The sequence below is a fragment of the Fulvia fulva genome, chromosome 3, assembly GCF_020509005.1.
Source record: "Fulvia fulva chromosome 3, complete sequence".
NCBI lineage: Eukaryota > Fungi > Ascomycota > Dothideomycetes > Mycosphaerellales > Mycosphaerellaceae > Fulvia > Fulvia fulva.
Genome location: NC_063014.1, coordinates 4,937,352 through 5,207,126, shown reverse-complemented (window position 1 = coordinate 5,207,126; position 269,775 = coordinate 4,937,352). Strand labels below are relative to the sequence as shown.

At 48.6% G+C, this 269,775-nt stretch overlaps 56 protein-coding genes across 56 annotated transcripts; 29 read left to right on the top strand and 27 right to left on the bottom strand.

Moving 5' to 3' along the window:
- Positions 1-89,871: 89,871 nt before the first annotated feature.
- On the bottom strand, positions 89,872-91,212 carry CLAFUR5_08535 (Subtilisin-like protease 2; the record flags this gene model as incomplete). The annotated part of the gene is made up of 4 exons (XM_047907683.1): positions 89,872-89,885; positions 89,938-89,989; positions 90,040-90,846; positions 90,898-91,212. The coding sequence occupies 4 exons, from the start codon at positions 91,210-91,212 to the stop codon at positions 89,872-89,874; spliced, it is 1,188 nt and encodes a 395-aa protein (XP_047759789.1).
- Positions 91,213-95,037: 3,825 nt separating this feature from the next.
- CLAFUR5_08534 (uncharacterized protein) lies at positions 95,038-96,174 on the bottom strand (the record flags this gene model as incomplete). The annotated part of the gene is made up of 1 exon (XM_047907682.1): positions 95,038-96,174. The coding sequence occupies one exon, from the start codon at positions 96,172-96,174 to the stop codon at positions 95,038-95,040; it is 1,137 nt and encodes a 378-aa protein (XP_047759788.1).
- A 688-nt stretch (positions 96,175-96,862) lies between these two features.
- On the bottom strand, positions 96,863-98,394 carry CLAFUR5_08533 (Rab GDP-dissociation inhibitor; the record flags this gene model as incomplete). The annotated part of the gene is made up of 3 exons (XM_047907681.1): positions 96,863-97,215; positions 97,272-97,823; positions 97,890-98,394. The coding sequence occupies 3 exons, from the start codon at positions 98,392-98,394 to the stop codon at positions 96,863-96,865; spliced, it is 1,410 nt and encodes a 469-aa protein (XP_047759555.1).
- A 2,585-nt stretch (positions 98,395-100,979) lies between these two features.
- Positions 100,980-101,934, top strand: CLAFUR5_08532 (uncharacterized protein; the record flags this gene model as incomplete). The annotated part of the gene is made up of 2 exons (XM_047907680.1): positions 100,980-101,069; positions 101,167-101,934. The coding sequence occupies 2 exons, from the start codon at positions 100,980-100,982 to the stop codon at positions 101,932-101,934; spliced, it is 858 nt and encodes a 285-aa protein (XP_047759554.1).
- A 2,063-nt stretch (positions 101,935-103,997) lies between these two features.
- Positions 103,998-104,933, bottom strand: CLAFUR5_08531 (uncharacterized protein; the record flags this gene model as incomplete). Its single annotated transcript, XM_047907679.1, has 1 exon — positions 103,998-104,933. One exon carries the CDS (start codon positions 104,931-104,933, stop codon positions 103,998-104,000), a length of 936 nt encoding a protein of 311 aa, XP_047759785.1.
- A 517-nt stretch (positions 104,934-105,450) lies between these two features.
- On the top strand, positions 105,451-106,992 carry CLAFUR5_08530 (Transcriptional adapter 2; the record flags this gene model as incomplete). Its single annotated transcript, XM_047907678.1, has 1 exon — positions 105,451-106,992. The coding sequence occupies one exon, from the start codon at positions 105,451-105,453 to the stop codon at positions 106,990-106,992; it is 1,542 nt and encodes a 513-aa protein (XP_047759784.1).
- A 421-nt stretch (positions 106,993-107,413) lies between these two features.
- Positions 107,414-107,626, bottom strand: CLAFUR5_08529 (uncharacterized protein; the record flags this gene model as incomplete). Its single annotated transcript, XM_047907677.1, has 1 exon — positions 107,414-107,626. The coding sequence occupies one exon, from the start codon at positions 107,624-107,626 to the stop codon at positions 107,414-107,416; it is 213 nt and encodes a 70-aa protein (XP_047759441.1).
- Positions 107,627-107,929: 303 nt separating this feature from the next.
- CLAFUR5_08528 (uncharacterized protein) lies at positions 107,930-108,265 on the bottom strand (the record flags this gene model as incomplete). Its single annotated transcript, XM_047907676.1, has 1 exon — positions 107,930-108,265. One exon carries the CDS (start codon positions 108,263-108,265, stop codon positions 107,930-107,932), a length of 336 nt encoding a protein of 111 aa, XP_047759442.1.
- A 765-nt stretch (positions 108,266-109,030) lies between these two features.
- Positions 109,031-111,782, bottom strand: CLAFUR5_08527 (Cystathionine beta-lyase; the record flags this gene model as incomplete). Its single annotated transcript, XM_047907675.1, has 5 exons — positions 109,031-110,375; positions 110,430-110,651; positions 110,739-110,808; positions 110,874-111,525; positions 111,627-111,782. The coding sequence occupies 5 exons, from the start codon at positions 111,780-111,782 to the stop codon at positions 109,031-109,033; spliced, it is 2,445 nt and encodes an 814-aa protein (XP_047759439.1).
- Positions 111,783-112,467: 685 nt separating this feature from the next.
- CLAFUR5_08526 (Peroxisomal hydratase-dehydrogenase-epimerase) lies at positions 112,468-115,408 on the top strand (the record flags this gene model as incomplete). The annotated part of the gene is made up of 4 exons (XM_047907674.1): positions 112,468-112,626; positions 112,694-114,350; positions 114,454-114,558; positions 114,618-115,408. The coding sequence occupies 4 exons, from the start codon at positions 112,468-112,470 to the stop codon at positions 115,406-115,408; spliced, it is 2,712 nt and encodes a 903-aa protein (XP_047759440.1).
- Positions 115,409-116,505: 1,097 nt separating this feature from the next.
- Positions 116,506-117,964, bottom strand: CLAFUR5_08525 (Vegetative incompatibility protein HET-E-1; the record flags this gene model as incomplete). Its single annotated transcript, XM_047907673.1, has 2 exons — positions 116,506-117,381; positions 117,428-117,964. The coding sequence occupies 2 exons, from the start codon at positions 117,962-117,964 to the stop codon at positions 116,506-116,508; spliced, it is 1,413 nt and encodes a 470-aa protein (XP_047759229.1).
- Positions 117,965-118,687: 723 nt separating this feature from the next.
- Positions 118,688-120,640, top strand: CLAFUR5_08524 (Short-chain dehydrogenase/reductase prx7; the record flags this gene model as incomplete). Its single annotated transcript, XM_047907672.1, has 5 exons — positions 118,688-118,818; positions 118,867-119,055; positions 119,110-119,123; positions 120,168-120,209; positions 120,270-120,640. 5 exons carry the CDS (start codon positions 118,688-118,690, stop codon positions 120,638-120,640), a joined length of 747 nt encoding a protein of 248 aa, XP_047759230.1.
- A 43-nt stretch (positions 120,641-120,683) lies between these two features.
- Positions 120,684-122,165, bottom strand: CLAFUR5_08523 (Vacuolar protein sorting-associated protein 30; the record flags this gene model as incomplete). Its single annotated transcript, XM_047907671.1, has 1 exon — positions 120,684-122,165. One exon carries the CDS (start codon positions 122,163-122,165, stop codon positions 120,684-120,686), a length of 1,482 nt encoding a protein of 493 aa, XP_047759227.1.
- Positions 122,166-122,536: 371 nt separating this feature from the next.
- On the top strand, positions 122,537-125,977 carry CLAFUR5_08522 (uncharacterized protein; the record flags this gene model as incomplete). The annotated part of the gene is made up of 1 exon (XM_047907670.1): positions 122,537-125,977. One exon carries the CDS (start codon positions 122,537-122,539, stop codon positions 125,975-125,977), a length of 3,441 nt encoding a protein of 1,146 aa, XP_047759228.1.
- Positions 125,978-127,286: 1,309 nt separating this feature from the next.
- On the top strand, positions 127,287-127,997 carry CLAFUR5_08521 (uncharacterized protein; the record flags this gene model as incomplete). The annotated part of the gene is made up of 2 exons (XM_047907669.1): positions 127,287-127,558; positions 127,619-127,997. 2 exons carry the CDS (start codon positions 127,287-127,289, stop codon positions 127,995-127,997), a joined length of 651 nt encoding a protein of 216 aa, XP_047759225.1.
- Positions 127,998-128,598: 601 nt separating this feature from the next.
- On the top strand, positions 128,599-131,808 carry CLAFUR5_08520 (uncharacterized protein; the record flags this gene model as incomplete). Its single annotated transcript, XM_047907668.1, has 1 exon — positions 128,599-131,808. The coding sequence occupies one exon, from the start codon at positions 128,599-128,601 to the stop codon at positions 131,806-131,808; it is 3,210 nt and encodes a 1,069-aa protein (XP_047759226.1).
- A 249-nt stretch (positions 131,809-132,057) lies between these two features.
- On the top strand, positions 132,058-134,646 carry CLAFUR5_08519 (uncharacterized protein; the record flags this gene model as incomplete). The annotated part of the gene is made up of 4 exons (XM_047907667.1): positions 132,058-132,101; positions 132,187-132,747; positions 132,928-133,495; positions 133,546-134,646. 4 exons carry the CDS (start codon positions 132,058-132,060, stop codon positions 134,644-134,646), a joined length of 2,274 nt encoding a protein of 757 aa, XP_047759828.1.
- Positions 134,647-135,228: 582 nt separating this feature from the next.
- On the top strand, positions 135,229-137,793 carry CLAFUR5_08518 (uncharacterized protein; the record flags this gene model as incomplete). The annotated part of the gene is made up of 1 exon (XM_047907666.1): positions 135,229-137,793. The coding sequence occupies one exon, from the start codon at positions 135,229-135,231 to the stop codon at positions 137,791-137,793; it is 2,565 nt and encodes an 854-aa protein (XP_047759827.1).
- A 1,148-nt stretch (positions 137,794-138,941) lies between these two features.
- CLAFUR5_08517 (uncharacterized protein) lies at positions 138,942-139,488 on the top strand (the record flags this gene model as incomplete). The annotated part of the gene is made up of 2 exons (XM_047907665.1): positions 138,942-138,984; positions 139,043-139,488. 2 exons carry the CDS (start codon positions 138,942-138,944, stop codon positions 139,486-139,488), a joined length of 489 nt encoding a protein of 162 aa, XP_047759836.1.
- A 20-nt stretch (positions 139,489-139,508) lies between these two features.
- On the bottom strand, positions 139,509-140,778 carry CLAFUR5_08516 (Vegetative incompatibility protein HET-E-1; the record flags this gene model as incomplete). The annotated part of the gene is made up of 2 exons (XM_047907664.1): positions 139,509-140,663; positions 140,740-140,778. The coding sequence occupies 2 exons, from the start codon at positions 140,776-140,778 to the stop codon at positions 139,509-139,511; spliced, it is 1,194 nt and encodes a 397-aa protein (XP_047759835.1).
- Positions 140,779-141,203: 425 nt separating this feature from the next.
- On the top strand, positions 141,204-142,206 carry CLAFUR5_08515 (60S acidic ribosomal protein P0; the record flags this gene model as incomplete). Its single annotated transcript, XM_047907663.1, has 2 exons — positions 141,204-141,377; positions 141,433-142,206. The coding sequence occupies 2 exons, from the start codon at positions 141,204-141,206 to the stop codon at positions 142,204-142,206; spliced, it is 948 nt and encodes a 315-aa protein (XP_047759834.1).
- Positions 142,207-143,054: 848 nt separating this feature from the next.
- CLAFUR5_08514 (uncharacterized protein) lies at positions 143,055-144,058 on the top strand (the record flags this gene model as incomplete). The annotated part of the gene is made up of 3 exons (XM_047907662.1): positions 143,055-143,402; positions 143,467-143,544; positions 143,597-144,058. 3 exons carry the CDS (start codon positions 143,055-143,057, stop codon positions 144,056-144,058), a joined length of 888 nt encoding a protein of 295 aa, XP_047759833.1.
- Positions 144,059-144,199: 141 nt separating this feature from the next.
- CLAFUR5_08513 (tRNA (guanine-N(7)-)-methyltransferase non-catalytic subunit trm82) lies at positions 144,200-145,820 on the bottom strand (the record flags this gene model as incomplete). The annotated part of the gene is made up of 2 exons (XM_047907661.1): positions 144,200-145,594; positions 145,692-145,820. 2 exons carry the CDS (start codon positions 145,818-145,820, stop codon positions 144,200-144,202), a joined length of 1,524 nt encoding a protein of 507 aa, XP_047759832.1.
- Positions 145,821-146,628: 808 nt separating this feature from the next.
- CLAFUR5_08512 (Mitochondrial protein import protein mas5) lies at positions 146,629-147,963 on the top strand (the record flags this gene model as incomplete). The annotated part of the gene is made up of 2 exons (XM_047907660.1): positions 146,629-147,565; positions 147,620-147,963. 2 exons carry the CDS (start codon positions 146,629-146,631, stop codon positions 147,961-147,963), a joined length of 1,281 nt encoding a protein of 426 aa, XP_047759831.1.
- Positions 147,964-148,564: 601 nt separating this feature from the next.
- Positions 148,565-149,677, top strand: CLAFUR5_08511 (uncharacterized protein; the record flags this gene model as incomplete). The annotated part of the gene is made up of 2 exons (XM_047907659.1): positions 148,565-148,729; positions 148,784-149,677. The coding sequence occupies 2 exons, from the start codon at positions 148,565-148,567 to the stop codon at positions 149,675-149,677; spliced, it is 1,059 nt and encodes a 352-aa protein (XP_047759830.1).
- Positions 149,678-150,071: 394 nt separating this feature from the next.
- On the bottom strand, positions 150,072-151,329 carry CLAFUR5_08510 (Solute carrier family 35 member E3; the record flags this gene model as incomplete). Its single annotated transcript, XM_047907658.1, has 4 exons — positions 150,072-150,129; positions 150,201-150,391; positions 150,448-151,077; positions 151,129-151,329. 4 exons carry the CDS (start codon positions 151,327-151,329, stop codon positions 150,072-150,074), a joined length of 1,080 nt encoding a protein of 359 aa, XP_047759829.1.
- A 119-nt stretch (positions 151,330-151,448) lies between these two features.
- Positions 151,449-151,714, bottom strand: CLAFUR5_20261 (uncharacterized protein; the record flags this gene model as incomplete). The annotated part of the gene is made up of 2 exons (XM_059463097.1): positions 151,449-151,502; positions 151,607-151,714. The coding sequence occupies 2 exons, from the start codon at positions 151,712-151,714 to the stop codon at positions 151,449-151,451; spliced, it is 162 nt and encodes a 53-aa protein (XP_059318941.1).
- Positions 151,715-153,406: 1,692 nt separating this feature from the next.
- Positions 153,407-154,568, bottom strand: CLAFUR5_08509 (Zinc finger protein; the record flags this gene model as incomplete). Its single annotated transcript, XM_047907657.1, has 2 exons — positions 153,407-153,528; positions 153,581-154,568. 2 exons carry the CDS (start codon positions 154,566-154,568, stop codon positions 153,407-153,409), a joined length of 1,110 nt encoding a protein of 369 aa, XP_047759266.1.
- A 4,542-nt stretch (positions 154,569-159,110) lies between these two features.
- CLAFUR5_08508 (Arginine methyltransferase, mitochondrial) lies at positions 159,111-160,601 on the bottom strand (the record flags this gene model as incomplete). The annotated part of the gene is made up of 1 exon (XM_047907656.1): positions 159,111-160,601. The coding sequence occupies one exon, from the start codon at positions 160,599-160,601 to the stop codon at positions 159,111-159,113; it is 1,491 nt and encodes a 496-aa protein (XP_047759267.1).
- Positions 160,602-160,880: 279 nt separating this feature from the next.
- CLAFUR5_08507 (Cysteine synthase 2) lies at positions 160,881-162,373 on the top strand (the record flags this gene model as incomplete). The annotated part of the gene is made up of 2 exons (XM_047907655.1): positions 160,881-161,467; positions 161,521-162,373. 2 exons carry the CDS (start codon positions 160,881-160,883, stop codon positions 162,371-162,373), a joined length of 1,440 nt encoding a protein of 479 aa, XP_047759268.1.
- A 102-nt stretch (positions 162,374-162,475) lies between these two features.
- Positions 162,476-163,081, top strand: CLAFUR5_08506 (uncharacterized protein; the record flags this gene model as incomplete). Its single annotated transcript, XM_047907654.1, has 1 exon — positions 162,476-163,081. The coding sequence occupies one exon, from the start codon at positions 162,476-162,478 to the stop codon at positions 163,079-163,081; it is 606 nt and encodes a 201-aa protein (XP_047759269.1).
- Positions 163,082-163,731: 650 nt separating this feature from the next.
- On the top strand, positions 163,732-167,412 carry CLAFUR5_08505 (U2 snRNP component prp10; the record flags this gene model as incomplete). Its single annotated transcript, XM_047907653.1, has 2 exons — positions 163,732-163,741; positions 163,796-167,412. 2 exons carry the CDS (start codon positions 163,732-163,734, stop codon positions 167,410-167,412), a joined length of 3,627 nt encoding a protein of 1,208 aa, XP_047759270.1.
- Positions 167,413-167,967: 555 nt separating this feature from the next.
- CLAFUR5_08504 (Putative polysaccharide deacetylase) lies at positions 167,968-169,133 on the top strand (the record flags this gene model as incomplete). Its single annotated transcript, XM_047907652.1, has 3 exons — positions 167,968-168,105; positions 168,165-168,523; positions 168,620-169,133. The coding sequence occupies 3 exons, from the start codon at positions 167,968-167,970 to the stop codon at positions 169,131-169,133; spliced, it is 1,011 nt and encodes a 336-aa protein (XP_047759271.1).
- Positions 169,134-169,173: 40 nt separating this feature from the next.
- CLAFUR5_08503 (Glutamyl-tRNA(Gln) amidotransferase subunit A) lies at positions 169,174-170,527 on the bottom strand (the record flags this gene model as incomplete). Its single annotated transcript, XM_047907651.1, has 2 exons — positions 169,174-170,219; positions 170,272-170,527. 2 exons carry the CDS (start codon positions 170,525-170,527, stop codon positions 169,174-169,176), a joined length of 1,302 nt encoding a protein of 433 aa, XP_047759272.1.
- Positions 170,528-171,810: 1,283 nt separating this feature from the next.
- On the top strand, positions 171,811-172,599 carry CLAFUR5_08502 (Copper transport protein ctr4; the record flags this gene model as incomplete). Its single annotated transcript, XM_047907650.1, has 4 exons — positions 171,811-171,963; positions 172,012-172,042; positions 172,097-172,511; positions 172,563-172,599. 4 exons carry the CDS (start codon positions 171,811-171,813, stop codon positions 172,597-172,599), a joined length of 636 nt encoding a protein of 211 aa, XP_047759273.1.
- Positions 172,600-174,407: 1,808 nt separating this feature from the next.
- On the top strand, positions 174,408-175,562 carry CLAFUR5_08501 (Dehydrogenase orsE; the record flags this gene model as incomplete). Its single annotated transcript, XM_047907649.1, has 3 exons — positions 174,408-174,455; positions 174,510-174,718; positions 174,797-175,562. 3 exons carry the CDS (start codon positions 174,408-174,410, stop codon positions 175,560-175,562), a joined length of 1,023 nt encoding a protein of 340 aa, XP_047759274.1.
- An 809-nt stretch (positions 175,563-176,371) lies between these two features.
- On the bottom strand, positions 176,372-180,147 carry CLAFUR5_08500 (Carbamoyl-phosphate synthase arginine-specific large chain; the record flags this gene model as incomplete). Its single annotated transcript, XM_047907648.1, has 3 exons — positions 176,372-176,479; positions 176,531-177,910; positions 178,129-180,147. The coding sequence occupies 3 exons, from the start codon at positions 180,145-180,147 to the stop codon at positions 176,372-176,374; spliced, it is 3,507 nt and encodes a 1,168-aa protein (XP_047759275.1).
- A 1,130-nt stretch (positions 180,148-181,277) lies between these two features.
- CLAFUR5_08499 (Squalestatin S1 biosynthesis cluster protein L1) lies at positions 181,278-184,976 on the bottom strand (the record flags this gene model as incomplete). The annotated part of the gene is made up of 1 exon (XM_047907647.1): positions 181,278-184,976. One exon carries the CDS (start codon positions 184,974-184,976, stop codon positions 181,278-181,280), a length of 3,699 nt encoding a protein of 1,232 aa, XP_047759869.1.
- A 1,251-nt stretch (positions 184,977-186,227) lies between these two features.
- Positions 186,228-187,433, bottom strand: CLAFUR5_08498 (uncharacterized protein; the record flags this gene model as incomplete). The annotated part of the gene is made up of 3 exons (XM_047907646.1): positions 186,228-186,736; positions 186,790-186,889; positions 186,936-187,433. 3 exons carry the CDS (start codon positions 187,431-187,433, stop codon positions 186,228-186,230), a joined length of 1,107 nt encoding a protein of 368 aa, XP_047759870.1.
- Positions 187,434-187,978: 545 nt separating this feature from the next.
- Positions 187,979-190,680, bottom strand: CLAFUR5_08497 (Actin-related protein 2/3 complex subunit 2; the record flags this gene model as incomplete). Its single annotated transcript, XM_047907645.1, has 6 exons — positions 187,979-188,455; positions 188,505-188,884; positions 189,590-189,643; positions 189,699-189,848; positions 189,901-190,562; positions 190,616-190,680. The coding sequence occupies 6 exons, from the start codon at positions 190,678-190,680 to the stop codon at positions 187,979-187,981; spliced, it is 1,788 nt and encodes a 595-aa protein (XP_047759873.1).
- A 246-nt stretch (positions 190,681-190,926) lies between these two features.
- Positions 190,927-193,872, top strand: CLAFUR5_08496 (uncharacterized protein; the record flags this gene model as incomplete). The annotated part of the gene is made up of 2 exons (XM_047907644.1): positions 190,927-190,943; positions 190,995-193,872. The coding sequence occupies 2 exons, from the start codon at positions 190,927-190,929 to the stop codon at positions 193,870-193,872; spliced, it is 2,895 nt and encodes a 964-aa protein (XP_047759874.1).
- A 161-nt stretch (positions 193,873-194,033) lies between these two features.
- CLAFUR5_08495 (uncharacterized protein) lies at positions 194,034-194,896 on the bottom strand (the record flags this gene model as incomplete). The annotated part of the gene is made up of 2 exons (XM_047907643.1): positions 194,034-194,684; positions 194,729-194,896. 2 exons carry the CDS (start codon positions 194,894-194,896, stop codon positions 194,034-194,036), a joined length of 819 nt encoding a protein of 272 aa, XP_047759871.1.
- A 249-nt stretch (positions 194,897-195,145) lies between these two features.
- On the top strand, positions 195,146-195,983 carry CLAFUR5_08494 (uncharacterized protein; the record flags this gene model as incomplete). The annotated part of the gene is made up of 2 exons (XM_047907642.1): positions 195,146-195,334; positions 195,387-195,983. The coding sequence occupies 2 exons, from the start codon at positions 195,146-195,148 to the stop codon at positions 195,981-195,983; spliced, it is 786 nt and encodes a 261-aa protein (XP_047759872.1).
- A 415-nt stretch (positions 195,984-196,398) lies between these two features.
- On the top strand, positions 196,399-197,496 carry CLAFUR5_08493 (uncharacterized protein; the record flags this gene model as incomplete). The annotated part of the gene is made up of 1 exon (XM_047907641.1): positions 196,399-197,496. One exon carries the CDS (start codon positions 196,399-196,401, stop codon positions 197,494-197,496), a length of 1,098 nt encoding a protein of 365 aa, XP_047759877.1.
- A 230-nt stretch (positions 197,497-197,726) lies between these two features.
- CLAFUR5_08492 (Transcription elongation factor S-II) lies at positions 197,727-198,912 on the bottom strand (the record flags this gene model as incomplete). Its single annotated transcript, XM_047907640.1, has 4 exons — positions 197,727-197,734; positions 197,786-197,904; positions 198,041-198,158; positions 198,207-198,912. The coding sequence occupies 4 exons, from the start codon at positions 198,910-198,912 to the stop codon at positions 197,727-197,729; spliced, it is 951 nt and encodes a 316-aa protein (XP_047759878.1).
- A 269-nt stretch (positions 198,913-199,181) lies between these two features.
- Positions 199,182-200,177, top strand: CLAFUR5_08491 (Ribosome-recycling factor; the record flags this gene model as incomplete). The annotated part of the gene is made up of 3 exons (XM_047907639.1): positions 199,182-199,279; positions 199,330-199,768; positions 199,824-200,177. 3 exons carry the CDS (start codon positions 199,182-199,184, stop codon positions 200,175-200,177), a joined length of 891 nt encoding a protein of 296 aa, XP_047759875.1.
- An 878-nt stretch (positions 200,178-201,055) lies between these two features.
- Positions 201,056-203,112, top strand: CLAFUR5_08490 (uncharacterized protein; the record flags this gene model as incomplete). Its single annotated transcript, XM_047907638.1, has 3 exons — positions 201,056-201,646; positions 201,693-201,801; positions 201,851-203,112. The coding sequence occupies 3 exons, from the start codon at positions 201,056-201,058 to the stop codon at positions 203,110-203,112; spliced, it is 1,962 nt and encodes a 653-aa protein (XP_047759876.1).
- A 1,160-nt stretch (positions 203,113-204,272) lies between these two features.
- Positions 204,273-204,876, bottom strand: CLAFUR5_08489 (uncharacterized protein; the record flags this gene model as incomplete). The annotated part of the gene is made up of 2 exons (XM_047907637.1): positions 204,273-204,516; positions 204,572-204,876. The coding sequence occupies 2 exons, from the start codon at positions 204,874-204,876 to the stop codon at positions 204,273-204,275; spliced, it is 549 nt and encodes a 182-aa protein (XP_047760031.1).
- Positions 204,877-206,110: 1,234 nt separating this feature from the next.
- CLAFUR5_08488 (uncharacterized protein) lies at positions 206,111-206,959 on the top strand (the record flags this gene model as incomplete). Its single annotated transcript, XM_047907636.1, has 1 exon — positions 206,111-206,959. The coding sequence occupies one exon, from the start codon at positions 206,111-206,113 to the stop codon at positions 206,957-206,959; it is 849 nt and encodes a 282-aa protein (XP_047759356.1).
- A 762-nt stretch (positions 206,960-207,721) lies between these two features.
- On the bottom strand, positions 207,722-208,766 carry CLAFUR5_08487 (Hydrolase pyvD; the record flags this gene model as incomplete). Its single annotated transcript, XM_047907635.1, has 6 exons — positions 207,722-207,786; positions 207,839-208,119; positions 208,167-208,333; positions 208,383-208,423; positions 208,475-208,668; positions 208,720-208,766. 6 exons carry the CDS (start codon positions 208,764-208,766, stop codon positions 207,722-207,724), a joined length of 795 nt encoding a protein of 264 aa, XP_047759357.1.
- Positions 208,767-209,419: 653 nt separating this feature from the next.
- Positions 209,420-210,984, top strand: CLAFUR5_08486 (2,2-dialkylglycine decarboxylase; the record flags this gene model as incomplete). Its single annotated transcript, XM_047907634.1, has 4 exons — positions 209,420-209,492; positions 209,539-209,778; positions 209,839-210,249; positions 210,314-210,984. The coding sequence occupies 4 exons, from the start codon at positions 209,420-209,422 to the stop codon at positions 210,982-210,984; spliced, it is 1,395 nt and encodes a 464-aa protein (XP_047759161.1).
- A 1,259-nt stretch (positions 210,985-212,243) lies between these two features.
- CLAFUR5_08485 (uncharacterized protein) lies at positions 212,244-214,433 on the top strand (the record flags this gene model as incomplete). Its single annotated transcript, XM_047907633.1, has 5 exons — positions 212,244-212,625; positions 212,738-212,918; positions 212,966-213,400; positions 213,448-214,013; positions 214,060-214,433. The coding sequence occupies 5 exons, from the start codon at positions 212,244-212,246 to the stop codon at positions 214,431-214,433; spliced, it is 1,938 nt and encodes a 645-aa protein (XP_047759359.1).
- A 54-nt stretch (positions 214,434-214,487) lies between these two features.
- On the bottom strand, positions 214,488-215,402 carry CLAFUR5_08484 (Acetylesterase; the record flags this gene model as incomplete). Its single annotated transcript, XM_047907632.1, has 1 exon — positions 214,488-215,402. The coding sequence occupies one exon, from the start codon at positions 215,400-215,402 to the stop codon at positions 214,488-214,490; it is 915 nt and encodes a 304-aa protein (XP_047759358.1).
- Positions 215,403-217,158: 1,756 nt separating this feature from the next.
- On the bottom strand, positions 217,159-217,866 carry CLAFUR5_08483 (uncharacterized protein; the record flags this gene model as incomplete). The annotated part of the gene is made up of 1 exon (XM_047907631.1): positions 217,159-217,866. One exon carries the CDS (start codon positions 217,864-217,866, stop codon positions 217,159-217,161), a length of 708 nt encoding a protein of 235 aa, XP_047759361.1.
- Positions 217,867-219,917: 2,051 nt separating this feature from the next.
- Positions 219,918-222,132, top strand: CLAFUR5_08482 (uncharacterized protein; the record flags this gene model as incomplete). The annotated part of the gene is made up of 2 exons (XM_047907630.1): positions 219,918-220,237; positions 220,287-222,132. The coding sequence occupies 2 exons, from the start codon at positions 219,918-219,920 to the stop codon at positions 222,130-222,132; spliced, it is 2,166 nt and encodes a 721-aa protein (XP_047759360.1).
- A 1,015-nt stretch (positions 222,133-223,147) lies between these two features.
- Positions 223,148-223,885, bottom strand: CLAFUR5_08481 (uncharacterized protein; the record flags this gene model as incomplete). Its single annotated transcript, XM_047907629.1, has 1 exon — positions 223,148-223,885. The coding sequence occupies one exon, from the start codon at positions 223,883-223,885 to the stop codon at positions 223,148-223,150; it is 738 nt and encodes a 245-aa protein (XP_047759363.1).
- Positions 223,886-269,775: the final 45,890 nt, after the last annotated feature.

Genomic DNA, 269,775 nt, shown 5'->3' with positions numbered 1-269,775 from the left:
CGTAGATACGCGACGCGATCTATTCCTATTATTACGCGTCGGCGCTATAGGTAAACACGACACATTCGAAAGCCCTTATTAAGGCTATTCTAACGATCTATAAAGCAGGCTACTGCCCCTAGAATTAAGGGAGTTCTACCTTATTTAAGTTAGATAGCTTAAAGTTCTCTTCACCCTATTTCTTTAGCTCTATAGCCCTAAACGCCGCGGAGGTGCCTAGCTATATTAGGTAACTCCTAGGTAATAGTAGCCTAGGCTACGGCACTACCGGCGCCTACGGCTCTATAAGCAAAGCTCCCCTAAGACAACTAGTAGCAACTTATAGAGGACGTAAAAAGTATAGAGACTAACAATTAGCTCCTATACCGGTCTCTATAGGTGATGATCACTTAGCTACGTACGGCCCTTATACTATCGTATTACCGAGGGTAATAAGAAATAAGGACGACGTCTTAGGCGATTAATAAGGCCACCCGGAGTTAGCACCCCTATAGCTAGGTATTAGTCGCGGCTTCGATACTAGGGCCCCGCCTAACGTACGATATATTTACAATCCGTATTATAGTAAAGGAAGACTAGGCCGAAGTAGCGAAGCTATCGAATAAGGAGCTCGCCTAGCAAATTAATTAACTAGGGGTAGTCGTAGTGAACTAATAGTCTAACGGTACTCTATAGATCTATACTAGCTCTACTACTACTAGGAGGCACCTAGAGGTATAGCTATAGTAGGTATCTAAGGTTACGGCATTAACGAAGGTCTTAACGAAGTAATTTACGATCCTAGTCTACGATTTTCCTAAAGAGTTCGACCTAACTAACTAAGGTCACCTACGTACTCTCTAAGAGGACAACCCGGTCACTCTTAACTCTCTAATCTAGAAGGCGACTTGGCTCTATAGGAAATGGCCAGAAGGTAAGAAGGCCTCGGCGCTAATCGTATAGCTATAAGACGTAAAAGCGGCGGATCTAGTAATAGAACAAGGCCTAATCTAGCAATATAGCCTTAAGATAGTAGAAAAGCACTCCTTATCCTTCCGTGTCCTCTAATACTTCAAATGCTAACAGTATAGACACCAAACCTATACGTGTATAAACAAGTAGGCCTACTCGAACTATATAGGAGACTATATATCTAGGGACTATATATTAGCTACGAGGCGGTACGCGAACTATCCGGGGCACTACCTATCGTATAGCGCGGAATGCCTATAGCGGAAACTAGTAAAAACAAGGCAATTATAAATAGAACCGTCGCCCTAAGATTCTACGGCGACCGTAAGGCTAGCCTATACCGGAACTAGCTAGCGGCGGTCGGATATAAGCGCCCTAGGGCCGAGAATAATATAAAGGATACGTAACCTAGGGCGTACGGGAGGCCACGTGCTCTACTAGCTACGGCGAGGGAATCTAACTAGGCCCGGCTCCCCTTTAGTATATAGCCGATAGGCGTAGACTAGGACGTATAAGGTAGTAGGACATAGGACGATATAGAGGAAATGATTATCGATAACGATAACTAGCCTCGATACGCTTAGTATTATCTAGTATAACGTTAACTATAGTAAGGATATAGTCTAGAACTATTTCCTATACGAGGCGGACCCGTACATCTACTACGTCCTAGTAATCTAGGAGCTATAGATTAACCCGTACTATAAGAGACCAACGACCTATAAGTTACTAGGCTATACGATATACCTACGAGGCGACGGCAGACCCCGTACGTACTTCTATATTAGTAAGGACATACTAGAATCTAAATAGGAGGTAGTATACTACGTAGACGAAGAAGGCGGGGGAGATATCACCTCCCTCTACGTAGGTAGTAATTAGATATACAATATATATATATAACCGCTAGCCTCGAGGTCTAGCCGCGACCTTAGGGTCTATAGACACCTAGATAGTACGCTTAAGAGACAAGGCTACTACATCGTAGTAGGAGACTTTAATATATACTACTCTTCCTAGGAAAGCCTTATATAGCCGTACCCTATAGCCGACGAAGTAATCGACTTAATAGCGAGCAACGTAATTGCTCTTAATACCCCGAAGGACCTAGGCACCTAGAAGAGAGGGGGACTCTAAGGCACGATCGACCTCTCCTAGATCTCGGATAGCTACTACTATATAGTAACCTACTATAGGATCGAACATGAACTCGAGGCGTCGTTAGACTATATACTAGTTAGGACCTCTATTACGATATAGATATAATATATACTAGCGAGAACCCCTAAGCTAAACTAGGGAAAGGCCCTCTAGGCCAATATCTAGGCATACCTCGACGACTCCGAGAGGCTAGTCTAGATCGCGTAGTAGTAATGTAATAGTAAAGACGAGATAGACGAGGCAGTCTAAGGGTTAATAGACGAAATAGAAAAAGCGACCTTACTCTACGTTCTACTTACCTAACTAACGATATAGTCTAAACTATACTAGACGCCGAAGTGTACTACGATAGTAAGAGAAGTAAGGAGAGCCCGCCGGGTATAGACGAGTAGCTATAGCGAGGAGGCCTAGAACGTATATAGGGAGGTATACTAATAGAAGAAAGCTACGATACGGAGGGAGAAAGTAGTCGGCTAGAGAGCTATAGTAGAAGAAATCGCCGACAAGCTAGCGAGGATATAGAAGCTAGCGAAATAGGCCCGATAGGACCCTATATAGGGCCCCTCCTTCTCTATCCTAGCGCTATAATCGCCTAGTAGCCCGATTAGCGACCCCGAGGCTAAGGCGCGTCTACTAGCTAGTAAGTTCTTCCCGCCCCTAGTCGAGGCTAATCTAAGCGACATAAACAGCTCTACTCCCCTAGCCCCTAGTATAGCGGTCTAATAGAATATATGTCCGAGGGAGATGTTACCGCTATACTTAGGAAGTTACCGGCGAAGAAAGCCCCGGGGCCGGATAGGATCCTAAACGAACTACTAAAGAAGTATCGAGATTAACTAGCCCTAGTAGTCGTAGCGATCTTTAACGCCTACCTATAGACCGGATACTACCTAACGGCATTTAAATAATCGACGATAGTAGTCCTACGTAAGCCGTAGAAGGAAGACTATACGTAGGTAAAGTCGTACCGCCTAATTACGCTCCTTAATACTCTTAGGAAGGCGCTTAAGAAGCTAGTTATAACGAGACTCTCCGAGGCGGTAGAGGAGTACTCCCTACTCCCGGACACCTAGATAGGTACGCGCCTATAGCGGTCGACGCTATCCGCGATAGAACTTCTTACCTCTTAGGTAAAGGCTATCTAGTATAGGAATAGGGATAAGGTAGTATCCTTACTTAGTCTAGACATATCGGGAGCCTTCGACTACGTGTTATACCCGCGGCTACTCTATATCCTAAGGTCGAAAGGACTCCCTAAGTAGCTTATTAACTTCGTACGGTCCTACCTCTAAAACCGTAGCACGTCGATCCTAGTCGGTTAGTATAAAAGCCTATTTTAAGTAGTCTATACTAGAATCCCGTAAGGCTTAACGCTAGTACCTATCCTATTTCTCTTCTTTATAGCGACGCTACTCCTAGCCCTAGAATCCTAGAACACCGCTACGAGCGGCTTCGTAGACGACACGAATATCCTAGCGTAGTCTTCCTCGACTAAGGAGAACTATAGGCTACTAGAAGAGAAGCACAAGATCTACGAGGACTAGGCTAGGAGGTATAGGGCTCGGTTTACCCTAGAAAAGTACAATCTAATACACTTTACGCGCTAGCTATAGTTCTATAATATATAAGCTTCTATCTAGATATAGGGATATATAACTAACCCGGTAAATTAGCTTAGGGTCCTCGGACTATAGGTAGACCCGGCGCTACGGTAGAGGAAGTACGTATAGGTAATATTACGGAAAGCTAAATAGAATATAGTATTATACTAGAGGTATACTACGTCTATATAGGGGGCGGACTTTCGGTAGTTACGACTTCTATATACGGCTATTATACGGCCAGTCCTTACCTATAGTAGCTAAGTATAGTCCTTAGGCGAGAGGGCCTACCTATTAAAGGGACTCGTCGCGCCGTTAGCGAAGATCTAAAACTAATGCCTAAGGAAGGTTACCGGGGTATATAAGTCGATACTAATAAGGATACTTAAGTACGAGACCGCTATACCGCCAATCGACCTATATATCTAGGGACTACGGACCTCCTACTTAGGTAAGTCGGCATAGTACCTAGTATAGAAGGTCATCGCTAGTATAGTCGTAAGGGCCCGCGAATTAGTACTAGCGTATAAGGGCATTCGACCCGGAAACGAGCCGAACTACCGGGTAAGGGACGAATAGCTAGTAATATAATAGGAGGGTAAGAAATTCTTTATAGAGTAACTATAGAAGGAAAGGTAGAACAACTAGGTTATAGGGTATAGTAGACGCCCTTAGCTAGCGGGATAACCTAAGGAATAGTTAGCTACGAAATCCGCGGTTAAGTACCCCCCGAAGCTTATCTACTACCGCCTTACGAGGGTATAGAGTAGTATAGTAACCTAACTACAAAGCGAATATATCGGCCTCTAGGGGGTACCTATTATAGAGAAAGGTTCTAGAATACACGAATACTAGCTGCCCCTACGGCTATTACTCCTAGAATATACGGTACGTACTCCTCGTCTACCCGAGGTAGTCGCTAGGAAGAGGGGAGTAGATAGTAAAGGCGAGGAACCGGACGATTAGGGCACTTCTTAACAACGTTAAGGACCTACGGCGCATTACGAACTAGATACTAGAGAAGGGCTAGCTAGAACAGTACCGCCTAGTAGGAGTAGTATAGGAAGAGAGGATACGGCGTAGCGTAACGAGACTAGCTAGGAGCGGGGGCTAACGGGGTAGTGATATAGACTACGTACGTTTAGAGGGAAAGCTAATCTAGATAAGGAGAAGTCGGGGGCGGGAAGGGTTTTTACCTATTTAGGTTTCCCTTTATATATAACAATAGATATTATAGACGACTAACTACCCTAGTAAGTAAGGGCGCGCCTAGTGACCTTAGGATAGCTTACGCGTAGGTATATATACTTACCGGTCCGCGGGCCGTAAAATATATATAGTGATCCTAAAAGATAATAAATCTGAAATTTTTTAGATTCCGTATTTTCGCCTTATAGAGGGATTCTTCGTAAGTCCTAGCTTCCTACTAAGGTCGCCTCCTAGCTATATATATCTTAGTAGTACCCCTATACACCCCTACTACGTAATTAACCGTTAAAGGTTAACGAGATTCGACGCGCAAATTTCGGGGTCTAAAGGGGCCCTTAGCTCGTTAATATATCCTCCCCTATTACGAAACTGTCCCTAGTTTCACCTCCGCTACGCTAATATAGACTAAGAAACTATACCTACAAGTTATACGTAAAGAAGGCGGATCCGGCGTCTAGTCAAGTAGTTAGTCTAGAGATATTAAGGAGATCGCAAGTTTATTCTATAAGGGCTAAGGAGGCTAAGTCAAAGTCTAGTCTTCGTAGTAAGCCTACTCTCAAATCAAGGATATAGCCTAGAAATCGGTCAAGTACGCTAGAAACTAGGTACTAGAACTAGAAGCTAGTTAAACTAAGGTCAGAAACTAAAACTACTAAGTAAACTCCTTACGCCTAAGAAAAAGAAATAATAGAGTCCTATCCCTCCTTTGACCTAAATCCTAGTGAATTTGGCTATCTCCTCTATAGTAAGGTTATAAGGCCGTACCTATAGTCTCGTCGGCTTAGATTCTAGTTCCGGAAGTATAGTAGCCCTATTAATGCCTATTAGAAGTATATCGTCATCCTCTTCGTCGTTAGATCCGGACGTAGTAGGTCTGTTCTTGTTCGGAAGATCGCCCTTTTCGACATTCTCGACATCAACCCTATCCTCTAGCGCTATAATGTCTTTAGCGTTAGGAAGATTAAGCTCCGGGTCCGGTCTTAACTATAGGATTAGCTTTAGGTTCTCTCGGGCTTATATACCCTTTAACCTCGTACTATTAAGCTCTTTAAGGACGTATATACTAAACTACGAGTACACCTTAGCTATACGATACGGCCTAAGCTAGACTAATCTTTCTAGATAGGTCATCCTTATACGGCTTGTCGAACTTGACTATAAGATCTCCGACCTAGAACCCCTAGAAGTTAATACTACGTTTAGTATCAAAGTATTCCTTACTTAGGGCACGAAGCCTTACTCTTCGTAACTATAACTCCTAAAGACTTATGTCCCGTACCTATAACTAACGCGCCCGAATAGCTAATAGCTCCTCTATTAATCTAATAGATCCCTATTTATAGTTCGCTTATATCGGGTATTCTACCTCGATCGGGAGAATAGTACGATAGCTATATAGGACCTCCGCCGGCGTTATACCCGTAATTCTAGATACCGTAGTTCTGTTAGCCTAAAGTACCGTAGCAATCTATCGTTCCTAGGACTTATAGATGTTCTTAGTAAGCTTAGCTAATATAGCTAGAACAGGTCGATATCCTACTTCTATAGTTATATTTAACTACGGATAGTAGGGTAAGATCCGGATATACTTAATACCTATACTAATAAGTATCCTCTCTACCTCCCCTTCGTTAATACTAGCGTTATTAAGCATAATCTTATAGTAGTATCTATGCCGGCTAAAAACTATCTCGTATAAGAACTTAGTAATCGCCCGCGAATTTAGAGGCTTCCGTACGACCTTCGCCTTAATCTACCTACTTAGAGCTTCTCGGGCAATAAGTAAGTACCCGTTTCTATATACGTAGACGGGATCGTAGTACTACCTCTCTCCTATAACCTACTAAGTCGATAAGTACATTTCTCCTACTCTCTAGTTACCTTCGCGAAAGTTATAAGGAGTATAAGTCCTTATCTAATTCGATACGTCGGAGAAGTAGCCCTCCTAGTAATACCGGCTAGTAATAAGATTATATACTAGCTCTACACTCCGGTGACTATACTTTTCGTAACAGTATATTACGATCTCTTTCTAAGTATTATTATCGTCTACTACTAGCTACATCGGTACACCCCTTCGCCGCTAATAAAATAAGAGCTTGTCTCTTAAGTAGTACCGAGGACTCTTCTTAACGAGGTTTCGATACTTAGCCCGGGTGACCTATTCCGGTCGTATTCGATATACTAGAATATAAGCTATAAGCTCGGAATTATTACTATACTAGGTTTCGAGGAGTCGTTTACGCTCTAGAATAACGGGGAAAGTGTTAACTAGCTCGGCGTAACGGAAGAATTTGTCGTTAATTATCTTATTAATGTTATCGTTAGGTTCCGTAAGCTCTTTAGCTATAGGTGGTTTACGAGATAGTACATCCGGTCCGGAGTACTTCTTCCTATCGACATACCTTACTTTAAAGGTAAACAGCTGGATCTAAGTAACCTACCTTACTATAATAGAGTTTAGAATGTCGGATACTAGCCGATTTAACTACTATACTAGCGTTTTAGTATCAACTTCGAGGATAAAGTCTACTCCTACGAGGTAGCGCTACACCTTCTTAAGGCCCTTTAGCACTCCGAGGCACTCCCGCTTTCCTATATCGTACTTAGCCTCGTTTACGTTCTAGGTACCGCTCTTATACCTTACCGGGTGTCTTTGTCGAGTATTGTCTAGTAATTCCTACGATATTATATAACCCTACCTAATACTACTCGTATTAATAGAAACGAAGATCCTACTAGCTCCTAGGGCGTAGGAGATAGTTACTAACGCTAGTACTATCACTAAGAATCTTACTAGGTTCTCTTTCGAGAACTGCTTATTCTTAGTCTAGACAAACTCGACGTCCTTCCTTAAAAGCTTATATATTAGCCGAGCGACGATCACGAACTAGGGGACCTAAATCCGGAAGTAAACATAGATCCTAATATAAACTCGAACGTCCTTTACGTACTTTAGGGTTAGCTAGTTCAAGATCTTAGCTACTACCTTAGGATCTAGATATCGGCCGCTCGGGCTAGTAATATAGCCTACGATCTTTAGGGTCTTATAAAGCCACTACGACTTCTCCCCTACGACTACCGCTCCGGCCCTCTCTAGGTCCGTAAGAACAAGATCAAGGGATATAATATGTTCTACGACCTATCGTCGAAGGCTAGGCTCTACCTTAGCGTTACTATAGTCCTTAGTAGGACCTTTTACGCCGATATCGTCAAGAAATAGTTTTGCTCGGTAAGAAATGTAGTCTATTAACACCTTAGTTACTACCCGTACGAACTAAGTAACGAAGTTCGTCGTACCCTATAGTAACGTTATATACCGTATAAGCCTAAGAGGCGTTATAAAGGCCGTTAAGTCTCGGCTGCTTTCGTTAAGCGTAATCTAGTCGTACCCCGAAAACAAGTCTACTAAAGAGGCTACTCTACACCTAGTAAAGTCTTCCGAGAACCCGTCCGTGTCTAGGGGAATGTTCGTATCCCTTATCGTCACCTCGTTTAAGAGTATAGCGGAGTTAATCAACCTATATAGTATAGCTTTACTGTTTAGCTCGACCTTCTTCGCTACTAAGAACTAAGTATTCGTATAAGCACCTTGACTATACTTAAGAATTCTATTCTTAATTCGAGCGCGGATTATCTGTTCTATAATCGCTCGTAAGCTTAGGTATAACCGAATGTTCCGCGCCTACTACGGTTTGTACGTAATCGTTATAATCTTCTAAGGAGGTATAACATTATATCTGATCTGCCGTATATAGCTAAAATCCTACGCTAGGACACCTTCTTGGTTAAAGAGCATTTCTTTAAACATTTGTCTTTCCTTAGCCGAGAGAGCGATACTAACCTTAATACTAGCGAGCCTTCTAGGTATAATCCTCGAGCCGCGCTCGATACTAGAGAACTTTTTAATAAGATACCTCCTATCGAACGGGCCTTACCCTACTAGTATTAGAGATTCCTAGTAAAGGGCCTTCCGCTTCTAATCTATGTCACTATCTACTTTCGACTAAGGCCTCTCGTAAACGCTCGCGTTAATAGGTCTTTTCTTGTTAGCTTTACGCTTATATATAGTAAATATATACGGCATCCTAATACCGGGTCTATACAACCCTACGTCTCGTTTCTAAGCCTACCTATTAATCTAGCCCTGTTTTAGGATCTCCGTATACTAGTCGCCCTACACGGAGTATACATTTGTAATGACCTACTCTCCTAGAGCGTTAGTAGTCACCTTAGCGCTCAAGTATTAGCGGTTCCCTAGTAGTCCTAGCAATTTCTTCGAATACGGGCTAAGGTCGAGGACATTTTCTCTTTATTATAATACGGGGCCGCGGTGATTCTTAAAGTAGTCGAAGATAGTCGTGTCTATAGGCTTGGGTTTTGGCTTTGTTATACCTTCTTATCGATGTCGACGCGCCGTATTATTAGAACACTCCGCCCCTAATATATTTACTAAGGTCTCCCCGACTAGACTCGAAAAGCGGACTTGTTTTAAAACTAGACTTCTGATACTTATAGCGGGTTGACTACCGTAAATTAACCCGCGTTCGTATTTTTCGAGGACTATAGAAGTTCTTAAAGAGTTTTATACTTATTAGTACCTATAATAGCCGTGAACATTACACTTTCACCTTTCCTACTAGCGATTATTCCTTCCTATAATCTATCGTCGTAGTTACGGCCTATTAGTCGTACCTTCCTATACTAAGGGCGGCTAAGGATCGTAGGCGAATCTAGATTAGCGGAGACAAACATGTCGATCTAGTAGTATATACTAAACACCTAAGTGTTAAGCTTTGAAATTACCCCCTTAAACTTCGCTAATAATATTGACTTTAGATCCCTCGTTAAGTAGGGCTCGAGTCTGACCTTTACTAGTCCTAAGCTTAGTAACTACCTAAGGGCTAGGTACTATTACAAAATCGTCTAGTATACTAGAGAGACCGATTTTTTTAATGTTTTCGTACAACTCGGTAGTAGGGACAGCATCCTTACTACATAAAATCGTTAAGAACATACCTAGAAAGCGAGCTTAATAATCATCCCGAAAGACTTCTTTATTAGCGCCTTCTTCCTCGTCTTTATAGGTAGCGATATAACTCGTACGGACTTCAGTCCCTTCTTAGCTAGCTAACTTACGGACGGTAGTAAGCTTAGACTACAGATAAGGGGTATTTACTACTCTCCTAAACAAGGCAGTTTTAAACTAGCGACTATACCGAAACTAGTCCCGGGTATTAACGTTTCGAAACGTGGTCTAAAGGATTTAATCAATCTAATAGGTCACTCCCTCCTCCTTAGTAACGGGCCTATCTTCTATACCGTACTTTCGGACGTAGTTATTAATCCTCATCGTCTTTATATTCTATAACCGTTTACGCTATACGAATAGGGTATTAATAGGCCCTACCGGCTATTCCGAGGGCGTAGGCCTTAACTTAGCTCGAGGCTTAGGTGTCGTTCTAAGAGTCTCCCCTAACGCTACCGTTAACTAGCTTCTACTAGCCCTAGAACCGGCGTCTCTAATTATCTCTACCTCCTACTAACCGAGTTCTTCCTACCGGATCTCCTCTTCGAGTTCTTATCGTATAGCTTTAGCGGCCTCGGCTCGTACCCTTAATGCCTATATACTAGACCTAGTTCGAGGATTCGGGTTCTTTATAATTCCTACTAGAGCTTTACCTCGAGATTTGTTACTCTAGATTAGGTAGGCCTTAACCTTAAACTCGTCGTAGTTTATAATTCTATACCCTTATAGAGCCGGTTCTTCTTCTTCCTTAAACTAGATCTAGTAACTACTAGCGGCCGTCAGTTACTACCTAGATCTAACATCTTAAGGGCCGTATTCTATAAGGTGTCGGTTGTTAGGTAGAGGTTTAGAGTAGTTAGGAAGCTTTACGCTTAAGACACTAGTATAATCTCGACCTATCTATTGTTTCCGAAGCGTAGGGATTTTCATGTCCTTATTAAATAGAATCGGGCTATAGTGTTCCTTAAGCTACGGAAGTATATAAAGGAGCTTAGGTTTGCTATAGTCCCGTCGGAAGTTGAACTTAGGGGGATTTAGATCGGTCTTCTTTCCTAGGTACTACTAGTTATTTGTCGCTAAAAAGACATACCCTTATAAGATAAGGAATAGCATCGCGGGGCACCTATTAGCCTAATATTCCGTACTACTATAGTTATAATAGCACCTATTAAGCGCTTTAGACTGCTCGCGGTTCTATAACTACGGGCGCTATATTAAGTAAACCTATAGTTTAGGCACGCGATCGGGGTTTTCTAGTTATATAGACCTTTGATTTTCACTAGGGTTAAAGGATCTAACCTCTGCCGCGCGACCTCGTTAGTAAGCCCGAATACTCATTTCTACTATTTTCTAAATAAGGTCATCGTCGATAGTAGCGGAAATAGCTAGTTTGTTAAGTATATTAATCTTAGGGATTAAGCGCGGTATCTGCTTTATAACTGACCGATAAAGCTACGGTAAAGTAAGTAGAAAGTCCGTATATACGGCCTTCTATCCTTCTTTACTATTAGCGATAATTGTCGCCTCGTCTAGTATCTTTTAAAAGCGCCGAAACTTCTTAGGCTACTTCGGATAGAGCCTATATTTCTTATAAACTGCCTTAGTAACTGACTCTAGGAGCCCCTAAAGTAGAAGACGGCTACGGGAGCTGTTATCGAGGTCTTCTAGATTAATTAGGTCACTAGAGGCTACGAAGAGACGGATAAACTCCTTTATATCCTGTTCCTTAGGGCTTTTCCCTTACTCGGCCCGGACTATCTCTTCTAGATATTCTCGACTTCCTAATATCGAATAGGTATCGAATCTCGAAAATTTAGCTAAGAAGGACCTCCTAAAGGTACTCCGCCTCACTTGCTACCCCTCCCGTAGTATACGTTATATACGGCTCTTCTACGTTCGTATTAGGTTTAGTATAACCTAATAACTAAGCGTAGCGACCGAGCGCTAGCTATACCGGAGTACGGGCTTACGAGTACGTAGGTAAGGCGTTAGCGAGGTGTAAAGCTCTATACTAGCCCTTAGCTAGCCTTAGCGCCCGCTCTAATTAGTCAACTTTTAAGTTTTAGGGTTAAGTATTACGAATATAGGTCGGTAGGTATATCGTATTAGTCGAGACACTAGTATAGCGTTAGTACGAGACTACTATAGAGATCGTTATTATATAGTAAAACGTAGGTAAAATTGCTAAGGCGTCGGGAAAGGAGTAGGGGCTAGAGATCTAGATTCCCTCTATATAGGTATAAGAGACTACGTCTCTAATCCTAGGGAATAAGATACCTTTATAACTAAAAGCTGTTCTACTATATACCTAATACGGACTAGGCGTAAGATAGGGCGTAAACGTATTAATACCTTAGAATCGAATAAGTTCTACGAAGAAGAGAAGATAAGAAAGTCGCGAAGTGTTAAGATATAGCATCTTAAAGGGAGTTAACAATTAGGAAGTGATCTAGTAGCCTAAGGCATCTATAATAACTTAGCTTATAGGGAGATACCTTCTCTCCCCTTTAGCTTAGATAGACATCTAACATAATCAACATATTAGTTCCTAATATATTGCTACATACTCGTACTATTAGTTAGTTAAAGATTGATCTCTTACTCTACTCCGCTACTATCTACCCGTACCTATTTAACAGGTTATAAGCCCGGGATTATATAGGAGTAAGAGCAACCTATATTAGTATAGGTTACTTATATCCCTTACTATCGTAGTAGAGAACATCTAGGAATTAGAAGTCTACCCCGTCTATCCTATTAAGGAGCTTAGTTCGATACTAAGTAATAGGTAACCTAGATAAGGACTCTATACGGCTTACTTAAAGCTAATACCTTAAAGATACTCTATAGGTAGAACTGTATCGAGATACTATTAAGAAGGACTTTAAGTAAGTCATTTGAAGCTCTGCTAGGAGAGACAGACCTATATCCTAGCCCCGAGACCTTATACCGCTCCTTCTTTACTTTACTAGGCAGGCCTTAGTATCCACACCTACGAACTTTCCTATTCTATACTAGAAGCCTTAGTAGGATCTGAGCTACTACCTTAGAACATATACACCTTGTTTTATTACATCCAATTTATTATAGATTTATACTAAGAGAAGATAGAGGAGAAGGGAGGCAAAATCCTAATTCTTAGGAGGGACAATTAGAAGAGATAGTTCAACCTTCAGAGATATAAGATAGAGAGCCAATTAGCATTCTTTACAATTAATGACCTAATAGAAGTGTCTTTTAACAACATTAAGGGCAAGACTCTAAAACTCTAAGAAGAGGCTATAACTAAAGAGATCCTTAATACGCTAATATAGACAAGACATAATATAGTATATAACTTCAGTATCCTTAGTAGGATTATAGAAGAAGATGAATTTGAGCTTAAGGGCTTATATAAATCTAGAAGAGCTACTAAGAAGTGGGTGTATCTGTAGAACAAGTATAGCTAGGTACTACTACCTATATATATAAGCTTATAAAGCAATTTGTGACCTTTGAGATAAGTGAAGAGTTCACTATTAGATCTGTATAGACACACCTAGTTTCTCTTAGAAAAAGGATTGCTAATGTTGACCTAGAGGGTCAGCATTATAGGAAAGCTAATATAAGGATGACCTAGCTCTTAAGCTCACTGCTACCTAGCTACTATATAGCTAGGGATACTATTATAGCTCAGCTAAAGATAGATTATAAAAGGACCTTAAAGATTCTTAAAGCTTAAGAAGCTAGGTTAGATCCCTCTAAGGCTAAGTATAGTATAGTAGCTACCTAGGTCAAGCCCTTAGGTCTAGTAAGACTACTCTCCTACCTTCTCTATAAGAAGGATTATCTAATAAAGGACTACCCTAGTCTGCCTAAGGCAAGAAAGGTCCTTAGATCTTATTCCTAACCACTATCTTCCTAGAATATACCACATATTAAGAAGAAGAGAACTCTACTACCTACTTTAAGGAGGACACTAAGAGAGAAGTCCTCTATAGGAGAACTTAAGAAAATAGTAAAGAAACTCAGCTCTAATATACTATCACTCTAGAAGAACTAGGCCTAGTCTTATACCTCTAAAGTAAAGAAGACTAGAAAAGGTTTTTCCGCCTAAGAGTCACGTGACTTATGCAGCTCATCCCTAGAGACAATGTCTAATAATAATAAGTATGATAAAGTGGCTTACTTAACTACAGAAGTCTAAGGCAAGTTCCCCTTATTAGAGTAGTTACTTAACTCCTATACTTCATCCTATATAACTAACTAAAGCTACCTCTTTAGATCGATAAGTCCCTTAATAAGGAAGAAATAGATCAAAGTAGGAAGTGGTTTTTTATTAGCCACTTATATTAGGAATGTAGAGATGAGTAGGAGAGCTAGTAGAAAAGTTGTTTTAGAAGATGTCCTACTTATACCTAAGCTAGGAGTAAACCTAGTTTTATAGAACTAGTTTAGTAAGCAGTTTAGTGTTTAACCTCTATTATTTTCTCTTGTTTCCCCCTCTAGTAAGACTATTGTGTAGACAAAGCTCCTTAGGGGGGCTCTATTTATTAATAAGATTTCTCCTCTCCTATAAGAACGGGCACATTACTTATTATATGTACCACTAATAGAGAATGCCTTTGTGACTACTTAATTAGAGACCGACCTAAAGTAGTGGGAGCTTTAGTATAGAAGATTTGCACACTTTAGGAAGAATTTGCTCTAGAATCTTTATAAGGTAATAGACTTGAAAGAACCTATTCATATCCCTAAGAATAGCTTTTACTAGTATAGAGTATGTTCAATAGCAAAGATAAAGAAGTACAAAGGCAAAGTTATAGAGAGAAGACCTAAAAGACTTACCCTTATATCTATTAATATATATGGCCTACTACCAATCTTAAGACTAGGATTTAAATACTAGCTTAAGATTGTTAACAACTTCTCTAGGAAGAAGTAGACTTTTCCTCTTAGGAAAAGAGAAGATGCTCTAGTTGCTCTCTAGAACTAGAAGATCAAAGTAGAGAGGAAATCATTAGCGTAGCTAAAAGCAGTAAGGCTTAACAATATAAAAGAACTTATTACATTAGTAAAGCAGTAGGAGAAGGATTTAGGAATTAGGCTCGAGCCGACTAAGGCATATAACTCTCTATAGAATGGACTAGTTAAGAGGGTAATATAAACCTTAGAGGACTCTATAAGGGCAATGCTTAAAGAGGCTAAAATGCCGGTTAAATTTTGGCCTAAAGTACTAGAGGCCCAAACTTATATAAGGAACAAACTACTAAATAGCCTAGATTACGATAGGTTCAAGGTTTCACTAGATAAGGCTTTTGATAGTATTAAACCGACTATTAACCATTTGAAAGTTTAGGGATATAAAGTTGTTGTCTATATAGACACAAGATCCTAACCTTAATAGGCAAGAAGTGACAAGCTAATAAATAGGGGTAAAGGAGTAGTGTTTATTAGGTATATTAAAAACATAGCTAAAGCCTAGCTCTTCGAGGAACTAGACATAAGAGCTATTAAACAACACATATATACAGACTTCTTTAAGGACTAGCCTAGAGGTAATATAGGTCTTAATGTTCTAACATTGAATCTACTAAGCAGTATACTAGCTAGGAAGCTCTTAGGATGGCCGAGGAAGAACGTATCCTTAGGACAATCTACCTATTATTTAGGCGTCTATTAAAGCACCCCCGAAATAGATTAGCTAATTAAGAGCCCTAAAGTCGCTTAGCCGAGAAAGCTGTTTATATAACTTCTCTAACCTCCGGAGAACGTAGGGGAATTTCAGAAAATCGATTAGCTAATTAAGAGAAGCTCCCTAGATCCCTAGGAAATAGACGTTACTAGGTCATAAGTAACGGTCCCTAAATCATCCCTTAGGAAGAGAAAGGCTGACTATGATATTAAGGGCTATAACATAAAATAGAAAGCCCTAAAATCTATAGTCCCTAAGCCCGAACTAACTACTAAAGTAGGAGAAGCAATAGACCTCTTAGAGAACCTTGCTACTTTTTACTAAGCTTTCTTTATAGCTATACAATCATTAGACAGTTCAATACTATAGGATAGCAAATTCCTAGAAGAAGTTAAGGAAATGGCCTTTATAGTAACTATAGAAGCTATTATATATAAGTAAGAGGTCCTAATTCCAAAATCCTATAAGGATGCTATAAATAACAAGAAATAGGGACATCTTTAGAAGGAAGCAATCCAAAAGGAACTAGATGCTCTATAGAGTAACAACACCTAGGAAAATTCTATTCTACTAAAAGGAGCAAATCTAGTTATATTAAGATAGGTCTTTAATATTAAGAGAAGTATTAGTAGAGCTATTGAAAAGTTCAAGGCTAGACTAGTTACAAGGGGCTTCTTATAGAAGTTTAGTGTTGACTTTATAGAGACATTTGTACCTATAGTAAGACAGGACACCCTTAGGGTGTTTATAGCTATTGTATATAAGAAGGATCTTCATCTTTACTAAGTAGATATGAATAATGCATTTATGGAAAGCACCCTCTATAAAGACATCTTTATGTTACTAATACTAGGAGTTAAGCTTCTACTAAACATAGTGTTCAAAATCCTTAAAAGCTTATATAGACTTAAGCAAGCAGCTAGAGATTGAAATTAACTCTGTGTGTTAAAGCTTAGAGAGATTGGATTCATATAGTCAGAAGTGGATCTATGCCTACTTATCTATAAGAAGAGGGAGATCATAATCCTTATATATATAGATAACATTCCAATTGCTACACTAAAGTTAATAGATGTTCTCTAGTTTAAAAGAGAACCTGGTAAGATCTTCAAGATCAAAGATCTAGGTGAACCTAAAAAGATCCTTAGTATAAGAGTTATAAGGGATAGGAAGAGAGGAATCCTAAAACTTAACTAAGGACACTTTATTAGGGACAGCCTAGCTAAGATAGGAATAAACTATAAGAAGGCAGCACCTACACACTTACCTAGAGATAGCTGTAAGGCCCTTAAACCTTTAAGCTATATAGATAAGAGGTGTGACAAGGCAGAGTACTAGAGTATTAATAGTACTTAGATATAGCTAGCAATAATCACAAGGCTAGACATTGCTTTTACCCTAGGAAGGATAAGCTCATTTGTAAGTGACCTATCTACCTACCACATAAAGGCTTTAAATAAGATCACTAGGTACCTAAGATTATACCCTAATCTAGGACTTCAGTTCTTAAAGTCTAGAAAAGGACACCTTATTAGATACTATAATTCTGATTATATAATAGACAAAGCAGACAGAGTCTTAATCCTTAGGTATGTCTTCTTCCTCTATAGGGCACCAGTTTCTTAGATAAGTAAGAAGCAAAAGTCTGTAGTAATATCTATAATAGAGGCTAAATATATAGCTATAAAGGTCGACGACGAGAATCACCTGTACGTGGTGTCGGCTACGAACCTCTCGTCTAGCTACGAGAGAGCCAAGTATTCTCACGCTGGAGCGTCGTAGGCGCGACGGGCGCGTAGCGTAGGCGAAGCCGCGGCGAACAGAGGACTACCAGCAAAACGGGTATGAAAACCATCCGACGAGCGTGTACTCGTGTCGGGAGCGAGTCCCTCTTCTTTCTACGTGTAAGAAGGGCGCGGAACCGTGGCCTATACGCTCGACAGGACACCTCTGGTATGAGTGCAGAATTTTCACCTCCGGAGACCGCAAACCGAGCGGGCTAAGCGACGAACATTGGACGAGCGGACTACAGAACAACAACTGAGCGGACTATGTAACGGCGTCGAGCGGACTACGAAACAATCTGGTGTTTGCCAGCGGGCAATGCGGTGGGTAGGTGGACACGCGACGAAGCCTGTAAGGGCCTGTTGAACACCCGGTATGGGAACGAGGGTTTTGCCTGAGGCACTGCCTGTCCCGCTACACAACGCACCTAGTCTGACATGGTAGATTGCGACGAGGAAAAGACGATAGCCTAAGCAAGGAAAAGACGGCTGTTAGGACGGGGAAAAGACGTACAATGCAAGTGGATTAGTTCTGTGATCGGGGAGGATCGAGGGCAGGGTGATAAGGAACTTCATATTGGTTAGTAGGTGGAAACGCAAGGAGTACGCTGCCCGGCGTGGTGTGTGCCCCGAGCAAACCTGCGAGGCATGGACGGCCGCTTTCTAGAGATAGGCTGCGGTAACGCGAAGGGCGTCAAAACCTGGGGCGTGGTGTACACTGGCAGCGACGGCTGACACTGTCTGTACAGCCCGAGAGGACGGATGCGCATGTCGGTCAATAGAGAGCACTAAAGGGCTTAGGCCTATGGAGGTGGATATTGGCTTAAGGAGCAAACAGGGAGGGAGGGCGTAGAGGGAAGCTTTTGCTCCGGGCTAACCTCTCGAAACGAGGCTACACGGTGGTGCTAGATGAGTGGGAAAGCGCGGTTAAGACTTGTCACCTTATCTCGTAGCTAGCTTGCTAAATACGATTCCTTCCTTGCCAAAGTGGGGATCGGACTTCACCCCAGCACACCACTTCTTAGCAGGGAGGCTCATTGGTCAGATGGAAACAGCCCAAATGGACTTGATCACGCCAAAGGGAACAGAAACTTGGGCTAGAAACAACAGTTCTAGCACGCTAGACCTATGCTTCATGTCCCACGCCTTAACACGACGGGTAGAAAGCTGCACAGTCAATGACCAACTAGAGTCCTCATCAGACCACTATCCAATCCAAACCGACATCCAACTCACAGTTGAGGAGGAGAGGGAACCTGAGAGGAGGCTCTGCTGGAAGCAGGCCGAGTGGACACTAGTACAGCAGCGGCTAGAAGGCGAACTAGAACAGGTGAACATTGACAACATACACACAACGGAGGGGATTGACCAAGCAGTGGAGCAGCTGATAGAAGCTATGCAAAGGGCAGCCCAGGCCCATATACCTGAGAAGAGATGGTCGCTATACCAGAAGCCATACTGGACACTAGAGTGCACAGCCAAAGTCAAGGAGGCAAGGAAAGCAAGAAGGAGATGGGAGCAGCGACGCACCCAAGCAAACTGGGAAGCCTATAACAACGCGTGCAAAGCAAAGAAGGCGCAGATCAGAAGAGACAAGACGCAGGAGTGGAGGTCAACCGTAGGGATGATCACAGAACACCCGGAACAAATCTGGAGACTAGCAGAATGGGCCAGGAAACCAGACGAGGAACGAAACTCCCCGCCCCAGTTTCCCTCAATACAGGACCAAGACGGGGAAACGCAAACCACTCCGATAGGGAAAGCGAAAGCATTCGCAGACCACTTCTTCGGGACTCAGGTAGAGGCAGACCTAAGCAACATCCCAGGAACACACATTCCTCCGCCAAGGGAGGCTAACTGGCAAGTGTCTGCTATAGAGATCGGAAACATTATCAAGAAACTGAAGGGTAACAAAGCCCCAGGCCCAGACAAGATCCCTAACTGTTACCTAAAAGCTAGCAGCAGCCTTATCACTCCAGTGCTTGCGCCAATCTTTACCCAGTGCATGAAGCAGGGGTATTGCCCAAAGGCCTTTAGGCAATCACTGACTTGCGTCCTAAGGAAACCCCAAAAGGAAGACTATACCAAGTTGAAGTCATACAGACCAATTGCGTTGCTGAACACACTAGGGAAGCTCCTAGAGAAGGTCGTGGCTATAAGGCTCACCGGAATAGTAGAAGAACACAACCTCCTCCCGGCAACGCAAATGGGGGGGAGACAAAAGAGATCTACCCTCACAGCAGTCGAACTGATCACAGAGCAAATCAGACACATCTGGCACTATGGCAACAACAAGGTAGCCTCACTGCTTTCACTAGACATATCAGGGGCTTTCGACAATGTGTCCCACGCAAGGCTCCTACACATCCTCAGAATGAAAAGCATCCCAGCCTGGATAGTACACTTTGTGCAGTCATTCCTTAAGGACAGAACAACCCAGATCCTCCTAGGGTCCTTCAAAGCCCCGCAGACCCCAATTGCGAACACGGGCATCCCACAGGGCTCTACACTCTCCCCAATTCTGTTCCTCCTCTTTATGGCCGACCTGACCCCACTCCTAGAAACAGCAAACACCTCAGCATCGGGGTTCGTGGATGACACAAATATCCTAGCGTGGTCGGGGTCCACAGAGGAAAACTGCGCACTCCTAGAGGAGAGACATAGACAATGCGAAAAGTGGGCAAGAGAGCATGGGGCAAAATTCGCACCGGACAAGTACCAACTTATCCATTTTAGCAAGGCAAAGACAAAACACAACTTGGCAGCACCAGTAAAAATCCAGGGGTTCGAGACCCATCCTACAAGGGAACTCAGAGTCCTTGGGATATGGCTAGACCCGAAACTCAGCTGGGGACCACAAGTGAAGAAGGCGCAAGCGAGAGCGGACACCAACAGACAATCAATCGAGAGACTCACTGCGTCAACCTGGGGGGCGACCTTCACAAAGGCCCAGACCATGTACAAGGCCATTGTCAAGCCCGCAATGCTATATGGAGCAGCAATTTGGGCAGCGGAAAAACACATCCCGAAGAGAATTGAGGACCCCCTCAACAGAGCGCAGGCAGCCTGCCTAAAGAGAGTACTAGGGGCATACAAGTCAACCCCTCACAGGACAATGGAAATGGAATCAGGTACAGCCCCCATCAGGGAGTACCTCCAGGGCATGAGGTGTCAATACGCAGAGAAGACATCAGCATACCCAGCCCAGGGAACCATCCAAGCAGCTACTCAAAGGATAAGAACCCAGTGGGAGAGGAGGAGAAGACCCAACCGGCCACACATGATCCCACAGAAGGAAGCAGACCTAAAAACATCACAGGAAATCCTAGCAGCCCTTGAACAGAGAGAAGCTCTGAGGGAGCAAGCTAACACAGGGGACAAAGGGAAAAAGAAGCAAAGCCAAGCAGAAAGGATCGCAGGTCACCTATGGGAAACGCGTTGGAACCAAAAACCGGTGAGGCCAGGAGCCCCACCAGCGGCCAGGACCTTCGGGAGGTATAACTACCTTATCTATAAAGACCTGAAGAGGGCGGAAGCAAGCATAGCTATCCAGATTCGCTCTGAGCACATTGGGCTGAGAGCATACTTGCACCAAAGAAGAGTCCCAGGATACGATTCCAAACGTTGCCCCTGTGGCTACCTATCCCAAAACCCGGAGCACATGGTGCTGAACTGTACTAAGTGGGTAAAAGGGAGAAGCCAGTGGAGGGCGAAGGCAAGAGACAGGCAATACCAGGCCATCATCCAGGACAGACAAGATATAAGGAGAGTGACAAGATGGATCCTTAACGAGGACTACCTAGAGCAATTCTCCCTAGCAGTAGAAACGGAAAGGTGGATAGAGAGGAGGGAGAGAGAGAGAAGAGCCGGGGAAACAGAAGGGAGAAAGGGAATCGAGAGGAGGACATCACCAGGGTTACGGGCAAGGTAGTCATAGGGTAACAACCATGACACTAGCGTACCCTGAAGGAAGGAGAACGAAAGGACAAGACAGGAAAGAACGAGGAGGGCAAAGACGAGGAGGTTTTCATCCGTTAATCGGGTTTCCTACCTACACAAATAGACCTAAATAGCGAGAGACCTGCATAGGCCATAGGGCACTAAAACAGGCGAATGAATAATCTATCTATCTATCTATATAGCTATAAATATATATACGAAGCAGTCCCAATTCCTAGCTTCACTACTAAGAGAAATGGATTGTCTAGAGTTAGTAGGAGACTGTTCCTATCAACTAAGAATCACTAGAAACTAGGAGACTGTATTAAATTTAAGACCAGTCCAATTAAGAGGTAACAATCAAGCTGCCCTTACCCTAGTAAAAGATGTATATATTTATGACAAGTCGAAGCACATTAATATTGCCTATAACGCTATTAGGAAACTTTGGTAGAGGAGGCTTATTGCTATTAAGTATACCCTAACCTCTAAGATAGTTATAGACGGGTTTATAAAACCAAAGACTAGTCCACACTTCTAGAGGTTTATAAGCTAGCTTAACCTGTTATAAAAAGGTCTAAGTACTATTAATAGGAAGTGAGCAGACTGTAACCTCCTATACGAGATGAGTAGGAGTGTTAAGATATAGCATCTTAAAGGGAGTCAATAATTAGGAAGTGATCTAGTAGCCTAAGGCATCTATAATGACTTAGCTTATAGGGAGATACCTTCTCTCCCCTTTAGCTTAGATAGACATCTAATATAATCAACATATTAGTTCCTAATATATTGCTACATACTCGTACTATTAGTTAGTTAAAGAGTAATCTCTTACTCCAATCCGCTACTATCTACCCGTATCTATTTAACACGAAGCTACGATAAAGTAAACGTCGAGGTTAGGGTCTAGGGTCCGGGCGCGCTAGCGTACTAGGTCACGTGACACTAAGTGTAGTCTTACGAGGTGAACCGTGATACTACCCCCCTCTTAAACCGCCGTACGCCCTTATACGCGGAAATATATCGCCGCGGGGTATATCCGTAAGGAAGAACCGTACTATTAGGAAGCGCTAGCTGACGTCGGGTTAACCGTAGAGAGACTATATATCTTACTATAGTAAGCCTTAAGTCGAGAGTCTATATTATACCGTAGTATACCTTAGATAAGCTAACTATATATTAAGCCTTAGCTTACCTTAAGTTGTATCTATATTACGCGGGCGTCGTAGGGTCGACTATCGGTAACGATATCTAGGTCGTCTAAAATCTAACCTTTAGGCTTACGCTATCTAGGTAGTAGACCGGCCGCTAATAGGTTCTTATAATAATAATCTGCTATTACTTCCTCGGTACTACCTTTTAATTTACTATAAGGCACTTCTATAATAGTACTACCTTCCTAACGGACGGTATACTTTATATACTTCTTAGCTCTACTAGTCTATCTACTATCTATAATCGCCTTAACCGCGTATTTATCTAGCTCCTCGCTATCGCCTTCGGAGGCCTTAATAAGTAGTTAACCTTAGCTTTAATTAGGAAACAGGTCGTCGTTTACTAGGCGTAGTACGCTAGTATAGAACCTCGGGTATATACGTATACTTTCCTAAAGGTCGGGCTCGTATACGTCTACGTTAATCTTACGGATAATCGTAAAGGGACCTACATTCTTATAGTTAAGTTTCTTATAGGGCCTTCGAGTACGGATGTTTCTAGTATCTAGCTAAACCTTATCGCCGATTACGTATCTTAGTATAGGCTTACGCTTATTTACTACGGTGTCTACGTACCGCTCTTAGGTATATCTAAGCTATATAATGTAGTATATATTAACGTTCTCTATAAAAGTCGCGAAATCTTCTACGTACTACTTCGATAAGGCCTATACTTTCGGAAGCTTAGTACTATTACTGCTCGTAGCCTAAGGTAATACCTCTATTCGAGGATTACGGCCTAGCGTTACAAAGAACGGTAATATACCTATAGTAGTGTTACGGATAGCCCGCGACCCCCTACTATAGCTACGTCGGCCCGGCTAAACCGCGGACCTTCCGTATCGGGTTAGCGCGGCTTGGCTTTACTTTATAACTTCGCCGCGCCTCGCGCTCCTCTTTCGTAGCTTCGTAGAACAATAACTATCTCGTTCGGACCCTATAATACGCGCGCCCTTATAGTTTGTTCTACTACCCTACCTAGATCGCGGATCTAGGTAAGGGACGCGTAATAATAGGAATAGATAGAACCGTAGAACTCGAGAACGCGTAGAGTCGTATTAGAATATAGAACACGGTAAGGCGTATAGCGCGTAGATACCTAGAGAACGTAACGTAGCGATATTATTAGTAGGTAGTCGCGCGCTCGTAGACAGTTAGGATATAGGCACCGTTACGCCTCCCCCGAACCTAGATAATATGACTTTATAAATAGCGAACGGCGGTATACTACCGCTACCTAAGCCTAAGGGCAAAAGTAAGTAGCGTATATCTCTTTTCCCCGACCTCTCCTCTTTCCCTTAGAGTTAGACATAGGACGACAACCGGCGGGTTATAGTAGACACCGGTGTCGCGCTATAACAAGAGATTAATAAAGCTTACTAGAAGGCCTTCGAGCAAGAAGAAGGTAGTAAGATTGACTTTATAGAACTGTTCGAGTTTAAGCTCGAAGAGAACCTAGGCGGCGACCTAGACGAGGTGTATCTATTACTCGACGAGGCAGAACACATTCTCGTATCCGAATACTAGAATGTCACCCTAGACAACCTCACGACCCTTATATCCTAATACCCGAAGACTACCTACGACTTCGTACTATAAGTAGTTAACACGGCGATTACTAAGGGTAGACAACTCGATATAATAGAGCGAGCTAACGACCTCTAGAACACCTAGTACACTACGCTATATACCGAATACGACCGCATCTATAAGATACTACGAAGTGAAGAGCTTGTTATATAGAAAATAGTAGCAGATCTTAAGAGTAAGAAGGATTACGACCTAGCTAAGTTATAAGAGCTAGAGAAGAAATATAAGGAAGCTAATAGCCTATATAAGTAGTTTAGCGAGATCTACGAGAAGGAGAAGAAGAAGGCATAAGATGCTAAGGTGAAGAACTAGGCCCTATAACAAGAAGTCGATAACCTAAAGGCTCGGCTTAAGGTAGGAGACACTATATAGAACGGAGGTAGGGGCCGCTTAGGCCGCCGACCCTCTCGTTCCCGCCTACGCGAGACCTTACTCGAGTAGCTATTACGTAGGTATCGCGAAGCTACTAGTAGAGGTAGCGGTGGCGGTAGTAGTAATAACAATAGAGACGACTATAACCGTAGTAATAATAGCCGAGGACGTAATAACGACCGTCCGCGACTAGGACCTAATAATAGTCGTGACTTAAGAATACGTAACACCCGTACCTAGATACTACTAGTTGACCTTCTAGAACGTCTCTTCACTATTAACCGTACCCTTACTCGCGGTATAGAGATCGGTAAGGGTATGCCTAACCCTAAGCACTTTAAGAACGATAATGGCCCTAATTTCGACAGCTAGTATAGTAGTATTCTCCTAAAGCTAACTATAGTAACCTTCCGTACTAAGATAGATAGTCTACGCTTCGTATATAGGTAGACGCAAGGTGATCCTTAGCGAAGCATTAAGCCGAGGATCCCTATGCCTAGACAGTAGTCCTTTAACGAGTTTAAGACTAGAGAAGAGTTATTAGATTAGATAACACGCTAATATAGTACACGTAATAAAGGAACTAAGGCTATAGTTAACATTACTACCTATAAGTAATAATAAGGCGAAACCTTTATAGCCTTCTATATACGCTACTCGAAGTTGCGCGCCTAGATATTATAGACCGATAAGACCGAGCTTATACTATTCCGTAACCGACTAAACCGTAAGTACTTTATTAAGACCTTTAGCGACCGCGAAGTCGACCGCCGCCTAGATAGTATATAAGACGTTATCGAGGAGTACACCGTACTAGACGAGAGCTTCTACGAGACAGATCGACTATACCCGTAGAAGGAGCGCCCCCGTAGCAATAGTAACTCGAACGGTAATAGCGGCTAGAATAACTAGAATAACGGTAACGTAGTTACTAGTACCGCTACCGGTATAGTAGGTGCCTTAGTATAGCGCCTACTATAGTACGCTAGTACTAAAAAGAAGGAGGATCTACCGACATATCTATAGAACCTACCTACGCTTAACCGTAAGTAGCGCGAAGACCTTAAGAAGTAGGGTAAGTACTACCGCTACCGTATAGGTTCTTACGTATTAACTAACCCTAAATGCCTAATATATAGGTACAATAGCGACTATCGCCTACCGCGTCTATATAATACTACGCCGAATCCGAACGCGAACCTTAGTTCCCTAGCCGCCGATCCGTAGTAGGGAAATAGCACGACCGCTACCTAAGCGTAGTAGATAGCGGTTACCCGAACTTCCTAGGACAGAAAGAGTATAAGATTAAGAGACACGGAATGTAAGAGACGGTAACAGACTATAGTAAGGAGCTTAAGATATCGGTATACGTACTAGATAAATAATAGCTAGCTATATACCCTTATATATTGTTACCCGTAATGATATAATATAGAAAGGCTCGAGGCCTTATAGATTCTACTTCTACCTCTCTCTTTCTTGACTAGAAATTTATACGCAAATACATAATACCCCTAATCCCTTTGACGTAAAGCCGACGACTAATACTAGGAGATAGAACGGCCACTATACGGCAGATTATACACGCGGCCCTTATAGACGTAGTTATCGGCGATCATTACGAGCAAATGTTATACTACGTCACCGACCTCGAATATAATATCGTCTTTAGCCTACCGTAGCTTATAGCGCATAACCTAAACATCTTCTAGGAGACAGGCGAGGTAGTATTTAGATCAGATTACTACTTTGGTCACTGTCTATAGAATAAGATATCGATAATAGTATAATCCCTAAACTATCGCGAGAAGAAGAAGTAGGCACTAGTACGGTACGGACTAGAGCCCTTTACTAGAGAAGTAGCGAGCTTTATAGTAGGAGGGGCGGAGCTGAACGTCTTATTATATGACCTAGAAGACATAGACGATGAAGAAGTGGACTACTAGGGCGTTTCTTAACGCGCGTAGGGAATGTACGCGTACCGGCCTAGGGCTAAGTGCTTCTATATTATGCCTACTAGGCGTAAGAGCAACGACGGAGAGCTTAAGCTAAGTGTAATAGCTACTAATGATCTAGACCAATTCTTAAACAAGCAGTTCAATTATAACCCGAAGGAGAAGTTACCGCCGATATACTACAATATTACGGACGCTTTCTTAGCTAAGGTATATAAAGGACTCCCACCTTACCGACTAGGCGTAGATCATAAGATTTATATTAAGCCTAATGGTCTATAAGAGCTACTATACCGCAAGCCCTACGGCCTAGCTAAGAAGGAGAACGAGGTAGTTAAGAAATAGCTAGACGAGTAAACATCTAAAGGGAAGGTATGGAAAGTAGGGCAAAAGACGAGCTAGTCTCCTATACTAGTGCTAGTAGTACGTAAGCCTAGAGGTAGGCTACGTGTTTATATCGACTATAGAGGATTGAATACGATTACTATTAAGAACCGGTATCCGATTCCCTTAATATAAGAGACGCTTAACCGTATATACGGTAAGAAGTACTTTACGAAGCTAGACATTATAGCAGCCTTTAACAAGTTACGGATAGCTAAAGGGTACGAGTAGTTAACGGCGTTTACGACACGATACGGTATCTACGAGTGTCTAGTGCTACTATTCGGCTTATATAACGGACTAGTATCGTTCTAATTATACATTAATAAGGTCTTATAAGAACACTTAGACGACTTTGTGTCGGCCTACCTAGATGACGTACTTATCTTTAGTGACACCTTAGAGGAGTATATTGAACACGTACGGAAGGTTCTTACTAAGCTACGCGATGTAGGACTTATAGTAGACATCGACAAAAGCGAATCCTACTAATAGAAGGTAAGGTATCTTAGGCTAATCATAACCCCTAACGGCATCGAGATAGACCCCGAGAAACTCGAATATATTCAGATATAGGAAGCTCCTAAGAACCTAAAGGATGTCTAGGCCTTCCTTAGATTTGCCAACTTCTATAGGCGGTTCATCGAAGCATTTTCGCGTATAGCTACTCCTCTTATAAACCTAACTAAGTCGGACGGACTAAGTAATCACAAGAACAGAAGGATTTAATAGTCACTAGATTGCTAACGAGCCTTTAACAATTTGAAAGCTACGTTTAGTAAAGCCGGTATACTCGTATATTATGTGTAAGGTAGGGAAACGGTAGTAGAGACAGATTCTTTAGATTTTGTAAACGCCGGCGTACTTTCGTAGTATAACGAGAAGGGTGTACTACATTCTATAGCCTTCTACTCGAAGAAGTTAAGTCTATAGGAGTGCAATTATAAAATCTATAACAAGGAACTATTAGCTATTATTAAGGCTTTTAAGGAATAGAGACCCGAGCTCGCCTACGAAGTAGATAATAAGGACTTATAGCTAGTCAAGATTTATACCGATTATAAGAACCTAGAATACTTTATAAAGACAAAGTAGCTAAATCGGCGACAAGCGCGTTAGGCTAAGTTCTTATTATAGTTCAACTTCAAGATAATATACCGTCTAGGACTTCAAGGTATAAAGCTAGATAGCCTAACGAGACGTAGCTAGGACCTTCCGTAGGGGGTGAACGACCCTCGGAACTAGCATTAGTATCAGATATTGCTACCTCCTAAGCGATTCCTTAAGATCGCCTTACTATAGGCAATAGTAGAAGATACGCCGGAAGAAGAGGAACTAGTATAGCTAGACCCTAAAGCTAAAGAGTTTATGCCTATAGAACGAGATACGCCTACTAAATAACCGGCGACGCGTAAAAGTTAACGGGAAGCCGAACTCGAGTATCGAATGTCGACGGCGTACGTAACTAATAACGAGCTTAAGACCGCGATTAAGGACCTATAGAAAGACCGCACTCCTACACTACTATAGAGAGCGAAGATTTACCTAGTATACTACAAAGTAGATAGCGACCTACTATATATTCGAAATCAATACGACGGCTAGAGCTTATAGGTACTAAATGACTAAGCCTTATAGACTAGGATAATCAAGATAAACTATAACGCTCTAGTAGTAGGCTATCTAGGACGAGCTCGTACTTAGAAACTCGTAGTACGTAAATTCTACTAGCCTAGATTAGCGAGATCCGTACGTAGATATACCGCGAATTGCCGTACCTACTATATAACAAAATCTCTATACTCCTAGCCACTAGGATTATTATAGCCACTTCCTGTTCCAGATCGGCCTTAGAAACATATTGTAGTCGACTTCGTTATTAGACTCCTAGATAGTACTCTTAACGGCATAGTCTATAATAACATTATGACCGTTACTAATAGGCTTACTAAGGAAGTCGAGCTGATCCCTATTAGCGTAATGATAGTATAGAATACGGCAAGGCTTTTCCTTAAATATATATTCTATTGGCGCGGGTTTCCTAATACTATTATATTAGACCGTAGCAAGTAGTAGGTTACTACCTTCTAGAAGAAACACTATAAGATGCTCCGTACAAATCGTAAGCTAAGTTCTTTATATTACCTAGAAACTAATAGACAGTCAGAACGTACTAACTAGGCGATAGAACAGTATCTTCGTATATTTACTAATAAGGCATAGGATAACTAGGCAGAATGGCTATGCCTTGCTTAGTTCGCGATTAATAATTACCTGTCCGAGACTACTAGTGTGTCGCCGTTCTACGCTACCTTAGGCTACAACCCTAAGTTTATAGAGCGAGTTGACCTAAACGCTAGAAAGGAGGGAGGACTGACTACTCTCTAGCGACTAGATACGCGATTAGTAGAAACCTTTATACGTCGAATTTACGAGCTTTATAAGCACCTTTAAGAGAATATACGAATGTTATAAGCTCTCTAAGCAGAAGTAGCAAACCGCTACCGAAGTATTCCTCTAGACTATAAGGTAGGTAATTAGGTATATCTTAGTACTAAGAACATCCGTACGACTCGACTATCTAAGAAGCTAGACAGGAAATATGCCGGCCCTTACTAGATCACGGAAGTTATGCCGGCTAGACTCTCTTATCGACTGAAACTATTAGACGCTCTAGTAGGACTTAATAACTACTTCTATACCTTACTACTATAACGAGCCGACCACCCCGATTTCCTACTACTTAAAGGGCAGTATCTAGCGCTACTACTACCGATAACTATCGAACCTAATACTACCGAGGCTAATGTAGTAGCCGATATAGTAGTAGTACCTACGTATATATACGAGGTAGGAAAGATCCTTAATATATACACCCGTAAGCGGGTAGGCAAGGTAAAGAAGGGGCATAAGCGCAAGGTAGATATATAGTATAAGGTGAAATAGGCTAGATATTAGAACGAGGAGGATAGTAAGACCTAGTAACCTATAGAGGATATACTTAAACACGCGGCCGCCGCTATTATAGACTTTCACTATAACCGGCCGGAGTTGTCTACGCCTATAGGCTTCGTAGCTCTATCTAACTAGTCCCTACTAGCTACTAAGGTGCTCGGGCTCAATACGATTAGGGTCATTCCGAAAGATACCGTTACGAATAAGTCGCCTCGAGCCTTACCTCTAATAGAATCTGCTCCGTATATATTCGATACTCGAGAAGAGCCTATAGAGCCTATAATAATACCTAACTTTAGTTATAAGGATTATACGCGAGTACTAGCCGAAGACAGACGTAGGTCTAGGGTAAGCTAGCTAACTAGGCAATATGTTTCTCGAAGGAAGCCGGTCGAGGATAGTCTTAATAGAGCGAATACGATGTTATTAGATAACGATAGGGTACTAGAGGATAATTAGGCGTTCGCGCGATTATAGAGCTCGATAGGCAAGTAGCCTTATAAGGTAGATAACGCTTAGAGGACTAAGGCGTATTTTGGGAGGGGGGATACTATTACGGATAGCCCGCGACCCCCTACTATAGCTACGTCGGCCCGGCTGAAGCGCGGACCTTCCGTATCGGGTTAGCGCGGCTTAGCTTTACTTTATAACTTCGCCGCGCCTCGCGCTCCTCTTTCGTAGCTTCGTAGAACAATAACTATCTCGTTCGGACCCTATAATACGCGCGCCCTTATATAGTAGCGCTCTATTAATTGTTTAGGGCAAACTCTACGATAGATAACTACTAGACCTAATTGTCCTACGTATAGTTAACTATCATGGTCTCCCTATAGAGAGTACAGAAGGTGGGGACAGAAGAGCCTCAGAGTGCTCAGAAGTCGTCAAGAAGTGACAGTCTAGCTTAGTGTGTGAGCGCTAAGAATTATATGCCCCGCAACATTCACTATATCACGTTAGAAGTGTGGGAAGTTATTGTACGGGCTCATATAGGGTGTTTCAAAAGCAGGTTGTGTATTGCATGTGTCTATCTAGAATGGACAAGTGTTGCTCTTGAAGAGGCTGCAGGTGACTAATCAGTCACCTGATTCTTAGCGTACGTGGCCTCAAGTTTTGATGATGGGATGTTGCCCATGTGCACGCTCGGATCGCGACACACCCCCTCAGCTCGTGCGCTGGAGTGAATGAGCTGATTCCCATGTGATCGCGTGCACCCTGTCATAACTACCCCCCCTATCTATGGCAGTGACGTCAGGCCCTCGGTGTTGCTGCTGCTGCAGTGAGGGTAAGTCAGCTGTTTCAAGTGAAGTGAGGTGAGCTTTGTACCCCTTCCCTCATTCCTCACTTTCACTGCTGCCATTGTTACCTATATAATAAAGCATAGAATGTGTGACTGTTGCCGGTGAGATGGCTCAGGTGATGGTCCCGTTGCACGGACTTTCACTTGAGTGTGCAATCATCTCACCCACCGGCAAACATCAGAGGTCCTGAGTTCAATCCAGGGGTAGCCTTAGTCTTATCGTATGCTTAAACATATATTTGTGGTGACAAGGTGGTAGTGTTGTAGCTAGCAGCAAGTTGGAGGCGTTTCTCGCTTTCTGATTGGACGCGCTGCTGCTGGTGACAGGGGTGTTTCTCGCCCTTGCGCTGTTAGCCAATGGGAGTCCGAGAAACACCTGTTGATGATGGTGCCAGGGCCGCACCGGTGAATGGTGGATGCTTTGCCCTGGCTTCGTTGTCGTCTACAGCATTGGTGGCTGCTGGTGGCCGTGTTTTGCGCCTGCTGGCGCTTCCAGAGAGGTGTCCGTAAAGATGAAGCCGTTCGGTGTTCGTTTCGAGATGAGGTGAGGCCGCTGCTGCGGGCTTCTCAGGCGTCTGTTGGCCCGTTACCTCCTGATGCGGCTGCAGAGGGCACTGAGGTGCGTGGGTCCACGCCTTCCTCAGCCATATTGAGCAGCTTGACGAAGTGCTTGTGCTTCTGTGGTGGAAGCAGCTTGGTCAGCCCGTCTGCAGGCATGTCGTTGGTGCTGAGATACTTGATCTCAATGTCTCCGCGCTGGTCTCGCTGTCGGAGCCAGTGGTGGTGGATGTCAACGTGGCGTAGCTTCGTGTCAAGCTTTTGCCCTTGTTGGTTGACAAGGCGGATGGTCTGCGTGTTGTCGCAGTACAAGTGGGTGCGCTGATTGAACTGAAGGTGTATCTCAGCGAAGACTCGTTCCCACTGTATGAGCTCTGAGGCGGCTTGCGAAAGCCCGAGTAGCTCAGCCTCTGTTGAGGACTTGGTGACAGTGATTTGTTTAGATGCCTTATAATCCACTGGTCCACCGAACAGCATGAAGACCCAGCCATTTGAGCTGGTCCTGTCATTATTCATGCCGTAGGACGCGTCCGATGCTCCAAAGAACTCGTGGTTGCTACCGAGGTGCTCTGGTTGGCTGTGAAGGCCAGTGATGTGTTTGCTGGCGCCATATACAAGGCAGAGGTTCTTGGTCTCCAGGAGATAGCGCAAGCACTGATCTGCAAGCTTGAGGTGTGTCTCAGTTGGCTTGGTCAGATACTGCGATAGCATGGACAAGGAAAAGGCGATGTCAGGCCGCGTGTGTGTGGCGGCGAAGTTGAGGGATCCTATACGTTGTTGGTACGCAAGGATGGCGATAGAGGTGGGTTGATGACCCTCTGGAACGGTCCAATCAAGGTGTTGATCTACTGGCACTGTCGTTTTGCGTGCATTCGTGGATATGCTGAATTTGGCGGCTAGCTTCTCAATGTAGTCTTCTTGAGAGAGCCACAGCAAGCGCTTGTTTCTGTCGCGCGTAACCTTGATTCCTAGGAACCAGGAGAGATCACCGAGCTCGTGCATCTCGTACTTGGCAAGCAGCCGCTGCTTGATGTTGGCAGCATGGGCCTTGTGCTTGCGGTGGTAGAGCATAACCAGGTCGTCAACGTAAAAGAAGAACATAACCTTGTTGTCATGGTAGATGCATTCGGAGTCCGACAGGGGTACTAGTCCAAGGGAGGCCAGCGTCTCGGTTAGGGAGTTGTACCACAATAAAGGGGACTCCTTCAGACCGTAGAGGGCCTTGACCAGCTTGAGGGCGTGTCCATGGGATGGCCTGTCGATTCCAGGAGGTGGTTGCAGATACATGGTGTATGGCAGGTCCGAGTTCAGGAAGGCGTTGACAACATCGAATTGTTCGGCTTCTAGGTCGAAGCTCGCGGCCATAGCACAGCAGAGGCGGAACATGCTTGCTGGCAGTGTGGCGGCGTATGTGTCTAAGTGTGTTCCTTGCAAATCGCCTCTTGCGCATAGCCTAGCCTTGAAGCTCTTCAGCATGCCGTGCTCGTCCAGTTTGTATTTGTACACCCACTTGAGCGGCAGTAGTGGCTGAAGTCCCTCCTCTTGCTGAGCATCCTGATCCTTCTCTTCCTTTGTTGCCCATCTGAATGTGCCTGTTGCCAGGGCTTTGGCAAACTCCTTGGCCATAGCTTCGATCCACTGTTGGCAGAAGCGGTGTTTCATAGCGGCTCGGTAGTTAGAAGGTTCGGGCGGAAGGTCATCGCGGTGCATAGAGGTAGTGGTGTTGACACGCCTTAGAGGGCTGTTGCCTCTTCGTGTAGGGCTTCGATCGCTCTTGTCGCGATAGGCGCGTGTTCTGGGTCGTATGCCGGACATCTGGCCGATGATTACATTAGCGACCATGATCTGGTGCAGTGCATGGTGGAAGTAGGCCGTTCGTAGGCGCTTTCCATTCTCTGTGACTGCATAGTTGGACTCCTCTGGTGTGTAGAGCTCTGGCTCTAGGGGGAAGAGTGGTGTGTTGGACGCGTTGTGTGTTAACGCGTCTTCTGGTGGTGTGAATGTGAATGGATATGGCTCGCGATCAGGGTCCGTGTTGCCCATGATCTCCTCACGGTCTTCTGCGGTGAGGGCATCCATTATCTGCTGCTGCAGGGTATCGTAGTAGTCAGTGGTGTTGGGTGCTGACTGCTGTGTGTTGTCTTGAGTCACGTGATCTGTTACGTGCTCGATTTGCCGGTCTTTTTGGTTATATGTTGCTGACTCGCGGTGTTGCGGCCAGTGTGGTTCTTGCCCAAGGAGCTTTTGGTGGGCGTCTCGAGGTTGTTGGGTGTGCGGCTGCTGAGCCTGTTCTTCCACCCCCTCGGCCTGTGCTGTGTCTTGCTCGTGATGAGCGACATACAGGTCGTAGTATTGTTCAGGCTCTTCAGCCGGTTCCGCTGTTGCGATGTTCTCGACAGGGGTCGTGTACCCTGCTGTCAGGCGTGATGGGTCATAGAACGTGGTCTCATCGAAGAGGACGTCCTTGACTCGCATAACCCTATCTTTTGATGGGTCCCATACGCGGTAGATGTTAGTGGAGTCGTATCCCACAAGGTAGCCTATGAGCGCTCTCTCTTGGAGTTTCTCGCTCTTGCCAGGCTGATTTGGTCCATGGATGAACACGTATGCAAGGGAGCCATACACCACCATGTGACCCACGTTCGGAATTCGTCCTGTTGCCAATTCGAATGGGGTCTTCCAGCCCTTTGACTGGATAGGGGATCGCCAGAGGATGTACACCGCTGCTGCAGTGCATTCTGGCCAAAGCTTTTCCGGCAATCGTGCGTGGATGCGAATGGTTCTGCTCATGGTGATGATCAGAGCTCCAGCTCTTTCTGCTGGGTCCTGCGCAGGCGCGTATTCCGCGGTTGCGTGCCATTCAATCTTGTTGTTGTTAATGACTGAGCGAAACACCTTCCCAATGGCGGGCTCGTTGTCGCTGTAGAAGCATACGAACCTGCGACCAATGAAGTTGATGAAGCTCAGCAGGCTGTTGAAGCAAGCCAACACCGATTGCTGATCCCTGTTCTTGATGGTGAACTGGAAGTGTCCATGGGTATCCAGATCGTAGAAGTGGACGAGGTACCTGTCACCGTTGTAGGCGACAGTGAATTCTGCCAAGTCCATGGCCATGTGGCCGTATGGGGTCATCACCCTGATGGGCTGAGACCGATTGTGCACCTTGTGAGCTTTGCTAAGCCCACATGCTCTGCAATGTGCAGTGAGGGGTGCGCTTGGACCATCGTTAATGATCACCCCCTCAACTCTGAGCGGCAACTGCTTGATGCGTTCAGCGCCAATGTGACCAAAGATTTGATGCCACTGGCGGCCAGAGAGCTTTCGGTGTTTGATGGGGGTCCTGCTGGACGTAGCTGCACCTTGAGTGCCCCCAGTGCTGTTCATGACTGCGAGAACGGTGCGATCACCATCCTCTTGAGCAGTTGGAGATGCTGCGCTGTTGGCAGGTTCATCGCCGATGTTTGCACCCCTGCCAATAGTGCTGATGAAGTGCGCGTTGCGCATCTTTTCAGTGACCTTCGGCAGTACTAGGCCCTCTTTTGTAGGCCATTGGTAAATGATGGGTGACTTAGGTGGTGTGACCACCTTGAAGAAAGGGATTGTACCAGTAGGGCGGTGTAGGTCCATCAATTTAGTGTCGTTGTGCCACATTGAATTGCTGCGTCCGTGCCACCAGAGTCCGGCTCTTTCCATGCGTGTGTGAGAGATGACGTTCACATGAAAGCCTGGGCAGTAAGCCACATCCAGCAAGGTGAATGAATGGCCCCCAATTGACATATGAACGCGCCCTAACGCTGCAATTGGAAAGGTGGTTGTTCCAGCCTGGATTTCTGAGGTGGTGAGGCGCTCTGCAATGAACTCTACACCCTCCTGGTCATGATGATTGATCACATGAGTGTCTGAACAGTTATCATACACCCAGCAATCCCTGAAGTTGACGCTCAACTTGCTAATTGAGCTAGAAAGAACAGTAAGGCCAACAAAGCCCTTATCGCTTGGTGATGCCTTCTTCGCATCAGCAATAGCCTTGTCACGTTCCTGGTCCTTGCGATTGTTGCGATTCAACACGCCAAGCAGACGCTCGCCGTCGTCGCTCAAGCAGTAGTTGATGAAGTTTTTCCAGTACTTCTTCCACTGCTCTGAGCGCTGATCCTTTGCTGGGCGCTTGTCGGGGTTGATCACATCGCATGAGAACAGGCCCTTGTGACAGGTGTCCTTGGGCTCGCCGGTGATGTTCCAGCAGCCGCTTGGCCTGTTGTTGTCCTTGTCTTTGTTCTTGTCGCCGCGGCTGCTGCCACGACCCTTGTCACCGCGGCTGTTGCCACGGTTGTCACCACGGCTGCTGCCACGGTCACCCTCCTTTTGACCAGCACCTGTGGGTGCTGTTTCATCCTCTGCTTCTGCTGAGGTTTCTCCGGAGAAGGTTGCGAAGACTGATCGACCGTTGGTTGTTGCTGGTGCGGTGTCGCGTATCCATTCGAGGTAACGCTCAGTAAGCTTTTGTAGTGACATTTTGTCACGCTTCCACTCGTTGTATAGAGAAGCACCGTAGGCTGGAGCCTGCTTCTGCTGAATAGCAAGTAGGAAGTGTCTACTAAGGTCGTCGTACTCGGCGTGGTTGCACTTAAGCATCTTGGTCTGCAAAACTAACCAGTCTGAGCACCAGTCATCGATTCTGCGTGCGCTAGCCTTCTGAAGCCTAGACAGCTCAAGCGTGAGCTGCCGCTTACGCAGCATATCGTCTGGACCATACTGATCCTTGAGAGCCTGGTATTTCGCTCTAAGGGTGTTCTGGCCGTGCATTAGCTCTTGCCCTAGCTCTGTCGTCGTACGGATGAGGTAGGTAATGAGCTTTGATCGCGCAGCAGCAAAGATGTCGTACATCCGTTGCCTTCGGTCTGCGTCTGTTTGTCGTAGCTTGATGAGATCTCTTGATGTAGCGTCTCCTGCCGTGTACGCTTGTTGGATTTCCTCAAACGTCAAGTGAGTAGGCTCTGTTGGCTCGTTACTCAGTTGGTGAGGATCCACATACTTCCAGACATTCAAAGACTCTGCGTAGAGCTCTAGCTGACGGTCAAACTTGTCCCATTGGTCATGGCTCTTCAGAACCACGGTACCCTGAGGTAGGGCACCGGTAGTCACCGGCGTCTCGGTAGTGGCCATAACTGCAAAATGGGTTGTAGGCTGGTGAAAGTTCCACGCGGGTTCACTAGGCCTAGGGGATACTACTGCACTGGTTGTAGCAGTAGTGCTGTGACGATGCAAACTCTGCTTTGGGGCTTCCTTGTCGCAGCGAATGTTAGTGAGCGCTAATCGGGCTCATAACTATCACGTTAGAAGTGTGGGAAGTTATTGTACGGGCTCATATAGGGTGTTTCAAAAGCAGGTTGTGTATTGCATGTGTCTATCTAGAATGGACAAGTGTTGCTCTTGAAGAGGCTGCAGGTGACTAATCAGTCACCTGATTCTTAGCGTACGTGGCCTCAAGTTTTGATGATGGGATGTTGCCCATGTGCACGCTCGGATCGCGACACACTACGGGACCTAGCCCTCCAAATTCACCCCTCTACCAAACCTTGACAGATTCACTTCGGCTCGTAACTATGTGACTCACGGCACTCCCGCGAGCACCCGCGACTACGCTAGACCCTAGAAGAAGCACGTGGAAGACTCGGAACGTAGGGCAGGTTGGAATAAGGTTTTGAGCAAAGCTGCTAAGCGCGGCTTCGTACGGGTTAGCCCTATTGATGCGGGGACACGCACTCGCGAGGGTCGCGTATAAATATCTGGCCTTCCCTAGGCCTCTCTTGCTTCCTTCGTCTTTTGTTTTGTGTAGCAATTATACCATACCCTTTTGTATCTACACTTCGCACCTATATTCTCGCTTTCACCCTTGCATCTTATAGGCCAGGCTCTCGCCCTAATATCACAAAAGACCAACAAACCGTTAACTACTCGAGTCATTCTTATATAGGATTACGCTACCGATAGAGGTGTTAACCTCGACAACTAAGACACTCTATTCTACTTTAGTAAGTAGGCTAATATCCCCTTCTCGAACGCCGCTACCTTCGGTGCCTAGGCAAACGCTAACCCCGACACCGCCTACGCTCTCATCAACCGTACCGTCTCCTCTTTCCGCGAGACCGCCTAGCAGGTCGAGCAAGCAAACAACCAAGCAATATACCTTTAAGGTATTGTGAACACCTTCTAGAACCTCGCCCCGTACGCCGACGATAACCGCCGCTAGCACTTCTCTAAGAAGGTCAACGACCTAGACGAGTTCGACGGTAACAAGAGCAAGTTTGAGGCATTTGAGACACAGCTCACTATCAAGCTATTAGCTAATGCCGACCACTTTCCGTAAGAGAAGGACAAAGTCACGTACGTCTTCTCCCTCCTTCGGGGAGACGCCGCGGCTCAGGTACAACACTATATCGACAACGCTACGTAGACTATCGGCTGCCCGGACGTCCTTACCTTGATATAGGACCTCCGTGCTACCTTTGGTGATCCAGACCGTAGAGCCACCGCCTAGAACGCTATCTACAACCTCCTCTAGAAGAACAAGAGCTTCGCCGAGTACCTCGCGGCCTTCAACCGCGACATCGGGTTCACCGGCTATAACGAAGAGACTAAGAAGAGCACTCTCCGCCGTGGTTTGTTAGCAGAGCTTCTTCGAGCCCTCGAGGATAAGGACGTCGGTGCTATAAGCTTCCGTAAGCTCGTCGAGACCTACTAGCGCCTCGACTCTAACATAAAACACACCGCCTCTCTCCTCGCTTCCCGTTCTTAAGGTCGTCAGCCTCGTGGTCCCGGAAGCCACTTCGCTGCTCCACTAGGCGCCGCCGCTCCTACGGCTCTCCCTCCCGTCTCTATAGGTGACGCTATAGATCTCAGCGCTAGTGCCGCCGTCCCTCGAGTCTAGGGCCTCGTCAACGGTAAGCTCACTCCCGAAGAGAAGCTTCGCCGTCGCCAGGCCGGACTCTACACCTACTGCGGCGGTCTAGGCTACATCGTAGCTAACTGTCCGCAGCTCGCTGCCCGTAACGCCCGCAACCCGGTTCGCGGCGCTATCGGCGCTATCGAGCCTGCTCCTACTGCTCCCGCTAAGTAGGAAAAAGCCTAGGTCTTCCTCATCGACGCGATAAAGACCAAGAACAACGTTTACCGAAAGTGAAGAGAGGAAAGAAGTTGAGGATCAATACAGCACAGCTAGACCTATACGACGAGACGGGCAAGGACCACGCTTATAAACCGTTCGTTACGAATGTAAATATCGGCTTAAAGAAACTCTCTTCTTCTAATCTCACTCTCATAGACACTGGCGCACTAGGCGAGTCTTTTATAGACTATAAACTCGCGACCTCTCTCAACCTCGAACCCTAGGAACTAAAGTACCCTCGCACCCTTGAACTCTTTAACGGCACGGAGACTACCACTAGTAAGATTACTTATGTTGTACACACGTTAATCACCCTCGGAGGCAAGCGTATGTCGATCACTAGCTTCCTTACGTCCCTACCGCATCAGAAGTTTATCCTCGGCCTCCCCTAGTTCAGACGACACCGACCTATTATCGACTAGACTTCCCTTACTATCAGCTTCCCTCTAGAAGTTCCTCCGGCACCTCCGCCTTCTCCGCCGCCTTAGCGCGGTCCTGAGTATACCAAGATCTTCTAGGTGAACGCCGCTGCCTTCACTACTGCTACTAAGTAGCCTAAAGCTCAAGTCTTCGCCGCCTCTCTCCGCGATATCGACATCGCCCTCGAGAAGCTCGACAAGAAGCGTATACCTACCGACCCTGCTACGAAGGTCCCTCCTTAGGCACACCACATCCTCTACGTATTCGATGCTAAAGCCGTAGACGAGCTACCTCCTCATCGCCCTCACGACCACAAGATTGAGCTAGAAGAAGGTGTAGAGACACCGTTCGGACCGTTATATTCTATGTCCCGAGAAGAGCTTATCGTCCTTAAGAGATACCTCGAAGAGAACCTAAAGAAGGGGTTTATTCGAGCGAGCCGTTCTAGCGCTAGCAGTCCCGTCATGTTCGTTAAGAAGCCCGGCGGTGGTCTACGCTTCTACGTAGACTACCGAGGCTTGAACGCTGTTATAAAGAAGAACCGCTACCTAATACCGTTGATTTAGGAGACGCTCGAGCGCCTCTCTAAGGCCAAGTACTTCACCAAGCTCGATGTCATCGCTACGTTTAACAAGTTACGAATGGCAGAAGGACACGAGTATCTCATAGCCTTCCGTACTCGCTACGGGCTGTTCGAGTCGCTCGTTATACCCTTCGGCGTTTGTAACGGGCCTAGTACCTTCTAGAACTTCATTAACGACATCCTTTAGGAGTTCCTCGATCAGTTCTGCACTGCCTACATCGACGACATCCTAGTCTATAGCGAGACCAAGGAGGAGTACCGCGAGCACGTCTGTAAGGTCCTTCAGAAGCTCGTAGACGCCGGCTTGTAGCTCGACATCGACAAGTGCGAGTTTAAGAAGACCGAAGTCAAGTTCCTTAGTTTGATCATTACCGTAGACGGCATCAAGATGGACTAAGAGAAGATCGACGCTATCGTCGAATAGGATACTCCTACGAACGTCAAAGAGGTCTAGGGTTTCCTAGGCTTTACCAACTTCTACCGCCGCTTCATCCACGCATTTTCGGGCGTAGTACGCCCTTTGACGAAGCTCACGCGCAAGGGTGAGAAGTTCGCCTAGACCGACGAATGCTAGGAGGCTTTTGACTTGCTCAAAGCGAAGTTTGTTAAGAACCCGCTTCTACGGCACTTCGATTTCGAACTGGAGACCCGTATAGAGACCGACGCATCCGACGGCGTGGTGGGCGGTGTCCTGCTACAACGCCGCTCGCCTGAATCCCCCTGGTTACCTGTCGCCTTCCTCTCTAAGAAGATGACCGCCACGGAGTGTAACTACGAGATCTACGACAAGGAGCTTCTCGCTATCGTCAAAGCTTTCGAAGAGTAGCGCCCCGAGCTCGAAGGCTCTGCTATGCCCGTCCAAGTAAGCTCCGACTATAAGAACCTCGTCTACTTTATGAAGAGCAAGCTACTTAATCGTCGCCAGGCCCGCTAGAGCGAGTTCCTCTCCCGGTTCAACTTCGTGATCTCGTACACGCCCGGCAAGGCCAACTCGATGGCCGACGCCCTTACCCGCCGCCCTAGTGACTCTCTAGTTGATCGAAGAGGGGGCCGGCAAATCGTAGGGCAACAAGTCATTAAAGAGCATAACCTCTCTTCCGAGCTTCGAGAGTACCTATCGAACGGCTAGCCTACGCTCGCCGCTTCCTTTGCTACTCTCGTGCTCGCTCCTGCCTACCTTGACGAGAGTGACGATGAATCCGAGCCTAAAGAATACGCCTCGGACGCTAAGGACTTGAACGACGATGAAGAGGGCTTAGTAACGACCGACGGCTTATCCGAATTAGACTTTGAGGGGTTTGATAATAAGGAGCAGCCCGAAGGCATCATAGCACGAGTACGAATAGCGTACGATGCCGACATAGACGCCTAAGAGTTAGTTCAGGCCCTTGAATCTGGCGCGAGGACATTCCCGGGCTTCTCGCTGTCCGAGTGCGAGCTCTAGGGAGGTGTCGTCTACTTCCGTAAGAAGCTTTACGTACCGCAGCCCGAAGGCTCTAATATCCGAGCTAAGATTCTTCAAATCATCCACGACTCCGCCTCTAGGGGTCACCTAGGCGTAGCCAAGACCCACAAGCTCCTCGCTAGGTATTACTGGTGGCCGCATTCCTAGAAGGACGTCCGCCGCTACGTACTAAACTGCGCTACTTGCCGAAGAGCCAAAGCTAACCGCTACCGTCCCTACGGTCTCTTATACCCTCTCCCGGCTCCTGATCGTCCGTGGAAGCACATCACTATAGACTTTATCACCGATCTTCCTCACGGCAAGACCTTTAGCGGCGTAAAAGCAAAGGCCCTTCTAGTGATCGTGGACCGTCACTCTAAGGACCGGTACATAATCCCGTGCTAGAGCATGACCGTAAAGGAGACTGCTCGCTTGTTCTACGAATTCGTCTGGCGCTTTCAAGGCCTCCCGGATAGCATCACCTCTGACAGAGGCACCTAGTTCATCTCGTACTTCTGGAAGCGTCTGTGTGCTATCCTAGGCATCAAGCATAACCTCTCGACTAGTTTTTAGCTACAGACCGACGGCTAGACCGAAATTACGAACGCTATCCTCGAGTAGGTCCTTCGTTGCTTCGTCGACTACCACTAGAAGGATTGGCCTTAGCATATCCCTACGGTGGAGTTCGCTACTCGTAACTAGGACTCGGAGACTACTGGCTACTCTCCCTTCTATACTACGAGAGGTTACTACCCTCGTATAGGTATAGAACCAGAAGAACCTCTCCCGCCTACCGAAGACGCAAACGAGCAAGTAGCAGACGAGTTCGCTACTATGCTCTTACAGATCTATGAAGAAGTTCACGACGAGATGGTATACGCACAAGCAATCTACGAGGATCAAGCCAATCGTCGTCGCTAGCCAGCTCCCGACTACTAAGTAGGCGATATAGTCTACCTCAACTCTAAGAACATCAAGACAGACCGCCCCTCTAAGAAGCTGAACTGGAAGAACCTAGGTCCTTTTAAGATCACCGAGCGTATTAGTTCACACGCCTACCGTCTAGCTCTTCCTACGAACATAAAGATCCACGACGTCTTCCATCCCGTACGCCTTCGGCCGTCGGCTAAGGACCTATTCCCGAACCAAAACCAAGACATGCTAGGTCCTCCCGATGAAGTAGAAGTCGACGAGCCTATTAACCTACCTTCTGACGACTATACCGTCCGCAAGATCCGGGGAATCCGCGTAGAGCCTAACGACGTTGAAGGACTACCGCCGATCAAGTATGAAGTCGAATGGCAAGGTTGCCCTAAGTAGGATACCTTATAGGAACCTATCTAACATATCATCTTTAATCGTCAAGCAATCGAAGAATACTACGCCCGCGTAGACGGCCTAGAAGTCAATATCGGCAGGCTCTTCGAATCTGAGCTCTTCGACGGGGCTTACTAATAGTGTATCGACTATGACATCAGGCCTAGGCCTAGTACTAAAGCTGAACATCCTCGATATATAGAACTACTACGGCTTCGTAGGAACTTAGCTTTGTTCGGGGGGGCTACTGTCATGGTCTCCCTACAGAGAGTACAGAAGGTGGGGACAGAAGAGCCTTAGAGTGCTCAGAAGTCGTTAAGAAGTGACAGTCTAGCTTAGTGTGTGAGCGCTAAGAATTATATGCCCCGTAACATTCACTACGGGACCTAGCCCTCCAAATTCACCCCTCTACCAAACCTTGACAGATTCACTTCGGCTCGTGACTATGTGACTCACGGCACTCCCGCGAGCACCCGCGACTGCGCTAGACCCTAGAAGAAGCACGTAGAAGACTCGGAACGTAGGGCAGGTTGGAATAAGGTTTTGAGCAAAGCTGCTAAGCGCGGCTTCGCACGGGTTAGCCCTATTAATACGGGGACACGCACTCGCGAGGGTCGCGTATAAATATCTGGCCTTCCCTAGGCCTCTCTTACTTCCTTCGTCTTTTGTTTTGTATAGCAATTATACTATACCCTTTTGCATCTACACTTCGCACCTGCATTCTCGCTTTCACCCTTACATCTTATAGGCCAGGCTCTCGCCCTAACATTAACGTACGCGCGTAGGTACTATTCTATAGCTTAGTTCGTACGTTCTAACTACCTATTAGTCTAAGGGTAAAAGGTAGTCGAGATCTTTATACGTATAGCTAGACGCGCTATTAGAGCCTTCTAGAATTAGCTTACCTACTAACTACTACGGTCTAATACTACCGTATCGAATAGGCCCTAATTCTTAATTACGTACTTTAATACGGCGTCGGCCGCTACCTTAGGGGTCAAATCTACTACGGGTATAAGATGCTTCCTCTTAGTAAGTCTATAGGTTAGGGTAAGGATAGCGTTATACTTTACGCCCTTAGTACTATAACTATCCGGTAGCTCTACTACGTAATCGAGTACTACCTCCTTATAGGTACCCGAGGGTACGGGTAACTATCGGAGTATACCTTAGTACGTATTATAAAAAGCCTTAGATCGTATATATAGGTAACAATTCTTAACGTACTTAGCGACATCTACTACTAGACTAGGCTAGTAGTACGTACGCGTAAGCAGGTCGACTATCTTCTTACGCCTAGGATACCTAGCTAATAGAGTATCGTAGTGCCTCGCTATTAGCTCCGGACGAAGCTTATACGGTACGTATATACGTCCTTAGATCTTAATTAGGTCACCGTCTAACTTATAGTTGCTAAGCGAGATATAGCTAGAGCCTTCTAGGTTTCGTAGTAAAGTACGAGTATTATCGTCTAGGGCCTTCTTAATACCGTACGCTAGCTCGTCTTTAGTATAGGCTTCCTTAATAAGTTCTTCGATAGAGGCCTCGTTTACTTCGAGTACGTAAAGTACTAATTAATACTAGTCGGCCGTAGTACGCGGAGTAGTTATAGCTAATAGCTTTAAGCGCTTACGTATATTAGGAGGGAACCTATTATATCCTTACGACATCGATCTCTACGCCAAAACAAGACACATTCGAAAGCTCTTATTAAGGCCATTCTAACGATATATAAAGCAGGCCACTACCTCTAGGACTAAGGGAGTTCTACCTTATTTAATCTAGATAGCTTAAAGCTCTCTTCACCCTATTTCTTCAGCTCTAAACGCCGCGGAGGTGCCTAGCTACATTAGGCAACTCCTAGGTAATAGTAGCCTAGGCTACGGTACTAACGGCGCCTACGGCCCTATAGGCGAAGCCCCCCTAAGACAACTAGTAGCAACTTATAGAGGACGTAAAAAGTATAGAAACTAACGATTAGCTCCCTTACCGGTCTCTTTAGGTAATGATCACTTAGCTACGCACGGCGCTTATACTGTCGTATTACCGAGGGCAATAAGAAATAAGGACGACGTCCTAGGCGATTAGTAAGGCCACCCGAAATCAACACCCCTATAGCTAGGCATCGGTCGCGGCATCGATACTAGGCCCCCGCCTAACGCACGATATAGTTACGATCCGTATTATAGCAAAGGAAGACTAGGCCGAAGTTACGAAGCTATCGAACAAGGAGCTCGCCTAACGAATTAACTAACTAGGGGTGGTCGTAGTGAACTAATAGTCTAACGGCACTCTATAGATCTATACTAGCTCTACTACTACTAGGAGGCACCTAGAGGCATAGCTATAGTAGGCATCTAAGGTTACGGTATTAGCGAAGGTCTTAACGAAACAATTCACGATCCTAGTCCACGACATGCCTAAGGAGTTTGACCTAACTAACTAGGGTCACCTACGCGCTCTCTAAGAGGACAACCCGGTCACTCTTAACTCTCTAATCTAGAAGGCGACTTGGCTCTATAGGAAATGGCCAGAAGGCAAGAAGGCCTCGGCGCTAATAGTATAGCTATAAGACGCGAAAGCGGCGGATCTAGCGATAGAACAAGGCCTGGTCTAGCAATATAGCCTTAAGACAGTAGAAAAGCACTCCTTATCCTTTCGTGTCCTCTAATGCTTCAAATGCTAACAGTATAGACACCAAACCTACACGTATATAAACAAGTAGGCCTACTCGAACTATATAGGAGACTATATGTCTAGGGACTATATATTAACTACGAGACGGTACGCGAACTGTCCGGGGTACTACCTATCGTATAGTACGGAATGCCTATAGCGGAAACTAGCGAAAAACAAGGCAATTACAAACAGAACCGTCGCCCTAAGATTCTACGGCGACCGTAAGGCTAGCCTATACCGGAACTAACTAGCGGCGGTCGGGTATAAGCGCCCTAGGGCCGAGAACGATATAAAGGATACGTAAACTAGGGCGTACGGGAGGCCACGTACTCTACTAGCTACGGCGAGGGAATCTAACTAGGCCCGGCTCCCCTTTAGTATATAGCTAATAGGCGTAGGCTAGGACGTATAGGGTAGTAGGACATAGGACGATATAGAGGAAATGATTGTCGATACCGATAACTAGCCTCGACACGCTTAGCATTATCTAGTATAACGTCAACTATAGTAAGGATATAGTCTAGAACCATTTCCTATACGAGGCGGACCCGCGCGTCTACTACGTCCTTATAACCTAGGAGCTATAGATTAACCCGTACTATAAGAGACTAACGACCTATAAGTTACTAGGCTATACGACATACCTACGAGGCGACGGTAGACCCCGTACGTGCTTCTATGTCAGCAAGGACATACTAGAATCCGACTAGGAGGTAGTGTACTACGTAGACGAAGAAGGCGGGGGCGATATTACCTCCCTCTACGTAGGTAGTACCTAGATATACAACCTATATATACAACCGCTAGCCTCGAGGTCTAGCCGCGACCTAGGGGTCTATAGACACCTAGATAGTGCGCTTAAGAGACAAGGGTACCACATCGTAGTAGGAGACTTTAACATATACCACCCTTCCTAGGAAAGCCTTATATAGCCGTACCCTATAGCCGACGAAGTACTCGACTTAATAGCGAGTAACGTAATTGCCCTTAATACCCCGAAGGACCTAGGCACCTAGAAGAGAGGGGGACTCTAAGGCACGATCGACCTCTCCTAGATCTTAGATAGCTACTACTATACGGTAACCTAATATAGGATCGAATATGAACTCGAGGCGTCGTCAGACCACATACTAGTCAGGACCTCTATTACGACATAGATATAACGTATACTAGCGAGAACCCCTAAGCTAAACTAGGGAAAGGCCTACTAGGCTAACATCTAGGCGTACCTCGATAACTCTAAGAGGCTAGTCTAGATCGCGTAGTAGTAATATAATAGTAAAGACGAGATAGACGAAGTAGTCTAGGGGTTAATAGACGAAATAAGAAAAGCGACCTTACTTTACGTTCCGCTTACCTAACTGATAATATATTCTAAACTATACTAGACGCCGGAGTGTACTACGGTAGTAAGAGAAGCAAGGAGAGCCCGCCGGGTATAGACGAGCAGCTATAGCGAGGAGGCCTAGAACGTATATAGGGAGGTATACTAACAGAAGAAAGCTATAATACGAAGGGAGAAAGCAGTCGGCTAGAGGGCTATAGTAGAAGAAATCGCCGGCAAGCTAGAGAGGATATGGAAGCTAGCGAAATAGGCCCGACGGGACCCTATATAGGGCCCCTCCTTCTCTATCCTAGCGCTATAATCGCCTAGTGGCCCGGTTAGCGACCCCGAGGCCAAGGCGCGTCTACTAGCTAGCAAGTTCTTCCCGCCCCTAGTCGAGGCTAATCTAAGCGACATAAATAGCTCTACTCCCCTAGCCCCTAGTATCGCGGTCTAATAGGAGGTGTCCGAGGGAGAAGTTGCCGCTATACTAAGGAAGTTGCCGGCGAAGAAAGCCCCGGGGCCGGATAGGATCCCAAACGAGCTACTAAAGAAGTATAGAGATCAACTAGCCCTAGTAGTTATAGCGATCTTTAACGCCTACCTATAGACCGGATACTACCCGATAGCTTTTAAACAATTAACGATAGTAGTCCTACGTAAGCCGTAGAAGGAAGACTATACGTAGGTGAAGTTGTACCGCCTAATTGCGCTCCTTAACACTCTTAGGAAGGCGCTTAAGAAGCTAGTTATAACGAGACTCTCCGAGGCGGTAGAGGAACACTCCCTACTCCCGGACACCTAGATAGGTACGCGCCTATAGCGATCGACGCTATCCGCGATAGAACTTATTACCTCTTAGGTAAAGGCTATCTAGTATAAGAATAGAGACAAGGTAGCTTCCTTACTTAGCCTAGACATATCGGGAGCCTTCGACTACGTGTTATACCCGCGGCTACTCTACATCCTAAGGTCGAAAGGACTCCCTAAGTAGCTTGTTAACTTCGTACGGTCCTACCTCTAAAACCGTAGTACGTCGATCCTAGTCGGCTAGTACAGAAGCCTATTTTAAGTAGTCTATACTAGAATCCCGTAAGGCTTAACGCTAGTACCTATTCTGTTCCTCTTCTTTATAGCGACGCTACTCCTAGCCCTAGAATCCCAGAACACCGCTACGAGCGGCTTCGTAGACGACATAAACATCCTAGCGTAGTCTTCCTCGACTAAGGAGAACTATAGGCTACTAGAAGAGAAGCATAAGATCTACGAGGACTAGGCTAGGAGGCACGGGGCTCGGTTTGCCCTAGAAAAGTACAATCTGATACACTTTACGCGCCGGCTACGGTTCCACAATATATAAGCTTCTATCTAGATATAGGGGCACACGACTAACCCTACAAATCAGCTTAGGATCCTCGGACTATAGGTGGACCCGGCGCTACGGTAGAGGAAGTACGTATAGGCAATATTACGGAAAGCTAAATAGAATATAGTATTATACTAGAGGCTTACTACGTCTATATAGGGGGCGGACTTCCGGCAGTTACGACTTCTATATACGGCTATTATACGGCCAGTCCTTACCTATAGTAGCTAAGTGTAGTCCTTAGGTAAGAGGGCCTGCCTATCGAAGGGACTCGTCGCGCCGCTAGCGAAGATCCAAAACTAATGCCTAAGGAAGGTCACCGGGGTATATAAGTCGATACTAACGAGGATACTTAAGTACGAGACCGCTATACCGCCGATCGACCTATATATATAGGGACTACGGACCTCCTACTTAGGCAAGTCGGTATAGTACCTAGTATAGAAGGTCATCGCTAGTATAGTCGTAAGGGCCCGCGAATTAGTACTAGCGTATAGGGGCATTCGACCCGGAAACGAGCCGAACTACCGGGTAAGGGACGAATAGCTAGCAACATAATAGGAAGGTAAGAAATCGTTTATAGAGCAACTATAGAAAGAGAGGTAGAACAACTAGGTTGTAGGGCATAGTAGACGCCCTTAGCTAGCGGGATAACCTAAGGAATAGTTAGCTACAAAATCCGCGGTTAAGCACCCCCTAAAGCTTATCTACTACCGCCTTACGAGGGTATAGAGTAGTATAGTAACCTAACTACGAAGCGAACACATCGGCCTCTAGGGGTACCTATTATAGAGGAAGGTTCTAGGATACACGAATACTAGCTGCCTATACGGCTATCGCTCCTAGAACGTACGGCACGCACTCCTCGTCTGTCCGAGGTAGTCGCTAGGAAGGGGGGAGTAGATAGTAAAGGCGAGGAACCGGACGATTAGGGCACTTCTTAATAACGCTAAGGACCTACGGCGCATTACGAACTAGATACTAGAGAAGGGCTAGCTAGAACAGTACCGCCTAGTAGGAGTAGTATAGGAAGAGAGGATACGACGTAGCGCGACGAGACCGGCTAGGAGCGGGGGCTAACGGGGTAGTGACATAGACTACGTACGTTTAGAGGGAAAGCTAATCTAGATAAGGAGAAGTTAGGGGCGGGAAGGGTTTTCACCTATTCGGGTTTCTCTTTATATATAACAATAGATATATACCTATATAGGCCGGATAGGGTCCTAGAATAGGGGAATGACAAATCTATCTATCTATCTATATTAGGAGGGAGATTACGTAGCTTTAATATAGCTTACTACCTATGTTTCACATTATCCTTATCGTCTATATCTTATCTATAGCGCGTAAGGCTGTCGGGCTTTATCCTAAGCTTACTAGGGCGATATTCTATCTAGAAGTCGAACCCGGATAGGAACTCGCTCTAGCGCGCTTATCGGCGGGTTAGCTACTAAGTCGTTATAAACTACTCTAAGCCCTTATAGTCGGTAAGAACCTTAGAGGGAGCGCTTATTAGCTCCGGCCTCTATTTCTCGAACGCTTTAATAATAGCTATTAGCTCCTTATCGTAAATCTCGTAATTATATTCTACTAGGTTTATCTTTATCGAGTAGAATACGATAGGATATAATTTACCGTCCTCTCTAACCTAAGACAATATACTAGCTATATACCTATCTAAGGAATTAGTTTCTACGACGTAGGGCTTAGTAATATTAGCGTGTACTAATACTAGGCGTTTATAGAATACTACCTTTAGGGTCTCGAATGCACTTTAGTAGTCTAGGCTCTATACGAAGGGTACACGATTCTTAAGTACGTTGCCGCGTATAAGGTCGGTTAAAGGTATAACGACACCGGAAAAGTTATTAACGAACCTCCTATAGAAGTTGGCTAGCCTAAGGAAGGACAGTATATCCTTTAAGCTCTATAGAGTAGCCTAATCTATAATAGTCTAGACCTTAGATTTATCTATCTAAATGCCCTTATTAGTAATAATTAGTCCTAAGAACTTGACGCTCTTCTAGAAGAAGCGGTACTTATAGACGTCTATAGGAAGTCGAGCGTTAATTAGACACTTAATAATAGTACGTACGTGTTTTACGTATTCCTTAAATGAACTATACGTAAACACGATATAGTCGTCTAGGTATATAGACACGAAGTCGTCTAGGTATCTAGATAATACTTTATTAATATATACCTAGAACGCGCTTAGTACGTTATAGAGACTAAATGGCACTATAAGCCATTAGTAGGTACTTTATCGGGTAGTGAAGGCTGTCTTATATTCGTCGCCTTTACGGATACGTAGCTCGTTAAATACTATAATAATGTCTAAGGTAGTAAACTACTATATACCGCTTATACGAGCTAGAGTCTTACAGACTTAAGGTATTAGGTACCTATTCTTAACGGTAATAGCGTTAACAGCTCTATAGTCTACGTAGATATAGAGTCCTCTACCTAGCTTCTTAACAATAATAATAGGACTAGCGATCTAGGACATAGAGCGTCGGATTTTACTAGCGGCTTCTTCCTTATCGACGTAGGCTTTAGTTATATCGAGCTCTAGTTTCGATATAGAATAAGGACGCTTAAAAGGTAGCTTAGCTTCTTTAACGAATTTAATCGCTAAATCTAATTCGGGGCGATAGGGAGGTAGGCCTTTAGCGATAGACGGGTCAAATCCGTACTTTAGGTCCTTTAGCTATTAGGGTAGTAAGAATTCGACTTCTCGTATAGTCGCTTACTTCTTATTTATATAGATAGCCTTGTCTTTAGCTAATATAGTACTTAGCCGTATACTAATGTGTCAGGGCGAGAGCCTGGCCTGTGAGATGCAAGGGTGAAAGCGAGAATGCAGGTGCGAAGTACAGATGCAAAAGGGTATAGTATAATTGCTACACAAAACAAAAGACGAAGAAAGCAAGAGAGGCCTGGGGAAGGCCAGATATTTATACGCGACCCTCGCGAGTGCGTGTCCCCGCATCAACAGGGCTAACCCGTGCGAAGCCGCGCTCAGCAGCTTTGCTCAAAACCTTATTCCAACCTGCCCTACGTTCCGAGTCTTCCACGTGCTTCTTCCAGGGTCCAGCGCAGTCGCGGGTGCTCGCGGGAGTGCCGTGAGTCACACAGTCACGAGCCGAAGTGAATCTGTCAAGGTTTGGTAGAGGGGTGAATTTGGAGGGCTAGGTCCCGTAGTGAATGTTACGGGGCATATGATTCTTGGCGCTCACACACCAAGCTGGACTGTCACTTCTTGACGACTTCTGAGCACTCTGAGGCTCTTCTGTCCCCACCTTCTGTACACTCTGTGGGGAGACCATGACATAATGTCGTAAATAAGTTCCTTAGTCGTAGGCTCTAGCTTATTAGAGTTAAGAGTCCCTATATCCTAAATAAGGTAACCTTCGTCTAGGTTCTCTTCGTAGGCTTCGCTAATCGTTATACTAGACACCTAGATATTAGGATCTAGAGTCTATAAATAAGGGATAGTGTTAAATAGGTACGGGTAGATAGTAGCGGAGTAGAGTAAGAGATCAATCTTTAACTGACTAATAGCACGAGCATATAGCAATATATTAGGAACTAATATGTTAATTGTGTTAGATGTCTATCTAAGCTAAAGGGGAGAGAAGGTATCTCCCTATAAGCTAAGTCATTATAGATACCTTAGGCTACTAGATTACTTCCTAATTATTGACTCCCTTTAAGATGCTACATCTTAACACTCCTACTTATCTCGTATAGGAGGTTATAGTCTGCTCACTTCCTATTAATAGTACTTAGACCTTTTTATAACAGGTTAAGCTAGCTTATAAACCTCTAGAAGTGTAGACTAGTCTTTAGTTTTATAAACCCGTCTATAACTATCTTAGAGGTTAGGGTATACTTAATAGCAATAAGCCTCCTCTACTAAAGTTTCCTAATAGCGTTATAGGCAATATTAATGTGCTTCGACTTGTCATAAATATATACATCTTTTACTAGGGTAAGGGCAGCTTGATTGTTACCTCTTAATTGGACTGGTCTTAAATTTAATACAGTCTCCTAGTTTCTAGTGATTCTTAGTTGATAGGAACAGTCTCCTACTAACTCTAGACAATCCATTTCTCTTAGTAGTGAAGCTAGGAATTGGGACTACTTCGTATATATATTTATAGCTATATATTTAGCCTCTATCATAGATATTACTACAGACTTTTGCTTCTTACTTATCTAAGAAACTGGTGCCCTATAGAGGAAGAAGACATACCTAAGGATTAAGACTCTGTCTGCTTTGTCTATTATATAATCAGAATTATAGTATCTAATAAGGTGTCCTTTTCTAGACTTTAAGAACTAAAGTCCTAGATTAGGGTATAATCTTAGGTACCTAGTGATCTTATTTAAAGCCTTTATGTGGTAGGTAGATAGGTCACTTACAAATGAGCTTATCCTTCCTAGGGTAAAAGCAATGTCTAGCCTTGTGATTATTGCTAGCTATATCTAAGTACTATTAATACTCTAGTACTCTGCCTTGTCACACCTCTTATCTATATAGCTTGAAGGTTTAAGGGCCTTATAGCTATCTATAGGTAAGTGTGTAGGTGCTGCCTTCTTATAGTTTATTCCTATCTTAGCTAGGCTGTCCCTAATAAAGTGTCCTTAGTTAAGTTTTAGGATTCCTCTCTTCCTATCCCTTATAACTCTTATACTAAGGATCTTTTTAGGTTCACCTAGATCTTTGATCTTGAAGATCTTACCAGGTTCTCTTTTAAACTAGAGAACATCTATTAACTTTAGTGTAGCAATTGGAATGTTATCTATATATATAAGGATTATGATCTCCCTCTTCTTATAGATAAGTAGGCATAGATCCACTTCTGACTATATGAATCCAATCTCTCTAAGCTTTAACACACAGAGTTAATTTCAATCTCTAGCTGCTTGCTTAAGTCTATATAAGCTTTTAAGGATTTTGAACACTATGTTTAGTAGAAGCTTAACTCCTAGTATTAGTAACATAAAGATGTCTTTATAGAGGGTGCTTTCCATAAATGCATTATTCATATCTACTTAGTAAAGATGAAGATCCTTCTTATATACAATAGCTATAAACACCCTAAGGGTGTCCTGTCTTACTATAGGTACAAATGTCTCTATAAAGTCAACACTAAACTTCTATAAGAAGCCCCTTGTAACTAGTCTAGCCTTAAACTTTTCAATAGCTCTACTAATACTTCTCTTAATATTAAAGACCTATCTTAATATAACTAGATTTGCTCCTTTTAGTAGAATAGAATTTTCCTAGGTGTTGTTACTCTATAGAGCATCTAGTTCCTTTTGGATTGCTTCCTTCTAAAGATGTCCCTATTTCTTGTTATTTATAGCATCCTTATAGGATTTTGGAATTAGGACCTCTTACTTATATATAATAGCTTCTATAGTTACTATAAAGGCCATTTCCTTAACTTCTTCTAGGAATTTGCTATCCTATAGTATTGAACTGTCTAATGATTGTATAGCTATAAAGAAAGCTTAGTAAAAAGTAGCAAGGTTCTCTAAGAGGTCTATTGCTTCTCCTACTTTAGTAGTTAGTTCGGGCTTAGGGACTATAGATTTTAGGGCTTTCTATTTTATGTTATAGCCCTTAATATCATAGTCAGCCTTTCTCTTCCTAAGGGATGATTTAGGGACCGTTACTTATGACCTAGTAACGTCTATTTCCTAGGGATCTAGGGAGCTTCTCTTAATTAGCTAATCGATTTTCTGAAATTCCCCTACGTTCTCCGGAGGTTAGAGAAGTTATATAAACAGCTTTCTCGGCTAAGCGACTTTAGGGCTCTTAATTAGCTAATCTATTTCGGGGGTGCTTTAATAGACGCCTAAATAATAGGTAGATTGTCCTAAGGATACGTTCTTCCTCGGCCATCCTAAGAGCTTCCTAGCTAGTATACTGCTTAGTAGATTCAATGTTAGAACATTAAGACCTATATTACCTCTAGGCTAGTCCTTAAAGAAGTCTGTATATATGTGTTGTTTAATAGCTCTTATGTCTAGTTCCTCGAAGAGCTAGGCTTTAGCTATGTTTTTAATATACCTAATAAACACTACTCCTTTACCCCTATTTATTAGCTTGTCACTTCTTGCCTATTAAGGTTAGGATCTTGTGTCTATATAGACAACAACTTTATATCCCTAAACTTTCAAATGGTTAATAGTCGGTTTAATACTATCAAAAGCCTTATCTAGTGAAACCTTGAACCTATCGTAATCTAGGCTATTTAGTAGTTTGTTCCTTATATAAGTTTGGGCCTCTAGTACTTTATGTAAGGGCGCGCGTACCATAGGGTCCGAATGAGATAGTTGTTGTTCTACGAAGCTACGAAAGAGGAGCGCGAGGCGCGGCGAAGTTATAAAGTAAAGCCAAGCCGCGCTAACCCGATGCAGAAGGTCCGCGGTTCAGCCGGGCCGACGCAGCTACAGTGAGGGGTCGCGGGCTGCCCGTGACACTTTAGGCCAAAATTTAACCGGCATTTTAGCCTCTTTAAGCATTGCCCTTATAGAGTCCTCTAAGGTTTATATTACCCTCTTAACTAGTCCATTCTATAGAGAGTTATATGCCTTAGTCGGCTCGAGCCTAATTCCTAAATCCTTCTCCTACTGCTTTACTAATGTAATAAGTTCTTTTATATTGTTAAGCCTTACTACTTTTAGCTACGCTAATGATTTCCTCTCTACTTTGATCTTCTAGTTCTAGAGAGCAACTGGAGCATCTTCTCTTTTCCTAAGAGGAAAAGTCTACTTCTTCCTAGAGAAGTTGTTAACAATCTTAAGCTAGTATTTAAATCCTAGTCTTAAGATTGGTAGTAGGCTATATATATTAATAGATATAAGGGTAAGTCTTTTAGGTCTTCTCTCTATAACTTTGCCTTTGTACTTCTTTATCTTTGCTATTGAACATACTCTATACTAGTGAAAGCCATTCTTAGGGATATGAATAGGTTCTTTCAAGTCTATTACCTTATAAAGATTCTAGAGCAAATTCTTCCTAAAGTGTGCAAATCTTCTATACTAAAGCTCCCACTACTTTAGGTCGGTCTCTAATTAAGTAGTCACAAAGGCATTCTCTATTAGTGGTACATATAATAAGTAATGTGCCCGTTCTTATAGGAGAGGAGAAATCTTATTAATAAATAGAGCCCCCCTAAGGAGCTTTGTCTACACAATAGTCTTACTAGAGGGGGAAACAAGAGAAAATAATAGAGGTTAAACACTAAACTGCTTACTAAACTAGTTCTATAAAACTAGGTTTACTCCTAGCTTAGGTATAAGTAGGACATCTTCTAAAACAACTTTTCTACTAGCTCTCCTACTCATCTCTACATTCCTAATATAAGTGGCTAATAAAAAACCACTTCCTACTTTGATCTATTTCTTCCTTATTAAGGGACTTATCGATCTAAAGAGGTAGCTTTAGTTAGTTATATAGGATGAAGTATAGGAGTTAAGTAACTACTCTAATAAGGGGAACTTGCCTTAGACTTCTGTAGTTAAGTAAGCCACTTTATCATACTTATTATTATTAGACATTGTCTCTAGGGATGAGCTGCATAAGTCACGTAACTCTTAGGCGGAAAAACCTTTTCTAGTCTTCTTTACTTTAGAGGTATAAGACTAGGCCTAGTTCTTCTAGAGTGATAGTATATTAGAGCTGAGTTTCTTTACTATTTTCTTAAGTTCTCCTATAGAGGACTTCTCTCTTAGTGTCCTCCTTAAAGTAGGTAGTAGAGTTCTCTTCTTCTTAATATGTGGTATATTCTAGGAAGATAGTGGTTAGGAATAAGATCTAAGGACCTTTCTTGCCTTAGGCAGACTAGGGTAGTCCTTTATTAGATAATCCTTCTTATAGAGAAGGTAGGAGAGTAGTCTTACTAGACCTAAGGGCTTGACCTAGGTAGCTACTATACTATACTTAGCCTTAGAGGGATCTAACCTAGCTTCTTAAGCTTTAAGAATCTTTAAGGTCCTTTTATAATCTATCTTTAGCTGAGCTATAATAGTATCCCTAGCTATATAGTAGCTAGGTAGCAGTGAGCTTAAGAGCTAGGTCATCCTTATATTAGCTTTCCTATAATGCTGACCCTCTAGGTCAACATTAGCAATCCTTTTTCTAAGAGAAACTAGGTGTGTCTATACAGATCTAATAGTGAACTCTTCACTTATCTCAAAGGTCACAAATTGCTTTATAAGCTTATATATATAGGTAGTAGTACCTAGCTATACTTGTTCTACAGATACACCCACTTCTTAGTAGCTCTTCTAGATTTATATAAGCCCTTAAGCTCAAATTCATCTTCTTCTATAATCCTACTAAGGATACTGAAGTTATATACTACATTATGTCTTGTCTATATTAGCGTATTAAGGATCTCTTTAGTTATAGCCTCTTCTTAGAGTTTTAGAGTCTTGCCCTTAATGTTGTTAAAAGACACTTCTATTAGGTCATTAATTATAAAGAATACTAATTAGCTCTCTATCTTGTATCTCGGAAGGTTAAACTATCTCTTCTAATTGTCCCTCCTAAGAATTGGGATTTTGCCTCTCTTCTCCTCTATCTTCTCTTAGTATAAATCTATAATAGATTAGATATAATAAAACAAGGTGTATATGTTCTAAAGTAGTCGCTCAGATCCTACTAAGGCTTCTAGTATAGAATAGGAAAGTTCGTAGGTGTAGATACTAAGGCCTACTTAGTAAAGTAAAGAAGGAGCGGTATAAGGTCTCGGGGCTAGGACATAGGTCTGTCTCTCCTAGTAGAGCTTCAAATGACTTACTTGAAGTCCTTCTTAATAGTATCTCGATACAGTTCTACCTATAGAGTATCTTTAAGGTATTAGCTTTAAGTAAGCCGTATAGAGTCCTTATCTAGGTTACCTATTACTTAGTATCGAACTAAGCTCCTTAATAGGATAGACGGGGTAGACTTCTAATTCCTAGATGTTCTCTACTACGATAGTAAGGGATATAAGTAACCTATACTAATATAGGTTACTCTTATTCCTATATAAACCCGGGCTTATAACCTATTAAACAGGTACGGATAGATAGTAGCGGAGTGGAGTAAGAGATCAATCTTCAACTGACTAATAGCACGAGTATATAGCAATATATTAGGAACTAATGTGTTGATTGTATTAGATATCTATCTAAGCTAAAGGGGAGAGAAGGTATCTCCCTATAAGCTGAGTTATTATAGATGCCTTAGGCTACTAGATCACTTCCTAATTGTTGACTCCCTTTGAGATGCTATATCTTAACAGTTACTCTATAAACGATTTCTTACCTTCCTATTATATTACTAGCTATTCGTCCCTTACCCGGTAGTTCGGCTTGTTTCCGGGTCGAATACCCTTATACGCTAGTACTAATTCGCGAGCCCTTACGACTATACTAGCGATGACCTTCTATACTAGGTACTATACCGACTTACCTAAGTAGGAGGTCCGTAGTCCCTAGATATATAGGTCGATCGGCGGTATAGCGGTCTCGTACTTAAGCATCCTTATTAGTATCGACTTATATACCCCGGTAACCTTCCTTAGGCATTGGTTTTGGATCTTCGCTAACGGCGCGACGAGTCCCTTTAATAGGTAGGCCCTCTCGCCTAAGGACTATACTTAGCTACTATAGGTAAGGACTGGCCGTATAATAGCCGTATATAGAAGTCGTAACTACCGAAAGTCCGCCCCCTATATAGACGTAGTATGCCTCTAGTATAATACTATATTCTATTTAGCTTTCCGTAATATTACCTATACGTACTTCCTCTACCGTAGCGCCGGGTCTACCTATAGTCCGAGGACCCTAAGCTAATTTACCGGGTTAGTTATATATCCCTATATCTAGATAGAAGCTTATATATTATAGAACCGTAGCCGGCGCGTAAAGTGTATTATATTGTACTTTTCTAGGGCAAACCGAGCCCTATACCTCCTAGCCTAGTCCTCGTAGATCTTGTGCTTCTCTTCTAGTAGCCTATAGTTCTCCTTAGTCGAGGAAGACTACGCTAGGATATTCGTATCGTCTACGAAGCCGCTCGTAGCGGTATTCTAGGATTCTAGGGCTAGGAGTAGCGTCGCTATAAAGAAGAGGAACAGAATAGGTACTAGCGTTAAGCCTTACGGGATTCTAGTATAGACTACTTAAAATAGGCTTTTGTACTAACCGACTAGGATCGATGTACTACGGTTTTAGAGGTAGGACCGTACGAAGTTAATAAGCTACTTATTACGGGTAGTGATCTATTAGACGATAGTATAGGGTTGCCGTAAAACAAGCGTTATTCGGTAAGGCTACGAAAGAGAAGTACAAAGCGTACGAGATATATAAGGAAGCGCTAAGGCGCGCGACGTTATAGTAGTAGTAAACCGTAATAGTACCCCCCCCCCTTTAGATCGCTATTCGTCCTCGGACGGCTCTGTCTCTATAGTAGTATATCTACGAAAACTATATTATCCTCTAGTCTACCTTATTTAGCTTAAGCATCCTCTAAACCCTTAATATCCTCCTTACTATCGATTACTATATCCGTCGGGCGGCTAAGCTAGTACGGCTATATAGAGGCTTAGGGTATATAGCGACATCCTTATTCTAACGCTTATTATAGAGACTTCTATCCGTTATTATCTTTATAGAAGTAGGCATACGCGGTTCTATAGTAGCCCTAGCGTATTAAGTATCCGAGCCTATGTCTATAGCGTTCGTTTCTATAGAGCTTTATAGGTTAACTATAGGCGTATCGACGGCGGCTATAGGATAAAACTCTATCGTACTCGTATTAAGTCTTGTCGAGCGGCGTAACGTCCTTACTTATAGCTTAGACGCCGTTACGGGCGTATTAGTTTACGGTATAACTACCGGTATAGACGTACTCGCGTTCTCCGTAGGTAACTATCTAGACTTAGTATAAGATTGTAGTATACTAGTAACTCGGTCCTTATTAGGTACCTAGTCGTACGGCGGCTTAAAGTCGGCGGGTATAGACTTCGTCGGAAAGTTATAGTAGAAGTCTTTAATAGAGGCGGCTACTCCTACTAATACTTCTAGTAGCTCCTAGCTCGGCTCGCGGTATCCTTTCTACTTTACTAGGTATTTATACTCGTCTTGCTTCGGTAGTAAGTGTTTTAGTAGTCTTCCCTTTAGCTTAAAATATTTCCTATCGAGTGTATCCTCTACGAAGTACTCTTCGGATGTTTCGCCGTCGTCGTCACGGGTGATCTCGATTAGAGGCGGCGGTACTAGGATCTATCTAGGTTCGGGGTCATTAGTAGCTAGTTATAGGAGCGAGGCGTAGAAAGTATTATAGAGATTACCTAACTGATCGGGTATTATAACGCGGTAAGCATTTTAATACGGGAGTACTACGGTGATCTCGTACGGCCCTACGTTCTTAATATCGAGCTTCTTAGACGGGCGTGTTATTAACTAGTTAGTAGTGTTAATATAAACTTCGTCGCCGATATTATAATTCGGAGGTAGCTAGCGATATACGTTTATAAAATCTGCTTATAACGCTTAGGCTAACATAATTTCTTACCTTAGATATACGTACATCTAGTTTAAACGCTTAGCAAACGTATTCGTAGATTCTATATCGAGTCGTTACTTATAGGGCATAAGCTTTATAGGGGTAGTTAGACTAGTATCCGTGAATTCTAGGTTACGACCGGTATTAGCGTAGAAGGGTAATACTCTAGTAGTAGCTAATATATAATGATTAGTAGTAAACTCGGTAAGTAGTAACTAATCAACCTAATCATCTTAGGCGTAGTTAATGTAGGCCCTAAGGTAGCGTTCTATAACCTTATTTATGTTTTTAGACTATCTATTAGATTCTAGGTAAAAGGCCGTCGATAGTCGTTATTAAATACCGAGTAAGGAGTAAACTCGTCTCTAGAACGTAGACGTCTACTAGGAGCCCCGGTCCGAGACGATACTCTTAGGAATACTATAACGTACGAAGATATAGCGGATAAAGATATATACAATATATAGGGCGTCTATCTATAGCACTAGGATTAGGTGTCTCTCCTTAGTAAGCCTGTCCGTAACTATAAGGACGTTCTTATATATTTGTCTATCGGTTAAGCTCTTACTTACGGGCAAATCTATAACGAAGTTAATAGCGATATCCTCCTATACTCCGAAGGGTACCGGTAATAGTAAAAGGAGGCCCTAATACTACTAATTTGACGGAACCGTTGTTCTATATATAATATAATTACGGACGAATCTCTTAATCGTTTATACTATACGTAGCTAGCGGTAGTATCTACTAATCAACTCGAATGTCTTTTTACGGCCGGAATGCCTAGCCGCGGGTATATCGTAGAAACGTTTCGTAATTAGAGTACGAAGTTCTACTACGCTAGTAACTTCTAGGACAAATAAGCTATATCCTCCGTAGGCGTTCTTTATATAGATTATACTATCTTCTACTTTAGACGTACGATCGTCAATCTTATATTTACGTAATAGGGGTACTTACTAGTTCTAGGATAGCTATTATATAGTAGCCTAAACGGTCTCTTCGTTATATAGAGCCTTGACTTATATAAGTAAATCCTGCTATACTACCTACTACGCTACCTCCCCCTCCCGTAGCTCGCTTAAATTGAGCTTAATATCGAGGCGAGCGGGCGGTAGGATGACCTAGCTCTAATGCTATAGACGTGGATTACTTAGATCCGACGGCAGATCTTATAATCGTCTAGTAAGACTATTAGGCTTTATACCCTATATACCTAGACGATAGGTGATTTTGAATACGGACTGTACTAGGAACTATACCTAGCGTACCTACCGTCTATTAAGTTGTTTCGTGCTTATAAAGTATTTCAGGTTCTTATGATTAGAGTAGACGATAACCGGATTGTTATCTATTTCGTATTCTCGAAATCGGTATCTATATTATCGTCTAAGTTAACGGTAAGCTTAGGTCTCTATTCTTCAAAGGCAAGGACGATAGCTAATAGTTCCTTATTATAAATCTCGTAGTTATACTCCTATAGTAACATTTTCTTTGACATATATACTACCGGTCTCTAGACGTCTCCGTGTTTCTATAAAATTACTACCGTAGTAACGAAATCTAAGGCATCTGTTTCGACTATAGTTTCTACCCCTAGTACGAAGTGTACGAGTACCGTGTTTGTTAAGAATACATCTTTCAATTCTTAGAAGGCTACTTCGTATTCTATTGTCTAAACGAATTGTTTCTTACTAGTCTTTATCAAATTCGTAAGGGGTATATAGATTTTAGAGAAGTTCTATATAAACCTTCGATAGAAGTTTTCGAACCTAAGGAATGCTTATACATCCTTTAGGCATATTAGAGTAAGCTAGTTCTTAACTACGTCGACCTTTTCTAGGTCTATACGGATACCGTCGACTCCTATAATAATACTAAGGTACTTCGTCTCTGTTTAGTAGAACTCGTATTTGTCGATATCTAATTATAGGCCGGCTTTACGTATACGCTATAGCACTTTACGTACGTGTTATATATATTCCTCGAATATGTCGCTAAAAATTAGGATATTATCTAGGTATACTAAATAGAAGTTATCGAGATACTCCCTAAGCGTATCGTTAATATATAATTAGAATGTTCCTAGAGCATTATATAGGCCGAAAGGCATTACTATACACTCGAATTGACTATAGCGAGTACTAAACGTAGTTTTCTATTCGTAGCCCTCTGTAATACGAATACGGTTAAAGGTAGAGATGATGTCGAGTTTAGTAAAGTACTCCTTTCTATTTAGGCGGTTTAGCGTTTCTTAGAATAGTAGTATTAGCTATCTGCTTTTGACCGTAAGGGTATTAAGAGCTCTATAGTCGATACAGACCCGTAGACCGCCGCGTAGTTTGCGTACAATTAGTACTAGTATAGAAGCCGGGCTCGTACTTCGTTATATTGCTCTAGATTCTAGCTAATTATCGACCTACTTCCTAATTACCTTATTCTCGCGAGACGACATTACGTATAGCCGCTTAAAAGGAGGTGACTTGGTTTCGTCTTTAAGGTGTATTTTATAGTCTTTACTAGGGCGGTAAGGTAGGATCTTCGATATATCCTAACGGTTAAAATAGTCCTCGAAATCGTATAGTTCCTAGGGTAAGTAGACCTTAGTATCTTAGTCCTTGTCTTTGCCTTTTATAAATCTGTCGAAGTCGCTATTTACTATTATTACACATACTATTAAGGGGTTTACTAACTATACCTTCCGAAGGTTTATAGCGTAGAGCCTAGTAGGATCGAAGTCTTGCCTAGTCGCTACTATTACGTAGGCTCGTAATAGGTTAGCGTAGTGCTTCTAACTAGGTAGTATAATCTATATTATATAGACTTCCGCTCCTTTCTTACGAGCTAGTTTTACTACGTAGGCCGCGGAGATGTTTACGATATTAATCTCTAGTTCTAGTTCGACAACTCGTTACTTTTGTTTCGTATGTCGGTACGGTCGCTTTAACGTCTATACGCCGTCTACCGGTAACGGTTATCGAGTAGATATACGGAAGTCATCCTCTTATAGTTAGGGTATATACTTAGGTAACGATAGCGTAGGAGTAGTAACTTTGTCGGGGTTATCTTCTACTATAGGCGGTCGATAATTGCCTAATAGTACTAGCGTAGCTAGATAGTTAATAGACTATACTATTAGGTACTTATTAGACCTCTAGTTTGCCTTATAGGTACGGCATTTCAAATGATTTATTATTATAATGCCCTTCTCCTATTATATCTCTAGTTTATAGTCTACGAACTAACTAGAGCCGAGTACGATGTCATACTCTAGTGATTCTACAAAATAGTAGCTAAGGATTTCGACGTGGCCGCCGATATTAAAAGGAAAGTACGTAGACTCGGTAATAAGCTCGTTAGCGGAGCCGCTATTAGCTAGTCCTAATTAAAGAGGTTCTTCCTAGAGTCGAGGAAGATTATATATACGAGCGTATACAGAATTTATATACTAAGAGGTAGCACTATAATCAAGGAAGGTAAGAGCTTAATTACTATCTATACTACTAGGTATTAAAAGGTAAGGGGACACTCTCGGCCTTAGTACCCCTCGTATAATAGGCGGTATTAGAGAGCTTACTAATATACGTAAAGCGTACTCTAGTCCTTATATTACCGCATCTCGCTATATTTCCTTCTTAGAATTATGTTCGTAAGTAGGACTAACGGTTATCGTACTTAAGCGTTAGTCTAGCTATTTCCCTATTACTAAGAGTTAGCCGGTGTCTATATTATAGAGCTAGTATTCGCGCGCGGCGGAGGGCGCTTATACTACTTAATAGGGTAGTCTAGCGAGTATAAGTTATAGTCTATACGGCGGTAGCGGATATAACCGCCTACTACGATAATGCTAGCCTTCTCCTTAGGCTCGAGCTTCTTAAGTTCCTTAAATTCGCGCGGTATCTAAGCGTATAGCTTAAGGCCTAAACCTTAGGCTACGCCGGGCGCGGTAGGTATAGTGCCGTTACTACCGCTAGTACTACGAGGTGGTTATAGTGTAGCTAGGGTCTTTGATTTTAGGCGCTCGAACTTAGCTTCGAGCTTATAGTATAGGTCGACTAAGTCTTCGCGGTCCTTAGTCTCTATAGGCAGTGCCTCTATATATTTATAGTTAAGCTTACCCTCGAGTAGGCGGTGATTAGTCTTAGCTAATAGGTCGTATAAGTTACGCTATTCGTCGTACTTAGCGATAAAGATAGAAAATGACTCGTTCTTACCCTACTATAAGACCTAGAGCTTCTAGAAGGCCTTACCTACGACGTCCTTCTTACTATACCGATCGATAAGGAATTAGATTATCCTATCGATAGACTTAAAGGGATTAACGTAATTACGCTTAGTACGCTTAGAGGGTACTCGCGGATTGTATAGCTAGTACGGGTACCCGTCGAGGTAGTTAAGGATATAGCGTAGTCGAACCGTACTCGAGTATACGGAAGGAAGAATCGGCGCCATCGCTAAACACGACACATTCGAAAGCCCTTATTAAGGCTATTCTAACGATCTATAAAGCAGGCTACTGCCCCTAGAATTAAGGGAGTTCTACCTTATTTAAGTTAGATAGCTTAAAGTTCTCTTCACTCTATTTCTTTAGCTCTATAGCCCTAAACGCCGCGGAGGTGCCTAGCTATATTAGGTAACTCCTAGGTAATAGTAGCCTAGGCTACGGCACTACCGGCGCCTACGGCTCTATAGGCGAAGCTCCCCTAAGATAACTAGTAGTAACTTATAGAGGACGTAAAAAGTATAGAGACTAACGATTAGCTCCTATACCGGTCTCTATAGGTAAGGATTACTTAGCTACGTACGGCGCTTATACTATCGTATTACCGAGAGTAATAAGAAATAAGGACGACGTCTAAGGCAATTAATAAGGCCACCCGGAATCAACACCCCTATAGCTAGGTATCGGTCGCGGTGTTACCGTACCGGCGTATACTCGGCTAGAAAGAGCTCTTTCCTACTAGTTCTAGGCACCCTATTTCCCTAAGGACAGTAGTAAGACATTGTAACTACTTTACGGCTACGTTTATAGCTATAAACTTAGCTTCTATTATTGATGTTATAATAGACTTCTACTTCCTACTTATCTAGGACATAGGTGATCTATAAAGGAACTATACGTATCCTAGAATTAAGACTCTATCCACTTTGTCTATAGCGTAGTCAGAGTCCGAGTATCCCTAGAGATTGCCCCCTCCCTTTCTATATATAAGACCTAGGTCTAGGTACAACCGTAGGTATCGGGAGAGCTTCTTTAAAGCCTTTATATACTACTACGAGGGATTAGTAACAAATGAGCTAATTCTTCTAAGGGGGAATACTAAGTCTAGCCTTGTCATTATTATTAGTTACATCTAGGTACTATTGTGGCTCTAGTAATCCTGTTTGTTACACCTCTTATCTATAGGTGCCGTAGGCACTAAATGCTCGTAGCTCTCTATAGGTGAGTAGGTTGGCGTAGCCTTCTCTCTAGCTATGTTTATCTTGGCTAAGTTAGCGTAGATATAGTGTCCTTGATTAAGCTTTAAAGTGCCTTAGGACCTGTCTCTTATAATCCTTATTCTAAGGATCTTCGTAGGTTTACTAAGATACTTAATCTTAACCACTTTTCTAAGCTTAGCCTTAAACTACTAAACATCTAATAGCTTCGGAGCTATAATAGGTATATTATCTATATAGGTAAGGACTATAAGGTCTCTATCTATATAGATAAGTAGGTATAGATCTACCTAGGACTAGGTAAATCTAATCTTCTCTAGCTTCGTAATATAGAGCTTGTTCTAGTCTCTAGCTACTTACTTAAGCCTATAAAGACTTTATAGGACCTTAAACACTATGTTTAGAGGTGCTTTAACTCCTAGGGGTAGGATTATATAGATATTTTTAAGAAGGCTACTTTAGGTAAAAGTATTATTTATATCTACCTATTATAAGTAGATATAAGTACGTGGTCGGGTAAGGTACAAGTCGAATAGATGTTCTATCTAAGAGAGGCGCGGAGGGCGCGAGAGTTATATACGGGCGCTAAGCCACTAGTCGGATTAGTTAGCTAGCGCGGGGTCTAGGTACGTACCTACGGGTTTAAGTAAATATACGCCGGTACGGTAACACTACCCCCCCTCTTAGAGTACGCTCCGGAGCACTCTCCTCTCCTCTTATATCTATCGTATCTATTACATCTCTTATTACCTTCGTAAATACCTTATTATCTATTAGACTACGCGTATCGCTCTCTTTCTTATAAGCCCGGAGGCCTAGTCCTTCCGGTATTAGAGCTATCGCTACTTATACTAGTTAGCGCGCTATACGTATACCTATAGCATTCTTATTCGGTATCTAGTCTATAGGTAGTTAAAAACTAGGTAGCTTAGTCGCTCTCGGGTAGTTATAGTAAAAGTCGGCTACGGAGGCGGCGGTAGTCTCGATAACCTAGTCCGTAGCTTTATAGGATAGCTTATTATATCTAATATATTTCACTAAGTATTCCTAATATAGCTACTTACCTCCTACCGGTATTAGTCCTCGCGGCTATCTCTTCTTATAGTCTAGAATTTGCTTAACTTCCTATTAATCGGGTTTGGCGGGATCGGTTTCGTATTATTCGTTATTAATAATTCGGATCGGTAGTAGTACGGGTTATATCTATCCTATAACCGGCGGATAAACTAGTATAAGAAGGTACGAGTAGAAGCGATTGTCGATATTTAAAGTAGGTAGGAGCTCTACTTTATAAGTGTTACTTAGTAATACCTCCGTAATTACGTACGGTCTAGACTACTTTACGTCTATCTTACGAGAAGGTCTCTCTATCGTCTAGTTCTTAGTACTTACCTATACTTCGTCGCCTTTAGCGTATTATAGTATAGGTATACGAGTCTAGTTTATATACTTAGCTTAGACTACTTATACTAAGGCTATCTACTATCGTAAGTATTAGTATATCTCTTATATCTGAGCCGTAAACTTGTCCGCGGACTCGGCGTCTAGTCGCTATTTATATAGTATTAGTAGTATAGGCAAGTCTAAATCGAACTTAGAGAACCTTAGATTGCGCCTAGTATTAGTATAGAACAGTAAGACGCCTATTATTACGGACACTATATTGTTTACTATAAACTTAGCTAATAGAGTCTAATCTAGCTAGTCGTCCTAGGTATAGTTAATAAAGATACGTAGGTATTACTCTATTACTTTGTTCGTGTTCTCCGACTATCTATCTATTTCTAGGTAGAACGACGAAGATAGCTTTCGATTAATACTAAGTAGCGCGTATATCCTACGCTAGAATACGGAAACCTATTACGTACTACGATCCGAGACAATAGACTTCGGGAGCCTATATCTACTAAACACGTACTTAAGGAATACTAGTACGTAGTACTCTACTGTTATCGAGGTAATAGGAATGATATATCGCTCCTTAGTTAGGCGGTATATAACGGTTATAAAAATGTTCTCGTACGTTTGTCTATCGACTACGCTTTTTCCCTTCGGTAGTTTAACTATAAAGTTAATAGAGATATCCTCCTAAGCGCTAAATAGTACTAGTAGCGGTCTTATTAGCCCTAGGTACTAGATATTAGTGTTATTGTTCGTACGGTAAGCGCGGTAGGCACGTATATAGCTCTTAATAAATCGTACGATACCTAGCTAGGTATAGTTACGAGCTACTAATTTATACGTCTTCTTGTCCCCTAAGTAACTAGCTACTATATAGTCGTAGAAAGCCTATACGATACGAGTACGTACCGGGATTTCACCTTTATCTAGATTGTCTTCTAACTCCGGAGGAACGAATAGGCTATAACTACTATATATATTCTTAATGTATATTATACCTCCGACTAGGACTATATAACGGTTATCGATATAGTACTTCCTTAGTAAGGTATATAGTTTATCTCGTTCTAGCTATTAAACGGCTTCCTTAGCCTCTAGTTACGTATAGAGTCCTTAAATAGCGGTCGTAAGCGGGGTTATAACGTTATTAGTATATACCGATAATACTCTAGTAGACGAGAGGTTTAGGATACGATCTAGGCCTAGTAATACCTAATACTACTATTAGTTTCGTAGGTTATCTAGGTCTCTAGGCTTCGATAAGTCCTATAAACGTCGGGTTAAGCTATCTAACTTAGTACCTTAAACTCCTAGCCTATAGACGATCTTAAAGAAGAACTATAAAAGAAACTCGGCCTAGCGAGCTTATCTACAGTTCAATTACTACGTACTTATAAACTATTCGAGGTTCTTATAATCGGAGTATATAATCGTCGGCTTATCCTTAGATTCCGGGTCTAGTAGATTCTTATAATCGTCGGTACCGTATTTATTAATAGTTAGCTCCGGTTACTATTCCTCGAAAGCTTATATAATAGCTAGGAGCTCCTAATTATAGATGTCGTAGTTATATTACTAGGGATCTATCTTCTTAGATATATAAGCGATAGGATATAACACTCCTTACTCGTTACGTTATAAGAGTACTACTACTATTACGTAATCTAAGGCCTCTGTTTCTAGAATAGTCTCTCGCCCTAGGTAGAAGTGTTTTAAGGTAGGCGTATCGATAAATACTTACTTTAATGCCTCGAACGCCTATTAATATACTAGAGACTAGTCCTATAGGACATTCTTCCTCGTAAGCTTCGTTATAGGTAAGTAGATCTTACTGAAATCCTTAATAAACCTACGGTAGAAGTTAGTAAACCCTATAAACGACAAGATGTCGGTGATATTCGCGGGTATAGGCCAATTCTTAACGTATTTAATCTTAGCTATATCTATCTTAATGCCCTTATTTATGATAATGACACCTAGATAAGTGGTCTCGTATCTAAAGAACTCGTATTTGTTAATATCTAACTAGAGCCCGGCGGTATTAGCTTTCGTAGAACCTTTAGGATATATTAGACATACTCTTCTCTTGTCTTACTAAAGACAAGTACGTTATTAAGGTAATATAACACGAAGTTATCTAGAGACTCCCTTAGTATGTCGTTTATAAATAACTAAAACGTTCCTAGTATATTATATAGTCTAAAGGGTATAACTACGTACTTAAACTGCCTATATCTAGTAGTAAAGGCCGTTTTCTACTCGTCTCCTACTATAATAGATAGATAGATTTGTCATTCCCCTGTTCTAGGACCCTATCCGGCCTATGCAGGTATATATCTATTGTTATGTACAAAGGGAAACCCGAATAGGTGAAAACCCTTCCCGCCCCCGACTACTCCTTGTCTAGATTAGCTTTCCCTCTAAACGTACGTAGTCCATGTCACTACCCCGTTAGCCCCCGCTCCTAGCCGGTCTCGTCGCGCTGCGTCGTGTCCTCTCTTCCTGCACTGCTCCTACTAGGCGGTACTGTTCTAGCTAGCCCTTCTCTAGTATCCAGTTCGTAATGCGCCGTAGGTCTTCAGCGTTGTTAAGAAGTGCCCTAATCGTCCGGTTCCTCGCCTTTGCCATCCACTCCCCCCTTCCTAGCGACCACCTCGGATAGACGAGGAGTGCGTGCCGTACGTTCTGGGAGCGATAGCCGCAGGGGCAGCTAGTATTCGTGTATCCTAGAACCTTCCTCTATGATAGGTACCCCTAGAGGCCGATGTGTTCGCTTCGTAGTTGGGTTGCTATGCTACTCTATGCCCTCGTAAGGCGGTAGTAGATAAGCTTCGGGGGGTGATTGACCGCGGATTTTGTAGCTGACCATTCCTTAGGTTGTCCCGCTAGCTAAGGGCGTCCACTATGCCCTACAACCTAGTTGTTCCACCTCTCTTTCTATAGTTGCTCTACAAACGATTTCTCACCTTCCTATTGTGTTGCTAGCTGTTCGTCCCTTGCCCGGTAGTTCGGCTCGTTTCCGGGTCGAATGCCCTTATACGCTAGTACTGATTCGCGGGCCCTTGCGACTACACTAGCGATGACCTTCTGTACTAGGTACTGTGCCGACTTGCCTAAGTAGGAGGTCCGTAGTCCCTGGATGTATAGGTCGATCGGCGGTATAGCGGTCTCGTGCTTAAGCATCCTCGTTAGTGTCGACTTATATGCCCCGGTGACCTTCCTTAGGCATTGGTTTTAGATCTTCGCTAGCGGCGCGACGAGTCCCTTCGATAGGCAGGCCCTCTCGCCTAAGGACCACACTTGGCTGCCATAGGTAAGGACTGGCCGTACAATAGCCGTATATAGAAGTCGTGACTACCGGAAGTCCGCCCCCTATATAGACGCAGTGAGCCTCTGGCATGATGCTATATTCTGTTCAGCTTTCCGTAATATTGCCTATACGTGCTTCCTCCACCGTAGCGCCGGGTCCACCTATAGTCCGAGGATCCTGAGCTGATTTGCCGGGTTAGTCGTGTGCCTCTATATCTAGATAGAAGCTTACATATTGTGGAACCGTAGCCGGCGCGTAAAGTGTATTAGATTGTACTTTTCTAGGGCAAACCGAGCCCCGTGCCTCCTAGCCTAGTCCTCGCAGATCTTGTACTTCTCTTCTAGTAGCCTATAGTTCTCCTTAGTCGAGGAAGACTACGCTAGGATGTTTGTGTCGTCTACGAAGCCGCTCGTAGCGGTGTTCTGGGATTCTAGGGCTAGGAGCAGCGTCGCTATAAAGAAGAGGAACAGAATAGGTGCTAGCGTTAAGCCTTGCGGGATTCTAGTGTAGACTGCTTGAAATGGGCTTCTGTACTAGCCGACCAGGATCGACGTACTGCGGTTTTAGAGGTAGGACCGTACGAAGTTGACAAGCTACTTAGGGAGTCCTTTCGACCTTAGGATGTAGAGAAGCCGCGGGTATGACACGTAGTCGAAGGCTCCCGATATGTCTAGGCTAAGTAAGGAAGCCACCTTGTCCCTATTCTTATACTAGATGGCCTTTACCTGAGAGGTGATAAGTTCTATCGCGGATAGCGTCGATCGCTATAGGCGCGCACCCATCTAGGTGTCCGGGAGTAGGGAGTGTTCCTCTGCCGCCTCGGAGAGTCTCGTTGCAACCAGCTTCTTAAGCGCCTTCCTAAGAGTGTTAAGGAGCGCAATTGGGCGGTACGACTTCACCTGCGTATAGTCTTCCTTCTGCGGCTTGCGTAGGACCACTGTCGTCGATTGTTTAAAAGCTATCGGGTGGTATCCGGTCTGTAGGCAGGCGTTGAAGATCGCTATAACTACTAGGGCTAGTTGATCTCTACACTTCTTTAGTAGCTCGTTTGGGATCCTATCCGGCCCCGGGGCTTTCTTCGCCGGCAACTTCCTCAGCACAGCGGTAACTTCTCCCTCGGACACCTCCTGTTAGACCGCGATGCTAGGGGCTAGGGGAGTAGAGCTGTTTATGTCGCTTAGATCAGCCTCGACTAGGGGTGGGAAGAACTTGCTAGCCAGTAGACGCGCCTTGGCCTCGGGGTCGCTAACCGGGCCACTAGGCGATTGTAGCGCTAGGATAGAGAAGGAGGGGCCCTGTGGAGGGTCCTGTCGGGCCCATTTCGCTAGCTTCCACATCCTCTCTAGCTTGCCGGCGATTTCTTCCACTGTAGCCCTCTAGCCGACTGCTTTCTCCCTCCGTATTATAGCTTTCTTCTGTTAGTATGCCTCCCTATATACGTTCTAGGCCTCCTCGCTATAGCTGCTCGTCCACACCCGGCGGGCTCTCCTTACTTCTCTTACTACCGTAGTACACTCCGGCGTCTAGTATAGTTTGGACTATGTCGTTGGTTAGGCAAGCGGAACGTGAAGTGAGGTCGCTTTTCTTATTTCGTCTGTTAACCCCTAGACTGCTTCGTCTATCTCGTCTTTACTGTTGTATTGCTGCTGCGCGATCTGGACTAGCCTCTTAGAGTTATCGAGGTACGCCTAGATGTTGGCCTAGTAGGCCTTTCCCCAGTTTGGCTTAGGGGTTCTCGCTAGTGTACGTTGTATCTATGTCGCAATAGAGGTCCTGACTGGCATGTGGTCTGACGACGCCTCGAGTTCATGTTCGATCCTACAGTAGGTTACCGTATAGTAGTGGCTATCTAAGATCTAGGAGAGGTCGATCGTGCCTTAGAGTCCCCCTCTCTTCTAGGTGCCCAGGTCCTTCGGGGTATTAAGGGCAATTGCGTTGCTCGCTATCAAGTCGAGTACTTCGTCGGCTATAGGGTACGGCTACATAAGGCTTTCCTAGGAAGGGTAGTGTATGTTAAAGTCTCCTACTACGATGTGGCACCCTTGTCTCTTAAGCGCACTGTCTAGGTGTCTGCAGACCCCTAGGTCGCGGCTAGACCTCGAGGCTAGCGGTTGTATATATAGGTTGTGTATCTAGGTGCTACCCACGTGGAGGGAGGTAATATCGCCCCCGCCTTCTTCGTCTGCGTAGTACACTACCTCCCAGTCGGATTCTAGTATGTCCTTGCTGACATAGAAGCACGTGCGGGGTCTGCCGTCGCCTCGTAGGCATGTCGTGTAGCCTAGTGACTTGCAGGTCGTTGGTCTCTTATGGTGCGGGTTAATCTATAGCTCCTGGATTATAAGGACGTGGTGGACGCGCGGGTCCGCCTCGTGTAGGAAATGGTTCTGGACTATATCCTTGCTATAGTTGACGTTATACTAGATGATGCTAAGCGTGTCGAGGCTAGTCATCGGCATCGACAATCATTTCCTCTATATCGTCCTGTGTCCTACTGCCCTATACGTCCTGGTCTACGCCTATCGGCTGTGTACTAAAGGGGAGCCGGGCCTAGTTAGATTCCCTCGCCGTAGCTAGCAGAGCACGTGGCCTCCCGTACGCCCTAGGCTGCGCATCCTTTACATCGTTCTCGGCCCTAGGGCGCTTATACCCGACCGCCGCTAGTTAGTTCCGGTGTGGGCTAGCCTCACGGTCGCCGTAGAATCTTGGGGCGACGGTTCTGTTTGTGATTGCCTTGTTTTTCGCTAGTTTCCGCTGTAGGCATTCCGTACTATACGATAGGTGGTGCCCCGGACAGTTCGCGCACCGTCTCGTAGTCGATGTACAGTCCCTAGACATATAGTCTCCTGCACAGTTCGAGCAGGCCTGCTTGTTTGTGCACGTGTAGGTTTGGTGTCCATACTGTTAGTATTTGAAGCATTAGAGGACACGAAAGGATAAGGAGTGCTTTTCTACTGTCTTGAGGCTATATTGCTAGACCAGGCCTTGTTCTATCGCTAGATCCGCCGCTTTCGCGTCTTATAGCTATACTATTAGCGCCGAGGCCTTCTTGCCTTCTGGCCATTTCCTATAGAGCCAAGTCGCCTTCTAGATTGGAGAGTTAAGAGTGACCGGGTTGTCCTCTTAGAGAGCGCGTAGGTGACCCTAGTTGGTTAGGTCAAACTCCTTAGGCATGTCGTGGACTAGGATCGTGAATTGTTTCGTTAAGACCTTCGCTAATGCCGCAACCTTAGATGCCCACTATAGCTATGCCTCTAGGTGCCTCCTAGCAGTAGTAGAGCTAGTATAGATCTATAGAGTGCCGTTAGACTGTTGGTTCACTACGACCACCCCTAGTTAGTTGATTCGTTAGGCGAGCTCCTTGTTCGATAGCTTCGCAACTTCGGCCTAGTCTTCCTTTGCTGTAATGCGGATCGTAACTGTATCGTGCGTTAGGCGGGGGCCTAGTATCGATGCCGCGACCGATGCCTAGCTATAGGGGTGTTGATTCCGGGTGGCCTTGCTAATCGCCTAGGACGTCGTCCTCATTTCTTATTGCCCTCGGTGATACGACAGTACAAGCGCCGTACGTAGCTGAGTAATCATTACCTATAGAGACCGGTAAGGGAGCTGATCGTTAGTTTCTATGCTTTTTGCGTCCTCTATAAGTTGCTGCTAGTTGTCTTAGGGGGGCTTCGCCTATAGGGCCGTAGGCGCCGTTAGTACCGTAGCCTAGGCTGCCATTGCCTAGGAGTTGCCTAATGTAGCTAGGCACCTCCGCGGCGTTTGGAGCTAAAGAAACGGGGTGAAGAGAGCTTCAAGCTGTCCAGATTGAATGAGGTAGAACTCCCTCAGTCCTAGGGGCAGTGGCCTGCTTTTTATATCGTTGGAATGGCCTTGATAAGAGCTTTCGAATGTGTCGTGTTTTGGCGCAGAGATCGATGATTCCGCTACGCGTCGTTCGGTAAAGCTTCCGCCCTCCTACTATAATACGGATACGATTAAACGTAGCGATAATATCTAGCTTAGTGAACTATTACGCGCTAGTAATACGATCTAAGGTCTCTTAAAATAGTAGAATCGGGTAGCAACTCTTCGTCGTAAGCGCGTTTCGAGCTCTATAGTCTACGTATACTCGTAGCCCTCTACCCGGCTTTTTAACTATTAGAATAGGTACTACTACTAGTAACACGCTTCTCTAAATAAAACCTTTCTTAAGTTAGTCGTCGATTTACTTCTTAATTATCTCGTTCTCTTATATAGAGAAGGAGTATAGTCTTCGAAATGGCGGTGTCTAACTATTCTTTAGCTTAATCTTATAGTCTACGCTAGGCCGTCGCGGTAGGACCTTATCTACTTCCTTACGGCTAAATAGCCTAGCCATTTCCCTAAACTCTACTAGTAACAAAGGGATAGGATCCTAGTCTTTGTCCTTACCGTTTATAAAACGTTAATAGGGGTTAGCTAATATAGTAGAGGCGTTAAGTTACCGCTAGGTGTAGTTACCCCGGGGCTCCTACTATCTATCTAAGTTTTCTTAAGTATTAGTATCTACTAATATCGCCGCGCTACCTCCTAGTACTAGCTTCGCTCTTATACCGAAAGCCTTTAGTATATACGCGGATAGTAGGTCTCGCGCGACTTACTTATTAAGATCCTCTTTCGGATGAAACATCTATATTATATATACTTTATAGCCCTTCCTCCGGCTTATACGCCGAAGTGCTTCTATATTAATAGGCTTAATATCGATCTCCGGCTTAGTCTTAACCTTTAGTTCTTTCTTTGTTTGACGCGCTAGGCGCTTAAGTATTTCAACCCTATCGGCGGGTAGTAGCTAGCGGACGTAATAAGACGGTTCTAGTTTATCGTAGATGTCGACGGTATATCGTATTACTACCTTCGTCGTGTACGTCTCCTATACTACTATAGGTTCGTCTTGATCCTCTACGTAGGGTTTGATATAATTAGAGGGAGCTTAAGGTCGCGAACTCTCTAGTACTAGTATCTCGGTCTAAAGAACGCCTATTAGTATAATACCCTTATTGTTAATAGACTATATATATACTAGTTCAGTTCTAAGTATATAGTTCTATCGACAATATAGTAAGAATAGGGTTATAGTTCCTAACGTATAGTAGAACGTAGGTTAATACTCGTCGTACTAGGGACGGCCGAGGACTATGTTATATTCTAGTAATACGTAGTAGCTAGACCTAGTCTCTACGTAGTTGCCGATCTAAATCTATACCGTTGTTCTATAAGTAATAAGGTCACTAGTAGGTCCGCTATCTACTAATATTAGCCCTAACGGATTAGTTAGCTATATTATATTAAGGTTGTTCTTATACGTAAAGTCGATATTAAAGTACGTAGAGTTAGTACTATTATTATAAAGGGTTTGAGTAGGGATCTTTCTATTTACTATATATAGTATAACTAGATAAGAAGCTATTACCGGATTATATTTATCTATAGAGTAGTTTATAGCTAGTAGAGAGTATACCGGTATACTTAAAACCTTACCTTTCTTAGGAGGCCTATGTTTATATTTATACTTTTTCTCGTTTTCTCGTAACTCTAACTCGTACGGTCTACTACGTATTACGCTTACGAAGTGGACTAAACGTTTCCCGCGCCGCCGGTATTATTAGCGTTACTACTATTACTACCGTTACGGCGGTTATTACTTAGGTTATAGTCTAGCGTAAATAGGCGGCGGGCGACATCTCGAAGGGGGTACTAATTAGTATCGACACGGCGGTAACCTTCTTATTTGTATTTCAAGTACCGATTCTAATCGATATATTCCTAGGCGCGAGTAGTATCTAAAGGTTAGATATACTAAAATGCCTAAGGTCGATTAGCCTACTTAGTCTTAGCGTTCGGGTTAGTATTATTACCGCTACTACCCGAAGCCGTATCCTTCTTATCGTCGTTACCCTTAGTAGTCTTCTTATTACCTTAGGTCTTATTACCGTTACCGGTCTTACCCTACTTAAGGTCGAACGCCTTAAACTTGTCCTCGTAGTTATATAGCGTAGACACGACTTACTTAAGGGTCATGTTGACTATATCCTCGTTTATAATACGGTTGTTATAGCGCGAGTTTAACTTACGGAGTAGGAAGTCCTTCTCGAGTTTCTTTTCCTTCGTACCGTTATTAAGGTTAACGATATCGGCGTTCTTACGGAAGGATAGGTAGAAGTTACTAAACTTCTCCTTATTACCCTACTATAGACTATTAAGCTTAGTTATAGCATTAGTATAGGTATTACGGGTACCGTAGCGCCGGGCTAGATCTTCTATTATCTTATCTATAGAAGCGTACTAAGTAGTCGTACCTTCCGTAGACTTAGTAAGACTAGGGATCTTTAAGTCGATATAGGTCTATATACCGTTCTTTAACTAGCTCTAGACGTTCTAAAGGGAGTCCTTTACGGTACGGTACTTCGAGGCTTAGAGCTTAGCTTCGGTAGTACGCTACTACTCTTAGAACTTAATATTATCGCTCTTTAGATCGAACTTAGTAGGGGCCTTTAGCTCGTTAGAGGACTTGATACTAGTAGTTATGTCGGCGTCGTAAGTCGTATATACGGAGATAGGGTCACTATCTAAGTCGGTACTCGGGCGATTCTTCCTACCCTTACGACTACCGTCCTTACGGCTATTCTTACGGCCCTTATTACCGTCGTCCTCGTGGTCTAATAAGTCCGATAAATCCGGGTCCGACTTCTTCTTATTCGGCTTACCTCTATTTTACCGACGCTCTAGTAACTCTTTAGACTCGGTTCGCTAAGGTAGTAGGTCTTACTTTTCCTTAGACCGGCTACGGTCCTTCTCTTACTTCTTAAGCTTAGTAATATACTTCTCGGCTACTACGAGCTTAGTCTCGGTCTCTACTAGCTTACTCTCCGCTACCTTATACTACGTACGATATACCTTCTTTATATCTTTAGCCCTCGTAAGCTCGTCTAGGTCGATAACGATAGTATTATCGCGCTTAGCGATCTCCTCCTTTAGTCGCGTAACCTCCTCTTCTAGGGACTATCTAGTCGCCTATTTCGTATCGATTATATCTTCGAGTCGGTCTATCTAGTCCTTAGTATCTTACGCCTTACGGAGATTAATACGGTTAGCTATATCGAGCGTAGTATTAAGCTTATACGTACGTTAGTAATTAGACTCGATATTATAGAGGATCTTATAGATCTACTAGGGATAGTTATTGACCGTCTTCTTAAAGTTATCTATATTTAACCTATTTAACGAGTCGAAGGCTTCCTAGAAGTTATCGATAGTAACCCTCCTCTTCCTCGGTACCTTAGTACCCTTATCTTCTATCTTATCCTCGGTAAACTCCGCCCTATATAGGTTAGCTAAGTTTAGCTCTATCTCGACCTCCTCTTCCTAAATCGCCTTAAGTTAGTCGAACACCTTCTTATACTACTTACGGTACTAGTTATTCTCGTCGAGGAGCTTATTTACGATATCCTCTTTACGTCCTTAAGTCTACGTCGCCGGGTTCGCGCTATCGTTATCGGGCGGATCGGATAGTAGGGTAAAGAAGGATAATCTATTAAGGGACGCGCGATAAACGCGTCTATTAGTATTTATTGAGAATATATAGGCCGTAGGACAAGTATATAGGTGTAGGTGTATTATATAACTAGATCACGTGACTAGGGTTTACTAGCCTATAGGCTAGTAAACATCCGGACACCTAGTATCTACCTATACTAATATCGGTAATACTATATATAGATATACGCTATCCTATCAGGTCCTTCTTCGTCTTTCGTATAATCCGCCGTCTTCTACTACTACGTAACTCGTACCTATTTAATAGATAGATAGATTATTCATTCGCCTGTTTTAGTGCCCTATGGCCTATGTAGGTCTCTCGCTATTTAGGTCTATTTGTGTAGGTAGGAAACCCGATTAACGGATGAAAACCTCCTCGTCTTTGCCCTCCTTGTTCTTTCCTATCTTGTCCTTTCGTTCTCCTTCCTTTAGGGTACGCTAGTATCATAGTTATTACCCTATAACTACCTTGCCCGTAACCCTAGTGATGTCCTCCTCTCGATTCCCTTTCTCCCTTCTGTTTCCCCGGCTCTTCTCTCTCTCTCCCTCCTCTCTATCCACCTTTCCGTTTCTACTACTAGGGAGAATTGCTCTAGGTAGTCCTCGTTAAGGATCTATCTTGTCACTCTCCTTATATCTTGTCTGTCCTAGATGATGGCCTAGTATTGCCTGTCTCTTGCCTTCGCCCTCCACTAGCTTCTCCCTTTTACCCACTTAGTACAGTTCAGCACCATGTGCTCCGGGTTTTGGGATAGGTAGCTATAGGGGCAACGTTTGGAATCGTATCCTAGGACTCTTCTTTGGTGTAAGTATGCTCTTAGCCCAATGTGCTCAGAGCGAATCTAGATAGCTATGCTTGCTTCCGCCCTCTTTAGGTCTTTATAGATAAGGTAGTTATACTTCCCGAAGGTTCTAGCCGCTAGTAGGGCTCCTGGCCTCACCGGTTTTTGGTTCTAACGCGTTTCCTATAGGTGACCTACGATCCTTTCTGCTTGGCTTTGCTTCTTTTTCCCTTTGTCCCCTGTGTTAGCTTGCTCCCTCAGAGCTTCTCTCTGTTCAAGGGCTACTAGGATTTCCTGTGATGTTTTTAGGTCTGCTTCCTTCTATAGGATTATGTGTGGCCGGTTGGGTCTTCTCCTCCTCTCCCACTAGGTTCTTATCCTTTAAGTAGCTACTTAGATAGTTCCCTAGGCTAGGTATGCTGATGTCTTCTCGTACCTATTTAATAGGTTATAAGCCCGGGTTAGTAACTCGGTGTTTTACCCTCGACAAAGTCGTATTAGAGTTATTCCTCTTTAGAATAAAAGGAAGGCAGACTAGAGGCCGCACCCGCATTATATAGGAAGCTATAGCCGTGCTATAGGTATATATAAGACGTAAAAGAGCCTAGTAAGGCACTATTAGACTCCGAGTTAGGGAGCCTATATGTTACGGATCGGTTTGGGGAAGCTCCAGCCAACCAATCGATGCCTAGACACTAGTGGGAGAATCCGAAACTGATCAGCTCAGAGACCTTGGCAACTGAGCGCTCAGTCTGATCAGTATGACTCAGTGATCAGTCTGATCAGTATGCTCAGTGATCAGTCTGATCAGTTTGATCAGTTACGCCAAGACACGGCACTATATAGACGACGCTCTTTTGCAAGTAGATAGGAGCCTCGTGCTCAACTCATTTTAAGTATACACCATATACTGTTTGGGACCACTACCTTCTCAACGAGTCAGAGACATCATTGCAAAGATCCAAGCCCGGTTGGGATAACGTACAGCGGTTCCTAACAACTTTGAGCACCACCACCAGGGCCCTTTGCATATGTCTGGGAGAGACGCTACCCGGAGTCCGTCAAGACAAGGAACGCCACAGTCAACTGGCATCACGGAACGAATGAGCGAAATGTCGATTACTGGAAGCGGAAAACGATCAACACCCTCTGCAAGCTCGAACAGCATGCACGAGTTCACCAAGGCACCTAAGGTGTCACCACCGGAGACGTTCGATGGGACACAAGGGAAGCTGGAGGCTTTTCAGCTGCAGGTTCAGCTGTACCTCTACTTCAACGCCCAACAGTTTAATGGCGAGGCCTCTAAGGTCTTGTACGCCGCATCCTTCCTAAGGGGCAGGGCAGCCCGGGGATTCAGACCATACCTCAAAGACTGGCTCAACAACCAGGACGAAGGAGACAACCCGAAGACAGAAACCCGGAAGATATTTGCCGACTACGATGAGTTCGAGATCAAGCTGAATGATCTCTACGGGATACCTAACGAGGAGGTTCATGCCGACCGACATATCCGACAACTCCGACAAAACACCTCAGTCGCCGTATACGCCTCTGAGTTCCAAGGATATGCCGCCGACCTCGAGTGGAACGACGCAGCGTTTCGTTCCCAGTTCTACCTAGGCTTGAAGGACAACGTCAAAGCCGAATTATCTCGAAACTCCAGTCTCACCAGCTTGGCCGCGATGGTCAAGGCTGCAAAGGAAATCGACGAGAGACTCCAGGAATTGAAGTACGACCGATTCGTACAGCCTGGATTCCAGAGACCCGCGAGAGGCGGAAGAGGGGGCTTCAAGGCCAGAAGTCACGACCCTGATTATGGAGATCCAATGGAACTCGACGCCACGGAAAGGCGCGGACGAAGCAAGCAGTTAACAAGAGATCTAACTTGCTATGCATGTGGAAAGAAAGGCCACTATGCTAGAGACTGTCCAAAGAAGAATGTTGTCAGCCGCGAGTTCAATGCGATGGATCGGGCGACAGCGACAAAGACGTACCAGGAATGCGAGGATTTCTTCTCGAAATCTGCCTAGCAGAAACGACCTGACGACAAAGGCATCAAACAGCGGCTTCTTGATTTGATGACCTAGGACACAGAAGTCAACAACAGCAACGGATAAAAGACTACTGGAACAATAACTTACGACGATGAGGCCAGAGGAGGCACGACCCAAGGAAAAGAAGGATCGCACAGCTGGTTCCAATCCTGGACCGACATCTGCCAAGGATCGAATTCCTTGTACGACGACGCGGTCTCCACCCCAGCAGACTCCTCCACTTCTTCCTCCTCCGCCGCCTCGAGATCTTCGAGCTCCTTCGCTACGGCGTCGTCGGCCTTGCCGGACGCGAGGCGAAGCTGTTTGCGAAGACGGATCTTCTTCGCCTTTTGGCGAATAATGCGCTGAGCGAGCTCGGCCTGCTGATGGAGAAGCTCCACCTCCTTCTCCTCCGCACGCTCGAGGTCTCGCTGGAGGCCATCACGAACGTCGCGAAACTTCGTCCACTCGGGTGCGGATAAGGTCACGTCGCAATCAGAGTAACCCTTCCTCACACACTCCGAGCATTTTCCCGACCGGGGCGAAACGACACATTTTGGGCGCTGCTCGGTGGCAGCGACTCGAGCGGACCGACAGTGATGGCAGGGGGCCATCTCGATACCGGATCGTTGTATGTCGACAGCAAGGGCTTGTCGACGGAGGGAACTTTTGGAAGAAATGGAAGGAGGAGACATTGCGATGCCCAGGCAAACGATGAAGAACAGCGGGCTTATGTGAGAAGTTCCGGGACGGAACTAAGCTAGAAGGGGGATGGTGTTACGGATCGGTTTGGGGAAGCTCCAGCCAACCAATCGATGCCTAGACACTAGTGGGAGAATCCGAAACTGATCAGCTCAGAGACCTTGGCAACTGAGCGCTCAGTCTGATCAGTATGACTCAGTGATCAGTCTGATCAGTATGCTCAGTGATCAGTCTGATCAGTTTGATCAGTTACGCCAAGACACGGCACTATATAGACGACGCTCTTTTGCAAGTAGATAGGAGCCTCGTGCTCAACTCATTTTAAGTATACACCATATACTGTTTGGGACCACTACCTTCTCAACGAGTCAGAGACATCATTGCAAAGATCCAAGCCCGGTTGGGATAACGTACAGCGGTTCCTAACACTATACTAATACCTTAGACAAGTAGGCGAGCTTACTAAGAAGAGTCGCTCTCCGGACATCGCGTTCGTATCGACTAACTATTTATTCTAAGAGAGCCGTAGTGTCTTAGAAACCCCCTCTACTAAGAGAGTTACGCTATAGTATCTTAGTACTAATACGATCCTTCGACTTTCCTCCCCTTCCCGGCGGATAGCTATCCTCTCCGCTATTAACCTCACGTTCGTTTTATCCTATTTCGATCCGATCGCGTACGACCGAATACATTCTTTTACCTAAGGGTAGCTAACCTATCTCTTAACTTACAAAAAAATAGAGAACGAGACTAGGTTTATAAGAAAGAGAGTAGCACCTATTCTAATAAGAGAGAACTACGAAACATAGTTTAAGCTAATAAGAATATACCTAGTATTAAAGCAGGTTAACTAGATCCTCGAAGACATTATTACGGACATTCCCGCTATAACCCTATCTATAGCGACACCCTCTATATCATCAGAGTTATCCCTTCCTTAAGATTAAGCGATAAGGAAGGCATCGTATAGACGGTACAATGTAACGGCCCTATATAAGATGTATATCTATCTGTCGATAGATAACTAAGAGATGATATACGAGATTCGGTATACGAAGGATTTATAGGAATAGGCTAAAGCTAAATATAAGAGAAGACTTCTCGCTACTAGAAGAAGTTTGCTTTAGCAATACACCAATTTCGTGATGACAGAGGACTAGTCAATAGATAACGCCTAGTAGGAGCTTAGCTTAATTATAAGGAGGGCTGTTTTAATCTCGCCTTAGTTCTAAGACATTAAGACTAAGGACAGAAAGATCTAGTAACTCTTAGTAGCTCTACTAGACTCATCTAGCTCAATTCGCGATACAATTAATGCCTAGGTGAATCTCTTACTACAAGACATTCTTACAATTCTTAGGGAGAAGCAAGAATTAATAATTTATTAAGGGGCAGCTATATTCGCTAAGAAGGGTTTCTAGGGCAAGCTTACGTACTATCTCTACGGTAGTGACCATTTTATAAGCAAGTGCCTACACCTTTCTATAGCTTAGTAGGCTATTAGGAACAAGGACAAACTAGCTAGGGTTACCTACCCTACTAAGAGACAACCGTTACTACCTCGTAGGAGGTCATTATTACTAAACCTTCGTGATGTCCTTAAGGTAATAACGGACCTTATAAAGTAGATAAAGGAGAGCCGCAAGCCAAAGGCCTCCTCTAGTAAGCCTATAAGGGCCTATACGACCTAGGAAGACGCATTAGACCCTAAGATACTATTAGAAGATGATGATGTTGATAAGGTTGCATATTCTACTATAGAAGCTAAAGGTAAGTACCCCTCGTCCGAGTGGTTACTTAACTCTTATACATCATCACATATAACCGACTAAGATTCACTATTTAGGACACTAAAGCCTCTTTAAAAGAGGAAGTAGATCAAGGTTAGGGGTGGCTATCTATAAGCTACATATATAGGAAGTGTAGTAATAGGTAGTCCTTCTAGAAAGCAAATTGTCTTAGAAAATGTCCTATTTGTTCCTAGCCTTAGAGTTAGTCTTGTTTCGTAGAATCAGTTTAGCTAATAGTTTACTATCTAACTACCTAGTTTTACCCTAAAATCCTTGTCTAGTAAACCTATTGTCTAGACCAAACTTCGAGGGGGAGTACTGTTTATCTACTCGATCTCGAAAATTCTTAAGCTATAGTATACTAGTATACTCTCTTAAGAACGTAACGGTACCGCTATAGCTAACACTAAGTCCGAAGATCAGTAGGAGCTATAGTATAGAAGATGTACACACCTTAGTAAGGGACTACTAAGAAACCTATATAGAGTTACTAATAAGAAAGATCCTATTCCTATTCCTTCTAAACACTAGAATTATAAGTTCTACTCCCTTATAAACATAAGGAAGTTCAAAGGACCTGCTATAGAGAGGAAAGGGGAGAGGCTGGCCCTTATCTCTATTGACATCTATAGGCCTTTTTAGGGCGTAGTCTCTAGGCTAGGATACAAATATTAGCTTGAGATTATAGACAACTTCTCTAGGAAGAAGTAGGTAATCCCTTTAAAGGCTAGGAGCGACGCTCCTACAGCCCTACGGGATTAGAAGGTCTAGGCAGAACGGTAGTCAAGGTGCTTTCTGTCTACGATCCGTAGTAATAGTATAAAGGAAATTCTCGCCTTACTAAAAGAGTAGGAGAAGGAGTTTAGTACTTAGATAGACACAACTAATACCTATAACTCTCTTCAAAATAGACCTATAGAAAGGTCAATTCAAGCCTCTAAGAACACAGTCCGGGCTATACTTAAAGACTCTAGTATACTAGTTAAGTTCTAGCTAGAAGCTTTATAAGTATAGACTATGATCAGAAACAGACTGCCTAATAGTCCGATTATTAATAGTATTGCTCTTTTACTAGAAGAAGCCTTTACTAGCCAAGTACCGTTAGTCGACTATTTCCGCGTCTAGGGATACAAAGCTATAGTCTATATAGACCTAAGAGCCTAACCTCAAGGCTTAAGGAGAGACAAGTTGATAAACCGAGGAAAAGAAGCCATGTTTATAGGCTACTTAGAAAACACTACAAAACAATAGCTATTCTAGGATCCCGATATAAAAGCAATAAAAGCGTATAGTCACGTCGACTAGTTCAAGAATAAGAAGGGGGGAGATATAGATCTTAGTATCACCTTTACTAACTAGCCGAGTCGAGCGCTATAGCGCAATCCTGTTAGGAGGAAGCCCTTTAGGGCGAAATTTTCCGATAGGGGATTATTAGAGACACCGTTACAAAGGCTAGGAGAAAATATTAAGGCGGTTTTAACACTATCGAAGGCCGATAACGGTGGATCTATACAGAACCTACCTAAGTCAATAATACTATAGTAACCGCTATTTATATAACTTCCCCCTCCCCTAAAGGACATTAGAGAATACTAGAAGTTTAGAGATTAGGGTACTCTAATAAAAGAAAAAGAAGATGTTGTTCAGTTCGACCTATCCGAACACCTAGCGCCACCTTAGGTTATAGGCAACAAGAGGTCAAGGGGGGACGGAGATAATAACTCTAAAGAGTATAAGGCTAAATACTATAAGGCTCTTATCGCCTAGATGTTCTATCTAGACCCTATAATGAGCTAGGTAGAGGAGATTCTAAACGACGTAGAAGAATATACATTTGCTACTATTAGGCAGGCTATAGCCTATTAGTAGGAAGTGCCAATCCTAAAGTCCTATAAGGTAGCCGTAGGAGACCCTGAATAGGGATATATATAGAGAGAGGCAATCGAGAACGAACTTATTACCTTAGTAAGCAACAATACCTAGGAAGTAGTTATACCGCCAAAGGGTACGAATCTAATTACTTCTAGGTAGGTCTTTAATATAAAAAGAATGATTAGTAGAGCTATTAAGAAGTTCAAGGCAAGACTAGTTATAAGAGGGTTTTTATAGAAATATAGGGTTGACTTCGAAGAGACCTTTATACCTACTATTAGACATAATACTCTCCGAGTATTTATAGCAGTAGTGTGTAAGAGAGATCTCGAGATGTACCTAGTAGATATGAATAATGCTTTGACCTAAAGTAGCCTTCTTAAAGACATCTATATAATCCCGCCCCTAGGAGTTAAAGTACCTCTAAACATAGTGTTTAAGGTCCTACGAAGCCTTTATAGGCTTAAGCAAGCAGCTAGAGACTGGAACAAGCTCTATGTTACGAAGCTAGAGAAGATTAGATTTACCTAGTCCTAGGTAGATCTATACCTACTTATCTATACGGATAGAGACCTTATAGTCCTTACCTATATAGATGACATACCTATTATAGCTCCGAAGCTGTTAGATGTTTAGTAATTTAAGGCTAAGCTTAGAGAATTGTTTAAGATTAAAGATCTTAGTGAACCTACAAAGATCCTTAGAATAAGGATTATAAGAGATAGGTCCTAAGGCACTTTAAAGCTTGATTAAGGACACTATGTCTACGCTAACTTAGCCAAGATGAACATAGCTAGAGAGAAGGCTACGCTAACCTACTTACCTATAGAGAGCTACGAGCATTTAGTACCTACGGTACCTATAGATAAGAGGTATAACAAACAGGATTACTAGAGCTACAATAGTACCTAGATGTAGCTAATAACAATGACAAGGCCAGACTTAGCATTCCCCCTTAGAAGAATTAGCTCATTTGTTACTAATCCCTCGTAGTAGTATATAAAGGCTTTAAAGAAGCTCTCCCGATACCTACGGTTATACCTAGACCTAGGTCTTATATATAGAAAGGGAGGGGGCAATCTCTAGGGATACTCGGACTCTAACTACGCTATAGACAAAGTGGATAGAGTCTCAATTCTAGGATACGTATAGTTCCTTTATAGATCACCTATGTCCTAGATAAGTAGGAAGCAGAAGTCTATTATAATATTAACAATAGAAGCTAAGTTTATAGCTATGAACGTAGCCGTAAAGTAGTCACAATTTCTTGCTACTGTTCTTAGGGAAATGGGGTGCCTAGAACTAGTAGGAAAGAGCTCTTTCTAGCCGAGTATAAGGGTAAGCAAGGGCACTATTAACGAGCTAAGGCTAGTCAAGCTTATAGCTAATAACTAAGCCGCTTTAACACTTATTAAAGATGCCTATATATATAAAAGGTCAAAGTATATTAATGTTATATATAACTATATCAGACATCCCTAGTAGCAGAAGAAGATTGTAGTAGACTACTACTATATAAAGGACATAGCTACTAATAAGTTAATAAAGCCCCTTAATAGCTAGTAGTTCCAAAACTTTATAAGGTAGCTCTAGCTTACGTAAAGGGATTATAGGAGACTATGTGGCCTAAGTAGGAGTGTTAAGAACATATAGGCCGTAGGATAAGCATATAGGTGTGGGTGTGTCATGTGACTAGATCACGTGACTAGGGTTTGCTAGCCTATAGGCTAGTAAACATCCGGACACCTAGTATCTACCTATACTAATACTGGTGATACTATATATAGATATACGCTATCCTATTAGGTCCTTCTTCGTCTTTCGTATAATCCGCCGTCTTCTACTACTACGCAACTCGTACCTATTTAATAGTATTCTCTATACTTACGCCTAGTACGCCGGTACCGGTCTATCTCGCTATTATTACTATATTAGCTATAATCTACTTTAAGGTACGACTTAGCAAGTACGACACCTAATCTTAGTACTTCCTCGTATACTATTGCGGTTTCTCTATAATCTCCTAAATATAGCTTCTCGTATCTCTCTATACGTTAGTAATAATCTATTCAAAGTATTATAAGTAGGTATAAGTATATAGTCGGGTAAGGTACAAGTCGAATAGATGTTCTATCTAAGAGAGGCGCGGAGGGCGCGAGAGTTATATACGGGCGCTAAGCCGCTAGTCGGATTAGTTAGCGGGCGCGGGGTCTAGGTACGTACCTACGGGTTTAAGTAAATATACGCCGGTACGGTAACACCGCGACCGATACCTAGCTATAGGGGTGTTGATTCTAGGTGGCCTTATTAATCGCCTAAGACGTCGTCCTTATTTCTTATTACTCTCGGTAATACGATAGTATAAGCGCCGTACGTAGCTAAGTGATTATTACCTATAGAGACCGGTATAGGAGCTAATCGTTAGTTTCTATGCTTTTTACGTCCTCTATAAGTTGCTGCTAGTTGTCTTAGGGGAGCTTCGCCTATAGAGCCGTAGGCGCCGGTAGTGCCGTAGCCTGGGCTACTATTGCCTAGGAGTTGCCTAATGTAGCTAGGCACCTCCGCGGCGTTTGGAGCTGAAGAAACAGGGTGAAAAGAGCTTCAAGCTGTCCAAATTGAATGAGGTAGAACTCCCTCAATTCTAGGGCCAGTAGCCTGCTTTGTAGATCGTTAGAATGGCCTTGATAAGAGCTTTCGAATGTGTCGTGTTTAGCGATATAAGGCGAAAATCGGGTCTCGTCGAGGTAGGACCTCGATCTTTCATAGAAATATAGTGTTGACTTTGAAGAGACCTTTGCACCTACTGTTAGGCATGATACCCTTAGGGTCTTCATGGCTGTAGTGTGTGAGAGAGATCTTGAGATGCACTAGGTGGATGTGAACAATGCTGTCACCGAAAGCAGCCTTCTTGAAGACATCTACATGATCCCACCCCCAGGTGTTGAAATTCCACCAAATATGGTCTTCAAGGTCCTTAGAAGCCTGTATAGACTGAAGCAAGCAGCTAGAGATTAGAACAAGCTCTATGTTGCTAAGCTAGAACAGATTGGATTCACCTAGTCCTAGGTGGATCCATGCCTACTCATCCACAGAGGAAGAGACATCATGGTCCTTACCTATGTGGATGACATCCCCATTGTAGCTCCAAAGCTGTTAGATGTTCAGTGGTTCAAGGCTAAATTTAGAAGAATGTCCAAGATCAAAGATCTTAGGGCACCTGAGAAGATCCTTAGAATAAGGATTACAAGAAACAGGTCCCAAGGTACTTTGAAGCTTGATCAAGGACACTACATCTAAACTAACCTTGCTAAGATGGGCATCTCTCCAGAGAAGGCCACACCCACACTCTCACCTATAGACAGCTATGAGGATCTGAGACCTTCAGCTGCTATGGATAAGAGGTGCAACAAACAGGAGTACCAGAGTTATAATAGTACCTGGATGTGGCCAATGATAATAACAAGGCCAGACCTTGCTTTCCCCCTTAGAAGAATCAGCTCATATGTTGCTGACCCTTCAAAGCAACATCTTAGAGCTTTGAAGAAACTCTCCAGATATCTGAGATCATACCCAGACCTAGGCTTGATGTACAGAAGAGGAGGAGGTATTCTCCAGGGGTACTCAGATTCTGATTATGCTATAGACAAGGCAGACAGAGTCTCAATCCTTGGATATGTGTGGTTCCTTTGTGGATCACCTGTGTCCTGGATGAGTAGGAAGCAGAAGTCTGTTGCCACATCAACAATGGAGGCTGAGTTCATGGCCATGAATGTAGCAGCCAAGCAGTCACAGTTTCTTGCTGCAGTCCTCAGAGAGATGAGGTGTCCTGACCTGGTTGGAGAGTGTTCATTCCAACCTAGGATCAAGGCAAGCAAAAGTACTGTTGATGAGCTGAGATCAGTGAAGCTTATGGGTGACAACCAAGCAGCTTTAACCTTTGTCAAAGATGCCTATGTCTATGACAGGTCAAAGCATATTGATGTGGCATACCACTATGTCAGGAATCTCTGGTGGCAAAGGAAGATTGCAGTAGATTACTGCCACACAAAGGACATGGTTGCTAATGGGCTGACTAAGCCCCTCAATGGCCAGCAGTTTCAAAACTTTGTAAGGCAGCTCCAGCTTGCATAAGGGATTGTTTGAGACCTTCTGACCTGAGTGGGAGTGTTGAGAATATGCAGGTCATAGGGTCAACATTAGGTGCTTAGGGGGATTAGTAATCAGGGCTTGCTAGTCAAGTCCTGAGTGCAGCTGTCCCTCCTGAAACACCTACACCATCAACTGGCGATACTGTATATCGATACACGCTATCCCATTGGGTCCTTCTTCATTCACATAATCTGTAATTCCTATCTTCTACGGCTGCGCAATTTGTGACCTGCTTAACAGATATTACCTTATTCTCCTTATCTTCCGACTTATACGTATTACGTTAGAAGTATAGAAAGTCATTATACGGGCTTATAAAGGGTGTTGTAAAATTAGACTATATATTATATATACCTATCTAGAATAGACGGGTATTACTCTTAAAGAGGCTATAGGTAACTAATTAGTTACCTAATTCTTAGCGTACGTAGCCTTAAGTTTTGATAATAGGCTATTACCTATAGTTATATACACTTAGATCGCGATAATACGGAGCGTCTTCCTTATCGCTAAAGTCCTCCTTAGTATTACTATCCCTAAGAAAGAGAGCGGACTCGTAATCTACTTATAAAGCGATTAGCGGCGGCGGCGATATCGAATATAGTAGTAACTACGTAAAGCCGAAAGTAGCGACTACTTAAGAAGGTATTATCTATAAAGCTAGAGCAATATTAAGAGACATAGTAATATCGAGGTAAATAGATTATAGGTAAAAAGAGCGATAGTAAGGTACTAAGTAGATATATAACGTGTTCCGCTAAGACACCTTATTTTAGTAGGTAATCGTCTTATTATTAGGACTAACTTATCTACTAATCTACTTAATTAAAGATCGCCTGCCGTATAGGATTAAAGAGCCTGCCGTATAGGTTTTGCCTGTTGCTTGGATACCCTAAGGTCCCGGCAAATCTGAGTCAAGCAATGCTTAGTTGAGCCGAGCTAAAATTTAGTGGGACTTTCAAAGTCCTGCTAAAAGATGGCCGTCCGCTGACCATGTCAATAATCGACCTCAGACCTGGCCGGGCCACAGTCTACCGATATATGAAGCCCATACTTTCGAATACAATGCTGGGGAAGAGACATCTCTGTTATGGGGGTATGTAGGCAACGACTATGCACAGAGTATGCACAACGAACCTTGAATCAAATGATTCCTGCTTCTAAGCCAACTCCACCACGATTCCTCGCTCAATGCTCCGTTGAACTTTTCTCTCCCTCTCGATCCAAGTGCCATAAAGTCATCAATCATCACTGAGAAATCTGTTCTCTCGAAGTTCTGTCGATTTATGCACCGTTGCCTGCGGCTCGTTAGTGGTGTTCGTCAGAATCTATGGGTGAGCATGGACTTACCGTTGTAGGCAAGGTAGTTCGGGCTTCCTGAGCCAGCGTTGACGACAACGTTCTGCTGATCGTTAGCAGTGTTCATCAGTGTGTTTGGAGGGGTATATATACCCTGGTCGAAAGAGACTGGATGCGAGAGCAGAGAGCAGCTGGGGAGCGGGCACCCTCGAGAGCAATCAAGTAGGCGGCGAGACCAGCAATGTGTGGAGTGGCCATCGATGTTCCGGAGATGGTGTTGGTGGCAGTGGAGGAGCCGATCCAGGTAGATTGAATGTTGACACCTGGGGCAAAGATGTCGAGGATGGAGCCAAAGTTGGAGAAGCTAGCGCGGTTATCGTTGATGTCGGTGGCGCCGACAGTGCATGCAGAGCTCTCAGAGGCTGGTGAGTAGTTGGCAGCATTCCTGCCATCGTTTCCAGCAGCGACAGCGACGAAGACACCAGCCTGGACAGCTTGGGCAACAGCGTTGTTGGAGGCCTGGTCGAAAGCTCCACCAAGGGACATAGAGATGACAGAGCGCGATGTACGGCCCGAGTTCCTCGCATTGTTCACAGCCCACTGGATGCCTGCAATAACATCAGAGTTTGTGCCCGATCCGTCAGAGCCCAAGACCTTGACGCCGATGAGGTTGGCCCTCTTTGCGACTCCGTAAGTGTTGCTGCCAGTTGTTCCAGCGCAGTGGGTGCCGTGACCGTTGCCATCGGTGGCGGACTCTTGCTCAACGAAATTGGCACCAGCACGAGCACGGCCTCCAAAGTCTGAGTGGCCAGCGTAGATTCCAGTGTCAATGATGTAGATGTCTGTGTTGGCACCAGCGCTGTCGTCGTAAACATAGACGTTGGAGCCCCTTGATCTGTGAGAGATTCGGCCCAAACCCCATGTTGATGGGTTCTGAGATGTCAGAGCACGCTCAGCGAGCTATGTTATCATCAGTAGAGCTTCATATGGAACTATGATTCGTGAACCCACCTGTCCGACTGGAGCGGTAGTGTAGACTCTCTTGTCTGGCTCGATGCTCTTGATTGCACCGACAGTCTGGAGAAGGTCGAGGACCCTGTCATCACCCTCGAAGGCGAAGCCCTTGAAGGAACCGATCTCATACCGACGCTTTGGTGAGACACCGGTGAGAGTCTGAATTGTGGTCAAGACAGTGGCGAGAGGAGAGTTCTCGTTGATCTGAGCAATCCATCGATTTGGGATGGTTTCGGCCGTTTGTCGTCGGTTGATAGTTGGCTCGGCGAACACTGCTGGCAGAGCCAGGAGCAGGCTAAGAACGGACTTCATGTTCGAAGCTTGGGTCAGTGATTGATGCTGTTAAATCTTTGTCTTGAGAAGAGAGAGTTGGTTGAGTGCTGATCTCAGTTCGAGGTGGGAATAGACGTTATCTTTATAGAGATGCTCACCGGCGACAGTGGTGTTGGGTGTCACTGCGAACACAGCTAAGGCCGAGGCGCATATGTTGGTAGCCCTCGCCTTCGTGACAATCGCATGGCCACTTACACAACATATTGCGTTCGAGCGGTGGTCGATAGCACGCACCCCAAAAGCATAATGTCTTTGACCAGTCGCCTCCTCGCGGCAGTAATATCTTCATGAGGAGCGTCCCGTCTTGACGTGCAGCGGGCTTGCAGGGAATGGTGAACATGCGCTAAGGTTTGGCACATCATTCTTGCTCGATGTGGGTGATATTGACATTTCCGACAAAGGTGGTTGGCTGTATGACCTTGACGGGCGGATAGTGCCTGGCAGCGGCATGACCAGCATTACAGATGAACGCCTGCATGCATCGTTCGTTGGACCGGAGCTTTGTCGACTTGCTTCACTCGGTGCTCGCCTGACCTCTCAAGTCTCGATCGCAGCCAGCTTGGCAACGGCCGATCCAACGCTCGTCTTGGAAAGTGTCAAGACTCAAGAGGATGCCAAGTTGAGCCGTTCCAACGTCAACGCTTGCAGCCACCGACTGGACCAATGACATGTTTCTGAAGGATCGTGAAATTCTTTGATAGACCACAGTTCAAGCTCGACCTGCCGTATGTGGCTTAATCAGATCACAGCACCTGTGTGTCTCAAGCAACGCCAATGCGTGCTTGTAGTCGGAGGATTGTACCGTTGTGATAGCGTTCGAGAATGTTGTCTTTGTGGGAGCATTGCCACCAGCCAATCGAGGACGCATTTGTGCTGCAGAGGCGGTATAGCAACGTTCGACGTTGCTTCGGCCATGTGGCAGCTGAAGCCTGAAGCGGAGAAACAGCTCAACCCAGACATGCTCGCCGGTGCATGTGGTCGTTGTCTCGAAACGTCGTCAAATGTGTGCACGCCACGGCCGAGATGAAAGTCAAGTTTGTCATTGTCTTCAGAATGTGACAATGATGGATTCCAATTAGTGCAGCATGCAGACGGAGAGGCGTGGGAGGCGTTTCGAGGAGCTCCTCTCCACCACAGCCCGTTTCACAAACGCCTCCCGGCGCAGGGCAGATCTATGGCGACATCTTCGATGGCCTTACACGATGCCGTGCCACTTTGTGTGCGATTGCGCAAGGGCTGAGGCGCTGTCTCGAAAGGCCCATACGTGCAACTCTGTACCGGACCTCGTGCTCGTGAGCATCGAGCCGCCTTTGCCTTCGGTACTGTGTAGCATGTCGCACAGCCAACATTGAAGTCGAACACTCCCGTCGCTACCTGCCGTCACTTAAGCCGCCACGAGCAAGCCGCGTGCGTCGTTTGACAGTCTGGAGCCCATGGAACGCTAAGATCCGCGGTATCCTGTTGCCCACCGAGGTGTCACTTCATTTCATGTGTAGTCCAATTGGCTTGTGAAGACCTGTCTTGATTGCTGGTATGCGCTGTACGATGTCCTTCCGGTAACAGTAACTGTGGACACCTGCCCGATCTCGCAGCTCATGCCAAGCATAATTAGCACCTTATCACCTCCCTCTTTGTGCAAGTGCTATCAGCCTGCACAAATTAGACCGCTAATGGGCGGACAGTTTACAGCACCGAAGGCGGTTGTAAAACTTGGTTGATAGGTCGTGCCGATTAGCTACGATAGTAGCACTAGCAGTACTGCTGCTTTTCTGTGTCAACACTATAGTACCTGCAGCTGCTTGGTCGGACTTGCTCAAAGTGGAAGCTCTCTGGAATTCCATTGCAGTCAGCTGCATTGTTGCTTGCTAGTGCTGCACCTGCCAAGGCTGTAAAGATCAGTCGACTGGGTCACAATATTGAATATGCTCGCAGCTTTGCCGATCCTGCTGAAAGAGGCAGCTGAAATAGGAAGTAGGTCGAACCTTCGGCCATGCGTCGCAGCGTGTTGACCATCGGCGAAGAGCCCCAAGCAGCGTGTGACCGCAAAGCATGTTCCTTCATGTTCCTGCGCAAGCGCTGCGCAAAAGGACTTTATCTGGCAGGACCGTCGCTATCCGCATCTGGCCTGAAGTTCAAGCTTACATAAACGTGATAGGCATGCGTGAGAACAATCAAGTCTCGTATAGCACGATCAAGGCCCGCATAGCACAGTCGAAGCATTCTAGTCTGAATGAGGCAGCTGGACATACAGCAACATTTGAGCCGCTGTGGCATCAGATATCGTTGTTGAGATCAGTGCGGTCGCTCTGTTGAAAGCATGCGTTGGCCTGCAGAGCAAGAGCAGTATGGAGCTAGCTTGAGGGATCCAGATTCGTCCCATGATCGTAGTGTCCACGCAACGAGATTCCCGTCCGCGAGAGCTTTCGCGATCGACTGGCGAGCAAAGGGTCCACAATCACACAAGCCCATAGGTGTTGAGAATGGAGCGCGAAGGAATCCGCCGTGTGCAGTCATAGCTGACCTGCTGAATCGTTCGACGCATCGCCTACAGGTTCCTGCTGCGAACATGGAGAATCGGCTGATCAACACCAGTGGCCTTGGAAGGCATGGATGCGGCCGCGTGCACTCATCCATGTTTTGGGATCCTTTCACACCACAACAACGTCATATGAGAGCCATGGCGTCGTGCCAGTATGACGCGTTTTGTACGAACATCGTGGTGTGGCCGTTCTGAGATCAGCGGCGATGGCCGGTATACGGCGCACCGCACCTCCCAAAGATTGTGCAAGGCTGCAGTACCATACGTAACAGACCAGCGTCATCCAGCCGCCTCTGTCGAACCTCTGACGAGTGTCTGCTATGGGTTCAGTATATGGAGGGCGAAGGTCCATGCCTGATCCCAGATGCGGCCGTCCCACGAGGCTTCCTGAGCTCACTCCGCCGAGTTTCCACTTCAACTTCCAAGGTTACAGTATCATTGTCCGTCTCTAAACAACATATTGTATGCGAAACTGCATCTGCCCTGTCACAAGAGTAGGCACATTACACTGTATACTGCTGAAGCACTGCACAGCTCCGCCGATTTGTGTAAGACAGGCAACACAACTGCGGCAGAAGCACATCACGCTCCGAACCACCACCGCCAAACCATGGCAATCTGCACTGCTTGGGGATCTTGGGCAAGAGGTTGACCCTGAGAGGACGTTGAAGAGTGGGGAGGGCCATGTGATACTCGGTGTGCCGCGAGGGAGCTCCCAGAGGATGTTGCCTACGCACGGCAATACCGGGCGGACCTCTCCGTAACGAGCGACAGGAGATGTCTATGCATCGCTGTGCTTTACCCAAAGCCTCGACCACTGGGTGGGAACAGAGACTGGCGATAGTGGCCATGTTCAATGGCGCATGTCTGCCCGGTGTTGGTGAGGTACGACATGATGTGCTTGGTGTCAAGCGTGCTGCGCTAGCTTCGCAAGACATGATCTGTGTCATTCAAGATTGGCTTCGTTCGACGTGTTTGCTGCTGTCCAGCCTAATGATAGCATCTTCGGCCTAACTAAACTCCTAAACTCCTCGACGCGATAGAGCGCGTGCTCAGGTTCAGACACAACTTTTCTCGTTGGTTGTTCTACGATGCCTGCAGGTTGACCTATTGCCAAGTAGAAGGTAATATGCAGATCCCGCCGCCATGGATTGTATCCGCCCTGTCACGCTCATCGCTGCGTCACAGCTATCGAATGTCGTTACAGCTGACGACTACACCGTCGGTCGACTACACTACGGTCCTTCTCCGACAACGACGCACCCTCAAGCATCAGAGCCTTCCCCTTCTCCCCCTTGCCCCTCCTCCTCTCCCGCGACCCTCAGATCAACTTCCATACGCAACAGCTCCTGAACTCGTTGATTTAACTCCGTCCCCACACCGGCCGCACCGACCGCCTCCATCTCCCACCGCGCCTTCTGCACCGCCGCCGACACAGCCCCGGTACAAGCCCTCGATGTTTGCGGACCTCGTCGCAACACCTCTTTCAGGCCTCGAAGCGCACTCCAACCAGCAATGTAGAACACCGTATCCTCCAGACCAGCCTGTCTCCCGCCGCTGACACTCACCGCTCGAAGCGCGAGCTCTGACGCTGTGACTACTGCGTTGCACGCGATGGACGTCTTGTAGCCGAGCGACTCAGTCCCATCGATGCCGGAGCTAGGTGAGGTCAGAATGTGCACATCGCGATCCATGGCGCTGTCGAAGAGCTTGATAGTGATGCGTGGGCCGAGCAGTCGCAGTGGATAGCAGGCAGTGTCCACAGCATCGGAGTCAAGTTCTGGCGCAAAGCGCGCCGCTGGAATCTCAATGGCGCAGTACCTCAGGCGGTTGCCGGACTTGAGAAATGTCGCCAGAGAGTGCAGCACATTGCCAAGTGCAGGCAATCGCGATCCCGCCGTGAGCCAGAACGTGTTGGTGTGCGCGCTCCACGGGTGGACCGGAATAGAGACGTGAAGAAACTGGACGCGACTGAGGAAGTCTGGCCATCGGAGTAGAGTGTAATCAACGGGCAGCCTAGCTGCGGTATACGTCGGTCTGTACTCGCCACACTTCACACCATGCGCATAAACGCCGTCCGGGTGCATCTTGGCCTCGAAGAGATTATCGCCGTACAAAATGTTCGAGGCTTCCTGGTTGATCTGCTTGCATACGCGCAGGATTTGCGGGTGGCAGGTGAAGGCGTCCTGAAGGATGAGAAGGTCCTTGTAGATCCATGTGCGCATCTCGGCGGGGAGGGAGAGGAAGCGGAAGGTTACATCGCGATCGGCTTGTCGGAGGGCTTGGATGTAGTCGCGATGGTAGGGGCCTTTGATGGGTATTTGGGCGGTGTTGGGGACGGTGAGGTTGCGATCGCGCGCGAATTTGATCAGTTCGTTCTTTTTGCAGTAGTGGTATTTCATGGTCGAGTGGGGGATGTGGTGGTCTCTCGCGGAAAGTCAGATGTTGTCGGGGTGTTGAGGTGAGGTGGTTGATTGCATTGAGACTTCTGTCTCATGTATAGCAAACGTTCGTGGCGTTCCGGGTAGATGCACTGGCCACCTGGGAGTGAATTTCACGTGAATGCGAACGGACTTCTACATTGACGGCCGCGCAGGCAGACTCGCCGCATCCGATGTATGTGTCGTTCACATGTGATGTACAGGCAAAGCCTCCCTTAAGACGCAGGTGCCGTGAGGACGCTCTACCGGCAGACGTCGTTCTCTGAAGCCTTGTTGCTGAGTCCGATTCGTACCTAAGCACTCGCTCTATCGCGTCGAGGAGTTCGATTAGTTTGAGAATGCTATTGTTGGGCTAGACAGCAGCGAAAACGTCGAGCGAAGGTAATCGGAAGCTGCGATGGTTGAAGAGCTTGGGAGATTCTGCTTAACAACGTGGCCATGGAGCGAAGCACTAGTCTATTGCGCATCAGTATAAGAATACTTTCTTATGAACAGCATCTGTAGCACCATCCAGTCTAGCAACACCGGCTCCTGCTCGCAATAGCATAGCTCAATCCTAGCTTACTTTGTTTGTGGTATCCTGCTTCTGCATCACGGCTTCAATGTGCCGGCGAAACATCTCATAACGGTTCGTGTCCTAGTTCGTTCCTTACTCTTCACCACCAACCAAGTTCTGGCCATCTTTCAATCCCTCTACCACGAGAGGCTCGCCTTCCGTACGCTGGTACAGGTTGCGGACATCGTCAGTCATGGTCTCAAAGTGTGAGCTGGCGTCGTAGCTCTTGCTGATGAACACATTGTCCTTTGCGCCATCATCGATTGGCTCGTAGATGGGGATTGGTGGACCCATGAATTGCTCCTCAATCTTGCCAAGACGTTCAAGACCTGGCTGCAGCTCGAGATGGTGGTTTGCGGAGGTCTCGGCGACGGTGCTGACGATTGCAATGTAGTAGCCCTTGGGGCAGACATTGTGGTTCGAGGACACCATGGCGATGTAGATGTCTGTGAAAGTGTGTTAGTGGGATATCAGCAGCCACCCACTGTAGAGTACTCCTCACCATGCTTCCTGCCGACTTGGGATTGTGGGATGATCAGCTGCAGCGAGTCGGCGTTGTCGGTCTTGTCGATGGGGTGGTTGAGAATGCAGATGGCCTTGACGTAGTGTCCGACCACTCGCACCTTGTCTGGGAAGTATGATGGATCGGCAATGATCTTCTTGCACTTGGTTTCGAACTTCATGCCTTCACCCTCCTCCCCTCGCTCCTTCATGGTCGCGCGGATGCCTGCAACCTTGCCATTCTCGTACTTGACCTCATCAATGATAGTGTTGAGCATGTAAGTACCTCCGTAGATTGCGCTCAGGCGTGCGAAGCCCTGGGGCAGTTCGCCTAGACCGTAAAGTGGGTAGATGTAGGGGCTCTTGCCGTAGCGGGCCATGCTGTTGACGTAGAGCCGGATGCGCTCGATACAATCCTTGGCCGCGCCCTTGGCGTTGATGTAGTCGTCGGTGGTGTAGAGGGCCATGCTGTGGCCGATAAAGTCGCGAGTGGTTGCCTCGAGGCCGTACTTGTCGTAGACTTGCTTCATGGTCGTTTGCGAGAGATTCATGCCTGTGTGTTGTCAGTGTCCGAGTCTTCATTATTCAGCGTCCACGTCCACATTCTTGCGCGTCATACCATTGTGCGTGGCGGGGTCGTTCTCATCGAAGCTGCCAACCCACTGCAAGAAGTTCTTCGCCCTCCTCTTCTCGAAGATGCCCATCAGCGGACTCTTCAAGGCCTCGCCAGCATCACTGGGCACCTTGGCGACGGTTGCCTTAGCACCACTTCCTTGCTGCACGTAGCTGCCAGCAATCTGCTTGAACTCGATATAGCGCGTGACGTCGGTGGAGACGAGAATGTTGGTGAGCTCGCCATTGCTCATCAGGAGCTTGGGCACGAGGTCGATGTTCCAATCGTTGGATCGCCCATACTTCTTCCACGGCTCAGTGCCGTTGTCGAAGTTGCCGTACTTCTTGAACATGGCCTCCAGGTTGACGGACGCTGCCTCGCCGCCATAGTGGTCGTTGCGGTCCATATGCAGCACCTTCTTGCCTTTGACAGACTCCACGCCTGACAGAATGCACTCTGTCAGACCGGTGCCAAGCACGACGACATCGTATTCCGGGGCTATCTCTTCCATTATTGCTGTGTCTGTACCTTTGGCAGGATGAGTGGCAGTGTGAGTAGAGAATTGTTGATCGAGTTGTTGGCGGCAGGCGGTCTGCCTTCTGCTTGGAGGGGAAAGCTACCGTGGCCACGAGCTACCAGCCGCGCTAGAGATGACGCCGTTTCGTGCTCGAGCCACAAAGGTGGGGGGCAAAGGGGGGGACTGCTGGGCGGCAAGGTCCAAACTCCAAAGATTTCGTCTCCATACAACGCCCTCTCGGCCTCTCTACAATACTACAGTCTACATGTACACAATGCGATGCGCCTGCACCATCGTTGAGCAGCCTTACCGCCATCAACGGAATAGAGCAGCCTCTGCCACCTTGCAGACAGAGCGACGTCGTCATCATCAAATGCATCAAGACATCTAGATCACTGCACTGCTGAACAACTGGACTACAGCACATGCCCCTCTGAATAGCTACAACAGGGACACTGCGGCGCGGCAACTGCTTATAAACTGGAAGCGGTGGTGGTGGCGCGTGCCCCCCTTCGACAAGAACCTACACGTCGAAGCCACCCTTAAAGCCTCGCACAGGTCGCGATTGCTGTCGCTCGTCTACTTGCAACTTACTTTGAGCTTGATCGGCGCATTTCTGGGCCGGCTGTTGCTTCCACTCATCGATCTTTCTAGCATTATGCGGATCTGCCTGGGGTAACTGGTTGCAACTTGCGAGGACAGGGGTGAAGACGCTGTACTCTCCAGTCAGAAGCTCGTCTTGTTTCCGGACCGTCCACATGCCCTTCAATATGCTGGTGTGAAGTTCAACTGCCGGCAGAACGGCTCTTCGCATGGGTTGCATCTTCACCGTCGCCTGGCACATCTTCCGATTGGTGGTCGCGAAACGTGAGCGACTTGTTGCAGAAGAAGGTGTGGCGATAGACATTGGCGTGCTGTTGTGCGCCAGGACTTTCGAAAGCGGAATCAAGTTGTGGTAAAGGGATCAGAGATCAAATCGCGACAGATCGAGGTACAATGAGACTTTCTCTGCTGACAGGAGCCCAGGCTCGAACAGGCAGGCGCGGCTTGGCAAAGGCTGGGCTAGACCGTGCTCGGTCAAAGACCCAGTGTTCCACAATCGCTCCTGACATGCCGCTGTATTCAGACCGCGAGGTTGTCGCCTGAAACTTTCGGACCAGCACAGAACATCGCAACAGAATGGTAACTGATGCTCTAGAATATTCTCCGGCACGTCGCATGTCCATGGGCACACCGTCCTCCCTCCCACTTCGCTTCTCCATAGTCGACAGGGGGTATAACGCTCCATGCATAGCAGGTTCACGCACTTCGAGGCCTATGATAGCAACGTGTTTCCATGGTCATCGCCAGTCTGTCCCACCATCAGGCTGGCATTGACGAGGTTGTACGGGCGCGCAACAAGATTTCGACCAACCATCAATCGAACTGCTGCGACAAGGACCGATCGTAGAGATACCGTGACGAAATGATCGCTGGTATGTCGCGGCTCGCGGGCACGGCGACTCGCAGGCTGTTCCAAGGATTCTGGGCGAGGCAGACATTCGAGTTGATATATTGGATGTGGTGACTGCACTCTGCAACCTGCGTCATGGAGTTCCAACCGGGACTTCTGCGTCATATGGTATACTCATGATTGGCACCAAATCGTCAGGTTCATCGCGCTGGTGACGCTGTTCGCCCAAGGCCAAATCAGCGTATGTCAAAGGAAATCGGTTCCGCGCCCAAGCGTGGATGCGGTGAGTGTGTGCTCCTCGCTCGCATGAGCACCGAGAGCACTAACCCAGGGGTTCGCATCGTCCAGACAGCCTCCTCCTGCCGCGCACGCCGCGATTGTCCAATCGTCCTGCAATGGTGGCTGGTTGTGGACCGTCGTGTGTATGCTTCGCCGGCATGCTCGTCGATTCCACATCGCTTCGATTTTTCACCTTCAACCAGGAGCGCTGGACTTGTTACACTTCCAGTGCCACGAATTGTGAGCAAGTAGCTATCACGTGTCTGCTTCTCTTCTCAGTGAGGAGTCTCACGGCATGCAGCGTGTCGATCAGATGCGTCATCGCTCCAGTCTCGTCCTCGTCTTGCCTCCCGGCATCAATTCCAGCTGGCTGCATTCCTATGAGCCAGCAAAGGGTTGGGCGAGCTGGTAGCGAGCATATTGGTGGATGTACGAAAATGTGGCATGTTGTGTGACAAGGAGAGAAAGCGGCGTGCAAGAAGTACCTCTAGGTGAATTTGTGGGCCCTGAAGGAGGCGGGCATTTGCTCCGGAGTCGCCTCCCTCTTGATCGGCGATATTTCCGAACACCGTCTGCACTCCTACATCAACATTGGGCATATCATGACCGTTGGTAACTTTATTATATGTGACCATATGACCTTCCAACGACTCAGAGACACGCCCACGAGCCCGCATTTGTCCATTCACTTGCCATTGACCACTATCGGCCCTTAGGCTACCAAGTCCCAACAGCAGCCTCATCCACTCCTGACCACGTGCTGACCTGTCGGGCACCTGACTATCGGCAGGGACGTGCTCGTCTCAGTCTTCCGACTCTTCCTGTTCTGGAGTGCGCTGGATCCGGGATGGGCTCGAAGAAAATGAATGTGCCGAAGAGTCCGCGGCGCCCTCAAGTCGCCAATGCTTGCGTGGCTTGTCGTACTTCCAAAGTGAAGGTGAGTCTTCTTACAACCCAATGCGTATCTCACGCGTCTAGCCAGCCACTGTCGGCTCTGTCACTGACGCGATCGTGCTGACAAGCAACTTCAATAGTGCTCTGGCAAACACCCCGTATGCTCCCGTTGCCGGTCTCGTGGCATAGAGTGCAATTTCGACGTCTCTGCAGAAGGCATCACCAAGCGACAACACTTACAAAATGAGCTCGCACAGTTATCTGGCCATAAGCAAGGTCTTGAGCGAGCGAATGCTATCATAGACGTCTTGCAGCATGGCAGCGACTCGGAAGCGGTCGAGTTACTGGTGTGTCTACGAACCGGTCATTCGGTTGACGCAGCGTTCAATCACGTCCAGCAGAAGAGACAAGGAACCGCGTCCAACCTGGCTGATCCAGCTCTACCTTCCGCGGCAGCATCAGTGATCGCGGACACGACTCCTTCGGGACCGCCACGCCTGGCTAACAACGTGAGTATGCAGAGCGTATCAAGCTCGATCGCCAGACCTCAAGCAGACTCATGGTCGTTTCCACCAGTATCCAACAGCACCGGTAACAATCTCCCGACTCCGACCATCGCAACAGACCAATCGACCGCTTGGCCATACCCACCGATCAGTAACGAGACTCAATACCTTCAGCATGACATGGGCACGAATGCATATACCTACCAGCCTACCGAGGACGATAGTCAAACGCAGCAGTTCGGACTAGCCACACGAGTCAGCCCATTGTCGACATGCTCATCATCGAGAGCGTCGAATGCGCAGGACTCGTACATCCAGCAGCCCTACAGTCCAGAGCATCTCTTCTTCGAATCTACGCCTCAGGAGAGGGCGAATCCGGCCATGTACAGCAACTCGACCTGAGGAAACACCTTGGAATGGTCCAAACACAAGGGCCTGGCCTGTACTCAGGAAATCACATGATAGTGGCTCAGCAGCAGCTACTGATCTGGAGATGCTGCGCACCTGCTTGGACGGTCGAGTCCTTCTGTCCATCGGACTTACGGATCGTTGACATAATCAGGCCAAGTCGCAAGGAGGACCGTCTGGAGGAGTCTCATCTCAATAGACTGCAGAGACTGTCCAGCATGTGATCGACAGCGCGGTATCACTGCACGACTTCGTGTCTGCAAAGTCGCGCACTACACCTCTGTCGGACAATCAACGTTACCCTTGAGGACGACCGCACACTGCAGGCCCTGCGTGTCCATAAGATACAAAGGGCTGCAATCACTGACATGGTACACAGCACTGCACTACACAGGTCAAATACTCACGGAACTACCAGCACTCGGTCGCGCCCTACGCTTCACCATCAGAATAAACAGGCTATCGAAGTTGCACAGGGCTGTGGCGCGATATTCAGCATGGAAGAACACAGGTCGCCGTACTACAGCAGGAGGAGAATACGACACCCCTTCCGGAGAGGATTGTAAAGAATAGAGGCGGCCGTCTTTACAAGAGCCATACTATCTCTTGACTACTGCGGGAGCGACAGTGGAGCGTAACAATCGTCAATGCGGGGGAAAAACTACAGCGCGCCTTGCCTCGAACGTATCAATAGTGCCGTTGGTACCAGGACTGCGTTCGAGTGCTTGCTGTTACTGCTCCTCCCTTAGAGCACGGAGGCCACCTCTTGTGCCCCTACATTTCGATCGCATTCGTAGCAAGAGCAAGGAAATGTTACTAGCTCACAGAGCCACGTGTCGACTTCGACAACAAGTACGATTGCATCAACTCTGAGCATCGGGAGGTCGTAACAACATGTATACCATACAATCGTATTTCCAACGCCCGACTCTCTATTGAGTACATTGCAAGTCCCGTCAAAGTGCCAGGCAAGGGAAGCGCACTGGTTTTGAGGCCCCTTGACAAGAGAGTTGACCGCCGCGCTCCAAGAGCGATGTGAATGTCGTCTTAGGCAGGGTGTTATGAGCCCCTTTGAGCATAGACGTGTCATTGGACCGAATTGCGCGCTTCGAGACTTTCACCTTCGAACGGCTTTGCCATGCTACTGGTCTGCTTAATGACGATGAAGAGGCTCAGACCAAGCAGAAAACGACATCTTCGCCGCCCTCAGCTTTGTGCTTCTGAACAGCTTCGCCGTACATGATGCCATGTACGTAGCAATGTCCGATGAATTTGTAGACATCTCCTTTAGGTCGAAGCACAAATGGCCATTTGCCGCCATGCAGCACGACTACGATGTCGTTCACTCGCATGGTCTGCGGGCCTAACCCAATGCGGCCTGACGTTGTTATGAAGAACCTACGACAACAAGCAGCGTCCCAGAAAGCATCTGCGTAGCGGTTGGCGGCATTTTTGGAAGGGCCACGATCTGAGTCGGGCACACGATTATCTTCTGCCAAGCACTTTGAGAAGTCCTCGAAGTCGAGCACGTCTTGCTCGCTTGTCTGTTCACCATGGTATGAACATCCTGCAGTTAAGGTCATGGCAAGAGCGGAATTATCTGTGGACCGCGTGACGTCTGCTTGGGCCGTTGCCAGCATTTCGGTGGAGTTGCGGAAGAAGCCAACGAGGTCACCTGCCTGCCGACAGCAGCGTGATAGGGACCTGATCCGCGAGTCATCAATTTCATCCACATACAATCCACTCAGGCTGATGTTGTTATCGCCGGCTTGGTCATCTAGGTAGGATACGGGAAGACCAAACGAAGCACAAAAGAATCTAGGCATTGCGCCAGCGTCAAGTTCCGGATCAAAGCGCCGTCCAAACGCTGGCACCCAAGAAGGAAGACCCATGCTGCCAGGGGTCCTTTTGAATCGATGACGGACAAGCATCAAGATGTCCAAGCTGGTCGATTCTTGTATGCCAAAACGTGTTGCATTCGTGAAGACTGCTGCCATGGATTTCCTATAATCGGGTACCATCAGTGAAGACAACTCTGAGACTTGAGTTTTGTGTTATTAAATACCGAGACAAGCAAAAACCTGGTCTTGAGGCTCCCTAGTATTGAACGAATCCAAGCTGGTGAGAAGGTCTGCGAAGTGGCACGATTCATTGTACGCAAACCAACCTGTCAATGGATCCACGTAGCCTGCCAGGACGACTGCAGTTCTGACCGCACTCAGTTGTGCAGGGTTCTGATGACCTGGCGACAGGAATCGTTGCTTAAGATATAGCCACTGCGCGGCTCGCAGGATGTAGAGAAGATCAAATTCATATTCTCCACAAAAGCAGACGTTGCATCGGGCGAGGGTGATCTCCTGCACAATCCACAATCTGCTAAACCATGGCCGACAGTAAAGACCCAATACTGCGTCGTGCGAAAAGGTTGTTCCGAATCCGGTGCCCGAGAACATGATAAAGCCTGCAGAACCGTACAGCGTGTCGCATAGTGACTGTAGGTCAATGACGTCCGACTCTAGCTCCTCGACGAGCATCTTCAATGCATGCGCAGCCTCTGATATGGTACCGTCATCCTCTCCCAGCCATATCAGGTTGCTTCGCCCGTGTCTGTAAATAAAATGCATGTAACTGACTTGCTGGCTGCGCTCGTGGACATCAGCTTGGTCTATGCACACAGAGGCAATCCACACGACTCTGTCTGAAGAGGGGTTGCGCAGCCTACGCAGTGCTTGCTCCGCGCTTGGAGGTATACGCAGAGTCCTGCCATCAACTTCGATGATTGAAGTACGGATGCGGTCACCCCAACAGTAAGATATGGTCTCGTATTCATGCTCTCGCATCCAGTCATGACTAACGTGAGCGAGTATGCACTGCAGGCGACTGTCATGCAGCGAGCTAGCCTTCAAAGTGAGTGGTCGCGATTCGGATTGAACTTTGCTGAGAGACCGATAGTGATATCTGCGCTGCTTGTTCCAGATCCAGTCAATCGACATCGCGGTTGATGAAGAATACACAGATAACAATTTGATTTCACTGAGGGTTAGTAGAAAGTGCTTTCATCTCTCCGACACCACTGCTGACGCTGCGCCTTCATGTGCGGCTGTGCCAGTACGGACTAACCACGGCTGTGTAACCATAGTCGGCACCGTGCTTACCTTCAACTGCCGCGATGCGAATCAGATGTATAGAGGGTACCGAGCAGCTGCATTCAACACGTGTGGTGTGAACGATTACCATTCGAACCGTGAAGTTGATTGTTAGTGAGATGTAAAAGAGGAAACAGCGACTGGGAGCAAAGAGCTAGACCGCCAAGGCACGTGTCGTCCGTGCACAGAAAACGTGGAGAACGCTTAACCTGAAATTGCCGCGCGGAGGCAGGTGCGCCCAAGGACATCACTTTGCGACAGAAGGTGAAGACGGCGATTGTTCCCAGGTGCATTCACAGCCGCTAGTCTGCTGAACATAAGTGCGCCAACTCTCGACATCATGTCAACCGCGAGGTAGCCGGACATGGGCCTCATCACGAAAGCGAAGAGCGCGCCACGCTCCGACAGCGGCGCAGGCGGCGGCGTCAAGTACATCTGCAACGTCTGCAGCAACGACATCACCGCGACTGTGCGCATCAGATGTGCCGACAAGCAGTGTCCGGACTATGACCTCTGTGTGCCGTGCTTCGCGTCCGGCGCGTCGAACCTCCACCACGTTCCGCAAGCACACAGCTTCCAGGTCATCGAGCCGCACAGCATCCCCATATTCGACCAGGGATGGGGCGCAGACGAAGAGTTGCTACTGCTAGAGGGCGCAGAGCAGTATGGACTGGGCAGCTTTGCGGATATTGCCGACCACATCGGTGGCTTCAGAGAGAAAAATGAGGTGCGAGATCACTACATCAAGACCTATGTTGAATCCGCCAAATTCCCGCTGCCAGAGCGCGCAAGCCCGACAGACAAGAGCTTGAGCGAGGCGATACCGCGGGAGGAGTTTCAGCAGCGGAAGAAGAGGCGGATAGAGGAGCGCAAGCAGGCAATAGCCGACTCGGCGCAAACACAACCCCCGCCCACCAAGCCAACATCCTCAATACCCAGCTGCCATGAGGTCGCAGGCTTCATGCCAGGTCGCCTGGAATTTGAGAACGAGTACTTTAACGAGGCAGAAGAGGCAGTACAGCACATGCAATTCTCACCCGATGAAGGTCTCAATCCCAGCAAGGACCCACCTGGATTCGATCCGGAGACGGAGCTCAAGATGGTGGTCATGACCATATACAACGATCGACTCACAGCAAGGACGGACCGGAAGCGAGTCATCTTCAATCACAAGTTGTTAGACTACAGGAAAAACACAGCGATAGACAAGAAGCGGACGAAAGAGCAGCGAGACCTACACAACAAGCTCAAGCCTTTCGCGCGGATAATGTCCCACCCAGACTTTGAGACCTTTACGAGCGACCTCGAGAAAGAGCAGAATCTCCGACAGGCTATCACACAACTCCAGGAATGGCGGCGGATGCGGATATCGACACTTGCGAATGGCGAGAAGTACGAGACCGACAAGGCTGCACGGTTAGCACGAGCCATGCCCCAGCCAGGGCAGTTCGACCGCCTGGCGAACGGCATCCCACGACAGAAGCAACAAGTGAAAGATGCACCTGAAGTAGCTCCGGCAGTTGTCGAGTACACCACTTCTGCCAATCTTCCCGTGCGGCTACATCCCAGCGCCGCTCAAACAAACGGCGTACAGCCTGGACACACACCTAAGCGACCTCCCCTCCAGCCCATACCTAATCTCAGCCCCGCCAATTGGGATGAAGAGTCGGCACCCGACTGGCAGCTCCTGCTGCCAGAAGAGCAGGAGCTTTGCAATAAGCTGCGGCTTCATCCCAAGGCGTATATGTGTATCAAGGATGCGGTGCTTAGGGAAGCGATGAAGAACGACGGGAAGCTTAAGAAGAAGAACGTCAGGGAGATCAGCAAGATTGATACCACCAAGGGTGGGAGGTTGTTCGAATTCATGTGTTCGATGGGCTGGCTGGAGAACGCGGCGAAGTCATAAGGTGGAACGTGACGGGTACATCTCTGAAAGGTACCGGGCATTAGGCAGTGGCTTAGACTATGGCGGACCGCGCGAGGCATGCGTTGCACGACGCGCTCCATGTGCACCACAGTCAGACACTGCCACTTGCTTCTGGAGTGTCGCTGATATGCTTCTGTTCGAAGGTGGATAACGCATTGGTATGATGGTATGAAGTGAATGCATTCGTGACGAAGGTCCCATCTGAACGACGCTAATCATCCCATTCTTCTCTGCGGCGGTTTCGGCAACCCATGTCGAGGGGTGTTCGCCTCGATGCAGCGATCTTATGCCACTTCTCGCTACCTCCAAGAGATACATCAGCTGTTGTTCCACAAATGTAATGATCTCAGGCGGTCTCACAGGTCAGACGTTTGCCCATGGATCGGTATTGCTCCTGGCCTCAATAGGCTCTTGCTGTGTCATCTGCAGCTAGGATATCCACTGCCTCCTGCACGATTGCCGCGAGCATCCTGCCGTCACAGTTCTTGGCATCTGAGAGCTCTGGCTTGGTGGCGAGAGCCTCGACCTTTGCGAGCACTTTGGCAGAGCAGCGCAGAAACTCGCTGCGGATCACGATCGTGATGCCGCTACTGGGCGAGTGACAAATCTCCATCGCCGCGGGTATGTAGTGTCGGTCGCAGCAGCGGACGTGAACGGTTCGAAGATGTCGGAGATTTCCTTCCCACCAGAAATGTGCTTTCCGGAGCGACGAGACGAGCCACGGTCGCTGGAAGACTGAGCCCTCCGGCGTGGCTCCGTCGGATCTGACCCTTTGGTCCTCCGTGCCGTCGAGAACGAATATGGTGTTCTGGTACGCGCGTGCGAGCGTCTCTTGGCGCAAGGTCGAGCTGACCTTTGTGATTGCTGACAATCCGCGTTGTGTGGTGATCCTGAAAAGGAGTATCTTGATGAGTATTTAATGATCCGGCAGAAAGTCGTACACATTCTCTCGCAGCTCTGGCGGCAGGTCCATGAAGCGGGACGGACGTGCTATCTTCTGCAGTGCCTCCAGCAGTAGCCAAGGCACTCGAGCGTCTTTACCTTTGACGCGCTCGCGGAGGCTGGTGTGGACTGTTTTGAGCATGCTGTTCGCGATCTGCTTATACCGGAGATAGTTGCGGGGAGTCACTGTCGACGGAGCTTTGCCGAAGGTAGCCAGTACGTTAGAGTAACCGCGAGCGGACAGTCGTTGACTGATGAAGGCACGCCATTCTGAGAAGTTGCCTTCATACAGCGTGACGCTGCTCGCCATCTTGGTGCTAGTCGAGCCATGGTGTGGTATGAGGATGCTGTCGTGTCGAGGACTGTGTTGCGTGATGCTAATCGAACGATGTTGTGGTATGAGGATGCCGTCGTGTCGATGACTGTGTTGCGTGACGCCGTGGAAACAACGGTCGAGATATGAAACGATGCTGCAGGCTTGCAGCACTAGCGCGGAAGAACCTGAACGTGGAAGGCACGACTAGCAACTTCACCTCACTTCACTTCACCACAGCTCACCTACCAGATCGCCTTCCTGATCGTGTCGAATTGGAACATCTCTGAAGCAAGCGCCCCTTGAACTCAACAAGATTCTACGCATGGTGATCATTGTCCCTGAACATGGCTTTCACATGCAAACCGGCACCTGACTCAGCTGAACAGTTTAGATCGCATGCAGGTTAGCCACAGACGGTCTCGTGTCTACAGGAAGGATGTTATACGCACTTATCTTCAACTTCATGTCATGACCGGCTCGGCAGACTTTCGCACTCCTTCCAGACCCTCTATGAGCCAAGGCTGTAGACGAAAGAGACGGCCACCTCACTCTCACGAGCAGTGTTCCAAGGGCTACTCACAAGGCGCCGAGGAGCTTCAACGCATTGGACGTTGTGGTGATAGGTAGCGCGCTCTTATGCTTCCACTTTCCCAGTGGTCACTACGCTACGGTGTAGCTATCGTAGCTAACAAGTTGTGATCTTTCTGTTGTGGAAACAGCCACCTATTGTGTCGAAATCCCTCGGAGATAGTAGTACAATCAAGGCTCGTCCACGACTTGAGTCGTGCGACCACTCTCGCCAGCAGTTTCCTGCTCAGACCACGCCGTGAATCCATTTTCCGTGAGCTTGACTGCTCCCGCTCTAACTAACGCCTGAGATAGATCGTCTTTCAGATCATCCAAATCCTCAATACCAATACATAGTCTGATGATATCCTCCGGCATGGCTCGCTCCTTTCGGACAGCTGGGTCGATGCTTGCGTGACTCATGCGGCAAGGCATGGAGATGAGCGAGTTGACGCAGCCAAAGGAAACAGAGATGCCAAAGAGCTTAGTTGACTCCACAATGCGTTCCGACAGGTTGATAGATCCGGTCTCGAAAGAGAGTACAGCACCTGCACCACGGGCTTGCGACCAGTGGAGCTTGTACTGTGGGTGGGATTTCAAGCCGGGGTAGCGGACCTTGAAACCGTGGTTCTCGAGGAACTCGGCGATAGCTTGTGTGTTGGCTTGCTGCTTCTCCATGCGAATGGCAAGAGTTTTGATACCACGAAGCAGAAGCCAGCTGTCGAATGGTGCGAGACCACAACCAGTGGAGTTGATCATGAAGAAGAACTTCTCGCCCAAGGCAACGTCATTGACACCAATCACACCGGCCATGACATCGTGATGCCCGCTGAGGTATTTCGTGCCAGATTCGTAGACAACGTCCGCGCCAAGATCGAGCGGGTTGGAGAGGTAGGGCGAAAGCATGGTGTTATCAACCGCAACAATAGCCTTCGGATTGATGTCATGCGCACTCGTCGCAATACCTGCCACATCCACAATCTTGATGAGAGGGTTGGTCGGTGTTTCCAGCAGAACCATGGCCGTCTTCTCCGAAACGGTCGCCTTTACGACGCCCAATTTCGTGGTATCGATATGGTGTACGATGATGCCGCCATTCTCTTTCAAGTATGTGAGCAGTCTGTTGGTGCCGCCATACAGATCATCGCCCGTGACTACCTCGTCGCCAGGCTTGAGCACTCGCGTGATGACGTCCAAGGCGCCCATCCCCGATCCTGTGACGAGGGCACGGTTGGCACTCATGATCTTGGCAAGGTGTCTCTCGAGGTGCGTCCTCGTGGGGTTGCCACTGCGAGTGTAATCGTACTCTTGTCCTGGGCCGCCCTTGAACGTGGCTGACTGGTAGATGGGCACGCTGCTCGAGTTGTACTGGTCGTTGCTCTCAGTGTAGACCAGCTCGGTAGCGAGAGCATACTTGCGACCGTTGGAAGGGCTCGATGGGGCAGGCGAGGGTGGCAGGTCGTGGCCGTCGAGGTCAAGGTGCTTTATGGCCTTGCCAATGCCATTGGGAATGTCGTTGGCGGACATTGCGGGTGAACTTTTGTGTAGTTTTTGCAGGGCTAACACAATTGACCTGTAGCTTCGATATTACCTGGGTAGAATGATGGGCAAAGTCCAGGCGGGAGGGACTTTGTCGGTGTGGGTGTAAAGATGAAGGTGATGTGAACGGGGAATGTTTTCGAGGAACATGTCGGAGCAGCAGTGCCGATGACTGGCCCTAAATGTGGGGCCAGATCGAGTTCTCCAGCAGAATGGCGTGCTGCAAGACCGACGCCGGTACACGGCTAGTTGGAAGACATCAAGAGCACCAGCTCTCTGCTTGAGTCGCTATGTACACCTCCAGCACTAGATTTTGTACACCTGCTTCACCTTTCGATCTCTACCAACGACCAGTCTCAACTGCTTCCCAGGCTCTCCAGCAAAGATACCACTGCGCAATACATCCGTGAAAAGCTCATAGCAGGGGAAGTCTACTCGCCGGTCAGCACAACTCCCCGAGACCGGACACACACACACGCTGTCAGCCGCGACTCACAGCCATTCACGAAATTGGTCACCTGCTCCTCGCTCATACCGGTGCCTTTCTCTGCACGCATGGCAGCTTCCTGCTGTTCACGCCAGTGGTACACATATAGCGTGTCCTCGGCATCAATGTGCATAAACGCCCCGAACCGATCTGTCAAGGCGTCGTACTCCCTCAGCTTGCTGTTGATGAAGAGGACATCCTCTAGCTGCAGCTTTCCCAGCCGTCCTTGGTATATGCTGCCATCCTTCTCGGCTTCCGCTTTGGCTTCGTGCCATTTTCCTTCGACTTCTTCATCGCTCAGTGCTCTGAAGCCGACGCACCAGCCTTCGAAGACTACCATTTCTATTGGTCGTTCGCCAGTCACATTGACGGTCTCCCATTGCGACTCGGGCTTGCGATCTCCTGCACCGTTGTATTGCGACTTGTCATAGCTGGGTATCTTGATGTTCTGCTTTCGATTCGCTATTGCTTCGAATACTTCGATTCCTGTCTTGACATCATGGGTGGAAGGGACGCCTCTGTGCTGCACGAGAGGGTGATCGGGATGCGACTTTGCTAAAGCCTCTTGCTTGTCGTGTGGGAGGTACAAGTCATCGATCGATAGTACGACAGTCGGTAGGTTATGTGGTGGAGATCGAAGTGTTTTGCATAGCTGCTCGACCTAGAGTGCATTGTGTAAGCATCGACAGTGTCGTGCTCTTTCCAACCATACCTTACCGATCACAGGTTACTGCCATGGGCAAGAAAAGTGTGCTCACCTACCAATGTGGTCTTGCCCGCACCTTGCACGCCGTTCAGTCCTAAGAAGAACGGTGGTGGGGTTTGGCCCTTGCTCTTATACTGCTGACGATGTTCCTGCAAGCGCTCAAGTATGAAGGGAATGCAATGCTCCGACTTGTCATCAATGATCTCAGGCATGGTTCAGGTTCCGGCCACATATGCTATGGTCATGCGACCAACGGCAAGACGCGTTCATGAGCATGTGAAAGCAGCTCCCCCGCTTGTTTATTGAGCCGATTGGAGTAATGGATTAACCGGCCAGGAACAAGGCCAGAGGAGGGTCAAGGCTTGTGGTCGTCGGCATGTGAAGGCTACACATATCCACGATTCCTGCCTTGACTGTCACATTTCGATGTGCTCAAGAGACGCGTACCAGTCAGGAGAGGCAAGTCATTGATATCGGAGGACGTCTTTTTCGGCATAGCAACGTGGACAGAGTTCGAGAAACACAATCGAAGCTCGGCTCGACTGCGATGACGCCGAGAACGATGTCAACCACAGCCAAAGCCAAGATCACATGTGTATAGAGTCATATCCACCAGACAAGTAGTGGCTAGACCGCGGGGCCCTTGCTCTTCCACAAAAAAAGCTTGTGGACACAAGACATTGCCGAAGTTGTATGCGCCGGGGCCTGGATGAGAACGACATTTGCCTCGGCCGTGTACGTGACATGCCGACACGATCAGCTGGTTTGGCTCCTCGGACCTCAAAGAAAGCTAGGTAACTGGCACTTCCTGGCCCTCACCTTCTTCCTCTCTTCTCCTCTTCACAAAGCGCTTCACGGTCGCTGTTGTATTATACATACCCCTTTCACACTTTCACAATGAGCGAACAGCTAAGATGGGACGGCCAGACCGTCGTGGTCACTGGCGCCGGAAATGGACTGGGAAAGGCATACGCTCTGTTCTATGCCAGCAGAGGAGCTAACGTCGTGGTCAACGACCTCGGTGGCAGCTTCAAGGGTGAGGGTGGTGGCCAGACTGTAAGTGTGCCTGTGCGACCAACACACACCAATGGGAGAATGTACTGATCACATGGTATGGATATAGGCTGCGCAAGCAGTGGTCGACGAGATCACCAAGGCAGGCGGCAAGGCTGTAGCCAACTACGACGATGTCCAGAACGGCGAGAACATCATCAAGACCGCCATCGACAACTACGGACGAATCGATGTGCTCATCAACAACGCCGGCATTCTCCGAGATGTGAGCTTCAAGAACATGAAAGATGACGACTGGGACTTGATCATGAAGGTGCACGTTATCGGTGCTTACAAGTGCGCGAGAGCAGCATGGCCACACTTTAGGAAGCAGAAGTACGGTCGCGTGATAAGCACTGCATCTGCGGCAGGCCTCTTTGGCAGCTTCGGACAGTGCAACTACTCGGCGGCCAAGCTGGCGCAAGTAGGCTTCACAGAGACTCTGGCAAAGGAGGGTGCCAAGTACAACATCCTTTGTAACACGATTGCACCAATCGCGGCCTCGCGTCTGACTGCGACAGTCATGCCAAAGGAGGTTCTGGACATGCTCAAGCCCGAGTGGATCGTGCCACTTGTCGCTGTCCTCACACACAAGTCGAACACCAAGGAGTCGGGCGGCATCTTCGAGCTCGGCGGCGGTCACATTGCAAAGTACCGATGGGAGCGCTCCAGGGGTGCTCTGCTCAAGGCAGACAACTCTTTCACACCAGGTGCTCTGCTCGCGAAGTGGAGTGACATTGAGGACTGGTCGAAGCCACAGCACCCAACAGGACCCAACGACTTCATGGCACTTCTCGAGGACGCACAAAAGCTGCCAGCCAACCCGAAGGCCCAAGAGCTGGACTTCAAGGGCAAGGTCGCAGTCATCACTGGTGGTGGTGCCGGTCTTGGTCGCCTCTACTCGCTGAACTTTGCCAAGTATGGTGCATCTGTCGTGGTCAACGATCTCGCAGATCCTGAGCCTGTTGTTCAGGAGATCAAGAAGATGGGTGGCCAGGCAGTGGGTGTACGATGCAGCGCTGAGGACGGCGACAAGGTCGTAAAGGCAGCAATCGATGCTTTCGGCCGCATCGACGTTCTCGTCAACAACGCAGGTATCCTGCGCGACAAGTCTTTCCACAACATGGATGACAAGATGTTCAACCAAGTGCTGGACGTCCATCTCCGGGGCACATACAAGGCCACCAAGGCTGCTTGGCCATACTTCCTCAAGCAGAAGTACGGCCGTGTCATCAACACGACCTCAACTTCTGGTATCTACGGAAACTTCGGCCAGGCCAACTATGCAGCGGCGAAGTGCGGTATTCTCGGTTTCTCGCGTGCGCTGGCTCGTGAGGGCAAGAAGTACAACATTTTCGTCAACACAATCGCACCAAACGCCGGCACGAACATGACCCGCTCCGTCATGCCAGAGGAGATGGTGCAAGCATTCAAGCCAGATTACGTTGTGCCTGTTGTGCTCATCATGGCATCCGACAAGATGCCAAGTGAGCCAACCGGTCGTTTGTTCGAGAGCGGATCTGGATGGGTTGGCGAGACCAGGTGGCAGCGGACACCAGGTGCTCAGTTCCCTGTCGATGAGCAGCTGACCCCAGAAGCTGTCGTGGCAGCGTGGGACAAGATCTCAAACTTCGACGTAGCCGGCACCGACAATCCACATGATGTCCCATTTGCAAACAACAAGATCATGGGTAACTTTGAGAACAGGAAGAACAAGGGCAGCTCAGGTAAGTCGAAATTGTAAATAAGTGAACAAATACAATATCAATATCTCCATCAACCACATCGCCTCCATACTTCAAGATCCCGCGCTGATAACACTGCCCACAGACGACGGCGACAACGAAGATTGGAACGCAAAGATCGCAGAAGCAAAGAAAGCCAAGGCAGAAGGCACAGACTTCTCCTACGATGAGCGCGATGTAATCCTCTACAGTAAGTCCATCTCCACCTCCCCTACCTAAACCGCATACTCACCCACACCCCTCCCACAGACCTAGGCATCGGCGCCAAACGCACCGACCTCGACTACGTCTTCGAAGGCGCCGACAACTTCCAAGCCCTCCCCACCTTCGGCGTCATCCCCCCCTTCAACGTCGAAACCCCCTACTCCCTCTCCGACATCGTCCCCAACTTCTCGCCCAACATGGTCCTGCACGGCGAGCAATACCTCGAGATCCGCTCCTTCCCGATCCCAACCGAGGCAGACCTCATCTGCCACCCCACGCTCGTCGAGGTCCAAGATAAAGGCAAGAGCGCCGTGGTCGTGCAGGGCAGTATTACCAAGGACAAGAAGAGCGGGAAGGAGATTTTCTATAATGAGAGTACGGCTTTCTTGAGAGGGTCGGGAGGTTTCGGTGGGCAGAAGCAGGGGGGTGATAGAGGTGCTGCGAGTAAAGTCCACACTCCACCTAAGCGCAACCCAGACGCTGTGGTAGAAGAGAAGACCAGTGAAGACCTCGCAGCGATCTATCGTCTCTCCGGTGACAGGAATCCGCTACACGTTGACCCTGATTTCGCCAAAGTTGGAGGCTTTGATGTGCCAATTCTCCACGGCCTCTGCTCGTTTGGAATTGCGGGTAAGGCGGTGCTGAAGACGTTTGGGGAGTTTAAGAACATCAAGGTCCGGTTTGCGGGCATTGTGCTGCCGGGTCAGACGCTTGTGACGGAGATGTGGAGGGAGGGAAATCTTGTCGTGTTTCAGACGAAGGTTAAGGAGACGGGTAAGTTGGCGATTGCGGGTGCTGGTGCTGAGGTGAGGGAGGGTGGGAAGCCGAAGTTGTAGATTGTATGGACTGGGGTTGGCATGATACTAGGCATCTTGTAACAAATCTTAGCAATTATGTGTTGATCAATTCCGCTCTGAGGTTTCTCGGTTCAAGGTCACTCGAGGCTGCATGGTAATCAGCTGACTTCCACGCCGAGTCGTACACACTCCACATCGAGCATACGCAAGCAACGCAAGGGATGACGGTTTGGTTTCACCATGACCAACACTGTACTGCTCGAAGGCAAAACATTCTTTCCTCTTCAAGAAGTTGCAAAGTGCTCATGCAGACGTTTCCTAGCTCTCACTTCATCTCATCAAATAACAACCAACCTCTTCCCCATCCACCTCTGCGTGGCTAGTGTCACAGTCCGACTTAGAATTGTGTAGTGTGATACCTGCCGGGTCATAGCATTCTTTCCCTTTCAAGAAGTTGCAGAGCTGCATATGCAGACATTCCTTAGCTCTCACTCCCTCCCATCAAATAGCAACCCTTCGCCGCAGCAACTCATGTATGAGCAGTGGTCACTACGCGCCTCGGAAGTAACGCGAGCAAGACCATCGAAGATCCCCAACTCGATCCAGAAGGCGCAGAAGTGATCCGCTCTGTGATACGACTAAACAAGAAAATAAAGCTCCAGTACGGTTGCTAACGACTGTTTCGTAGATTGAGGCGGAGCTGAGGTCATACACAATCGAACTCTCGCGCGCATGAGTGTGCCTCGTGTGCATGAGGTCGCATATTCGTGGCCGCTGTCTTCTCCTAATGTGGTAAGAGCATCGAGCGATAGAGTTCAAGCCACGAAACGGGAAGTGCTGCATTCACCAAATTCGGGAATTTTGGCGACCACCAGGTCGTTCGTTGCCGCATGATCATTTGTGACAGGTGGGTGGATGCGTCGGGTGGTTGAGTCGAACGTCCATCAAAGGTGTAACGAGGTATCCGCCGAGGGGATCACAAGGACAGGATGGTTGTCGTTTAGACCTGCCCTGGATCCGTCGCGAAGTCCTTCGCTTCGACTCTTAAGCAAGACCCCGAGCGTGAAGGCGCCAGAGATCCCCAGTGATATGGAGACCAATTGTTGACATAGAGCCCTCGCTCGAAGCATACAAGCTCAGAATAGCTGCTTAATCTTGCTCAGCCTCGTCTTCTTCGACACCCCAACAAAATTGGCTATTCCTTCAGTAATGGCCTCTGTCTGCGTCTTCTCGATACCTTCGATGTATATGGCGAAGTTGTATACCTTGACGTTGGATTTCACCAGCGTCTCAGCTCTCACATTGACATTGTGATACCGCAGACTCAGAGTCCTGCCCATCGCCCTAGGCTCGAATCGGTCCTCAAAAGCTTCGAGCGGTGTGAGCTCGTCGCATTCGACCACGTCGAAGCCAACCTCAAAGTCCTTACCGGCTCCAATCAAGTGGGCGAAGCGTTCATCGTCAACAGAACGGCCGAGTAGGAGGGCGGCTGTGATACGGCCGTCACCTTTGATCATCTTGAAGGTCCCGGGCTTTGTAGCTGGTACTCGTGGGTGCTTTCGAATGTTGAGATTGTGATAAGCTTCCATCTCGTCCTTATCGAATGGCGCAGCCAGCACGTCGATCATCTCGTAAGACAGCTTTGCTTCCCCGAGGGAACCCATCTTTGAGATGTGAAAGAGGTGGGTTGGCATCGCATCAGACCACGCATCCAATTCGGGAACAGAAGCTCGAACAAAGATCTGCTCGAGGCGCCCTCTTACGTGTAGCGAGGCGAGCTGATCACTGCGTATCCTTGCGTACTGTTTGGCCCCGGTCTCCAGCTTCTTCACAAATATACCGAGGAATCCATCAAGTGTTGATGGGACTGGACAGTTGAGCGCTGCAATGTAAACCCCCGGTGTGACTGGTGTCAGATGGAGGCTGATGCCAAGTCCTCTGTTTGACATGTCGAAAGGACTTTGTTCCTCGAAAGCGCGATATGTACGGTAGTCACCTGCCTGAGCAAAGGCCTCTGGGCTGTCAGCAAGTAGCCCGTGGTATCGATCATCTGATGACCTTTCCGGGGGTAGGACTCGCGCCTGTCCCAGCCTTGCTCCTTTCGTCGTTATCCTTGCTATGTGGCGTTACCCAAGCAAAGATGGACTGATCATCGGAAAGCTTCATTATCTCTTCCTGCAGGCGAAGAAAAGCTTTCTCGCCACCCTCGCCATGAAGCATTGGCATATTGACGTTGAAGAGCCCCATGAGAGAGTAAGCTTGATCTTCAGGCCTACTTGTCTTGCGCTGGGCTGCCCAGGACATTCGCTTCGCGACACTCGCGGTCTCCAGACGCCGTTCACCTCGTAAGATGGCCGCATCGATCCCTGTGATGCCAGATAACGGCTCTGCCAACGATCTCTTGTTGCCGAGTGAGATCTGATCAGTGGAGTAAAATATGAGTTGTTTCGGCGCCAGCAGTTCCTGCAGCGTCCAGCCTCTGGTGAACCAACGATTGTTGTAAAACTTATCTCGTCGAAGCTCCGGAGGATCGCTCGAAGACACGTCGGCCAAGTATGCATGACAGATCGCGGCCTCGGTATACCATGTGTACATGGAGTTGATTGCCTCGGAAAACTCGGCGGAGCTGCCTTTGTCAATGCAGAGAGTGTCAGCCCACAGCCACTGGAGCCCATCTCTTCGGGCTTGATCTAGTGAAGTTTCGATCTTGTTCCATGCTAGCTTGCTCTTCAAGGAAAGCCCAGGTTCTTGGGTAAGATCGACAGAGATATATCTAAAGTTCTGTCTTATCTCGGAATCGCAAGTGTTGATCAAATCAGCGAACAGGACCTCGTCTTTGAGTTCACCCCAGGTATGCGACGAGATGGCGTATTGCTGATTCTGTAGCTGCAATTCATGTAGTTCAATGTCGTGCAGTTCCAATTTTGGCTGGGGTCCAGGCGGGTAAGGCCCAGTCCGAATCAAACGCGTCTTCGTCTATTGGAGATGAGGATGGAGAAACGTCGCCTCGCCTTCGACCGGTGAAGAGGCCTCAGGTGGTGTGTAACATGTCTGTCGAGGACAAAGTCCAGCCCACGAGTGATTCAGTGCGGCTGCGGTTGCGGCTGACGTCCAATCATAGTTGTCAAAATCGGCCCCAAAGTGGTGCATTAGTGGCGCAAGCGGACCAGCGCCTCTTCTGCAACTTGACAATTACAACATTTCTTGAGTTCTGCATCCCTCATTCCACATTATAACACTTCACCAGGAGTAGTCTGAGCTGAGGCGTCCGCTCACAGCTATCAGATCACACGACAGTGATTCAGCGATCTCTAGTCCATGGCTCTGAACACGAACGAGAAAGCCATGGAACGAGGCGCTTCGCCACTTGGCGACAATGATTCTGATGCAGCGCTGCTGGTACTTCCAATGGACTCTGGCATGTCAATCGCGACTGGCTACGCGGACAGGTCGGTGTTCCAGAGTCCTTCCAGAGCGTGACACTAAGGATGGCTCAGCGAGAAAACTGCTGTAGTACAGCCACAGCCCGCCATCATAGCAGTCCAACCTGCACCAGTCATACAGCCAGCATACGCAGCAGCATCGGTCACGCCGTTGAGGCACTTGAAGAGAGAGCCTGCACATGTGGACTGCCCGCACTGCCATGAGCGGCGACTGACCAGAGTGACCAAGTACAAAGAAGATGCGTAAGTGTATCCTCGTGTTGGCAGGGGACAACAGCTCACTCGCACCATTGACAGAGTCGGCGATTGCTGTATGTGCCTCTGCTGCGGTCCCCAGTATATAACACAGTCAGAAGACGTGCCCACGAAGCACTACTGCACGGTTTGCACTCATCTTCTGGTAACCATCCCGAGTAACGGCACTGCGATCCAGATTCACGAGCCGGATCTGGGACCACAGGTGCTTCCTTCGATGTACGCATCCGCAGCACCTTCACGCCCTGGACATCGGGTGTAAAGAATTGCAGCTTCTGGTGGTGAGGTCTGGGCGGTCAACGATGTGGATTGAGCCTCTTCGAGCACCATCCAGCGGTTTGGTCGTAGTGTAAAGACTGAAACTAACGCATGATCGAGATCCTGCCCGGTACATAACATGTTGGCAAGGGCAGATGTTGTCACCTGCGGTCGCTCGGCGCCTGCTTAGCGGGGTCGTAAGGTTGACCCCTTTCACTGATGGCCACATGATGCATAGCGCCAGACGACAATGTCAGCATCTTTTGTCGAAGACGAGCCGTAGTCATCCCAAGTCCAAGGACTGTCATTGACTGATCGTTGATCATGACTTCCAAGACGGCGTATGTGACCGGTAAGCTGTCAGGCAGGACGACTCTTGTTACTGTGGCTTCTCACTCGTCCAGGTGGGGCCAGCGGCATTGGCCGTGCTGTGATCGAAATGCTTGCCGGGAGAGGCTATCGCGTAGCCATAGCAGACTCAAACCTCCCAGGAGCTCAGTCGGTGGCGTCCTCTCTCCCGGAAGCCCTCGCCTTCGAGATCAACGCAGCGGACTGGGAATCGCAGCTTGCAGCATTCAAGGGTGTCCTACAAGAATTCGGCCGCATCGACTTTGTCTTCGCTATAGCTGGCATTGGGGAGAAAAAGTGAATTCCCAACGACCCGAAGGCAACCGACTTCGCGAGGCCAAACCTCTTGCCTCTGGACGTCGACCTGAACGGTGTCCTGTATACCGTTGCATTGGCAGTGCAACAGATGAGACGCCAAAAGCCAGATGGAAGAGCATGCAGAGGGAAAAGCAGGTCGAGTAGTCCACCTATCATCTAATGCTAACATCGTCCAGTCGTGGTGACTGCATCAGTATGCGGATTCTACTGCGTTCCCAGTAAGTGTCGACTTGTTTGCATCGAAGTACTGGAACCAAGACTAACCACTGTACCCATAGCTCTGCCCATCTACACGGCTGCCAAGCACGGTGTCGTTGGCTTCGTCCGAAGCTACGGAAAGCATCTCCCAGCAGAGGGTATCTCATTGAACGCGATTTGTCCAAACGTCGTCCGCACGAGCATATCAACAGAGACCTTTTACAGCGATATGCAGGCTAGGAAATTGCTCGTGCCCATGGAGACCGTTGTCCAGGCATTCGAAAGATGTTTAGACGCTGACATCTCTGGGGAGACGCTGGAGATCGAGACGCGCAGCGGCATTACCCACCGCTCAGCTCCTGAACCATTCGACCAGGATGCAGCTGATACTCTGGCGTTGCTGCATGTTCGTGGTTCGCCGCTACATGCGCAGGAACAAGTAGACAATTAGGCTGTTATTTAGGAATGGATCATGTAGTCCCGCTCGTCTTCCATCATCGTCCAGTCTTAGTATAAGCTGCGTCTGCCACATGACTTGCGTGTGCCAGCAGGAATTTGCAGCAAGTGAGGGTATATTTGCAAGCCTTGGTCCACTGCTCTTCCTGACCAAAGCTCCCGAGCTTTATGCTCACCTCGCCAATCTTGTCTTTCGCAATCACATATGGCATCTTCAAGCCAGGTGACCCCGACTTGGGTGTAGTATGCTCGACATGTTCGCCGATCTGTCGTAGGCACTCCAAGAAAGCCACCATGGCATTATCGAAGTTACGATGTAGAAATCCAAGCCCAAGTGGAAGATCGCCGCTGCTAAACAGCTCAAAGATGGTCTTCTTTGGCTTGGTGTCTGTCGTGGAAGCTATCTGAGGGTACTCAAGCCGAGTTACCTTGGACGTTGAGCCGATCGGAACAAGTTCATAGCCTTTGAGCTGGAGTCCAAGCTTTTCGATCACAACGGTGAGCAAAAGAAGAGTTTGACCCCATGCGGCATTTATCTCGGGCCAGTCAACGGATATCTCTGGTGTCCTTCCTAAGCGCAGTCCATTGATTGTGCCGAAAGTACCATCGTGGCCAATGCAAAAGGTGTCATTGTACACGTTAGTGCGCTGCAGCGCCTCAAGAACCTTGTTGTCGTGTGCGAGCTGATTTTGTAAGCTGTCACGTTCTTCCTGGAAGGCAGATAGCTCAGCAGCAAAGGCATTTCTCTCACGCCAGAATTGGTCCTCTTCCTCGTCCAGTTCCCCGGCTTCGGCATCCAGGGCTGCGATCTCATCTTCCATTCGAGCTTTCTCGGCTTCAAGAGCCTCAAGTTCCTGCAGCGCCTGCTTCTCTCGCTGTCGAGCATCCTCCAGATCCCGCTTCGTCTTCGCTTTCTCCTCGTCAGTAGGGACGTCTTGCTGAGCCTTCTTCAGAAAGTCGACATAGGCATCTCGCTCCCTGCTGATACCGGCCTGACGTCGTTGGAGGCCTTCCAGCAGTATCTCAGTACATTCGGAGCATACTGGATGATCGATGTCGGACCGAGCAGAAAGAATCTCGAACAGACGCATCACACTCTCCATCTCCCGTGACATGCGGGTTTCTCCATTAGCAGTGTTTAGTGAGTCGCTGTTCTTTGTTACAGACTTCTTCCTTGTTGGCGATGTGAAGGCGTCATGTTGACTTGCAGGCACAACTTGTGAATCCGATATGTTTATGTATGACATATCGGGATATTGCTTGCCACTCGGAGTGCCTTGATTCGCAGTGACGGTCCGCTTGTGCATCGGTGGACCGGCTTGCTTCGAGACATCATTGTAGAGCTGTCTTCGCTCCTTTGCGGCTGCTGAACGCGGTGCCTCCGGTGCCTTTGGCTCGAGGGCTGGAGCAGCATCTGCCAAGATTTTGAACGACGCTGGGTTTAGACTATCCAGCGAGCCATCGATATGAAGGGTCGTCTTGCATTTCTGGCACCTCAGAGCCGGTCCGGTCGATGACATGGTGTTTGATGGAGGCATAATGTCGTCGTCTGCGAGGCAAACGTAGTGGCATCAGCTAGTGCAGTGCTGTTGATCCGGAGACTTCATGTGACCCTGGCGTGCTTTCAATAGTATCTTATGCATGCACAAGACGCGGGCTTCATGATGTTCATGATTATATGCCGTTGGTGTCAAGGTGAACGGGGAACATTGAAGGCAAGCGTGATCGAGACGACAGGGATACGAAACAAGGTTGTTCTAGCGCGCGCTGTTCCCGCTGCTGTGGCTGTGCCTGCCGCGCGCCGAGTCCCGATTGCCCACTTTCTGCGCGTCGCGTGCTGCGGGCACACCTAGGTAACGCCAGATGAACACATGAATGCGCGCATAATGCAATGAAGCTGCGCCATGGAGCTGCGAACCTGATGGCGAACATGAATGCAGACGATGCGCAAGACGAGTCAGACGATGTCGAATACGACCCGCGACAATTGGATATCGACCGTAATCGCAATGACCAAAGACTCAAATCACGCTTCGAGCACATCTTCAGCAAGTACGAGCGCGACTTCGAGGGTGTCGCCGACGAGATCGACATATCGACGGGGAAGATTGTAGTCAACAATGGCCACATACAGCACATGGAGCATGAAGCTGATCCCGGCAAGAGCGCATCCTCCCTCTTTGCGCAGGCCTTTCAGGATGAATTGGAGCATGAAGAAGAAGAGGAAGATGACGAAGAAGATGAAGAGGAGGACGATGATGTCGAGAAAGGTGCAGACGACGACACACATGGGGCCGGTGACCTTGACGAAGCTCTGCACTCGTCTGGTATCGAGGATATACCTACTGTGACTTCGCGGCCGCCAAATATGGCAGCCAGGCTTGGGATCAGTGAGAAGCCGATTCCGAAGCTGGCACGTCTCATCGCCAACGAGGACACACCCCAGAGGACCGGAACGCAGGCAGAGGGCGAGCAGGCACCGGAAGCTCCGTCTTCAGCCATAACCGTCTCAGGCCTCGCTACGCCTCTGTTAGGTCGATTCCCGGGTTTCTATCAGTCTGTACGGGATGCGCAACCCGACACAGGACGGAGATCCGTCGCTCCAGAGGCAGTGAAGGCTTTGGGCGTCAGCATAGCCACCCAATTGGCACAATATATGCCGGGCAGCGCGAGGAGAAAGAAGAAAGCGAAAGAGCCTCGCTTGAGTCTCCCGGCTGGCGTCACTGATCCAACATGGGCGTACCCAGAGCTACCTGCGTCTGTCACCCAGAAACGACAACGATCATCCAGCCCGATAGGGGAGAAAGCCGGCTCTTCCCCGGTGCCAATCACTGTTGGGCAGGAATCATTGTGGACAGCTGAAGGGGTTGTGCGGCCACGCAAACGACGACGGACGCAGGCTGAGATGGCTGATGGTACTCCGACAAGCGCGATCCCGTTGGTCATGAGACCTTCATCGTCAGGCAAAGGAAAGCAGACTCCTGATTTACGACGATGCTGGAACTGCAGCTTGACTCGAACACCGAGTTGGCAACAAGGTCCGCATGGTCAGGACTTGTGCGTGTCGTGCGGCAGATATTTTGAGCGCTATCGACGGATGAAGCCCTTCGACTCAACTACCCCAGAACCGGAGGAGCGTGCGCCGAAGCAAGTCGAAGCTAGTACAACCGATATCCACCATGAGGAGACAGGACCAACGCCAGGTGATCGCGAGACCGATGAGGCACTACACGTCGTCCACGCTCCTGTCGGCGGAGTTGAAACTCGAAGCAGTCCGCCAGTCGTTCGTTACGAGAATGAAAACCAGACACCATTACAGCAACAGGCGCAGGCGCCTGAGACCTTTGCTGACAACGGAGCCGCAGCCACATGCCCTCGTGAGGATGAGCCTGAGCGTGTTGCAGCCATTGCGAAGGCCACTACCCCGGACATCAACGCTGCTACACACAAGCCGATTGCCTTCGTCATGCTGCCGAAACAGCCGACTAAGGTAACATTCGAGGGTGCGAGTCTGTCCCCTGAAGAAACATCAACTGGAATCATGGAGGCTGAGGTGAACGCTGAGATGCACACGCAACAGGATGACCGCATGGATGACTATGTAATCGGCTTCGAGACCACGCCTGCAGGTCAACTGGAGCGCCAACTGAACCCATTGTTGCACCACAACCCAGTGTCTATTCAAGACGAGGCAACGCCCACAGTAGGCACAATTACGCCAGCAGCCATGACACCTGTGCTCGAACCTGGTTCACCCACCACCCCAAGTTCATCGGACCATGGCGTGGTAGAGCAGCATGACGATGCTACTACTCACAACGTCCGGAAGAACGCACCCTGGAAGCACTCCGCCTGGAATAACAGTCATGACGAACTGCTTCTAGAGTTACGGGAAGAGCGAGATCTGGAATGGGAAGATATCTCTGGCTTCCTGCCTGGGCACTCTCCAGAGGCTGTCGAGCGACGGTATGAGCTTCTGATCGATGCGGCGGCACATACTATGAGAGTGTGTTCGCAGACGTTGGCGCCGGAAGCTGCGCCGCTGCCACAGTCCATTTCTTCTGCGACAAACGAAAGCCCCGCGGAGAGGGTTACACGAAGGTCACCTAGCAAGCAACAGCCGCTTCAAGCCGCGAAGATGAGTGATGTGTCGTCTCCAAACGGCCAGCCTGCCGGCGTTGCAACTACAAGGCCAGAGGACCATTTGGATGTCGTCAGCGTCCCTGCGGTAACATCCCCGACAGCTGCGTCGATACAGCCAGTTTCGTCACCTGCAGAGGACTACTCGCCCCTTCCTGACTACCGTGACGAGTCGGAAGATCCTGTTGGCGTTACCTCGCATGGAACGCCTCCATCGAACACAACGGTAGACCGGACAGCGCCAGAAGCTACACCCTCAACAGGTGGCCGCCATGCTGATTTTGCGCTCATTGACGACGTGTTTGACAACTTGGAGCTGACCGATCCATCTCAGCAACTCTTTCGAGAGATGGGCTCTTCGCCAAGCCCAGCAGCTGGATTTGGACACTCGGATCGCGCAGTGGGCACACCTACGCCAGCCGACGGAGACTCTAAAGACCTGGAGCTCGCAGCACCTGAAATTCAGGCCGCAGCTTCCAATACCCCACGGCAACCGGCCACACGAAGTCCATATCGCACTCGGAAGAGACCCTCGGATCAATCAGCCAGAGACTCCGTTGTTGAAGCCGAGGATCTAAGCTTGTGCCCTCACGTTTCGGACCCTTCGAGTAGCGACCCTTCGAATGGTGACCAGCGTCCGCGTCTCTCGTACGCTCAGCTCGTAGAAGCGGCGTTCCTCGCGCACGATCGACGTCCATTGCAACCAGTTGACGTCTTCACATGGGTAGAGTCGAAGTATCCATGGTTCCGCAAACTCAAAGACTCTCCGCTGAGAGCAGGCATCCGAGCAACTCTGTCCGCCATGCCTCAATTCGTGCGTATCGAACTGCCCGATGGCACAAAAGCATGGCGATTCTTGAAAGCACTTGGCCCCATCAACGCCAAGATCCGAGCGCGGCGCAAGTCACGCAGGATCACGATTGGCACCGACTTTGCGGACAACGATCCTATGGATGTCTCGCAGCTTATTGAAGAGGAGGATGAGCTCGCCACGCCGAAGACGACCTCGATGCGTAAGTCGCTGCTGAGGAAGTTTGTCTCGCCGAGGATGAGTACGCCTGTGCCGATTTTTGTTCAGTCGACCAAGAAGATGGATAAGAGGCGGTCTAGTGGGAGGGTGTTTTTGGACTTGGATACGGGAACGCCTATGAGGGAAGTGGATCCGGATGAGGATGAGTTGGCGGCGGTGTAAAGAAACTTGAGCGAGGGGTTGTTTTGTTCATACTGTTGTACAGAGCCACGACTTGGCAGTCCACCTTGAGCTGAGGACGAAGTATTGAGGCACATGAAGTCCGAGCAGTGTTCGTAGCCAAAGATTACGCTACGCAATTGCAACCTTGACCCTGGCTCAGTGTCTCGATATGCTTTGCCATCTGACAAGGTAGCTTGCTGCTGAACCTCTTAGCTCTGAGAAGCAATCGTTTGTGAAGGCACTCTTGAGCTAGGCTCCAACATTTCGGCTCACGAAGGATCCCACTACAGAGTCATGTAGACATGACGGCTCACTATGGCCATGATGGTCAGCACATCAAGAATGAACCAGCGACGGCTGATCACGGGATAGACTGGCACGCTACGATGCCAGATGAGGGCTACTCCAGCCAGGATGCAGTCAGGTCGGAGGAATGCATCATCAAGCAGGAGACCAGCGTTACGACGACGATCACTGTCCATTCTCTCAAGCCAGAGTTGAAGTTCAATGGCAGCCGCGATGCTTATAGCCGCAACGAGCCTCCAGAGCCCAACTTCTGCCAAGTCACTCGTTTCCCCGTCTCACGAGCACCACTATGTCGCAAGTGTGGAGAGGTCTGCTCTCGCATTATCGCGCGCAGCGACAGCAAGAGCGGTAATGCTGGAAGGCCGTGGTATGGCTGTGCCTTCTGCGGGAAGAGAGGCGTCGTCTTTCGATGCTGGGACGACGAGATCGGCATTAGTCAACACAGGCCTAGATGCGACTGCACTGTACCGACCGTCGCGCGGTATAATGTGAAGAAAGCGAAGACATGTTCGTGTATGCACGATCAGACTTGTAGGTGCTGTAAGGGTATGGAGATGAGGTTTTGGCGCTGTGCTGTGGGTGGTTGTAGATACTACTCTAAGGATACCGGAGAGCTACGTTGGATGAATGAGAAGGTGATGCGTAGTGCAGTGATGGAATGCAAGCCTCGATAAGTGACAAGCAGAGTGGCCAGTGAGTCAATGGTGTTGTGAAAGTACGGCGTACCATAGTGTATCATCTCTCACCCAGAGTATTCTAGCGAATCGGCTTCCGTAGCTTGACGCCTCTCAAGATGTCAATTTCGGCTGACCCAACATGGCCAAGTCCCATGGTTTCAAAGGCAATTGTAAACCGGATGCGATGGGAAGCATCTCCATCATCACCGCAAAGCTAAGTACGAGCTCATGTCTTCGTGCTGTAGACTTATTCGCGCTTGAAGCACTTCCGCAAAGTATCGCGCAATTGACATACCAGAACGCTGTAACGCGCCGAGACGACGACGATGGCAGAACGATCGAAGACTGCGGCCATGAAAGAGGCGCAAGTCCTCGAGTGGGAGCACATCGCTGCGAGACAGCACGGTGTGACGATGACGGGAGAGGAGACACCCAGACCAGCGGGACTGCCTCTGAGCGCGAGATTAGACGCGTTCATGCCGGCGCATAGGAGGTACCTGGGCATGAAGAGGAGGACGTTCTTGATCGCGCTCGTCGCGGCATTGCTGGCGCTCCTGGCTTTGGTCATCGGTCTAGCCGTAGGACTGTCGCATGGAAGGTCAGCATGGACATGTCCAGCTTTGCCTGCGGCAACATGACACTGACACGCGCACAACAGCGCAAAGAACCTCCCCCTCCCTTCGAGCACCAATAGCTTTACGGGCGAACTCACGTACTATGCGACCGGTATGGGAGCGTGCGGTGAGGCCAGCAGCGAAAGCGACAAGATTGTAGCAGTCTCACATCTCCTCTTCGATGCGGCGGGCTCGACTTCGAGCAATGGCGGGAATTCCAATGCGAACCCGCTTTGTGGGAAGATGCTCAGGGCGCAGAGATATAATGATGCAGCGGGGGAGATGAGGAGTGTCGATTTAAAGGTGGTGGATCGTTGCACTGGCTGTGCTGTGAATGATATCGATACCACTGCCACTGTGTTTGGGAGGATGGCCAGTGTCGATCAGGGCAGGGTCGATGTCACTTGGGCATGGCTGAGGTGAATGACTGGTCAGACGGTCTTGCTTGGTAATGGTTTCCACTTGGCTGAGTGTTGGCCGGATATGAGTTGTTCTCAGTGTTGCCGAGCATGCTGACTATCTGGAAATAGCATGCTCGTTGTCGGTGGTACGTGAGAGCCAGGTCGAGGTTTCGCCGACGACGCGCGTGGCAAGCAAACCAAGGCCCTGCATCTTGTGTTGCGTTTGGTGACGTGCATTTCTCCAACGCCACTTCCGCTGCAAAGTGAATCAGAACAGCCCGAGTCGCAACTTCCGCCACCTCGCTTGAGCCGACTCACTCTCGTCAAGCGCGCCGTACACTTGCCTCACAACACGAAACTCCAACCACATGCACTCAACATCTCAACATCACACTATCCGTGACTAGGCTACTTAGCCAGCATCACAACCACCAGCCGGACTCACTACTCGGCGCGATACCACACAGCTTTCCGCCTGCGCTAAACACATGAGACTTGCTACAAGGCATACCTGAGCATCCACCTACACCTCGGAAAATAATGTCGTGGTACCATCGCATCAACGAGAAGAAGAGCTACCACCGCCCAATATTCCTCGTTAGTGCCTTGAGCACGGCGGCACTATGCAGCGTCTACCCACTCTGCTGCTGGAAGAACTACAGCAGCAAGGAGCGGTCGAAGCTCAAGAGGAAGACCGAGGAGCTGGAGGCACGTCAGCAGGAGGAGGAACAATGGCATCGGCAGCATCATCCGCGCGAAGTGAGACATCATTCCCATTCCCCTCGGCCTCATTCCTCCCACCGTCACCAACACCAGCCAGCCTCCTCGGCCAGAGTGCCAGAGTTCCGAAACGGCCAACTCTACAGATACCGGGACGTGAGGGAGGACGAGGAGATCGAATTGAGCCCAGCCTCGAGCCACAGCAGACGTCAGCCATCACACGATCGGGACCGGGACAGACAGCGTCGGGATCGCCACCACGGCCACCCGCCTCCCCGACGTTATCACCACAGCTCCTAGGAGGGCATATTGGGCCCGATGCCAACTTTTTGATCACCAGGCAGGACTCCATGAAAGACTACAAATCAGGGCAGCAGGAAGCCATGAAAGCACAGTTGCAAGGCCTAGTATCATCGAGTCCGTCACCAATCCGAGTTCCTAGTCTGCCACCGTCTTTCGGCAGCAAGCGACAGGACTCAGTCCTGATCACTCCGGCATCAGAGAGATCCCACTACTCATACACCGAGATACCTGAAACATCGACATCTGAAGCATCAACAGCGAGCAGCTTCGCCTATCACCTGCGGAGAAAGGAGCCCGATACTCGTCTCCTGAAGAAGAAGAGCAAACCATCTCAGCACCTCATCAAGAAGCCTCTCATTCTCAAACCAGTACCGGGACCAGCACGCTCGCCATCATTCTACAAGCCGAAGGTGGTCGACGACACCGGTTTTGTCGAATCTACCACGGCTGGCATACGCGCGCCGTCTCCACCAGACAAGCCGTTCGCCTTGACGCTGACCAAGTCCATGCGCGTGGACTCCGGTCCGCCCATCAAACCACTCAGGAAAGCACAGACATTCGAATCACAGCCGGCGGCCAAGCCTTCTCTAATGTCGCTACAGATCCCAACGCCGGCTAAGAAATCACCGATCTCCTTCTCGCGCTCATCCTCTTCATTACAACGTCCAGAAGCACCCACTCGGCAGCTACGCTTCCAGAGCCCACAGATACTCGAGTTCAGCCATAGCGAGTCAGCAAATACCCTTGCGCCTATGCTACCCCCGAAGGATCGCCCACGCAGACCTTCGTTTGCGGTTGATCAGATTCCCGAGCACAAACCTCGCTTTCATGCGGTCACGCCCATCAAGCTGGTACCTGGCACGCCAAGCAAACGATCTTTCCACCCCGATGGCTCCTATTTCCCCATCCTCGGTATTGATGCTATGCCTGACAGGGGGTTTGTCCCGCCAAGATCTCCAGCACCATTGACGCCTGCCGAGTCCAAGACAGAGGCTCCCGAGCTTCCTCAGCCAGAATCTGCTCCAATGCCAAAACGCAGTCTCAGTCTGATCAAAAGAGTTACAATGTCCTCGCCTATCAGACCATCGATCGGGAGCATGAAGCCGCGAAAGCAGAGTCGTATGTTCAGCATTTTCCGCAAGACACAGTTCGAAGATGAAGTCATTGAAGAGAACACCGGAATCATGCCCTCGGCGCCGCCATCGCCTTTTATGACACCAGCGACACCAGGTATCAAGATTCATAGCCCTGTCGAGCCCGGCACCGACAAACGCAGAATGTCCAGCATTGTGCCAGATCTATCGTACTTTACACGCCCAAAGGCTCGTCGGAATCAGAGCGACAGCTCTACTTCGCGCTCGCCCGGTACATCACCGATGAACACCGTTGCCGATGATGATCTGCCAGCTGTGCCACGTTTTGGCGGACGGACCCGAGGTCACAATCGCTCGTCATCAGAACAGCTCTCGCCCAGGACAACATCTCGAGGACGATCGAGGTCTCGACACACGCCGATGCTCGATCATCTGGGCGGCGAATCTGTACAACAACGATCACCGTCTTCAGATGAGTCACCACGCCTCACTGTTCCGCCCACGCCGGAACATCGAAGAATTGAAGGTAGTGGTTCTGCTCGCGCTGTCGACCAGGTGACTGTGCCGAGCCCAGGCGATGACATCGAATCGCCTCCGGCTGTGGACACGGCCGATATGGCAGCCGTGGTAAAGCAAAACGTTGCTGTAAAGAAGAAGGCCAGTGTGTTCAGAGGCTTCTTCCTCGATCTGCGCAAGATGTCTTCTGCCGATAAGATATCTCTTGGTGAAGACGTGCCCATCACTCAAGCTGATCGACACCGTTTCGCAATGATCCCAAAGGTCTCTTTGCCTGTGCTGAAATTCCGAGCTTCCATGGCTACCTTTTCCACACGACGATTCCGGCGCAATGGTGGACGTCTGCGGCAGACAGGTAATGCCGAGACGGCAGGCAGAAATGGGAAGGACAACAGCAGCGATGAAGATGCACAGACTTCAAGCGATCAAGCAGCGCCCAACAGCTCTGCAGTGGAGCAACCTCATGAGAATGTAGAGCCACCCAAGATCACCGCTGCAGATCTTGTAGTGACGCATTTTGAGACGACACCATTCAGCCAGCGATATCACGACGCACGCAAAGCGGAGGTGCAACACATTCGATCACTCATTGAGGACACCCTCGACGAGGACGACGAAGAGGATGACGACATAGTCCTAGGGTTCGAGCAAAACGTTCCTGAGCATTTCCCCAACTCACCGCTCTGTCCGCTTCACCCGAAGCACAAGAGTGGAGGCAAAGCAATCTGTCCTCAGCATAGGCGCTACAGAAAGAGCAATGCCGCGAGAGTGGTCAAAGTCGGACCTGCTAGAAGCAACCGCGTGATCAACTATACCATGATCGCGCCACGAGAATCTCAACAAGCATCACCTCAGACGACAGTATTCGGGAACCCGCCATGGGGTGTCACAGCCGCTAAGGGTGAGGAGGTTGCCAGAGTGGGAGGTCGCATAGGCAGCGATTGTGCTATCAAATTATTGGAAAATCCGCCAGACAATACCTTGGCCATGAGGGAGGAAGCTGCTAGAGCACGGAGACGCATGGGAAGCGATGGAGCTTCTATGATCTCGTCGGCGAGCAGTAAAGAATGGTCTCACATGCGGAAGGCAGTCTGGGCTAAGAACTCGTGGACTGCAGCCGAAAGCCGAGGAAGAACACTGCAGAGGAACGCATGGGGCTCTGCGAGAAGACCACGGAGGCGTAGAATCCATCGTCGGTGAAGTTTCGTAGGCCCGTTGTAGTAAGCATTTCTCCCTAGGACATTCAGAAAATCACATGCACGGCACTTGCCTCCCGAGATCCTTGCTAGCGTGGGGAAACGGCTGAGACATCCGCTTAATCCGCTGCTACAGCCACCGCGAAATATTCCAATATCGAATTCGACACGCACCCTCGTTACACCGCATCATATTGTATCATTGTCTATACTCATTGGCCGCCTATCTTCATTCACATCCGCACCGCCCATCATGCCGGAGCGCGTGCGGCCAAGCGCGGTGTCTCGTTACGAGCAGTAAGACACATAAGAGCTGGAGCGCATATGAGCAGCGCCGCCAGTCTCTAGGCATCGAATCGAGCGCGTACTGATCTCCACTCAGATACAAGTCAGACAGCGCCGACCTCGTCGCGTGGCTCGTCTCGACCGCCGCCAGCTGCGGCTACGGCGACCCCAAGCAGACCTCCAAGCGCCCGGTCCCCGTCGACAAGCTCCTCAAATGCGCGCAGGCCATCGCCAAGAGGAGACCCTTCGTGCCCATCCCGGGCAATATCGTAGAGAAGACGGAGGCGATCATACAAGGTAGGCGTCTCCACGCCCTTGACTTACGTGAACAGGGCGGCGGCGACGATGGCGGCAGCAGCAGAGCAGAGAAGGAGAGTAAGGTGGAAGCGGGCCATCGCTATATGGTGGATGTGCTGGTGAGGGTGAAAGGGGTGTTGGTGGAGGCACGGAAGGTGCAGAGGCAGTGGAGGGAGGAGAATGCGCCGAAGCGCGTTGTGAGCTGTGACAGTGAAGTCGAAGGTGAGGCGCCCGAGCTTCGCGGCAAGTTTGAGGGCCTCGAGCTTGAGGAGCCGGCGGAGATGCCACTGGGTGCTCCAGCGATGGTGAGGGAGGCTGCGAAGCCTGAGATAGCGCTCGCGGTCGACCCGGCGCAAGAAAGGTATGTACTAACAACCCCGAGTCAACAACGATACTCTGGACAGCGACCATGGAAGGAGAGCAGGCGATGGTGAAGCGCCAGTCTAGCGTTTCGTGTATAGGACATGCTTCCGTAAGGAGGCTGTGTCCAAGGTACTCACAAACGCGCTCGACCATTTGCTGACACCTTTTGCCTGTGTAGCTGCTTCGTACTGTTCTGCTACCTTCACGACATGTACGACATTCGAATCTGGATCAGGCAGCTATGGCAAGACTATGCGCGCGGCGAGATCAGCCTACTATGCGCTACATCATCGACAGAGCAAGCCTTTGCTTGCATCCGCAGCACCGAGAACTCCCTGCGAGAGAGTTTCAAGAAGTCTGGATATGGCAGCGCTCGCGAACTATACTTCGTGTATTGTGACCTGGCAGTGAAGAATTTTCAAGAGGGAAAGGACTTCTACCACGAGGAGGGCAACCGAATTGCTCGACAACATCTCTGTGTGGCTGCATACACACTGGTAACGGTGGCGATACATGAGTGCAAGCGAGCTAGGACTGCGCAATTCTCGGATCACACGTACGAGCAAAGTGATGAAGCAACAGAGGTCTCGAAGGGGCACCCCTTTGCCCGCGTGCTGCTGGAACGTGTCGTGGACCTGGCGACGCACTGGGACTGGAAGGACGAATTCGCTGTCTTATTCTCTGATTTCGATGGCAAGTATGATGGAGATTATTACATGTGGATACGATCGACGATCTTGTGCCAGGTGAGACACTTGCGAGTCTTCCAACAACGAGAGTGACTAATCGTTCGCAGTGTTACATGGACATCTATGACATAGTCGGAGATCCCTCCAACCTCGTGCTGGATCAATTGGAACAAACTGTGCAAGATGCCAAGAACGAGGTCGATCGACTCGTGCAAGTCAAGAAGAAGGTCAGAGGCCCACCAAGCTTCCTCGAGAACATCGACAGCTATGTTTCAGCATTGTATAAGGAAGGAGACCTCGTTGAGCTGGCTGGATCCGCCTCGGTACAGCAAACGGACTCGAGAGATACGGCCAAGATGCGCCTACGAAAAGCGTTCCCTGTCGGCGCTGGCGATTCGCTTCGACTACTGAAGCTCCACGTCCTGCAGGTATCCGCCATTGTCGCCAATGACGGATGGGTAATTCTCAGCCTCGCATACCTCTACCGCGCCGCCCACCGCTTTGGGCTTCTCACCATCAACTGGCCAGATCTGGACTGGTTCATCACCCTCCAATCCCGCACAAAGCCACTCTTCCTCGAAGTCGCCCCCCACGCAGACCCAATGGCTCACGGACGCCTCTTCAAGCTCAGCCGCGGCGTGCCAACAGACGACTCGGTCAAGAAAATGCGATCTGCTAGACCACAGAACTACTGGCTCCAACAAGCAGACAAGCTCGAGCAATTCGACGTGACTAAGAACATTGGCTACGATGACTGGATCTACCACGAGGTCCTGTACCGCATCGCTGATGAGACTTATCCAGCTCAGAGCAAGCATTTCGAGAACAAGTACAAATCTCTGGAACTCCTTAACGCTTTCAAGGCATCCTTCATCAAGGATGAGCCGGAGATGAATTTCAGCTATCTCAGCTTCTATAACAGCTGCGCTATACTACTCAACAAGATGGCAACTCTTGTGGGCAAGCGGATCCCAGCGAGGTTTAGGGACGACTTTGGTATCGATATGGAGGTCACGAAGGCTTTGCTGGATGAAGCCGGTGCTGCGAAGATCACTGGGCAGGCTATGATGACCACGCAGCTGGCATTGGTGGCCAAGATCATTGAGAAGCATGTCAAGGAGGAAGGTGACAAGCTGACACAGGCCGCCTTCGATCGCTCGAGTGGAACAATTGCTGAGGATAGGCGACCGAAGTTACCGATTGCATAGGAACGAAGTGTTCGAGTTGGGAGCAGCATTGCAGAAGATTTGAACCCTTGACTTTATTCTAGGGATCGAGGATAGGACACCGATCATACCAGAGCGTCTTGTTGGGTAACACTACGAGTGCATGCCCGGATGCTCGTATCTTGGAGTAACCGGGCGATCGGGACGATACAGGAGGCGAAGAACGCCATCATAGTGTCTGTCTCAAAACATTGTCTCAGTAAGTCTCAAGCATCAGAAGGCCTTATACCACTGATATGGCTCGGGAAGAGCGTCTGGTGAACATCAACCTTCCTAATGTATACTCCAAGCATATTCACTTATACACAATGCCTTTGTGCTGGGCGACGTCCTTTGTTCGGGGTCAAATCTTCAGTGATATCGATACACACGACACATTGTGTTGTTTGTTGTTATGCCTCGACTTCTGATAAGAGTGCGTAGCCTCTCATATGTTTGCTGATCACCTTCTTCGGCATTTTCAGACAGACACACCAGCGTTTGTTCAACAGAGATAAGCAGCAAAACTTACAGACACACCAACGAAGAACGTCAACAACCATCACCACCACCACATGACTCGCCATGACGGCGAACACACCGACTCCACCATCGCTCAGTACCTATGAGCTGTACAAAAAAGCGACCAACGAGCTCGTGAAGTGGCTTATTACCACAGCTGCATCCTGCGGCTACACCACTCCCAAGTTCATGTCCAGGCTACCTGTCCGCTACCTCCAGAAATGCGCCGAAGCCATCAGCCGCAAGAAGAGCACCGAGATACCAGGACATATCATCGACACTGCTGACGACGTAGTCGTGGGTCGGCTGATATATGTAAGGTGGTTTGGCGATCAGCATGACAGCGACGAAGAGTCGAATGGTATGCATCAACACTTCCTCACCTCTATGGAAAGCACTCGCCAGATTCTTGTTCAAGCACGCAAAGAGCGCAAGCCACAAAGCACTCCGCCTCGTGTATTCCCAAGATCCGAAGAAGCTTCAAAGGATGGTGCAGCTGAAATGACACTGACTAATCTGTTCCAGCATCTGCGAGTTGAGGAGATCTCAGGCGAGACCAGGTCCACCCAGAAAGATCCAGCAGATTCTGCAGATCACACAAAGCCTCTCCAGGAGCCTATCGAACTCTTGGTTGACACAGACTCAGATGAGGAGGCGCGTTTCGCACTCCTTTGCCACCTCCAAGACCAAGCTGCCATCCGCGACTTTGTCAAGCAGACCTGGCAACAGTATGCACGAGGCGAGATCAGTTTCTTCGTGGCGACCACCATCGCCGAAGAGGCCTACACATGTTTCGATCGCGCTGAGCATGATTTGTTGGACCGGAACTATTGCCATGAGGTCAACAGCTGGTTGCAGTTCCTGAACCTGGAAGGCCATTACGTGGAATACGACGACAGGATCGACGTAACGTTCGTTGACAAAGACACGGGCGAAGTGTCTCCTCTGACTGAACTGCTATGTCCGACAGCGTACGTATTTCTCACTGGCATGCTGCATGACTGGGACGCATGGAAAGATGACTTCGAGCAGAAGCGGTGCGACAGCTATGTGCCGAGCCTAGCTGCGGTCGATTTTGCCAAGAGAACACACCCATTCCTCGAGAGGATGTTGGCGATAGTGCCCGAGTTATTCCACTCGATGTACATCGATTTCCCAGAGAATTCGAATCGCCATCCCATTCACATGTTTTGGGGTCTCTATATCATGCAAGGTAAAGACAGCGTTATCAGCTACCCACTCATGGTCTTGCAGTCTTACATGGATATGTTTGACGTGATTGGGGACATATCTGAGCTTGCCATTGCAGAATACGTGAAGACGGTGGGCCAATCGAAAGCTGCCGTCGACGAGATGGTGGAGGCCAGGAATTCGTATGGACTGGAGACAACTCTCAACGCGGCCCAAGAAGAGCTCATTCGCTACACAGAGAAGCGACTCAGCGAAGACGTACGGTTCAAGAATGCGCTACTTGCTGAGGAAGACTTCTCAACTGCGACCTATAACTCGGCCTTGGCACGACATGTTCGTATTGCCCAATGTCTGCCCACAGCCCTTGGCGCACGAGTAACGTTCTTAAAGCTGAGGATGCACGATCTCGATGTCAGCTGCGCAAACGAAGGCCTCATCGTCCCCGGTATGGCCTATCTGTACAAGGCTGCAAGGTGGTACAATCTCATCTCGGAATGGTCGGATCTGGAACGAATGATTGCCTTGCAGACTAAAGCCTCGGGATCATCCTTCGTCAAGGACATTCCTAAACACGGTGACCCAGCATGGTATGTCGACCATGTCAAGATATACTGCCAGGGTCTCGCGGTCCAACGCAAGAAGTACACCAGCGACTTGAAGAGACGCCAGCAGGCAACCCTAGTTCACAGCGGCATCGAGTGGGAACAACTCATGGAGAAGTACCAGGAGAAAAGGCTTTATGGCTTCGAACTTGGCGAGAACAACTGCCCGGTCGGTCCCGCGGCCAAAGACCGTACATTCCAAGCAGTCGTGCAAGACATGGCTCGAAACGCAACCGGATGTCAGCACGACAACTTCTCCGATATCGAGTGCCTCAATGCCTTGAAGCAAGCCTGGGTTCGCGACGAGCCAGAACTCAACTTCAGCTACTTCGGCATGTGGATGGTCCTGACCGATAAGCTCAATGAGTTGCGGCAGCGTATCGAAAAGAACCCAAGTAGTATGGTAAGGCCGCTGGGAACTACCGGGTGGACCGAGACATTTCCCGCAATACTGAAGGAAGCTGCATTGTACTATCGCATTGACCAGAAGTCAAAGCACGACAAGCAGCTTCCACGCTCTCGCCTAGCCACCGCGGCCAGCATGATGGAACATGTGATAAAGTCGTCCGGCGACCGTTATATCAAGCAGTCGGAAGCGCGATCCGGTGGCGATGGCGTGAACAAGGAACATGATCAGGACTATTCGCCCCACGAGATTGAAGACCTGGCATCCGAAGACGGCATCCTCAGCTGTCCAGATACGGTAGCCAGGGGCGGATTCATCGCATGGCTAGACCCGCCATTCGGATTCAAGAAGCTCAATCCCGAGAGGCTTGCAGTGGAGGATATAGACTCGTACATCGAGGGTCTTCGCGCTGCGCGTGAAGGTGAGTAGGGCTCGACTCGCGTCAGCTGTTGAGCAGTTCTGACTGATCGAGATCTTGACGGTACCTGATCTAAAGCACCCAGAATCGACTTGGCGTCGAGGGAGTTTGGGGTCTGGAGTTTGGAGTTTGGAGTTTGGCCTTCGGGATTCAGAGCTTGATAATTTGATCGCCGGTCTGCATAGTCCTAGCGTTTTCATAGACTGTAAATGTGCTTTTCGATACCCGTAGTCCCTCGTCCAGCTTGCAAACATTTTTTCGAGCTTGATACGCATGCTGTCCGTCGTAATGGTCTTGCGGTGACCACTTCCTGAGGTAGGACGACAACTAGGTCACATCAGGTCTTGGAATTGACTACAATCCGCTCATGTTGGTGGTTTGGGCCTAGCACGTGTTGCAGCTACCTTGAACCAACAGCAGACGAAACAGTGTCGAGCGCCCCTCATCTGGCGCCCTGCATGACACGCCGTCAAGCGCCTTTGTTCTGTAGCAAGTCAGTGAGCAGTTCGACCATCAACGTCGACTCCTTCGACCATCTCTCCCTCTGGTATGACCTCCGACGCAAGATGGAGTGACGTCGGGCCAAGGTTAAGCTCAAAGTGGATGTGCAGCAGTGCTTATTGCTGAATGGCCATCAAATCGCTACCGACCAGCAATCCCAGCAACCCAACACCACTTATCTAAGATCTGCCGACCCCGTCAATGTCACAAAAGTCCGGCACAGACCTGAAACGTATCTTGCGACGCTTATTGTGCGGTTTGGCGTGACTCCGTGGATGTCCCGGCGGGCCCGAGACGCTGGTACAACACTTCAGATAGGAGAGTGGTGTTGGGCGCGATAGCAGGTGGTGTTATAAGATGGGATGTTGCGGCCTGATGGGTGGAGTGGGTGCACACCATTCGCTTTATCGATTTCTTGTTTCTTGTAGTTATTTTAAGAGGTGCGTAATTGGTTGTGGCCTTGGCTGATGAGCCGGGTTGGGCAGCTACAGCGGCAACGGTGTACCATGTTGGTCAGAGCGAAGGCGTTGAGCCTCAAATTTTGCTCGTCGTATCTGCATGGTACCGTGCGTGTGCTTCGAGGTGGCAATGGCGAGCAATATATGCTGATCCAGTGGCAGTAAGCCTTTTGGTGCAGGACACCATCGCAAAACCAAAAATGGACGCACTTCTGCTTAGTACCGCTTCTTTGAGCTACGCCGGTAAGATTACATCCCGACAATGATGCGATATTACCAATGCTGACTTGATTGCCTCTAGATATACCACTTCCTGAGATGGTCGAATCTCCAGCATCAGACGCATCATCAGTCCACGCGCGAGAAGAAGAGCACCCTTGTACAGAATGTGGCAAGCAAAGATCGAGAAGAGGATCGGTAGCGATGAGCCCAACACAGAAGAACGCAGGCCGTTCATACTTTCCATGCACGAATTCGAGGTGTCGAAAAGGAAGTGTCAGCATAAGAGATCGAGACTTTGTGACATGGGATGCGCACGGAGAGAATCCGCGATGCGACTGTGGTGTACCGAGCCAACAAGGGAGGACAGGTCGAGAAGATCGTACGCCGGGATATGGGTTTTGGGCGTGCGCTGTGGGAGGCTGCAAGTACTACTCGCGGGATCGGAAAGGCAGGTCGGTCGCAAGAGGCGAGGTGGCGGCGAAGGATGTACAGCCTTTCATACCTTGGTTGCTATATGCGAAGTGAAACGCGTCCACACTGTTGACTCAGCATTGATCTGCGTCCTTTTCCACGCTGTGCAAGTATAACCTCATTGTGTGAGTCGGTGTGATCTTGGGGAAAAGCAGAGGATTGTCCTGGACAGAACCAGCCAGATGGACTCTTCGCAAGTGCCCGCAGGCCACTGCTGATACAACGAGGCAGCAAGCATCGCGCTCCCATTCGTCAGAATTTGTCGATGGCGTCCTGTAGGTACAACCCAGCACAATGGCGTAAGTCTTCTTTTCGATCTGGTATATCATGGATCGCTCGTCGGGGCAAAACTGTATCAGACCCGCTGCTGCTAACAGAAAGCGTGGAGCTCCAGCTATGCCAATGCGATGGCGACTGACGTTTTGGCAATGCTTGAAGGCTGCTGGGCTGGTGGCGAGCAAAGCGAGATATCTCTTGTTCGAGGTCAAAGAGTCGAAGGCAGGAGAAGGTACAAGGTCATACGCCTCTTCTGTCCGCCAGGCCAGCAATGATTCGTCAAGGGTGCTATTCATGATCTCGCGTTGTAGACGTACGAATGCCTTCTCACGCTCTCCGTACAGCAAAGGCATGTTGATAGAGAAGATTCCAAGGAGGCAGTACGCGGTATCCTCGGCGCGGGTATTTTGTCCATCTGCAGCCCAGTTCATCTTCTGCGCAACGCTGTATCGACTACGCTCTGTTGCGTCTCCGAGGACCAGTTCTGGTATGCCAGTGATCTGGCTCAGTACAGCGTTCAAAGTACCGAGGGGTCCAATGCTGCCAGGCTGGCTAAGCAGTATGTTATTGGCACTCTCCTTCACACCGATGATCTCCCACGCTGAGTCGCAGAATACTACAAATAATGGAGCAATGAGCTCTTGCAGAGTCCAGCCACGGGTGAACCATACACTGCGCTTGAAGTCGGAGAGGATTTCATCAGTCCATCTACCACGAGTCGCAGGGACATCAGCAAGATATGCATAGCATTCAGCCGCACCCTTGTACCAGTCGTACATGGAGTTGATGGCCTCGGAAAGTTCCTGGCTGCTCTTCTTGTCTATGCAGCACGTGTCGATCCAGATCCATTTTGCTTTACGGCTCCTAGCGAAGTCGCAGGCCTTGATGATCTTTCGATGGCCAGGTCCGGCGACCTGTCCCCTCTTTCGATGATCCTGTGCACAGATGCGGTACTGTTGGTAAGACAGCTCTGCTTCGCCCCAGCGATGTGAAAGAACGGCATAGCTGGGCACCTGACTGTCGAAGTACTCGTGTAGCTCGATATGTCTTGGTGTTGAGCAGGCGCATCTTGTGTTGGCATGATCGTATCATTCAGATCGAGCTCAGATGGCCGACGTGGAAGGTGAGATGCAGCTCATTGCAAGCGAGCTGCTGCCGGCCTGCATGTGTCATGAGATCGCCATTAAATGATGCATCGTCAAAGGCTCCTCCACAAGCACGGCATCTACGATCCTTTCTGTCCGGCAGCGGATGGGGAGAATGCCGATGGCTTGTCAGGTTGATGAGGAAAGGGAAAGATGATGGAGATGCGAACACGAAGAAGTGGATTGGCTTCAGTCACGTGATTGGAATGAGATCTTGGCATCGGCGAACTTGTCCGCACGGAAAATCTCTCGTGTCGAGCTCACTTCAGCAACACAACACCTCCCCTTCTCAGAACCCAACACATTTACCAACACCAAGTCCTTAAATATCCTGTACCGCAAGACGATATGGGGGGCAAGAGCGGAAACAAGGCCGGCTACTTCGACAAGCTCAAGGGCTTGCTCGAGGAGTACAAGACCATCTTCATCGTCACCGTCGACAATGTCTCGTCGCAGCAGATGCACGAGATCCGTATCTCTCTGCGTGGCCAGGGTGTCGTCCTGATGGGCAAGAACACCATGGTGAGCATTGTCGGTATCACGCGACAGCAGCACCCTCTAATGTCATGTTTACTAGGTCCGCCGCGCCCTGAGGACCTTCCAGTCCGACTTCCCCGAGTACGAGCGCCTTCTCCCACACGTCAAGGGCAACGTCGGCTTCATCTTCACCAACGGCGATCTCAAGGAGACCCGTGAGAAGATCTTGGCCAACCGTGTCGCTGCTCCAGCCCGTGCTGGTGCCGTCGCGCCCGCCGATGTCTACGTGCCAGCAGGCAACACTGGTATGGAACCAGGAAAGACCTCTTTCTTCCAGGCTCTCGGTGTCCCAACCAAGATTGCCCGTGGTACCATCGAAATCACCACTGACCTCAAGCTCGTCGAGGCTGGCAGCAAGGTCGGAGCCTCCGAGGCTACCCTGCTCAACATGCTGAACATCTCTCCCTTCACCTACGGTATGGGCATTGCTCAGATCTACGACCAGGGTCAGACTTTCGACGTCAGCGTCCTCGACATTGAGGAGTCCCAGCTTCTCAAGACTTTCGGCTCTGCCATCTGCACCATCGCCTCCATCTCGTTGGCCCTCAACTTCCCAACTCTGCCATCGATCATGCACAGCTTGGTCAACGGCTACAAGAACCTCATCTCCATCGCCCTGGAGACCGAGATCGAGTGGGAGTCCATCGCCGAGCTCAAGGACCGCGTCCGCAACCCAGACAAGTACGCTGCTGCTGCCCCAGCTGCTGGCTCTGCCCCAGCCGCTGGTGGTGATGCTCCAGCTGCTGCCGCTGAGGAGAAGAAGGAGGAGTCTGAAGAGGAGGACGAGGACATGGGCTTCGGTCTCTTCGACTAAGCGTGTTGTCAAGTGCATCGCGGTCACCAGATACAACCAACTGGACATAGTTGACAATTGAAAGAGTCTGCCGCTCAAAGGACATTGTCAACGACTGTGGCATGGTGTCGTGACTTGGTCTTGGCAAAGGTACGTCTCACATTTCTCTCCCACAACACCCACTACCTGTTATGATGACACATTTTTAACCCTGAGTTCCTCAATGAGGTCCAAACTTAAGCAACACATCTAATTTTTTTCTGAATTGGCATCCATCGATATATTCACTGTTCATCAAGCTGTGGTGTGGACGAAGGCTGACAATGATTTCCAGGTCCCAGTACGCCATGTTTCAACTTCATAGTCTCTATGGCCGACGATCACACGAATTCACGACATGTGCCACCCGAACCTTCCCGCATGTCTCGTATCACGCCAATCGTACTCGTGCTTCCCGTCCTGACAGCTCCTGTTGTCCTGAGCCACCCCCGAGCCTCCAGATTGATCCTAGTCCAAAATGCCTCTCACCCATTCTCGCCAGACGAGCCTCTCGTCAGAGAGCCCGTAAGAACGCAATATGACGAGTGACATCCTGAATTGCGGGACACGGCAGCAAAGTAACGCGTCTGTCGTCGTTTGTTTTTATACTGGCCACCAATTGACCATGCCCCACTTTTTCGCTTTAGCGTCCAGGCTCTTCCCTCTCGAGTTGCTCGAGCCTTCCTATTCTGACATGCGGGTCGCTGCGTCTTGAGCTGCACTTTGCAAGAACACCCTCACCACTGAACAACAACCGCTCTCGCGCTTTCAGAATAACGCTTCATACCATATTATCATCCGGACATCGCACGCCTGCTCTACACATCATCATGGATCCCATTATCGAACAGTTTTGCCGTGAAGCTTACAACGAGCTCGTCGACCTTTACTACAACGACGAGTTCGAGGCATGCATCGAAAAAGCATACAAATTGCTCGACGATGAAGGCTTACCTCGATACCACCGTATGAAGACATGGATGCTGCTCGGGAACTGCCTAGTAGACTGGGAGGAAGCCAATGAATGCTTTGTGAAGGCTCAAGAGATGTGGTGGACTGTGCGCCGCGAGCATACCTTTTGCGAGGACGCTCATGCTGATGAAATGCTGGAAGAGCTAGCAGGTGAGCTTGAGGAGCTCAACGCTGTGCTCGATGCAGATGAAGATAAGCCGGAAGGGGTACTAGCAGGAAGCAACCGTGACATCTAGCGTGGCCGCGCACGAGGATGCTGTCGTCGACGAGGAGGTCAGTGGCGGGCACGATGGACCTGAGGCATTGCGCAAGGCGAAGGAGGAAGTAGTTGGCCTGTGGAAGACCGAGGTATCTTATTCGATGCCATCATTCTCGTGCTGTGATGACTGACTCTTTCCAGTACTTCTTGCGGGAATTCGATCTTGCTGGCGAGAAGCCACCGGGTCAGCTGGTAAATCCTGTCGCGTTGGTAGCAGCTGAAGTCGCTTGTCATGCTGGCAGTACATGCCGCCATCTCATCGCGGCGCCAATCGAGGTGGTAGACCTGCGGAGATCCCGCGCAGGCTCTCTTGGCGACCACGCCATCACCCATCATATACCGCACTACATCAGCGCACACAGACTGCTCAGACGGGCGCTACGCGCGACGGCTGAAGACCTCAAAGATACAAGAGCTTCGGAGACAACACGGAACGACTCCCACAAGGCTCACTGGCCCAACAAGAATGCGCTGGAAAGCCGAAGCGGTGGAAGGTTGGTAGAGGGCAAACACATGGAGCATGGCATTGGTTATACACTTTCTAGGTACTGTCTGAAGTCAATGGTGTGCTTCTCATACCTCAGAGTCGAGGGTCAGCCTTAGCAACTGCAGAGCCGCAGAGTGTCATTTGTGCCGTTGTGTAACCCAAGCTAGGTTCAGCTCTGTAATCAACGCGTCGTTTTGGTCACGCTATATTGGATGCCCTGCTTGTGCTGACGATAGTGTCAGTGTCTAATGCCGAGACTATTCTTCTGCAGGTTCCGGCTCAAGTACACTCTCGTCATTTTCGTCCCCATTTGCCTCGCCATCAGCCAAGTCTCTCCTCTTGCGCAGATTGGAGACCCCGTACAGCAGTGTATCCAGGTCCTTGGCATCTGCCTCGATTGGAGCATGTCGCTGTGTCGTGTAGAGCGCCTGGATCCGAGGATCCTGCCCGTTCTTGTGGCCAGCGACGTCCATCTCCGCATTATCGATGTACATCCTCATAGTCAACAAAGCGAACTTCCCCCCGCTATTTCGGTTGTCCAAAGCCACGATGAGAGTATCATCATGTGTTGACACAACGTCGATCGGATTGTGCGTAAGTTCTATCGCCGCGAAACGTAACGCAGAGACTTCGTCATCAGTCTCGACGTTCAGTGGCCCGAAAACACCAACGAGAAGCAGTGTTTTGATTCCCTCGAGCGCCACGACGACCACTGGAGTCCTTGTGTCGTCGCCCGTTGCGATACTAACGTTCCACATTCCAGACACAGCGATCTTCTCCGGAGGAGATTGTAAGAAAGGCTTGAAGTGCAGCTTTCTAAGCAGCTCAGATCTCGTCCAGTCCCAGACACCCAGCCAATCGTCGCCACCACCACTGACCAGTATAGAGGAACCATTGCCTAGTTGGCGGACTTTGCTCACGAACTCGGTGTGTCCCAGGCAGAAGCCCTCAATGACATGGGATTGCGGCGGGCCCCTCGACACGCGGATGTGCTCGTCTCGATCAGCTGTGACGATGTATCCTCTCTGGGGTGCACTTGCTTCGCTCATGTACCGCATGTCTGTAAGCATGGAGACATGTCCGATCAAGATCTTGTGCTCGAACTTTAGTGGATCTTTCTTCTTCGTGAAGTTCTTCTGCTTCATTTGTGCTTCCAGAACCTGGCGGTTGCGCTTGCTGTGAATGGTGGTCAAGTCCGCACTCGGCTTGAAGAGATTTCCGGCTTCTGACGCTGTGTCTTGGGCGCCAGCATTTGCATCGCCACTGTCGGCAGCCGTTGGTATGAGTGGTAGCGAGTACACATCTCCGAACTTGTCGGCCACCAGGATTGTTGCATTGTCTGGCAGAATTTGAACCGCACATGGTCGCTTGGGCATGATTCGTTGGCTGAGTTCCACTAGCTGTCCTTCGCTGTGTGCGAAAACGTGGACACATTTGTCTTCCGTGATGACAACCAGGAAATCCCCCTGGTGGGAGGCGGCAAGCTTGATAATACTAGGCGCTTTGGCAGGTGTCGAGGGTTTCTGCTTCTGAGCAGGAGCTTGGCCCTCGTCGTCTTTGCCGGTATCATCTACCTTCTGCTTTTTCGAAGGCGGCTGGTCCAAGTCCAAGTCCTTTGCCTTGCCATTGCTTTCTGTTGTCGCTACGCTGACCTTATGGCGTGTCAGTAAGAATTATCGAGAGATGCCTGAGCGAGACAGACATGCGCAGTTGACCTTGCTCTGTATGCTCAAGGTATGTGTAACGTACATCTTGGTTTGACGGCCATTCACACACTAACCTGCCGGTCTCGAGGTCAACAGATGTCAGTCTCGGACCACATGCGGCCACAAAGTATCGCTGCTGGAGCGTGACGATACACTGGAACGGATGGAACATGGCTTATTGCTGAGTATGCCAATACGCAGGAGATGTAGCGATGTTTGAGATGCAATTCGAGATTCACTTGCTATTCCTGGTTAGCGGCGCTGGCTAGATCCGATAGGGCTGGTGGCAATCGCGACCATCTATGCCAAGCGCTCCATCACAGTCGATGAACGCATTCCTCAGATGCGCTACTTGGTCTGGACGTGTTTCTGCTGTGCTTGGTGATATCGCATAACCCTCAGATATCAGTCGCACTGCTTCGCTGTTCGCTCGGCGGTCAGATTGGGCAGGAAGGTCTCAGAGAAACTCGTGGAAATCGTCAGAACAGTGGAAGGAGCGGGATGAGCCGCAGGAAAGAGCGATGCTGCAGGGCCTGTTACGCATTTCAAGGCAGAGCAGTTTTCGGGGGGTTGTTGCCTTACGAACAGTGAAAGATCCCGTCAGCTTCATCTTCACTTCTTTCATCGCCTCAGCAAACACTTCTCCCTCTCCGCCGTAATACCCGTTGTCCGCTCGGCTTTCGATTGCGTCGTCCAACGGTGAGTAGCGCCCGCCGCAGCCTTCGAAAGTTGCGCCGCCTGCCGTTCTTCGCCCACCAACAACCCTCCCGTCCGCACCACCACCACTTCGCCCTCCGCTCAGCCTTCGCCAAACTTCTGCCTCCCGTACATTCAGCTGCTGACAGATCCTCTTATAGCATCGCCCACTAATATAGCAGCGACCGCATCTCTGCCTCCCTCGATATACCCTCCAGCTACATTTGCCGAGATAGCGACCACAACAACACAACACTCTCCGCTGCCTCGACCCCACCTTCACCATGGTGAAAGAAAGCAAATTCTACGACATCCTCGGCGTCTCGCCTGATGCCTCGGAATCACAGCTCAAGACCGCATACCGAAAGGGCGCGCTGAAGCACCACCCGGACAAGAACGCACATGATCCAGCTGCGGCAGAGAAGTTCAAGGAGATCTCACATGCATACGAGACACTATCAGACCCACAGAAGCGCCAGCTGTACGACCAATATGGCGAGGAGGGTCTTGAGCAGGGCGGCGCCGGTGGTGCCGGCATGAACGCAGAGGATCTCTTCGCACAGTTCTTCGGCGGAGGCGGTGGTGGCTTTGGTGGCATGTTCGGTGGTGGAATGGGAGGACGTGACCCAGGCCCGAAGAAGGCACGGACGATCCACCACGTCCACAAGGTCTCCCTCGAGGACATCTACCGAGGCAAGGTCTCCAAGCTTGCACTGCAAAAGTCCGTCATCTGCTCAAAGTGTGAGGGTCGCGGTGGTAAGGAAGGCGCTGTCAAGACTTGCGCAGGATGCAACGGACAGGGTATGAAGACCATGATGCGCCAGATGGGTCCCATGATCCAACGCTTCCAAACTGTCTGCCCAGACTGCAACGGAGAGGGCGAGTCGATCCGCGAGAAGGACAAGTGCAAGCAGTGCAATGGCAAGAAGACTGTCATCGAGCGAAAGGTTCTCCACGTGCACGTTGACCGTGGTGTACAAACTGGCACCAAGATCGACTTCCGTGGTGAGGGTGACCAGATGCCTGGTGTGCAGCCCGGCGACGTGCAGTTCGAGATCGAGCAGAAGCCACACCCACGTTTCCAGCGAAAGGGTGACGATCTCTTCTACCACGCCGAGATCGATCTTCTGACAGCACTGGCCGGTGGTGCCATCTTCATTGAGCACCTCGACGAGCGATGGTTGACAGTTGAGATTATCCCCGGCGAGGTCATCTCACCAGGTAAGCAAATGACAGCGTGGTACACAGGATGATGAGATGCTAACATATTTATAGGCCAGATCAAGGTCATTCGCGGCCAGGGTATGCCTTCGTACAGGCACCACGACTTCGGCAACCTGTACGTTCAGTTCGAAGTGAAGTTCCCAGAACGACTCAGCGGGCCACCAGACGCGGAAGGATACCCAACACCACTCCAGCCACAGCAGATCAAGGCTCTCGAGTCCGTCCTCCCACCACGTACGCCACAGAACGTACCACCGCCAGACGCCATGACCGAAGACTACTCCCTCGAAAAGGTCGACCCCATGCGAGAAGGCGAGCGTGCGAACCGCGCAACGGACGACGACGACGACGAGATGCATGCAGGAGGTGAGAGAGTACAGTGCGCGTCCCAGTAAGCGCATTTGGAGTGCATACAATAGATCTACGACGAGATGGAAAGGCATGACACGACAGGCATGCGACAAGCATGATACACTGGGCTGGGTGAGCGCGGGAGGAGCAAGACAGACGACAACATCTGTCGATGATCTCACGACTGCTGCTGCCATGCTTCTGGCCTTCGTTGGAGGAGGCATGGTTGAGCGCTTGATACCCGTCATGATAGACTTGATTCGGTGTTTTGCATGCATTGGGCATAGCTTCGAGTGGCTCGTGGCGTTCGGCGCTGTAGAGTAAAGCAGGATAGTATTTGAGACATCACTGCAGAAATGAAAGCGTTCTGTATCAAGTCGATCGTCTTCTTTCCCGTGCATCATATTTGCAGCACCAGAGCTACTGTGGATCCCGGCACAACGAAATTCCTCCTGCCTGAAGTGGACATCTTCACCACCACCACCACCACCACCACCACCACCACCTCCCAAGATAATTCCGTGCATTGACTTATCCTGAAGTTTAGCAATGCCAACAACTCCAAGTAACAACATTGATTCGTCTTTCCCGTGCACACAGTATACTCTCCACGATCGTTCGTCCTCTCATTGACAGAGCGGCAACATGGCATCAACCAAAATGCACACCTACTCGATCACCTTTCCCTCTGATCCCGTCGTTGTCCGAGCGCGAGATATTTTGCGAAAGTATTTACCTGTATCACTACCACTATACAGAAGATTACAATTTGGTCGCTTCTTTGAAGACACCATTCTGGTTTCGAATCTGGTATATCCTTAATCTGCATCATCGTATGGTAAGGTGGATATTGACCTGTCGCAGTACGGCCTCAACCCAAACGTGGCATTGGAAATTCCAAACAAGGATCAATGGCTCATCGCCTTCGTGGACATGACCTGTAGACCCGAGACTGAGGTCTGGATGTTTGCGAGTTGGGAAGGAAGTGCCTCAACCAATGGAGTAGTGAATGAAGACGACGGACAGAAAAATCTACAAGCCCGATTACTGCGCCAATTGATCAAGACAATGAAATCCCTTCCCATCCCGACCTCTCTACATCAGGACATTCTGGACGCTGAGCAAGCCCAAGTCCGCGATGACGATTTGGACGCTTCAGGGAGATCCCGCGCCGAGTCTGCTGCGCACATGATGAGGCAGGACATCATGCTCCTGGGAGCGATCCATGAGAAGACAGCACAAGTTCTCGCGCGGGAGGGGTTTATTATTAGGAGTTTCCCCCGGGCTGGCATGGTGCCGAATCATATGTATACGTTTGCTGTGGATACGTTACCGAACACGGTATCGACGACGCTGCCAGAGGACCTGCGATGGGGAACGCTATCACGGCAGCACTTTGCGCTTGTGAGAGTGAGGACGCAGATTCCTAGACAGGACAAGACACTTGCTGTGTTGCCTAATGTGGCGATATTTGAGGCAGAGGGTCCCGTGGCTTGGGCATTTGTTGGGCTTGATGGGAGTCTTTCGACGCTACATGTTGAGCCTGAGTACAGAGGGAAAGGATTGGCTAAAGCAGTGATGGCGAAGCTGTTCAAGGAGAAGATGGATCTTTTCTGGGAGGAGGGGGTGGAGAGGGTAGCGCATGATTATGTTATCAAAGGTAATGAGGCTAGTGTGGGCGTAAGTAAGAGTATGGGTGGCAAAAGTGAGTGGGAGGTCTTTTGGTGCCGTATGGATCTTGGAGCGTTGGACAGCTGATCGAATGTTCTGCTTCAAGCAGAGGCACGGTCTCATGTCGATGCATTGGCGCGTGCCGATCTCACGTTTCCCATGCATTGATGGTGATCTTGTGTAGAAGGCTATACTCGAGACTGGTTATAAGGACCGTTGAGGATTTCCAGGAGGAATGTGGTGGAGAGCAAGAAGGGGTTGCCAGTTGATGCATCAGAAAGTTGGAACTATGCAGAGAGAGATGCGGCGGTGGAGGACGAAGTAGTGGCAGTCTGAACTACGGCAACTCCACCGTTAATGAAGGAGCGAGTAGCAAGTAGCATCGAGGGCAGTTTGAACTCCTCGAGTATCAATGATGTCTTAGAGCACTACGGATGCTTCTTACATATGTCGACTCACACACCTTGCATTATCCTCTTCTTTATCTCGGAAGTTCTTTCGCCATCTTCCTCACAGGCCGTTCCTTGACGTACGTATACCTGATCTCATTAGTAACGTGAACACAATTCAGCCGACGCCCTTCACATCTCGGACACACAGGACGACTCACGCTATCGCACCCCCAATTGCAAGTACAATACCAAGCATACTACCGTCCCTGACAGGCTTGCGGCTCACAACCCATCCAACAACAATGATAATGCACGTCTTGCAATGTCCAACAACACTGGCACTGACAGCTCCGGCCTCGTTGACGATGAAGTAGTGCGTGAGGTTGATCAGACATGCGAAGACGCCACTCTGTGGTTGTTGTTAGCCGTACTTTTCACAAATGAGAGAATGGGCAAGATAGTTACCAGGATGATCAGCATCCACGATGGAAGTGAAATTGCCATAGAACGCAAGACCGTGACATCGTCCGAGAAGGGGATGATGTAAAGCATAACCAGCACGCAGACCGGTGCCTGGTTCATGAGCAACTGCCAGCTTGAGACTTCCAAAAAATTGTGATACCGTCCGATCCAGATGCTGTAGATGCTGCTAACCAACACCCCACTGAGCGCAAAGAACACGCCGAGAAGGGAGGTGGATCTCGAGTCTGCTGAAGGTCTCGTGTCAAAGTACGACACAACAGCAACGCCAATACATATCGGTGCCAACGTCATTGCCGCCTGTCGCGAGATCGTGAGTCGGTAGAGGACGTAATTAAGCATGACAATGCAGGGCGTGATCAGGACCCTGGCGATCTGATAGAATTGTATGCTCGAATAGGCCAGAGATGCGTTCGGCAGAACGACGTTGAAGATCATGGCGAGCGCGAGTGGGAGGATTGTCCATTTGTCGACACTTTTCGTCTCGAAGAGCCCAAGCTGTGGCATTGATAGCGCCAATAGCAGCGCATACGTGATTGCGAAATGGAAGGCTGCAAAAGTGACTTGTGCGTGCCGGAGCTTTGCGTCTTCGAAGATGCGCTTGTTGACGAAGACCTTTGATGGATCGTCAGTGGTTGTTTACTTTCTAGGTCGGAGCTCCCTTACTATGCTGACTGTCGATACCGTATTGACAATCGCGCAGAACCAGAATCTTCTGCTGAGGCCTGTCTTCGACACTAGAGGCTCCTTATCGACCGCTCGTGTAGCCGCATCGTCATCTTCAGTCCCAAGCAAGAAGGGTCTAGCTTCCTCGTGCGAAAGCTCGATAGAAACGCCCTTCTCCAAGTCTCGTTCGCCTTCGGCCATTGTGCATGTTGATCAGTCGATGGAACAGCTTGTTGTAAGGGCGCTTCTGTGGTTTAGACAAGGACAGATATCGTGTAACACCGAAGCGTGGAGTACATTCCCCGGCCATCCAAGAATGATCACAATGCTCCCTTGCGGCTATACCTTCGACGATGAATCTCGACCGTCGAGCGCTTACCATGCATTAGCATATCTAGCATTGAATCGTCGACTTCTTCATTATGGCAGACGGCGACGTGGTTCGATGCGCCAAGAAATGGTCAGAATGGATACTTACCCCGTGCAGGCCACCGGTAATACCCGAAGCCGGTCCAGACAAGTTGACTGAGTACAGTGCATCAGATCCCACTTTTGCATACTCTGCCAGCAACGCAGCCGCAGACATGTTCGTGACACGATACGATTGACAGTGACCACGAGCCGTCTCGACGACGTCTATAGCCCGCACCAGCGACTTGCAAGTTCCGACAGCCAGGTATGTGTTGTTGCCTGAGCTGAACGGTGATGGCGAGCTGTATGACGCGATCGCAAACAGAGTGAAAAGCACAAACGGCATCGCGAAGGAGCGAAAGGCAATCGTTCTGGAAGAAGGATAAGGTGGGGTCCGCTCGAATCGCGAAGGTGTGTATCTTCGTACTGAACCATGGCCTTGTGATACATCAAGGTGCGAGACGACGTCTAAGGACCCTTCTTGCTCGGTCAGCTAAGCTATTGGCTGGTTGGTTACTTGCTTGCTTCTGGCTGGCGACAACAAGTCATGTCGTCGGAGGCGGGCATCGATGTCCGCAGAGCACAGCTGGGCAACACATCGCTGTCGCAGTCATCGTTTGCTGGAGGCTGTCTGGTGTAGTGTCAGCGAGCGATGGCCCACGAGCCACGCTCTGTGGTCCTGTCTTCGTACTTCACCACGCGCCAATCCAGCAGGTCGGAGAGTTGTCATGTGCAGAGTCCCAGCACGCAGCGAAACAGCTGTTTACTCAGGCTCCTACGACTCGAGTGGGATACCTAGCATAGGAATGGTCCGTGTCTTCTCCAAATCTGTAGGATGACGACTGGTAGACTTCGAATCCAATCGGCCGTCACTGGCGATATCTCGCCCCGCAGACGTCCGAAACAGCGATGTCATTCTCCTCGTCGCAGCACCACACACACGCGAAGGCCAGGCTGAGGATGCGCTCACGAATCCACACGTGCTGTACGTGCTGTGTCCACGAACACCGCTTGCGCTGGCAAATTGTCCCACTTCCCACAGACCAGCCATCGTGGAACACTGCGCGCGCGACTCATGGGGAAGCTGCACAGCCAATCACAATGCTGTCTGGAGTCGTCATCGACGCCGAAGAAGGGGTCCGGAGTGGGAATACCAGACATGTACAGTAGTGATGTCGTATTTTGCTGCTAGTGTGGTGGATGTAACCCTGCGCTGCGCGGACTTCTGATTGGAGGCTGAGCGCAGGAGCAGAAAGCAGGGCAAGTGCCTGAGTCCGGCATCCTTGCGCCAGAGGATCTGCACGCCACTTACGATGCTCAATGTGGTCCACCAGCTAGCGCATGGCTTGAGATTGGGCTGCGTTGGCGTGCGGGTGGCTTCGACAGTGTTTGTGCGGTGCGAGTGTGCACAGTGCGAGAGAGATGCGATGGTGAAGATGTAGTAGACAGTGCAGGCAAGAACGATTTATCACGAATGTTGATTGCGGCTTTCCACCGGAGCTGGGAACCAGCTATCTGTATATTGATACAACTCGCCCTGATAGCGACTGTGCAAAGCTGCAGCTGGGATTTTGAGCTGTCGTACATATCTGAGCCTCTCCAGTGAGCTCTTTCAGGCGTGCCAGCCAGTCCGACAACAATATATTCATACAAGAGAGCCTGCCGTCCGGGCAACTCATCTTCCAAACGCCCTGAGCGCCATGCAAAATCCAACCACTCCAAGAATCCATCGCGGCTGAAAAGGGGTATCAAGTCGAAGTAAGCGATTGTCGTCGAAAAAGATCCATGCGCCTTCAATCAATCAGGACCACGCGTGAAAATGCTGCGCGTGCTGTACAGCAGTCCGTGGTATCGCCCTGTCGTTCGTTCATTCATCATCCTCTGGTGATGTGGGATCGTGGCCCTCGCCTTTGTGGACTTTGCGGTGTCTGCGCAAATTCGAGACTACAGAAAAATGTCGCCCACAGCCCTCAACGTCGCAGGCAAATGCTGTAAACCGATTAGTCAATGTTATGTCTACTGTGTAAAAAGTCCGACTCACGCTTTTCGCCTGTGTGGCTGTACATGTGTGTCTGCAGCGAGCTTGGTCGTGTGAAGCGCTTGTCGCAGATCTTGCACTTGTGCTTCTTCTGTGAACTTGACGAGACCTTGGAGCTGAATTGACCCATCATGGACTGTGGTGCAGGTGGCATTGCGCCGCCAATCAGTGCTCCTGGTCGTGGGAGTGTTCGCGATGGCATGTCGACCGATTCGCCAGCGGAGCTGTAGTCGCCAACGGATGCTTCGCTCACCGAGCTGTTGTAATAGCTTGGATAGGTGCTTGCAGAAGAGATGGACGAGTGCGACGAGTGCGATGGGAAGCCATATGAATCTGTCGATGTGCGTCCTGAGCTGGAGGAGCCATAGATATTTCTTGGAGTAATGTCTGACTGGCTCATGGCAACCATGCCACGGCTAGCATCCAGAGCATCACTGAAGCTTTGTCGCTCGGCTTCTGATGCGTGCACGATTCTGTTATTGAAGTCAACCAATGAGCTTTGGCGGAAGCGTTGGACCTCTACTGGGTCACCTTGGAACGTGGCGGAGGCTACTGACGGGTGAGATGATCGCCTGTCGGGCTGATATCCATAGGCAGGCACGTATTGAGGAGCCGATGTAGGAGCATAGGTTGAAGCAGCTGGTCCTGCAGAGGTGTACGATGAACCATACGGCCTAGGTGCGCTCATATCTTGAGCTAACTGTAAGCCGGACTGTTCGAAGAGTGCTGGATCCATTTGAGGAATACCTGAAGAGACAGATGTCGCGGGTAGTCCACCAGCATAAGCAGCCGAAACAGTGGGTGCCTGGACGTATCGCGCATCACCAGCAGCAGAGGACTGTGGCATGGAGGTCGCGTACATCTGGCTTTGAGGTGCCGGCCCAGACACCCAAGGATTCGTGAACTGCGGAGCTTGGGGATACCTCATCGCATCGTAGCCCATTGGGCTGAACTGATGGTGTTGCTGGCGAGAGTCGACGGCCATTGCCATTGCGGTGAATGTTGGTAGAGAAGGGTGAGGTGTAGCTGATTGAAGATCCGGTAGAGGACTCAGTGCCACGCGTAGGTGATCAACGCTGGAAGTCGAGTTTCAGAAACGTGGAGAATAGATCAACCTCAGAGGATGTGCGAGATCAGCGTGCTTAAGTGCTCCGTTCCTCGAGGCTGGGAGGATCCGCAGGCCAGTAAGCGAGTGATCGAATCCCCTCAGGACGCCAGTGTGCCGATCAACGGAGAGCGGTGGTGCGTGGAGAATGCCCAAAGGCTGTCAATGGACAGATGAGGAACCCCTATGCAGCTAGAGGGCCGGGCTGAGAGCCGTCAACGAAGACGGTAATGTTTCAGGACGTTTGGCGAGGTGTGCAGGTGTGCCTGACGCAGGTTTGCAGAGCGGACAGCGTTTGCGACAGTGTCTGGACGGATCGATGGGCAGCGGCGACTGCGTTGAGTAGGGATGTGCGGGCGTCGTGTTGTGTTCAAGCAATGATTGACTTGTCCAAGGTGAAGCGTGCTGAAGCCTGAACCCCAAGACAAGGCGGCTGCTGAGTGGCAAGATGCAAATAGGCAGTCAATCTTTTGTGGACCGAGAGGCAGATGTTGCAGATTGTTACCGAGAGAGGAACTGCGTTCTTGATATGTAGTTCGAGTAGTGCCAAAACGTCACTCTACTTGTTGGGTGTGGACTGTGGAGGAGCGCCAGCCGAGCATCAAGCGCAAGCCTTCCAGACCCCCCCCCCCTTCGTCCCCTTCAGCATCCCAGCAGCACTTGCAGAAAGAAGCAGGGTAAAGCGCGCACGTCCCGCCACGCTCCTCGATCGCACCCTTGCTTAGTCGCGCCTCTGCCGGAGTTTAATCTGCGGCCCTGCGTCATTAGTCCAAGGATGTTTCACCTTTCTCCGCCCGGAATCTGCCACTTTGGCCACAAGCTCGCCAGTCGGTGGGCAAGCCATCTCATCAGCATGACTTGAACACCGCCAAGCACACGCAACAGCAATTGCACCCCTTCACGCTTCACGCCAGCGCGAGCGCACTCTCTCGCGAATTACCGTACATCTCGCCGGACTCGCCTTGCCTGCTGCCCGGCGCCCGCTAAACAGAGCCCCATCCCGTGCATTTAGCCTTCGCACCCTCGGGATCACACACACCCGAGCCAGACGGCCTTCTGTTCTCGACTGCAGCCAGCGGTGTCCACCAGCAGCGCTACTACGCTTTGCGTGATATCTGCTGGTGCTGGCACATGAACCTACCGCCGGGCCAGCAAAATTACTCGAGACGGCACTTCGAACACCAGCGACAGCTGTCTCTTCTTCATCTTACCCACACCGTTTCCACCAGAAATAGAGCCTCATTTACCGGCCAGTCAAAGCAGCCTTGTGGTCTTTGCGGCCACCTGAACCACAGCGTCGAGCACTGCCTCCGCCGCCGCCGCCTTCACAACGGGCGCAATCTGGGGCTTTTCGTCGGCGCGCTAGCATTCACTCGCCTGCAACAACTGTGCGTCAGGCCTCACAAGCGAGTGAAAGCCAAAGCCATTCGCAAGCCGACATCAACGTCCCTAGCTTGCCAATTCGCAGCAGAACAATATGCCATTCTGCCCAATCGCCCACATGCACCCTTTGTCTGGCGGCCACTTCGACATCTGGCCCCGTGATTTCTTACTCGCGCAGCTGCCATCGTGCTTGTTGATGTTTCGTCGTTACCAGCCCATCCCCAACATCGTCTTACACCTCGGCGTTCTCTTCACAGTTCACATTGCCCTGTGCCACCTCACCTGCTTCTTCCAGATAGCGCGCCACTTGCTGAGATAGTCACCAGACAACCACTCACAGCTCGCCTGGCTCTTTCACCTCCAAGCCATGGCGTACGCCAGTGCGTATAAGCTCGATCCTTCGGCATCATTCTTCCGGTTTGCCAAGTTTGACTCGAACGCCATTGCTCGATGAGCCAGCCACGACCTTATGCTTATGAGTAGCGCCAACCTTAATGACCTTCTGTGGACAACAAGGGATAGGCGCTGCGGCTTCCCGATGTGACATTGCTAGTAACGAAGCGATGCTTACGGCTACACTACTCGCTGTCTACACCGGCGATATTGCTCTCGCATAGGTCAATCTGCAGGTTCGATGCGGAGCTGACCTGGCAGATGCGGGTAACACTCTTTCGACCTGGTTATCGACTCGTTGAACCGCGGCCCTGACATTTCTCGGGTTGTGCTTGCGCCTGTGGGCTTGCAGCTATCAGCCTCCAGCCAGAGCCGATTGTCGGCTTCGTGTTCATGGTGAAGCTCCCGGCGGACCTCCAAGGCACTATCGGAGTTGGCGTATGCACAACACTTGCGACGCCGACAGGATCTACTGGAGCAAGCCAAAAGTCTATTGGCGTTCCTCATTGCGCACGGTTCTTCCTCGACAAGAACGTCGCTCCGTTGCCTTGAACAGCGACTGCGACACGTGCGAGCGATATACTGCACCTGCGCAGGATTCATCGCCCGGTACTGATGCCGTTGACCGCTGTTATGAGGTCTCCTCCGCTCCTCTTGCCCTTCGCCTTCGGCTGTCCACCCGGTCATGAGCACATGTCGCCTTTCACAGACGGTTGCTCTCAAGAGCAGTCGAATCGTCGATTCCGCATCGCTCGACAGTCACATGCGTCTGGCTTACGCCCGCCGTTATGAACAGCACAAAAATACATCTGCAGATGCACGAGCCGCACCTTAAGTAAGATAACTCTCACAAGGTGGAGTGCGCCAGGCGTCCTCGGCAGAAAGTAACGCTCCGGAGGGCACTGCTTCGCCGTCGACAAGGGGCAAAATCTGATCCGAGCTGGACGGAGGCCAGAGATTGTGAAACATGCACGTGACATCCAGCGTCCTCTGTCGGTATGCATGCCCGTCGGGGTGGACGAACGGCAGGAGGGTCCCTTTTGCCCGTGGCGGAGATTGCAGTAAGGAGGTTCTACCTTGTCGGATGCCAAGAGTGCTCACATGCCAGCGACAGCCTTTGATGCCTGTAGATGAATCTCTGCTTTCTCGCTCTCACTCGAGGCTCGAAGCCTTTCCTTCATCTCCAGGGCTCCAGGCCCCTTCTAACCATAGTTACCATGCGAACGACCCGCAGACTATGGGAGCTTACACATTGTCGTCCATGACTCCAGGAGAGTGGACGTCCAGGCTCAATGTCGACCATGAAGTGTTCTCTTGATCAGTTCCAGGTAACGTTGCATTGCAGGACCATCCATCACGTACCTCTCTCAACAGCGGAGAACTCGTAACGTGGCTCCGTATGGGCGATATCTCCATAACATCCAGTGTCACTGTGACGATGAAGACAGATACCAAGGACCTGACGAGCAATATCTGTGTTTCCAATCATGGATTTCGGTTGCTTGATCGCGGCTTTTGACTGATCGACGGTTCGCTGCAGCAGCCACTACCAAAGTATCGAAAGGGGACGGACTTGCTTCCGGCTGCAATACTGATACTTCTCTAGATCCTTGCTGCACGAAACCACTTGTAGGCATTGCCAGACTTCCTCGAAGGCAATGCATCGTCTTGCAGAGTGTTGTTTCCAGACGTCGCTGGTACTTTGTCAGGTTCTGCCCCGGCAGAAAAAGAAGAATGCCAAGACTTCCGCTTGATGTGCCAAAACATCACCCATATCGGCCCAGCAATGTCTTGACAAGAATACAGAGTCAACAGGATATTGATCAAGCATCAAAGGAAGTGTTGCATCGAAAACCCTTGCTCCTGGCCTCCTCGGTTTGTGCTCCCAAGCAAAAGTTACCGTCGACACTGAAACTTCGCCGGATCCCACCCGTCGTCTCCAGCACTTTAACAACACCTTTCTACACCTCAACAACGTCTATACCAGCAGCATATCGGCAAAAAGTATTGCATCGGCCGGGAATCGAACCCGGGGCTAGCCGACAAAGCAGACTCGCGGTGAATGCAATGGCAACGGCTAATTTTACCACTAAACCACCAATGCTGTCGAGCAGGCTGTTATGCTTACTTAATAACACGGCTGCGACCATATTGCATATATACCCTTATTAACGAGGCAAGTCGAGAACTGATCGACAGAGCACAGTCTTCGTCACAAATCGTTGCTACTTCGAGGTCGATGTCACATCTGCACGGGAAAGACGGCATTCATTCGAGGCTTGACCAGCCTTTCAACAACTGCATTCCCACAATGCTATGGATGACACGGCACGGCTTGAATACTTGACTGCACTTCCTCATGGCTGCAGTGCAGGTCCGGTCGACGGATGATTTCTTGCAGTTCTGCTTCTACACGGAACATACGGCACAGGAAAAGGCTTGAACGGACCTCACTGAAAATCCTGAAACGATGTGGATACAAGCACACAAAGGTGTCTGGAAAGATCTACAATGTCACGGATCAGACGGAAGAGGATGAAGGCTTGGTTGAACTTCATGGTAGGTAAGAGTTTCCCTCCTCGGACTTTCGTTCCTGCTATGTCGGCATGAGTTGCACACTACATGTGCACAACACTCGATCCTCTCTCTCGTCTATACCGTCAGCATGACACTAGCGTTCTTGTACCAGCTCAACAGCGCATTCTCGCCACTTCTCATCTGCGTGTCCTCTACATACGCCCAGCGCTGGAAGAAGTCTTCATGCGTCATGACCCTCGTCAGACGCCCAGTGACGGCGCGGTAGATATCCTCCATCACTGCAAAGTCTGTTGGGAACAGGATATCGAAGTAGCCTTGCTGTACGAGGGGTGTCCGTACAGGCACAGTCCGCCGTTGATACCGTGTCTGCACGACTGGGGCATTGTATCCAGCCACAGCTTGTGGTAGGCCGGAGAAGTCTGAGGTGACCAGCCGGTGTGCTGGGAACTTGGTCGATAAGATCTGAAAGAATTGCATCAATCGTGTCGGGATGTACTCGGGTTGTGTCAAGTTGGGCGCCAATGGTAGCCGATGCCGTATGGAGCGCAGAATTTTTGATGGTCGAAGCGGATGAGGATACTGCCGATCTTGACATGCAGCGTCTCTTACACGAAGGAAGCGGGCGGCGACTGGGTCGAGAGTCCTGCTGTAGAACTCGTAAAAGTCACCGTCGCTGTCGATAAGGACTGATCCTTGCATTACCTCCTCGGTGAAAGGGTCGTAGCGTAGGACGTCGTGTGCAAAGTTGTCAAAGACCTCCATAGCAAGGAAGAAGCATGGCGTCGGCACATAAAGATCCCAGTCGAACACTGACTTGTTGATGATGTCCACCTTGTCGTGGTGGCCTCTGCTTGATGCTGTAGCCTGCAATTTCTGAGCCTGTAAAGATGCCAGTGCAGATGACACTTCGATGATGCGGAACTTCGTCCGGGCATAGACTTCAGGATCTGTATGTCGGATATAGTCCAGAATGTTCAACATGAGTGTTCCGTTTCCAGCACCCATTTCGTAGATGACCAGATCATGATATGGGTATAGGGTCAACTTGTAGTTGGCCACCATATATCTCGCTATTGCCTCTCCATAGTGTGGTCTAAACAGCTCGGTAGGCGTGTGCCACAGCTGTCGCGCCTCATTGTACTCTTTCTCGTCCAGCTTGTCCTCGAATTGTGTGTACCGCTCTCCCAGCAACCTGTAGAAGTCCGGCTCGTCTCGCAGCTTGTTAAAGTCGAAGGGCGCCCCGGGCGAGAAGATGGTCACGTTCTTGCTGAAGTAGCCATAATGTGGGTTGTACAGGCTGTCTTCGATGAAGTCCCGCATAAGCATCTTCACCCTCCGCGGCCGTTCCCTCCTCGTCCGCAGCTGATCCGACGTGACATTGGGATATCTCTTAAACTCCTCGGCCTTGTCACTAGGGAAATGATCCGTCCTCTGCTGCCACGAGCTCTCCGCTGTCGTCTTCGCTTTCTTCCCAGATGGCAGTGTGTGCGTGCTCTGACTCCGCCATTGCGCCTGCACTACCGGCGCTGCGAGCGATCGTGTCTCATGGCAGAAGCGATGTGTAGCCAATCGTCGGAACAGGCGATTGACGGCCGGTGAGTCCATACAGGCGACGCGGTTAGTACTCACCCAGAAACACAACTCAGCGACAAGTTGCACCGCGGAGGTGAAGCTCCACCGTCCACAGCTTGCTAGCGCGTGCATGGGTCAGGGATCGCGATTCGCAACATCTGGAAAGCTTAACTTGGTCGACATCATCTTTGCGCATCTCGCTTCCATCACCCGACATATCGCCAACAGACTCTTCTCCGTCCGCGTAACATTCTCCTTTCACCTAGGTCAGGCATCATAGCATGGAGTTGGGGTCAAGGCGGTGATTTGAGTATGGGCTGGTTTCTTGACGTATGGCAACGCGTGTGGGAAAGCATCACCGATAACAGAGGCAAACTCACTGCGACTGGCGGCTTTCTGGTCGGCATTATCCTCACATTGACCTTCAAGGACTTGTACCCGGACTTGGAGTTGGCATACCAGCGGCGATTGCGACGTTTTCGTGGCGGCGTCCCACATCCTCTGCCTGGTCAGCCGGACTATGTGCGATTGGAGGACCACACGAATCGCAAGCCGTCTGTGCAGCAAGAGGGCAGTCATGACCCTCATCAGCTAGCACCCGTGGTATCGCGAGAGGAAGAGATCAAGACTGGTGTTGAAGGTCTGATAGGCAACACACCCTTGATACGCCTCAATTCACTTAGCTATGAGACTGGATGTGAGATTCTTGCCAAAGCAGAGTTTCTCAACGGCGCAGGAAACTCTCCCAAAGACAGAGTGGCACTGTCCATGATCACTCATGCGGAGGAAGAAGGCCTTCTCGTGCCCAACAGAGGTGACACGATCTATGAGGGTACTGTAGGTTCGACCGGCATATCGCTCGCCTCCGTGGCACGAGCACGAGGCTACAAAGCACACATGTACGTAGCTGCCAGACTTTATAGCATTCGTACCAGTTCTGAGTCGGTGTTAGATGCATGCCCGACGACGTAGCCATCGAAAAAAGCGACCTGCTCCTCAAACTCGGTGCCACCGTCGAACGAGTCCGCCCAGCCTCCATCGTCGACCAGAACCAGTTCGTCAACATCGCCCGCCGCCGAGCGCAAGAACATACCGACGATCCCAACAAGCCTGGACGAGGCTTCTTCGCAGATCAGTTCGAAAACACGGCCAACTATCTCGCTCACCAAGAATCGACAGGACCAGAAATCTACCAGCAAACCACTGGCAAGCTGGACGCTTTGGTGGCAGGAGCCGGTACAGGCGGTACTATCGCTGGCGTAGCCCTCGCACTCAAACCTCTCATGCCGGGAATGCAAGTCATCCTCGCAGATCCACAAGGCTCTGGTCTCTACAACAAGATCAAATACGGCGTCATGTTCAGCTCCACCGAAGCGGAAGGAACCCGCCGCCGGCATCAAGTCGACAGCATCGTCGAAGGGATCGGGATTAACCGCTTGACAACCAACTTCAATGCGGGAATGCATCTGATTGATGATGCGGTCAAGGTGAGTGATGAGCAGGCGATGAAGATGGCGAGGTGGCTGGTGGAGAAGGAAGGAATGTTTGTGGGTGCTAGTAGCGCGGTGAATTGCGTTGCTGCTGCGGTGACGGCGAGGAAGTTGGGGAGGGGAAAGAGGATCGTCACCGTGATCTGTGATTCGGGGACGAGGCATTTGAGTAAGTTTTGGAAGGAGGCGGGGATTGTTGGGGGTGAGGGGGTGGAGTTTACATTGGATGAGATATTGGACGAGGGGGTGAAAGGGGCATGGAGGGTATTGAGTGGAGTGAATGGGACATTTATGCCCTGCGGGAAGAGCCGCTAATGCTAGCGTGGTTGCACAAATACCGCCTTCTCTACCTTGTTCTGCCGCCGCGCCAACAACACCGTCACTTCAACAACCTCCAACAAGTACTACGGACGTACGATGGCTCAGAAGCGACCGTTCCGCTTTCTCGACCTTCCCCGCGAGATGAGGGATATGGTCTACGCGCTGCTGACCGCCGATCACGACGACATTGCAGAGGATAAGGATGATCTCGACGGTCGCATAATTGCGTCTCTAAAGTGCGGCCCCATCGTAGCGCTGCTGGGCGTGCAGCGGCAATTCAGCCTCGAGTATGCTGAGCAGATCCGCCGCTTCTCCTCGCTGCAGATAGTGGATGCTCACGCCTGCTGCGCCAAGCTGAGCAGCCTACCTAACAACGTATTCGACTTTGTCACCAAAGCCGAGTGCATCCTCCTCGCATGTTACATCGGTCCTCAAGGTCACGGAACTACTTGCTCTATGCGCAGACATATCCAGCAGCATCACGACTGGACACAGAAGCTCCAGGGGAGTCTCCAGCAACCTCTGGCGATCTCGATCAATCTCTACCTCTCAGGGCTACATCAAGTGTATGACACGAGGAGCTCTGCACCCGACCACGACTTACGGGAATGCTTGAAGGGCCTCGTTGAGGTCAATGGGATTCAGCAGATGGTCGTCCGCTGCAGTGCCGCAGCCTCGACAGGGCCGTGGGACGCAGCTTAAGGGATGAATGCTGTCAAGCGTGGGCAGTGGATCAAGGGAAGTGGCTGGACCACAATCAACGAGGGTGAGCCAGTGGAACTCTGAGTGCTCCGAGGTGGCTGCTACCTTGACTTGATAGCATCAAACACGGCTACTCAGTTTGGAGCTGCGGACACGATGGATCTCTTGCAAGGTCATGGAGTGGAGATAAAGCAAAGGCTTCTAAGCAAGCATTCAATTGCACCGCAGATTCAGTGGTCAAAGATTGGGCGAAAGTGGTGGAGCTTGTAAGGGCAGTTCGTTAACAGCGGCGATGCGGCTGCCCGTCGGTGACAGACAGATAGACGATATAAGTGCAATACTGATCGGTCTGGGAATCGAGTGCGAGCAAAAGTTCATGTTCATCATGTCAGGAGCGAAGAAGGTCCATCGTTGTTAGGTCCAATTTGCGCGCACGTGACATGCCACTTTTACTTGCGCAATCTCTAAGTTTATCCTTGCACCGACTCGTACACTGTCGAGCAGGACTCACTCTCTGTACGCCCACTCATATCCCACTCGACATCACCTTGCGCAGCAAACTGGCAATCGAGAAGGTAGCATACATGACCAATTGCCACCACTGAGCAGGACATTAACCGCAACCCAGCAGCTTTCTCGAAACCGCCGCCATGTCCGACGGTAAGACTTTCGCAGACGAAACTAGCAGAACCAGCACTGATATGACTACCGCAGCGGACTTCGACAAAGTGCGGGCGGCGCAGGCAGAGCGCAATGCAGGAAAGAAGGGCTTCAACGACTCCTCCAGCCAGCGCACTAACACCAACAAGGGCATCTCTCTTACCGAAAACTTCGACAAGGACCTGTACGGCAACGATGCCGGCGGCGACAAATTTGCTGGCTACAACACATCCATCGCCGTGGCCGAGGATGAGGACATGGAGGACGGTGACAACGATGGGCGATTAGTTGGTCAGTACACAGCTACGGCGGCACAGATTGGAGAATGGGCGACGGGCGACACGGCAGAGGACGATATCCTACAAAGCCGGGAGAAGCAGGCGCAGATTGCTAGCCGAGAAACAGACTATCAGAAGCAGCGATTCAAGCGAGGACTCGATGGCGATGAGAAGACGTACCGCGAGACCATGCAACAGCGAGAGATTGAGCGGGAAGAGCAACGTGTGCAGAGGCTTATCGAAGAGCAGCAGAAGGAGAAGCTGGCAAATGGCGACGATGATGATGACATGGACAGCGTGGAACATCAAGCGACGCTCAAGGAGGGTACACCCGAGTCAGCCAAGCCAGCAGAGATCAATGGCGAGGAGAAGCCAAAGCGAGTGAGGAAGCGACGATGGGACACCAGCGCTGAAGATGCCGGTGAAACAAATGGACATACCGAGACGAACGGCGTCAACGGCCATGCGACGAACGGAGATGCGGCTATCAAAAAGTCTCGATGGGACTCTACACCAGGACCAGATGGCGAAGCCGCGCCTGCAAAGAAGAGATCAAAGTGGGATCTCGTGTCGGCTGGCGGCCACAATACCCAAGCTGCCCCGGATGCTACACCGGCGCAGCCCATGGCAGGCTTCGGAACAGACATCTCTGGCAGAAACGCACCTCTCTCAGATGAAGAGCTGGACGAGATGCTACCGAGTGAGGGTTACAAGATCTTGGATCCACCACCTGGCTACGAACCACTGCGAGCTCCAGCACGACGACTCGCGCCTGCGGCGACTCCCGCCAACACCGGGGGCTTCATGATGCAAGAGCCTGTAGACGCACGATCCATGGGCAAGCAGCTGCCATCCGACATTCCTGGCGTGGGCGATCTCCAGTTCTTCAAGGCAGAGGACATGGCATACTTCGGTAAGCTAGTCGATGGTGCAGACGAGAACGACCTCAGTGTGGACGAGCTCAAGCAACGAAAGATTATGCGATTACTCCTCAAGGTCAAGAACGGTACACCGCCGATGCGGAAGACCGCTCTGCGTCAGCTCACAGACAATGCACGGAACTTCGGGGCGGGTCCTCTATTCGACCAGATCCTGCCACTGCTGATGGAGAAGTCCCTCGAAGATCAGGAACGCCATTTGCTCGTCAAGGTCATCGATCGCGTCTTGTACAAGCTTGATGATTTGGTACGACCCTACACCCACAAGATCCTGGTCGTCATTGAGCCATTGCTTATTGATCAAGACTACTACGCCCGCGTCGAAGGTCGAGAGATCATCTCCAATCTCGCCAAAGCCGCTGGTCTTGCGCACATGATCAGTACGATGCGACCGGATATCGACCACGTGGATGAGTACGTACGAAACACAACTGCGCGTGCCTTTGCCGTTGTCGCCTCAGCACTAGGTATTCCTACTCTGCTTCCATTCTTGAAGGCAGTCTGCAAGAGCAAGAAGTCATGGCAGGCCAGACACACTGGTGTCAAGATTGTGCAGCAGATTCCTATCCTTATGGGTTGCGCTGTACTTCCACATCTCAAAGGCCTGGTAGACTGCATCGGCGAGAACCTCAATGACGAGCAAGCCAAGGTCAGAACAGTCACTGCACTAGCACTTGCTGCTCTTGCTGAGGCTTCCAACCCATTCGGTATCGAGAGCTTCGACGACATTCTCAACCCACTGTGGACTGGTGCACGTAAACAACGTGGCAAAGGTCTCGCTGGTTTCTTGAAGGCCGTCGGTTACATCATTCCGCTCATGGACGAAGAGTATGGAAACTACTACACTGCTCAGATCATGGAGATTCTGCTGCGAGAGTTCCAGAGTCCCGATGAGGAGATGAAGAAGGTCGTGCTCAAAGTTGTCAGCCAATGTGCTGGTGGCCAGGGTGTGACTGCTGCATATCTGAAGGAGACAGTGCTCAACGACTTCTTCAAGAGCTTCTGGGTACGACGGATGGCACTTGACAAGCGCAACTACAAGCAAGTCGTCGAGACCACCGTTGATCTCGGTAACAAGGTCGGCGTTGGCGAGATTGTCGAGCGCATCGTCGGCAACCTCAAAGACGAAAGCGAAGCTTACAGAAAGATGACGGTCGAGACGATCGAGAAAGTCATCTCTGCACTAGGCGCAGCTGACATCAACGAGCGTCTCGAGGAGCGTCTGGTGGATGGTATTCTGCACTCTTTCCAAGAACAGAGCGTGGAAGACATTGTTCTGCTGAACGGTTTCGGCACAGTTGTAACGGCATTGGGCACACGATGCAAGCCGTATCTACCGCAGATCGTGTCGACTATCCTATGGCGTCTCAACAACAAGTCTGCCACAGTACGACAACAAGCAGCAGATCTGATCACTCGCATTGCCATTGTCATGAAGCAATGCGACGAAGATGCACTTCTTGGCAAGCTCGGAAGTGTGCTTTACGAGTACCTCGGTGAAGAGTATCCAGAGGTCCTGGGTAGTATCCTGGGTGCCATGAAGAGCATCGTCACCGTCGTCGGTATCAGCAGCATGCAGCCACCCATCAAGGATCTACTACCACGCTTGACACCGATTCTGCGAAACAGACATGAAAAGGTGCAAGAGAACACTATCGACCTTGTCGGTCGTATCGCCGATCGTGGACCAGAATCTGTCAATGCACGAGAATGGATGCGAATCTGTTTCGAGTTGCTTGACATGCTCAAGGCTCACAAGAAGGGTATCCGACGAGCAGCGAACAACACATTCGGTTTCATTGCCAAGGCCATCGGACCGCAGGATGTTCTGGCAACACTTCTCAACAACTTGCGTGTGCAAGAACGCCAGTCGCGTGTCTGTACCGCCGTCGCCATCGGTATTGTCGCAGAGACGTGCGCACCCTTTACTGTGCTTCCAGCACTCATGAACGAGTACCGCGTACCCGAGCTCAACGTACAGAACGGCGTGCTCAAGTCGCTGTCTTTCCTCTTCGAGTACATTGGTGAGATGGCAAAGGACTACGTCTACGCTGTCACACCACTTCTCGAGGATGCCTTGATCGATCGCGACCAAGTGCATCGACAGACTGCGGCCAGTGTAGTAAAGCACGTTGCCCTCGGCGTGGTTGGTCTGGGTTGTGAAGACGCGATGCTGCATCTACTCAACCTTCTCTACCCCAACCTCTTCGAGACCTCGCCACATGTTATCGACAGAGTCATCGAAGCCATAGACGCTATCAGACTGGCTGTTGGAACCGGCGCAGTTCTCAACTACGTATGGGCTGGTCTCTTCCATCCTGCTCGGAAAGTGCGAACACCATATTGGCGGTTATACAACGATGCGTACGTACAGAGCGCAGATGCCATGGTGCCGTACTACCCCGTCGTGGAAGACGACAAGCTCAGGAGGCATGAGCTTATGGTTGTATTGTAAAAGGTTGGAAACAGCGGGCGTTCTTGGAGTACACAAAGTGGAAGTGTTCAATTGGTACCGCTAATAGGACAGCGTATCGCACATTGTAGCTGACGTAGTGGTAGTGATGGTCATACTCAGAATAAGAGTCGAAGTCGCACTCTTTCATTCAGCTCTGCACACTCTCATCCATTGTCATCGATGACAGAAATTGAGCGCTAACAAGCACAAGCAGTTCTTTGCCGTTGCCGTATGCACGTCGAACCAGGTTCTCCTCAAACGAGTATGTCGCGCGCCTACCGACAGTCTCCACAATGAGCTCCACACACTCGCATTGGCACTTCGTCTCCAGGAATCCAGCAGTCGCACGCGCAAGCAGGTTTACAGATAACGATATGCCTCTCAAGGCTTTCTCGCCTAGATAAGGAACGCACCATGCAGAGCCGGAAACGCAAAGTCGTAACGCATCACCGCGTGCCTACAGCTGCTTTGAATCCTCCTCCAGTTGAGGTACACAATCCGGTCGAGCCAAGTTCATCTTCGCCGAAGAGACCTTGCAACCAAGCAGAAGGAACGATGTCAACACCGTACGTTGGTCACCCAAAGTATACGTACGAGCGAGACTTCCGTGGCTATGGAGAAGGAGGCTTGAAAGAACTGAAATGGCCCAATGGCGCGAAGATTGCTGTGAGCTTCGTGATCAACTACGAAGAGGCACGTCCCCCTTCCCCCGTCCTCGTATCCGTCCCGTTGCTCACCACCACTTCCCCCAGGGTGGCGAACGCTCCGTCCTCTCCGGCGACAGCACCTCCGAATCACACTTGACGGAGAACCCCTCCCGCGCACCCACAGTAAACGAGCGCAACTACAACGTCGAATCAGAGTACGAGTACGGCAGCCGCGCAGGCTTTTGGCGCCTGTTCCGACTCTTCAACAAATACCACATGAAATTCACACTCTATGCCGTTGCCCAGGCCGTCGAAAAGGTCCCCGAGGTGGTTACGAGGTGTGTGGATATGGGCCATGATGTGGCGAGTCATGCGTATAGATGGTTGGATTATCATGCTTTCGGTGTGGAGGAGGAGAGGGAGTATATCAAGAAGGCGATTGTTACGTTGAAGACTTTGGCGGGGTGAGTACGAAGCTGTACGATCTCTGGACGAGTCCTCTTTCTGACGAGAGCTGTTGTCTGAACATTGAACGCAGCTGACGACTGCCATCATTGTAGGTATGCGCCGAAGGGGTGGTATTATGGACGCAATTCTCCGCAGAGTAGGACGCTTGTGCCGCAGGTCTACGGGGAGATGGGAGAGGAGCTCGTTTGGATGTCCGATACCTATGCGGATGATGTGCCGTATTGGAGCGATCGGGCTGATGAAAGGGAGAAGCCCGATCCCAAAGGGTTGTTGATGGTCCCGTATTCCTACGACTGCAATGACTTCAAGTTCCACGTCGCAGGCAGTGGCTTCAGAGATCCCAACGGGTTCTACACACACTTGAAGAACGCATTCGACACGCTGTACGAGGAAGGTCAAGACGGGACGCCAAAAATGATGACGGTAGGATTGCATTGCCGGATCATTGGGAGGCCCGGGAGATTCAAGGCGTTAAAGGATTTCGTAGATTATATCAGTACGAAGAATGGAGTGTGGGTGGCGACGAGGACCGAGATTGCACAGGCTTTTGCTGAGCAGTTCCCGTATCAGCGAGGATATTTGGCGAAGACAAAGGAGTCATGTTAGGCTAGCAGGTACTACTCAAAGGAAGATGCCGCTTCCCTTCTCACTCTTTGATCCACACTCTGCTGACTGCTTTTGCAACCTCTAGCAGTGCTTGGTCCTGGTATCGAGCGGTTGTCAGAGTCAAACCAATCGGCATTCCATGTTCTCCAGTGAAAGCCGGGATGTTGATCACAGGCACATGCAGTGCCGTCCAGAGTGCGTTGAAGATGGCATTGCCCGTGCTCGAAAGGCCCTCTGGCGCTTCGTCTGGCACGGACGGCACGACGACCACATCGTAGTTCTCAGCAATCGCATCCCACTTCGGTCGTAGTGCAGCGATACCGTCAGACGCTTCCAGGAAATCCTTTCGCGTGTATCCGTGCTTTCTTTCCGCGATGCCGACCAGAAAGTCACCGAGCTTGCCCTTGGCGTACTGGTACTCTGGCCTGAAGTACACACTGCCTTCACTGTAGTTCAAGCACGTATGCCAGTCAGGTAGTTTGTCAAACTCATCCGGGAAGCTGGTATCTTCGATCTGTGCTTCGGCCTCCTCCAACATCTGCCTGCCCGTGTTGAACGCTTTCTGAGTGCCAGGCCCAGCACGATCCCATACCATGGTCTTAAGAAATGCCACCTTGAGCCCCCGCACATCAGAAACCGATCGAGGCACTTCATCGTCCTCCAGGCCAAAGACATCAGCGCAGAGTTTGAGATCCTCTACTGATCGTCCATACCAGCCTAACGTGTCGAGGTCGAGACTGTAGATCTTCTGCCCCTCTCGAGAAACCGAATTCCATGTCGGTTTCATGCCAAATGTCCCGTTAAAGCTAGCAGGTCGTATGATAGAGCCACCTGTCTGGGTACCCAGAGCCAGGGTTGCTTGAAAGTCAGCGACTGCTGCGCCTGAGCCAGAAGAAGACCCTCCTGGTGTACGACCGGGTTCATGCGGATTGGTCGTCTTTGTGCCAACAGTACTTGCGGCGAATTCTGTTGTCGTCGTCTTGCCTAAGATTAGAGCACCAGCGTAGCGAAGCATCTTGACACTTGCTGCATCTACCTCTGGTTGATCGTTCTCGAAGATGGGTGAGCCGAGCTGCGTCGGCATGCCTGTACGTGTCAGTTCTGATGCTCCAACGACTCGGAAAGCATGAGCTGGTACCTCTCGTGTAGATTACATCTTTGATCGCCACGCCAATGCCATGCAGTGGTCCTCGCTGGTCTTTAGGCACCTTGTCAAGTGCTCGGGCTTGTTCCAAGACCTGTTCCGGCTTCAGATACGCCCATGCTTTCACAACGCCATCGCGCTCTTCAATACGCTTTAGCAAAGACTTTGCGTAGTCCTCGATTGTCAGTTGGTTGTCGTTGAACGCTTTGAGTAGTTCAGTGGCTGCGAGACGATGCGATTCGGCCGGCATAGTGATTGGATCAACTACCGCGAGGAGTATAGATTGATTGATCTGTCAGAGCGCTTCGATCAACAATCAGGTGTCTTGGTGGTAATCCAAAGCTTCCAGATGACAGCGAAAGACAGCTCATGTGTCAAGGTTACGCTTGATGGATCTACCTGCCATGTACATGCTGCATGCCTGGTGGAAGCGATTGTCCGTCATCGGCGAACGATAGGGCGTGTTGGCCGCGACTGTCATCAGCAACGTAGGATACCCTCCAGGTCTGGCCCATTCCCTCTCACCACCCAGCTGGTGGGCGATCACGACAGGTGAGCTCTTTCATCAATGTTAGAAGTTATCATGTTGAAGAGGAAAGACGAGGGTGTTGGAAGTGCATGATCGGGGGAGCCGGGACCGAGGGGACCACTTCACGACGATCGGAATATAGTGGTGGTGATTAAGCGTAGCGATCGAGCGCTAGCCACACCGGAGTACGAGCTTGCGAGTACGTAGGTGAGGCGTCAGCGAGGGAGTGAAGCTCTATACCAGCCCTCAACTAGCCTTGGCGCCCGCTCTGATTGGTCAACTTTCAAGTTCAAGGGTCACGTGACCTACCGCACTGTGCCTAGCACTGTACGTCGGGTAGCGGTAGCGTGGATCGCACGCTACTTTGCAGTCTAGAAGGGTTGGTAGAGAGCTCCACTCCGCTACGCTTACCTCTGGAGGTTCACAAGCGCCAACAGCACATTTTAAATATCAAGCCCCTGAGTAGCTCCAGAAGATAGTTCTAACCTCGCTCAAGATTGCAAAGTTGGGTAGACACTGACATGGTAGAAGAGACGGGGTTGTGTGAAGGATGGGCCCATTTCGTGACCAAACGTTACATGTACGTTATTGTTTGCGTTCAGGCCTACGTGAACAGATCTGTGTCGAAGTTTCCGTAGTGGACTATGCTATCGTGCAAGGAAGGCGCGGGTCGAGACGCTCGGTTGAGATGTGCTGGTCGGTATGGTCTGGCAGGACTTCTCGAAATTATCACTCGGCGACCTTCATTGGAAATCTGCTTATTGACAGCCCATGTTCACTTGGCAAGAAATGCTTAGGAATGTGTTCATGTTTCTTTGTGCAAGGGCAGGAGCCAATGACCCGGCCGGAATACTTGCTCAATCACTCGCAGCCACCTGCACATGCATGCCATCTCGTGGCACGCCGATACTCGCATCTGCCATCTGATATATTAGCACCAAACGTTTCGATGAAGACCAACTCGCCAATACCACACACAGCTCCTTCGGCTGAACACAAGAATCATGGACATGTCAGTCATGTCCTCGATGACCTCCATGGACGGAATGGACTCGACTGCCACTACGACCGCGGCCATGCCTTCCTCGACAACGACCATGGACATGGGAGGAATGGATATGGGCGGACATGGCGGCGGTAATAGCTGCAAGATCTCAGTATGTTCGCATACACACATGTACACACTTTCACTGATGAAGACGCAGATGCTGTGGAACTGGTACACTGTCGATGCTTGTGAGTTCATCAGCGGCAACGAAAACTCGCTTGACTAGTCTAACCCCCGCCGAGGCTTCCTGTCGAGCAGCTGGCACATCACTTCGTCGGGCATGTTCGCCGGCTCATGCATTGGAGTCATCCTCCTCGTTATGCTCCTCGAGGCCCTTCGTCGGGGCTCCAAGGAGTACGATGCCTACATCATCCGCAAGCGCATGGCCACCTCTCCACCGCCGACCAACGAAGCGCAATCCAGCAACAGCAACCTAATCGGCAAGAACACTTCGTTCCGTGCAGTACCCACACCAATCCAGCAGCAACAGTTCCGCCCAACTTTGCTCGAGCAGTCCATTCGATCGCTGCTTCACATGTGCCAGTTTGCAGTCGCATACATCATCATGCTCCTCGCAATGTACTTCAACGGGTACATCATCATCTGCATCTTCATCGGCGCTTTCTTAGGATCGTTCGCCTTCGACTGGACCACCACGTATGTCATGCCGGAACCTCGCAGGCGCGTATGCTGACCACGATCCTACAGTAACAAGGACTCCGAAGGCACCTACTGTTGTGGGTAGGCGGTCCAAGCACAGCCGGAGCCGGTCAGTACCGGTGTGGCTAGTTCTCGCTGAGTAGCAACAGCTGGCAGTCAACACAAGATCCACCAGCGTAGTGAGTATTCGATACGTTCCTCGGGACCAACCTGAGCATGTCCACATCTCTCTCGATGTAAAAAGCCTCCATCACTTTCCCGACAAGTACCACAGGAGCACGATGTCGATGTATGGCCCACTGCAACGCAAGCGCTGTCAGATGCTGACTCTGCACACGACCGAACGTCATATGCCTTGTTACTCTGTTGGATGAGCACTGTAAACACCAGTTCCAGGCATCTCCGGCTGTAAGCAGGCAGCCGACTTGATTCATCATCAATCGGAATTCGGCCGAGAATCCGTATCTGGGAGACTGGGACAAGCTTCTGACAGCACCGGCAAGCACTCCGCCGAGCGCCACCTACATGTACATACATTTCTTCGTACAAAGCATCGTACATTGAATTCTGTTGTCTTCGTCTCACCATATCCAGGTACCCATAGGATCAGGAGCATTCAGTTCAGATCTGACAGTGCTATACGAACACTAACGATGCTGCCTGCTAGCATGTTCCGTGCTAAAAGGGCCGGCCATTGTGTTTTGTCAGCCCGGGGACTCACGTCACGGCCCGATGCTTTGACGCAATCGATGGATACAGTATATAAAAGCACTGCCCATCAAAGGGACTCGTCGCGCCGTTAGCGAAGATCCAAAACCAATGCCTAAGGAAGGTCACCGGGGCATATAAGTCGACACCAACAAGGATGCTTGAGCACGAGACCGCCATACCGCCGATCGACCTATACATCCAGGGACTACGGACCTCCTACTTGGGCAAGTCGGCACAGTACCCAGTACAGAAGGTCATCGCCAGTGCAGTCGCAAGGGCCCGCGAATCAGTACCAGCGCACAAGGGCATTCGACCCGGAAACGAGCCGAACTACCGGGCAAGGGACGAACAGCTAGCAACACAATGGGAGGGTGAGAAATCGTTTGTAGAGCAACTATGGAAAGAGAGGTGGAACAACCAGGTTGCAGGGCATAGTGGACGCCCTCAGCCAGCGGGACAACCTAAGGAATGGTCAGCCACGAAATCCGCGGTCAAGCACCCCCCGAAGCTCATCCACTACCGCCTTACGAGGGCACAGAGTAGTATAGCAACCCAACTGCGAAGCGAACACATCGGCCTCCAGGGGTACCTATCATGGAGGAAGGTTCCAGAATACACGAATACTAGCTGCCCCTGCGGCTATCACTCCCAGAATGTACGGCACGCACTCCTCGTCTGTCCGAGGTGGTCGCCAGGAAGGGGGGAGTGGATGGCAAAGGCGAGGAACCGGACGGTTGGGGCACTTCTTAACATCGTTGAGGACCTACGGCGCATTACGAACTGGATACTAGAGAAGGGCTGGCTAGAACAGTACCGCCTAGTAGGAGCAGTGCAGGAAGAGAGGACACGGCGTAGCGCGACGAGACCGGCTGGGAGCGGGGGCTAACGGGGTAGTAACATGGACTACGTACGTTCAGAGGGAAAGCTAATCTAGACAAGGAGAGGTCGGGGGCGGGAAGGGTTTTCACCTATTCGGGTTTCCCTTTGTACATAACAATAGATATATACCTGCATAGGCCGAATAGGGTCCTAGAACAGGGGAATGACAAATCTATCTATTTATCTATATAAAAGCACTCTTGCCGCATAGAACGTCGCTGCGGTTCATTATTGCTCGTAGCCTTTGCATTCTCGTCACAAACTACTCAATACTCCGCGAGTAAACCCTCAGATCGATCCATCATGTCCAACCAAGCTGCATGGCTCGACGGCGCTGCCAAAAACCTCCGAGTCAGTAATTGGAAATATCATATCGTATCTACAACTGGCTGATCACTTCAGTAGGTGGCCGAAGCCGAATACCCAAAGCCCGACGCAGAGCAAATCCTCGTCAAGAACCACGCCATCGCCATCAGCCCCGTAGACTGGAAGGTCCAAGATTACGGCCTCTTCATCCAAAATTGGCCCGCAGTTCTCGGCACAGATATCGTCGGCGAAGTCGTCCAAGTCGGTAGCAACGTCACCAAGTTCAAGAAGGGTGATCGTGTTCTCTCGTAAGTGACCAACCGACCAACAGAAGCTCCCTCCTCTACAGCAAACACTCCTACTAACACCACAAACCCACCACACAGCCACGTCATCTCCCTCGCAACCCAACGCCCCCAAGACGGCGGCTTCCAACTCTACACCACAACCCGCACAAACTTCGCCGCCCCCATCCCCTCCTCCCTCTCGTACAAAGAAGCCGCAGTCCTTCCGCTAGCAATCAGCACCGCCGCCCACGGCCTTTATGGGCCCACGTCAAAAGCCTTCCTCGGCCTGGACTACCCTTCTGTGGACCCAAAGCCAGCCGACAAGACCATCCTAGTCTGGGGCGGCTCCTCCTCCGTCGGCGCCCTCGCGATCCAGCTTGCAGTCGCTTCCGGGGTGAAGGTAATCACCGTAGCAAGCAAGCATAACCACGCCTTCGTCAAATCGCTCGGTGCCAGCGAAGCATTCGATTACAACGACGCTTGCACGGTCGTTGACGATGTCGTGAAAGCGATCAGCGCCTCAGGTGGCGACTTTGCTGGGATCTACGACGCCGTTTCGAACGAGAGCTCATACAAATTCGTCCTCCCACTCGCCGAAAAATTACAGGGCAACATCAACATTGCCACGACGTTGCCAGCACCGGAGAGGTTACCATCGGGAGTGAAAGCCGCGCAGGTGTTTGCGATTACGCCAGATGTTGTGGACCCGGTGTGGGAGAAGTACGTGGGACAAGCCTTGGAGCAGGGGAAGTTGAAGGCTGTGCCGGAGCCGCTTGTGGTGGGTAAGGGGCTGGAGTTTGTGCAAAAGGGTCTTGATACGAATAAGGCGGGTGTTAGTGCGAAGAAGGTTGTTATTGAGCTTTAGAGGGTGTCACTGGTACTAGTAGTCTGGCAGTAGTAGAGCAGATGTGACGAATTATTACTAAGAGGTGGCTGCTTGCACGATTGCCGATGTATCTTTTATTGGTGACGACGATTCTACTGCGGCGCAGCGACTGCAATGAACGTCGAAGCGGAAGCTTTACATTACGCGCAGCTCTCTACAGTCCTGGGCATAGTTTTTACAACCCCTGTATTTACGCTAACTCCTTCCGGCTATCCATGTCCATCTCAGAAGGTGTTGCTACCTTCAATCTCACTATCAAGAATGGGCCAAGCTCACACCTGAGGACATACAACGTATATGTAAGAGTATGCAAGAACGCTGCGAGGCAGTAATAGCCAACAATGGAGGACACACCAGGTGATGAGCTACGCCAAGCAGTGGATACATCCTTCCTAATGAAGAAAGGTGGAAGAACAGGGGTTGTAAAAACTATGCCCAGGACTGTACTACGTTGCTTAGGCCGAGGGTGCTCGGAGTGTTTCGAGGCTCTAGTCACTATCGCATTTCGAAGCACGGCGGCTATCTTGGTTATCAGAAGCCCTCGGATGGCCACACTGAAGTAGACATACTCCAGACGAGAAAGAAAGTTCGAAGCAAAACCATCATATTTTCCACATCCTGTCTAAACAAAAACTACAAAGCGAAAGTCACGAGGGCAGCAACGGTGTCAAGCGACATACAACGTGCTGAACAGAGGCCTTTCGACACATACACCTCGCGGCGAACACATCGAGTGGCTTGCCACCTTGTAGGCGGTATTCCCTCGCTGAGTTGTGGTAGCTTGCCACTTAGAGCGGCTTGCCACCGATGAAGTCAGACCATCTGCGGACTTCAGCCGGAATGCCTTCGGACTTGGGCAGCTTCTCGCTCATGCACTGGGCGAAGAGCACGGCAGTCTATGATCATGTTAGCAGTCGTTCAAAAAGGATGCATGTGTGGAAGCTCACCCTTGGCTCCATGAAGAGCGGTACACCAAAGTCGACAGCGTTCCTTCTCATGACATAGTCCTCATCAACCATGCTGCTTGCCCTGCGCTTGGCAAGGTTGAAGCAACCACGGATATCGTACTTCTCGAAGATTTCACGCAGAGCCTGCTTGTTGTTCTTAGGGAACTCAATGACCTGGACGCTGACACTGCCATCCTTGGACGACTGCTCAAGGTGTTCCTTGACCTCCTGGTTGGCTGCGTACAGCTTGTAGCCCAGTGGGTTGAGGTAGTCGACGATGCGGCCAAGGTCGGCAGTGGCGGTGTCACCACCGAAGAGGAGACCCTCACCTGGCTGTGGAAGACGGAAGTTCATGGTGCTCTGCATAGCAGTCCAGTAGGCCTCAACAAGATCCTTACCGAAGCAAGCCATCTCACCAGTGGAAGACATCTCGACACCAAGGTATGGGTCAGCACCAGCAAGACGAGTCCAGGCGAACTGAGGAACCTTGACAGCGAGGTAGTCTCTCTTCTCTGCCATGAGGTCCTTTGGCTCGGGAACATCCTTGTCGAGAAGAGCACGAGTGGCGGTGTCGATGAAGTTAGTGCCCAGAACCTTGCTGACAAATGGGAACGATCGAGATGCACGAAGGTTGCACTCGATGACCTTGAGGTCTGGCTCGCCCTTCTCGGGGTTCTCAGCGCTGATGATCTGCATGTTGAAGGGACCAGTGATCTTCCAGGCCTTAGCGACCTTCTCGGCAATGTCCTTGACACGGTCGAGGGTGCGCTGTGGCAGGTGGACAGGTGGAAGGATCAGAGAGGCATCACCAGAGTGGACACCAGCGTTCTCGACGTGCTCAGAGACAGCATGGAGAATGAGCTTGCCATTGTGGGCAACGCCGTCGCAGTCGATCTCCTGAGCGCCCTCGATGAACTTGGTGATGACAACCGGGTGGTCAGGGCTAACGTTCGCTGCAGCAACAAGCTTCTCCTCGAGCTCCTCCTCTGAGCGAATGACAGTCATGGCAGCACCAGACAGAACGTATGATGGACGAACCAGGACAGGGTAGCTGACAGAGTCGGCAAAGTCCTTGGCATCTTTCACGCTGGTAAGTTCCTTCCAAGCTGGCTGGTCAACACCGATGGAGTCCAAGATCTCAGAGAACTTTTGTCGGTCCTCGGCCTTGTCGATGTCCTTGGGGTCAGTACCAAGTACCTTGGCCTTTCCAGTCTCCTGGAGCTTGAGAGCGATGTTCTGTGGAAGTTGACCACCGACGGAGACAACGACACCAGTGGCGGACTCGAGCTCGTAAATGTCTATGACGCGCTCGTAGCTGAGCTCCTCGAAGTAGAGGCGGTCAGGTACGTCAAAATCGGTAGAATAGGTCTCAGGATTATACTCCAAGGAAGTTAGCGAGTGTTCTGCTTGTAGAGTTGAAGCGCGAAGCGCGCGCCACGCCCATGCTTCGATGTATGGAGCGCTTGCCCGGCTGTGGTGGGACTCTCGCAGCAAACAAGACACAGTCGAGCTTTCGGGCGCGGCCAAGTCTTTCCACAACCTCCGTGACAGAGCGATGCGCGATAGAGTGTTCATGAAAGGAGAAGGGGGAGACTCACGTTAATCATAGCCGTCTTCTTGCCAAGCTCCTTGAGCGAAAGCGTAGCATTGACAGCGCACCAATCGAACTCGACAGAGCTTCCAATACGGTAAACACCAGATCCAAGGACAATGATACCATGATCGTCAAACTTGACATCGTGGCTGGAGGCATTGTAGGTCGTGTAGAGGTAGTTGGTGTCAGCAGGAAATTCAGCAGCCAGCGTGTCGATCTTCTTGACCCAAGGGCGAATGCCAAAGTTCTTACGACGAGCACGAACTTCATCCTCAGAGCTGTTAACAGCACGGGCGATCTGCCTGTCACTGAAACCTTGCTTCTTGGCCTTGAGCATGAGTTCCTTCTTGACGCCGAAGAGCGAGCCTATGTCCTCGAGTTCGTGGGTAGTGTCGACAATGTTCTGAATCTTGTAGAGGAACCACTTGTCAATCTTGCTGAGCTCGTTGACCTTTTCCACGGAGTAGCCTTCGTGAAGCATAGCCTGGCCGACAGCCAACCATCTGCGATCAGTTGGGTTCTTGAGCACATCATCGAGGTCATCGAACTTGTCGCCGCAAAGACCATCGAATCGCGGGTCGACCTGTCGGATTGCCTTTTGGAAACTTTCCTCGAATGTACGTCCGATAGCCATGACTTCACCAATCGACTTCATGGCTGAGCCAATGTGACGGTCGACGTTCTGGAACTTGACCAGATCCCAGCGAGGAATCTTGGTAACGATGTAGTCAAGCGAAGGCTCGAAGTTGGCAGTAGTCGTGCGTGTGACAGCGTTTGGCAGTTCAGGCAGAGTGTGCCCAAGACCGATCTTCGCAGCAGTGTAGGCAAGCGGGTATCCAGTAGCTTTGGAGGCAAGAGCAGACGAACGAGACAGACGGGCGTTGACCTCAATAACTCTGTAGTCAAGACCATCTGGCTGCAGGGCGTATTGGACGTTGCACTCTCCTACCACACCAAGATGACGGACAATCTTGATGGCAGCGGTTCGGAGCATGTGGTATTCCTCATCAGATAGCGTTTGCGAAGGCGAGACGACGATACTGTCTCCAGTATGCACACCAAGCGGGTCGAAGTTCTCCATGTTGCAGACAGTAATGCAGTTGTCGGAAGCATCTCGCACGACTTCGTACTCAGCCTCTTTCCAGCCCTTGAGCGACTTTTCAACCAGAATTTGCGGTGACAGGGTAAGTGATCGGGCAGCCATGTTGCGAAGCTCTTCAGCATTGTCCGCGAATCCAGATCCAAGACCACCGAGAGCGTAAGCAGCACGGACGATGATGGGGTATCCGACCTTGTCCGCAGCGTCCAGAGCCTCATCGACCGTAGAGACAGCGATACTCTCGGCGATAGGGATGTCGATCTCTTTCAATGCCTTGGCGAACAGGTCTCGGTCTTCGGAAGTCTCCAGAGTCCTGATGCTAGTACCCAGAACCTTGACGTTGTAGCGGTCGAAGATGCCCATCTTGTTCATCTGCACGCCCAAGTTGAGGGCGGTCTGACCACCGAAGGACAGGAAGATGCCGTCGGGCCTCTCTTTCTCGATGACGTAGGTGACATATTCGGGGGTGATGGGGAGGTAGTAGACCTCATCGGCGAGCACGTGGGCAGTCTGGATGGTTGCGATGTTGGGGTTGATCAGGACGGACTTGATGCCAGCCTCCTTGAGCGCCTTGAGTGCCTGCGAGCCGGAGTAGTCGAACTCGCCGGCCTGGCCGATGGAGAGACCGCCAGATCCAATGACGAGGACCTTCTCGACGTCGACGAGGTTCTGGCCGCCCGCAATGGCGCCGGAGTCGAGGTAGGCCTTCGCGTTGGGTGCAACGTCCGCCTGGCTGGCGGCGTGTTTCGACGAACGCGAGAAGTGGCGCAGCTGCTGCCGCTGCACCGGCTTGCTCGTCGTCTCATGCTGCAGGCACCGTGTCGTCTGCTGTTGCTGCGAGACGAAGGTCCGTCTGGCGATGCGTGGCGCCGCGTGTTGTGCCTTCTGGAAGAGCTCCCTCGCCAGCTTCCCGCTGAGCGCCATGGCCCGCTGCCGACTTCACGGCGAGCCGCTATCACCACAGCGGCGTCTGCAGGAGGGTGAAGAAGACTCGGCGCGTGCTGCTTGCTGCTGCTGCTGCTGCTGCTGCAATGTGTCGTGAGGAGGAGGAGGATGAGTCCACCGCAACAATTTCGACTCGGAGTCAGTTCAACCTTGCTGTTTATCTTGGCCAATCACGCGGCTAGTTCCACGCTACGCCCATTACCGAAGATAATGACTGACGACCCATCAGCGACTGAACGATCGATGCACACACTGCGACTGGTGAGCACAATTGTTTGGCTCGGTACGCACTACAGTCCCTCACTTTTTATCGCTTATCGCAGTGGATGGATAGACACGTCTTCTTGCTGGCAAAAATTTCTCGAAAAGCCAGGGCAAAGCTTCCTGCAGCTGGACCACCATTCACGTGGGCCCAATGCTTCCCACCCGGGCATGAGCGATCTCGGCGCCATGCGTGCCATGGCAGTCACTGTGTACATGTACCTGCATATGAAAAGAACATGGCACGACACTACACATCCGTGATGAGAGAGCGATTTGTCGTACTTCCTTCCATTGCTCCACTACTCTCTATCTACTCCTATTCGGCCGTCCATGTTCCCGTATTTCCCTCTCTCCAACGGAGAACATCGCAAAACAACAGACAAGCGCACCACACACGACACACACATTCGGTATACATTAGTGGCTGCCCATTAACTAAAACAGAGACAAAAGCTTCGGAGGCAGGCGGCCAGCTGCTCCAGCTGCGGCGTACGCGGTGTGGCGAGACCATGGTCTGAGTGAGGCATCGATTGCCTGGTATTTCGGGCTTCTGCTTCGTGTGCTAAAACATCAACGAAGACTCAAACAGCAGCACTGCTGTGCTATCAAGGTACGAAGGGTATCATGCATGCATGCAATGCAATCAAACATGCCCAACCGGTCCAGTATATCCCATCCATCCCGTCAACCATCTGGCAAAAGAGATGTGACGTGATAGAGCGAGTCATTCTGGCTGGTGTGGCAGAAAATGCAGCAAATCGTTATCCAACAAGATTCGTGACGGGCGTGACGCGATCCCAGCCTGCAGAACAGCGCGAAGATCTTGAGATTCAAGACAAGGCTTGCTATAGCTGTGGCGGGTTCTTGCCTTCCAGATTCTGGAAGAGTGTCTCCGGCGGTAGTCGAGCAATGTTGCTGCTCTTGTCGACCGTCATCGGGACGTAACCTTCCTTGCGTCTTCTCCGTCGCTCAAGTAGAATACCAATCACGACCATGAGGAAGATGAGCGCAAGAGATATCGCCAGGCCAATCACGACCACGAGTCCGAGGGCAAGCTGATGCCCACTGTTGTCCATCAAGTTCTGCGGATTGCTGACGAAAATGGCCGACAGACTGCCCTGCGTGCCATCTTGCATGTTCGTAAGGATGTAGGGCTCGTAAGTAGTCCCGTTGAATAGCACCGCGCTCGCATTGCCTTGCCCTGGGATGTTGACATCACCGAGGATCATCAATGATTGATCTTTAGCCATGAGATCACTGTCAGCGTGGTCAGAAGTCAGCGGCATGATTTGCAATTTCCTGATCGTCGTCGACTCCCCGAGGCCGCCCGCACCGGTCCAGGTATTGTCCGCATACTTTGCAAGGTACACTGAACTGTTGGCAGTGGCCACGCCAGATATCCAGAACTCATCATACTTGTTGCTGACAGCAGACAGAGCGATGATTGGTCCAGGTAGTGTCGAGCCGCCAGCATACTCTTCGAGTGTTTGCTTCTTCGAGTTGTACGTGGCCATGGTCGTGGCGTTGCCCTCAATGGTCAGGTTACCAGCGATGATCAATTCGGTGTTCGATGCCCAGACCATGGTGTTGATCGTTCCCGACAAGCCGGATACCACGTTCTGCCACTGCATGATCCCAGCATCGTATGAGCAGAGTGTTCTGCATTGAAGCGAACCGGCAGTGTCAAAGCTGCCACCCACATAGACAACACTGCTCTCAGGCTGAGTGGCTACTGCATTGACCACAACATTGTCGCCCCCGAGCGCGGGAGGATGTGGAGAAGCAAATCGGTTGGCGGACAAATCGAAGACAACGAGACCGGTCGCATCGTTGCCGTTGACGGTGCCATTGATGGCGCCTCCTGCGAAGACGAGGGTGCCATATGTATCCATGGCGACAATGATGGAGTCTGCATCGAGACCATCGACCCCATTGACAGTTTGCGTTGTCTCGGTGTTGTTAATGAATACAAGGTTCTCCACTGTCGAGCCGTTGCTAGAAGTGGCAGCAAAGTTGCCGCCGAGGATGGTAATGTTGAGGTTGTTCTGGTGGTAGAAGATTCCGTTGTACACTCCAGTATAGTTTTGACCGGAGCTGTGATCAGCCAGAGCACGCTTGCGCATCGAAGAAGACTCGCCTTCAGAGGGTTCAGTACTTTGCTGAAGACGCACACCGAGCGTTTCAATCGTGGGGTTGCCAGAACCGACAAGCTGGATTGCATCAGCGTAGCCAAGGCCTTGCGACCTGACGGTGCCTGCATACAACGGCGTCATGTCTGGGATCTCGGTGTATGTGCTGAGGTAGCCATTAAGAGCAACGCTGGCATTGGCGATGTTTTGCAGCCAATTGCGCTGACTTGGCACCCAGATAGCGAAGCCTTCAACTTCAAATGCTGCGTTACCATCGAACGCGTTGACAGAAGTGAAGTTACCGCTAAGAGCCAGGCAGTCTTGTTGATCGTCGGAAGTAACGTTGATTGCCAAGGGCACGATGTCAAAGACCGACGCATTCACTCCAGCACCAAGAGCTGACCACTGGTTGTCGCTTGTCGAGAAGACGGCTACATTGTTGAGGCCAGTGGCTGTCCTGTCGGCAGTATTGTCGAATGTGCCGACAACGTAGAGACTCGTTCCATTCAGACGCATACCCAGAATCTCTCCATTGAGACCGCGACCGGGCAATGCATTGGCCCTGTCAGCCACCGACATGATGTTCGACATGTCGTTGTTAGAGAAGCTACCAGCAACGTAGAGCGCATCCTCACCCTGAGCGAATGCATTGATGCGTGCGCCGGTGTCCAGGTCGGAGCCAGCGGTGTTGATGGCTGAGTTGGAGAATTCACTATCGGTGGTTGCGGCTGTCGAGTTGTACTCATACAGACCGTTGAGACCGCCATCCGTGGTAGAGATCAGTTCGAAGCGGACCCTCGATGCGACGACGGTCAATGGAGCAGCTTGGCCAAGAACGGGCGAGAGCGTGACCGAGGGAGCGAATGCACCCTGGTCAACATCGATGTAACCGTAGTAGATTTGGTCGAACTTGTCGTAGTTGTTGGTCTGGAACAACGTGGTGGTGATGGGTGCACCCTCGCTGGTCATCGAGCCAGTCATATTGACCTGGCCTCGTGTTCCGCAAGTGCCATCTTGCACGCAGCCTGGCGTGTAGACTGTGACCGAATAGTTGCCGGACTGCTGAATGTTCGGCCGGAAGACGACGTTCGTGTCAAAGCTGATCTTGTCTGTAGAGCTCAGGGTTGATGACAGGAAGTCTGATGCGGTGTAGCCTCGATTCGCGACCTGCACCCACGTGCCATCGTTTGGCGAAATCGTGGAGCTAGAGCCGCTGCTGAGACCATTACAACGTGGCTCGTTGAAGTTGTCGACCGCGTAGCTGTAAATGTCATCTTGAAACAGCTCGATGCCGCTGAGGCCACCGCCGGCGCCGTACCACTCGTTGATTTCGATCTGGAACTTGCTTACACCAACACTGTTGACGAAATGGAAGTCTTGGGCAGTGCTGTTGTTTTCTGGAAGAGGGCATTTCTGGTCGCAAGTCATATTCTGACCGGTAACAGGGTCCACGTAGGTCATGTTCAGGATGCCATTGTCGTCCAGGCGTCGGAACAACCATTCCTTGGTGCCACGGCCATTGACATTCGCGTTGTACAGGCGAAGTTTAGTCGGGACGAAGCCGAACCCATACTCGCCTTGCCAGAATCCTGGCGCATGATCGGGAAGAAGCCAGTTGGTGCCATTTGCGGAAGTGCTGCAGACGATATCCTGCGGCTGATCAGTGCTGGTAGATCCGGTTGTTGCTGATGCGAGGATTCTGCCTCCACCGATGTTGACGACCTGAGCATCGGGTGTCGATGGGGTAGAAGCGTTGCCCAAGCCGGTGAATTCACCACCAAAGACAATATTCCCAGCGCTGTTCTTCGTGATGCTGTTGACAGGTCCGTTGAACCCAGCGAAAGGTAGATTTTGCCATCCAGTGACCCATGCCATGGCGTTTGTCGAGTTGCCGCCCATGAAGTTGCCTCCAACATACACTGTACCCGATTCCTGGTCGCAGTACAACGCTCGCACTGGTCCAGTCAAGCCGGGCAATGCGGTCACCGAGTTGTCGTTGGGGTTCCATAACCCAATTGAGCTCGCCTGCACGCCCTTGAGACTCGTAAAGTTGCCACCCACAATGACTCCATTATTCGTGCCGTCTTGCGCGACGAACGGGCACATGGCCATTATTGTCGCATCGGCATCCACCAGTCCAAGGCTCTGCCACGCGCCATCCGGGTACCGCGTAAGCAGCGACTGACTGCCATTACTCGAGAGGTTTTCATTTTGGCCTTCGTATCTGTACAGCGACACCGAGTCGAAGTCTCCTCCAATGGCCACACGTCCTAATTGCGACAGATCGAGGTTGGGCGATGAAATGGCGTTTTGCGTGAGTGCGTGTGTCGGTCGAGATGCGAGCAGCGGAAGCGCCAGTATGTACACCGCCAGCTCTGGCCCTAAGGCCAGCAGCTGTGATAGTAAATTTCGCATTGCATGCGGACAGGCGGCGTGGTGTTTCAATTGACGCTGAAAGGGGTGCGGTAGGTCTCGGGCGGGAGTCGCTCGCTGGCCGGATGTTGTGATGTAGTATTAAAGGTCGTGTATTGCGATGGAAAGTCGGTCGAAGAAACAGAAAAAGAGTGTAATAAGATGTTGCAGGTGGGGATAGAGTGAAGATTGGATGGTGATGTTTCCAGCTCGTCACGTTGGCCTCAGGAAGTGGGAGTCGTCAAAGCCGGCGATTCGGTATTGGCGCGGTAGGTACCTGTGCGCCGGGCGTGCAGCGAAAGCGGCGTTTGGTACTGAAGGTTAATCGAAGCAAAACAAATAATGAGTGACTGTGGTGAGAATTGTTGATGCCCGCTCCTCCTCCGCTGGCGGGGTCCAGGTGTCGAGGTGACGGTGGTGGTGGAGGTGAGCGCGACGACACAGCGACGACGAGGTGTGAGGAATGCCAGCGTTGTTGGACAGGAGATGGTCCCAGAGTGCAAACCGTCGTCTCCACGCTAAACACACGCTGACTGGGATTAGTCGACCACGTCAGCCAAGCGAGACGAATCACACGCCTCCATGTGCAGCGGCACGACGGGCACCTTCTTGTTGCCGTAATTGGCCGTCTCTCTGATCAACGAACGCGGTCTTGCGTAACATCGTCGACTTCACTTGGGGGAACTGTCTTCAAATTGCGTGGTCGTAACGCGTCGACTACTCAACAAAGACATGTGGGAGTCGCCACTGTTGGATGCGTTGCTCCACGATGCACGTATCCACACAAAAGGAAGCAATGAGAGCAGCTCTTTGATGATCAAACACGCTTCACCGGCATCTCGCTGGTTGAGTCGAAGCGTCGCACAGCCACGCACAACCCTCGTGTTTGGTGAAACAGCAGTTCTGTTCGGGAGTCGAGCCTTGCGGCGGCAAGAGTCCGACAACCACACCTGACGACAAGAGAGGGTTACAAGATCAGGGCTTCGAACCACTTCAGAAGTAAGGTATCACTCGTTCAATTCCACTGTCTGTAGTGTACACTCGCTTCATGCGTTCCACCCGCTCCATGATAACAGCCGCCACTATACACCGCAAGACAATCAAGACACTGAATGGCTAGTATCCCTCGAAGGTTGTCGTCTCACAGAGTGTCACAACCCACCCGGGTGTACCTGCGTGAGCGTACGCACATGTCCTTCCTCACTTCCAGCCACGCTGATCCCCACAGTGCTACCACACCTCTCACGCCATCACTCACAGGCTCCCAGTCAAAGGACGGCCGTTCAGGCTAAGCTCACCCGGCTGTGACATCCTCAGCTCCCCGAGCCGACGCAGGTTGTCCTCTGCAGTTCGGGTACGCTGCTCCTCTCGCTCGATTTCCACACAGGCGCACTGCATGGCGACGGTCTCCCAAGTAGCAAGGCCTGTCGCCACACAGCCGGCCATGGCCTTGATTGCTTCTTGTTGACGCTGGGTGACGCCGTGGTATGCGGCGATGACCTCCTTCTCACTCTTGGTGTTCTGCTTTCCGAGCTGGCCGGCCGAGAGGTGGTCGCGGAGCTTGCCTGGAAGGATGATCCAATTTGGGCATTTTGGATCGTGGCTACCGTAGACGTCAGGCATGTAGTCGCTGTGGACGTAGAAGCAGACTTGACGTGGGCAGTCTTCCTTGCTGTCGGGGCTAAGATCGCATTGGCGGTGGGTGCAGGGAACTTGGCGGAGGATGCACTCTTTGCAGACGGAGGCTTCGTTGCAGCGGATGCCTGGCAGATTGTTAGTATCTCTGATATGTGCTTGAAGGACGATGTCCACTTACCATGGCTGCGGCAGTGATCACAGACAATGAATTGGGACTTCTCCTTGAGTGTGTTCTTGGTATCGTTGATGTTGACGGGGACTTGTGGTGGTGAGATGTTCTGTTGAAGTAAGCTTTTGTTCCTCGGCAGGTCGACTGAGACTTACAATGACAGGTGCGGATGCGGGAGCATGCTCAGCGCGCAAAATGCCTAGCTCTGCAGCTCGTGAGCGTACGACGTCCTCGAAGTTGGTGGCGGTCTTGTTGCTGGTACTGGCTGGCGGCGATCCTGCGCTCTGCCATGGGTTCGTAACCTGGCGACTGTGGACAGGACTCATCCTGTTCTCGGTTGCATCGCGGATGATTGAGATAGCGCTGTCGCGTGCGGACTTGGGTGGCGACGCAGACACGTGGTTGCGCTGGTCGGCGGCGGTCGAGTAGGAGCCTGGAACATGTTTGCGGCGAAGGAGCTCTTGTGCCTCACCAAGAAGGTGATCCGCTGTGATGATTCTGTTGGCGGCGTCTTGCTCGCCATACATGGCTGCCATGTGCTGTATTGGGATAGTGGTGACGCCGGCGCGCACATCACGCAGACTGGTGCAGGTGGTGCAGGCGCACTCGACGTGGCGAGCGAACGTTGGGTGGATGGGCGACATCTGCGACATGCTGGTGGTGTTGAGGAGGGGGTGGTGGTTGGGTCTAGACAAGGATGATGAAGGGAGGATGTCAAGTGGTTGTATGTATGCTCGAAAAGAAAATGAGTTGGTGCTTGAAGGTGAAGTGATGGTGGGAAGTGCAGGTGAGGTTGGTATAAGTACATGTATTCTGCCTACATACAAGTGCATTTTGGGCACGGACCGCGTGATCATTTGGCGTGCCTTCCCATTGTCGCCACAGAGTAATTGCAGCTAGCAAACATCCATGCACGTCCTTTGGGACGCTGCTACAAGGTATCGAGTTACAAACCATAAGTCGCTCAGCTCGACCCTAGCAACACGCCGCAACTACACATCTGCGCTGACAATTTCTCCTTTGTCTTCGCAGTCCCACTCAATGCTCCTCACTGACATGCCTCTGACCTGAACAAGGACTCTCATCCTGATCCTCGATGATCCAGAGACAAGCGCCTGATCCTGCCCGGTCAACACATGTCCTTGCTAGCATTCTCCTCACCGCCAGGCATAGATCTGTTGACAGCCAGAATTCCCGCTCACATCGGTGCCATCTCCAAAGGCTGACAATCACAGTTCAAGCTCAAATTATTAGTAGTACCCAGACCCCCACTGACCGCAGCCTGAATTGCCGCACATCCTTGACGCTGCCTTGCATTGAGCATTATCATGCGCTCGATGACATCGGTGGTTCTGTTCAGCCTCTTGGTAGATCTTGCTGGGATGCGACCTCTCGCCATGTATGGGACTAGTCTACCGTCAAGAACGAGATAGCCTGGATCGCGATCGGTGGCTGGCATGCTGTCCTCGTGAACGTAGGGGCAGTCGGGATTCTGGCAAGCGGCTTTACTCTCGGACGAGTCGCGGCACCAACGGTGGACACAGGCCTGATTGTGGAGACGGCACTGATCGCAGACAGAGGCTTCGTTACACGGCAGAGCGTGGGCGTGGCAGTGGTCGCAGACCATGAATACGCCATCATAGCGGTCTTCCTCGGCGGGCTGGAGCTCGACTGCCTGTGGTGCGATTAGCTGTTGTGGACCATGACTCGGGACGGCGACTAACATCTTGCGGTTCATCTGACTTCACCACACTGACAACTTTGCTTCCGTGCTCCACTCCGTGTAGTTCGGCAGACAAGTGCGAACTTTCTTCGGTCTTGTCCGTCTCGTCTCCATCAGAGAGATCTGTCTCGGCCTCGGATAGCGTCTGTGGCGCGGTCTCGAAGCAATGATCTTCCTCGTGCTGCTCCCTGAGCTGCCAAGCGTCCAGGTACTCGGCCGAAAAGTAAGGTAGTCGAGTCCCATTCAGCATAGAGTCGGCCAGCTCGCAGCGATTTTCGTTGATGGCATGACAGACATAACAACTGCATTGTCTTGGTCTCTGAGTGGTAGAATGAAACTCAACGGGGGCGGATTGGTAGCGTAGAGCGGCTGCGTCTGCATCTGTTAAACCATCATTAGCGCCCAGCTGTCAATCGTGCGGCGGAACATACATCTGGTGCGTCCATCATCTCATCATATTCATCTGGTAGTGCAGCCCGGAGAACATGGTCGCGATGTTGCTGGTTGACAATCCATGCGTCGTAGAGACTGTTGGCCGCATGCCCCAAGCTACGCGCCGTTTTAGGTCGGCGCTCGTAATTGTCGACGAGGCTCAGGAGGTGACGGTACTCGCGCCGGAAGTCGAGGCACTCATCGCACACGCAATCGCCTGGTGTTGTGCTTCCAGCAACGGCGAGCGAGGCCATACCGTCTATTGTTTGTTGTGACATGTGGTAAAGAAGCCGCAGAATAAAAAGTGTATGAGCTGCGGACCAGTAGCCGACGTGCGTGGATAAAAGTGGGGCTTTCCTATGTCCATCTCGTCGGCTTCTTGCTTACATGATGATTGTCTACTTCATGCCGCTGAGTCTACGATCTTCGGCATCCCTTCTGCACTAGCAATCGGTGCATCGACATGGCCTTCATTGACCAACATCGACGGTGCATGATCCTGTAAGAGCTGGGGTGCCAGTGACCCATGATCTGCCTTAAGTTGGAGTTGACGAGCTAGTGCCGCTCATCAGGATCTCCGAGGCACGTGCGACTGACTTCGTCGTACAATCCTGCTTCGTGAGTGAATCTATGCTTGCACTCTGAAAGTCCTACCACTGGCCGTCTTTCGCTCCTTCTCCTCGGTCTCTGGACGAGCCCTTCGTAAGACTGAACAAATGTCAGCACGGATCTCAGAGTACCATCATCATTCGTTTTTGCTCACCTTGCAGGAAGTCTGCCGTCCGCCTCCGCATACGGCTGTGAATGTATGCCTTGCTAGCCTTGATATGGTAGTGGAAGTAATTGCGGAACGTCTGAATATGCGAGATGACCTCGTACCGCCGCTGCTGTGTGAGATGCCTTGGGAAGAGCACTTCGATGTATTAGCATATGTGGCTTAGTGAGACATCCTCCATGGACCTTACCAAATGTTATATATCCCACCTCGCCCTTGCCACTCGGAAGCCCACTCACACCCTGCAGCTCCAGAGGCGGATCGTTGCGGAACAACACCTGCGGCGCATTCTGAATAGCTCTCCTTCTCGCATCGACAAACTCCTGCAAGAACACCTTGCCGTAAATCCTGTCTGTCTCATCCGAGAAGACCGTGCTGAAGATGACTGTCACACGGTCGTGGCTGGCCTTGACATAGATTGCTTCCTGGTCGCGGTAATGTATCGCTCGTAGCTCTCCGCCCTCTTTCACACCCTGTGGTGCACTCTCGCTCGTGTAATGACCCGCCTGCTCTGCCAAAGATGCGTACTCGTCGAATGCCTGCTCGAAGGGTGCTGCCATAGCGTTGCGCTTCAGCAAGCTTATCCGCCTGATCAGATCATCCTTCTCTTCTTGAGATTCTGGGAGATTCTCGAGGTCGACTTGGACGGAGAAGTCGTAGCCTGATTCGGGAGAGACAATGAAGGGTCCATATTCACGCTGCAGGATCGCCTCTGCGCCGTACTTGACGAGCTCCGGAAAGCACTTTACTGCGATGGAGATGAGGATCTGGGTCTTGGAGTTGGGCGTCGAGATGTGGAAGGTGACATTGTCGAAGTCCGACACGACTTGATCGATCGATGAGGGGGTCGAGCTAGTATGTCGTTAGGTACATGTGATTGTGTGACGCTCTGCTAGGCAACATACTCTGGACTGAAGCGGTCCTTGAGCAGCGACTCAATGAGCACGTTCTGGTAGTCAAGGAGCAGCATCGTTGGGGGTTATACGGCTGACTGCCGTGAGCTGGTACTATCGCCGCTCGTAAAGTTGCCTGACTGTACGATTGTGTTGCTGTACGGTCACTCGTTGGTGTCTTGTCCAGGCTTCCACAACTGCTCTCGTTGCTGAAGTGGGCAGTGATGATGCGGCATTCGGTCCGCCTGCGCCGAAACCCTTGCTCTCGGATCTGCAGTCTTTGGACCGATCTTGGACGTTTTGTTCTGCAATCAACACTCGCCATGGTGCGGTCTTACAGGTGAGGATATCATGCAGTCGATGATCGCAATGCTGTCGCTAATGTGTGTAGAAAGTACGAATCGGGTCAGTCCTTCGGCACCGTCTGTACTGCAACGTCAAACACAATTTGGACGCCCGATGGATCGAGTCGCAATGCTGGTTCAGGAAGAGCTTTTGTAGGCGCAAACGAAGATGTGCTCTGCTGGGACGTGAAGAAGGGAGAATTACTGTCGCGATGGCATGACAAGGACAACCGAAGTCAGGTGACATGCATATCACAGTGCGAAGTCCAGCCCGATCTGCTGGCTGTGGGATACACTGATGGGTCGATTCGAATATGGGATGCTCTATCTGGGCAGGTAGTGGTGAGCTTCAACGGCCACAGAAGTGCAATCACACAACTGCAGTTCGACCAGGAAGGCTCGAGGCTTGCAAGTGGGAGCAGAGATACGGACATCATCATCTGGAATCTGCTCTCTGAGACCGCAGACTTCAGACTACGCGGCCACAAGGACCAAATCACTGGCATATCATTCTTGCGCACACAGATCACGCCACGCGATGAGCAGGATGGAGCTGTCGACGAGGCCAACGTCAGCGAGACTGAGGAGCGATATCTACTTTCGACTTCGAAGGATGCCCTGGTAAAGGTCTGGGATTTGTCAACACCACACTGTATCGAAACACATGTCGCGCAGACGAGTGGAGAGTGCTGGGCTCTTGGCATAAGTCCGGATGGCGCAGGGTGTATCACAGCAGGCAACGACGGCGAGCTGAAAGTCTGGAGGTTAGACCTCGAAGCGCTGGCCAAGCTGAGCAGCAATGTTGGCGATGGCAAGAAGCAGGATGTTCTGGTCAGTCAAGGTATCATACACCGACAAAGCAAGGACAGGACCATCGGGATATCGTTCCACGCGAGGCAGGATTACATCTCGATACATGGCTCCGAGAAAGCGGTGGAGCTGTGGCGGATACGGTCTACAGAAGAGATACATCGACACATGCAGCGTAAGCGAAGGAGAAGACGAGAGAAGGCGGCAGCAGCAGGAGAGGCCTTGGTGCCAGAGAAGGAAGAAGCTCTCGAACCACCTGACGTGAGCGATGTCTTCGTGCCTTACGTGATTGTTCGTACTGGCGGCAAGCTACGCTCAGCCAACTGGATCACAAGCGGCAACAAATCAGTCAAGCACCTACAACTGCTGACTGCGACCACCAACAATCAGCTTGAGGCCTACAATGTCATATCACATCGCGCGCAAGAGAAGACGGGAAGCAGGGAGGCGCCTGACTACAGCCGATCGTTGGCAGTTGAGCTCCCTGGTCACAGAACTGATGTTCGCACGTTGGCTTTATCATCCGACGACCGCATGCTTGCAAGTGCTTCGGCTGGTGCGCTCAAGGTGTGGAACCTGCGGACGCAGTCATGCCTTCGTACACTAGAATGTGGCCAAGCCCTCTGCTCTGCTTTCTTGCCCGGAGATCGAATGGTACTGCTGGGCACCAAGACTGGAGAGCTCGAACTATACGACATCAGCACGAGCACATTAGTCGAGAAGATTGAGGCACACGAAGGAGCGATCTGGACTCTAGCAGTGCATCCCGATGGTCGGTCCGTGGTGACAGGCTCTGCAGACAAGACTGCTAAGTTTTGGCGCTTTGATGTGGTCGACGAAGACATTCCTGGTACAAGGAGGACAACACAACGACTGAAGCTGACGCAAACACGCCAGCTGAAAGTGGCCGACGACGTGCTTTCGTTGTGCTTCTCACCGGACCAGAAGTACCTCGCGCTGAGCACCCTCGACAACACGGTCAAGCTCTTCTTCGTGGATAGCTTGAAGCCATATCATATTCTCTACGGTCACAAGCTACCCGTACTGAATGTGAGCATAAGCAGTGATTCAAAGCTCATCGCCACATGTTCTGCAGACAAGAACGTCAGGATATGGGGCATGGACTTTGGTGACTGCCACAAAGCGTTCTTCGCACATCAAGACAGCGTGATGCAGGTTGGCTTCATTATGCATCCGGTCGAGCAAGATGAGAGGCACATCGTCTTTAGCGCAAGCAAAGACGGCGTGGTCAAGACATGGGATGGAGACAAGTTCGAACAAATCCAGAAGCTCGAAGGCCACCACGGTGAGATCTGGGCCATGGCCTTGAGTCGTACTGGCGAGACCGTCATCACTGCCTCACACGACAAGAGCATACGAACGTGGCAGGTTGGCGACGACCTCATCTTCCTCGAAGAAGAACGTGAACGAGAGCTCGAGGAAATGTACGAGTCAACGCTGGCTCAAAATATCGATCGCGACCTTCAAGACGGCGACGAACAAGACGCAGAAGTCGCGGCCGCAAGCAAGCAAACCATCACGACCCTCATCCACGGCGAAAAGATCATAGAAGCCCTCGAAGTCGGCATTACAGATCTCCACCTCATGCGAGCCTACGAACGCGACAAAGTCCACAACCCCAAGCTAGCAGTCCCACAAGACCGCAACCCCATCTTCCAGTACAGCAACATGTCCGCCGAACAACACGTCCTTCAGACACTCCGCAAAGTCCCGTCTCCTGCCCTCAACGACGCCCTCCTGGTCATACCCTTCAGCACTCTACCCACGCTCTTTACCTTCCTCGCCGTCCTCCTCCAGAAACACATGCAACCTGAGCTCGCGTGGCGCATTACGTACTTCATGCTGCAGGCACACATGACGCAGATCGTGGCGTCGAAGCAGCTGAAGTCGATCTTGACGGATGTGTATGAGGCGTATGAGGCGTGGCAAGAGGAGGAGAGGAAAGTGATGGGGTTCAATCTGGCGGGTTTGGAGATTATGAGTAGGGAGGTGAGGGAGAATGAAAGTTCTGGATATCTGGATGAGCCGATCGACGAGGATCGAGATGCGATGGAGAAAGGGCGGAAGAAGAGAGCTTTCGCCAGTGTCGCGTGAGGGAATTGTACATTACAGGATGCTGGCTCCCGTATTCTGGCGATTCTGCTCCCGCAATGACCCACTTGCAAGGCCCTCGAACGAACCACGCCAGACCATGCTAATGAGTGTGCGGTCTTCAGAAATGCTCACCGATGGATCCTGCCGTGTCGCGACGGTACTCAACTGCTTTGAACACACCTCGCCCAGTTCTGGCCCCAGCGGTCCTGCCCGCACTTCGGACAGGTATAGTCGCCCTTGTTGTTGGGGATATAGGCCTTTAACTTAGCTCCACACCCCATTGGGCACGTATAGATCTTCTCCACACACTCAGGCGGCCTCGGATACTCGCTCACCTTAGGTCTCATGAGTTTGATGATCTCCACCGCGAGCTGTGGGTAGTCTTGGAGCACAGTCTCGATGGGTTCGCCCTCTTCGCGTCCGGGTAATGAGGATTCGTGTTTGACCAGCTGGGTGGCTATGGCCTTGCAGATGTCCTTTGTTGCGGCTTCAGCGCCATAAGCTACGATTGCTACTTCTGCAAGCTCGGCTGCGTGTTGCGTCTCGTCGACGGTGGCTTGGAACTTCTCTGTTGCGAGAGTCTTGAGACCGGGGATGTCGTACTGCCTCATGTCAGCGAAGATGCCTTCCTCGTGGTCATCGAATGCTTTGGGTACCTTATCGGCCATGATTGCGAGCGCGACATGAAAGCACATGCGTTGGCCATGCTCTTCACCATGGACCTCGTAGTCGAAGTTGTAAAGATATCTGACAAGCGCTGCGACAGTTTCCTTCGGATATTCTGAGAAATCGTAGGTCTTTTGCTGGCCCTCCTGGAGTTCTGTCAGCGTAGATCATGGCAACAAGGGGAAGGGACTAGGTAGCGTGCCTTGAAGTCTCCGTTACACGCCTTGGCCAGGACGCTTGAGTGGAGCGAAAGACAGAGCCGGTGTACGGGCCATTTGTGTCCGCCGCAAGTGATGGTGAAGTCGGACAGGTCTGCACTTCCGAGGAAGTTCGAGATGCCTTCGCAGAAGGTGACCATGGTGTCCTTGTTGGCCATACCCTGGGAGTGATCGTTGCTATGTGCTGGAACGTATATAGGCTGTGAATGTGCACATCGTTCTTGCAAAGGTCAAGGTCACGCGAGCGGGCAGCGCCATATGAATGACAGGGATCAGCGCGCTAATTGACAGTCTTAGCTTCGACCGTTGGCAGCGACCAGATTCATCTTCCTGCAGCTTCAGCTCACAAACTCATCCGCATCCTGCCATTTTCCATACAAAGCCGCAGTATGGCGGCCTCCAACCTCCAGATGAAGTCGATACCCGCGGCATTCACCGATCGACTCAAAAAGCTTCGAGGCGATGAGCGAACCGAAGACTTCACCATAACTTGCGAAGGCTCAGAATGGAAAGTGCATAGCCAACTTCTTCTGTTCCACTCAGATGTGTTTGGTAAAGCTGTCTCGGGCGCCTTCAAGGTATGTGCTCCTCCCCCCGGCAATATTGTGTCGGCGCTAATATGTACGGTAGGAGTCGAAGGATAAGAAACTCGATCTCCCCGAAGATGGCATCACTTGCGTCAGCAAGTTGGTCGACTACATGTACACGTTCGATTATCAGGTGGAAGAAGCCTGCGCGGCGCTGTCACTCAGTCTCAACACCGAACTATACCTGGCAGGGGACAAGTACAACGTCCAGCATCTGAAGGAAATCGCTTTGCGCAAACTCAAGGAGGTGGCTACTCAGCGCGTGACTAGAAGCTCCGAGCTCAACCTCTTCGCAGATCTTGAAAACGCTGCCAAGCTCGCTTGGGATGCGGCTACTGTCAGCCAGCATGTTCGCGAGGTCTTGATCGATCTCATCCTTCGTCGTCAGCGCCTGAAGCTGACTGTAGCAGAGGGAAAACACCTCGAGCAGATCATGCTGGAGAATAGCGGTATGGCGACCGAAGTCTTGGAGGCTGCGGTCTCTAGGTGTCTCCTAGACGAGGAAGGGACAATGTATAGGTGTCCAAGCTGCTTACAGAGATTCGCAACCTCGATGGAGGGCGGTAGGAGCTATACTTGCCCTGCGTGTTCCAGACGCTACGCCTCCAACAACTGGCGAGATTCTTTCAAGGCGCGATGATTCGGGATCATATTGCTACAGATGTCCAGACTGCAAGATGCACTTTGTGGCCGGGACGAACTAGCACAAGCCCACTTCTGTATGAAGCTTGGAGTATCGCAAGGGTGGAAAGAAGATTTACGTGTGTCCCCACTGTCCGCAAGAGTTCTCGACCTTCATACATAGTAATGATGGCAACCCTTACTATCATTGCACCCGCTGTTCAAGCGCACATTCGTAGCATGACTGGCACGGTGCTTACAGCGTGGAACGAGTCAGAAGCTGCGGCAACTGTCTCCACGGTCGTAGTTGGAAGTTGGCGCATCATGCTAGCAAACTAAGAGATCAGTTGAAGTGCTTAATAACGCTGTGACTTGTTCGTATCGCTTCAAAGCACTCTCAAACAAGTATTGACTACGTCGGGCTGTGCCGTATCATGCCGGACTCCTCCAGCCTCGTAACACTAGCACCAGCGGCCTTTGTGCAACGCCTTGCTCAACTTCGCGAGGACACACATACAGCTGACCTGACCCTGAAACTCACTACAGCACCAAAGAAAGCCACCCGCAAGTGGCGTGTCCATCGACAGGTCCTGGCCTTACATTCTCGGTGCCTTGAAAAAGCCATCATCGATGCACCGACTGGAGCTACGCTCGATATGGCCCCAGATGAGGCGACTTGTATCGAGCAGCTTGTCAAATACTTCTATACCTTCAACTATGGTGATTTCAAACAGGAAGCTGCGACATCGCAAATACCCGATGTAGTCCTGAACCGGCTCGCAAAGACAAAGGAGCCTCACCGCTCGCTGCAGTGGCTACGAATGTGCTTTCAAGCAGAGAACGACGCTGAAATCCTTCAGGTGTCGATTTGGCAGCCGTTCAAAGACCTCTTCACTCCTCACAGCGCGGCCAATCCGCTACTCCCTGCCGGCGACTTTCTGAAGATCATCCCACAGGTGTTCCCAAGCGCTACCGCCGGAGTGATCGAGCGTGACGGCTCCTCAGCGGGAATCGTTCGTGGCGTCAAGCCTAGAATAAGTCATGTCGACAGTTCCGAATGGCCGTTAATGCTACACACCAAGATGTACCTCCTGGGCGTCAAATACGAAATCCCTCATCTCAAGCAGCTATCCGTCCAGAAATTCCGCGAAGCCATCCGCCACAACTGGGCAACGACCAGCGACTTCGTTGAAGCCGCGAGAACTGCTTGGAAAGCAGCCGCCTTGACCTCAGATACTCGTGGAGTCATCATTCAGACGATACGTATCAATCCAGCACTACTGGACCGCACGGCGCCTCAATCCGAGCTTGAGCAAGCTATGTTGGAGTATCCTGAGATGGCAGTGGCGGTGGCGAAGATGGCGCTCGGGACAGGTGAGAATCACCAATGGGAGATACGGTTCAGATGTCCGAATTGCAAGACGCAGTTTGTGACCTGTATGAGTCAGCTGCAGGTGTACTCGTGTGTGAGTTGTGGGACTAAGTGCGATGCTGTGACATGGATGAGTCGGCGTATGGTGCAATTGTTGTAAGGAGATTTGTTACGCAAGAAGGAAGTTGCTGTCAGTCTCATGTCTTTTGATGATCCGAAGCATTATACTTAATGACGAGAGCGGCCTCTCTGTTGACTACTAGTACCTGCTGTGAAACAGCCGCGTCCTCAAGATACCCTGCCTGCGCATCATCGTCGTGTTGAAAGTCCAAATGAATTGTGCTCATGGTCCGCTGCGAAGCAGTTGCACGCCATGTCCGCCTTGAGCCACTATGAGACTGCGTTTTGGTCAGCTTCATCCTGATGAATGCGATGACTGCAGAACTTACATTTCCAGCGATGGCCACACATCGTACACTCGCAGAAGGTGGTAAGCGGCTCATCAGCAGACCGAGTCTGTGCTTGCGAGTACGCGACTCTCGACTGCTTGCACTTGCCACATGTCATTCTGCAATGCTTAGTCAGCGATTTTGCTCTGAACGCAAAGCAACCCTGCACTCTCGCAACCACAAGAGAGGTAGACGAGAGTGCAGGGTTGGTATATCCAAGCTGTCGATGTCAGCATATCAGGGAGGAGCACGTACGTGGTGGAAACCGCCTTCTCCTCGATTGCTGTCATGGCTTTTCGCATGTTTTCCTTCTGAAGCGCCTCTTCTTGCTCGCGCTTCTCCTCTGATTTGAGGTCTTCTGCGGTCATGGTCACTGGGAACAGTCAGTACGCTCCCCAATAGCATGTCAGACACGACGCACCAAAGTCCTTCGGCGCGATGCGCATGCTGAAGACGTCTTTGCGCAGTAGTGTGTTATTCTTCATCTTCAAGTTCTGGAATAGACTCCGCATCTTGGCCTTATAGTCCTGGTTCGTCTCCGACTTGAAGTGCTGGAATGCCGCGACCTCCACCTTCCGTGCTACGTCCAGTACAGCATCCGGCGACTCCTCCGACTTGAATGCGATACCATCGTACATGAGCTTGAGGCAGCCATCCCGCACGGCGTCTCCAGTGAGCTTGTGATTGATGTTGTCTGTGTTTGTATTGCGCTTCTCCGGGTCGACGGTGCTCTTGCGCCCCTCCTTCACCTCCGTCTTTGACTGCGGCACCGGACTGCTCGTGCCGCTACTCCGACCGTTTGCTGCTGCGCCATTGAGAGCCTTGTTCGAGGGTGCTGGGCTACCTTCTGCTGCTGCTGGTCGCTTCTTCTTATGAAGGTTGACTTCCTGCTTCCACCTGTTCACCAGCCTTGTTGCGATCTCGCCGACCTTGGGGTCGGCCTTGTATTGCCGTAACTTGGTGACTGCGACTCCGATCTTAGACTGCCGCAGAAGATCCTCGGTCACCTTGACGTTCTCGAGCGGTGCTAGAAGTGCGAGGATTGTGCTTGGTGGGTCGCCGGCCTCGGCGGCTTTGGCTATCTGCTTGCCAGTCTCGAACAGCTGCTTTGCGTCCAAGTTCGCCATTGTTGGCGCGTGCTGTGAGGGTGTGGTCGAAGATTCGCGGAGATTGTTGCAGAGGGTGTTGGGCCGAAGGGACTTCTAGGTTGAGCAAGCGGTGGAAGAGCGAAGTTGCGATTGTCAAGAGATGTCAGGTGCGGTTGGTGTTTGGAGACAAGCGCGAGATATACACGGTCGCAACTGTCCGCTTCGAGATGCGCCACAGCACGCGCCACAATTCCGCCGCACCTTCCTTGCCTGGAGCTTTGCTGGAATGTGCTTTCACAAGATAGCACATGACCGTCGTAAACATGTCATTCACTTACATTACCGTGGTAGAGAGAGCTGTTGCTCAAACATCGAGACCGTTGCTCTCGGCGAGAGCTAGAGTGCTGTAAGTACTGTGATGGTCAAAATCGATATCACGCGACTGACGCGACCAAGAAACACCCAATGCCGATGTAGTAAACCCTTCCTAGGCTCCATTAGCCATGCGAATACGCATATATCACAGGCCAGCGGCTTCTCGACATCACGATGGCTAGCCAAGAAGGGTGGCAAAGAGGGCAAGGGAGCCAAGTCCAACAAGGAAGACAAGCAGGATGTCGGCAAGGTCGATGCTGCTAAGTCGTCGAAAGACCCCAGAGCTGGCGATGAGGATCCATTCGACTTCGATGCGTTGGAAGCAGATCTCGCCAGCTGCATTGAGAAGTTGCGGGAAAGCCTGTCAAAGTTAAGAACAGGAGGACGCTTCAACCATGAGATGATCGAAAATCTACGAGTCCAGCCAGACAAGAGCGAGAAGCAGACGATAAAGCTGAATGATCTGGCACAAGTCATCCCGAAAGGGCGTACTGTGCAGGTGCTTGTAGGAGAGCAAGATGTATGTGATGCGGTCATACCTTTGGTGACAAAACGAAGCTAACACCGATTCGCAGCACGTCAAACCAGTCTCCTCGGCGATCCAGGCATCTTCATTGTCGTTGACACCACAGCCAGACCCGACCGGCGCCAACCCACTACTGGTCGTTCTCAACATTCCTCCCCCCACCGCCGAATCACGAAAAGCAGCTGTGCAAGAGGCAGTCAAAGCTGGAGAGAAGGCCAACATGGCAGTACGCGATGCAAGAGGCAAGCAGCAGAAGAAGCTGCGTGCCATGCAGCTCAGCAAAGCTGCGAGACCGGACGACTTGAAGAAGGCGGGCACTCAGATGGAGAAGGTTGTTGAGAAAGGCAGTGCTGAAGTAAAGAAGATTGTGGACAACGCAAAGAAGGTTTTAGAGAGTGGTTGAGACCACCAAAAGAGACAGTGTCTTCACAACAATGGACACGGTTGACCAGAACCGTTCCAAGTGCGGTCACAGACTAGGCGTCTTCTGTAAGAAGTACAACGGCACCGTCTGATTCCTTCAGCATGTGCATCGACTTGTTGTGGTACAGCACACTGTGGTGCTCCGTAGCGCTGCTAGTACATGTACTTACAGTGGCTCAGTATCACCAGTGCCGCCGTCATGCGATCTTGCCATTGCTGCGCAGTGCGCTCTGCACAGACGGCTCCACCTCAGCTGAGGAACTTCAGCAATACCAAGCACAATGCTTTACTACACCCTGGCACGCCTGACAATTCGATTGTATGGCCGACATCGAGCTCAGTGACCGATCCGCCGAACAGACTGAGCCTCTAGCATCCACGTCGACGGAGCAAGATGCAGCAAGCGCGGTCCCGCTTCCAGCTTCTGCGACAAGCTCTCTAGAGCACCTGCGCACACATCACATCGCGTCTACATAGACCTCGTATCCATCCGCCACAAACTCCGCAGCGTGTGTAATTCTACCAGAGTCAGCACCCAGCTCTTCCGAGACACTTCAACACGATGGCAATACTATTGACAGCGCTACACACCCATCGCCGCGACTGCCGCGCCAGACATCATCAGTCGTTCCCCAAGAGTCAAGAATCAACTCGCTGCAGCACACGGACGTGATTTCGAATGCAGGATCCATCTCCTCCACTAGCCACAGGTCTACGCAATCGCATGGTTTGGGTCAGAGAGATTCGATATCGAGTGCGAGCCCGACTACCAGGTCGGCCTCGTCAGCGCAACCCTCGGGACGTCCACCACAGCAGATATGGTCCTACATAGCAAGGATCCAACCACTATTGAGTTCCATGCCGCACCTCGAGTTTGTGAATAAGCTCCAAGAGTATCGCAACGAACAGGCTGGCGAGGTCCACTTGATCGATGTCTTTGAGGGCCCTACCTTGCCTACCGCCAGCAGAGTTGACATTGTGGACCAGTCCAGCGACTTTCCATCGGACCAATTGAGAGACCTTGGGACTGGGCCCAATGGCGACGTGAATACAAGGCTGATCGTTGCCGATGATCTATCTCCACGAGTGGTCTGTTCACTTGGGTCAGTTTTTGGCGTGGATCCAGAGCTTTTTGCAGCACATCTGTACCGGTCGCGCTACCTGAGAGATAGTGCTAGCGAGCAGAAGGCATCTCAATGGACCACCGCTGCGCTTCCGAAGTCGTTCGCCTCTATACAGTGGTATCGACCTGTCCATCTGAGTGGCACTGTGGCACGCTGGCTAGATGATGCTAAGCAGCGCCGCTCTCTTTTTGCGGGCGAGACGTATGATGAAGCCAGGAAGGAGATGATACCACCCTTCATGTGGTCAAATACGGGATTTGAACAATCATCTGGGCAAGTCCACGCTTACAGTGCGATGAGTGTTGGAAACATTGTGCAGAACACGGTCGGTCAGTCATCAGATACGATTACTTAGCGACATTTTCCGGCAGAGCTGGCTACTATCGGCAAAACCAGCCACCGGTCTCGAGAGTCGCGTGCCGATGGCCTGGGAAGAAAGAGCCAGTATCTATATGGTCGAAGGATCTGCCGTGCCAACAGGTAAGTCGGCCCATTCAAAACTGATTGTGGGAACTGATAGCCTCGCCAGTTGTCCTTCTTGTAGATCCCATGCCCTCAATAGTGGACCTACAGACCCAGGAGGAGGCAAGATTGTCCGTTAGTCCGGTTCCTCGCAAGCGTACCTTCGTGACCGGCGAGACGCTGTCGGTCCAAGTCTTTCCGCCACCCGACGTTCGCAGCCCAGTGGAGATACCGGCCAACAGACTCAATTCCACAGACGAACAACTCGAACGGTTTCGCCTGGCTGCCGAGCCTTCCAGCACAGCGGAAGCGATAATTTCATGGCTGACCACCTCAGGATCATCGCCCAATCCATTAGTGGCTATACTAGAAGTGGTCTACCGAGACTCGGTAGGGTTTTTTGACAGCCTGGAGACATGTCCCAAGGAGATAAGCGAAGATTCTTTGGACGATTACCTCATGTCGCAGCGTCTATCCGAATGGCGACGACTCATGAATGACTTCGAGAAGAGTGTTGCTGAGATCAACAACAGTCTGCACGCCTTCGTTGCGTTCGCATTTGAAGGTTACGCCAAGCGGCCTGACCGGGTCGAGTTCATGCTAGCAGACTTGGATGCGCGCAGTGCTCAGTTCTCCACGAGAATCGAAAAGGCGTACAACGCCCTGCGAGCTGAGATGGGAGTCTTCGAGAGCCGCCGCAGCATTGCAGAGGCCGAAACAGTCACGAAGTTGACCGAACTAGCCTTCCTCGTTTTTCCGCTAACGTTCTGCTGTGGCCTTTACAGCATGCAGGTCAACGAACTGCAGAACGGCGTGCCCTTGACGACTTTTGTTATCACTGCGGTGATTGTCTTCGTGATCTGCTATGGAGCTCGACTTGTGCTTCGGAGCAGCATCGTCACCGAGAGTGGGCAGATTGCCAGGGAGATTCTATGGGCACAAGGTCGGATCAAGCCTGGAATCAGCATTCCAGCTCGACAACTTGTGTGGCTCACGATCCGGGAGGCTTGGAAAAGAGGCGGGAAGTCTGTGGCATACTTAATCTTCATTCTAACTACATCGATCACAGCGGTACCGGTGGCTTTTCTCTGGCGGGAGAATCATATGGACTACGGCCTCAATGCTATGCTTACCCTGCTATTCGTGCCCTTTGGGTTCAGTGTTGCTTGGTACCTGGCGACTGCCTACCGAGTCGAAGCTGGTGCCCAGCGACCTCTGGCAACTTGGCTGTTCCTGCTGCTATCATACATTCTGGCCGAGAAGCGACAAGAGTCGAGACCTGCCTCTTGGAGGACATCCGCTTCTAGCACATCGGGCGAGACTGCGTAAACATGCTATTATTAATCCGTGAGACGATCTAGGATTCTAATCGAGAGCATCAGGACCAGTAGCCCCACAAAGACGACTACCGCCAGAGCAAACGCTATTCATGCGACGGCAGCCGAGATACCACCAACACTGCCTTGCAAGCGACCATCGGTGATGGATGCGACCAGAGAAGCACAAGTGGCCGCCGCGACGTGCTGCCACAAAGCTGAAACAAGGAAGAATATGGCGGATAGCAACGATAGCAGCGTACAGGCCTGCGATACAGGGCGGCTGGGAAATGGCTTGACCTCAATGTCAGAGCCGGTTTCCTCATTGTGTTCTTCGTGCCAACCTGGGAAGGTAGCCAGACCTGCCCAGCAAAGGGCCAATGAAGCGATGCCGCCGATGCTCCCAAAGGTCAGTCACTGACGAAGCCGCTTCGAAGGATCGTGGGCTCACAGTAATCCCGGGAAAACGACATCAGACCGGAAGCTTGAAGCAGTGGCTATTGCACCAAGTGTGTCGTCCAGACCTATGCCAAGCACAGCACGAATTGCGAAGGCATCGCTGCCGCATCTCCAGACACCGTGGGCAGCGTTCCTAGCGCAAAGGCCAAAATAGCCTGCTCTGACTGCGATGTCAATACTGGAGGCCTTTGCCGAATCTGCTGTCTCAGTCGCCACTGTTGCGTATCGAACGTTCAAGAGGTACACGCTCTGAAGGCTTTCGGCGCTAGGATGACAACCAGCCAGCAGGACAGCTGCATGGAATCAGCGTGTTTCTTTGTCTTGCAGCAGGTTATGCTCGACTCACAAGCACAGACAATGGCCAAAGTCGCGATAAGCATCATGATATGCATAACAATCATCGCCTTCTACAATCAGATATAGTTCTTACGTACGCACAAGTCGCCCAGGAAACCTGACATTGGCCATCTTTACGTGTACTTGTGGCGACACCCAGCGGATGAGTCGTGTCAAGTAGAACTCGGTGCAAGTTCGCGAAGTGTCGAAGAGCGCTGGGGCTGAACAAGCAGGACCCGCTTCTGGTCTGCATCAAGCGTCAAGTTTGTGCGATGAAGACAGAACTGCTCATTCTCATGACCTTGTATTGATGCTCATATTGTCGGTCTGTCCTCTACCAACGTTCCGCCTAGATCTAGCTCTATCAGCTGAGCGCACTTATGCAGCGGGCGTGGTGCGGTGGTCGTAGACAGTCCTGATCTTGTGCTCCTCTTTGCCCTTCTTCGAAACAATGCGACGGACATGCTTGCGCACACCGTTGATAGTAGCGAACCCCCAAATCTGAGTGGCGTCCCATCCATTCTTCAAGCTCTCTGTGTAACTCCAAATCACCTCTCCATCGCCCTCAACGAGCCAGTCCTGCTTGAGGAATTCGTCGTTGATTTCGGAAATCTTGATGTACCTGGCGAGCTGTTAGTCCGAACGCTACGAGAAAGAACCCCATATCGGCAACTGACTTGTTCTGGCCCTTGACCAAGCCCCAGAATTGAACGTCGCGTTCACCCCACTCGCCGTTGAGCAGTCTTGGCTCGAGCTGCTTGACACCACCTGTGGATACCTGCTCCTGGTCCAGGTGCTCGACGCCTCGCTCGTCCTTGAACTGCTTGAGATTGATCGAGACTGCGCTGTATGAGGCAGCCTGTCGGACGAGCCATGGGAGGCCCTGCATCTTCAGCATGCCGGAGGTGTCGTCGCCCTCCTTCTTGTTCATGTCGAAGCTGGCATTGAAGTTGTGGACGGTGATCTCTGGTGGGCACGCCATGTCTGCGAGTCGTGTCTGCCGTGTTTATGACCGAGCTTCTGGTATCGACGAGATGATCCTGAGCGGTGCAGCGGGGTTTGGGTTGTCAATGGGCGGCCAAATCGCGAATGCTGTTGCCTTCGCAGGCTAAGTACTGTCAGGTCGGCGGCGGCTTCCTCGATTTCTCACAAAAATGCCTCGGTGTTCTACCAAGGTGGCGTAGACGATGAAACTGCGCCTGGCGTCTGTTATAGCTTTGCGAGGGAGCTCTGAACAGCACAACGTGTAGCTATCCTACATGTACCTCTTCTTAAGAGCTTCCTCGGCAGGATCTAGAAGTGGCTCGACCGACGCAAGGCACTTGCCGACGTCAAAGCCACCCAGAAACGACTGTCTAGCACGGTGAAGAGCATGTGATGGAGGGACCGGGTGATCTTGTACGCGCTTGGCTGGAAGTCGAAGTCGAACAGACTTTCATCCCCAGAAGCGCCGAGGTGAGGAGAATATCGGCCAATGAGAGGTGAGGCGGGATGGAGGATCGGAAACACCAAGCGCTCTACATGTACTCCTTACTCTTGACCTTTGAAACTGCTGTCAATAATCCGCTGCTCCGCTGTCGTTTGCATCGCTAACGGAGCTTTCCTGGCTGGCCCGCGGTGTGGTGAAGACTCGACCGCAAGCAGCATGTCTTGCTAGTTCTATGCGGCATCATACTGCAGAGCGGGTACATCGACAGCAGTGGCATTCGCCGGTCGGCAACACCACCATGCGAGCAGCCACGTCGCGAAGTCGACAATGACATCTCAATCGTGATTCGGGAGTCCCAACGAGGTTACCGACGTCGACCAGCAAGAAAGATGCGAAGATGGCCATGTTGGGTGGGACTTTTCCGTCGAGCTGATTGGGGTCGAGCCAAGAGACGGTCTTTATACCAACACCGTCGACAAGGATACCTTGCTATGCTGCCATCGAGATCAAAGGCTGAATCGTCTCAAATCGCATCACGTTTGCCGCGACAAATCGACGATGAAGCAGCATCACTTATGTAGGCACGGGAGTCGTGAAATGTAGCATCTCGGGGTCCGGGTCCCGATCGCAGGTCGGGATATTACTGCTCGGCGATCTTGCAGCCTATCGTATTGATACATAGCAGAGATGGCGACACTGACGGATTGCAGCCCTGATAAGACTTTTACACAGTACTCGCTCAGTAGACACAGAGCTACTTACCACCTCGAACCACAAACCAAGCAAAATGCCTACACAACGGAGACACGCCAGACTGAAGGACAGCTGCGACCACTGCTCCAACGCCAAAGTCCGCCGCATGAAGGAGAAGCCTTCCTGTTGTCGATGCCACCAGAGAGGTCTTGCCTGCGGTTACAGCTACTCACGTCGTGCTGGTCGCCGGAGTACCAGCAGAGTCGAGCCAATGGAAATGCCATCGCCAGTCGGGAGAGACAGTTCGCCCTCAGCATTATCATCATTCGACGACTCGGAAGCAGCACCAAGCAGTCCGGATTCAATTACAATGGGTGGCATGATGGGGTCACCAATGCCTTTCGCACCAACGCCACCGACCTGGGAACAAGGCCTTTACCAGGCTCAGTGTGACTATTTCCAGCTCCAAGCCGGCCAGTCGAGGCGGGAAGAATACATTAGAGCTTCACGTGCGGATCCAAGTATGCCGATGCTCAATTCAGGCTTTGCAACGTCGGCACTGCCTCATCCGGCACCTGCCATGGCACGAAACGACTCCACTTCCTCCATGGACACGATGTCCAGCGAATACTACGCCTACTCAGACGCCTCGAGTGGTAGTACACATAGCCAGACCGAAGCTGTGCAGGACGAGCTCTCGAATTTGAGCAATTTCGCGGAGTCGATGGAGCGGAAATTTGATGCTGTTGTCCGGAGTCGATTGCAATCGCGAGACATCTTCTCGGAACTTGGAACGCCGTTTTGTGATTTGGAGGTGGAAGGTAGCAGTGTACCGACGCCAGATATGAGTGAGATGGCATTCTATTATTCGCTGGCGGAACTGAAAAGAAGGCTGAAATGGGTGTCGGAGGATGTGAGTAACATGATTACGAACCCCTGTTGAGGAATCGTGTGTGCTCGTGGTTAGTGCTTAAGCTATGGTGGCGTTTGTAACATGTGCGAGTTACTTCAAGATACCCATTTCGAAATACAACTTCTCGACGCAGTGCCGACAAGGAGCGCGATCGTTCTATGGGCAGCGTAGTAGTATCCAGTCGCAACAACAGACAGTGCCCGCTCCAAGCTTGAGCCGGTAGTGTGCTCACAAGGGATTACGACTTCTCCTTTCGCCACCAGTGACCGTCGATGGCGGCGTCATAAGCTGAAGTGGTGTCACACTCAGTTCGGAGATTGCACCAGTATGAACCATCGCCATCTTGTTGACAGTATGGGCACCGATACTCCTCGTCACGATCCTCGTACAGATCAGCAGCGAAAGTTTTGGTGCACTTTTCGCATTTGAACGTGCCCATATGGTCCCGATGCTTGACTTGTTTCGCGTAGCTGCCGAAAGCTAGCACGACATCCACTGCAAGGCTAGGCATCTCGAAGCGGAATTGTGAGCTCGCACAGACCTTCAGTGGCTCGATGTCATACTGATCAGCCGCCAGAGCGACCATAACATGGAGTTCGAGTGGAGTATCGTCGGGGTTTGAGCTGGCCTCGATGCTTCTTGCCGGCCATGTGGACTGTCTGTAGCACACGATCTGAAGTTCCCTGGTGGATGCAAGTGTTGCACAGACGATGGAGGAATACAAGAGCCGAGCAACAAAGAAGTGAGGACGTTGGATCATGAAACGCGCTAGTGAGGCAACCGCGACTTCCTCTACTGAGACAGCCAGAACTCGATGTAGCCAGCTAACGACTTCAGACTCTGCTCCTTCACCCACGCTACACACAGTCAGCAACATCCGTTCTCCCTCTGAACCGATCATCCACTCACCTTCATAAGCCACGTCCAGATTCGCCCGCAGCGCAAACCCATGCTCAACCCCATGGAACAGCTGCAGCGAGTACTCCTTCGCATCCTCAATCATCATATCCACCGCCTTGTTCCTGCTCTCCGTCCCAAAGGTATGGTCGACTTCGGCGCAGCTCAAGAACAATGGCGCCTTCAAGTTCCGGAAGTGATGGTCCTTCAGGAAAGCCGGGTGCGCGAAGCCGCCAGCCTGGCAAGTACCGTCTGCGAGCGAGTTGCACACATATGGTGCTCCGAAGCAGTATCTACCAAATCAGTCATGATTTGGTAATGTCTTTTGAGCTGCACTTACCCGACACAACCATACTTCGTGCTCGGTTGCCCATACATTCTCTTGACCTCAGCAGTCCACTCTGGAACTTTCTTCTCAGCGAACTCGGAGTACTTTGCCTTCCACGCCTCGAAGTCAAAGCCCTCTTTGCTCTCCTGTGGGCCATTACGATGCAGGAAGATCGGGTCCTGGGACGAGATTAGCCACTGCCAGAGGGACAGGTCAGGAGCAACCCACGTTGTTAAAGTAGTCCAAACCGAGAGTTAAGAAGCCAGCATGTGCAGGGACTGGTCAGCCAACGCTATAAAGGCTCGATCGATGACACTTATCTGCAAACTCATCCATGACCAGTTGAGCATTAGTGAACATGCCATAAACATCGGCATAGTAGAACAGGATATGGCCGTTGCTCTTGCCCGGGTTCGGAGACACAACATAAGTATCAACGCCAGCAATCGTTTCGAACTTTCCTCTAGGGTTGCCAACATGCATATGTCCCTTGAGACAACAGTCTCCAGATGGTCTACGAGCATCATGTCAGCGACATGCCACGACTTCGAACGACAAGACATACTTCGCCAGCCATGCTACGTCAACGTGTCGCTTTTCGTTGGAACCCATGCTTGCTATGCTTCAAGCCTTCTTCAAAAGAGATACGAGATACTTGGCATCGGCGAGGAGAGAGCTTGAAAGATGATGTTGTACTGGCCATAGGCCTCGGCGCTGACATCCCCAGCTTCAAGCTGTTTCCCCTCTGCCGAACTCGGGGCTATGCGGAGGATACATCTGTGTACATTGCAGAACGGTTTAACGCAATACTGGTCCTCAGCTTGATCAGATTGATCCATTGCGGAGCGACCGAAGAGCTGGCAGTGATGAGCATGCATAAGGCGTGCTGCCATGGCCACCAGCTACGAGCCAAGACGATCCTAGCAACCATGCCGTTCCAAGACGGAGAACTTTCCGTCGGAAAAGTGCCATCTGATTCGAATCGATCGGTTGAAGCAGTGGTGAACTGATTTACGGGATCGTGCTTATCGCACAATTAGTCGCTGTGCGTGGCTTCTCAGTGGCTCTATTAGCACGATGGTTCCAGGCGCATGGTACAGCATGAGAGGCACTCCACCCGACGGCAAAGTCGACGGGCAATTGTCATGAGAGGCCGCCTATGAAAGATGTCTTGATCTCTGCAGTCCACAGACTGGGAAAGTATCAACCAGCATCGAACATCTCAATTACCAGTACCATAGAGCACTCACCGCCAGACCTCGACGATGGCCAGATTGTACGAGAACATCGATCAGCGACAACTCCAGCAAGATGCCGACGACTCGCTACTGCACTATGGTTTGGCAACACATCCCCTGGGATCGACCAAAACTGACGATGGCAGGAACGGCATTCCATCCCGAGATCATCGTTCATGCTGAAGGTCGAACGATCGTGGACAGTTTGGGACATCGCATGCTGGACTGGACTTCTGGACAGATGTCCACACTGATCGGCCATGGGAATCCGGAGATCGTCGAGACTATTCATAGTCATGCTAAGAACCTGGACCATCTCTTCTCTGGCATGTTGAGCCCGCCAGTCATAACTTTGGCGAAGCGATTGACATCGTTGACATCGCCGGGTATGTTGTCTGGGAACCACTGCGTTCCAGGCCATGGTGGCTAATTTCATACTCTTGCAGGACTCGACAAGGCATTCTTCCCGAGTACAGGCGGCGAAAGCAATGAAGCGGCAATCAGACTTGCAAAGTTCTACACGGGCAAGTTTGAGATCGTCGGTCTGGCATCTTCATGGCACGGCGTAACCAGCGGCGCGATCGCAGCCCAGTATCATGCCGGTCGATCGGGCTATGGTCCAAACATGCCTGGAAACTTAACTCTGCCGACGCCTAATGCGTATAGATCAATCTTTAGGCATCCGGACGGCTCCTACGATTGGCAGACAGAGCTCAACTATGGCTTTGATCTTGTCGACAAGCAGTCTTGTGGCTCACTTGCTGCAGTCATTCTAGAGCCCATCCTATCGTCTGGAGGTATGCTTGTGTTGCCGGCAGGGTATCTCAAGGCCATCAAGGAACACTGCGAACGTCGAGGTGAGTGTTTACGGATGGTACGAAGATGGTATCGCCATGTGTGCTAACACCTTCTATTTTTCAGGAATGCTGCTCATTATCGATGAAGCTCAGACTGGCATTGGCAGAGCAGGCGATATGTTCGCCTTCCAGCACTGCGCCGAGGACGAAGGTATTGTGCCAGATATCTTGACTCTCAGCAAGACACTCGGAAACGGTCTTCCCCTCTCGGCGGTCGTCACGAGCGACCGTATCGCAGAGTTCGCTAAAGAGAACCACTTCCTCTTCTACACCACACACATCAACGACCCTCTCCCGGCCAGCGTGGGCGACAAAGTCCTCGAAATCGTTGTACGTGACAAGCTAGTCGAACGATCTCGCCAGCTCGGTCAGAAGTTCCAGGACAGATTGAGACTGCTCCAGTCACGCTACGGCTGCATCGGCGACGTCCGTGGTCGTGGCCTCATGGCTGGTATCGAGATCGTGGCAGATCGCGACACGAAGAAGGGCAATCCAGATCTTGGAGCCGCTGTTGGGGCTAAGATGACCGAGATGGGTTTGTGGGCTCAGCTGAGTACGATGCCATCTTTCGGCGGTGTTTTCAGGCTCGCGCCGCCGTTGACCACGACGGATGAGGAGTTGGAGTTCGGCTTGAATGTTATTGAGAAGGCATTTGCGTCGACGGCAGGGACTATGCCGTTGTATGATAGTGCCGAGAGGCAGGCAGCAGCTTCGTATGTTGAAGCAAGGCTGTAGTGAGGTGTTCTGTGAAGAGAGGAGGCAAAGACACAGCGGAAGGTTCAGGTTTCACGTGTGGTCCAAGCGCTCTTTCTCAACGCACGACGCGTTTCTTTCGCGACCAGTTCGTTGACTTTCATCAACATGCTCTAACGGCATATCATCACACTCACGGCTTATAAGCCATATGACTCGCATACCAGATGGCCGTTTCTGTGACGAGGTGTCGCAAGGTATTGCTCTCAATGCGACGCGACTATGGCCGCCATGCTGGCTGCCTTCGACGACGCGTTTTAACTCCTGCTCAGGCACAACAAAGTCCGGGTTGCATTGAGTAAACGTCAGGCGTGACCTACTCATGTCTTTGTTGAGAGTTGACACACTCCGGAGGCCATTCTGAGCCCCCATCCCATTCAGTGGGGGCAACGAAGGACAAGAGTGCTGCAAGAATTTGGATTGGTTGGACCATGGCTGTTGTTTTCGGAAAGGGGACAAGGAGATCCTTTTCTTCTGTTCTTACTCGCCACTGTTGCGCGCTCTGACTTTATATTGCGAGCTCCCCCTAAGCAGATCCATTGAGACCGCCTCTCACTTCAGGTATAGTATGTCTCGGCGAAGCTTCAAACCTGCTGACTACGATATGGTCTCAGAAATGTCGTCGCTGGACCATGTCTACCCCAGAGGCTTGTATCACACTAGACTCAGTCCCACATGGCTACCAGCAGACTAGATTCAGTCCCACGTGGCCCAAGTCAACAAGGTCTGCTGCGTATTCGGCCACTATTCGCTTCGTCATGCTACAACGAACAAGTACCGGAAGACTTGGGTTTCTGTCAACATAGGTCATAGTATCCTCTGCCAAGACTTGAATCCTACGGCCACAGGCAGATGGGAAGATTGTGATCTTCAGCTATGCCATAGCTAGCACTGATCGTGGTTGCGACAACCTGAGGCAAACTGTCCTGAAAGATAAGGAGAACGAGCCTTGTGACCTCATCCGAAAGCTATATATGCCGAATGCCCGATCACTCGCCGAGCATTAACGTTCGCTAAACACGGTGTCATTGTGGCGGGTCAAAATATGACCCCGTTCAGGCACAACATGCTGAATAGCCTGTCTCATGCAATCGATAGTGGTAAGAGTACCAAAGTCAAGCATTCGGCTCTTGGCCCTTGGCCGAAGACTTTTCCGCTTCGCACGCAGCGGTGTTTGCCGTCTCCCAGACATCATCACACCCATCATCATGTTCATCGACCGGCGCCATTGATTGATCAGTATGAACACTTCTACGGACGCTACACCCATTGGCAGCCGGCCTTACCGTTCTCACAAGGTACCGGCCTGCGATCTGTGCAGAAATCGCAAGATACGTTGCAACATCGATGTCGCCGGCGAGCCGTGTAGGTTCTGCCGTGAAAGACATCTTAGTTGCGAGTATACGAGCAAAGCGACTGTTGATGACGGACTACGTCCTCCACCGGCCAAGAGACGTAGAACTCATGCAGATGACCACGATGTGGCAACACCTGTCAAGTCGACGGAGAGAGGCCTTGCACAGTTCCCGTCCATCGCTGGGACCTCACCGGAAGAGTCCTCGATCATGTTGAATCCACCCATGGCGGAAGATATCGAGGTCCTGGAGCATTATCTCAGCTCAGGTAGGTATCAACCGAAGCCACATGGTCATTCATTCGTCGGCATCGCACGAAATCCATAACTCAGGCACTTTGTCGTGCGCTCGACATACAGCTGATCTCATCTGAACGACAGCATCTGGTGCATCGAGCGGCAAGCCCTACCGACTCGTCTCTAGCTCGACTGAGAAGCCGATCATATACCTCACCGTTCCACGGCGTCGGAAAGGATTGAGCGCAGCGAGCGACCCCGGCAAGACGCAGCGAGAGATCATTGAGCAAATTCTTGGTCCCAACAAGGAAGATGTCGTTGCACTGTGAGTGTTTGAGCTCAATCCCGACGATGCGACTGACCATCATCTAGCTACTTCGACAGAATCCACCCTGCATTCCCGATCGTGGACGCGAAGACTTTCTACGAGATGTGGCATCGAGATCCCAGTGAAATTTCATCGGCACTGCTCTGCGACATCTACACGACTGCCGTCGTTTTCTGGAACACCTCGGAGCGCTTGAGGCAGTATTCCAAGCCCGACTTTGTGTTTCTGTGGAACCAAGCTGTGGCAGCGCTGCAGGAGGACTTTCTTGGGCCAACAATCAGCACAGTGCACGCGAGCTTACTTGATTTGGTGGGCAGGCCGGTGCTGTCGATCACGGGCAATATCATGACGCTTGGTAAGACTGTGACGTTGGCTCACAGCCTTGGACTGCATCGTGATCCTACGTCTTGGAAAGCTACGAGTCACGAGAAGGACATTCGGATTCGCTTGTGGTGGGGAGTGTATATTCATGATACATGGTAGGATACCACCCTACTGGCTGCAATGATCTGCTGACCTTTTCTAGGTCGAGTCTTGCTCACGGCACTCCTCCATTAATTCATGCCCAGACCCACGATGTGCCATTGCCCCAAGCGAGCTCGCTCTCTGCTAGTGGAGCTACAGACGCACACAAGAGGTCTGCTCAGACATTCTTGCATCTCTGTCAGCTGTCGACCGTTCTCGGGGATCTGCTTCCGTTCGTATACAGCCTCAAACCTGATAAGGTGGAGTTGGACCGCAGTCTTCGCCGTGTAGAGTGCAAGCTTGACGATTGGGAGAGCTCTCTGCCGCCGTGGCTAAGGCGATCAAATGGAGAGCTTGACCTGGTGAACGGCGCGAGTAGCCTGCACTTCTGCTTCCTGTCGGTAAAGCTTCTCCTTAAGCGCATCGCATACAGGGTAAGTATTTGGGTACTGCGATTCTCATTCCATCCACGCTCATTCGCTGAGCAGGCAACTTCCATGCAAGCAGATGGTGTAGCCGCTGAAGCAAGACCATACCACTTGGCGATGCTGCGTCAATCAGCCCTAGAGCTAACAGACTACGTCTGCTTTCTCAAAGAACCTCAACTCGACGACTTCTGGCTACCGTGTAAGTGTTGCGCAGGGCGCGGCGAATTGTAGACTGACGTGACCAGACACTGCCCATCTCCTGGTGTCCACGACAACGATACTGCTCAGGTGCCTGCTGGAGTCCGCGGATGTGACTACCAAGAGAGACTGCGCCACCATGCTGGTCCGTGTGCAGGCACGACTGGAGTGTGCTCGAGCCGAGTCGAACTGGGATCTGGTCGATTTCTGTCTGGAGAGGTGTTCGGAGCCGGTCGCTAAGATAGCGACAGCCATGGGCATTACAAGACACCCTACTGCAGGCGGCATGCCTACCACGGAGTTGGCGAGTGTCTTCAATGATACCGACACTTCCATGCTATCGACGCTACCCGAAGACTTCTTGTTGTCTGTCGACTCCTTGGATTATCCTTTCGATACTTTGTGGGACATTTCGTTCTGATGAGCGACAGATGATTTCTCTTGGTGCAGGCTGGGCATCGGATGTTTGTGCTCTTCACATTCCGTTGCTCTTCAAGAATGTGTTCATCGCATTGCCGAGAGCTTTCTGCACCACCAGTCCAGGATGGATAAAATCTGCCCACAAACAAGGCTGGCCAGCGGGGTAGCTGTAGCAGGTATTGTTGGGCGCGCCGTACTGCTGCGGCTGATCAAGGATCTGGTTGAAAGTCGCTGTTGGGTCAAATATAACCATCTTGGCACCCGGATATCTCGACGGGAAAGATGTTGCAGAGCTTTGAATTGCATTGTTCCAGATAGTTGTCAAGTTTCGAACGGTAGCCGCTGTGGTAGCCCTTCCATAGTCGAAGACGGAGGCACGCCAGATCGGTGGAACGAGGACCACCACGAATCTTCGTGCTCCCAGACTGTATTGCTGACCAATCTGCGTGAAGTAGTTGCTCATGTCTGGTGCGAGTATCTTTGTAGCATTGTCGTAACTGCGGCCGGAGAAGACCTGAACGGCGATGTCATTGACTCCGAAGAAGTTGAAGAACACACTGTTTGTCGCATTCCATAGAATAGTCTTTGGCAGTTGGCGGAACTGATCCATCTGATCTTTGAGCTCTTTGACTGGTCCTGATGGTGCATAAGCTTGACCTTGAGCGGCTGTCATGTTCACGAAATTGGCACCGACAGCATAGTTGTAGGCCACAGTGTCTTTCCGTGTACTGTTGTAGACGACGATGTCTACCCAGTTGTCGCCGCCGGAGGTAGTGGTATGAGGGTATGGCGGATTTCCGAGCGGGTTGCTTAGAGAGGGTTGGGCACCGGAGATGTCGAAGCCTGTAGCGGTGTATGAGTCGCCGAAAGAGAAGAGGTATCTCGCTGGCAAGACAGGGACTGGGTTGGATGGTGCAGCGCCCATGGTGACCTGCGAATGTGATGTGACAAACAGTGCTGGAGGCCACATGACGGTATTGTGGTAGCGAGAGCAGCATAATGTAGCTGCCCAATTCAGAGTTGTGTAAGGCTGGAAAGAACGTTAGTGATTCTGGAATAGACGCTACTTCTCAAAGGTTTGAAGAAGGCGTAGGCCTCATGCTGTCTACGGAGGTACGCATCGACATATTTGCACTTTGCTATTGGGCAGCATGCAGACGTTGTCACGCCTCGAACTCCCGTACGCAGGCATGGCCGTGAAGCGACTATGTTGCCGGACGCCCTGCTGCACCGTGCTACTGTGGTGGACTCACCATTTTGAAGAGCCCGACAGAACACAGTCGAGGCGTTCAAACGGCGTCCAGATGTGGACAGGCGTTGTATCGGTCCTTGTCCTAAGGTATACGGGTTTGACCACTTCCGGGATGGCGCTGTTCTCGCGTGGCGTCCAAAGTGCACAACAACGTGGCCGCCATGTCTTGGTCGATGGAACGGAAAGCCACTGCGTTGCGAACTCTTTGACTTGGACGAGAGTGCTCCATATCAGGCGACCGCCAACAACGAGATCAGCGTTTGGCAGGGTGGTAAACAAGCAAGCCCCTTGCAGAGCCAAATCACACGACCGCTGTTTCCCAGCTGCGTCATCAAGAGCATCCTCGCGACAGTATTTCCCATTGATCTAGACCAAGAGAATACTGTTTTCATCCCGCTGATGTGCCCAGTGGCTGCATATTGGGGAGATGCCGTGACAGAGGAAAAGAAATGTGGTCTAGTCTCTAGATGGCAATGGGCCAATGGCATCGGCCACGTGGCGTGGCTGCGCCCGCCGCCAAGTCTCATGCAGCAATTTCTCCAAACGCCGAAGCGTACATGTTGCGACATGTACAATCTACGACGACATGAGTCGAGGCTCTCCGGACGGTGGACCTTGACTTCCGCACTCCTTTTGAGCTGAAGCAGATCGTATCGACCAGAGCGCACATCCTGCAGCCCCCGTCCCACATTCAATCTTGTTCTCCCTGTTGTTCCGACAGCTTGCTGTAACTTCGACAGCGCCGAGCGAGACGCGGTCATAGCAAAAGCGAGCAGCGATGAAGAAGTGGAAGGGACCAATCATCCAGAGGGCGAGCTCGTGACATACAAAGATGTGGAAAGAAATGTGTCGATTTGAGGCGACCAGACCATGATTCAGACTACCGAGGAGAACGCGAGACCTGGCTGACTACAATGCGCTTGTGACAACAACAGCCAGTGCCTTGAGTCATTCGTGTGTGATGGACACATGGCTGACATGGACGAAGTAAGCATATCGTGTACTCGCTTCAGCTGACTGAAACTACATCACGCCCGAACTCGCAATCCAAAGCTCGAACACATTCGAATCAAAAACTTGGAAAAGATCTGTTACCAGCCAGACCGCGGGCATCTGACTTCCGGGCTGAAGAATGCAATGCAAAGGATACAGTTGCCTCGAGAATATGTGGGAGCCCTCGTTCAGTATCGGAGCCAGATATATCGTCGCAGGTGGATGAGGTTGCCTGGCTGAGCTTTGTTCACGGGAGTCTTCTGGATCCCGTGATGGGTAGAGATTGGCAGAATGCGTGGCACGATTGTCGTGTTGGTCGGTTGCAGCTTCATCGAAGCCCGGAGGAGCATCAGGTCGAAATGGGTACTCTGTCTCGAGTAGCCTTCTCGCATGTGGTTCATTATGCTTTCCGATGGCCAGTCGGTATCGAGATAGGTCGCCCAAGCAGTCGATCCAGGTATCACTGAAGATAGGGACCGTCTCAAGCAGTAAGGCCATCATTTGGCAAGCTAGATAAATGAAGGCAAGCATGTAGTCTTGACTCTTCCGGTCTGCGCTTCCACAAGAACTCGAGAAAATCGTGAATTCCATGCTCCCACATTCTTGCTGGCATGCTGTACTTGGCAGCGAGATCTCGGACTCCGCAGTTGACTGCTGCGCTTTGTGAAACCATAAGAAAGTGATGATGTTCGTAAAGCAATGTCGTGTGTAACGCAATCAGCGCTTGCCACTGGTGCTCGCCGAGTTGTGGATCTTTGCTGGACTGCTGGCGAGCATCAACATTGATACATTTCGCTTCGACCATGACTAGTCCGGCGTAGATGCCTTTGACTTCTGCAGCAAGCTGTTCATGTGATATCATCTTGTCGGGGCTCGTGATCACATTGGGGTATTGGCCAGTGAGTGGCAGCTTGACCAGTTCTGCTTCTGGTGGGTTTGTTGTGCTGCCGTCATGTCGTGATGAGCCAGGATTAGCGTAGGGTATCTTATCTGCTTCAAGTGACGCCGGTGCACTGGTAGGGAATTGAGCTCCATCGTCGTCATTACTCAAGTCAAGCTCGAGGAAGTCGTCTGCACCGCGTGGCATGTTCGCGACATCGAGATCAAGTGCCCAGTCATGCCATGTCTGATGATCGGTTAGGGGGCTCCATGGTTGTGGTGTATCGTCCCAGAGCACTGCAGTGCCCATATTTGCTGTTGGTCCAGGGGCAGACAACCCTCGCCCTGTCACCGAAGGGGAACCAGTAGTAATAGCGACCAGTGACGATAGCAATTGATAAGAACGAGATTCTACAGCAGACGGGAAGGTTAGCGGACAGCGACGTCAAACGGACTTATACCTTTGAACATTTAGCGCAAGGCAATGAGCGTCAGCACACAACCCGCAGAAAAGAAGGCGGCGAGGAGGATGCCGCCCACCATACCGCCCTCCACTAGCGTGTCGCCTGCATGAGCTCGACCAATCTGATGCAGCAGGGTTGTACCAGGCGTATGCAGCACCACGAGACCGGCCACCATACTGCGGTCATCTGTTTGTGCGCGCCACCGCCGCCACGACGGACCACTAAGGAAGAAGGCCAGCGTCGGACTCTCTGCAAGAGATCGACGTGCGTTTGCGCAGCCTAGCGTCTGCGCGAATGCCTGTCGTTGCCATGCTCGATCAGGAACTGGGAATTAGCCAAATGACCTCCTGATGGCTCTAGCATCGTCAGTCCAGGAGTACGGCTTATTTGAGATAGCTCTACAGCCGGTGAGGATCTGACGATAGCCGCTGCGAGCACTGCAGCCTTGCCGGCTGTGGCAGGTATCTTTCAAGCTTGAGAGCTCCCCAATGCCTCGATCACATGCAAGTCTAGCGGCGCCGCGAGATCCATCACAATCCTCGGATTGGGATGAGCAGTGCAGCGTTCGACAACCTCTCCCGGCGGCGGCATCACCTCTTCCTTTGTTCCTGGTGTGAGCTTGCCGTCGAGCCGTGAGATGACTCGAGCACAATACACTTTGACCTGTGAAAAAGCGTGTAGTTCATGTGATTCCATTTCAAATCAACCGCGAAGAAGCAACCGGCTTCCGCCGAAACGATCGATCGCGACGCTCAACATTGACTGCCTCATCATGCGAGCCCTCGCGGCGATACTCGTGTCTCCGCCGTCTTGACTCCAGCAGCAGGAAGGTCCTCTCGAGCCTCGAGTCGCTTGAACGCAACACGACACCGATCCACCCTCGTCATCCGATTCAGCACAATCGTCTTCATCTCCAGCACAACCTCCCGACAGAACGTCTGCGTGACCCAATGGTACGAGCACAGAACAGCTCTCTGCATTCCCCCTTCCTTGCCACAGATAAGAACAACTGTAGGGGGTCTGTCTGCATAGAATGCTGTGGCTTCGAGGGCGTAGGTATCAATGAGGGTGGGGAGGAAGCGTCCTTGATCGTCGCGATCCTGGAGGCCGGTCGGGGCGATGCCTTGGTGATACTGGCCATCATCTGGACCACAGGGCACACTCTACAGGCTGCCGGATGTGCTCCATTGGAGACGACCATCGCTGAGGCCGAAGAGTCTGCGTTCTACGTCGACTATTGGATTCCGTACAGTCGTGCCGGTGGTGCCTGTGCATGCCGAAATGCTGCAAAGGCATCCACGGCCGACGGGCGGCTTCGGGCCCTCGGAAGCGTTGCGAGTGGGCGGAAGCTTCACGGCAGGCTGCATGTATGACGGGATGTCTGATGTCTGATGTATCCTGTGTCATGTGGGCGCAAGGATGAGTGCCGAGTTGTTGACGATGGCGACGAGATGCGAGTCGCGTTGTTGCGGGCGGGCAGCACCTCGAGGGCACGCGAAGGTGGGGTTTCCATAGAACTACACGTGTTTGTTGATGCGCGGTATCAACAACAAGTAAGATACAAGTACTCGGCTCCTCCTATACTTCGGCAAGCCAAGTTAGGGGTTGGGTTACACTGTTACTGCGTATAATTTGTTTGACTTTGTTAGAATTATTAGTAAGTCAGTGCCAAACGACCACCTGCAACTTGCGCTGCCACGATAATGGATTGGGAGCTGCCCCCATCTCCACAATTTGACCAAGTTATTCTACATAGTCACATCCCCTCTTCTTTCACCGCGACGCCAACATCTTACCGCATGTCGCACCCGCACACCCCGCGCCCCTCCTGAAACACGCCTCCGCACCCATCGACCGCATCTCAAACCCATCTGGACACCACGCTGGGCACGCCATCATGGCGCTGCAGACCCCCCGGCAGCGCTCTGGCCTCCAGCGACCGACTTATACAGCCTCCTCGCCTTCACTGCGCGCCTCCACCGCCGATGTTCAGCGCAAAGCCAGTCTCCAAGCGCTCACTGGCGCGCCGACAACACCTGCATCCGCCGGCATGGACGTCACCGATCTGGAAGTGGGAGACATGGTCAATGTGCCGGGCGACATGTTTGGCACCGTCAGATTCGTCGGCACCGTCAGAGGCAAGAGTGGCAAGTTCGTGGGCGTAGAGCTGGCTAGAGAGTTTTCTGCTAGAGGCAAGAATGACGGAGACGTGGATGGGTGTGTATACAAGTCTTGCGGGAGGATGATAGGCTAACACCATGTCCAGCACACACTACTTCAGCACCTCGATCCCCGGCTCAGGCATCTTCCTGCCTGTCCACCGCGCCGAGAAGCGCGACTCACCAGCAGTGTCCCTCGACTCATTCCCACTAACGCCCAACACACCATCATACAGCACCGTCAATGGACAAAGAGCCCCACCTGCTAGCTCTGGGCTCAAGTTCTCACACTCTGTCGGACCAGGCGCACGACCCTTGAGTCCTACCTTCAAGCCGAAACGACCGTCTCTACCACGACCCGAGTCGCCATTCAGGAAACCTGCGCCCGATCTGCGCCCGACGCCTGCACGACAGCTTTCCGCTAGCACGAGAACGCCGGGTCGTGGTGTCACACCAGCCAAGAACCCGCTCTCGAAGACCACCACCTCAAGACCATCCACCGCCAACAGTCAATCGGCGCGACCATATTCTCGCACAGGCTCGCGACTGGGCCACAGACAAGAAGCAGACATACCAGAGGATAGACGACCGTCAGGTGTAAGCACAAATGGACGTGGAGGCAGTCAAGGCTCGGCAAAGTCCTTCTCACAGCCGGCACGCTCGTCATCAAGGCTGGGCAGTCGGGAAGGAGCTCACGATCAAGAGGTCTTATCTCTGCGTGCAGAGCTTGCAGAACGGGACAAGCGATTGGCAGAGCAAGCGGCAAATCTGGCAGAAATGGAAGCCAGCGTGAAGGAGCTGTCGGGGCTGATACCGGAGGATGGCAGCTTGTCCTTCGACAAAGGAGACCACTCCACACCGGAGCTCAGGCAAATTCTTCGTGAAAAGAACGAGAAGATCACAATTCTGACATCTGAATTCGACGCACACCGAGCGGACTTCCGTAGCACGTTAGATTCCCTGGAGATGGCAAGCACGGAAACCGAACGTGTCTACGAGGAACAAAAGCGGGATCTACTTGCCCAAATCGAGGAGCTCGGCGAGCGCAATGCACAACTGGAAGAGTTGGGTCAAAGCAAGAAAGAGTTCGACGACGTTGCAAGGCAGCTTAAGCAGCTGGAAGAGTTCGTTCAAGAGCTTGAAGAAGGTTTGGAGGACGCAAGAAGAGGCGAAGCAGAAGCCAGGGGCGAAGTCGAGTTCCTGAGAGGTGAAGTTGAGCGTGGACGATCTGAGCTCAAGCGTGAGCGAGAGAAGGCAGCAGCTGCGATGAACGGATCTGGTGCGAGTCCGAAAGAGTTGGAGCAGAAAGAAGACGAGATTCGTGGGTTGAAGGCCATTATCCACAACTTCTCAACCAGCCCGGACAGCTCGAAACACAGCAGCAGCTCATATACCAAGTCTTCCGACGAGGTCAGCAAATTGCAAGCGGCGCTCAACGATAGCCAAAAAGCGAAGGAGGGGCTCGAGGAAGAACTGGAGCAATTGCGCCGCGACTCCGCTATGACAAATGGCCATGCCCATGCACGAAATGAGAGCGAGCAGACTGCCAAGGGGGCACGGTCTCGCGCGGATACCATCAAGGCTACTTTCGCTGAGCATGCAAAAGCTTCGGCTACGACCAACGGCAATTCGAAAGAGGAGCTCTTCTGCGAGATGTGCGAGTCTTCGGAACATGACACTCTCGACTGCAGCCACTTCCAACCCAACCATGACAATTCGACATCGGACTCAGAGGGTGCTAAGGACATCCTCGATGACCACGATGAGGAATCGATTGCGGGGGTCGAGAAGCCTGCGCCATTGTCGCCAGCTCTCTCGAACAAGGAGAATGAGAAGCAGCTGGGCCTTGACAAGGCCGGCGACAAGACGGCGTCCGACCCCTCAGATAAATGGTGCGCACTATGTGAGAAGGAAGGCCATCTTGCCTACGAGTGCCCGGATGAGCAGTACTAGACTTGCTGCCCAGCAACAAACGTGGTGCACCACGATTTCGCCGCCACAACAAAGGCATAGAACGTCACAAAGGCAGCTACACTCAGGATGCGGAAGAGCATACACACAGTTGGACGCAGCTTGCGCCGCATGAAGCAATTGAGCAGTCTGGGCAGCATGAGGAGTTGGTGGCATAGTCACGATACCCGCAGCAGTGTAAATGAGAAGCGGGCGCTTCCTGCTGGAGATACCGATTGGAGCGTGGAGTCTGGTGTTTTTGCGATGAGGCCGCAGAGAGCTTTGCTTGACGGGAAGACGAAGGAGAGGGCGCAGATCCCTGCCTTGTGGTTGGGGTTAGGTGTGTGATAGAAGAGTCCGCTGGGCGGGTTGTTGATAGGGATAGGGATAGTGATAATGGTGGTATAGTAATTATGGCTTGCAGTGGAGACTGTGGGTGTCAATAGGATAGATATTAATGCGATGGAGAGTTGTGATGTGGCCGCCTTCCTCTTTGCGACGAAGTGTGCAACAGCATTTGGCGCTAAGGAAGTGGTGACATCCTTCTCCGAGGGACTCAACTCCTTGAATATCCTTCGAACATCGACAACACGACAATACAAGGTGGATCAAAACGCACCGCCCTGTAGGGGCGGGACACCAGAGCTCGCGAACAAGCATTATTGGAAGCTATACAAAACAGTTATCGACAGCCAAGCACAATTTCTCGACCATCGAGGCCTGCTCCAGTCTCCTCGTGATCCCAGCTCCTTGTGCTATATCACAATGAGCTGAGCTATTACGGAGTTCTCGGCGAACAGCAAAGATAAAACTGCGGCAAGGAACATTGACAAGCGATTCGACACTTGGGTCAGCATATCTCCGCACGGGAACTCCTGTGGGGACGCTGTCCTTGAAATATTCGTAACGGTCGGTCACATGAATTGAGACGAGCTGGCCAGCAGATCTTCTTTGTTCTATGGCTGCGAAGCATTATACTCATACATCTTCGCCAACATCCCGGAACCACAAGGCCCCGCTACTCCTCACCGTCCACCGCCCAGCCATCCAACGCCCAGTCCGACATATCGACGGCCTTCGTTGGCGTGATGCACGACCACACTTGCATGCGCTTCTGTTTTGGACTCTCCTCGACCACCTTCCACTCTATCGCCAACGGGGCCCTCCAGTCTGCTGAAAGGACTGTGTCCCAGTCTTCTTTGTGCTCATAACCAGCATTGAGAACCTGTAGACCTTTGAACTCCCTAAGTTCCCACCAGCTCTGCTCACGAAGCGACCGGTCCCACTCGTCGACGCCGTATTCGCTGTCTTCCTCGGATTGTGAATCTTCGCATATCAGCGCAATGATCTTGATGTCGAAGGATCGCAGCCAGTCCATCTGAACGGTAAGCCGCGAGAACCATTGATCTGGGTACTCCATGTAGTCGGTGTAATTGGCTGCTGTCTCAAAGGCGAGGCGGCGGATCTTTGTGGCTGGCTCCGGGAGAATTGCATTCTCAAGTTTTGGAACAGGAGCCGATTCCCACTTGTCCTTGATGAAGAGGTGGCTGTGCTTTTTGGCGCGGGTCTCGAGTTCTTCTTTGAATTTCTTGGAGATGAGAAGGGCGTTGGTCGGTGGGACATTCTTGGCTTCGACGCGGAGTCCAACTTCGAGGTAGGTATCGACGTCTTCGAGGGTCTCGTCGTAGATCATGTCCTTGAGCTCGAGTGGGACATCGAAGAAGGGGAAAATGTTCTTGGTGGAGTTGGTTGCCATGTTTAGTGGTAAGTGATGGGTGCTGTTTCTTGTTTTGTGTGGTTACTTCTGACTTCTTCTTGCTTGATAATAAAAGTTCAGTGGGGGTTGGGGAAGAAAGAGTGCTTCATGTCTGGGCTGGCAACTTTATGGGACTCTTGAGCTGTGTCAACACACGACACAGTAAGATTACGTTCAACATTCATTAACAATACTTTCACTACAAGTGACTGGTCATGTTACCTTTTCACTGCCCGAAAGACGTCTGATGTCCTTCGCCAGATGGCGGCTCGACTGGACCCATTGGAATAAGAGCAGCAAATTTCCACCTCACGGTCGATATACAGGCTCTACACTTTTGGAACGACCTCTTCATAGGTACCGCGATCGCATGCCGATGCTTTGACATACTTCCGGTGGCTGGCTATAGAGGCGTTCTGGACGCAGTGGGCAGCAGAAGACCAAGAGCGCATGAGGAAACGATGTCTTAACAAACCTACGATCTAGCACATCTTGGACAGAACGGCATCAAAAATCTCAAGCATCCGTAGCGTCGTCGTGGACTTTGTCGTTGAGCAACAACAGGTGCGCGGAGACCGCACTGCATATGCGACTTATCTCTTGGCATGACGGCTTCAACAGTCTTGCCACACTCCACATTACCTCTCTGGTACCACTTCAGTGGATTCGTGCCACTCTATCTCTGATTGATATTGTGCTACAATGGAGCAACATGGCCGCTCGGGTCCTTGGCAACGAGAGCTGATGCACAACAACGCCCCTTATCTTACGGGTCCGCTTGATAATGTGGGCTTAGCAGCTGGCAAACACCGAAGCTTTTCTGGAGAGTGTCACAGCGCGCAATGATGATGATATCAGGACAGACGCAGCAAGGAGGACGCTTCAGCAGATAAAAAGGCTTTGGCCCGGTGGAATGAAATGATTGCATTCTTCATCACAACGTACAGTCGACCAACATGGCTCTTTCAAACGTCACAGCAGCTATCAACGCGACCATGCGGGCCGTGATGTGGGAAGGTAATGCCTACTCCGTCAGCGTGCGAGACATCCCTCGACCGACCATCATCAACTCAACCGATGCCATTGTCAAGCTGAGCAGAGCTGCCATCTGCGGGTCGGATTTGCACATCTTTCGAGGCACTACTAACGCCTCTCCCGTGCCATATGGCCCTGGTCACGAAGGTGTTGGCTACATCTCAGAAGTAGGCGACGCTGTGGGATCGCTGAGTGTTGGCGATCCTGTCATTGTGCCATTTACAACTGCTGAGGGTCATTTACATACTAGTCTTACGACGTCTATGTATGGAGGCTATGGCAATGTGAACGATATGGGTGGTACTCAAGGTAAGCAAATGCCATCTTCGGTGGTCTCCAAACTTCACAATGCTAATTAAGCGTAACGGGTCGACGACGAGAATCACCTGTACGTGGTGTCGGCCACGAACCTCTCGTCTTGCTACGAGAGAGCCAAGTATTCTCACGCTGGAGCGTCGTGGGCGCGACGGGCGCGCAACGCAGGCGAAGCCGCGGCGAACAGAGGACTACCAGCAAAACGGGTATGAAAACCATCCGACGAGCGTGTACTCGTGTCGGGAGCGAGTCCCTCTTCTTTCTACGTATAAGAAGGGCGCGGAACCGTGGCCTATACGCTCGACAGGACACCTCTGGTGTGAGTGCAGAATTTTCACCTCCGGAGACCGCAAACCGAGCGGGCTGAGCGACGAACATTGGACGAGCGGACTACAGAACAACAACTGAGCGGACTATGCGACGGCGTCGAGCGGACTACGAAACAATCTGGTGTTTGCCAGCGGGCAATGCGGTGGGTAGGTGGACACGCGACGAAGCCTGTAAGGGCCTATTGAGCACCCGGTATAGGAACGAGGGGTTTTCCTGAGGCACTGCCTGTCCCGCTACACAACGCACCTAGTCTGACATGGTAGATTGCGACGAGGAAAAGACGATAGCCTAAGCAAGGAAAAGACGGCTGTTAGGACGGGGAAAAGACGTACAATGCAAGTAGATTAGTTCTGTGATCGGGGAGGATCGAGGGCAGGGTAATAAGGAACTTTATATTGGTTAGTAGGTAGAAACGTAAGGAGTACGCTGCCCGGCGTGGTGTGTGCCCCGAGCAAACCTGCGAGGCATAGACGGCCGCTTTCTAGAGATAGGCTGCGGTAACGCGAAGGGCGTCAAAACCTAGGGCGTGGTGTACACTAGTAGCGACGGCTAACACTGTCTGTACAGCCCGAGAGGACGGATGCGTATGTCGGTCAATAGAGAGCACTAAAGGGCTTAGGCCTATAGAGGTGGATATTGGCTTAAGGAGTAAACAGGGAGGGAGGGCGTAGAGGGAAGCTTTTGCTCCGGGCTAACCTCTCGAAACGAGGCTACACGGTGGTACTAGATAAGTAGGAAAGCGCGGTTAAGACTTGTCACCTTATCTCGTAGCTAGTTTGCTAAATACGATTCCTTCTTTGCCGACTCGACGATATCGAAGGCTTCGTATACCTAACGGAGCTCGAGACTAGCTAAGAAGTAACGGAGGCGGAGGTACTAATAGTGCTAAAAGCGGCGCCACTAGACAAGGCCCTAGGACCAGACAAGATCCCTAACCGATTCCTTAAGTACTGCCGCTAGACGCTCGCCCCGCACCTCGTAGGGCTGTTTACGGCATACCTCTAGTAGTTATACGTACCGACCCCCTTCCGGTGCTCGAGTATAGTCGTCCTCCGTAAGGAGGGTAAGGCTAGATACGACGTTAGGAAGGCCTACCGCCCGATAGCCCTACTTAGTACGATCGGTAAGGCGCTAGAGCGCATCGTAGCCGATCGTATCTCTAAGCTAGCCGAGGAGTACTAGCTCCTCCTAGCTAAGTAGATAGGAGCCCGACTAGGGCGGTCTACGACGACCGCCCTAGAACTCGTTACGGAATAGGTTTATATAATCTAGGTAATACGCCGATAATAGGTCGCTACCCTACTATCCCTCGATATCTCGGGGGCGTTCGATAAAGTTTCCTACGCCCGACTACTCTATAACCTCCGGGCAAAAGGTCTACCTAGCTAGCTCGTCGCGTTCGTTAAGTCCTTCCTTAGTAACCGGTCTACGTAGCTCGTCCTAGAGGAGTAGCGTAAACCTTAGATACGGCCTACGGAAACGGGGATCCCGTAGGGCTTATCGCTCTCTCTAATCCTCTTCCTTTTCTTTGCCTCTACGCTCCTCCCGCTACTTAGGGGAAGCGCCGACGGTACTAACTCCTATATAGGCTTTGTCGATAACACGAATTTCCTAATATATAGCGACTTAACTAAGACTAACTACCGCTAACTCGAAGCGGCGCTCGAGGTATATAACGAATAGGTAGCGCGATACGGGGTAGTCTTCGTACCTAAGAAGTACTAGATAATCTACCTTACGAGGACCCCGAAGAAGTATAACCTCTAAGCTACGATCGAGGCCGGGACCGGCGTAAGCTAGATTACTCTATAGCTATCTATCCGGGTCCTAGGATTCTAAGTAGATATATAACTCCGGTAGTACGCCTACCTAAAGTAGCTCCGGTAACGGGGAGACTAGAATAAAGCCTTAGTTATACGCCTCGCGGCCTCTATATAGGGCGTAGCCTTCGTAAAGGTACGCTAGCTATATAGCTCTATCGTCCGACCGGCGATTACCTTTAGGGCACTAGTCTAGTATCTATCCTACGCGACTAGCTAGATAAAGTAGATTCAAAACGTATAGAACGAATGTTTACGTAGGGCGACCGGGGTATACCGTACTATACCGACGTAGGTCCTAGAAGCGGATACGTAGATTACGCTACTAGACCTCTACCTCTAATAGCTTACTATAGGCTATACGCTCTAGACGGCGGATAGTAAGATAGGGAGCGACATCCGCGCGGCGTACTAGGCGATTACGACACGCCTTCGATCTATAGCGCCTAAAAAGAAGATAGGATTATAGGCCTAGCGGTAGCTAGATACGTAATAAACCCCGATAGTAAAGTTCCGAGTATAGGCCCTAGCTAGTAGTATACTAGTAATAGGAGCGGGATAGGGACGCGAAGAACGGAAGGCTATAGCGAACGCGGTCCGTAGATATATATAGGGAATCTAGAACGAGCGCTAGAAGAAAGGCGAACGGTACCCGAACGGGTAACTACTACGGCGACGAGTATACCGACGAGAAGACGAGGTAGCGGCGAAGATAGGACCTATTAGCCGAGATAGGGTAATACTCTTCCGAGCCCTTACCCGCCTATAGGTAATAGTCGTAATACTACTCCGCTCGGAATATATTAGGTTTAAGGACTATCTATACCGCCGAAAGGTACCGGGAGTAGATAGTAGACTTTACGAATATAGACGTGTCTAGACGCCGAAATACGTCGTACTGTTCTACTATTACGGGTAGCCCGCGACTCCCTACTATAGCTACGTCGGCCCGGCTAAACCGCGGACCTTCTATATCGGGTTAGCGCGGCTTAGCTTTGCTTTATAACTTCGCCGCGCCTCGCGCTCCTCTTTCGTAGCTTCGTAGAACAATAACTATCTCGTTCGGACCCTATAATACGCGCGCCCTTATAGTTTGTTCTACTACCCTACCTAGATCGCGGGTCTAGGTAAGGGACGCGTAATAATAGGAATAGATAGAACCGTAGAACTCGAAAACGCGTAGAGTCGTATTAGAACATAGAATACGGTAAGTCGTATAGCGCGTAGATGCCTAGAGAACGTAACGTAGCGATATTATTAGTAGGTAGTCGCGCGCTCGTAGATAGTTAGGATATAGGTACCGTTACGCCTCCCCCGAACCTAGATAATATAACTTTATAAATAGCGAACGGCGGTATACTACCGCTACCTAAGCCTAAGGGCAAAAGTAAGTAGCGTATATCTCTTTTCCCCGACCTCTCCTCTTTCCCTTAGAGTTAGATATAGGACGACAACCGGCGGGTTATAGTAGATACCGGTGTCGCGCTATAATAAGAGGTTAATAAAGCTTACTAGAAGGCCTTCGAGCGAGAAGAAGGTAGTAAGATTAACTTATAGAACTGTTCGAGTTCAAGCTCGAAGAGAACCTAGGCGGCGACCTAGACGAGGTATATCTATTACTCGACGAGGCAGAACATATTCTCGTATCCGAATACCAGAATATTACCCTAGATAACCTTACGACCCTTATATCCTAACACCCGAAGATCACCTACGACTTCGTACTATAAGTAGTCAATACGGCGATTACTAAGGGCAGACAACTCGATATAATAGAGCGAGCTAACGACCTCTAGAACACCTAGTACACTACGCTATATACCGAATACGACCGTATCTATAAGATGCTACGAAGTGAAGAGCTTGTTATATAGAAAATGGCAGTAGATCTTAAGAGTAAGAAGGATTGCGACCTAGCTAAGTTATAAGAGCTAGAGAAGAAATATAAGGAAGCTAATAACCTATATAAGCAGTTTAGCGAGATCTACGAGAAGGAGAAGAAGAAGGCACAAGATGCTAAGGTAAAGAACTAGGCCCTATAACAAGAAGTCGATAACCTAAAGGCTCGGCTTAAGGTAGGAGACACTATATAGAACGGAGGTAGGGGCCGCTTAGGCCGCCGATCCTCTCGTTCCCGCCTACGCGAGACCTTACTCGAGTAGCTATTACGTAGGTATCGCGAAGCTACTAGTAGAGGTGGCGGTAGCGGTAGTAGTAATAACGATAGAGACGACTATAACCGTAGTAATAATAGCCGAGGACGTAATAACGACCGTCCGCGACTAGGACCTAATAATAGTCGTGACTCGAGAATGCGTAATACCCGTACCTAGACACTACTAGTTAACCTTCTAGAACGTCTCTTTACTATTAACCGCACCCTTACTCGCGGTATAGAGATCGGTAAGGGTGTGCCTAACCCTAAGTACTTTAAGAACGATAATGACCCTAATTTCGATAGCTAGTATAGTAGTGTTCTCCTAAAGCTAACTATAGTAACCTTCCGTACTAAGGTAGATAGTCTACGCTTCGTATATAGGTAGACGTAAGGTGATCCTTAGCGAAGTATTAAGCCGAGGATCCCTATGCCTAGACAGTAGTCCTTTAACGAGTTTAAGACTAGAGAAGAGTTATTAGATTAGATAATACGCTAATATAGTATACGTAATAAAGGAACTAAGGCCATAGTTAATATTACTACCTATAAGTAAGAACAAGGCGAAACCTTTATAGCCTTCTATATACGCTACTCGAAGTTGCGCGCCTAGATATTATAGACCGATAAGACCGAGCTTATACTATTCCGTAACCGACTAAACCGTAAGTACTTTATTAAGACCTTCGGCGACCGCGAAGTCGACCGCCGCCTAGACAGTATATAAGACGTTATCGAGGAGTGTACCGTACTAGACGAGAGCTTCTATAAGACAGATCGACTATACCCGTAGAAGGAGCGCCCCCGTAGTAATAGTAACTCGAACGGCAATAGCGGCTAGAATAACTAGAACAACGGTAACGTAGTTACTAGTACCGCTACCGGTATAGTAGGTGCCTTAGTATAGCGCCTACTATAGTACGCTAGTACTAAGAAGAAGGAGGATCTACCGACATATCTATAGAACATACCTACGCTTAACCGTAAGTAGCGCGAAGACCTTAAGAAGTAGGGTAAGTGCTACCGCTACCGTATAGGTTCTTACGTATTAACTAACCCTAAATACCTAATATATAGGTACGATAGCGACTATCGCCCACCGCGTCTACGTAATACTACGCCGAATCCGAACGCGAACCTTAGTTCCCTAGCCGCCGATCCGTAGTAGGGAGATAGCACGACCGCTACCTAAGCGTAGTAGATAGCGGTCACCCGAACTTCCTAGGACAGAAAGAGTATAAGATTAAGAGACACGGAATATAAGAGACGGTAACAGACTATAGTAAGGAGCTTAAGATATCGGCATACGTACTAGATAAACAATAGCTAGCTATATACCCTTATATAGTATTACCGGTAATAATATAATATAGAAAGGCTCGAGGCCTTATAGATTCTACTTCTACCTCTCTCTTTCTTAACTAGAAATTTATACGCAAATACACAATACCCCTAATCCCTTTGACGTAAAGCCGACGACTAATACTAGGAGATAGAACGGCCACTACACGGCAGATTATATACGCGGCCCTTATAGACGTAGTTATCGGCGATTATTACGAGCAAATGTTATACTACGTCACCGACCTCGAATATAACATCGTCTTTAGCCTACCGTAGCTTATAGCGTATAACCTAAACATCTTCTAGGAGACAGGCGAGGTGGCATTTAGATCGGAGTACTGCTTTGGTCACTATCTATAGAATAAGACATTAACAACAGTATAATCCCTAAACTATCGCGAGAAGAAGAAGTAGGCACTAGTACGGTACGGACTAGAGCCCTTTACTAGAGAAGTAGCAAGCTTTATAGTAGGAGGGGCGGAGCTAAACGTCTTATTATATGACCTAGAAGACATAGACGATGAAGAAGTAGACTACTAGGGCGTTTCTTAACGCGCGTAGGGAATGTACGCGTACTAGCCTAGGGCTAAGTGCTTCTATATTATGCCCACTAGGCGTGAGAGCGACGACGGAGAGCTTAAGCTAAGTGTAATAGCTACTAATAATCTAGACCAATTCTTGAACAAGTAATTTAATCACAACCCGAAGGAGAAGTTGCCGCCGATATACTACGATATTACAGACGCTTTCTTAGCTAAAGATTATAAAGGACTCCTACCTTACCGACTAGGCGTAGATTATGAGATTCATATTAAGCCTAATAGTCTATAAGAGCCACTATACCGCAAGCCCTACGGCCTAGCTAAGAAGGAGGACAAGGCAGTCAAGAAATAGCTAGACGAGTAAACATCTAAAGGGAAGGTACGGAAAGTAGGGCAAAAGACGAGCCAGTCTCCTACACTAGTACTAGTAGTACGTAAGCCTAGAGGTGGGCTACGTATTTGTATCGACTATAGAGGATTGAATGCGATCACTATTAAGAACCGGTATCCGATTCCCTTAATATAAGAGACGCTTAACCGTATATACGGTAAGAAGTACTTTACGAAGCTAGACATTATAGCAGCCTTTAACAAGTTACGGATAGCTAAAGGGCACGAGTGGTTAACGGCGTTTACGACACGATACGGCATCTACGAGTGTCTAGTACTGCCATTCGGCTTGTGTAACGGACTAGCATCGTTCTAATTATATATTAATAAGGTCTTATAAGAACACCTAGACGACTTTGTGTCGGCCTACCTAGATAACGTACTTATCTTTAGTGACACCTTAGAGGAGCACATTAAACACGTACGGAAGGTTCTTACTAAGCTACGCGATATAGGACTTATAGTAGAAATCGACAAAAGCGAATTCTACTAATAGAAGGTGAGGTATCTTAGGCTAATTATAACCCCTAACGGCATCGAGATAGACCCCGAGAAACTCGAATATATTCAGATATAGGAAGCTCCTAAGAACCTAAAGGATGTCTAGGCCTTCCTTAGATTTACCAACTTCTATAGGCGGTTTATCGAAGCATTTTCGCGTATAGCTACTCCTCTTATAAACCTGACCAAGTCGGACGGACTAAGCAATCATAAGAACAGAAGGATTTAATAGTCACTAGATTACTAACGAGCCTTTAACAATTTGAAAGCTGCGTTTAGCAAAGCCGGTATACTCGTATATTATGTACTAGGTAGGGAAACAGTAGTAGAGACAGATTCTTTAGATTTTGTGAACGCCGGCGTACTTTCGTAGTATAACGAGAATGGTGTACTACATCCTATAGCCTTCTACTCGAAGAAGTTAAGTCTATAGGAGTGTAATTATAAAATCTATAACAAGGAACTATTAGCTATTATTAAGGCTTTTGAGGAATAGAGACCCGAGCTCGCCTACGAAGTAGATAATAAGGACTTATAGCTAGTCAAGATTTATACTAACCATAAGAACCTAGAATACTTTATAAAGACAAAGTAGCTAAATCGGCGATAAGCGCGTTAGGCTAAGTTCTTGTTATAGTTCAAATTCAAGATAATATACCGTCTAGGACTTTAAAGTACAAAGCTAGACAGCCTAACGAGACGTAGCTAGGACCTTGCGTAGGGGGTAAACGACCCTCGGAACTAGCATTAGTATTAGACATTACTACCTCCTAAGCGATTCCTTAAGATCGCCTTACTATAGGCAATAGTAGAAGATACGCCGGAAGAAGAGGAACTAGTATAGCTGAAACCTAAAGCTAAAGAGTTTATACCTATAGAACGAGATACGCCTACTAAATAACCGGCGACGCGTAAAAGTCAACGGGAAGCCGAACTCGAGTATCGAATGTCGACGGCGTACGTACCTAATAACGAGCTTAAGACCGCGATTAAGGACCTATAGAAAGACCGCACTCCTACACTACTATAGAGAGCGAAGATTTACCTAGTATACTATAAAGTAGATAGCGACCTACTATATGTTCGAAATCAATACGACGGCTAGAGCTTATAGGTACTAAATGACTAAGCCTTATAGACTAGGATAATCAAGATAGACTATAATGCTCTAGTAGTAGGCTATCTAGGACGAGCTCGTACTTATAAACTCGTAGCACGTAAATTCTACTAGCCTAGATTAGCGAGATCCGTACGTAGATACACCGCGAATTACCGTACCTACCGTACCTACCGTATAACAAAATCTCTATACTCCTAGCCACTAGGATTATTACAGCCACTTCCTGTTCTAGATCGGCCTTAGGAACATATTGTAGTCGACTTCGTTGTCGGACTCCTAGACAGTACTCTTAACGGTATAGTCTATAACAATATTATAACCGTTACTAATAGGCCTACTAAGGAAGTCGAGCTGATCCCTACTAGCGTAATAATAGCATAGAATGCGGCAAGGCTTTTCCTTAAACATATGTTCTGTCGGCGCGGGTTTCCTAACACTATTATATTAGACCGTAGCAAGTAGTAGGTTGCTACCTTCTAGAAGAAACACTATAAGATGCTCTGTATAAATCGTAAGCTAAGTTCTTCGTATTACCTAGAAACTAATAGACAGTCAGAACGTACTAACTAGGCAATAGAATAGTATCTTCGTATATTTACTAATAAGGTATAGGATGACTAGGTAGAATGGCTATGCCTTACTTAGTTTGCGATCAATAATCACCTATCCAAGACTACTAGTATATCGCCGTTCTACGCTACCTTAGGCTATAACCCTAAGTTTATAGAGCGAGTTGACCTAAACGCTAGAAAGGAGGGAGGACTGACTACTCTCTAGCGACTAGATACGCGATTAGTAGAAACCTTTGTACGTCGAATTTGCGAGCTTTATAAGTACCTTTAAGAGAATATACGAATGTTATAAGCTCTCTAAGCAGAAGTAGCAAACCGCTACCAAAGCATTCCTCTAGACTATAAGGTAGGTAATTAGGTATATCTTAGTACTAAGAATATCCGTACGACTCGACTATCTAAGAAGCTAGACAGGAAATATACCGGCCCTTACTAGATCACGGAAGTCATACCGGCTAGACTCTCTTATCGACTAAAACTATTAGACGCTCTAGTAGGACTTAATAACTGCTTCTATACCTTACTACTATAACGAGCCGACCACCCCGATTTCCTACTACTTAAAGGGCAGTATCTAGCGCCGCTACTACCGATAACTATCGAACCTAACACTACCGAGGCTAATATAGTAGCCGATATAGTAGCAGTACCTACGTATATATACGAGGTAGGAAAGATCCTTAATATATACACCCGTAAGCGGGTAGGCAAGGTAAAGAAGGGGCATAAGCGTAAGGTAGATATATAGTATAAGGTGAAATAGGCTAGATATTAGAACGAGGAGGATAGTGAGACCTAGTAACCTATAGAGGACATACTTAAATACGTAGCCGCCGCTATTATAGACTTTTACTATAACCGGCCGGAGTTATCTACGCCTATAGGCTTCGTAGCTCTATCTAACTAGTCCCTACTAGCTACTAAGGTGCTCGGGCTTAACACGATTAGGGTCATTCCGAAAGACACCGTTATAAATAAGTCGCCTCGAGCCTTACCTCTAATAGAATCTGCTCCGTATATATTCGATACTCGAGTAGAGCCTATAGAGCCTATAATAATACCTAACTTTGGTCATAAGGATTATACGCGAGTGCTAGCCGAAGATAGACTTAGGTCTAGGGTAAGCTAGCTAACTAGGCAATATGTTTCTCGAAGGAAGCCGGTCAAGGATAGTCTTAATAGAGCGAATACGATATTATCGGATAACGATAGGGTACTAGAGGATGATTAGGCATTCGCGCGATTAAAGAGCTCGATAGGCAAGTAGCCTTATAAGGTAGATAACGCTTAGAGGACTAAGGCGTGTTTTAGGAGGGGGAATACTATTACGGATAGCCCGCGACCCCCTACTATAGCTACGTCGGCCCGGCTGAACCGCGGACCTTCCGTATCGGGTTAGCGCGGCTTAGCTTTGCTTTATAACTTCGCCGCGCCTCGCGCTCCTCTTTCGTAGCTTCGTAGAACAATAACTATCTCGTTCGGACCCTATAATACGCGCGCCCTTATATCTACCTACAATTTATAGAAGCCCGGTAGGTAATACGCCTCGAGACTAGGGCTATAGACTTCTAATATATTTAGGTATAGCGCGTAGGATACGAGTAGCGGCACGAATAGTAATACGTATTACGTGAGAAATATAGGAAGTTATTGTACGGGCTTATATAGGGTGTTTCAAAAGTAGGTTATGTATTGTATATGTCTATCTAGAATAGACAAGTGTTGCTCTTAAAGAGGCTATAGGTAACTAATTAGTTACCTAATTCTTAGCGTACGTAGCCTTAAGTTTTAATAATAGGATGTTGCCTATATATACGCTCGGATCGCGACACACCTCCTTAGCTCGTACGCTAGAGTGAATAAGCTGATTCCTATATAATCGCGTGCACCCTATCATAACTACCCCCCCTACCTATAGTAGTAACGTTAGGCCCTCGGTATTACTACTACTATAGTAAGGGTAAGTCAGCTATTTTAGGTGAAGTAAGGTGAGGTAAGTGAGGTGAGCTTTGTACCCCTTCCCTTATTTCTCACTTTCACTACTACTATTGTTACCTATATAAAAAGCATAGAATATATAACTGTTACCGGTAAGATAGCTTAGGTAATAGTCCCGTTATACGGACTTTTACTTAAGTATACAATCATCTTACCTACCGGCAAACATTAGAGGTCCTGAGTTTAATCTAGGGGTAGCCTTAGTCCTATCGTATACTTAAACATATATTGTCGTCCGCTCAACTTATTAAATTGTCCGATAATTACTCTATACTAAGTTATTTCGCTCCGGCGAATAGTAAGAGAGCTCGCTCTACCCCTAGGGAGTATAAGATACTAGTTAGTAGCGCAATACACTAGGCTGTCTACGACAGAGCTTGTACTATAAGAGGTGTAATAGGGCTCTAATAGGTAATACCGGAGTAACGGTATCAGAAAGTTAAAAAGGCACCTTCGGGGTGCCTTACTTTCTATACTTTTAAAGGTCATTACCTTAGAGTAGTAACACCTTTTTGTTTTAGGCAAGTGTGTACTGTATAGAAGGTACGAAAGTAGCGGATAATATAGTGACAAGGTAGTAGTATTATTACTAGTAGTAAGTTAGAGGCGTTTCTCGCTTTCTAATTAGACGCGCTACTTTTGTCGCGCGCGTACGCTACTACTAGTAATAGGGGTGTTTCTCGCCCTTACGCTATTAGCTAATAGGGGTCCGAGAAATACCTGTTAATAATAGTACTAGGGCCGTACCGGTAAATAGTAGATACTTTGCCCTAGCTTCGTTATCGTCTATAGTATTAGTAGCTACTAGTAGCCGTGTTTTGCGCCTACTAGCGCTTCTAGAGAGGTGTCCGTAAAGATGAAGCCGTTCGGTGTTCGTTTCGAGATAAGGTAAGGCCGCTACTACGGGCTTCTTAGGCGTCTATTAGCCCGTTACCTCCTAATACGGCTATAGAGGGTACTAAGGTACGTAGGTCTACGCCTTCCTTAGCTATATTAAGTAGCTTAACGAAGTTCTTGTGCTTCTATAGTAGAAGCAGCTTAGTTAGCCCGTCTATAGGCATATCGTTAGTGCTAAGATACTTAATCTTAATGTCTCCGCGCTAGTCTCGCTATCGGAGCTAGTAGTAGTAGATATTAACGTAGCGTAGCTTCGTATTAAGCTTTTGCCCTTATTAGTTAACAAGGCGGATAGTCTACGTATTATCGTAGTATAAGTAGGTACGCTAATTAAACTAAAGGTGTATCTTAGCGAAGACTCGTTCCTACTATATAAGCTCTAAGGCGGCTTATAAACGCCCGAGTAGCTTAGCCTCTATTAAGGACTTAGTGATAGTAATTTGTTTAGATACCTTATAATCTACTAGTCCACCGAATAGTATAAAGACCTAGCTATTTAAGCTGGTCCTATTATTATTTATGCCGTAGGATGCGTCCGATACTCTAAAGAACTCGTAGTTACTACCGAGGTGCTCTAGTTAGCTATAAAGGCTAGTAATGTGTTTGCTAGCGCTATATATAAGGTAGAGGTTCTTAGTCTCTAGGAGATAGCGTAAGTACTAATCTATAAGCTTAAGGTATGTCTTAGTTAGCTTAGTTAGATACTACGATAGTATAGATAAGGAAAAGGCGATGTTAGGCCGCGTATATATAGCGGCGAAGTTAAGGGATCCTATACGTTATTAGTACGTAAGGATAGCGATAGAGGTGGGTTAATGACCCTCTAGAACGGTCTAATCAAGGTGTTAATCTACTAGTACTGTCGTTTTACGTACATTCGTAGATATACTAAATTTGGCGGCTAGCTTCTTAATATAGTCTTCTTAAGAGAGCTATAGTAAGCGCTTGTTTCTATCGCGCGTAACCTTGATTCCTAGGAACTAGGAGAGATCACCGAGCTCGTATATCTCGTACTTAGTAAGTAGCCGCTACTTAATATTAGTAGTCTAGGCCTTATGCTTACGGTAGTAGAGTATAACTAGGTCGTTAACGTAAAAGAAGAATATAACCTTATTGTTATAGTAGATCTATTCGGAGTCCGATAGGGGTACTAGTCTAAGGGAGGCTAGCGTCTCGGTTAGGGAGTTATACTATAATAAAGGGGACTCCTTTAGACCGTAGAGGGCCTTAACTAGCTTAAGGGCGTGTCTATAGGATGGCCTGTTAATTCTAGGAGGTGGTTACAGATATATAGTATATAGTAGGTCCGAGTTTAGGAAGGCGTTAATAATATCGAATTGTTCGGCTTCTAGGTCGAAGCTCGCGGCTATAGTATAGTAGAGGCGGAACATGCTTACTAGTAGTATAGCGGCGTATATATCTAAGTATGTTCCTTATAAATCGCCTCTTACGTATAGCCTAGCCTTAAAGCTCTTTAGTATACCGTACTCGTCTAGTTTATATTTATATACCTACTTAAGCGGTAGTAGTAGCTAAAGTCCCTCCTCTTACTAAGTATCCTAATCCTTCTCTTCCTTTGTTACCTATCTAAATGTGCCTATTACTAGGGCTTTAGTAAACTCCTTAGCTATAGCTTCGATCTACTATTAGGAGAAGCGGTGTTTTATAGCGGCTCGGTAGTTAGAAGGTTCGGGCGGAAGGTCATCGCGGTATATAGAGGTAGTAGTATTAACACGCCTTAGAGGGCTATTGCCTCTTTGTATAGGGCTTCGATCGCTCTTATCGCGATAGGCGCGTATTCTAGGTCGTATACCGGACATCTAGCCGATAATTATATTAGCGACTATGATCTAGTATAGTATATAGTAGAAGTAGGCCGTTCGTAGGCGCTTTCTATTCTCTATAACTATATAGTTAGACTCCTCTAGTGTATAGAGCTCTAGCTCTAGGGGGAAGAGTAGTATATTAGACGCGTTATATATTAACGCGTCTTCTAGTAGTATAAATATAAATAGATATAGCTCGCGATTAGGGTCCGTGTTGCCTATGATCTCCTTACGGTCTTCTACGGTAAGGGCATCTATTATCTACTACTATAGGGTGTCGTAGTAGTTAGTAGTGTTATGTACTAACTACTATATATTGTCTTAAGTCACGTGATCTGTTAAGTGCTCTATTTGCCGGTCTTTTTAGTTATATATTGCTGACTCGCGGTGTTACGGCTAGTATAGTTCTTGCCTAAGGAGCTTTTAGTAGGCGTCTCGAGGTTATTAGGTATACGGCTGTTTAGCCTATTCTTCTACCCCCTCGGCCTATACTATATCTTGCTCGTAATAAGCGATATATAGGTCGTAGTATTATTTAGGCTCTTTAGCCGGTTCTACTATTACGATGTTCTCGATAGGGGTCGTATACCCTACTATTAGGCGTAATAGGTTATAGAACGTGGTCTTATCGAAGAGGACGTCCTTGACTCGTATAACCCTATCTTTTAATAGGTCCTATACGCGGTAGATATTAGTAGAGTCGTATCCTATAAGGTAGCCTATAAGCGCTCTCTCTTAGAGTTTCTCGCTCTTACTAGGCTGATCTAGTCTATAGATAAACACGTATATAAGGGAGCTATACACTACTATATAACCTACGTTCGGAATTCGTCCTATTGCCAATTCGAATAGGGTCTTCTAGCCCTTTAACTAGATAGGGGATCGCTAGAGGATATATACCGCTACTATAGTATATTCTAGCTAAAGCTTTTCCGGCAATCGTACGTAGATACGAATAGTTCTACTTATAGTGATAATTAGGGCTCTAGCTCTTTCTACTAGGTCCTACGTAGGCGCGTATTCCGCGGTTACGTACTATTCAATCTTGTTATTATTGATAACTAAGCAAAACACCTTCCTAATAGCGGGCTCGTTGTCGCTATAGAAGTATACGAACCTACGACTAATAAAGTTAATAAAGCTTAGTAGGCTGTTAAAGCAAGCTAATACCGATTGCTAATCCCTGTTCTTAATAGTGAACTAGAAGTGTCTATAGGTATCTAGATCGTAAAAGTAGACGAGGTACCTATTACCGTTATAGGCAATAGTAAATTCTACTAAGTCTATAGCTATATAGCCGTATAGGGTCATTACCCTAATAGGCTAAGACCGATTGTATACCTTATAAGCTTTACTAAGCCTATATACTCTACAATATGTAGTAAGGGGTGCGCTTAGACTATCGTTAATAATCACCCCCTCGACTCTAAGCGGTAACTACTTAATACGTTTAGCGCTAATATGACTAAAGATTTGATGCCACTAGCGGCTAGAGAGCTTTCGGTATTTAATAGGGGTCCTACTAGACGTAGCTACACCTTTAGTGCCCCTAGTACTGTTTATAACTACGAGAACGGTACGGTTACTATCCTCTTAAGTAGTTAGAGATACTACGCTATTAGTAGGTTTATCGCCGATGTTTACACCCCTACTAATAGTGCTAATAAAGTACGCGTTACGTATCTTTTTAGTGACCTTCGGTAGTACTAGGCCCTCTTTTATAGGCTATTAGTAAATAATAGGTGACTTAGGTAGTATGACCACCTTAAAGAAAGGGATTATACTAGTAGGGCGGTATAGGTCTATCAATTTAGTGTCGTTGTACCACATTGAATTACTACGTCCGTACTACTAGAGTCCGGCTCTTTCTATACGTATATAAGAGATAACGTTTATATAAAAGCCTAGGTAGTAAGCCACATCTAGTAAGGTGAATAAATGGCCCCTAATTAATATATAAACACGCCCTAACGCTATAATTAGAAAGGTGGTTGTTCTAGCCTAGATTTCTAAGGTAGTAAGGCGCTCTATAATAAACTCTATACCCTCCTAGTTATAATGATTGATTATATAAGTGTCTGAACAGTTATTATATACCTAGTAATCCCTAAAGTTAACGCTCAACTTACTAATTGAGCTAGAAAGAACAGTAAGGCTAATAAAGCCCTTATCGCTTAGTAATGCCTTCTTCGTATTAGCAATAGCCTTGTTACGTTCCTAGTCCTTACGATTATTACGATTTAATACGCTAAGTAGACGCTCGCCGTCGTCGCTTAAGTAGTAGTTAATAAAGTTTTTCTAGTACTTCTTCTACTACTCTAAGCGCTAATCCTTTACTAGGCGCTTATCGGGGTTGATTATATCGTATAAGAACAGGCCCTTATAACAGGTGTCCTTAGGCTCGCCGGTAATGTTCTAGTAGCCGCTTGGCCTATTATTATCCTTGTCTTTATTCTTATCGCCGCGGCTACTACTACGACCCTTATTACCGCGGCTATTACTACGGTTATTATTACCGCGGCTACTACTACGGTCACTCTCCTTTTAACTAGCACCTATAGGTACTGTTTCATCCTCTGCTTCTACTAAGGTTTCTCCGGAGAAGGTTACGAAGACTAATCGACCGTTAGTTATTACTAGTACGGTGTCGCGTATCTATTCGAGGTAACGCTTAGTAAGCTTTTATAGTAACATTTTGTTACGCTTCTACTCGTTATATAGAGAAGTACCGTAGGCTAGAGCCTACTTCTACTAAATAGTAAGTAGGAAGTGTCTACTAAGGTCGTCGTACTTAGCGTAGTTATACTTAAGTATCTTAGTCTATAAAACTAACTAGTCTAAGTACTAGTCGTCGATTCTACGTACGCTAGCCTTCTAAAGCCTAGACAGCTCAAGCGTAAGCTACCGCTTACGTAGCATATCGTCTAGACTATACTGATCCTTAAGAGCCTAGTATTTCGCTCTAAGGGTGTTCTAGCCGTATATTAGCTCTTGCCCTAGCTCTATCGTCGTACGGATAAGGTAGGTAATGAGCTTTAATCGCGTAGTAGTAAAGATGTCGTATATCCGTTGCCTTCGGTCTACGTCTATTTATCGTAGCTTAATAAGGTCTCTTAATGTAGCGTCTCCTACCGTATACGCTTATTAGATTTCCTTAAACGTTAAGTAAGTAGGCTCTATTAGCTCGTTACTTAGTTAGTAAGGATCTATATACTTCTAGACATTTAAAGACTCTACGTAGAGCTCTAGCTAACGGTCAAACTTGTCCTATTAGTTATAGCTCTTTAGAACTACGGTACCCTAAGGTAGGGTACCGGTAGTTACCGGCGTCTCGGTAGTAGCTATAACTATAAAATAGGTTATAGGCTAGTGAAAGTTCTACGCGGGTTCACTAGGCCTAGGGGATACTACTGTACTAGTTATAGTAGTAGTGCTATAACGATATAAACTCTACTTTAGGGCTTCCTTATCGTAGCGAATATTAGTAAGCGCTAATCGGGCTTATAACTATTACGTTAGAAGTGTAGGAAGTTATTATACGGGCTTATATAGGGTGTTTCAAAAGCAGGTTATGTATTGTATATGTCTATCTAGAATAGATAAGTGTTACTCTTAAAGAGGCTATAGGTAACTAATTAGTTACCTAATTCTTAGCGTACGTAGCCTTAAGTTTTAATAATAGGATGTTGCCTATATATACGCTCGGATCGCGATAATACGGACCGGCCTACTATAGTAGTTCTAGATAGCGGGTAAGATAGTAGTAAGAATAGGGGAGATAGCCTAGGAGGAAGAGCTCTAGGAAGCCTTCGAAGGCGCCCTACCTATAGACGTAGTAGGACTCCGGCGGTACCGACGACTACGTAGGCGGGTAGACCGTAGCCTATAGCGATCCCGAGTATAGGAGGAATAGCGACAGGAGCACTAATAGAGTATAGGAGCCCGGAAGGGTCGACTCGTCGTCTACTCGACGGCTAGCTCGTTTTCCGCTCGACGGTCGACCTGTCTCCTACTCGATAGGCGACCCGCCTCTACTAATAGTCGACCTATCGTCTGCTCGATAGTCGGCTAGCTACTAATACTCGTTCCTAGGCACCGGGTAGATTAGTACTCCGGGGCGGCTAGCTACCTAGTACTTACCGCTTCTAGTACGATAGATTAACCGATAAGTAATAAAGAGAACTTACTAATACCTAAAGAGGGGTTTTCCCCGTACGACGGTTTTCCCCTCTCTCTTTATTAATAGCCCCCGGCCTCGTAGACCTTTTAGGAGCTAGATAGGCATTATAAATATATTTATTTATTTATTTATTTAAGCGTAACGACCGACGAGCGCTAGTAATCTACCGTAGCGACGTATAAGCTTACGAACACTCGAGCGTAGGTAGCAGAGTTAGCGAGGAGGGAGTAGAGCTCTATTACTAGCCCTTAACTAGCCTTAGCGCCCGCTCTAATTGATTAACTTTTAAGTTTTAGGGTCACGTGACCTACTACACTTTGCCTATTAGCGAACTCGCAAATATATACTCGTTACTTACGCCTATATCGTCGTATAATAAGTACTATACGTCGGGTAGCGGTAGCGTAGATTGTACGCTACTTTATAGTCTAGAAGGGTTAGTAGAGAGCTCTACTCCGCTATACTTACCTTTAGAGGTTTATAACCGCTAATAGCACATTTTTTTACTATAGGTATATATCGCTACTACGTAGTACGTACTACCTTTAATTTAGACACCTTAATACCTTAAATTAAGACGTATATCTACTATATAATAAGAACCTACCTACTTAGGCTATAATAAGAATCGCCTCGACGACGAGTTTAAGTATAACTTATAAGAGTTAGTTCTAGAAGACCTATAACTACTATATAAGCCGCTAGTAAAATATAAGTCGAATGCCGAAGCCGCTACCTATAATCGTAGTAATCGACGCGTAGTAGCTCGGCGAGAATTAGGTAAATAAAGCATAGTAATTAGGTCGCTACTACGATAATACAAGAGCGAAGCGATAGATATAGTAGCTACGCGGTACGATAGCAATCCCTAATCTCGGTAAAGATAGCGCTATCTATACGATTTGTTAAGATATAGCATCTTAAAGGGGGTCAACAATCAGGAAGTGATCTAGTAGCCTAAGGCATCTACGATAGCTTAGCTTATAGGGAGATACCTTCTCTCCCCTTTAGCTTAGATAGACATCTAAAATAATCAACACATTAGTTCCTAATATATTGCTATATACTCGTACTATTAGTTAGTTAAAGATTGATCTCTTACTCTACCCCGCTACTATCTACCCGTACCTGTTTAATAGGTTATAAGCCCGGGTTTATATAGGAATAAGAGTAACCTATATCAGTATAGGTTACTTATATCCCTTACTATCGTAGTAGAAAATATCTAGGAATCAGAAGTCTACCCCGTCTATCCTATTAAGGAGCTTAGTTCGATACTAAGTAATAGGTAACCTAGATAAGGACTCTATACGGCTTACTTAAAGCCAATACCTTAAAGATACTCTATAGGTAGAACTATATCGAGATACTATTAAGAAGGACTTCAAGTAAGTCATTTGAAGCTCTACTAGGAGAGACAGACCTATGTCCTAGCCCCGAGACCTTATACTGCTCCTTCTTTACTTTACTAAGTAGGCCTTAGTATCTACACCTACGAACTTTCCTATTCTATACTAGAAGCCTTAGTAGGATCTAAGCCACTACTTTAGAATATATACACCTTGTTTTATTACATCTAATCTATTATAGATTTATACTAAGAGAAGATAGAGGAGAAGGGAGGCAAAATCCTAATTCTTAGGAGGGACAATTAGAAGAGATGGTTCAACCTTTAGAGATATAAGATAGAGAGCTAATTAGCATTCTTTATAATTAATGACCTAATAGAAGTGTCTTTTAACAATATTAAGGGCAAGACTCTAAAACTCTAAGAAGAGGCTATAACTAAAGAGATCCTTAATACGCTAATATAGATAAGACATAATATAGTATATAACTTTAGTATCCTTAGTAGGATTATTGAAGAAGATGAATTTGAGCTTAAGGGCTTATATAAATCTAGAAGAGCTACTAAGAAGTAGGTGTATCTCTAGAACAAGTATAGCTAGGTACTACTAACCTATATATATAAGCTTATAAAGCAATTTGTGACCTTTAAGATAAGTAAAGACTTTACTATTAGATCTATATAGACATACCTAGTTTCTCTTAGAAAAAGGATTGCTAATGTTAACCTAGAGGGTCAGCATTATAGGAAAGCTAATATAAGGATGACCTAGCTCTTAAGCTCACTACTACCTGACTACTATATAGCTAGGGATACTATTATAACTTAGCTAAAGATAGATTATAAAAGGACCTTAAAGATCCTTAAAGCTTAAGAAGCTAGGTTAGATCCCTCTAAGGCTAAGTATAGTATAGTAGCTACCTAGGTCAAGCCCTTAGGTCTAGTAAGACTACTCTACTACCTTCTCTATAAGAAGGATTATCTAATCAAGGACTGCCCTAGTCTACCTAAGGCAAGAAAGGTCCTTAGATCTCATTCCTAACTACTATCTTCCTAGAATATAACATATGTTAAGAAGAAGAGAACTCTACTACCTACTTTAAGGAGGACACTAAGAGAGAAGTCCTCTATAGAAGAACTTAAGAAAATAGTAAAGAAACTTAGCTCTAATATACTGTCGCTCTAGAAGAACTAGGCCTAGTCTTATACCTCTAAAGTAAAGAAGACTAGAAAAGGTTTTTCCGCCTAAGAGTCACGTAACTTATATAGCTCATCCCTAGAGACAATGTCTAATAATGATAAGTATAATAAAGTGGCTTACTTAACTATAGAAGTCCAAGGCAAGTTCCCCTCGTTAGAGTAGTTACTAACTCCTATACTTTATCCTATATAACTAACTAAAGCTGCCTCTTTAGATCTATAACTCCCTTAATAAGGAAGAAATAGATCAAAGTAGGAGGTAGATTTTTATTAGCTACTTAACCCGCGTTTGTATTTTTCGAGGAGGACATAATCGAAAGCCCTTATTAAGGCTATTCTAACGACCTATAACGTAGGCTACTACCCCTAGAATTAAGGGAGTTCTACCTAATTTAATCTAGATAGCTTAAAGCTCTCTTCACCCTATTTCTTTAGCTCTAAACGCCGCGGAGGTACCTAGCTACATTAGGCAACTCCTAGGCAATAGTAGCCTAGGCTACGGTACTACCGGCGCCTACGGCTCTATAGGCAAAGCTCCCCTAAGATAACTAGTAGCAACTTATAGAGGACGTAAAAAGTATAGAGACTAACGATTAGCTCCTATACCGGTCTCTATAGGTAATGATCACTTAGCTACGTACGGCGCTAGTCCTATCGTATTACCGAGGGTAATAAGAAATAAGGACGATATCTTAGGCAATTAATAAGGCCACCCGGAGTCAATACCCCTATAGCTAGGTATCGGTCGCGGCTTCGATACTAGGCCCCCGCCTAACGTACGATATAGTTATAATCCGTATTATAGTAAAGGAAGACTAGGCCGAAGTAGCGAAGCTATCGAATAAGGAGCTTACCTAGCGAATCAATTAACTAGGGGTAGTCGTAGTGAACTAATAGTCTAACGATACTCTATAGATCTATACTAGCTCTACTACTACTAGGAGGCACCTAGAGGTATAGCTATAGTAGGCATCTAAGGTTACGGCATTAGCGAAGGTCTTAACGAAGTAATTTACGATCCTAGTCTACGATATGCCTAAAGAGTTCGACCTAACTAACTAAGGTTACCTACGAGCTCTCTAGGAGGATAACCCGGTCACTCTTAACTCTCTAATCTAGAAGGCGTCTTAGCTCTATAGGAAATGGCTAGAAGGTAAGAAGGCCTCGGCGCTAATAGTATAGGTATAAGACGTAAAAGCGGCGGATCTAGTAATAGAATAAGGCCTGATCTAGCAATATAGCCTTAAGATAGTAGAAAAGTACTCCTTATCCTTCCGTGTCCTCTAATGCTTTAAATACTAACAGTATAGACACTAAACCTACACGTATATAAACAAGTAGGCCTACTCGAACTATATAGGAGACTATATATCTAGGGACTGTATATCGGCTACGAGGCGCTACGCGAACTGTCCGGGGCTTTACCTATCGTATAGTACGGAATGCCTATAGCGGAAACTAGCGAAAAACAAGGCAATTATAAACAGAACCGTCGCCCTAAGGTTCTACGGCGACCGTAAGGCTAGTCTATACCGGAACTAGCTAGCGGCGGTCGGGTATAAGCGCCCTAGGGCCGAGAATAATATAAAGGATATATAACCTAGGGCGTACGGGAGGCTACGTACTCTACTAGTTACGGCGAGGGAATCTAACTAGGCCCGGCTCCCCTTTAGTATATAGCCGATAGGCGTAGACTAGGACGTATAGGGTAGTAGGACATAGGACGCTATAGAGGAAATAATTGTCGATACCGATAACTAGCCTCGACACGCTTAGTATTATCTAGTATAACGTTAACTATAGCAAGGATATAGTCTAGAACTATTTCCTATACGAGGCGGACCCGCGCGTCTACTACGTCCTTATAATCTAGGAGCTATAGATTAACCCGTACTATAAGAGACTAACGACCTATAAGTTACTAGGCTATACGACATACCTACGAAGCGACGGTAGACCCCGTACGTACTTCTATATTAGTAAGGATATACGAGAATCCGAATAGGAGGTAGTGTACTACGTAGACGAAGAAGGCGGGGGAGATATTACCTTCCTCTACGTAGGTAGTACTTAGATACACAACATATATATATAACCGCTAGCCTCGAGATCTAGCCGCGACCTTAGGGTCTATAGACACCTAGACAGTACGCTTAAGAGACAAGGCTACTATATTATAGTAGGAGACTTTAATATATACTACCCTTCCTAGGAAAGCCTTATATAGCCGCACCCTATAGCCGACGAAGTAATCGACTTAATAGCGAGTAACGTAATTGCCCTTAATACCCCGAAGGACCTAGGCACCTAGAAGAGAGGGGGACTCTAAGGCACGATCGACCTCTCCTAGATCTCGGATAGCTACTACTATATAGTAACCTACTATAGGATCGAATATAAACTCGAGGCGTCGTTAGACTATATACTAGTCAGGACCTCTACTATAATATAGATATAACGTATACTAGCGAGAACCCCTAAGCTAAACTAGGGAAAGGCCTACTAGGCTAATATCTAGGCGTACCTCGATAACTCTAAGAGGCTAGTCTAGATCGCGTAGTAGTAATATAATAGTAAAGACGAGATAGACGAGGCAGTCTAGGGGTTAATAGACGAAATAAGAAAAGCGACCTTACTTTACGTTCCGCTTACCTAACTAACGATATAGTCTAAACTATACTAGACGCCGAAGTGTACTACGGTAGTAAGAGAAGTAAGGAGAGCCCGCCGGGTGTGGACGAGCAGCTATAGCGAGGAGGCCTAGAACGTATATAGGGAGGTATACTAATAGAAGAAAGCTATAATACGGAGGGAGAAAGCAGTCGGCTAGAGGGCTACGGTAGAAGAAATCGCCGGTAAGCTAGAGAGGATGTAGAAGCTAGCGAAATAGGCCCGACAGGACCCTATATAGGGCCCCTCCTTCTCTATTCTAGCGCTATAATCGCCTAGTAGCCCGGTTAGCGACCCCGAGGCTTAGGCGCGTCTACTAGCTAGCAAGTTCTTCCCGCCCCTAGTCGAGGCTAATCTAAGCGACATAAATAGCTCTACTCCCCTAGCTCCTAGTATAGCGGTCTAATAGAATATGTCTAAGGGAGATATTACCGCTATACTTAGGAAGTTACCGGCGAAGAAAGCCCCGGGGCCGGATAGGATCCTAAACGAACTACTAAAGAAGTATAGAGATTAACTAGCCCTAGTAGTCGTAGCGATCTTTAACGCCTACCTATAGACCGGATACTACCTAACGGCATTTAAATAATCGACGATAGTAGTCCTACGTAAGCCGTAGAAGGAAGACTATACGTAGGTGAAGTCGTACCGCCTAATTACGCTCCTTAATACTCTTAGGAAGGCGCTTAAGAAGCTAGTTATAACGAGACTCTCCGAGGCGGTAGAGGAGTACTCCCTACTCCCGGATACCTAGATAGGTACGCGCCTTTAGCGGTCGACGCTATCCGCGATAGAACTTATCACCTCTTAGGTAAAGGCCATCTAGTATAGGAATAGGGACAAGGTAGCATCCTTACTTAGTCTAGATATAACGGGAGCCTTCGACTACGTGTTATACCCGCGGCTACTCTATATCCTAAGGTCGAAATGACTCCCTAAGTGGCTTATTAACTTCGTACGGTCCTACCTCTAAAACCGTAGCACGTCGATCCTAGTCGGCTGGTATAGAAGCCTATTTTAAGTAGTCTATACTAGAATCCCGTAAGGCTTAACGCTAGTACCTATCCTATTCCTCTTCTTTATAGCGACGCTACTCCTAGCCCTAGAATCCTAGAATACCGCTACGAGCGGCTTCGTAGACGACACGAATATCCTAGCGTAGTCTTCCTCGACTAAGGAGAACTATAGGCTACTAGAAGAGAAGTACAAGATCTACGAGGACTAGGCTAGGAGGCACGGGGCTCGGTTTGCCCTAGAAAAGTACAATCTAATGTACTTTACGCGCCGGCTACGGTTCTATAACATATATACTTCTATCTAGATATAGGGGTATACGACTAACCCGGTAAATTAGCTTAGGATCCTCGGACTATAGGTAGACCCGGCGCTACGGTAGAGGATGTACGTATAGGTAATATTACGGAAAGCTAAACAGAATATAGCATTATACTAGAGGCTCACTACGTCTATATAGGGGGCGGACTTTCGGTAGTTACGACTTCTATATACGGCTATTATACGGCTAGTCCTTACCTATAGTAGCTAAGTATAGTCCTTAGGCGAGAGGGCCTCCCTATCGAAGGGACTCGTCGCGCCGCTAGCGAAGATCCAAAACTAATGCCTAAGGAAGGTCACCGGGGTATATAAGTCGATACTAACGAGGATACTTAAGTACGAGACCGCTATACCGCCGATCGACCTATATATCTAGGGACTACGGACCTCCTACTTAGGCAAGTCGGTATAGTACCTAGTATAGAAGATCATCGCTAGTATAGTCGTAAGGGCCCGCGAATTAGTACTAGCGTATAAGGGTATTCGACCCGGAAACGAGCCGAACTACCGGGTAAGGGACGAATAGCTAGTAATATAATAGGAAGGTAAGAAATCGTTTATAGAGCAACTATAGAAAGAGAGGTAGAACAACTAGGTTGTAGGGTATAGTAGACGCCCTTAGCTAGCGGGACAACCTAAGGAATAGTTAGCTACGAAATCCGCGGTTAAGTACCCTCCGAAGCTTATCTACTACCGCCTTACGAGGGTATAGAGTAGTATAGTAACCTAACTACAAAGCGAATACATCGGCCTCTAGGGGTACCTATTATAGAGGAAGGTTCTAGGATATACGAATACTAGCTACCCCTACGGCTATCGCTCCTAGAACGTACGGTACGTACTCCTCGCCTATCCGAGGTAGTCGCTAGGAAGGGGGGAGTAGATAGTAAAGGCGAGGAACCGGACGATTAGGGCACTTCTTAATAACGCTAAGGACCTACGGCGTATTACGAACTAGATACTAGAGAAGGGCTAGCTAGAACAGTACCGCCTAGTAGGAGTAGTATAGGAAGAGAGGATACGACGTAGCGCGACGAGACCGGCTAGGAGCGGGGGCTAACGGGGTAGTGATATAGACTACGTACGTTTAGAGGGAAAGCTAATCTAGATAAGGAGTAGTCGGGGGCGGGAAGGGTTTTCACCTATTCGGGTTTCCCTTTATATATAACAATAGATATATACCTATATAGGCCGGATAGGGTCCTAGAACAGGGGAATAACAAATCTATCTATCTATTAAACATATTCTGTACTAGTGAAAGCTATCCTTAGGGATAGGAATAGGTTCTTTTAAGTCTATTACCTTATAAAGATTCTAGAGCAAATTCTTCCTAAAGTGTATAAATCTTCTATACTAAAGCTCCTACTACTTCAGGTCGGTCTCTAAATAAGTAGTCACAAAGGTATTCTCTATTAGTAGTATATATAATGAGTAATATGCCCGTTCTTATAGGAGAGGAGAAATCTTAACAATAAATAGAACCCCCCTAAGGAGCTTTGTCTAGACAATAGTCTTACTAGAGGGGCAAATAAGAGAAAATAATAGAGGTTAATATTACGAATATAGGTTAGTAGGCATGTCGTACGGTACTAAGACTAACTTAGTACACACTAAGGTAGTCGAGACAATAGTACGGCAATACTATTATAATACCGTACGAATAGTAGGAGCGACTTAGAGGAACTGCCGTCGTAGGATAAGATATAGGTAAAACCGATAAGGCGTAGTAAAATAGAACTAGGACTAGAGCAATATCCCTCTATATAGGTATAAGAGATGTAGTCTCTATACCGATAGTAGAGATACCTTTAGTACTAAATACTATTCTACTATATACCTTCGTATACTATATTAGTCCTTCCTCCTTCCCTATTACGTGTCCTAACTTCCGTGTATATATATACTATACCTATTTAATAGGTTATAAGCCCGGGTTTGCTTAATAGGACATCGATATATTAAGGAAGTACGACGTAGGGTATTGTACCCTATACCCGGAATCCGTACGGTAACGTACTAATAGACTCGGGGAGTCTACTATACGGAACGCTACTAATAGACTCGGGGAGTCTAAGCTTATTCTAACTACCGTAGTTAAGTAGAGCTTACTATATATCTAAGGCTACCTTCGCTATAGAAGACTTAACGAGTTACGAGGGCCCCCGGAAGGTCGGCCCTACCCTTACTCGTAAGAACTAGAAGCGCTAGTTCGTTATACTACAAGACTATCTCGAAAGCCGGGAGGTATTCTAGGTTATCGACGACTCGTCGGCTGATCTCCTAGAATCCAATACGCCTAAGATTACTTCGAAGGCGAACGGTATAGCGAGATATACTATCTTAGTATATTTATCCGAGGAGGACAACTAAGAAATCTTAGATATACGAGATACGAAAGAAATCTAGAAACTTCTATAGAAGAAGTATAGTAAGGTCTATAAGGTATACGTAGTAGCGCTTATAAAATAGCTAGTATCGTTTTAGCTACCGGACAATTAGACAATTAGATAAGGGTAGACATATCTAGGTAACCTATCTATATAGATTGCCGAAATAGATAGTAAAGAGACCTACTATAAGGACCCTATCCGGAGGTTTAAGTACCTACTAAGTAGCCTCCCGGACGTCTACGCTAGTACTAGGGACACTATCCTAGCCTAGCTAAACCTAGGCTAGGAATCCGCTATAACCTTACTTAAATCCTACGAATTACGGATCTAAGAGAGTAAGGGCGAGACCGCTCTATACTCCTAGAGGTAAGGGGGTAAGAGCGGCTACTTTATCTACGATAGTAACTACCTAGTTATATCGTGCCCGGAACTAGATTCCGTAAAGGAGTTTATTAAAAAGAAGAACACCTAGAAGCAACCGGAAAAGAAGTCCTACGAAGAGCTAGTCCGGGCTCTAGAGAAGGCCTAAAACGCCCTTAAGAAGTCTAAGAAATAGTAGAAGGATAGGAGAAGCCAATCCGACAACAAGACAAAGGCAAAGGCGATACGAGCCTATACCTTACGAGAAAGCGATACCGAGGAAATATACGACGACGAAGTCGCCTATTCTACTACCGAAGTAAAAGGCAAGTTTCCCGCCTCCGAATAGTTACTAGACTCCTATACCTCCTTATATATAACTAATAATAAGTCTCTATTCAGATCGCTTAGGAAACTAGCGAGAAGGAAAGTAATTAAAGTCGGTAGGGGGTACCTAGATATATTCTATAAAGGAATAGTAACTATAGGAGGCCTAACGGGGAAACAAATTACTCTAGAGAAAGTCTTGTTTGTTCCTAATCTCGGAGTTAATCTAGTTTTATAGAGGTAGTTTAGTAAGTAATTCGATATCGAACCTCTAAACTTTATACTTAAGTATAAAGGCGGAAAGCCTATCGTACGAACAGTACTACGAGGGGGGGTACCGGTAGTATCTTCGATATCCGACTCCCTAAACTAGGTAGATAATAGACTACCGGAGGTACTATACGAGGAAGCTCTAGCCGCGGTAACTACCGAGGATTAGTAGGAGCTTTAGTATAGAAGATTCGTACACCTAGGAAAAGGGTTACTCCGGAACGTCTATAGGGTAAGTAATAAGAAGGACCCGATCCCTATCCCGGACGAGCATAACTATAAGGTATACTTTATCGCGAATATACGGAAGTTTAAAGGCGCTATCGTAGAACGAAAGAACGAAAGACTTACGCTTATATCTATTGATGTCTACGGACCCTTTAGAAATACGACATTTAGGCTAGGTTTTAAATACTAGCTAGAGATCGTAGATAACTTCTTAAGAAAGAAGTAGGTAATCCCGCTTAAGAACAAATCCGACGTACCGTAAGCACTACGATAATAGCGGCTAACTATAGAGAAAGTATCGAAATGCTACGTAAGAGTAGTACGGAGTAATAATATACCTAAGCTACTAATAGTTCTAAAAGAATAGGAGAAAGAATCGGGGGTTTAATACGATACGACGGATACTTACAACTCTATACAAAACGGAGTAGTAGAAAGGTCAATCCAGGTATTGGAGAACGCGATCCGCGTAATGCTCGAGGAATCGGGGATACCGGTAGAATTCTAGCCTAAAGCGCTAGAGGTATAGGCGGTTATACGTAACCTACTACCGAACGGACCGTTACTTAACGGTATCTAACTTTTACCGGAAGAAGCATTTACTAGCAAAGTACTAACGGTGGATTACCTAAGAGTATAGGGTTATAGGGTAGTAGTTTACGTAGAACCGAAATTATATCTAAAAGGGCTACGATAGGATAAGTTAAAAAACCGGGGTAAGGAAGCTGTTTTCGTTAGATACGGTCAATCGACTAAGCAATAGTTGTTCTAGGAGCTAGATATACGAGCTATTAGGTAGTATAGCCAAGTAGATTGGTTCGAAAACAAGAAGGGGGGAGATCTAGATTTAGGTGTCTCCTTTACGAACTAACCTAGTAAAGCACCCGAACAAAGGCTAGTCGGTCGACTACCGGCGGTCTCGCGACTACTACTATAGTAACTAGCGGATGCCCCGATAGCAATCTTACGATCCTCGGGTAGTATAATACCTAGGCCTAACGAGAGTAACTCCTCTATAGAAGAACCGATCTAGCTAATCCCCGCTCCCTACGTAGAGACCGAACCCGCTACGGCTAAGGATAAAGGACTAACTGTCTTAAGACCGCTCTATATCTAACTTCCCGGTAGACTAGATAATATCGCGGACTATAAGAAGATCGAGGAAACCCCGGAGCTACCGGAACTAATCGTCCGGAGGAAAAGGACTAGGGATCCTAACGATAACTACGGCTAGGACTAGGACTATAAGGCTAAGTACTATAAAGCTATAATAGCTTTGTTCTACTAACTGCCCTAGGTAAACAATAGACTTACTAATACCGACGAACGTATATTTATAGCTACGGTAGAGGAACTGTTTAACGAAGTCTAAGAACACGCCTTTACTATATTCGGACCCGGTATCGCCTACTAATAGGAAGTACCTATCCCGAAGATATATAAGGCTACGGTAGGGGATCCTAAATAGGGCTACTTATAGAAGGACGCTATCGATACCGAGCTACTCTCGTTATTAAGTAATAATACCTAGGAAACGGCTATCGCTCTAAGGGGGGCGAATATAGTCACCTCTAAGTAGGTCTTTAACGTAAAGAGACTTATTAGCGGAGCAATCGAAAAGTTCAAGGCAAGACTTGTTATAAGAGGGTTTTTATAGAAATTCGGCGTTGACTTCGAAGAGACATTCGTACCTATAGTACGCTATAACACCCTAAGGGTCTTTATAGTAGTAGTTTACGAGCGGGATCTCGAGATACACTAGGTCGACGTCAATGATATGTTTACCTAAAGCTACCTAGCCGAAGACATCTATATAAAACCCCTACTAGGAGTCGAAACCCTACCGAATACGGTCCTTAAGGTACTCCGGAGTCTCTACGGCCTAAAGTAGGTAGCTAGAGACTAGAACAAGCTCTATATCTCTACTTTAGTTAAAATAGGATTCTACTAGTCCGAGGTAGACCTATATCTCCTAACTTATACTAAGAGAGACATTATACTACTTATCTATATAGACGACATACCTATTATAGCACTAAGGTTAGCTAATATCTAATAGTTTAAGAAGCAGTTCGCGTAACACCTTAAGATTAAGGACCTCGGGGAACCGGAGAAACTACTAGGACTAAAGATCACTCGCGATAGGCGTAACGGTACCCTAAAACTCGACTAGGGCTATTATATCCGTAAGGCCCTTACTAAAATAGACATAGTAAAAGAAAAGGCAAGCCTAACACTCTCGCTAATAGATAGTTACGATAATCTCCGTCCTATAGCCCCGAACGACGAGAGATATAGCAAGGATAACTACTAGAGCGATAATAGGACCTAGATATAGCTACTAACTATAACGAGACCGGACCTAGCCTTCCTACTCGGGAGAACTAGTACATATGTCGCGGATCTAACAAAGCGGTATATAAAAGTACTAAAGAAGGTCTCGAGATACCTAAGGTCGTTCCCCGACCTAGGGTTAATATTTAGACGTAGTAGTAGTGCCCTAACCGGATACTTAGACTCCGACTACGCGATAGATCGAGTAGATAGGGTCTCAATTCTAGGACATGTCTAGCTAGTATACGGTACGCCTATATCCTAGATAAGTAAGAAGCAAAAGTCTGTAGTAACCTCTACTATAGAGGTAGAGTTTATAGCGATAAACGCCGCCGCGAAATAATCCTAGTTCCTAGTAGCTATCCTCCGAGAGATAGACTACCCGGGGCTAGTAGGAGACTACTCTTTCTAACTAATAGTCCTAGCCGACAAGAGCACCGTTGACGAACTGAGACTAGTACGCCTTATAGGGGATAACTAGGCGGCTCTGACCTTAGTTAAGGACGCCTATATCTACGAAAGATCCAAGTATATTAATGTTGCCTATAACTATATTAGGCACCTCTAGTAGTAGAGGAAGATTAAAGTAGAGTACTACTATACTAAGGAGATAGTAGTAGATAGTTTGACTAAGCCGCTAGCCGGTCTCTAGTTCTAGACCTTCGTACGATAGCTATAGCTAGTATAGTAGGAACAATCGTTCCTTACCTTATAACCTAAGTAGGAGTATTACGAATATAGGTCAGTAGGTATATCGTACGGTACTAAGACTAACTTAGTATATACTAAGCTAGTCGAGACAATAGTACGGCAATACTATTATAATACCGTACGAATAGTAGGAGCGACTTAGAGGAACTGCCGTCGTAGGATAAGATATAGGTAAAACCGATAAGGCGTAGTGAAATAGAACTAGGACTAGAGCGATATCCCTCTATATAGGTATAAGAGACGTAGTCTCTATACCGATAGTAGAGATACCTTTAGTACTAAATACTATTCTACTATATACCTTCGTATACTATATTAGTCCTTCCTCCTTCCCTATTACGTATCCTGACTTCCGTGTATATATATACTATACCTAGTTAATAGTTAAACACTAAACTACTTACTAAACTAGTTCTATAAAATCAGGTTTACTCTAAGCTTAGGTATAAGTAGGATATTTTCTAAAACAACTTTTCTGCTAGCTCTCCTACTCATCTCTACATTCCTAATATAAGTGGCTAATAGATAGATAGATTTGTCATTCTCCTGTTCTAGGACCCTACTCGGCCTATATAGGTATATATCTATTGTTATATATAAAGGGAAATGCGAATAGGTAAAAACCCTTCCCGCCCCCGACTTTTCCTTATCTAGATTAGCTTTCCCTCTAAACGTGCGTAGTCTATATCACTACCCCGTTAGCCCCCGCTCCTAGCCGGTCTCGTCGCGCTACGCCGTGTCCCCTCTTCCTATACTACTCCTACTAGGCGGTACTATTCTAGCTAGCCCTTCTCTAGTATCTAGTTCGTAATACGCCGTAGGTCCTTAGCGTTATTAAGAAGTGCCCTAATCGTCCGGTTCCTCGCCTTTACTATCTACTCCCCCCTTCCTAGCGACTACCTCGGATAGGCGAGGAGTAGGTACCGTACGTTCTAGGAGCGATAGCCGTAGGGGTAGCTAGTATTCGTGTATCCTAGAACCTTCCTCTATAATAGGTACCCCTAGAGGCCGATGTGTTCGCTTCGTAGTTGGGTTGCTATACTACTCTATGCCCTCGTAAGGCGGTAGTAGATGAGCTTCGGGGGGTACTTAACCGCGGACTTCGTAGCTAACTATTCCTTAGGTTGTCCCGCTAGCTAAGGGCGTCTACTATACCCTATAACCTAGTTGTTCTACCTCTCTTTCTATAGTTGCTCTATAAACGATTTCTTACCTTCCTATTATATTACTAGCTATTCGTCCCTTACCCGGTAGTTCGGCTCGTTTCCGGGTCGAATACCCTTATACGCTAGTACTGATTCGCGGGCCCTTACGACTATACTAGCGATGATCTTCTATACTAGGTACTATACCGACTTGCCTAAGTAGGAGGTCCGTAGTCCCTAGATATATAGGTCGATCGGCGGTATACCGGTCTCGTACTTAAGTATCCTCGTTAGTATCGACTTATATACCCCGGTGACCTTCCTTAGGCATTAGTTTTAGATCTTCGCTAGCGGCGCGACGAGTCCCTTCGATAGGGAGGCCCTCTCGCCTAAGGACTACACTTGGCTACTATAGGTAAGGACTGGCCGTATAATAGCCGTATATAGAAGTCGTGACTACCGGAAGTCCGCCCCCTATATAGACGTAGTAAGCCTCTAGTATAATACTATATTCTGTTTAGCTTTCCGTAATATTGCCTATACGTACTTCCTCTACCGTAGCGCCGGGTCTACCTATAGTCCGAGGATCCTGAGCTGATTTACCGGGTTAGTCGTGTGCCCCTATATCTAGATAGAAGTATATATGTTATAGAACCGTAGCCGGCGCGTAAAGTATATTAGATTGTACTTTTCTAGGGCAAACCGAGCCCCGTACCTCCTAGCCTAGTCCTCGTAGATCTTGTACTTCTCTTCTAGTAGCCTATAGTTCTCCTTAGTCGAGGAAGACTACGCTAGGATATTCGTGTCGTCTACGAAGCCGCTCGTAGCGGTATTCTAGGATTCTAGGGCTAGGAGTAGCGTCGCTATAAAGAAGAGGAATACGATAGGTACTAGCGTTAAGCCTTACGAGATTCTAGTATAGACTACTTAAAATAGGCTTCTATACTAGCCGACTAGGATCGACGTGCTACGGTTTTAGAGGTAGGACCGTACGAAGTTAATAAGCCACTTAGGGAGTCCTTTCGACCTTAGGATATAGAGTAGCCGCGGGTATAACACGTAGTCGAAGGCTCCCGATATATCTAGACTAAGTAAGGATGCTACCTTGTCCCTATTCCTATACTAGATGGCCTTTACCTAAGAGGTGATAAGTTCTATCGCGGATAGCGTCGACCGCTAAAGGCGCGTACCTATCTAGGTATCCGGGAGTAGGGAGTACTCCTCTACCGCCTCGGAGAGTCTCGTTATAACTAGCTTCTTAAGCGCCTTCCTAAGAGTATTAAGGAGCGTAATTAGGCGGTACGACTTCACCTACGTATAGTCTTCCTTCTACGGCTTACTTCTACGGCTTACGTAGGACTACTATCGTCGATTATTTAAATGCCGTTAGGTAGTATCCGGTCTATAGGTAGGCGTTAAAGATCGCTACGACTACTAGGGCTAGTTAATCTCTATACTTCTTTAGTAGTTCGTTTAGGATCCTATCCGGCCCCGGGGCTTTCTTCGCCGGTAACTTCCTAAGTATAGCGGTAATATCTCCCTTAGACATATTCTATTAGACCGCTATACTAGGAGCTAGGGGAGTAGAGCTATTTATGTCGCTTAGATTAGCCTCGACTAGGGGCGGGAAGAACTTGCTAGCTAGTAGACGCGCCTAAGCCTCGGGGTCGCTAACCGGGCTACTAGGCGATTATAGCGCTAGAATAGAGAAGGAGGGGCCCTATATAGGGTCCTGTCGGGCCTATTTCGCTAGCTTCTACATCCTCTCTAGCTTACCGGCGATTTCTTCTACCGTAGCCCTCTAGCCGACTGCTTTCTCCCTCCGTATTATAGCTTTCTTCTATTAGTATACCTCCCTATATACGTTCTAGGCCTCCTCGCTATAGCTGCTCGTCCACACCCGGCGGGCTCTCCTTACTTCTCTTACTACCGTAGTACACTTCGGCGTCTAGTATAGTTTAGACTATATCGTTAGTTAGGTAAGCGGAACGTAAAGTAAGGTCGCTTTTCTTATTTCGTCTATTAACCCCTAGACTGCCTCGTCTATCTCGTCTTTACTATTATATTACTACTACGCGATCTAGACTAGCCTCTTAGAGTTATCGAGGTACGCCTAGATATTAGCCTAGTAGGCCTTTCCCTAGTTTAGCTTAGGGGTTCTCGCTAGTATACGTTATATCTATATTATAGTAGAGGTCCTGACTAGTATATAGTCTAACGACGCCTCGAGTTTATATTCGATCCTATAGTAGGTTACTATATAGTAGTAGCTATCCGAGATCTAGGAGAGGTCGATCGTGCCTTAGAGTCCCCCTCTCTTCTAGGTGCCTAGGTCCTTCGGGGTATTAAGGGCAATTACGTTACTCGCTATTAAGTCGATTACTTCGTCGGCTATAGGGTGCGGCTATATAAGGCTTTCCTAGGAAGGGTAGTATATATTAAAGTCTCCTACTATAATATAGTAGCCTTGTCTCTTAAGCGTACTGTCTAGGTGTCTATAGACCCTAAGGTCGCGGCTAGATCTCGAGGCTAGCGGTTATATATATATGTTGTGTATCTAAGTACTACCTACGTAGAGGAAGGTAATATCTCCCCCGCCTTCTTCGTCTACGTAGTACACTACCTCCTATTCGGATTCTCGTATATCCTTACTAATATAGAAGTACGTACGGGGTCTACCGTCGCTTCGTAGGTATGTCGTATAGCCTAGTAACTTATAGGTCGTTAGTCTCTTATAGTACGGGTTAATCTATAGCTCCTAGATTATAAGGACGTAGTAGACGCGCGGGTCCGCCTCGTATAGGAAATAGTTCTAGACTATATCCTTGCTATAGTTAACGTTATACTAGATAATACTAAGCGTGTCGAGGCTAGTTATCGGTATCGACAATTATTTCCTCTATAGCGTCCTATGTCCTACTACCCTATACGTCCTAGTCTACGCCTATCGGCTATATACTAAAGGGGAGCCGGGCCTAGTTAGATTCCCTCGCCGTAGCTAGTAGAGTAAGTAGCCTCCCGTACGCCCTAGGTTACGTATTTCTTATATCGTTCTCGGCCCTAGGGCGCTTATGCCCGACCGCCGCTAGCTAGTTCCGGTATAGGCTAGCCTCGCGGTCGCCGTAGAACCTTAGGGCGACGGTTCTGTTTATAATTGCCTTGTTTTTCGCTAGTTTCCGCTATAGGCATTCCGCGCTATACGATAGGTAGTGCCCCGGACAGTTCGCGTACCGTCTCGTAGCCGATATATAGTCCCTAGATATATAGAGATAGATAGATTTGTTATTCCCCTGTTCTAGGACCCTATCCGGCCTATACAGGTATATATCTATTGTTATGTACAAAGGGAAACCCGAATAGGTGAAAACCCTTCCCGCCCCCGACTACTCCTTATCTAGTTTAGCTTTCCCTCTAAACGTACGTAGTCTATGTCACTACCCCGTTAGCCCCCGCTCCTAGCCGGTCTCGTCGCGCTACGTCGTGTCCTCTCTTCCTATACTACTCCTACTAGGCGGTACTGTTCTAGCTAGCCCTTCTCTAGTATCTAGTTCGTAATACGCCGTAGGTCCTTAGCGTTATTAAGAAGTACCCTAATCGTCCGGTTCCTCGCCTTTGCCATCCACTCCCCCCTTCCTAGCGACCACCTCGGACAGACGAGGAGTACGTGCCGTACGTTCTAGGAGCGATAGCCGTAGGGGTAGCTAGTATTCGTGTATCCTAGAACCTTCCTCTATAATAGGTACCCCTAGAGGCCGATGTGTTCGCTTCGTAGTTGGGTTGCTATACTACTCTATACCCTCGTAAGGCGGTAGTAGATAAGCTTCGGGGGGTGCTTGACCGCGGATTTTGTAGCTAACTATTCCTTAGGTTGTCCCGCTAGCTAAGGGCGTCCACTATGCCCTATAACCTAGTTGTTCTACCTCTCTTTCTATAGTTGCTCTATAAACGATTTCTTACCTTCCTATTATATTACTAGCTATTCGTCCCTTGCCCGGTAGTTCGGCTCGTTTCCGGGTCGAATGCCCCTATACGCTAGTACTGATTCGCGGGCCCTTACGACTATACTAGCGATGATCTTCTATACTAGGTACTATACCGACTTGCCTAAGTAGGAGGTCCGTAGTCCCTAGATATATAGGTCGATCGGCGGTATACCGGTCTCGTACTTAAGCATCCTCGTTAGTGTCGACTTATATGCCCCGGTGACCTTCCTTAGGCATTAGTTTTAGATCTTCGCTAGCGGCGCGACGAGTCCCTTCGATAGGCAGGCCCTCTCGCCTAAGGACTACACTTAGCTACTATAGGTAAGGACTGGCCGTATAATAGCCGTATATAGAAGTCGTGACTACCGGAAGTCCGCCCCCTATATAGACGTAGTGAGCCTCTAGTATAATGCTATATTCTGTTTAGCTTTCCGTAATATTGCCTATACGTGCTTCCTCTACCGTAGCGCCGGGTCTACCTATAGTCCGAGGATCCTAAGCTGATTTGCCGGGTTAGTCGTGTGCCCCTATATCTAGATAGAAGCTTATATATTATAGAACCGTGGCCGGCGCGTAAAGTGTATTAGATTGTACTTTTCTAGGGCAAACCGAGCCCCGTGCCTCCTAGCCTAGTCCTCGTAGATCTTATACTTCTCTTCTAGTAGCCTATAGTTCTCCTTAGTCGAGGAAGACTACGCTAGGATGTTTGTGTCGTCTACGAAGCCGCTCGTAGCGGTGTTCTGGGATTCTAGGGCTAGGAGTAGCGTCGCTATAAAGAAGAGGAACAGAATAGGTGCTAGCGTTAAGCCTTACGGGATTCTAGTATAGACTACTTGAAATAGGCTTCTATACTAGCCGACTAGGATCGACGTACTACGGTTTTAGAGGTAGGACCGTACGAAGTTGACAAGCCACTTAGGGAGTCCCTTCGACCTTAGGATATAGAGTAGCCGCGGGTGTGACACGTAGTCGAAGGCTCCCGATATGTCTAGTAAGGAAGGAATCGTATTTAGTAAGCTAGCTACGAGATAAGGTAACAAGTCTTAACCGCGCTTTCCTACTTATCTAGCACTACCGTATAGCCTCGTTTCGAGAGGTTAGCCCGGAGCAAAAGCTTCCCTCTACGCCCTCCCTCCCTGTTTGCTCCTTAAGCTAATATCTACCTCTATAGGCCTAAGCCCTTTAGTGCTCTCTATTGACCGACATACGTATCCGTCCTCTCGGGCTATATAGATAGTGTTAGCCGTCGCTACTAGTATACACTACGCCCTAGGTTTTGACGCCCTTCGCGTTACCGTAGCCTATCTCTAGAAAGCGGCCGTCTATACCTCGTAGGTTTGCTCGGGGCACACACTACGCCGGGCAGCGTACTCCTTGCGTTTCTACCTACTAACTAATATGAAGTTCCTTATCACCCTGCCCTCGATCCTCCCCGATCACAGAACTAATCCACTTGTATTATACGTCTTTTCCCCGTCCTAATAGCCGTCTTTTCCTTGCTTAGGCTATCGTCTTTTCCTCGTCGTAATCTACTATGTCAGACTAGGTACGTTATGTAGCGGGACAGGCAGTGCCTTAGGCAAAACCCTCGTTCCTATACCGGGTATTTAATAGGCCCTTATAGGCTTCGTCGCGTGTCTACCTACCCACCGCATTGCCCGCTAGCAAACACTAGATTGTTTCGTAGTCCGCTCGACGCCGTTATATAGTCCGCTCAGTTGTTGTTCTATAGTCCGCTCGTCTAATGTTCGTCGCTTAGCCCGCTCGGTTTACGGTCTCCGGAGGTAAAAATTCTATACTTATACTAGAGGTGTCCTGTCGAGCGTATAGGCCACGGTTCCGCGCCCTTCTTATACGTAGAAAGAAGAGGGACTCGCTCCCGACACGAGTACACGCTCGTCGGATAGTTTTTATACCCGTTTTACTAGTAGTCCTCTATTCGCCGCGGCTTCGCCTACGCTACGCGCCCGTCGCGCCTACGACGCTCCAGCGTGAGAATACTTAGCTCTCTCGTAGCTAGACGAGAGGTTCGTAGCCGACACTACGTATAGGTAATTCTCGTCGTCGACCTCCCTAGATATATAGTCTCCTATATAGTTCGAGCAGGCCTACTTATTTATACGCGTATAGGTTTCGTATCTATACTGTTAGCATTTGAAGCATTAGAGGACACGAAAGGATAAGGAGTGCTTTTCTACTATCTTGAGGCTATATTACTAGATCAGGCCTTGTTCTATCGCTAGATCCGCCGCTTTCGCGTCTTATACCTATACTATTAGCGCCGAGGCCTTCTTACCTTCTAGCCATTTCCTATAGAGCCAAGTCGCCTTCTAGATTAGAGAGTTTAGGGTGACCGGGTTATCCTCTTAGAGAGCACGTAGGTGACCTTAGTTAGTTAGGTCGAACTCCTTAGGTATGTCGTAGACTAGGATTGTAAATTACTTCGTTAAGACCTTCGCTAATGCCGTAACCTTAGATGCCTACTATAGCTATACCTCTAGGTGCCTCCTAGTAGTAGTAGAGCTAGTATAGATCTATAGAGTACCGTTAGACTATTAGTTCACTACGACTACCCCTAGTTAGTTAATTCGTTAGGCGAGCTCCTTGTTCGATAGCTTCGTAACTTCGGCCTAGTCTTCCTTTACTACAATACGGATCGTAACTATATCGTACGTTAGGCGGGGGCCTAGTATCGATGCCGCGATCGATGCCTAGCTATAGGGGTGTTGATTCCGGGTGGCCTTATTAATTGCCTAGGACGTCGTCCTTATTTCTTATTACCCTCGGTAATACGATAGTATAAGCGCCGTACGTAGCTAAGTGATTATTACCTATAGAGACCGATATAGGAGCTGATTATTACTTTCTATACTTTTTACGTCCTCTATAAGTTGCTACTAGTTGTCTTAAGGGAGCTTCGTCTATAGGGCCGTAGGCGCCGTTAGTGCCGTAGCCTAGGCTACTATTGCCTAGGAGTTGCCTAATGTAGCTAGGTACCTCCGCGGCGTTTAGAGCTAAAGAAATAGGGTAAAGAGAGCTTCAAGCTATCTAGATTAAATAAGGTAGAACCGAATATGTTTAATAGTAAAGATGAAGAAGTATAAAGACAAAGTTATAGAGAGAAGACCTAAAAGACTTGCCCTTATATCTATTAATATATATAGCCTACTACTAATCTTAAGACTAGGATTCAAATACTAGCTTAAGATTGTTAACAACTTCTCTAGGAAGAAGTAGACCTTTCCTCTTAGGAAAAGAGAAGATGCTCTAGTTGCTCTCTAGAACTAGAAGATTAAAGTAGAGAGGAAATTATTAGCGTAGCTAAAAGTAGTAAGGCTTAATAATACAAAAGAACTTATTATATTAGTAAAGTAGTAGAAGAAGGATTTAGGGATTGGGCTCGAGCCGACTAAGGCATACAACTACCTATAGAATAGACTAGTTAAGAGGTCAATACTAACCTTAAAGGACTCTATAAGGGCAATGCTTAAAGAGGCTAAAATGCCGGTTAAATTTTGGCCTAAAGCACTAGAGGCCTAAACTTATATAAGGAACAAACTACTAAATAGCCTAGATTACGATAGGTTTAAGGTTTTACTAGATAAGGCTTTTGATAGTATTAAACCGACTATCAACCATTTAAAAGTTTAGGGATACAAAGCTGTTGTCTATATAGACACAAGATCCTAACCTTAATAGGCAAGGAGTGACAAGCTGATAAATAGGGGTAAAGAAGTAGTATTTATTAGGTAACTATATTAAAAATATAGCTAAAGCCTAGCTCTTTTAGGAACTAGACATAAGAGCTGTTAAACAACATATATATATAGACTTCTTTAAGGACTAGCCTAGAGGTAATATAGGTCTCAATATTCTAATATTGAATCTACCAAGTAGCGTACTAGCTAGGAAGCCCTTAGAAAGGCCGAGGAAGAACGTATCCTTAGGACAATCTACCTACTATTTAGGCGTCTATTAAAGCACCCCCGAAATAGATCAGCTAATTAAGAGCCCTAAAGTCGCTTAGCCGAGAAAGCTGTTTATATAACTTCCCTAACCTCCGGAGAACGTAGGGGAATTTCAGAAAATCGATTAGCTAATTAAGAGAAGCTCCCTAGATCCCTAGGAAATAGACGTTACTAGGTTATAAGTAACGGTCCCTAAATTATCCCTTAGAAAGAGAAAGGCTAACTATGATGTTAAGGGCTATAACATAAAACAGAAAGTCCTAAAATCTATAGTCCCTAAGCCCGAACTAACTACTAAAGTAGGAGAAGTAATAGACCTCTTAGAGAACCTTGCTACTTTTCACTAAGCTTTCTTTATAGCTATATAATCAGTAGATAGTTCAATACTATAGGATAGCGAATTCCTAGAAGAAGTTAAGGAAATGGCCTTTATAGTAACTATAGAAGCCATTATATATAAGTAAGAGGTCCTAATTCCAAAATCCTATAAGGATGCTATAAATGATAAGAAATAGGGACATCTTTAGAAGGAAGCAATACAAAAGGAACTAGATGCTCTATAGAGTAACAATACCTAGGACAATTATGTTCTACTAAAAGGAGCAAATCTGGTTACATTAAGATAGGTCTTTAATATTAAGAGAAGTATTAGTAGAGCTATTGAAAAGTTTAAGGCTAGACTAGTTATAAGGGGCTTCTTATAGAAGTTTAGTGTTGACTTCATAGAGACATTTGTACCTATAGTAAGATAGGACACCCTTAGGGTATTTATGGCTATTGTGTATAAGAAGGATCTTCATCTTTACTAAGTAGATATAAACAATGCATTTATAGAAAGCACTCTCTATAAAGACATCTTTATATTACTACTACTAGGAATTGAGCTTCTACTAAATATAGTGTTCAAAATCCTTAAAAGCTTATATAGACTTAAGCAAGTAGCTAGAGATTAGAATCAACTCTATATATTAAAGCTTAGAGAGATTGGATTTATATAGTCAGAAGTGGATCTATGCCTACTTATCTATAAGAAGAGGGAGATCATAATCCTGATATATATAGATAACATTCTAATTGCTATACTAAACTTAATAGATGTTCTCTAGTTCAAAAGAGAACTTAGTAAGATCTTTAAGATCAAAGATCTAGGTGAACCTAAAAAGATCCTTAGCATAAGAGTTATAAGGGACAGGAAGAGAGGAACCCTAAAACTTGACTAAGGACACTTTATTAGGGATAGCCTAGCTAAGATAGGAATGAACTATAAGAAGGTAGCACCTACATACTCACCTATAGATAGCTATAAGGCCCTTAAACCTTCAAGCCACATAGATAAGAGGTATAACAAGGTAGAGTACTAGAGTATTAATAGTACTTAGATGTGGCTAGTAATAATTATAAGGCTAGACATTACTTTTGCCCTAGGAAGGATAAGCTTATTTATAAGTGACCTATCTACCTACTACATAAAGGCTTTAAAGAAGATCACTAGGTACCTAAGATTATACCCTAATCTAGGACTTTAGTTCTTAAAGTCTAGAAAAGAATACCTTATTAGATACTATAATTCTGATTATGCTATAGACAAAGCAGACAGAGTCTCAATCCTTAGGTATGTCTTCTTCCTCTATAGGGCACTAGTTTCTTAGATAAGTAAGAAGCAAAAGTCTGTAGCAACATCTATAATAGAGGCTAAATATATAGCTATAAATGTATATACGAAGTAGTCCTAATTCCTAGCTTTACTACTAAGAGAAATGGATTGTCTAGAGTTAGTAGGAGACTGTTCCTATTAACTAAGAATCACTAGAAACTAGGAGACTATATTAAATTTGAGACTAGTCTAATTAAGAGGTAATAATAAAGCTGCCCTTACCCTAGTAAAAGATGTATATATTTATAACAAGTCGAAGCACATTAATATTGCCTATAACGCTGTTAGGAAACTTTAGTAGAGGAGGCTTATTACTATTAAGTACACCCTAACCTCTAAGATAGTTATAGACAGGTTTATGAAACTAAAGACTAGTCTCTACTTCTAGAGGTTTGTAAGCTAGCTTAACCTGTCATAAAAAGGTCTAAGTACTATTAATAGGAAGTGAGCAGACTGTAACCTCCTATACGAGATAAGTAGGAGTATTAAGATGTAGCATCTTAAAGGGAGTCAATAATTAGGAAGTAATCTAGTAGCCTAAGGCATCTACGATAGCTTAGCTTATAGGGAGATACCTTCTCTCCCCTTTAGCTTAGATAGACATCCAACACAATTAACACATTAGTTCCTAATATATTACTATATACTTATACTATTAGTTAGTTAAAGATTAATCTCTTACTCTACTCCGCTACTATCTACCCGTACCTATTTAATACGATTAATAGCAATGATTCAATCCCTCTTATTAAGAACATATAGGCCGCAGGACAAGCATATAGGTGTAGGTGTGTCATATAACTAGATCACGTGACTAGGGTTTGCTAGCCTATAGGCTAGTGAACATCCGGACACCTAGTATCTACCTATACTAACACTAGCGATACTATATATAGATATACGCTATCCTATTAGGTCCTTCTTTGTCTTTTTTATAATCCGCCGTCTTCTACTACTACGTAACTCGTACCTATTTAATAGGTTATAAGCCCGGGTTAGTAACTCGGTGTTTCACCCTCGATAAAGTCGTATTAGAGTTATTCCTCTTTAGAATAAAAGGAAGGTAGACTAGAGGCCGTACCCGCCTTATATAGGAAGCTATAGCCGTGCTATAGGTATATATAAGACGTAAAAGAGCCTAGTAAGGAACTATTAGACTCCGAGTTAGGGAGCCTATACTAATACCTTAGATAAGTAGGCGAGCTTACTAAGAAGAGTCGCTCTCCGGACATCGCGTTCGTATCGACTAACTGTTTATTCTAAGAGAGCCGTAGTGTCTTAGAAACCCCCTCTACTAAGAGAGTTACGCTATAGTGTCTTAGTACTAATACAAGACAGTGTCTTAGAAACACGATCCTTACTAACCGACTTTCCTCCTCTTCCCGGCGGATAGCTATCCTCTCCGCTATTAACCTCGCGTTCGGTTTATCCTATTTCGATCCGATCGCGTACGACCGAATATATCCTTCTACCTAAGGGTAGCTAACCTATCCCTTAACTTATAAAAAATAGAGAACGAGACTAGGTTTATAAGAAAGAGAGTAGCACCTGTTCTAATAAGAGAGAACCACGAAACATAGTTCAAGCTAATAAGAATACACCTAGTATCAAAGTAGGTTAACTAGGTCCTCGAAGATATTATTACGGACATTCCCGCTATAACCCTATCTATAGCGACACCCTCTATATTATCGGAGTCATCCCTTCCTTTAGATTAAGCGATAAGGAAGGTATCGTATAGACGGTACAATGTAACGGCCCTATATAAGATGTACATCTATCTGTTAATAGATAACTAAGAGATAATATACGAGATCCGGTATAAGAAGGAGTTATAGGAATAGGCTAAAGCTAAATATAAGAGAAGACTTCTCGCTACTAGAAGAAGTTTGCTTTAGTAATATACTAATTTCGTGATAATAGAGGACTAGTCAATAGATAACGCCTAGTAGGAGCTTAGCTTAATTATAAGGATGACTGTTTTAATCTCGCCTTAGTTCTAAGACATTAAGACTAAGGACAGAAAGATCTAGCAACTCTTAGTAGCTCTACTAGACTCATTTGGCTCAATTCGCGATACAATTGATGCCTAGGTAAATCTCTTACTATAAGACATTCTTACAATTCTTAGGGAGAAGCAAGAATTAATGATTTATTAAGGGATAGCTATATTCGCTAAGAAGGGTTTCTAGGGCAAGCTTACGTACCATCTCTATAATAGTGACTATTTTATAAGCAAGTGCCTATACCTTTCTATAGCTTAGTAGGCTATTAGGAACAAGGACAAACTAGCTAGGGTTACCTACCCTACTAAGAGATAACCGTTACTACCTCGTAGGAGGTTATTATTACTAAACCTTCGTAATGTGCTTAAGGTAATAACGGACCTTATAAAGTAGATAAAGGAGAGCCGTAAGCTAAAGGCCTCCTCTAGTAAGAAGCCTATAAGGGCCTATACGACCTAGGAAGACGTATTAGACTCTAAGATACTATTAGAAGATGATAATGTTAATGAGGTTGCCTATTCTACTATAGAAGCTAAGGGTAAGTACCCCTCGTCCGAGTAGTTACTTAACTCTTATGCTTCATTACGTATAACTGACTAAGATTTACTATTTAGGACACTAAAGCCTCTTTAAAAGAGGAAGTAGATCAAGGTTAGGGGTGGCTATCTATAAGCTATATATATAGGAAGTGTAGTAAAAGGTAGTCCTTCTAGAAAGCAAATTGTCTTAGAAAATGTCCTGTTTATTCCTAGCCTTAGAGTTAGTCTTGTCTCGTAGAATTAGTTTAGCTAACAGTTTGCTATCTAACTACCTAGTTTTACCCTAAAATCCTTGTCTAGTAAACCCGTTGTCTAGACTAAACTTCGAGGAGGAGTACCGTTTATCTACTCGATCTCGGAAATTCTCAAGCTATAGTATACTAGTATACTCTCTTA